Below are 288,358 nucleotides of genomic sequence, written 5' to 3'. Positions count from 1 at the left end.
GATGTTTGGAGGACGGGGTCCTTTTTACCCAGCCTGGATCTCACAAATCCCATGTAAGCTGCTCTGGGAACAAATACAAAGCTGCCTGCTACAGGGCTAGGGGTGAGATATGGGTTGTGCTGTTGTGCTGATGGCTGAAACTCACCAAAATTAACCTCATTTTACCCTCAAGCCTTCCCCTGGAAGTAGTCAGCCTTCAGTGGACTTCAGTTTTCTAAAATAGTTACATGACACAGATTCTACCAGTGTGATTGTTGTCTAGGTGGGGAGACAGGTTCCTGGTGCTTCCTAGCCGTAGTCTTCAGAGTAGTGGTTTTTAACAGTATGAAGTCCTATAAAATAATGTTGAGTTTAGGGTTTGGTACTTGTTTTTCTAGGCTACAGTAGGCAGGAAGGAACATCACCATTGTAGCGCAACACGGGTGGAGGGAGAGGTCTCAGTGATTGTTACAAAAAACCTATCCTGTGAGAATATCTGGTGTCTGCAGGCAGCATCTCAGTGGTGGGAGATAGCACTGCTTCAGTGGCTGAGAAACAAGGAAGTCTTCCAGCACAAATTTTGCTACAGGCTAACTACCTAGCTATGTTAAAGTTTATTTGTAAAATGAAGGGGTCAAAATAAATTACCTTTAAGGCAAGTTCAATATCATCTGTTACCTTAAAGTGTAACACCTTAAGCTTTGGATTTCAGTTCAGAATTTCCATTCATATTTAATAGGTTTGTTTGCATTATGTCTGAAAGCAGGAACTATTTTATTTACTGGGGAATTTGCTTACCATCTTTACTTATTTAAGTATCTGTAAGAATCTCATTCTTTCGGGATCCCTGGGTGACGCAGCGGTTTGGCGCCTGCCTTTGGCCCAGGGCGCGATCCTGGAGACCTGGGATCGAATCCCACGTCGGGCTCCCGGTACATGGAGCCTGCTTCTCCCTCTGCCTATGTCTCTGCCTCTCTCTCTCCCTCTATATGACTATCATAAATAAATTAAAAAAAAAAAAAAAAAGAATCTCATTCTTTCTAGGTAGTCAGAAAGAAGAACATAAACCACTGATGTTCGCATTTTAGATTCATAGAAAGAAGCCTTTGCCGTGGAAGTATGCTCAGGGTTTGCACACTAGACAAAATATTGTAATTATTTACTTTTTTTTTTTTTTTACCAGTTATTTCATGTAACTTGTTCTTACTGTTTAGAGTACAGGTTTGTTTAGACTGTAGTGTTGTTTAAAGTTTGATTTGGAATAAATTTGGGTAATTTAAAAATATTAACATCTTTTTCTTATTGGCATTCACCTTTTACTTTTTTTTCTCTATTCTGTTATTTGAATAATGATTTTATTATTACAAAAGTATCTGATTTAATTGTAGAAAATCCAGAAAAAAATAAGCAAAGAGAAAAGGGAAAAAATTATAATCCCACCATTTGGAGAATAACCAATATAAACATTTTGGTAAATATCTTTTTTTTTTTCAGAAACATTTTTTACCTACTACTTTGTAACTTGTTTTCCCTTACTATATGATGTTATCTTTAAACGTTCTCCTATGAGAACATTTCAAAAAGTTGCATAATATCCTGCTCATGAATGTACCACAAATTACCTAAGTCATCTTGAGTAGACATTTAGGATTTGTGTGGACTATGTGTGTATATGCATGTTGCCATTGAATGTATGATGAATATCCTGGGACTTATGTTTTTGCATGTATCCATAATTCCTTGGAATAACTTCCTAGAACTCTGTAATCTAGAGACAACAACAAGATGAACATTTATTGAGTGTTTACCATGTGCCAAGCACCAAGCAAAGCACTTCATATGGAAAATCTAATGTAATTCAGTCCTCCAACAATCATCTGACACGGGTTTAGCATTATTGCAATTTTACAGACAGGAAATGGAAGGCAGAGAGCTTTGTTCTTCTGATCCGGGTCACAGAGATGGTATGTGGAAGCATAGCGTATCCGGACTCTAGGGCTCATGATCCTAGTCCAGCTTGCTCCAACATGACAATGCTGCTTTACACACCCTTACCACTTATTTTTATACTCCTAAAAAGTCATCTTTGTGTTCTTCTTCCGTTTTTTTCTAGCGGTGTCTTCCTCTGCCGATACCATATGCTCTGGCTTGGATTTCATCCACACCGTGTGTGTATTTTGCCCTTGTGTACACCACAGCTTCCTCAGAACATCCGAGGCCTTCCCACTTTTCTCCTTGAGACTTTCCGTTTCCTTCACTTCCCACTTCTTGTTCACCCATCTGCTCAAGAAAGACTGGGCGTCTTTCCTGTCTTCTCGTTGCTATATTTAGCCTATTCCTGCTGCCTGCAGTTGGTGTCGGTTCTCTTGCCTGCTTCGCTTGCTCTCTAAGGGCACCCCTTGGAGCTAAGCAGAACTCCGTGCTGGTGCTCTTCCTGCCCCACTTTTCTCCCAAACCAGGGACTCTGGGGTTTTAATTAGTCCACTAATTGCAGCACTGCTGCAGCCTGTTGTAATCATCCCAAGCACGGTGCATGTTAGGGTCAGTGGCCACAGCAGTGTGCATGTCAGACTGCAACCCCTTAAAACATAATTATCTGAAGTAAAAATGTAATAGAGATGAAGGGGAAGAGAAGGGAGCTTTTCTACTGACCCTCAGCTCCTGCTATTCTCCATGCTGTGGCTCAATTCAATGGCTGGGTTCTTTGCCCAGGTCCCCCACTTCTGACTCTACTCTTTGTTTCCTGGGCCCCTGCCTCCTAAAACACCTTTATTCATCATTTCTTCTGAACCAATTCCCCCCTACTTCTTTAGACCCACCAAATTGCTGCCTTTTCTAGAAAATCTGCTTTTCTTTCCACCTCTTGAATTGGAAGTCATCTGCTCCCCATAGAATTGTGAAGCCTCATCTTTCATATCTTCTACAGAACTCTTCTCACTCCTCTATTAACTACCTTTAAACTTGGAGAGATCTGAATCCAAGTCTCATTCATTATTGTATTCCCCACAAGGTCTAAGAGGACACACGAATATATTGCTGAATATATTAGAATAAGTGAATAATAAACTATAAAAGCTTGTTCTGTTAACTAAGAAATAACAGGAAGACATTGAATCATATTAGAAAATTGATATATAAATTCCACATGTTATCATCCAACTTATACAGCTGAAATGTATAATATTTGAGTAGAAGTGTACTGATACTTCAGCTATTTGGGGGTGAAGGGTGTAGAAGAAGCACTACTTTTTAAAAGGCAAATTTTTTAAAAAGTCTCCAGATACAGTTGAAACAGTAAAAATGGAACACAGCCAATCATACCTCAGTGTTTTCGAAGGAAAACAGGTTATTAAGTAATTTGGGGTTAGGGCCCAACATTCTAATTTGTGCATCTCTCTTAAAGGAAACTGAGGTGTGAGGTTATTCATTGGAAGGGCCTTAATAATTAAACCTAGAAAGAATGTGTACCCAGGGAAGAAATAGGAAAGTGGACCACGTGACTTGGATCCTCAAATAGCTGCCTAAACCTTGGCATACACTTCCAGAAAATGTAGCTTACAGTAGAGGAGACAATGTTCCGTGCAGAAAATAATGAGAGAATCTACCTCATAGTTTTGTTGTGAGGATTAATTGAGTTAATGCATGCAAAGCTCAGTGGCTGGCATATTGTAATTGCTATAAAGGGTTAGATGCTAGCTGTGTTTCTCTTCAGGTGGAGTCACCCTCATTCTCTGGTCCTTCCCTACACGGCTGCCAAGTACAGTAGGTGACGTGTTGCACACACAGTAGTCTGCATGTGGCAGACTTCATAAACCTCCATCAGTTTCTTGCCTTTAGCCCTAATTAGTCTTTCTGTGCTAAGCCACATAAAGTTTTGAAACTATGAACCAGTGTTTTCCAGCAGTAAATCATAAAACCCTGTAGTTAAATTCCATTTCACTGTCTTGACCTGATTATACATGAAGTTTTTAAAAGAATAATTGCCTTTATTGAGTAACTGCTCAGTGCCAGATGCTCTACCTGTATTCTCATTTCATTCTCTCACCAATTCAGCCAGTGGAGGTGAGGGGAAAAAGAAATTAAAGAACTTATCCAATGTTACACGGCTAGTAACTGGCAGAACCATGATTTGAACCTAGATGTGTCTATACCGGAATTCCAACCTCATCCTCCACACTACCTCCTGTAATGGAAGGCAGAACGTAGATGCCAGAGTAAATATCATAAAGATTTCTCTGCAGTGTTTTATTTACACATAAAAATTACACTAACTGCTTGTTTCCATAAAACTTCACGGCAATTAGCCAAGCATTTGTTTTTGATTACAGAGGACCAGTTTACTGAAAACAAATGACTAAAGCTGTCAGTGTTTAAAGCATGTTGGGGGGTTAGGGGGGGAATGGGGAATGAAGCATGAGAAGCTAAGATAGAAATGTAAAGTTGGTTCCCACAACTTTAGAAACTCAATTCTTGGCTCTTATTTTATCTGTAATTATATAATAGAATGAAAAATAAGTGACAAGCCACCCTTTGCCTCCAAGTAATTCCATTTCTATTTATAAAGTCTGAGAAAGTTGAAGGGTTTAGGAATGTTTTAAGATTAAGCAAACTCTAGAGGGGTAATACACTGGATTTCAAATTTCCAAGTGGAAGAGGTTCTTGGGCTCCTCCACCTGTTTCAACCAGAATGTTCCTCTTATCTCATTTGGTGGGCCTTCCTTTGAAAAAAACTTTTAAAGGAATGAAAGTCATCATTTTCTACAGTATAGATTCCATTTGTACTGAGGTTTACTTGGGATTAAGGCAAGAAAACACTCTTCATTTGCTGCCAGAGCTATAAGCACAGCTACTGACTTGGAAAACACCGTCCTTACGCTCGTGGACCCTCATCCAGCAAGTGCCGCGAGCTGCCATGTTCTCAGGGCTTCCCTGTGGACACCACTCTCACCACGGTTTTAGTATTCATATGTTCCTGCTAGCACAGTAAAATGTTTGATAGAAACACCCCCTTTGAGCTGCAGACTTCCTTCAGCTGTCCAACACCTCACTGCCGGCAGACCAGGCCTCCCTTCTCAAAGGGGTCTTCTCTCAAGTTCTTCTTCCCTCTCAGCTTTTAAAAAGAAAACAAACTAAACAAAATAAATCCATTTAGATAGGAGTGACTACCGAAGATTAAAGCTCCCAAGGGTTTTTCTATTTTAAAAGAAACGATTGCTAAATCCAAACTAAACTAATATATAAGATAAATGGGATGTTTTTAAGCCAGGAGGCAGTGCATTCCTAGTGCCCTTTGTCTACTCTGGGCTTCCAGCACCCCACTTGGTAGCCACATGTAAGGAGAAACTTGGGCTTCTGCCAGCCTCTGGCCCCTGTACAGTTTTGAGCTCATCCAGCTGGGGTTGTGTCTGTCTAGCACTGAAAAAGTGACTTGTTCAATAGAGGTGACAGGAGACAGGGACCAGGATTTCCCAAAGAATTACTCTTATTTCATTATAGGACTTGCATGTGCTCTATCTCATACACTAATTTATATAACACTCCTATTCCAGCTACAAGATTATAAACTCCTTGGAAGCAAAGTGTCTGTATTAGATGTTCTCCAAAGAGTGCTGAATTGAGCCCCAAATCGGGTGAGGATTACTTAGGGTTACATGACTTGTTAATGGCGGGACTAGAAATAGAACTCAGATTTCCTCGTGCCATATACCAATATACCAGTCTAGAGTTCTGTCCATTGTAGCACTATTTCAGTTATCCATTGCTGCATAACACACTAATCCGAAATTCCACTCCCTAAAACAGTAGCACTGCTGTTTCTCATGGGATTACAGTCAGGCATTTGGTTGGGCTGTTCTGCCTCATGTGATGTTGACTGAGTCGCCCACTTAGCTTGCTTCAGATGAATTGGGCTAAAAGGTCCTGGTAAATTTCATTTACATGTCTAGAACCTCAGTGCTTCTCTCATGGCCTTTCTCTACATATTTTTTCTCCTCTTTCAGTATTCTAGCCTGAACTTCTTTACAAGTTGGTACCTCTTTTCCTCTAGCAGATGATAAGCAGAAGTAAGCAGAAGTTGGCCAGCCTCTTAACACTAGCCTAGAACTGGCACAGTGTGACTTTTACTACATTCTCTGGGTCAGGGCAAGTCACCAGGCCAGCCCAGATTCAAGGGGAGGAGAAACAGATACTACTACTACCTCTTGATGAGAGGAAGAGCATATACATAAAGGGAGGGAAGGAATTGACGGTGGCCGTCTTAGAGACGAACCATAACCATAGTCAACCAGCAGATGTAGCCTTCTCTCCATACTTTCTAGCACCCTGATAGATTAGGAAAAACTTAAGCCTTTGCAGAAACAAAGGAGAAAAGAGAGAAGAAAGATGCCCTGAAACACTCCATCCCTTTCCATCTCAAAGTCCAGCCAAAGAGTTAGGAAGGTGACACCTGCCTACCCACCTACCCCTCTGATCCTTCCTTGGCTGAGTCTTCTGGTCATTATTTGAGCACCAGAGTAGAAGCTGCTGCACTTTGTGCTGTATGTAAAGCACAATTAGTGCTTATATATCCTACAGTGGGCATTTTACGATAATTTGGTTTCAGAGCTACTGCTAGTTCTAAAATTTGGTTTCCTGTGTCAGGCTTTTAAATGCATATTTCTAAGGGCTCATTCTCTATGCAGTAGTTAAAAACAATGCCTTTCAGTGTTGCATTGTGTTTTGCTAAAACATAATACACCTACAAGTAACCTTTTCAACTGTTTATTTCCATCTATAAGTCAAATTATACTCAATCGCTAAGAAAAAAGCATATCTCATTAAGTTTCTTCTGCTTTCTTTTCAACAACACAGATTTTTATGTGAAAGAACAAGCACCTAAGACTGGAAAATCAATTTTCTAGCTTCTTGCACCTCTGGCAACATCCTTTCTTTGTATTCTAACGAACTTGGTTTAAAATTCCTATAGAATGAGGATTATAGGCATACTTCATCTTATTACACTTTTCAGATACTGCATTTCTTACAAATCGAAGGTTTGTGGCAATCTTGAATCAAGCACGCCTATCTAATGGCACCATCTTTCCAACAGCATTTGGTCAGTTTACATCTCTGGGTCGCATTTTGGTAATTCTCACCATATTTCATTCAAACTCATTCATTACTAATGTATTTGTTTGGTAATCTGTGATAAGTGATCTTTGATGTTACTATTCTAAGTGTCTGGGGGTGCCACCAACTGCACCCATTTAAGACAGTAAACTTAATAAATGTGTATTCTGACTGACTAACCATCTCCCCACCTGTCTCCCCCTCCTTGGGCTCCCTATTCCCTGAGACACAATATTGAAATTAGGCCAATTAATAACCCTACAGTGACTTCCAGGTGTTCATATGAAAGGAAGAGTCACACATCTCTCACTTTAAATCAAAAGCTAGAAATCATTAAGCTTAGTGAGGGAGTGGTGTTGAAAGCTGAGATAGGCTGAAAGCTAGCCCTCTGGTGCCACACAGTCAGCCAAGTTGTGGATGCAAAGGGAAAGTTTTTGAAGGAAATTAAAAGTGCTGCCTCAGTGAACATATGAATGATAAGAGAAACAGCCTTATTGCTGATATGGAGTGGTCTGGATAGAACAAACCAGTCACAACATTCCCTTAAGCCCAGGTCTAATCCAGAGCAGGGTCCTGACTCATTTCAATTCTGTGAAGGCTGAGAGGTGAGGAAGCTGCAGAGGAAAAGTCTGAAGCCAGCAGAGGTGGGTTCACGAGGTTTAAGGGAAGAAGCCGTCTCCGTAACATCAAAGTGCAAGGTGAGCAGCAAGTGATCCAGAAGATCAAGCTAAGATAATTCATGAAGGTGGCTGCGCTAAACAGTAGATTTTCATTGTAGATGACACAGCCACCTCTGGAAAAGATGCCATGTAGGACTTTCATAGCTACAGAGAAGGAGTCAGTGCCTGGCTTCAGAGCTTCGGGGAGCAAACTGACTCTCATTAGGGGCTAATGCAGTTGGTAACTATAAGTTGAGGCCATTGCTCATGGACCATTCTGAAAATCCTGGGGCCCCTAAGAACTGTGCCAAATCTCTGCCTTTCCTCATTAAATGGAACAACAAAGCCTGAATGACAGCACATCTATTTATAACATGGTGTACTGAATATTTTAAGCCCACCCCCGAGACCACCTGCTCAGAAAAAAGAAAAATTCCTTCGAAAATATTACTGTTCATTGACAATGCACCTGGTCACCTGAGAGCTCTGATGGAGGTGGACAATAAGATTAACGTTGTTTTCTTGCCTACTAATACAACATCCATTCTGCAGTCCATGGATCAAGGAGCAATTTTGACTTTTAAGTCTTATTATTTAAGAAATACATTTCATAAGGCTCTAGCTGCCATTGATAGTGATTCTTCTGGTGGATCTAGGCAAAGTAAATTGGAAACCTGGAAAGGAGGCACCTTTTGGATGCCATAAAAACATTAATGAAGCATAGGAAGAGGTAAAAATATCAAAATTAACAGGAGGTTGGAAAAAGCTGATTCTAACACTCATGGATAACTTTGAGAGGTTCAAGACTTCAGTGGAGGATGTAACTGCAGATGTGGTGGAAATTCAAGAGAACTAGAATTAGAAATGGAACCTGTAGCTGTGACTAAATTACTGCAATCTCTTGATCAAACTAACGGATGAGGAGTTGCTTCTTATGGGTGAGCAAAGAAAGTGGTTTCTTGAGATAGAATCTTCTCCTGGTGCAGATGCTATGAAGACTGTTGAAATGACAATGAAGGATTTAGATTATCAAATAAACTTAGTTGATAAAGCAGCAGCAGGGTTTGAGAGGATTGACTCCAATTTTGAAAGAAGTTCTCCTGTGAGTAAAATGCTATCAAACAGCATCACATGCTACACAGAAGTTGCTCATGAAAGGAAGAGTCCATCAATATGGCAAACATCATTGTTATCTTATTTTAAGAAATTGCCACAGTCACCCCAGGTGTCAGCAACCACCACTGTGATCCATTAGCATCCATTAACATGGAGACCAGAGTCCTTACCAGCAGAAAGCTCAGATGATGGTTAGCATTTTTAGCAATAAAGTATTTTTTTTACAGTTTCTATTTTTAAGTAATCTCTATATCCAACATGGGGCTTGAACTTAAAACCCTGAAATCAAGAGTCTTATGTTCTATTGGCTAAGCCAGCCAGGTGCCCCATAATAAAATGTTTTTAAATTAAGGTATATACATTGTTGTTTCAGACATAATGCTAATGCACCCTTAAATGACTATAGTATGATATAAACATATCTTTTTTTTTACATTTATAAACACAACTTTTATATGCACTGGGAAACCAAAAAATTCATTTCACTCACTTTATTGTGATACTGTTTATTGCAGTGCTCTGGAACCAAACCCATAAGCTCTCTAGGGTATCCCTGTATTCTCTTGCTCTGAAAAAAATTCTCTTAATCTTCCAAATTTCCTTGGGAAATTTTTTTGCATGTAAGTTTTTTCCTTAAAAAAAATGACTTTGTTGTTGCTGTTATAGTTAGATTGTCTTTTACCATTTAGATAATTATTCAACCCAGAGTATTTTTTCCTAGAAACAATCACATAAATAAAATTCTCTAGTGTCATATCAAAAGAGGAAATGTAAGAGCAGCTGTTTATGGGCTGTAGGGGCAAAGCTTTTCCAAGTGCTTTGGGAAATCTTACATTTTAGGAGATTATCATTGTCTCTGGTTCCCTAAATGTGCATGAGGAAATGTAATGTTCTTGTACCCATCTGCCTGAAATTGCATTTATTCTCCAGTTTGTATGGCCCAGTTATTGAAGATATTGCATGGCCTTTTTTTTATACAGGGTTGTATGGGTAAGCATTTACACATAGCACAAAGCTTGTATTCATTAGAAAAAGTCCAGATTTTTTTAAAAATTCCACTTTACTCTTCTCTTATTTTGCTGGTGGTGACAGTGGTGGGTTTGCTCTTAATTTATTTGCTATTTTCTTTTGTTTGTCTACAACTGAAAAGACATTGTGCCTCTTTGAAATTGTCCAAATCGTTTGGAGAACTTCGGGGATTTTATTTAAATTTTTTAAAGTTTCCATATGGGGCACCTAGATGGCTCAGTCAGTTAAGCATCTGATTCTTGGTTTCAGCTCAGATCATAATCTCATTGGTGGTGGGATTGAGTCCCACATCAGGCTCCACGCTCAGTGGCGAGTCTGCTTGAAAATTCTCTCCTGCTGCCCCTTCCCCCACTCAAATGCATGTTCTCTATCTCTTTCTCTCTCTAAAATCAATTACTCTTTAAAAATAAATAAATAAAATTTCTGTATTTTTATCCCTTTCATTTCAGGAGGAAGAATTAGAAGCCCAGATTTCCTTCCTTCAGGGACAGTTGAATGACCTGGATGCCATGTGCAAATACTGTGCAAAGGTGATGGACACTCATCTTGGTGAGTGAGTTACTTTGGCCCTAGAAGTAATGATAGTCATAACAACAGTATCCGGTTGGCTCTGTGTTAAACTTTTCACATGCATTATCTCACTAATCCTCACAGCAGCACTGTGGTAGAGGTGGTGTTACTATCCACATTGTACAAATGAGGAAACTGAAGCTCAGAAAGATTAATTAAATATCCCAAGATTATATCACTAGTAAAGAGAGTAGAAACTTAAAATCAAGCAGTTTAACCATGGATTTCAATTCTTTTTTTTTATTATTTTTTTAACAATTTATTTTTGTTTATTTATGATAGACATAGAGAGAGAGAGAGAGAGAGGCAGAGACACAGGCAGAGGGAGAAGCAGGCCGCATGCAAGGAGCCCAACGCGGGACTCAATCCCGGGACTCCAGGATCACGCCCTGGGCCAAAGGCAGGCGCAAAACCACTGAGCCACCCAGGAATCCCCCTAGATTTCAATTCTTAACTGCTATACTCCCCTCTATAAATATTTGTCTACCTCAAACCAAAATGAAATGTTGCACTTTCAAGGGTCCCTGAGTGGTGCAGTTGGTTAAGCATCCGGCTCTTGGTTTCAGCTAAGGTTGTGATCTCAGGGCCATGAGATCAAGCCCAGAATCAGTATCTTTGCTCAGCATGGAGTCTGCTTGAGATTCTCTCTCCCTCTCCCTCTGTCCCTCCCCACCACACACACTCTCTCTTTCTCTCAAAAAAATAAATAAATCTAAAACAAAATAAAACAAAACAAAAGAAACGTTGAGCTTTCGAGATCAAATAGCTCTACTGTTGTGCCAACCTGTCTGTAATTACCTATGTGATCATTATTTTGACAGTGCTTTATTTTTTAAAAATACGTGTGTTTAACCACCAACCTAAAATGCATGTCAGGACTACATGACCTTTTTTACTTCTGACTGCTTATGTTCTCAGAAATGTCCTAGTTTGAAGTTCTGTTTGCATGTGAGTCATACATATGTCACATTAGAAAGTCATCAGGCATTACTCTCTACATTTGTGAAAGTCCTGTATTTTGTATTAAAAATGGTCTCTCCTGGATCATGTATGTTTTGCTTTAGCAACTCTGTACTGATTGCAGAACTTTATAATGCAGACTGTTACACTTTTTCAGTTCTCTTATGGGCATTCTTTCTTTATCCATCCTTCAGTATCTAGTATCTGTAGTTCAGGAACTAATTAGGAGAATAAAACATAATCTGTAATGGAAATGGCCAGTATTCTGCTCTATGAGTATGGACAAATGGCAATACCAAGTATTACAGGAAATCAGGATGCATCCCACTTCTGAGGGAAAACCAAAGAGAATCCACCAAAGCCCCTACCCCTGGCAGGGGTCCTAAGAGTAGCCCATTTCTGGGACCTTCACTGGACTCTACCTTGGACTCCACTAATCTCTCAGCCGTTAGACCATGAGTCCACTGCATGTGGTCAGAACAGCTGTCATTTAAGTGTAGCCTGAACCATACTGGCCTCTAGCAAGGAGCAAATATCCTCTTATGGTTGGAGAGGTGCTTGACCTCGGTGGCTGCTTGTCTACCAGTGTCTTCTAGGCAGCTGGCTGGGCTCTGTTCTAGCCTCAGCCTTATTTCTCTTCTCCTGACCACTCCTTCAGAGAAAAGAACTCAAGAGGCAGAAATAACAGAAGAAATCCCAGCAGGTGATCAAAAGGGTAGTGTCTCTTATCAGCAAGAAATGTTACCCTTGTCACATCTGATTCACCCTGTCACAGTGGTTTATTTATATGCTTCATTATGATAATTTTTAAAAATTCATATAGAACTAAGTTCTCATGACTCTCATAGCATCCCACTTTAAAATTTACCAAAAAGAAGTGATGAATAGAGATAGTTTATTTATTTATTTATTTATTTAAGATTTTATTTATTTATTCATGAAAGACACAGAGGCAGAGACATAGGCAGAGGGAGAAGCAGGCTCCCCACAAGGAGCCCGATGCTGGACTCGATCCCGGACCCCGGGATCATGCCCTGAGCCAAAAGCAGATGCTCAACTGCTGAGCCACCCTGGCCATCCCAGAGAGATTGTTTATATATAAATTGTATATATTATGTAACTAATTTTAGTTAAATATAATTTTAATTTTAAAGCAAGTGTGTGGGCGGGTATATATGTGTATGTTTGCTTTCCTGGCTGTGTGGGTGACCTTTGTATTGCTTGATTTGGTTTTCCACCAAAGTAGGAGAACAAAGAAGTGACTGAGAGAAAGATTTACTGGAACTCTAGAAAATCCTGTTAGGAAATTTCTAAGTTGTTTGGTCCACATAGCAGCTTTTAAAGCAGCTTTACTTAAGCCTCAGAATTTTCAAAGAGCTTTTGCTCTGATTTTGGTCTCTCAGTCAGCACTGTAAGAGTATTTTCTCATTGCATGGGAGGGGGAATCACTTTAATTAAAGAAAAGCCCATACCAGATGTGAATTTTCAACAAGCCACAAAACTAAATTTGTTTTTGTGTGTACGTTTCACTTTCAGCCAGAATCCCTGCATAGAGCTGTCAACTTCTTTTCTCCATATAAATAGCAGGACTGCCTTTTTAAAGCAGAGTTGAAGGATGCTACAAGGAATCCCTGGCCCCAGGGCCCACAGATGCATTTCATTTCACCTGCCTATTATAATATTAGTTTATTAAAGGGTATTCCTGTGTCGTAGGCAGTTTTGATTCCAAGGAAAAATTAGAGTAAGACACAAAGACTAATTCAGGTAAAGCCCTTGATTTACTTTTTGGCTTCCTGTACTTCCTTTAAAAATGACTTTGGTACCCTAGTATTTTTCCATATGATGTTTTCTATTTTTCCTGATTATTAAGGCAACAAAATTGGAACAACTGAAAAAACCATTAGTAAATGACTAATTATAACTGTGTAATGCAATCTTAATACTAGATATTAAAATATTTTTTATCGGGATCCCTGGGTGGCGCAGCGGTTTGGCGCCTGCCTTTGGCCCAGGGCGCGATCCTGGAGACCCGGGATCGAATCCCACGTCAGGCTCCCGGTGCATGGAGCCTGCTTCTCCCTCTGCCTGTGTCTCTGCCTCTCTCTCTCTCTCTGTGACTATCCTAAATAAATAAATAAAATATTAAAAAAATAATAAAATAAAATATTTTTTATCAACATAAGGAAATATTCATGCTATATTATTAAAGGAAAAGATAGGTAGCACAGTAGTATATATTTGATGTGAAAATACTTATTAACAGTGATGGCCTGGATGAAAAGAAGATTATAGAGGGACTCTCCAGGGGACCTAATTTTTTATGTTTAGAAAATGCAGGAAAGTCACTGAAAGTCTGTAGATGGCTGAAGCGCCTAGGAGGTCATCTTTAAACTGTAGGCAAGAGTCAGTTGTAAGAGTATCTGGAGTAGTGTCAGGAAAGGCAGCCTTGTGTGGCACCAGGCAGACACAGAATGAGATCAGACTCTGTCACTTTTTGGCTCAGCCTGCTTATGATCATGTCTTCATATATACAGTGGAGCCACAATCATCTACTTGCCAATTTGTTGCCGAGACTAATGTTTTTAAAGCCCAACAGAGGGCATGGCCCAAAGTTGGGTTTTCAACACAAATTCTCTCCTCTGTCCCCATAACTCCTAACTGTCCCTTTTCAGAGAAGATCCTGAGACACTCATCAAACCCATGAGCAAAGTGCTGGGTATTGATAGGTCTGGGCCCCTACAACTAGTTAGTGGGAGAAGTGGGACCAATACCAAATTTCCCAGCACTTAACTAAATATTCCTTTATCAGATGATGCAGAAAGATACAGGAATTTGGGATATGCCAGTCCTCAGAGGGAGGTGCATGAGCTCTTTGATCAAGAATAGCTTTAGCAGAACAGAATGATACAGACTCTCCTTGACATGAGCACTGCTGGGCCTCCAATATGCCCTGGGCTACCAATGGCAGCTGTGAGAACAGCATCAGAAACTTACTCTCGGAATTAATTCTCTGGATCCTCTCCTCGTGTTAATTGTTTTCACTAAGTACCTTTCATTTCAAGACAATTCTGTATCACCCTACATTTTCATCAGACAAGAAGTAATATTTTAAAATGTCAAGTACAGTTCAAAGCTATTTTTATAACTGATAGAACAAATACAGAGAAAAACCTCTCAGTTAAAAATTATATAAAGGCATCTTTTCAAATGGTCCTTTAATTATAGAGCTAATAACATCAACAAGTTAATCGATTCTTTCCTTACGGTCCTGGAACCCAAAACTAAAGGAACGTTTGTTTTATCAAAATTCTAATTTTATTACTTCCACATAATTGAACTACTTGAATTCAAAGACTGAGAGACAGGAATTGAAAATACATGTTTTATTAAACCTAACTTTCCTGTCAACTTCAGAAGACTTGTTTTACGTATTCATTTTTCTGTTGCTATAGTTACTCCTCTTCCTGTCATCCTGACAGTTGAGTTAAAAGCCATTGCCAGTATTAACCTCTGTGGCTGAGCTCAGGCTATTTTTAGACTTGCCGTATCTTACACATAATTGCACGTGGGTGAGCAGCCCACACTTCTCTGATCTCTCAGCAGCTGGGCTGAGCTGCCAGCTGTTTACAAGGACTACAAGCTGCTCACCCTGCTGGCCCTGAAGCCCACACCTGCCTGCTCCCAGGAGAGGTATTTCCAGTCCTCTGTTTGGTATTTAGACTGTGGTTTCCAGCAACTCGCCCCTTCAGGAGTGGTTTGTGCAAACAATGGCAGGATTAAACGCAGGGCATTAAGGGCAGTTAGGTTTCCCAGAGTGCTGTAGCTCATAGGATCTTAGAATGTTGAACATGTGGAAGCTCTCAAAGCCAACTCAGCAGTCCTTCACAGATGAGGAGACCAAGGTCCAGGGAGGATGAGAGAGACACACAGCTAGCTTGTGACACAGCACCATGCATCCAGACCCATTCCAGTCCCTGGTTCTCTTTCTGATGCTTCTACTAGGGCCACACTTGAGTCAGTAGTGGGATGTCAGATCCTCTGCTATTTTTTTGCACACGTTGTTACTGATTTTACACTTGTCATAATATTTATGTAAGACTTAGCTGTAAGAGGAGGCCAGTTTTGAAAATCAGCTTATTTGCTTCTGTAAGAACTTTATAAATCTAATTTTCTCGTGTTTATGAAAACAACTTTTAGTGGGTGTCTTTGGAAATGTTCAATAAGGCAGTTAACTAATGGCATTTGAAATACAAGGAAGGTAAATGTGATCACCAGACAGCTTCCTCTCTGTCAGTCACACTGTGATAAAAGTTTTCATAATTACTTTAAGAATTTTAAATACTGCATTTAATTGAGAGTATCATAGTCCTCTGTAGAAGGAAAAGATACTTTCCCTTGAGAATCATAAAATGCCGATTTCTGATTCAGTAGGTATGCTATGGGGCTTCAGGTTCTGTATTTCTAGTAGAGCATGGTGTTACTGGCCCTTGACAGTCTTCAAGCAGCAGAGAGCAAAAGAACTTAACATTATGTGGGCAGAATTAAATGAATATATTCAAAATCCTATTAATGTATTCCTAACTCTACTCTTCAGGCACATGTGCAGCTAAACTGTGGGCAGACAGCACATACCTCTCCTGGTATTTTTATGTAGCCTTCAATCATCTGAAATTCAGTTCTTTTTTCAGCCTCTTTGAACTTGTTCTATTCTAGTTGTAGAATGCTCTTCCTGCCCCCACCCCAGTTTTATTATCAAAAGACTTGGAACAATTGGTTAACATCTCCGTTGTACCAACCCTATGCCTGTTTAGAAAAACTCAGCTAACTCTATACTCTCTTATCCTTTCCCAGGTGAAGCTACCAAAGCTCTGAACCCATGGCTTCAGTATAGACTGTCAATCTTTCATCATTTTGCTTTCCACTTTCTGGCTGTCTCCCATTTTCCCACATGCTCTTCCACGTAGGAGGAACCCACACTGAATATTTCTCCCTCTCTTTCTGTTTTTAAATACAATGTCCAAATCTTCCATCTTTCTTAAACTGTCTGACTGCATAGCCTGTTCTCAGCTCTCCATACCAGGCTGCCTCTCCATGTCTTCTAATCCACAGGTCCTCTCCAGCTAATGACCCGATAGACAAAATACTTGTCTGCCTCATCTTGTGGAAACAAGCTTGCTGCCAATTGCTTGAAAGCTCCAGGATTTTGTGGCCACTACAAGTGTCTCATGTTAAGCATAGAGCTTGTGTGTAGGGGAGGGTGAAACCCAAGTTAAGAAGGCTAATGTTGAGGGATCCCTGGGTGGCGCAGTGGTTTAGCGCCTGCCTTTGGCCCAGGGCGTGATCCTGGAGATCCGGGATCGAATCCCACGTCACGCTCCCGGTGCATGGAGCCTGCTTCTCCCTCTGCCTGTGTCTCTGCCTCTCTCTCTCTCTCTCTCTCTCTCTCTCTCTCTCTGTGTGTGTGTGTGTGTGACTATCATAAAAAAAAAAAAAAAATCTTTAAGAAGGCTAATGTTGGGATGCCTGGCTGGCCCAGTGGTTAAGCATCTGTCTGCCTTTGGCTCAGGTTGTGATCCTGGAGTCCCAGGATCAAGTCCCATATCGGGCTCTCTGCATGGAACCTGCTTCTCCCTCAGCCTGTGTTTCTGCCTCTGTCTCTCTCTGTGTGTGTCTCTCATGAATAAATAAATAAAATCTGAAAAAAACAAGGAAGGCTAATGTTTGCTGCCTTGGGCTAAATTTAAATACTGATACTGTGGTAAATACTTTCACTAGATCATCCTATCAGCAAAACTTTTATTGCCTAAAATTGACAAAAAATTATATCCACCTTAAAACCAGTTCACGGGATCTTATTTGACTAACTGATGTGATTTTAGGACAGTCTTATTCAAACTGCCCTTCTATGTCATTGCTTCCAAATGAGAAGATCTGATGGCAGCACCCTAGGATATTTCCTTTTAATAAGTCTCTACCAATGTTTCTCCTTCTATTTTTAGAAGTACATCTTCTGGCAAAGGCATCTAACCATTACTGGAGCTTAGAGACTTTTTAAGTTTAAAAATATATAAAGTCTTTTTTCTGGTTGACCCTCAGCCATATGATGAACATGATAGATTTTGCTGTGAGGAGTCATGCTTCCATGATGCTCCCTAGCTGGCAAAGTGGTGAATCCTGAGAATCAGATGCTAAATGGTAGAGATGAGCAAAGATTTCTAATTCTGCTAATCACTCTAAGTTTACTTAAGAGAATTATTTATTGACAACAAAAACTAATATTAAGTGCAATACACGTATCTGCTTAGTCTTACCCTTGGATTTTCCAAACTAAATATTCTTTTCTCAGTGCTGAGTTTAGAGTTTTCAGTCATTCTGACAGCTAGATGCAAAACAGGACCCCTGATTATATTTTCTATGTGATCTGCTTTTGCTTTTGAAAGAAAATATTGAGCATAAAGTGCCTGATTCAGTACTTGGCTCTTAATAAATCATCAGTGAAACTTATTTCCCTTCATCTGCCCCTACCACTTCTTCATCTGAGATCTGATTGATCATGTTAATATCCCTTAATTCTTCACCTGAGAAAAAGCTCACCTACATCTGTTCCTAAGGACATAAAAATCATCCCTATTGCTGGTGGGAAAACCCTGTGTTGTTCATTCAACTGGTATTTACTAAGTACCTGCTCTCTGATGTAAAAACAGGTTCTAGGAGACATAGTTTGGGATGAAGTGGAGGATTGGTATTGTAAAATTGAGCTCATTGCATATGGAAGATGTGAGTAAAATTTCAAAGTGGAGAGAGAGAGAATGTGCCAAGGAAAATATACCTCATTGGAAATACCTAAAGTGACACATAGTGTCACATGAAACCAAGGTCCTCCCGGAGTGATCTCAGAAACATTGGCAGGGACCAGTGGAGTTCTAGAGTAATAGGGATATAATGAACAGAGTACCACATTTGGATCCAAAAGACCTTGAGTCCATCATTTGCCCATAAAACTGTGAAGCTTCAGAAGACTTTAATCTTTTTATTTTTAAAAATTTTATTTATCTATATGGAAAAAAGAGAGAGCATAGAGGGGAGGGAGAGGGAGAGGGGAGGGGAAAGGGTCTTAAGCAGATTCCATGCTAAGCATGGAGCCAGACGCAGGGCTCAGTCCCATGACTCTAAGATCATGACCTGAGCTGAAACCAAGAGTTGGATGCTTAACTGAGCCACCCAGGCATCCCCCCACTTTTAAGATTTTATTTATTTATTTAAAAGAGAAAGAGAAAGCTTTAATCTTTGAGCCTCATATATAATACAGTGCAAGAGTAAAAGATGAAGCAGAAGAGAATTCAACAACTGAATACTTTGAGAGGGAAAACTGTTAATAGGAAGCCAATGCTTGAACATGGTTTTAAGGCAGACTTTGAAGAAAAGAAGGGTGTGTTATTGTAAGGAGGCAAGGAGGGTCTTATTGTAAGGAGGCGAGGAGGATCTTCTGGAAGGAGAATCACATTTGCAAAGACACACAAATGTACATGATCTGTTAATGAATTTGGCACCTACAGTCTCTTCTAAACCTGCTTTCTCCCAAGATCTGGCCAGCAATGGCACACACACTCTGTGAGCAGAAACTCCTTTGTCAACAGTGTAGCCAAAGCCAGTAGTGACAAGTTACAGGTCTGCCCCTCTTCCTTGACTCATGGCCACCTCTTCAGCTAGTACGACTTTGATCACACATGTGACCCTAGGTCAACCCTACATGTGACCCCTCCATTTTGTAACAGCCTGCATATTTTTTCTTTTGAGGCTGGGTCAGTCCCTTATAAGATTATCTGAGGTCAAAGTAACTAAATGTCTATCAGAGACAAGAACCTCGAAAAGCAGAATCTACCTATCTGGATCTTTGAGGTACTAGAAAAGGAAAAAAAAAAAACAAAAACAAAAACCATACTAACCAATAATAGTATTAGTGAGCAGTTTGTTAGAAGTAGACCACTTTGATCATCTCGTCTAATCTTTCCAGCAAGTCTCAAGATAGGCATTGCCCCCATTACTGTTGAGTTTATTGATATACAGATCTCTGTCCAAGATCATCAAAGTTCAAGCTGTTTGATGCTAGTCCCAGTGCTCTGGAAAGTTCTGATAGAAATGATAGAGCAGTCTGTTTTACATGTAGGTTGTGCCAGCTGACCTCAGGTCAGTTCCACCACTAAATAAAGGGCACTGGCATTAGAAAGCAATCAAGTCTGTAGCAAGACCCTGGCCTGTGCCTCTCTGGCTTCTTGTCTCTCTCTGGCCCCTCCATCAGTGCTGCGTATGTAAGTTCTGAGGAGCTCAGAAGTCCAGATGATCTGGGATATTGTCTTAGCTCTACCACTTTCCCATCATAAGACTTCAGATGATGGACCAGGGATTGCTGAGCTTGGCTCCCTTTTCTGTAATTGGATGATGGTCCTCATCAAGAATGGTCGTTGGGATAGTCAGATGAGATAATGTAGCCATGTCAAAATAAAAGGGTTACCAAGTCCTTGGAGCACCTAGGTGGCTCAGCCGATTAAGTGTCTGCCTTCAGCTCAGGTCATGGTCCCAGGGTTCTGGGATGGAGCCCTTCATTGGGCTCCCTGCTCAGTGGGGGAGTCTGCTTCTCCCTCTGCCTCTGCTGCTCCCACTGTTTGTGCATTCTCTCTCCCTCTCTCTCTCTCTCCCCCGTCTCAAATAAATAAATAAATTCTTAGAAAGGGAGGGGGGACCAAGTCCTGAGCTTCTACAGTGGGTGAGATACTGTGCTAATTTGTTTATTCTTCATCGTAATCCTTTGAGGAAGGTTCTGATATTACCCTCAGGCACAAGGAAGCTGAATTCCACCACCTCCACTAAAGATAGATGCTAGTTCTCATTTTATCTCCTTTCTGCTACCCTTCTTAATGAATATGGGCTGGTGTTACCTTTTGTACCAACCATTCAAATAAAACACTTTTATTCCAGCTTTGAAGAAAAAACATTTTTAAGAAATTGTAAAAAGTAGTCTGTGTGCCGTTTCCATTACTTTTAGAGTCAGAGATCTATTTTTGTGGCATTGACACACCTCTTTAGAAGTGGAGTCACCATGCAACTGTTATGTTGATGAGATTTTAGTTGATGAGATTTTTGTATAATTTCCACAGAAGTAGTTCTGTGAGATTTCCCCCTTTAGTTTCAGTGCTGAAACATTTATAATCTATAAAACTTAAGTAGAAGATTATAAAGAACGTAATCTTCCTTCTACAGAGAAACAAAAAGAGCCTTTATCTCATAATTTATTCTGCCTCTTGCTATAAGAAAAAATGTGCATTACATTAGAAATTTAAACATTTCATATCTCTGCGTTCAGTATTTTAAGGCATAAAAATTCATTACGTTTTTCTGTTTTTACATGCAGGTGCAACTTCAAGCAGTAGATTTATTATTGAGAAGTTGTATATTCGTAGAATGTTCATAAATGCCACCTTAAATCAATATTAGGCAAAGGATTTACATGGCCAGTACTTTATTAGTAAAATCAAAATTCTTGTATTCAAAACATTTAACAGCCTTCAAAAGTACCCTTTTGTTTTATTTTTTCCCTTTTCAAAACTTTCATTATTTATTTTTAATTTAAGTTCAATTAACATGTATTATTATTAGTTTCAGATTTGGATTTCTATACGCTGGATTTCCTAATTTTTTTTAAGATTTTATTTATTCATGAGAGAGAGAGAGGCAGAGACACAGGCAGAGGGAGAAGTAGGCTTCATGCATGGAGCCTGATGTGGGACTCGATCCAGGGCCTTCAGGATCGTGCCCTGGGCTGAAGGCGGCGCTAAACCACTGGGCCACCCGGGCTACCCTGGATTTCCTAAATTGAGTCTAATCAGCTTAGTTGATTATAACAGATTTATCCTTAAGATTAAATTTATTTTTTATTGGTGTTCAATTTACTAACATACAGAATAACACCCAGTGCCCGTCACCCATTCACTCCCACCCCCCGCCCTCCTCCCCTTCTACCACCCTTAGTTCGTTTCCCAGAGTTAGCAGTCTTTACGTTCTGTCTCCCTTTCTGATATTTCCCACACATTTCTTCTCCCTTCCCTTATTTTCCCTTTCACTATTATTTATATTCCCCAAATGAATGAGAACATATAATGTTTGTCCTTCTCCGACTGACTTACTTCACTCAGCATAATACCCTCCAGTTCCATCCACGTTGAAGCAAATGGTGGGTATTTGTCATTTCTAATAGCTGAGTAATATTCCATTGTATACATAAACCACATCTTCTTTATCCATTCATCTTTCGTTGGACACCGAGGCTCCTTCCACAGTTTGGCTATCGTGGCCATTGCTGCTAGAAACATCGGGGTGCAGGTGTCCCGGCGTTTCATTGCATTTGTATCTTTGGGGTAAATCCCCAACAGTGCAATTGCTGGGTCGTAGGGCAGGTCTATTTTTAACTCTTTGAGGAACCTCCACACAGTTTTCCAGAGTGGCTGCACCAGTTCACATTCCCACCAACAGTGTAAGAGGGTTCCCTTTTCTCCGCATCCTCTCTGACATTTGTTGTTTCCTGCCTTGTTAATTTTCCCCATTCTCACTGGTGTGAGGTGGTATCTCATTGTAGTTTTCATTTGTATTTCCCTGATGGCAAGTGATGCAGAGCATTTTCTCATGTGCATGTTGGCCATGTCTATGTCTTCCTCTGTGAGATTTCTGTTCATGTCTTTTGCCCATTTCATGATTGGATTGTTTGTTTCTTTGGTGTTGAGTTTAAGAAGTTCTTTATAGATCTTGGAAACTAGCCCTTTATCTGATATGTCATTTGCAAATATCTTCTCCCATTCTGTAGGTTGTCTTTGAGTTTTGTTGACTGTATCCTTTGCTGTGCAAAAGCTTCTTATCTTGATGAAGTCCCAATAGTTCATTTTTGCTTTTGTTTCTTTTGCCTTCGTGGATGTATCTTGCAAGAAGTTACTATGGCCGAGTTCAAAAAGGGTGTTGCCTGTGTTCTTCTCTAAGATTTTGATGGAATCTTGTCTCACATTTAGATCTTTCATCCATTTTGAGTTTATCTTTGTGTATGGTGAAAGAGAGTGATCTAGTTTCATTCTTCTGCATGTGGATGTCCAATTTTCCCAGCACCATTTATTGAAGAGACTGTCTTTCTTCCAATGGATAGTCTTTCCTCCTTTATCGAATATTAGTTGCCCATAAAGTTCAGGGTCCACTTCTGGATTCTCTATTCTGTTCCACTGATCTATGTGTCTGTTTTTGTGCCAGTACCACGCTGTCTTGATGACCACAGCTTTGTAGTACAACCTGAAATCTGGCATTGTGATGCCCCCAGATATGGTTTTCTTTTTTAAAATTCCCCTGGCTATTCGGGGTCTTTTCTGATTCCACACAAATCTTAAAATAATTTGTTCTAACTCTCTGAAGAAAGTCCATGGTATTTTGATAGGGATTGCATTAAACGTGTATATTGCCCTGGGTAACATTGACATTTTCACAATATTAATTCTGCCAATCCATGAGCATGGAATATTTTTCCATCTCTTTGTGTCTTCCTCAATTTCTTTCAGAAGTGTTCTATAGTTTTGAGGGTATAGACCCTTTACCTCTTTGGTTAGGTTTATTCCTAGGTATCTTATGCTTTTGGGTGCAATTGTAAATGGGATTGACTCCTTAATTTCTCTTTCTTCAGTCTCATTGTTAGTGTATAGAAATGCCACTGACTTCTGGGCATTGATTTTGTATCCTGCCACGCTACCGAATTGCTGTATGAGTTCTAGCAATCTTGGGGTGGAGACTTTTGGGTTTTCTATGTAGAGTATCATGTCATCGGCGAAGAGGGAGAGTTTGACTTCTTCTTTGCCAATTTGAATGCCTTTAGATTTATCCTTAAGATTAAATGAACATCCTCTCTCTCTCTCTCTCTCTCTTTCTGTGTGTGTGTGTGTGTGTGTGTGTGTGTGTATGGGTTTTCAGGGTAGAAGGTCCTGGTTTCCATTAGATTGTATAAAAAAGTGATCTTTGATCTTCTCTGAAAAGTAAGGCTGAAGAATTCTCAGTAAGGGTCTCCTTCCGAGGATACTAAGGCTCTGGGCTCTTCTCCCTCCCTGGTACCCTTGGCCAGTCACATTGCGTAGCAGGCCGGAGCCAGCCTGGAATGTAAAATTGAACTCTGCATGCAGGAGAGGAGATTGGTAGGACTGTCTCAGTCCCCTTTCGTTAGAGAAACTGGATGGTTTGTATCCTGTGTAACAGTGAACCAGTTTGGCTAGTGTACTGGGTCGCATAGTGATCCCCACTTCACTTTCTTCCTCCATTCCCCCATTCATGTCCATCTGGAACTTGTGAATGTGACCTTATTTGCAAATAGGGTCTTTGCAGATATATTCAAGTTGGGACAAGGTGATACTTAGTTAATCCAGTGACTGGTGCCCATATTAAAAAAAGGAAATTTGGACACAAACCTAAGCCCAAAAAGCAGTAGAATAAACAAATCAGGAAGTTTTGTGGGTTTTTTCTTTTAAATAAGCCTGGAGGTAGGCAGTCCAAGCAAGCATAGCAGCTCCATGATGTGTCCAATGCCCCCAGCTCCCTCTGGTTTACTGCCCAAAGTCCTTAAGCTGTGATCCTCATCCACATGCTTATAAGATGACTTATGGAGCTCCTGCTAGCATTTCAAGTACCAGAGGTGGAGGTGTAAAGGTCCAAAAGGCACAAACTGAGTCAGACTCCGTGAGGAGCTTCCCAGAAGCTCCATCCAGGGATGTTTCTTACACCTCGTTGGCCAGAGCTATGTCACATGACTAACCTTGGCTGTGAGGGTAAATGCACATGGTATTACCCTGAATGAGATCTGGGACATGTTGAGGAAGGAATGGAAGGTGGAACTAGGGTGGCCCACCAGCAGCTCTGCTACCTCAAGACCCAGGAGACAGTACAGTAGTGAGCATCCAGGCTTGTTGGTTGTTCATGCTCTTATCCAGCAAGAGTGTATGGGGGAAAGTGGCTTTAGATCTTGGAGCATTATTCCTTAGGCCTGTAATGAAAGACAAGAGGCTTCTCTTGTTCTGGCTTACCATTACAGCCATCTTCCACCTTCAGTGCAACCACCACTCAAGCATTACGGGTTTGTGGTATCCAAGAGAGGACACTTCGGTGACTTGCTTCCTGGGATTTTCAGGCAACATGGCCAATACTATTTTATATCATCTCGAGTAGACACTGATACTTCTGTAGTGAGATAATGAATCATATATTTAAACTCAGGTACACAGAAGTCTCACTCTAAAGTTCCATTCCCACCAATGGCAGTCCCAGGCTTAAACTTGCCAATTGGTCCTAAATTTGGTCTCTTACAAGTAACCATCTCATCTGAACAAATGCCCACAGAGTTTCTCTACTTTGTCTCTTCTCCCTGCCAGGATGGTGTCTGGGTGCTGGGATGGCTCATATTTCCTGGGTATTTGAGGAAGGGTTGCTGAGTGCCCTCTGGGTCTTTGTTGGCCTCTAAGGAGAGCTCTATTCCTGCATAGTTATCAGCTTCTGTCACCACTGGAGTCACTGACTGACTGCCTTGTTAGCTTGTAGCCCATGACCCTAAAGGCCTTTGATCTTTGTTGCTGTTGACTGTGGGCCCCATATTACACTGGAGGCAGCAGCCAGGCAATTTGGCCAAATCTTTGGCTTCAGGATATGTTCCACAGCAAACTGTCAAAGGGGTGGGCAGGAAGTGTAGATAGAGTCATGGCAGCAGGATACAGCACATTTGGTTTGTGCATGTTTCCTCTTTTCCTTGCCCCCATCCTGGTTTGTTGGGCATGGCCTCCAGTGGCCTCCTCTCCATTAGCTCCTTGGACTCAAGAAGCTCCCCATGCTTCTTCCAGATGTCCCAAGTGTTCCTGCATCCATTAGGTGAGCTTTCCTTCAGGGTCCAGGAGTTATTCCCCTGCTGTCCCCATTTACATAGCAGAGGCTGGGAAATCTGGCCCACCTTGCAGCTCAGTGGGACAGAACTCACCCCCCCCACCACCACCAAACTCCCCAGCTACTACGTGCCATGCTGCCCCAGGCAGCCCGAGACCCTCAGACATCTGCCTTAAAAACCCTAGCAGTCATAAAAACAAAAGCCACCTTTGCAATCCTCTAAAAGACCTATATAACTGGTTTTTGTCAGTTCCCTGCAGTTGGTTGTCGTTTATGTCTTGTTGAGTGGATTCTGTGTTGTTTTTTTGTTGAGAGAGAACAAATTGTTACAGGCTTTTAAGGAAACCAAAAACATTCACTCTCTAATTATATCTATTATTCCATTCCCATTCATCTTGCTTTCTTGTTTTGAAGCGGGCCTTTATATTAGCCAGAAACTAGTCACGTTTTCTGAATAAATAAAAGCTGCTGTTTTTCTGCTGTGGAATGAAAGAGGACTTGTCAGCGTGGTCTAGAGATTTACTCTCGTTGAAGATTCCAACAGATTGTCAGGCTAGGCTTATGTTGATGGTATCAGTCTTTGCCTCTTCCTTTGCAGGGAATACTTTTGGAAATATTTACCATAGCGGTGTTTTGAAATGCAAGTTCCAGGAGTGTTTTCCCCCATTTGTTGAGTCCATTATTACTTAACTGTATACCTGAAATGCACCAGGCCTCATTCTAAGCGCTGAGACTATACCCCTGAACAAGACAGTCTTGAAGCTGATACCCTCTTGGGAGAGATGGACAACAGATAAGCCCACAAACTCATGTGCTAATGCCAGCTGGTGACAAGTGCCTAGTGAAATATGTACAGGAGAAAGAGATAACAAGGCAGTGGCCAGATGGGTGGGAAGGCTGCTATGAGGAGGCAACATGGGACCAGAGTTGAACAATGAGGAAAAGCCGGTCTGCATGGATATGAGCCTGCAGGCCAGGAGGAGAGTGTGCTGACTCTGCTGCTGCTACCAGCAGGACAAGGGCTAAGCAAGCAGGGAGTGATACACAGGTCTGGTGGCTGAAGGGGGCCAGGCATGGAATTGAGGAGTCCCACATTCAGACTGGGACACTTACTGAGTGAATTATTAAGTGTGGGGCATCTGTAAGGCCCTATAAGAAGATGTGATCCAAGGCCACAAAATAGGAAAGGAGACGTTAATAGAAGGTAAGCTTACTTATTGTAGTGATTCTCCAACTGGTGTGCGTAGAGTGTGTTTTAGTCCTTCCCACCATTGCATTCTCCTGCCTCGCCCTGGGGTAGGGAGAGGGCTCTGCTTCCTCCCCCTCAGCTCTCCTGAGAATCCAGGCTCAGTGCGCCCCACCACTCCCGGGGCTGTGTGTATCCCTCAGGCATGCGGTGGGGGAGCGCTGAGGACCACTGTGTGTTCACCCTATTGGTGGGAAGCTCAGTGTAGTGCTGAGCCTGGCAGTCATAGCTCACTTGCTAGATCTCTCAGATCAGGTCTGGATAAAGGACTTCTCATGTGGAGGGTAAGCTTCCCAGAGGACTTAGAGAAGTAGTACTCCCGTGAAGACCCCAGGTGAAGTCAGGCTGATTCCATAGGCATTGTTGTCCGATGGCACCATGTAGCTCCATGAGCTTGTCCATGGCTTTGGTAAGAGGAAGAAGCAAGGGTGGAAACAGAAAATTAGCTTGGGCTGCAAGCTAGTCAGACATAATCACTAGAATGTTGATGAATGTTATGTTGAAGAAGGTTATTCTTACCATTTTGTTGAACTGACAACATGCTTTACTGTTTAAATCTTTAAAGACAGTGTCTTGATTACTTCATTACCTGGAAGGGCCTGGTCTTCAGAGAGAGAGGGGTGAGTTACCATCATTGAACCATGAGACCGTGTAGGGAAGCCCAGGCTGAACCGCTTCCTCCCAGAGGCTGGATGAATGCTCTAGGCTGTTCACATCAGAGGTTAGCAGGAGGTGCCCTGGTCTCCCTGTGGAAGTAAAGACGTATCTGTCATCATAAGAATGTATGCGTGTCTCATTGGTGGAAAGGCTGTGCATACTGGGCTCAGTGCTCTCTCCTCTCCTCTCCTGCACACCTGCCTCATCTGCATTTGGACAGAGCATCCTTGGTGGAAATACTTGCTATGAAATGGGACAGAAAAATTTCCAAGCAAGTTATGGTGTGATAGGTAGGTTAAGTTATACCCAGCATTAGTTATAAAATGTCATTCTTCTATTTTCAGTAAATATTCAAGATGTGATATTACAAGAAAATTTGGAAAAAGAAGATCAAATTCTGGTTTCTCTGGCAGGATTAAAACAGGTATGTGCATTTGATCTGGCCATTCTTTTAGTACCTGCTGGGGAGGGCACCCTGTGGCATGGCATACCGTGATACCAGCACCAGCCCCTCATTCCCTCCCAGGCACAGCCCAGCCTGAATCACCACCTCCTTAACACCTCTTGCTCCTACTAGTGATTATGTCTGACTAGCTTGCAGCCCAAGCTAATTTTCTGTTCCCACCCTTGCTTCTTTCACTTACCAAAGCCATTGTTCCTTACCTAGAGCTGGTATTGTGTGGTCCAGCAGCATGTTCAGTTTTTCATCCATAGAATATGCTGTCCTTGGAACACAAGTTCCATCACCACCCACAGCAGGTCTCAGACCCACAAGGACCACATTTACCCATCCCTTGGAGAGCTGAGTGGAACATACACGTTAACGAAAAGAGCATACTGCTCTCAGATGTCTGCCTTTGTTATTAACAGCTCAGCTTGGGTGTAGCCACTTGGGGAGCCGAGGGCTGTTCAGCAGGGCTGGGTGTGTAGGCAAATGGTACTTTCTGCTCTAGGATAACTGCTCCCAGACTGACCCTGTGAGAACCTAGCCATTAAGACTGAAATTTTCCTTGGTCATTATTAATTGGCCCATGGCTTTGATAGAGTTGGGGCTTTTTTTTTTTTCCTGTTAATTCCTTTCTTATGGTAATATATTCATATCCATGCTATTAAAAGATGGTCAGTGAGTAAGTCTAGTTTAAATGTATTAGAGGTTTTGCTAGCATTGCAAAACAATTTATCCTTTCATTTATTTTCCTCTTTTTTGAAAACTAGATCAAAGACATTCTTAAAGGTTCCCTGCGTTTCAACCAGAGTCAGCTGGAAGCTGAGGAGAATGAACAGATCACCATCTCAGATGACCACTACTGCTCCAGTGGCCAAGGCCAGGGCCAGAGCGACCAAATGCCTAGGACCACCAAGCAGGTATAAGAGCTCTGGTGAACAATGTCATATTAACTTGATGGGAGCACATTCACAAGTTCTTCAAAGCTGTGAATAACAAAAACTGCCAGAGTCATTTCAAATTACCGTGTGCAAAGTTCAACTATAAAATACCACCAGTGGCCTGAACCAGAGGTCCTATACAGCTGTGCAAGTTGTGTACTCCAGTGCCCCCTGGGAGGCCGGCCATTCACAATGATAATAATTAGACTGTTAACCCATAGATTTGTGCAAGGTACAACCTACATACATACCCGTATGCAGCAGCTTTAGCCTGAACCTCCTGCCAGGCCTGCTGTGTGGCCTTAGAAAGTCAGACCTCTGCCTCAGCTATCCGTTGGCTGCCTCCAGCTGATGCCTGCATTCCCTATTAGTACAAGAAGTACTGTTTGTGCTTTCTTAATGCTGTCCTTAGTGGACTTCACTTGGCTACAACCTTTTCTGCCTTCATGGAGAAGGGCTTCTCATTAATGTCCATCCTCTAAGGGAATGAGGTCAGCAAACTTTCTCCATAAAGGATCAGATAGTAAATATTTTAGGATCCATAAGCCACATATGGTCTGTGTCACATATTTGTTTTTATATTTGGTGTGTTTGTTCTTATTACCTTTAGAAATATGTAAGCTGGTCTCAGCTTGAGAGTCCTATGGAAAGAGGCCACAGACCAGATTTGGCTTATGGGCCATAGTTTGCTGACCTCTGCTCTCAAGGTGTTGACATTGTGTGTAATTTATTCTAACATAGAAACAGATTTTTCCAGTGAGAAAGGATCCAAGAAATTCCTTGTTGACTTAGTCTTGTCTGCTTATTTTACCAGTGAGAAAATGAAGGCCCAAGAGGTACACAGATTCACTAGGCATCACGTTTTCAGAACTCCTATCCCAATCCAGCAAGCTTCCAGCTCCACCATATTTCCTCACTATACTTTATCTGATAGGACTAAAAATTCCTAATAATACACTTTTTAATAGCTTACAAAGTTTCATCTTGAAAAATGAACATTACCAAAACCTCATCTAAGGCTCTTTTTTCAAAAACTAGTATCCAGATGCTTGCAGATTATTTTTTACAATTAAAAAAAAATATTTTAGAATGGGATTATCTTTAGTTTTAAGAGTACTTTTCAAGAAGAGGGAACCTTATGTGGTTAATTTCATCCAGCTTTTAAAAGAAGTTTTCAGAGCCATTAGTCTGCGTGTTTGACCACACAGATAGGGAATTAACATTGCAAGTTTAATTTAATTAGTTCTTCCAGATTCTCCTTCCCTAAACAGATGTTTAGTTTTTCAGTAATTATTTCTTTATTCAAATATTGTTGAGCTTAGGCTCACCTCCCTAACCATTTTTTTTTCCCTAACCATTTTTAATTAATAATTTTATTCTAAAATTTAGCATGATTTTTTTAGTTGAACGTATACAAATGTTACTGAAATATTACCTTTCAAGAACACTACTGAATTTGCTAAATTTAGCAAATTTAAAGCTTCTTGATTATACTTTGCCATTGTTTTTCCAGGTTCTCATATCTGTAAGAACCTGCCTGTCACCATGTGCATACTGAGGGTGCACCAGCCATGAAATGTAGGTGACATGAAATAGGACATGCCCTTGGGCAGGCAGTGCTGCACTCCTGTACAGCATCCAAGAGGCCTTTTGCCTCTGCATGTCCTTCTCAAACACAATCAACCCAGTCTTCACCCAGACACCCCACTGCTGCCTTTTGGGCATCTCTGTTCCTGTGTAGGGCTAAGTGGAAAAGGAGAAGAGTGGGGAAAGGGCAGATCAAAGGGCTCTTCTTTTCTCATTCCTGCCATGGCTTCTTTCTCAAGGGTGTTAGCAGTTTATTAAAAAAAAAAAAAAAAAATCTGTCCTCCTGAAAGAGGTTTTACATGAGGAAGGGAAAAGTAGGGAAGCAGTGCTCTCCTCTCATGTTCAGGGGAGGAAAGGCAAGTGAAGTCCCAGGTGAAGCAGTGACTCCTGCAGAAAGCTGAGTGTCCAGGGCTTTGGGCTGCAGCACCCAGGGATCTGGACTAGACTCACACAGCCCCCCAGCCCTGGGAGGAAGTCGACCCACCACCTTTCCCAAGCCTTGGGTGGTGGACAGGGCTCGGAGCTGGCTGGCTGACTTTCTCACTGCTTGTGGGGACAGGGGTGGGCTCTGGATAGGAACATGGTACCCAATGGGATTCTGAAGGCTTTTCCCCTCCAGCCTCCCAGATGTGAGCTGAGGGTCTTTGCTCTGCCAGGTACTGGGTAGTCAGGGTTATGGGATGTAGCCTCCGCTCAGGAGCTTCCAGTTAAATGGAGGGCCTGAGGGTGGGGCAGTGCTAGGCAGGCTTTTGTGACATTTTCTGGAGATGTAATCACCACAATGTTGGGTCTGTGGTAGGTTGTACTACAGTTCATTCCTAACTTAGAAATGTTTTTGCTTTCTTGATTTAGCATTAAATTACATGTGAAGAATAATACAGAGGACCAGGCTCACCTGCCTTGGGGCAGGTGGCTCAGGGTCCCCCTGCTAGTGCCCTTCCCCATCAGGAACTTCAGAAGGGCTCCTTTGGAGATACATGTACCCTGCTCCCCCCTGGCATATTGGTGGGGATGTGACTAATACTTTTTTTTCCATTTGACAAATCTTATGTCCAGCTCTAAAAATGATAGGTGCAAAATTGTCATCTGTAGAGTGAAGAGAGCCACATTCTGTCCCTCTCTCCAAGAGTCTTTCCTTCACATACTCCTCTGGGAGGTTTTTGTTGAGCTTGACTCAAATCTATGCCAGTAGAAGCCAGGACTTGTAGGACCTGGACTCACTCACTAGTCAGCCAGCCCCTATTAACTAATATGCCTCCCTGCGGCTTGGGGCCCCTATTTTTATCTGTATGGTCTGTAGCTACATTGTCTAAATTCAGTAGCCAGTAACCACATGTCTGTTTAAAATCAAACTCATTAAGATTAAATAGAATTAAGTTAAAAATACAGTTCCTCCATCACACTAGCCACCTTTCAAGTACTCAATAACTATGTGTGGCTGGGTGCTACTGTATTAGCACAGAAGGAGAATACTTCCATCACTATAGAATGTGTCTGTTGAACAGCTGGTCTGTAGTTGGGCTCACCTGCTTCCACCTTCCATGATCTTAGACTCAGGGTAAGAAATGAAGCAGGGTGATTAGCAGGGTTAGGGGGAGTTGTGCTGTATATTGTGGTCCTGGCCAATTTTAGACAAGACTGACAGGTTGAAAACTTCTTTCATTGTATAGTACATCTTGTGTTTGGCAAAAAGAGAGGATTGACCTAGGAATTTCCAAAATGATCTAAATAGAACCAGGTAGTAGCTAAGGCTATATGGAAATCTAGAAAGAAAACATCTTTGTGTCTAGAAAAAAGTTCTAGGTAGGAGTCCAGAAGAGGGAGATCTTTTCATTTGCTTTGTGACATTGGCCAAACCACCATACTTCTGATATGGGCTTTGTTTTATGGCCTGCAGTACTGTGCTTTGAGTCGGTCCATGATTTTATCTGGGAATGGGGAGCGGAGGGGTTACCCAGAATTTATAACTTCAATACTTTCCTAGAAATAGTGACAGTGGGAACCATCTTTACTTCCAGGCACAGGCTTTGTAACCTATTTCTCCTCTTCAACATCATGTGATGTATTCACTGTAAGTTAAAGGAGAATAAGTGATGATGGTATTTCTGTATTAGAGACACCACTCTGGAAATAGGGCCTGCTGTACATGCCGTTTTTATTTTCATACTAAGATAAGCTCTACCAAGCAGCACTCTTAGCCAGAGACCTTGTATGGGCTGAGAAGTGAAGGTTTTCACCTTACAGTTTACAGTTCAGGACAGCAGTCCTAGGAGTAGTGTACACACTTTGGAGGTAGAAGGTTGAAGCTGAGGTCCCCCACAGCCTTTTGTGTACCCCATGTGCAAATGCATGGGAGGACAAGCCAGCCTCTGCAGGGTGGTACAGCCGGGCCCGAGTGCACCTTCTGGTGGCACAGCCTTTGTCTACCAAACTGTCCTGGTGCCAGTTATGATCACGTCCTCTTCTACCACAGTGCCATGTTCTGTGTAGCTCTTCAGTTTTGTAAGCATTAATGTGGTGCTAGAATGTAAACAGCTTTAAATTTTGAGATGAAGAGCCTCAAGGCCTATTGTTTCAGCAGTGTGATCTTAATGCTAATTCGGTTTCTCTTCTCCCAATTAAAGATCTTAAAGGTGAATGAATGGTCAGAGGATGAGGCACCCGAACCATCATTTAGCCACTCACCACCCCTGCACCCCACTCGCGCCATGACACCAAGAACATGTAGTTCAGAGAGAAGACTGGCAGGCCCAGATTACCCTTGGAAATGTTGCCAACTACCTGTCCGGGCTCTGCCCATAGCCCACAGATGGCCTAGGCCATACCAGCCTGGAGGCTCTGTACATCTTGTCAGACTTCAGACTCTGGTGCCAGTCCCTACCCATGCTGTGGGAGAGTAGGCAGGTGGGTGCTTGAGCAGGTGTGGGATTATGTCAGCTTATGTCAGCACTTTTTCTGTCAGGCTGGTTTTGGAACGTCCTTGGTCATACTGTAGCTTTACACCTATCCAGGTGTCCCTCTTCTGTTCAGGAGCTTCTCTGGGTTTAACCCAAAACCTTTACTGGTGTTCATAGATGTCAGCCTTTTTTATTTATTTTTGGGGGTTTTTTTTAATAATAAATTTATTTTTTATTGGTGTTCAATTTGCCAACATACAGAATAACACCCAGTGCTCATCCCGTCAAGTGCCCCCCTCAGTGCCCGTCACCCATTCACCCCCACCCCCTGCCCTCCTCCCCTTCCACCACCCCTAGTTCGTTTCCCAGAGTTAGGAGTCTTCATATTCTGCCTCCCTTTCTGATATTTCCTACCCATTTCTTCTCCCTTCCCTTCTATTTTCTTTCACTATTATTTATATTCCCTAAATGAATGAGACCATATAATGTTTGTCCTTCTCCGATTGACTCATTTCACTCAGCATAATACCCTCCAGTTCCATCCACATCGAAGCAAATGGTGGGTATTTGTCATTTCTAATGGCTGAGTAATATTCCATTGTATACATAAACCACATCTTCTTTATCCACTCATCTTTCGATGGACACCGAGGCTCCTTCCACAGTTTGGCTATTGTGGACATTGCTGCTTTAGTTAAAAAACAAACACTACTCATAATTGCTTAAGAAGAAAGGAAAGATAATTGTAAAACAATTATCTCTATATGTTTTTTGCCATTAATTTGCAGTTGCTATTCCTGGTTTTCATGTTTACCACCATTGTCCCAGGAGACCCCTAAATCCATGCCCGTGACGAGCTGGTTAGGAGACACCTACACTGGGCCTTCCTGAAGCTCTTTAAGCAGGTAGTAGAATCACTGTAGATGTAGGCTCACAGCCAGTCCTGTGCACGTCCACACATCATCTCTCTGCATGGTGACCACATGCTAGGTCAGAGAGGCTGTCCTTGTCCCCATTTCACAGGTGAGAAAATGAAAGTCCAAGGAAGATGAGTGATTCGCATGGCAAGGTGCCACATGAAGCTGGCACTTTTTTTTTAAGATTTTATTTATTTGGGAGAGAGAGTGAGAGCATGAGTGGAGGAGGAGCAGAGGGAGCCAGAGAAGCAGACTCTCCACTGAACAGGGAGCCTGACGTGGGGCTTGATCCCAGGACCTTGAGATCATGACATGAGCCAAAGGCAGACACTTAACCAACTGAATCTGTCCCCCAGGTGCCCCAGCTGGTGGGGATTCCATGTGCAGCCTGCCGCCTACCTCCTGAGCCGACCTCTCTTAATTTACCAAGTAGGATGTTTACTTTATTGCCCTGGGAACCCAGCATCCAGCTTCAGAGGAACTGGCCCCACAGCACTGGGACATCCCAACGGCTTCAGGGAAGCAAGATCAAACACCATAGCTTTCCAAGGAAGAGCACAGGGCCTAAACTTCCAGGAAGCTCCCAGCTCATAGGGTTGCTCCTTAGTTCTCTCATTTCACTGGATTCTTCTTTCATCCAACTGTTCTTCTGACTGTACTTCACAGGCCTCTTCGGAAACACCAGGGCACATGGACAGAGGGAGTGCAGACGACTTCATCCTGGTCTCCAAAGAAGATGAGGGGGGCAGTGCCAAGGGGTCCTTCTCAGGCCAGGCCCAGCCTCTTCGCACCCTCCGCAGCACCTGTGGGAGAAGTGAGCCCCTGGCCCGTTCACCTCTGGTGTTCTCTGACCCTCTGATGGGCCCCGCCTCGGCTTCCTCCAGCAACCCCAGCTCCAGCCCTGATGAGGACAGCAGCAGCAACAGCAAGGACTCTGGCTTCACTATTGTGAGCCCCCTGGACATCTGACCACAGGGCCCCTGGTCTCTTCTGTGGGGATTGGGCGCCCCCCTCAACAGCCCCAGGGCCCAGCTGAGGCTTCCTCAGCAGGAGACCCCTCTGAAACCAACACTCCTTTCTCAGCATGCCTGTGGCCTTAGTACAACCCATCGGAACCCTCTAGAGAGAGGCAGATGGCCACAGAGCACACAGGCTGATGGTCCCCAAATGCAGACAGGGCTTTCTGGGCCCTTTCTGCATCCCACCTCACATTTGGTCTGAGGTAGACCGGGGTTAAGTATCCGGTATCAGGCTCACTGTCAAAAAAAGACCAAACCAAATGAGAATCACTTTTCCTCTGTCCCCTTCTCCCCAGCTAAGAATTAGGTATGGCAGCCCCATCTGTTATAACTAGAAGAAGGAAGAAGAGTTGGTTTCAAATCTTCCCTCCCTCGGACCATCAGGCATAGGAAAATTGACATCAAGAAGGCTTTCTCTCTGGAAATCTGTATCTCAGCCTATTTCATTCCTCCTTTGGGAAGCCATACAGCAGAGCCAAATACAACAGAATGGACCACAACTGGTGGATTCCAGGGCTGGAGAAAACCCGTCACTGACCTCTCAGAAAGTTACAATGATCTTTAGAAACAGGGTTAAACTTAGGAATTCTGTTTAGGTGTGATGGGGTCTAGATTTCTTCATTTGTTAAAGAGTATACTTCCAAACCTCAGGCCAGATGGACTCTGGCCATCGCTGTCCCTCCTCAGATGATTGTATTTCACCCTTTAGTATCTTTTACAACCAGAAAACAAGGTCACATTAAGCCAGTCTTTGCTGCACTGATTTCAAAAGTCATAAGAATATGACTTCCTGGAGAAAATGTGACCTTGACTGTGGGACAGACATCTCAGTAATTTTCTGGTAGAGTTTCTGTAGTTTTGGCGCTGGAACACACCTGTCACCTGTCAGTTGAGAAGGAGAGGGAAAAACCCAAGCTCCTTCCCATCCAGAGTCAGGATCTCCCATTGGCCTTAAAGTAACAGTAATAGGAGTCCCTTCTGGGGGAGCAGGGCTTCCCACAGAACACTCCAGATGTCAGGAAGGTGCAGGATTTCTGCACAGCCCTTCCCTCGCTGGGTGCCAGGCACAGGAGCTGCAGGGCGTGGGTTCACTTGCGCCCTGTGTCCCAGGCACCCCCGCCAGGGCAGGACCAGCTCTCACACGCTTCAGCACATGATAGAGATTTCCCCCTTTTGGTCGGCAGCTCATGGAATCGTGCTGGACAGAGTCCCAGGAGTGGTTTCTCTCCTTGAGAAGAAAAGCCATGAAAAGGACACTTGTCCCGTGCTTTGCTCAAACAGGCATTCTAACAGGAGCTCCGGAGCGCCCTTTCGCCTCCCCTGGGGGCAGCCCCCGCCCTGCAGTGACCACTGCTCCGCTCGGGGCTTCTCCTCTAAGGACGGCAAGGCCTGTGGGCAGTGGAAGCTTTCATGCGAACCAGTGGAAAGCTAAGTTTGGAAGAACACACACCGTTTACAGTCCTTCCCGTTAACCGTGTAGTTCTCCGCAGTCTGATAACACCCTGATTCCCCATGTGCTCTCCAAGAATGCAGTGATGACTCGGAGTCAGCTGCTGCACAGAAGGTTCCAGTTAGCTCTACAGTTTGCTCTCAGCCTCTAGCGGGAGAATCTGTGAACACGTGAGCATGGAAGATGAATAATAACTCTGCTTTTGCTCAAGTGACAGGGTTGCTGGGCTCTCCGTGATTCCTCCAAGACCTGCTGCTGAGCTCCCTGGCTCCCTGATGGAGTGGTCTGCTCAGCACGCCCTGGGGGTGACTCACTGACTTAGTTACTGCCAAGTATGTGTCGCTCGCCTTGAGGACACTTTGTTCGCTTCCTAGGCCCCCCTACAGTGACTGGCCTTGCAGCTGCGCACAGTTGCCATTATTTTCTCTCAGATGACCTGGCTCGGCAAGTTGTGTTTTCAGTTCTAAGGTGAGAAGTGTGGGGCTGCCCTCGCCAGGGCTCCAAGACCCGAGCTGGAAAGGGCCATGGAGATGGCTGTCCCTGGGCAGTGGGTCACAGCCATCTGCTCACTTTCAGCAGTTCCTTCACCCTGAGAGCTAGAGTCCTGATAGTCCAGTGTCACCGGGCACACAGTAGCCTCCAGACACCCGCCAACCTGACGAGGCTCTAGGCTCCTTCCCTGCAGGTGGCTAGATGTTTAGTGGTCCCAGAAATCTCCCAGTGCTCCAGCACACAAGGGGCGGGTCCCTCCATTCTGTGCTTCCATGTTGGTGCCACGTGAGACCCAGTGGGGTCACTCAGAGGTGTTGCTTCTGTGGTCCCCAACAAGCCCCTCCCTCCTCAGAGGAAAGAAACACGAGGGTGGGTGGGAGGTGGGCAGTGCCACCCTCAAATCCTCATAGGTCCGTGGGGGTTTGAGAATTGTATTACTCTCTTAATCTTTTTGAATGACTTGTTTTTATTCTGCATACTTGAGCATCGTTTGCATTTTTATTAGTTACAGTGCTATTAAAGAATGTTTTTTTATTATTTTATCAGGTACTTAACGTTTAAATGCACATTTTTTTAAAATCCTGAATATATGAAACCTTTTTGTTTTCCTTTAACAAGTATAATCAGTGGAGCCCTCTCATGTTTTGATTATTAACAGTTAAATATGTTATATGTGTAAAGCTTAGATGAATTCTCATCGTCATCCACTTTTTTAATACATGTGCCTGTGTTTCATGCATTCCTCTCCAATCAGTTTGGAAATTTGAGTTAAAATTTACCTCTACATTGCGTCTGAGAGCTACAGATTAGAGAAAGAAAGTCGTCATGACTTTGCCTTACCTTTTGTATATGCCCAGGGGTCATGATAACACTTTAAACATTTAATTATACTGGATTATTCTTCCAAAGATGGCCTCCTGCTAATGCTCACCACTAACTGCAATCTGGTAAGAAATCATATCACTGCAGATTGAGTGTGACTAAAAATAAACCCAGGCCTCCCTGTGCTTTGCCGTCTCTGCATCCGACCAAGCGCAGTCCCGTGCGTGGGTCCTTGGGGGCAGGTTGCCCACCACCCACGCGTACGATTCCTCCACTTTGTCAGGGACGAAAAGCAAACCTAAAACTTGGTGGCAGTTACGTTGTCTGTGGATGATTGATAGGTCACCTGCCAGAGTTGACTCACATTTACTCTTTTTTTATTAAGAAACCGCCCGGTGGGGTTGTTACAGAACCCGAGTGTGTGGGGGGGGGGGGGACAGGGGCCCTCTGGGTGGCCGTTCCCGCCTCCCGTGTGTCCCGAGCAGGGGAGAGGGCCAGGATGAATTGAGGGCAGCACCTGGGGAGCCGGGCCGGGCTTCCTTCTCACAGGCCATTACTGCTCCCCCCTGTGTTACTTTCAAAAGCTCTTTTTATCGTGTTGAAAAGAAATAAAAAGTTCCTGTAAACAGGCTGGAGACCGCTTTGATGTAGAAGTTGTCATCATCATCTGTCTCACGACGGCACAGTTCACGTGACTCATGGAATACCCTGTTGTGCCATCATATCCTGTTGCTCTGTTCTCGTTGTCTTCAGGCTGTTACTCACACTGACTTAAGAAACGACTTCTTTTGGCAAAGCGATCCCATTCCCTACGGTTATAATAAAAGACTGATGTGAAACTGAGAATGTAGCCTGACTTGTTCCAAGCGGGGCTCAGGGCAAGGTGCTGAGCGGGCCTGACCCAGAGGAGACCCGACCAGGGTGCGGCCAGCAGGACGCCCCGACCCCCCACCCCGGCCTCACCCGCCACTGCGAGGCAGGTACCTAGGTCTCTTCCCCAGTTTGGGCCCTGCTGCCGGTCCAAGAAGCCAGCTGGGGGCAAGGCCGCAGGCGCTCGCCACTCCCTCTCCGCGGCCCGACACCAGCTTTGTCCTGCTAATCGCGCTCCGCAGCACGGGGAGGGGAGCTGACGGGGAGGGGAGCTGACGGGGAGGGGAGCTCCCGGGGAGGGGAGCTGACGAAGGCCGCAGTGGGGAGTGCACGCCCAAGTCCTAACTGGCAAACAGGAAGCGTAAGAGGGATCCTTATAGCTTACGGAGAACTACGAGGCCAGTGGTGCCTTTGTGCCCCTGCCCGACTTTGTGCTTGGACCCGTCCCTAGCCTAGGCCTGTGTCCCTCCCGTGAGTCACGACCCCTTCCCCCACAGGGACTCTATTATCCACCAGGTCTGCCGTGAAAAGGCCGGAGGGCCGGGCACACTTGTCCTGGTGCTCCTGCCTCCCCGGACCAGGGACGACCACTGGCATCCCTCACCGGCCGCCGGGAGCGGAGACTATCACAGGTGAGGTTGGGGCCTCCCCGCGGCCCTCGGGAAGACGACCCCTGGCTGCGGGATCCTCCCCCTGCCCTGCCCGCAGCGCTCCGGGAGCTGCTCCCCACTGGCTGAGGAGAGGTGAGGGCGGGCTCAAGTCCAGGTGCCGGTGCCTTCCCTCTCCTGACTCAATCCCCACCCCCGTGTGGTGTCGCTGAACCGAGCCACACTCTCACACGTCTCTCAGGGCAGGCTTCTGGGGGAATCGCACTTACACATCTTCCTTCCAGGGCTCGTCCTGCAGGCAGAAGCCATGCCCCTGGCTCCTCCTCAGCCAGGGCGATGGGGGAGCGGGACGAGGCTGCAGGTGGCCAAGGTGGGTCCTCCGTCCTCGCAGACCTGCTGTGCAGAGAGGTGCCTGCTGCAGAGGAGGGGTCTCCCCAGTCCCAGCCAGGGCCGGTGCTGCCTCTGAGGGGGCTGCTGCTCCCTGCCCTACCCTCATTCCGGCTCCCCGAAGTGCGCAGTACCCATGGCTGCAGCTTTAACTTTCTAATTTGCCTCCGTCACAGACAGCACCCTTTGCCTCTTAATTTCTGGTGACACAGACACCCTTAATGCACCCTAAGAGGCACACCTGTTGTGAGAAAGGACCCTTCTCACGAAGAGGTGACAGACTGTGGAGGCTCTGGTGGTTAGTTCTGACCCAGAGACTCCATCCAGCATCAGCCCACTGTTGGGTCAGCAGACTCCACCCAACGCCCTCCAAGTGTGAGGCTGCGCAGATGCTGACCCACACCAGAGCCCCCAGATTGCCAGGAAAGAGCGGGGAGGAGACCCCCGTCTATACTAGGAACACCAGGAAAGGTTTCAGGACCAAGGGAGCCCAGGGGAAATCCTCCGGCTAGGGAGGCCCTGGAAGGCTCTGAGGGGAGACCAGCGAGCTCAGCCCAGCATGCCAGCCCTCCTCCTGCGTGAGGGAAGGCCGTCCCACTTCCTGTCAGCACACACTAGGAGCGGATTGGAGTAGGGGGCGCACTTACAGCCACCAAGCAGCCACGTGCTGCAATGTGGGCTCGCTGCTGTCCCGTCAGTTCTGGCCCATCAGGATCCTGAGGGCCTGACGTCATCCCCGCCGCCGTAGGTGAGGAAGCAGCAGCAGCAGCGAGAACTCTCCTGTGTGTCTATGTCTCAGAGGAATGAGGAGATGTCACAGGGTGTAGGGGGAGGGGGAAGGGGCTGCTGTAGATGTCACCTCCCCAGGGGATCTTCCCAGAGGAAGGACAGCTGGCAAAGGCCATGCTGTAAAAAGGAGAGCATCGTACACTGCCCTTCCAGTGGCACCCTTGTCCCTCAACATGGGTATCCCCTCCTGCCGCCTCAGCTTCTGCTCCTCGCCCCACATCCAGCCAGTCAGGAGCCCCTGGTCCAGCACTGCCTCTGGGCCATGGCTTGGTCAGGCCCGCTTGCCCCCCGTCCCACCACAGTAGAGGCCTTGTCCCTACTCGCTGGGCCTGACCAGGGGCCTTGTGCCTCTGCCTACCCATCTGCCCTCCTCGCCTGAGAGCAGAGCTGAGCCAGGAGCCTCCTCCAAGTGCTCAGGCTGAGAGGCGGCCCCTTGCACCACCCACCCCGTCCCCGCAGGGCTGTGCTCTCGTCCACTGGCCCCGTGCTAGGCCCTTTCATCAAGCTGTTTCCTCTGTCCAAAACGCCTCCCTTGCTCTGCAGTGCATACCTGGTGGAAGCCAGCTTCACTGGCCAGACTGCTCTGGTGGGTTCCACCCGACGACTCCTGCCGTGGAACTGCTTTCGGGAGGTCCCAGTGTTCTCTTTCACTTTGCCCACTGTGCCAGTTACTATGGCTGTGTAACCAATGACCCAGAGGTTGGTATGACGTAACCATTTGGTATGCTTAGGAGCTGTGTGGGTCAGGAATGCAGACAGAACGTGGTTGGTCACTGGTGCCTCTGATGCCTGGGGCCTCAGGTAGAAGAAAACTCAAAGGCTGGGAGCTGGAATCCTCTGAAGTTTGGCTCACTTAGATGCCTGACGGTTGATGCTAGGACCTTACCTTGGGCTGTCAGCTGGAACACCGACAGGTGGCCTCTTCCTGTGGCCTGGGCTTCCTTGCAGCAAGTGCCTCTGTTCCAAGAATGAGTGAGTAGAGAGAGGTGAGCATACTGAGCACCAAGTGGAAGTCACCTGACCTGTTAGGACTTAGGCTCGGCAGCCATCCAGTGAAGTAGTCACAAGTCCATCTGGTTTCAAGGGGAAGGGAAATAGATTCCAGTTGTTTTTTTTTTTTAATTTTTTTTTAAATTTTTATTTATTCATGATAGTCACACAGAGAGAGAGAGAGAGAGGCAGAGACGCAGGCAGAGGGAGGAGCAGGCTCCATGCACCAGGAGCCCGATGTGGGACTCGATCCCGGGTCTCCAGGATCGCGCCCTGGGCCAAAGACAGGCACTAAACCGCTGCGCCACCCAGGGATCCCTAGATTCCAGTTGTTGATGAAGTAGACCACGTTCTAGAAGCACATGTGAGACAGGAAGTGCTATGGCCACTTCTGGAGAATATAATTTGTCATGCCCGTTGCCTGGAGGCTTCTTCAGGGTAGCTGGAACAAGGCCTCAGCTGTGCTGCAGGAAACCACGACTGCTCCAGCCATACGGAAGAGAGCTACAGGTAGCATTCAAACCTTTAGTGTTTGTAGCTGCTCACTCCCCCTCCAGGAAGCCTTCTGTGATTATTTTAAGGCATGGCCCCAAAACTTTTTGACATTCTTTCCATCAGGAGCCCCTTGAATCTTAGCTCTGTGACTTCTTAACCAGTAAAATATGGTGGACATCATGCAATACCAGTTTCTGGGCCCAGACCTTAAAAACACAGGCAGCTTCTACTTCCTGTCTCTTGGTATACTCCCTCTTAGTCACCATGTGCAAGAAAGCCCAAGCAGCTCTGCAGAGAGGCCTAGGTGAAACCAACAGCCAGCAGCCAACTTAGAGTGAGCCACCAAAGGAAGTGGATCCTTTGATCCCAGTTGACACTACGGAGCAGAGACAAGGTATACCAGCTGAACCTTCCCAAATTACAGAATCATGGGCAAACAAAATCATTGTTATTTCATGCCACTAAGTTTGGGGGTGGGTGGTGATATTGGGGTAACTTTCGCTGATATCCTGACTTGCAGGGCTCATTTCCTCTAAACTCCCTCACCTTGGGACAGTACGTCTTTCTCAGCCCTCCAAGCCCAGAACTTGCATTTCCCTCCTTGAAAAGAGGGCCTGAGCTTTAGCAGGTCATTCACCCATATTTATTGAGCACCTACTATGTTCTAGGGGCTGAAGACGTTCAGTGAACAAGAAAAATAAGATCCTTGTCTTCAGGGAGCTTGGGGTCCAGTGAGGGAGATAGGCATTGCCTTCTTATTCAATGTGTTGCCTTGATTAGTGAACAAAGGGCATAACTCCAGATGAGAGGGATGTAGCAGAGACTCTTCAGGAAGTCCAATTCCTTTAACCCCTGGATAGGGACACAGCAGGACCACACTTTCCTTGCAGTGACTGAGCTTGGACCACTGGATGTGGGTGATGACCCAAGAGCAGTGTATGGGGATGAGGGGGGAAGGAAATGAGTAGATGATCCTAGGAGCCCCAGAGTGCAGGAGTTGGGGAGCTGGGAAACTCCTTTCTCCCCAGATTTTGAGATCTAGCCTGTCCTAGATTTTTCCTAAGCCTCTTTGTCATCCGTTGCTTTCATTCCCACAAATGTTACCCGTAGGGAAAAAGCCAGAGCCGGCTCTGACAGACTAGAGGGAGATGGAGGCAAGGGTCTCTCCTCACCAACTTCCATTCATTCAGAGGAGACTTTAGTGTCACCAGATCCAGTGTCCTGAGCCCTGCCCATCTTAACTCTCAAGATGCCAGGGCTTCAGCCCACTCGCCACCAATTGAGAGGGTTCTTTGAGTGACCAGTGAGCTCTGAGAACCTCCATCTCCTTACCTGTAACAAGAATGCCAAGCTTGGCCACCTCTCAGGGGTTGCTGCAAGTAGAATCAAGTCAGTGCCAGGTCCTATGTCCACCTGCCACTTGCATTATTAACTCTTACAATAACCTCCTGGGGATAGGTGATGGGGAGGGCCCAAGCCTCACAGGGCTGAGGTGGCCTCGAGCCCCAGGGTGGCCAGGCTCTGCAGGTCTGTGGGATACAGGAGCGCAGCGGCCTCTGTGTGCTCCCACCCACCCGGGTCACCGTCGGCATCAGTACCAGGGCCCAAACTCACTGTGTGGTAAGACATGGAGGTATCATTCCTGGGCGTGTGTGGGCGACTCACCGGGTGCTCTGATGGTGGTGGCCAGGCTGCCGCTGGGTTTCTCAGAATCCTGTACCTCAGAGATTCAGAGAAACTCAGACTTTCAGAGAAAGTCTGTTTGTGTGCCACAGAGATGTTAACCACAGAGCCTGAGCAGAAGCCAGGTGAGAGTTAGTTCAGCAAGCCACGCAGAGTTCAGCCTTCCTGTCTCCAGCTGTGGGCAGAGGTCCGCAGCAAAACGCAAAGGTCAGATCCATGCCCCCAGACGTGCGTGGGTGTGGGCAGAGCACTGTCCCGGGAGTCTGCAGCCACAACACTCAGCTCTGCTCCATCAAGCAATACACAAAGGCCACTCAGGCCATGCAGTGTTCATCCTCCTGCTTAGGCAAGGTTTGGCCCCAGCTCGCTCCGAAGACTTTGGGGGAGGGGCCCCTCACAGTTTGATACTTGATTTCTCCATCTGAAAAATAAAGGGGTTTAGATTAAGTCAGGTACTTTTTGACAGGCTTTTTGATCATAACCCACATTAAGAAAAACATTTTACAGCATATTACACCGGGTAACCTTAAGTGCTATAGCTCAGGTCCCAAGATGTCAGTAGCTTAACAAAAAAAAAAAAAAAAATTCATTTCTCACTCACATAACTGCAATGTGAGGTTTCCTGGTGGGTGGCTCTCCTCCACACAGTGATCCAGGAACCAGCCACCTTGACCTGGAAGTAAAGTCATTTTCAATCTCGGTCCATTGGTGAGAGCAAGTCAGCCAGGGGCCCCGCCTAGAGGCGGGAATCTGGAATATCACTGCTAGCAGGGCACCCCCTCCCTAGGGACACCCGTATTCTGTGGGAGGGGAGACCAGACCTGGCAGCCAGTCAGCTGCCTCTGCCACACCTTGGACTCACACACACAACTGAAGTAGAAGGTTCATGAAACAAACTCGCTCATGCCGCATGTGATGCCTTCTGACTCTGATACCTTCTGCCTTGTTTCATTAGCGCTGTGCGTGACCCACTAAATTAATCCCATGACCCACTACTGGGTCAGTGCCTACAGTTTAAAATTTCAGCTGATTCCTCAAAGAGAGGACCATAATATTATCCAACTCTAACGTGTACAGAGTTGAGTGGCCACCTGTCTTGAAGGACTTAATTCAGCCTAAAAGAGAGCTGCTCAAAACCACGGCTGTCATTCAGGGGATGACGCCATGAGAAAAAGTGGCTTTCAACTTGCAATAAATTCAGATGAACTCCTACCCAGAGGAGTGAGGCCCAGTCAGATACCCAGGAGCAGAAAGTGTACTTGGAGGCCCAGGAGGGTGGTTTCCAAAGCAAATTCCAGACCAGGTTTGGAGGAGGGACATGCGGACTCCAAGCCTCCTTCTGACAGGGATCCAGCATGCACTTTGGACAAAATTCCAGCTAGGTGGCAATGGTGAGTCACTAGAACATTGGAGAAGGAATCTTAGCACCTGCCATGAAATATGGCATCCCCCACTGAGGGGCCTGGTATCCCCCCAAGGCCGCCTCTCCTTCTCTCTATTCCCCACCCCCAGGGAAGGTCGGGTCTGCCCTAGCTCACTGCCGAGGTGTCCTGAGCTCTGACAGGTCTGCCAAACTTCTGTACCTGGAGGTCTTTTCTCAGAAACAACTGGGAAAGAGCCCCATAACTGTGACTCAGCTCATGACGTCTATGACCCAAAGTCATGCTGGAGACACTGGCCCATTTCTTTGAAGAGACAAATCAGCCTTTAATGAGTGACCTAGATTTTCCTGTATAGATCTGATTCAGAACTTCCAACTAATTTTGGTCCATGCACATACCTTGTGCAACTATCCTGTTATGAACCCAGAGCAATGAGCCTCTCCATTGAAAAGGTGTGTGAGGGCAGGGAAATGGGATTGTGCAGACAATGGATCTGGTTTCAAGAAGGGCCTCTGCCCCACTTAAGCTACGTGCCCTTGAACAACTTGCACAACCTCTCTCAATCTCCTATTACCTGGGAAGGGATACATTCCCTGCCTCTCAGGACATGTGTGAGGAGCAGGTGAGTTAAAGGAAGGAAAGGGCATGACTCATGGGGAGTGCTCAGCAGACACTGGCTTGTCTCCCCTCAACCCCCAGTCACGAGGAAGGACCACAAAACCACATTTATATTCTAGGTGTAGACTTCACGGCCCTTCTATATGGCATGGCAGGCCACACGAGGAACCCGTGTGAGGTAGACTGTGGTGCATCCAAAGGGCCATACACTCAGCCAAGAGACTGACCTCAGGGACTTGTATGACAACTTGTGAATCTGGAAAGGGCAGTAGAGGAGGGATGTGATGTGCCCTGAACCAGGAAGAAGGGGCAGCAGGTGGGCTTGCCCAAGGAAGTAAAGTGTTGAGCTGGAACTTGGAGTTGACAGGGGTTTTGGGGGGAGATATTCGGGGTAGTGGGAGGAGCAACAGCACGTGCAGAGGGGAGACCCTGAGCAGGGAGGGAGCAGGGGAGGTACCTCGTTGGGGGAGGCCCTCAGTGAGAGCGTCCCCCCATCCGTCCCCTCCCTCTGCAAGGGCTGAGGACTCCAAAGCCTCTCTGGTACCTTCTTCCCACTCTGGGATTGTGTTTGTTGGAGGTAAAGACTTCTAGAAAATCTGTGGTTCAAAGCTGAGGTTCAAAGCTCAGATTTAAGGAACCACCTCAGGACAGTCAGGCTGTCTCAGATGGGAACCTCGGGAGACTGGCACTGCTGCAGAACAGCAGCAGCAAAGGCAGAGAAGCTGGGATAAAAGAAGGAAAGAAAGATAGTCCAGAGAGACATTCTGGTGTCAGGAAGGAACAGGAGCTGGAAATAAGAAGGATCTGAGTTTCTGCCCTGGCCCTGCTTCTCACCGGGTGACCTTGGGCCAGTCTTGTCTCCTTATTGATGGAGTGAGAGGTAGTAACGACAACAGTCACCTGCAGGGGTCTACAGTGGGGACTCCAAGAGCACAGGGTGCAGGCGCCCTTCCCCAGCATGGAATCTGGCCACTGCACAAGTGGCTGCAGCGGGGAGAAGGGAGCAGGAGAGGAATCAGCCCACCAGCGAGGGGATCTACAATCTGTTCCTGTAACAACAGGCTGCTCCTGACAGGGAGGCAAAGATGGAGGATCCATCTCCAGGGAGAATAAAAATGGTGTGATGACTTTTTTTTTTTTTTTTTTTTTTTTTGGTGTGATGACCTTGAAAAACAGTTCAGCAGTTTCTTTCTAATAAAGTTAAACGTTCACTCCTCACAGTCACACTCCTAGGTATTTACGCAAGAAAAATGAAATACAGGTTTCACAAAAAGACTTACACATTAACACTCACAGCAGCTTTGTTAATTAGAGCCCCAAACTGGAAACAACTCAAATGTCCACCAGCAGGGGAACGGACAAGCCATGCAAGGGGGAGCCACTCAGCAGCGCCAAGGAATGAACGTGTGTGGCACAGGTGACATGGAGTCTCACAGACATAAGGTGAGTGACAAAAACCAAAGGAGAAGGAACACCTACTAGGATTCCATTTACACAAAGTTCAAGAAAAGACAAACATGAGTCTATAGTGACAGACTCAGACAATGGTTGCTGCCAGTCTGTGGGAGCAGGTGTTGCCTGGGAAGAGGCCTGAGAGAAGGTTCTGCACGGAGTTCAGTAAAAACCCTCTTCTCCCTCCCCTGTCCTGCCCCCCCTTTCCCTCCTCTCAATAAAACTGTATTCCATCTCCAAATAGACAAATATAGTTGCAAGAACTCAAGAAAAGGACACATGCCTATCCTATGGTCACGTGGACACCTACCACAAGACCTGCGTACATGCATTCAACAAGTGTTTATTGAGCATTTCAGACACTATTCTAGGCACTAGGGATGTGGTAATGGGGGAGAAAACAACATCAGATACAAGGTTATGGAGGTGACAGTCTAATGTCACCATCCTCCCCAGTGCCCTCCCTACCCCAGTCTCCTCTGGTCTCATACATGTTACAAATCTGGGTCATTAGTTTGGGTAAATGAAAGAGCTCAAAAAAAGTTCACAATAAATAATAATTATGGTTATAATCATCATCATAATAAGCCATAAAGAACTTGGAAGAAGTGATTTTATATTTCAACATCATACATAAATAGAAAGCTCACAATTAGACAGAAGGATGGGAGAGATAGTTAAAAACACAAGGTAATCCAGAAATGGTTTCCACTGGCTCTCTTACATTGGCTTTTGAGGTGGGAGGGGGGCAGAGGGAGGAGAACCTCAAGCAGGATCCACACTCAGCACAGATCCCAAAGGGGATGGGGGGGGGCTCCATCTCACAACCCTAAGGTCATGATCTGAGCCAAAATCAAGAGTCTGAGACCTAACCGACTGAGCTACCCAGGTGCCCATCTTTCACAGGCTTAAAAAAAAAAATTCACCTTTTTATTTTGAAATAATGTTAGACTCACATAGAAATTGCCAAAATGGTGCACAGGGAGTTCCTATGCACACTGGCCCTGCTCCATCCAACGATCACTAACATCTTAGCACCGAGAGCGCAGTTCTCATGACCAGGACACTGCTGTTGGCGCATTACTATCAAGCAAACTGCAGATCTTACTCAGACCTCACCCCTTTGCACATGCACTCTTGTGTGGGTGTGAGAGGTTCCGTGAAATGTCGCCCCACACACAGATTCGCAGAGCCACCGCCCCAGTTGGGACATGGAGAAGGAGCTCCCCCGCGCTCCCACCACAGCCGCAGCCTCCCTGCCCCCTGAACCCCTGGGGGCCTGTTCTCCATAGCTATCATTTTCTCATCGGAGAATGTTCTATAAACTGAATGAGCAGGTGATCCCTCTCAGGGACTGGCTTTTTTACTCAGCCCTAATGCTCTCGCGATCCATCCAAGTTGCATAGACAAGTATTTGCTCCCTTTGTTGCTGCGTGAGATTCCCATGGTGTGGATGGACCACAGTTTGCCCACTTATCCACTGAAGGACACTGGGGCTGTCGGTAGTGTCTGGCTGTTACAAATACCGTTGCTAATTACATTGGTGTAAGGCCTCTTAAAAGGCCTTTGACGCACAGACTACTTTCTCTGCTCGCCTCCAACCTCAATATTCACTTTTGTGAATATTACTCCACCACCCATGCACAAATCTTCACTCATCTGGATGTAATATATGTAGCGACACCGACTATAACACAACTGAGAGTCAGGAAGAAAGCAGACAAGACATGGAGAATCAACAGTAATTTGTAAATGTCACGGAGTCTCTGTAGAACGCCCGTCAGCCATCGCCCCACACTTTTTAATGCATATTTTACACCCACCTAACGGCTTGGCCATGTTGTCTCCTGTCCACATCAATGTAGAAAGCACAGAGGGGGCTTTTGACGGCAGCTGGAGTTACAGCTGACAGTATGACATTGGTGGGGGGGACTGGAGAACCACCCCATAAAGCTGAAAATACGGCCGTTCTGGGCAGGATGAATAATTCAATTCATGTCACCAATTCGCAGGGCATCTGCATCACTGCAGCTGAGCACCCTTCATGAGGGTTACTAGAATCCTCTAGAAAAGACTGAACTATGCTTCGTATGCTTCACAAGACAACAAGTGGCATGCATTGGAGTGATTTTCTCCTCAAATCATTGACAATTACAGAAATCAAAACGCTTCAAGTAGTCAGTTCTAGCAAACCAGACTTGAAGAATACCACATTCTCTAATGCCAGATAAATAAGGTATCACGTTATTGATTTTAATGACATCCCAACAGAACACAGGCCAGGAGTCGCACATAGGCTTCATGCCTATAGGGAGGGCAGAGACAACAATTGAGTCGAACTTTTCCCAAAGAACTGGAGTCAGCTCTGGAGTCACATATTATACCTGATGGTCAGTGGGGTGACCTTGGTCAAGTCATTGAATCTCACCGAGCCTCGGTTTCTCTGTCAATGAATGGGGAGTGGCAGTACATACCTGTGGGGGTCATAATGGGAAAGGGATAGGATGAAGGTCTGGGGCATGTCAGGGTCTTGGGAAGTAACAACTTTCATGTGTGAACTTTCCCTTGAAGCAGTTTCAACTCCCCATCATCCTTGATGTGGGTGTGAATAGGCCAGTTGGTCACAGCTGTGAAATCTCTGTCTTCAGCCACTTCCTGCCTCAGTGTCCCTCTGTCCCTCCCCATCTGACTCCTCCCCACCATCAACATCAAAGGCTGTGAGTTTCATGGACTCTGGGACACTCAAGGACAAGCTGGCTGGTGAGGAATCTGACTCAGGGCCGCTGGACACTCCCCGACCCCAGGATGCCTGTCCACACCCCCTCTCTCCATCTCCACGGTCTCTCCTCTCTGGAGACCGGAGGGCTCCTGGAGGCACCTTTGGCCTCTTAAGAAATTATCTTCAACCTCCAGTGACAGTCAGAAGCAGCTCATTCCCTTCAGACACTAACCATTTACTTAGATTCATTGGGGCAAATATTTTCTTTCTGAGAGAACCCGCTCAATGCCCATCTGCCTGAGCAGGAAAACGTGGGCACCCTCTTTGCTGCTCTGGAACCTACCCATGGCTACCGCAGGGGATGGGATTTTTTAACAGAGCATCTGATCCTGAAGAAACTCCTGCTCAGGAGAAGCTCAAATCCCAAGCTCTGCCCTGAGTCCAAAAGTGTGACGTCTCCTGGTGCTGCCAAACAGGCGTGTAATTGGAATAAAACTCCTGGTACCTAAGGGGGGGCGGGGAGCCTCGGCTTCCTCATCTATAAAATGGGATGATGAGACCCTCTCCTAGGATAGTGGTAAGAATTAAAGGAGATCATTTATGTAAGTTTCTCTAAAATGTCACTTTCCCTACACTAGCAGACAAGGACACATTTTTCGCATGGCCCTGCAAGAGAGTAAGCCCCATCGTGCAGGCACAACCTGTTTGCACCATGTCTGCCAGCAGCCCACTGGCCAAAGCAGGGCACGTGACCTAGTAGGAGGGGGAGTAGGCACCCAGTGGGATGAGGGAGGGAGTCTGGGTGGGAAGAGCTAGAACAATACTCCCATTGACATTGGGTGGTACGTGGTTGAGCTGGGATTTGCACCCACATCCTCTTTGAGGGTGAAATCTCTCCATTATTAACCTGTAGTGACTCAAATTAAAAATGAATACTCAATTTCTTTACTTGCAGGAAAGAGTCTTTTATTAACATCCATCTATGATTGGCCTTAAATTGTTTTCCCAGCAGGAAAAGGCCTATTTAGCAAGTGTTTGTGGGAGTGCTTTGCATATATTAACCAAGTAATCACCTCAACAACCCTGTGAGGTTGGTGGTGGTGTTACCTCATTTTAGAGAGGAAAAAACTGAGGCACACAGAGGTTAAATAACTGGCCCAGAGTCTCACAGTGAGCAAGAGGCATAGAGAGGATATGAACCAGACTGGCTCCCTCTAGAACGTGCGTGGGCTCTCCCCGTTGGGCCTGCCTAGGATGGGGGCAATCCTGAAAGACTGTGGCAGTGCTCAGCAGGCAGCGGGGAAGGGCCCTACTTCATACCCCCAACCCAACTCGGGGTGGTTTCTGTCATGAGCAGCCTCAGCTCTGATTTCGTGCTGCTAGAAGACCCTCTGCCGTGGACACACACTCCTACTTTTGCAGACAAGGCCTCACTTAGTCCTCGCACCTGTGGTGATACCCAGGCAAGGAGCTGAGCGGGGGTGGGAGGGAGCCAGCACCGGGGCCCCTTCCTGGAGCTCGCATTGCAACCCTGAGGCCACGGGGCCGGGTGGGCACTAGAGCTAAGGGCTGAGGAGAGAGGGAGGGCGCCCAGCAGCAGCCAGGCCTGGGGCACAGGGGGCACAGGGCCCTGGCTGTGGCATAGCATGGGGTAGCCCTGATGGCAGGGAAGGGGCCTTGTTCCAGGGAGGCCTCCCGTGGGGCTCTCCTCGCAGCGCCGTCCTGGGGACCCACCATTCCAGCCAAACCCGGACCTTGGCCCCTTCCCCAATCCACAGCAGATGAAACACACGAATACACATTTGCTCTCAGAGAGGTTCTAAGAGGTTCCCTCTAAGAAGTCCTTCGCACTCGACCTTTCCTTCTAGAAGCACTCACCACTCCTCACATCTCAGCCCAAGATGGCATCTTCCCAACCCAGCCTCAGACTGCTCTGCCGCTTGCTGGACTCGGGAGACATCAGGAGCTCGCAGTGCGCAGCGCGTGTGCCTCAAACCTGTGGGAACCCTCACCAGCCCCGTTGTTAACCAGACGCTCCCTGGGCGAAACTTTTAAGAGGGGGTGGTTAGCAGGCAACAGCTGAGGGCTTGGTGAGGCCCGCTGATCTGCAGCCGAGGCATCATGGCGGACTCATGAACAACAGGGCCTTGAACCATGAGGGGGCCACCCCCATGCGGAGTTCTTTTCGATAAACATATTGGAAAAGGTGGTGGAGGTTTGCAACAATTCAAAAAACTCACAAACCAACAGGCTAGAAATTAATATTTAAAAGTCTTAAGAAAAAGTGAGGTATTATCGTAGAATGCAGCATATGATACACAACAAAATAGGTCTTTGAGAGAGAGGGAGAGAGCGAGCGAGCGCAGGCGAGCAGGGGGAGGGGCAGAAGGCGAGACAGAGAATCTCAAGCAGACTCGCTGCAGAGTGCGGAGCCCAACGCGGGGCCCCATCCCATGACCCTGAGAGCATGACCCGAGATGAACCCAAGAGTCGGATGCCCAACCTGCTGAGCCACCCGGGTGCCCCACAAACAAAATATGTCTGAAGTGATGACGCTAGCAGGAAGGCTTCTGGTCACCCATGAGCCATTAGTGCTGTTGTTGCCAACACTAAAAACAGGGAGATCTGACACAAAATCGGGACTTACGGCTTCTCCTGAGGCTGGGAGGCTCTGCCCACGGGCCACCCTAGGCCAGAGCTAGTGAGCCAAGGAGGCACCGAGGTGCACAGTCTGAGGAGCCTCACCCCCTGGTCCACGCCTGCCCCTCCAGGCGGCCGCAGCAGCTGAGCTGCGCATTGTGTTTGTCAGGCCTGCTTTTAGGGTCGGTGGGTGCCTCAGCTTACCCTGAGTGGACCCTTGAGGAGCCAAGCCACATCCTACTCTTTCCACTCCCTTTCCCTCCCCTTTGCTTTCCTTTTTTTTTTTTTTTTTTAAATAATAATAACTGGCAGCCTATTTTTTTCTTAACTGAATTAGAATTTACATCCAGGAAAGTGGATCTTAAAGATTCAAGTCAGTGAGTTTTGACAGGTGGTTGCACCATGTTAACAACCAGTTCATGGAGAGAGAGCGCTTCCCTCGCCTGGAAAGCTCTCCCGCCCCTCGCAGGCACCGCCCCCCACCTGAGGTGCCACTGATGAGCCCTCCAGCACCAGGGCTGCTCTCACCTGCTCTGGGACTTCCCAGGGATGAATCCTACAGGGTGCGCTTTCCAGGGCCCATCCTCCGTCCCTCAACCTGCCATCGGTGAGACTGGCCCATCGCTGCAGGTCTCCCCAGTGGTTTCTTTTTTATTCCACGGTGGGGCCGTATCACATGGGGCACAGCCATTCTCCCGCCGGTGTTCAGCTGAGTCACTGGGCGCTCTTGGTGCCAATAACACTGATGCATGAACCAGCAGCGCTGGGGGGTTGCTGGAATCTCTAACCCCCTCACCTTCGTGGGGGAGGAGAGGGTGCACATCAGGCCCTGTCTTCCTGACCCTCATCCCCTTCCCCAGCTTTAACACGTCCACACACACACGTACACAGGTGCACACCCAGAAGCATGCATGGGTGTGTACACACGCCCAAGCCACTACTACGTCTCTGGGGTTGGGCTGAACCTCCTTAGATGAGCTCCTGCTCATGAGGGCGTCACTTGACAGTCTGTTTTCTAGCTGCCAGTCTTGCCGCCCACCCTGCCCAGCGATCCCGGAGCTGCCAGGTTTCTTTCTGTGCAGGAGATACAATTTTGCTCACGTCACCTGCTGCTCAAGCACCTTTCACACCCCAAGTCTGATCTCCACAGGCCACTCCCCCACCTCCCTCCCGCACTTAATCCCCACCTGTTCCCACTGCAGGTTCTTCAGGCTTTTACCTAAGCCTTCGCCTGGTCGGCAGCCCCGTCACTCTGCCCTTGATCTGCCCCTGTGGACACACTGTCACCTTCACACTGTCCCTGCTGTCCTTATTTTTGTGACCACCTAGGGGTAGGGCTAGAGAGGAAAGGAGCACCCCATCAGGTGTCTCAAGGCCAGACCCTCTCAAAGGCTGACAGGAGAGGTCTGCACATCTAGCCTATCAGAGGGTAGGGGTCATGGGCAGTGTGAATCGGGTGTGCTGGAGACAGGTCTTTTTCCTCGGCGCCTTGGCTGCCACTTGGTGTCCCTAGGTCTTTGGGGTACAGGGGCTGCTCCCCAGTGGACATGCCAGTCCCCACATCCCCTAAATGCTCAGGCAAATGTGAAGGCCACCTTTGCTCAAATGTAAGTGACCCCCAAATATAAAGTTTTCGCAGTAAGATCTATCGGATTGTTTGTGACCATCTAGACATTTAGGGATCAAGTGAAACTATCCAAATGTCCTGTATATTTTATTTATTGATTGTTTGCACATAAGTCCTAAGCATCTCTTGAGACTGGATTGTCTTGTGCTCCTTTTCTTCCCTGTTAGGTTTGACCCAGTCTAAGTACAGAGCTGCTTGGCACAGGCCAGGAACAGCCCCATGATGGGGCCCCCATGGTGGGGATGACTGGCACCGATGTTCCCCCGGGGGTCCCCAGGGTGGGCAAGGCAGAGGGGGCTGGACCATGTGTACCCCCAGGCTTCTCCAGGAAGTAAACGGATGGTTCCCCTTCAGACAGACCAGCCCTGGCTGGTTTCCCTGTGGTTTCCAGGTGGAGCCAGTCCTGGCTCACCCACGTCCCCATGCCAAGGTATCTGGATTAGACCAGAGAGAGCGCGAGAGACCAAGACAGAGAAAGAGACAGAGATAAACAGACATCGAGAGAGCCAGACCAAGAAAGAGAAAATACTGGCCGAGAGACACAGTCAGAGAAAGAGCGAGAGAGGGACGGACATGGATGGACACACAGACACAGGCACACACAGACCCAGAATGTCAGCGAGTTGCTGAGGTGCTCAGGAGACACGGAGTCACGCCGAGAAGCAGACGCAGGGATGGGGAGAGGAAGAAACATCGCCGAAGAGGGAAAGACTTAAAATCTGCAGGAAACCAACAGAAAACCCCTTGGCGGTGGTGCAGAGCGCTCATCAGGGGGCTCCTCCGGCCTTTCGTGTCTAGCAGGCCCCCCGGAGGGCTCTTCGTGGGTCTAAAAACCTTCTCACCCAAACCCAGCCCCCAGCCCAGGTGCCTCCTCGGAAGGGGCATCGCGAAATTCAGGGCAGTCTCCACAGTCCTGGCCGGGCACGCGCCCCCAACCGGGACCAGGCCGCCGGGCTCGGGCCTCTGCCGACAGCGTGACACGGCTGAGGCCGCATGGAGGGACAGTGGCCACAGGCTGAGTCCCCAGGTGAACAACCCGGTGCCCAGAAACCCCCCTGTTCCGAGGGGGCCAGGGAGATGCCAAGACCCCACAGTTGAGCCCCGTCACCTCTCAGCACCCCAGTGGCCCTTGGTCCTGGTCCTGGGCAGGACTGTTCTGGGCTCAACAGTAAAGGCAGAGAAGACAGAGGACTCGGGGGTCCCGGTCTCAATCCCGGCCTGACTGGTCCTGTCCGTCTGTCCACAGCTGTTGCCCCAAGGAAGCCATGTGAAAGGATGGGTATAAATAAACCTGGAGCCACATGGGTTCCGACCAGGGAGCTATTTCAGGGTTAGAACAAATGCTGGCCCCTGATGAGAGAGAAATTCCACCAGCAACACAGAGCACGTCCCTCAAGCGTGGGATTAAGTGTTTCTCCAAGTCACAATTGCAGGCCAAAGTGGCCGCACTGGCAGCTGGCGGGGTGACACCACACGGTTCAGCAGGGCTGTGGGCCCATGTCTGCTCCCAACTCCTCCCCGAAGGGCACTTTTCCTGTCTGCTGACCAACCGTGAAAACAGATGCACCAACTGCCCCCCAAAATAGATCATACTTGCTGTGCCCTTACTAAGAACATTCAAAACCCTTTAAAAAAAAAACTGAACATCGTGAATGTACTTAATGCCACAGCACTGTACACTTAAAAATGGTTGAAATGGTAAATTTAATGCTATGTATATTTTACAGGGTTTTTTTTTTTTTTTAAGATAAATCTTTTTAGAAATGAGCGGTTCAAACAATGCCATCAGGATCTCTCAGCTCTGCTTTGCTGTTGGCTTCATTGCAAAGCAGTCTCTTCCCACCCAGTGACAAAGTGGCCAGGCCACCCCCTCCAGTTCAGCAAGTCCGCACACACCAGTGGGCTGTTCCGACCCATGCAAACAGCCATATCCTGGGCCACACCAGCTGCCCACCTGGGGTCATATGCCCACCGGGGAGCCCCCCCTCCCCAACCTGCGGGGGGCTGGCAGGGGTAGGAGTGGGGGTGGGGGTCGGGGGACATGGATGCACGCTCACGGATCAGGCTTGGCTCCAAGCTCAGGGATGGACAACCACCTCTACTGACAGAGATCGCACACTGCAAACCGCCCCCTTCAAAGGCTCTGAGGGCTTTTGTCCTGCAGGAATCACAGGGCTGGCTGACAGGCTGGGGAATTCTGTCCCCAAAGCAGCGGCAGCCCTGGATGGAGAGGGGAGCCGTCAACATCCCAGCCTGCTGATGCCCTGCCCTCCCCTGTCTCTAGTGTTTCCCTGGATCCTGAGATCTGCCCTGTTTCCCAGGATCACCCTAAAGGAACTGCCTGCACTTGAATCCTTGTCTTAGAGTCAGTTTCTGGGATGACCCAAAGCACAGAGGGCCCCAGAGGAGCCAGGACACTACTCAGAGAGGAGAGAGTGGTTCTGGGAGGCGGCACCCAGCTTCCCCTCCCTGTCCTCAGAGGGGCGGAGGCTCAGCTCAGGGCGCCGGTGACAGCTGAGCCGCAAGGCCCTCTGCCCAGGGACTCGCCCCCACCCGGCCCGCACCCCTCTCCCTCTCGGTCCCGGGCAAAATCCCGACAAAGAATTCCTGCCTTGAAAGACAGGATGGTGCCTTCTGGCAAGACATTTAGCTGCTAAATGTCAGAGGCACCCAGGCGGCAACACTGGATTTAAGCAGAAAATAATAATAAAAAAGAGATTAGAGCAGAGCGCTGGTGCAAGAAGGCTGGCGGCAGGCGCGGGACCTCGACTCTGCAAATCACTTCCTTGAAGCTGATCTGTCACTTGAGGGTGTGTGACTCAGTCCCAAGTAACCTTAATAAGAAACCAGGAGAGCTAATTAAGGGATCAGTGGCTCCTGGGGAACAGATTCCCCTTTTGTTTGTAAGTGTAAGGAATTAAGGGGATTTCACGGGAGAAGGGGCTCCTGATGACTTACTCAGAGCAGGAGAGAAAGGCGCCCGCTCTGCAGGCTCCCTGCGCCCAGCCTCGTCCTCGAAGTGCTCCTGGGCTTGTCCTCCTGGGGAAAGGACAGTGCAGAACCCTGCTGGGCCGGCCGAGGGGGCCGCTGACCCCTCAAGAGTGTCAAGAGCAGCAGCTAGGATCTGTTTATGGCTCGGAGTGAGGACTGTGCCTCATTTGATTCTCACAAGGCCCCCACAATCCCCATTTTACCGCTGGTCAGCCAGGGGGTGGGGTGTGCTGGGGTTTTGAATGTGGCAGGTAATCTAGCCCCAGGGACCTCTTCACTGCTGTGGGGCTCTGTGTGCAGGAATGGGGGAGTCAGCGAGATGGAGGCAGGGATGGGGGAGACATACAGAAAGATGCGCACGGGGTGCCTGGGTGGCTCGGTGGTTGAGGGTCTGCCTTCAGCTCAGTCACGATCCTGGGGTCCTGGGATGGAGCCCCACACTGGGCTCCCCGCGGGGAGCCTGCTTCTCTCTCTCATGAATAAATGAAATCCGAAAGAGAAAGAAAGAAAGAAAGAAAGAAAGAAAGAAAGAAAGAAAGAAAGAAAGAAAGAAAAGAAAGAAAAAAAAGAAAAGAAAAGAAAGAAAGAAAGAAAGAAAGAAGGAAAGAAAGAAAAGAAAGAAAAAGAGAAAGAAAGAAAGAAGAAAGAAAGAAAGAAAGAAAGAAAGAAAGAAAGAAAGAAAGAAAGAAAGAAAGAAAGAAAGAAAGAAAACACACACACACGCGGCGCCCTGAGCTAGATCCAGCCACCTGGACGGACCGTGAGCAGCAGCGCCCACCCACATGCAGCCCCCCCTGTCTGGGTCTGGTGAGGTCCTGCCAGCAGAGGAGCAGGTGGGGAGCAGCTGGAGAAACACAGGCCCGACCAGGATCCAGGCTTTGCTCTTCTCCCTTCCGGGCCCTCCGTGTACCAGCTGAGCCCCAGGACTTCTTCAGCGCCCCTGGCCTCAGGACCCCCTCCCTTATGTCCTGACCCGCAGAGACCATCCCTCCCCAGCACCACGGCCGCACGCTGCGGTTGGGCAGCAGCAGCTCCCTGCATCCCCGCGGAATCGAGGCCGCTGTGTCCTTCAGACCGTGACGAGGGGCACTGCGGAGAGCTCCGCCGGCCACGTAACAGGAGGGAATGAGCCTGGCTGGCTGGAAAATTGAGGCTAAGCACAGCCGCAGAAGCAGTCACCGTCCAGAAGGCTTTTCCCTCTGCAGCCGGGGCGCCGCCCTGCAAGAGCTGGCCACAGCTGGCTGTTCTCATGCAGGAGCACAGGACGAAGGGGTCCCTTGTGCCCCCTAGGGCTACCCCCCCCCACCCCGCTCTAAGGGCTTTGGCAACAACATTCTGAAACCTCCTCCCCCTCTGGCCCCCCAGGCCTGTATCATTTGGGGTCAGGCAGTGAGGCAGGCTCAGTAAGGTCCACCCCAGGACCTCTCCCTTCCCTGGTCCCAAATCAATGACTGATGCAAAGTAAGTGTTACTCAATAAACACTGAGCCCTCTCTGCTCTTTGTCCAAGATTTCACAGAATCAGGGGTTGTCCTTGGGCACGTAGGGGCAGATGGCAATGGCACCATAAGCCTACGCTGTATCACAGAATCCACAGGCAACTCAACTCACAAACTCTAGCTCCCGTTCTGGGCAGAGCCCCGTCCTAGGTGCCTTTCCTTCATGAACCTGTTTCATCTTCCCAGCAGGGCAGTGGGTGCTGGTCTAGTTGGTTTAGAGTTCAGCTGTGGGCCACAGGCCCAGCCCAAATAACCATAGCTCAAAACTGTGAGTGCTGCTCACTTTACTCTGTACACAGATCACCTGGGGATGTTGTTAAAATGCAGGCTTTGATTCAGCAGTCGGGGTGGGGGCCAAGAGTCTGTATTTCTAACAAATTCCCAGGTGATACCAATGCTGCTGGTCAAGCATCAGAGGCCTCAATGAGATAGTGGTTAACTTCTCTGCCGGTTAAATGATGTTCGAAGAGAAGCAGCTCTAGGCTGACATATGTCTTGATGATCTCCTTTTGCTCTTCCACCCTCATTTTCTAGATTCTTCCTCCTGCCCAAGAACCAGCCATCATATCCATAGTTGAGCTAGCAGGGAAAAGAAATAATTGAAGGGCATACTTGCTCCCTTGAGGCACCCCCTAGAAGTTGCCTATGACATTTCTGCTTGGATCCCATTTTCCAGAACTTAGTTACTTACATGCCTCAAAGAAACCTGAAAAATGTATTCATTATCCCCAGGAAGGCAGGTGTGCTGCTAAAACTTGGTGATAGTGGTGGTGTTGGTGGTGGAAGGTTTACTAGAAAGGAAGAAATGAAGAATGGATATTGTGAACAGCTATTCTCTCCCCCAATTAACATGATAAAAATGAAGAACAAGGAGTTTAAGCAATTTGAGGATTAAATGAGTTAACATATGAGCACATAGTGATCATTAACTGCTGTTTTTATCCATGAGTCTGTAGCATTAAAAAATAAAATAAGCAGGGATGCCTGGGTGGCTCAGCAGTTGAGCACCTGCCTTTGGCCCAGGGTGTGATCCTGGAGACCCGACATGAAGTCCCACATCGGGCTCCCTGCATGGAGCCTGCTTCTCCCTCTGCCTGTGTCTCTGCCTCTCTCTCTGTGTGTCTCTCATGAATAAGTAAATAAAATATTAAAAAAAAAAAAAGCAATAAGGTCATGTGCATTGAGAAGCCAGGGAGACAGGCTCAACTGCTTGTCAGAACAAACATTTGGAGGAGGTACCAGAAGGTCACAGGTTATTATGATCATCAAAATGGGTCCATTGAAATGGAATGGGGGAAGGAGAAGGAGGGTCGAGTCCTCTGCGCTTCCAGGTCCAAGCCACTGGTTGCGGACCAAAGGAAACAGGACAGGGTGAGACCTGAAAGAGCTGCTCGTGGCCTGTGGGGCATGTTACAGCTGCTGGCTCAGTCAGGTTGGGCTGGGTTATGCTACAGTAACAACAAATCTCAGAGGCATCAAACAGCAGAGCTCTGTTGCTCATGCTCCCCGCTTGGGAACCAGGCTGGGAGAGCTGCCCCCCATCGCAGGTTGCCTGGAAGGAGAGAAGAGTGAATCACACACTGGTTCTAAAAGCTTCCCCCCAGACAGGACACACATCGCTTCCACTTGCATCAGCCCATTGGCCAAAGTGAATCATGTGGTCTCGCCCCACCGGAGGGAGGTGGGGGACTGGAGACCTACCCCGTGCCTGGAAGAAGAACTGGGAAAGTGGGATGAATGGCACAACCTGACTACCACAGATGCACAGGGTGCCCTGTCTAGTCTGGTAGCATCAGGGAAGACTTCTTGCAGGAGGAAGTGCCAGAAATAAAATATACGCTGTGTATAACAGGAAATGCATGTTATAATTGCTTGAAATAGAACAACAACCACAACAACAAGACTTACAGGGGATCACGGGTGGCTCAGAGGTTTAGCGCCATCTTTGGCCCAGGGTGTGATCCTGGAGATCTGGGGTCCAGTCCCACGTCCGGCTCCCTGCATGGAGCCTGCTTCTCCCTCTGCCTGTGTCTCTGCCTCTCTCTCTCTGTGTCTTTCATGAATAAATAAATAAAATCTTTAAAAAAAAAACACTTACACACTTTCTTCTCCCTCAAGCTCACCGGGAAGGGAAGTAACATTTTAGTCAAACTTCCATGTGCTGGACACTTTTCTAAGTGGCACGTCCCCGTCATAGAACCCCTGCAAGGGAGGTACTGTTATTGCAGATAACGAAACTGAAGCTCAGAGAGATAAAGCAACTTGCCTGTGGTCACACAGGTTGGAAGCAGAGACTGGATTTGAACTTGGTTCTCTCTGACTCCAGGCATGTGTACTGCTTCACAACCCCCTACCTTTAGCCCCTTGGGAACATGGCAGCACAGCTGACAGCTGCATTGTGCCCAAAGGCTACTGTTGGAAGGTTCTCACTGGTCTCTTCTTAGTTTTAGAGGTGCCAGAGATGGCGGGGGGGTCTGTTCAGGGAATTTCTAAAGCCCCCCTCCCTGGAAGCAGAACACACTCTGGTCTCTCCCTAGGCCTTAACCCTCCTGCATCTCCAGCATCCAACTGGGTCTGGCTAGAACCACACACTGTGGCCTTACGCCTTAGGAACTGATTCATAAGGAATTCACTGAGTCATAAGAAATCAATTTTATGTCGATGTTAAGAATATTTAGAGGCACACCTTGGTGGTTCAGTTGGTTGAGCATCTGCCTTTGGCTCAGGTCATGATCCCAGGGTCCTGGGATTGACCCCCATGTCGGACTCCCTGCTCAGTGGGGAACCTACTTCTCCCACTCCCTCTGCTGCTCCCCTGCTTGTGCTCTCTCTCTGTCTAATAAATAAATACATTAAAAAAAGAATACTTAGAGAAATATGAAGCCAAATAAAAATCAATCTATACTCTGGTTTTCCAGTTTCATTTTTAAGCTGAGAATCTCAGAGCTAGCTGTGGTTGAGGGCTTACCAGGGCCAGGGACTGCGCTAAGTGCTTTGAATGTCAACACCCTGTCTCCACATCACATCGTGCAGGTGCCATTCTTGCCTGGTTTTCCAGATGAGGAAGTAGACCCAGGTTTGAATCCAGGTGGTCAGACTCTTGAGCACTGTGCTCCATGGCGTCCCTAGCGGGAGGCCTGGGAACCCACAGCCTGACAGCCCCGGAGGCACCTGCTGCTGAGGGCCCAGATGCCCCTGGGGGTTGGTGTATTTCCCAGGGGAGGAACGGGGGGGGGGGGGCGGGGGAGATGGCGGGGGGGGGCGGTGCTAGGGGCCATAGGGGCTAGGGACGCCGGAGCAGGGGTCTGAAGGATGGGTGGCAGGTTGTCAGGTGGCCAAGGAAGAGGAAGATGTTTAGGCAGAAGACAGGATGAGGGCAACGACCCGGAGCTTGAAACAGGCCTGTGACACTGTGGGATTCATCATGTGAGGAGAGGCAGAAGGTGGTATCTGAGCGATGGAGGCGTCCTGAGGGAGAATGACAGCATCTGAACATGACTTGTTGCTGGAATGGGAGAAGCCAAGAACTCCGAGGGTCCTGGCCTGGAGGCGTGACGTTATCTATTTGTTCAATAGTTGGTTTTAACCACTCATTTCCTCACTTGCACCATGCCTCGCCTGGCAAGGCTGCTGAGGCACCTCCCAGGGTCCCTCCATTAGAAAATCAAGTAAGAACCAGAAGGAAATTCCTCCCAATCACTCATGCCTGTTGAGTCATGGCCTCACACAAAAGTGACACATCCACAGGGGTGTGTCCATATGCCTCACAGCTGAGATTCAATAGAAATTGCTCCCCATAGAAGGAACACCAGTGAGGGGCACGTGGGTGGCTCAGTGATTGAGCATCTGTCTTCAGCCCAGGATGTGATCCTGGGGTCCTGGGGTCGAGTCCCACATTGGGCTCCCCGCGGGGAGCCTGCTTCTCCCTCTGCCTGTGTCTCTGCCTCTCTCTCTGTGTCTCTCATGAATAAATAAAATGTTAAAAAAAAAAAAAAAAAAGAATAGCGGTGTGACAGTGGATACCAGGCAGGACACACAGCTACTCCTGGTAACGTTGGCCTGCGCTGTCCTGGTGCAGTGACACAGCCCAGGGAGAGCCTCGAGGAACAAGTGCCCGACCATCTCATGTTCTGGCTGCAGCATGAGGGGTTCTGGGCCTTCATCACGGTCAGTGAAAGCTGTGGTCTTACCACTCAAACACAGGAAACTGCAAGAGCCCACTGGCCCTTTCTGTGGGCAGCCTGCCCCTAACTCCCAGCACAGGGACTCCCACACACTCCCTGCCGTGCCAGGCAGGGCCCCCTTCGCAGTAGGCAAGGCAGGCACAGTGCTCATGATACTTTTAGGGGCCCACAAAAATGTTTTAATTTCTTTTAAAATTAGAAAGAGAAAATTGAATTTCAAGGTCAAAGAAAATGTTTTAACATATAAATTAACAAAGTTATCTTCAGAGCAACATAATTGTCCATGATAATATGTTTTTAATTTGAATTAGTTAACATTATAATATTGGTTTCCAGAGTAAAATTAAGCGATTGATCGCTTACATGTAACCCCAGTGCTCATCCCAATAAGTGCCCTCCTTAATCCCCATAACCCATTTAGCCCCTGCCCTCACCACCCTCCCCTCTAGCAACCCTCAGTTTGTTTTCTCTAATTAGGAGTCTCTTATGGTTTGCCTCCTTCTCTATTTTCATCTTGTTTTATTTCTTCCCTTCCCCTATGTTCATTTTTTTCACTTCTTAAATTCCACATATGAGTGAAATCAAATGGTATTTGTCTTTCCCTGACTGACTTATCTCACTTAGAATTAATACCATGTAGTTCTATGCAAGTCATTGCAAATGGCAAGATTTCATTCTTTTTGATGGCTGTGTAATATATATATATATACACATACACATATCACATCTTTATCCATTCATCTGTCAGTCTGTGGACATTAGGGCTCTTTCCATAATTTGGCTATTGTGGACATTGCTGCAATGAACATTGGGGTGCAGGTGTCTCATCATTTCACTACATCTGAATCTTTGGGGTAAATGCCCAGTAGTGCAATTGCTAGGTCATAGGTAGCTCTATTTTTAACAGTTTGAGGAAATTCCACAGTGTTTTCCAGAGTGGCTGCACCAGTTTGCCCTTCTTACTAGACATGTCTCCAAAGGCAAGGGAAAGAAAAGCAAAAATGAACTATTGGGACTTCATCAAGAAAAAAGCTTCTGCACAGTAAAAAATAAATAATAATAATAATCAACAAAACTAAAAGGCAACTGATGGAATGGGAGAAGATATGTGTAAATCACATATCAGACAAAGAGCTAGTATCCAGAATCTATAAAGAAAATATCAAAATCAACACCCCCAAAATAAGTAATCCAGTTAAGAAATGGGCAGAAGACATGAACAGACATTTCTCTGAAGAAGATATACAGATGGTTAATACATTTTTGTGAAGAAAGTGTTCACAAAGGTCCCAACATGGCCCTGGGTCTGGGCTCCATACTAAATCTTTCCATCCATGATCTATCTAGCACTCACAGTAACCCGCTGACTGGGCAGTGTATCACTCCCAGTGGGCAGTCTATCACTCCCAATTTACACACGAGCAAACTGAGCCAGAGTGGTGGTAAGTGACCTGCTCTGGATCACCTAGGCGAATGGCCAAGCCCTTCCAGATGCAGGTCATCTGAGGATGATGCTTGAGCTCTTTAGATCCCACCAAAGCAGTGGTCCCTGCAGGCTGGTAGCTCATATCCCTGTGGGACCTGTGGGAAGTGATAGCAAGCAGCCTTATAGTTGGGAAGCGGCAGTGGGTTGAGAGTAAGGGGTAGTACAAAGGAGGAGGGAGTAAAGGAGGTGGGGGAGGACCTGGAGTTAGCAGAGTGACCCTGGGCTAGCCAGGCTGCATGAAGTGGGGCTGAGGTCCTCCTTACATTTGGCAATCGTGGGCTGGGTTTGGGAGTCCTTTGGGGTTGGGTGCAGGGCCACTGAATGGCTGTTGGGTCTTGGGTGAGTCACTTTACCTACCCGAAGGCCTAAACTATAGATGCGTTGGTAAGGGCGCCTCCACGTGTGGAGGTCCGTGTGGCTACGATGAGATGGTGCGGCAAGTGCCTGGCACAGAGCTGGGAGCCCATAAATGCCACCTCATGTTGATATTATGCCTGCGGGCCAGACCCAGGGCCCCATTCTCTCCCTCAGTCAGACATGACCAAGAACCTTCCAAGCATCTGAACTCCCAGAGAGAATGCAATGAAAACATCTTGAAGCCTGTGCAGAGACCGTTGGGAGGCTGGACACAGGTATTCCAGAAACAACTTCTCCAACCAACGGTGGCCATTTAAGGAACACCAGTGATTTGATGAGTTCATTGAAACTAAAGTTTGCACAAAAGCTACTAAGGCCAAGAGTGGCTAGAAGTTCGTGCCTGCTGTCTCCGAGTCCTGGGCAAGCTGACTACGATCCCCAGCCTCGCTGTGGTTGGAGCCCACCGTGGAGGGAGGCTCTGCGCAGTGGCAGGGGGCGAAGGGCAGCGTGCCCCTTCTAGTCCCGGCCACGATGGCCGCTGGTATGCTCTACATTGCCAGCTGGCCCAGGGCAGAGGCTGAAGCAGGGGATGCCGAAGACCCGAGGGGATCATGCTCTGTTGGTGTCCGCTGTGTGCCCTCAGCCTCACTGTCCCCGTTCATGCCACTCACAGCTCCTACTCCAGGTCCAAGGGCTCTCAGGGGCCGAGGGTCACACTCAGCCCATCTGGCCAGGGAGAGGGGGCGGGGGGGGGGCAGGGAGTAGGCCCCAACCTCTGGTGGATGGAGGTGCTGGGTGCTGCCCCGTGGCCCAAGCCACTCGGGGGGAGCACTGGGAGCCTTGGTCCAGTCCCCCACGGCCCGCACGCCAGGCGCCAGTGTCCCACAGCCAGGAGTGCTCAGCAGGGCGCCTGGATTTGCTGCTTCTCCCTGCCTCATTGTCTCGCTCCCCAGGGGAGCTTCCCCGGGCTCTTTAGGATCTGCTTCTGGGGCAATGCACTAAGTCACAACCGAGGATGGAAAGAGATTCCCTTCCTGGCACCTGATGGGTGGCCTGCTCACCCAAACACACCGCGACCACAGAGAGAGACATACCTTGAGAGCAGGTCTGCAGAGTTTTCTCGAAAAGGGCACAAGAGGCTACATTAGGCTCTGCGATGCGTAGAGTCTCTGCTCGAAGTACTCAGCTCTGCCGGCCGCACACCAGCAGCCAGAGATGGGGCACGGCAGGGGCACGGCTGCGACCCCGCAGGACACGGCTCGGGCAGCAGGCCTCGGGGCTGACGTCTGCGAGCCTCTGCTGTACAGTATCAAGCCACCGAAGCGCGAGCCCCATGTCACTGCAGCTGATGACCCCACCTCCGGGGCCCAGTCTCCTCAGAAAAGGAGGCAGAATGTGCTCTGCCCACCTGTAGACACAGGTGAGGCGAGATTTTCAGCGTGGCGAACACTTCTTTCTACTTATTGTGGTGATTAGATTTCTTTTATTTATTTTTAAAGATTTTATTAATTTATTCATGAGAGACACAGAGAGAGAGGCAGAGACACAGGCAGAGGGAGAAGCAGGCTCCATGCAGGGAGCCCGACGTGGGACTCGATCTCGGGTCTCCAGGATCACACCTTGGGCCGAAGGCGGCGCTAAACCGCTGGGCCACCTGGGCAGCCCGATTAGATTTCTTTTAAAATAGGTTTGAGTTAAGAAGTTAAACAGATGAGTCAACTTAAAAAGAACAAGTCAGCCTCTCCCCGTAGGGGAAGAAGGAAAGTGGCCAAAATCCTGACGCCGGGAGGTCTGCTGTCTGGGAAGAAGCTGGGGAGTCCCAGAGGGTTTTGGCGGAGAGATGCGGGCTGGAAGCTGGGGTGTCAGCCAGAAGGAGAGGGAGGGAAAGGCCTGGAGGCCCAGACACCTGTAGGAACAATGTTTCATTAAAGGGTCTCTGAGGGTCTCGAGGCAGGGCTCGTTTTCTGATAGAGCAGTGAGAAAGAGCCCAGGGACTCAGGAGCGTGTCTGAGCTGTCCCTGGTCTAAGCAGATGCAAGCCAAGCCAGACACGAGGTGCCCGACTGAGCCCTAACGGGCTCCCAGCCCCCCCGCCCCCCCCCGCCCCCCCAGCCCATGAACCAGGCCGACTGGGCTAGTCAGGAAATTAGGGCCCGTCCTCAGCCCTGCAGTGTTATCTCGGGCCCGTGTGGCACACGAGGCAATGCCCCACCTTTCTGCACCTCGCTCCCCGTCCTTAACCAGCCACCCGTCCGTCCAGCCAGGCCAGCGTTCCCTTCTCTGTCCACAGCTCCATCCCCTCAGTGAAGTCCCTGTGCGGCCCTGCTCTCCAGGGCAGATTCCATGCTGGTTCTTAGCTAGGCTGCAACTCCGCCTTTGGGGCCGCCACTCCGAGTCCACTCCAGGGGTTAGTGCCAGGCAGACATCAGCCCATTTCTGCAAAATGATACGGTTCTCTTCCTGGACCCTATTCTATGCTGAATCTTTAACTTTTTTTAAAAAAGATGTTTATTTATTCATGTGACACAGACAGGCAGAGACACAGGCAGAGGGAGGAGCAGGCTCCCTGCAGGGAGCCCGATGCGGGACTCGATCCCAGGACTCCAGGATCACAACCTGAGCAGACGCTCAACTGCTGAGCCATCCAGGTATCCCTGGATCTTTAACTTGAAAGCAAGATGCACTTGTGTGAACCCCACCCTATTACTGACCAGACACCCCAGTGTTGGGACAGAAACTTCGTTTTGAAAAAGTTCTTCAGGAGATTCTGATGGGCAAAGCTGGTGAAAAACAGCTCTTCCACTAATCCAAGAGTTCGTAGCAATATCTCCACATTAGAATCACCTAAAGAGATTTTTAAAATCCTAAACTAAATCGGAATCTTGGAGCTGAAACCCAAGCGTTGGTATTTTTACCAGCTTCCCAGGTAAATACCAATGTGTACCAAAATTGGGAAGAATCGCTATAAACCAAGGATTGCAGACCAGTGCTTATGGGTTGAATCTGGTCTACAGTGTTTGTTTGGCCAAAATGTTTTTAAATTTTTTTTAAATTTGAGGTAACCATATGCCACCAGCCCCACCATTGCCACTAGCCCCACCATTGCGTGTTACTCACCACTGACTGTTTTCTTGGTCCCAAGCCCTCCTGACCCCTAAGAGTATTCAGGACTCTCCCAAAGTGGCAGTGGGACCAGCACTCCTCTTGGCCAAGACTACTGCCTCACAATTCAATAGAACGAAGGAAACAGGGAAGGTTGGGAGAGGAATCATGGAGAGGACAGCCTGGGTGGCTAAAGTGGCACAGACTGATGCCTCCTTGGGAACAAAGTCTATACAGAGATGGAGAGGCAATCTGGAAGGAACAATCCAAGCCAGAGAGTGGGAGAGTATATGTGCAAGATACAGAGTCCAGACAGGGCTCATATTCAGAATGCACAGAGAAAGCCTAGTCAGTAAAAAAATAAATAAATAAAAATGAAAAGATAAAGGGGGCAGAGAGCCCACAGAAATATGTGCAAAGGTCTTGATTATAGTCACAAAAGGGAAATCCAGATAACCAATAGACGTATGAAAATGGCTCCAACTCCATTAGTAATCAGAAAAATACAAATGAAAAAGGAGAAGAGCTCTCCTAGGGAGAGAGGAAGAATCGAAGGCCCATGTACATTTATCTAAATATTTAAATGTTTTCTATTACTCTGGGAAAACTGTTTAAATATACGTTTTATCAGGATCCCTAGGTGGCTCAGCGGTTTAGCACCTGCCTTTGACTCAGGGAGTGATCCTGGAGTTCCGAGATCAAGTCCCACATCAGGTTCCCTGCATGGGGCCTGCTTCTCCCTCTGCCTGTCTCTCTCTCTCTCTCTCTCTCTCTATCTCTTATGAATAAATAAAATATTTAAAAATTATAAAAATGAAATAAAAATATGTTTTATCCATTCAGTTATAATCTTCATAATATACCTTCAAATACACCTTCAGGGCACCTGGATGGCTCAGTCAGTTGAACTACCAACTCTTGATTTCAGCTCAGGTCATGATCTCAGGGTCATGAGATCAAGCCCTGTGTCAGGCTCCGTGCTGAACGTAGAGCCTGCTCAAGATTCTCTCTCTCTGCCTCTGCCCCTCCCAGGCTCATGCACGTACATTCTCCCTCTCAAAACAAAACAAAACAAAACAAAAACACCAAAAACAAAAAACAAATAGACCTTCATAAAGACAACCTTGCAAATATGAATAAAACTATAATTTTTATATGACTGATTCAGTCATTAAATACTAAAAGTGACTGAATTTAATTGATATTTTACCTCTGTGTTCATTACCAGGCCAGTGGTATTTGGATGGGTAGTAAAATAAAGACATAATAATTCATAAATGTTGGTATATGTTATTTCCACAAAAGTTATTCTTCTTGCCTTCATTTCAGCCAAATCACTAATTTCAGCAAAATCATAATGTTTTCATATGATTTTTATTCAGTTAACAGTAATAATCTAAAGGATTAAAACTATATTCAATGTATATATAATTTTATTAATTGTTTGAAAATTTAAGATAAGTACAAACATAAAAAAATAAGATTATTTCAGATATCCTTTTGAATTTAAAAAAGTTTAATTTTTAAATCAATTAAATCTTAGTATTTTTCAATAAATTAAATATCCATCATTATAGCCTTTAATGTCCACCTACTGCTTACGTAAAGGACTAGTATCCCACATCATGTTCGTTGTGGCTAGACCAGTAATTCTTACCGGTGGCTATTCTGGATACATTTGGCAATGTCTGGATATAATTTTGATTGTCATAACTGAGATGCTGGTGCTGCTGACATCTGGCAGGTGGATCCCAGGGATGCTGCTGAGCAGTCTACATTTGGACACCTGCAACTGAGAATTATCTGACCCAAAATGTCAATAGTCCCAGGATTGAAAAGCCTCAGTCTAGACTTAACATAATTGCAAATATAAGAGGGTTACTGGTTGGTTAATGCAGCAAAAGTTGCTCAGCTGCAATGCACAGGGCTGTGAACACTGCAGTAATTCCCGAGTACCTCTAGAACCACAAATTGGAAAAGGAAAAAAAGCAAGAAATGAAGAAATGGAACTCCACTCTTGCATCCTTGCTGAGGGACAAGCTAGATTTGACAAGTTAATTAAGTGGATTTTCTCTTGCTAATTGCTTCCTCCATTTTAACCCCCCTGCCTCCCAAGGCAGTGCTGCTCCCTACGGTGGCTGTGGCACAACCCACACACTTTCACCAAATTTGGACATAGTTAAGTTTTGTTGAGGACACAGGGCAAGAAATGTGCAGAAATAGTTCTCTGAGATCTTGACAGTGTTAGGAAGAAACGTAGGCTCTCTGAAGTGTGGGCCACAGAGCAGGGGTCCCTCTGCCCAGGTTGAAAGTTAGCGCTACAATGCGACCACCACACACCCACCAGCATGGTTAAGATCAACAACACTGATAATACCAAGCGCTGATCAGAGCGTACGTTTTGTATTACTTTTTTTTTCTTGCTTTTTTTTTTTTTTTTTTTAAGTAGGCTCCATGCCCAACAGTGTGGAGCTCAACTTGGGACTTGAACTCACAACCGAGATCAAGTCCTGAGCTGAGATCTAGAGTTGGACGCTCAACTGACTGAGCTACCCAGGTGCCCCTGTACCGAACCTCGAATGCAAAAATGTTTGTGAAGAATGTCATATTTACTGTATATTTCTTCAGAAACTACCATCACCCACTGAAGCTAAATAAACATACACACACAGCAATTCCAATTGCAGGTAAATACCCAACAGTGTGGATGAGCCTGGCAAACACGATGAGTACCTTTTTCTGTTAAGGAAGGCAGTACGTGCACTTTGTAGAAAGTTCAGAAAATCAAATGAAAATGAAAAAACTGACATTATTTCCAACTTCTACAGATAAATGTTGTTAACATTTTGACTAAAACAAAAACAAAACCACATTTTGACTGTTTTTTTTTTAAAAAACCTCCTTATGCATATATATAAATAGTAGGAAAAAAAACGTGGTATAGTCTCTTGTTTTAAAAGTGTTATAAGCTTACATGGAAATTAACCTCAATTATAAGCATTTTTGCATATCACTCAATAATTTGCTATGACATAATTTTAGCAGCTGTATGAAGTCCAGTGCATGAAATAAGTACTTAATCAATCTCTTATTAACAGCCATTGACGTCATTTCCAGGTTTCTGCTATATATACATCTGTCTGTATCTTTCTGATTATTTCCTGGCATGCTTTTTGCAAATGAGATGGCTGAGTCAAAGAATTATGAACATTTTTAAAGTTCTTGATACAACAGATTGTATAGATACAAAGTTCTTGATAGAATAGATTGTTTATCCAAAATACAGCCGCAGCTCACATTCCTTTCAGGAGTGTACTAGACTGCCCTCTTCACAGCACCTGCTCCAAGTCTGAGCATTATTGTTTTTTAGCCTTGCTCAAAGATGGAAAAAAAATACTAATACCTTTTCTATGTCTATGAAAAAATGCCTTTGAACTTTGATAGGGATTGTATTTGCTCAAAGATGGAAAACTGTATCTTATTTTAGCTTATTTCTCCCTGATTACTAGTGATGTTAAATATATTTTTCTTAGTTTTATTATTCTATAGAAACATGAATATCACTATTCTGAAAGAGCAGAGTCTAATATATGGAAATTTAAACTTAAAACATAAAAATATTCACAATAGGGAACTATGTGTATTATTGTACATCACTGTATAATCCTACAATGTCCTCTACAATAATTTCTGTCACTGTAAAGAAGCATAAAATATTAAAAACTGTAACTGACACAGTGAACACATCAACATATAGGATACAACAAAAACATAACCCTGTCTCTTTAAAATGCATTCAGTGGGGCAAGTTTCCACCCTGCCTGGGATGGAAACTCTGGTGTTACTTTTCTGCTCATTCATAGGTATCAGATAGTCTTAGGATCACTTACAAACATAGGCTCAATTTGCTAACTAGATTTCCGGAATCAGAATAATCAAAATTCCCAACTTGATTTAGAGTTAAACCTTCCCCTCCCCCAGCTAGCCTGACTCCAGGGGACCAGGAAGGGGGGCGGTGTGTGTGATCACTCCACTTTTCTTCCTCACCTTTCCTCTCTACTTGCTAAGGAAGTAGCTTCTGGTCTTTTCAGAGAGTTACACAGGACTGGGGACAGAGAAAGTTCTTATCTGTCCGGTACTATGATGATGGTACTTCAAACTCTGGGGGTCTGGTGAGTATTTAAGGCCAATTCCTTCATGAGCATGTTCAAGGATTTATCAGACTTTCCCTTGTTGGGATCCACTAGTCCCCGACAGGGAAGGGAAATTCTGTTCTTCCAGCTGCTTCTCCCTTGCCCCCTCTCCTGGTTTTTCAGTGGTCTCTCCAGCACAGAACTCTTTCTGTTGGAGTCCACTTGCTCCTCCTTGCTGTCCTTCTGCACAGTGCCAGAGGGTATCTCTCTCTTAGGTGACTTGTCTCCAACTCATAAGAAACTTAATGCAGATTCTTCATCTGTTCTAAGTGGCAGCGCAGTGACTTCCCAAATTCAGCCTTTGACTCCCTCTCTCTGCTGGTGACTGTTTAGAGGTAACTGTATTCTCTAATCTTAAAATTTCTTGGTCAGGTGCAAGAAGTTAAATCCAATGTCCCGCCATAACGGCACTATTTCAAATCTACTGAAGACTCTTGAAAAATTGACCAAAATTCTCCACCCCACCCTGCAGTCACACCCCTTTCCATGACTTCAATGATTCTCCAAGCAAGAGGCAGAGTTTATTTTCCCTTCCTTGAAAATTGGCTGGTCTAGTGACTTGATTGGCCAACACAATGTAGTGGAGGTTAGGATGTACTTTTCCGAGCATAGACCCTGGAGAAGCCTTGTACACTTGTGTTTGCTCACTTGGATCTCTGCCACTGTCTTGCGAACAAACCTAGTCTAGCCTGCTGGGGAATGAGAGACAACACGGAGCAAAATGGAGTCAGCTAATTTGTCCCAGATTCGTAGGGGGCTCAGACAAGATCAACAGTTGACTACACAAGTATAAGCAGGACAATCCTAGACATGCTAACCCTGGCCAATCTGCATGTGCCCTAAATGAACTCTTATTAACTTTCTTTTTTTTTAATTTTTATTTATTTATGATAGTCACAGAGAGAGAGAGAGAGAGAGAGACAGAGGCAGAGACACAGGCAGAGGGAGAAGCAGGCTCCATGCACCAGGAGCCCGACGTGGGATTCGATCCCGGGTCTCCAGGATCGCGCCCTGGGCCAAAGGCAGGCGCCAAACCGCTGCGCCACCCAGGGATCCCTCTTAGTAACTTTCTGAGGGACCTCCATACTGTCTTCCTTAGTGGCTGCACCAATTTACACATCCACTAACAGTGCACTAGGGTTCCCCCTTCTCTACATCTTCACCAACATTTTTTATTTCTTGTCTTTTTGAGGACAGCCATTCTAACAGGTGCGAAGTGATACTTCATTGTGGTTTTGATTTGCATTTCCCTGATGATGAGTGACATTGAGCATCTTTTCATGTGTCTGTCGGCCATCTCCCTATGTCTTCTTTAGAAAAATGTCTGAATAGGTCTTTTGTCCATTTTTAATGTAATTTTGTTGTTGTTTTGCTGTTGAGTTGTTTGAGCTCCTTACATATTTTGGATATGAACTCCTTATCAGATACATGGCTTACAAATATTCTTCCCATTCCGTAAGTTGTCTCTTTACTCTTGTTGATTGTTTCCTTTGCTGTGTAGAAGCTTTCAGCTTGTTGCACTCCTATTTGTCTATTTTTAGTTTTGTTGTCTGTGCTTTTGGGGTCATATCTTAAAAAATCATTGCTCAGACTACTGTCAGGAATATTTTTCCCTATATTTTCTTCTTAGGAGTTTATAGTTTTGGGTCTTACATTTAAGTCTCTAATCCATTTTATGTTGCTTTTTGTACATGGGATGAGATGGGGTCCAATTTCTTCTGTGGTTGGATATACAGTGTTCCCAACATCATTTATTGAAGAAATTATCTTTTCCTCATTATGTGGTCATGGTACCTTTGTCAAAGATCGTTGACAATACATTTGTGGATTTATTTCTGGGCTCTCTATTCTGTTCCATTGACCTATGTGTCTGTTTCTGATGTCATACCATACTACTTGGATTGTTATAGCTTTGTAATATATTTTTAGATAGGAAGTATGATGCCTCTAGCTTTGTTCTTCTTTCTCAAGAGTGCTGTAGCTATTTAAGGTCTTTTGTGGTTCCATATGAGTTTTAGTATTTTTTTCTATGTCTATGAAAAATGCCTTTGAACTTGATAGGGATTGTACTGAATCTGTAGATTGAATCTTGGGGATTTCATAGTTACTACGTTATGGTACCTTAGTCAAAACTTCCAACTAACATGCTGTTACATTCCTAGAAATGTGTCTATTAGTTTCACTTTACCTTTTGCTTATTGTAGGTAACATTTAACTCATAAATGCCAGTGCCTGGTGATTTCTGCCTCATTACTGTCATTGTAGATTGTGATCCAGGTGTCTAAAGTGGTCTTTGGACACCAGGCAAAGCTACTCACTCATTGTGATACCAAGAAGCAAGTTGTGTTCTTTTTCATACCCAATATCTCAGGTATGGGTAGAACACTTTTATGATGCATGCAGGGCAGTTATTAATGACCTCACTTAATAGATGAGAAAACCGGGGCATAAAGGGATGAAGCAAGTGGGTCAAGGTCAAATTAGAACCTAGGATTCCTGACTTCTGCCCGGATTGTTTCTTGCTTTCCCTCTCATTTACACCTCTGTGCCCATTCCAACTTTCTGGGTCAAGGGTCTTGTGACCTTGAAATCTCTTAATCAAGGGAATATAATCAAAGATACAGACAGATGCTTGGCTTGGCACTTTCTTTAAGAGGTCAGGCTAACCCTTGATTTAAAATCTCTCAAAGGCAAGGACCAGGCATTCTCTTCAATAAACAGTAAACAAGCTGACTATAAAAGGAAAATTACAGTCACATGGGGTTACACAGCCTATTTATTTGAATTTCAGTTATTGTTACGAGAATTTATGGTATATTTATCATCATGAAAAGCATTTATCTTCAGGCAACTAAAGCAATAAGAAAGGCGTTGCATTTAATTTTACCCACAACGTTTCCTTTAATCCAATCTGACACCGCAAAAAAAAAGAATCAGTTAGGATTTACTGGCTCAGGATAATCCCTAATTCTCAGATGGCAGCTGCCAGAGAAGCTAATTAAGTCAGATTGACTGCTGGGCTTCATTTTTATTTGGATTTTTTTTTTAAATGAATGAGGGTAGCAGATCAATAGCATATGTACAGCCTGGACTCAAATTCTAAGATGATATCTGCCAGCTGGAATCTGTGCCCTTCTGAGGCTACATCCACAGAAGCAAGTTTCTGGGAGGATGGTGCCTTTCAAGTATTAGCAAGAGCCAAAGCCCTCTGGGCTGGGTTCAACAGCAGGACTACCGGAGAAGTCTGAGCACTAAATTCAGATAGGTTTGATCTCATTCTGTCACTTACTGTGTGACTGTGGGCAAGCTGATTCACCATTCTGAGCTTCTGTTTCCTCATCTATAAAATGGGCATAATACTGCCTACTGCACAGGCTGTTAAAGGGAACTAAACTTCACTGAGTATGTAATCACTGGATGGTAAGAGCCTGACACATATTATGCTCTGTTACACCCGGTCTTCACTGTGTAGTGTTGTGTTTTAGAAAAAGTTCACTCCTCCATTCATTTGTTAAACTAATATTTACTGAGCCCCTATAATGGGCTGTGGTGCTGACTGCTGGGGACAAACCCGTGAACAAGATGGATCAAATCTTGGCCATTGATAGTGTTTACACTCTCACTGAGGGAGATAGTATACAAATAAAAAAAGTCTTGGAAAGAATCAGTACGATAGAGAAGGTAGAGAGTGAGGAATGATATCTCGTGGCCAAAGAAGGCCCTAGGAACATTAGGATTGAGACTGGAATGATGGTCTTGGGAAGTGCTGGGAGGAGGGTGAGCACAGTTTGCGGGTAGAGAGCAGGAAAGAGGAAGACAGGACCTGAAGAACCTGGAGATGAGGCTGGGGTTGGGCTGGGGCCACTTCAGGTGGGATATCCTCACTATGGGTAAGCAAACTTTTTCTGTGAGGGGGCCAGGTAATAAATGTTGAAGACTGCGTAGGTCAGAGAGACTCTATCAAATTTACTCAATTCTGCTGTTGGAGCTGAAAACAACCATAGGCAATATGTAAAGATTGGACATGGTTGTGTCCTAATAAAACTTTGTTGATAAAAACAGACGGTACTCCTTGGTATTTATCCAAAGGATAAAACATAGTAATTCAAAGGGACACATGCACCTCAATGTTTATTGCAGCAATGGTCACAATAGCCAAAATATGGCATGGAGCCCAGATGTCCATCAATGGATGAATGGATAACAAAGATGTGGTATGTGTATACTTTTATAATATAACATATATAATGATATATATTATAAATACACTATTCATTATAAATATATAAGTAAACATAACATGGATATAATGGAATATTAGCCATCAAAAAGAATGAAATCTTGGCATTTGCAATGACGTGGATGAAGCTAGAGGGTATTATGCTAAGCGAAATAAGTCAATCAGAGAAATACAAATAGCATATGATTTCACTCATATGTGGAATTTAAGAAACAAAACAGATGAATATAGGGGAAGGGAAGGAAAAATAAAATAAGGACAGAGAGGAGGCCAACCATAAGAGACTCTAAAATATAGGGAACAAACTGAGGGTCGCTGGAGGGGAGTGGGGCAGGGAGATGGGGTAACTGGGTGATCGGCATTAAGGAGGGTAACTTGATGTAATACGCAAATTAAGGAGGGTAACTGGGTGTTATATGCAACTGGTGAATCACTAAGCTCTACCCCGAAGCTAATAATACAGTACATGTCAACTAACTTGAATGTAAATTTAAAAAAACTTCCACACCAAAAAAAACAAAACAAAAAAAAAAACCCAGATGGCAAGTGGGATTTGACACACAGGCTGTTGTTTGCCAGTCCTTGGTTTAAATACCAGTGATGAGTTTGAAGCTTATTCCAGGTACGATGCACTGTCGTTAGAAGGCGTGGAGCAGGAGCGGGCCACGGTCTGAGTAGGGGCTGTGACTGTCATCTGGGGCTTCATGCCAATAATGTGCTGAATTACAGCAGGGCCCCCAGGCGCTCTGCCCGGAATCCCAGGGGCATCCAAAGCCAATGAATGAGAAGAATTAAAAGAAGAAAGGTGGAGGAGGAGGAGCTGGAGCAAGAGAACGAGAAGAAGAAGATACGGAGGAGGGAGAGGAGAAGAAGAGGAAGAACAGAAAAAAAATGTACCTTGTATTGAGTAAGAATGGCTTTGGGTCTGGCTTCCTTCTCTCACTGTTACACCCATGAACACCTAATGTGGTGGAGTTGTGGTATTGTGTTTATCACTGTTCTAAGGCATTCCATTGTGTGAACATATCACAATTTATTTATACATTTCCTGTTGCCTACTTAACAAGAAGTACTTGGGTAGCCAGGAGCCCTCAAAGGTTTGATTCTGGTGTCAGCACCCAGAGCTGGTCCTACAGCTAGGCCCTGGGCCACGTCAGGCTGGCTCTGGGACCTCTGGGGCTCCTCCTTGATCTCTGCAGGTCCTAATAGACACGGAGAGCAGGCATGACTGGGGTTCCCCACAAACCCTGGCCCAAGCCCCATTCTTTGAACCTGAGCCAGTTGACTTCAGATAAACCTAGATCGGTACCTGGGCAGTGTACACAGGAGGAGGTAGTGATGGGGTGGGGCTTTCAGTGTTCAGTCCATTTGTCCCCACCTGGCTGAAGGTCACAGATCCATGCTGGAATGATTATACCTGTTGCTAGACCATTGGTGTATTTCCATAAGAGTAGGAAAGTAGCCACTGCCCTGTATGTCCCTCCTCCCTAGCCCCCCAGGCCCTGCCTGGGGCCACTCTGGATGTCTAGCAGCCTGCCAGCCTGCCACAGCTCCCATGCCCCAGCCTCTGACCCTCTGGCCAATGCAAGTCTGGACCTGATGGGAGGAAGGGGTACCTAGTACTGTGCTCATACCCTGGCCTGCAGACCTGTGATAGCTACCAGCCCCCAAGACTGGGACCGCCTCACGTTACCACAGTATCCATCATGCATGGTGCCAGTTGTTAAGCATTTGAAATATCACATCTGCCTCCTCAGACAGTTGGAGTGAGAATTACTTTGATGACTGAATTTGATCCTTGATAAGAGAGCTACCAAGAACATGAGTAATGATACTCTCAATGGAGACCCTGATAAGGACCATAATAGCTGACATTTACTCAGCTCTTAAACATCCTAGGCCTGGTGCCAAGCATGTTACATGTATGAGCTCATACAATCCTCATAACATCACTCTGGGGTGGGTGCTGTAATGATTTCCATTTACTGGTACAGAAATTAAGGTCAATTAAATTGTTCAGGACCACACAGTCAGTCAATGGCCAAGCTGGGATTCAAACCCAGGCAACCTGACTCCAATGCCTAGAAAGTAAAAGACAAGATAAATAAGCACATGCATTTATTTTCCTTATGCATTTGTTTCCCTGTCCTTCCTGGACAGTAGAAACGGTATGCAAAGGAGATAGAGCCTAGAATCCGAGCAGGGGTGGAATAAACACCCCGCCTTAACTGTTTACCTTTACTTACAGTTCACTTTTTTTCATTTATTCATGTATGCATTGATTCATTCATTCAATGGCATTTATTAAGATGGTATTAAATATGAGACTTTGCCAGACCCAGGTGATGTCTTTGTTCTTAGTGGGAGTGAGAGTCAACCAGGAACAGACAAGGAAGTGGAGATGTCTTTCCCTAAGTGGGATCTCCATCCCACCTCCATGCCAGCCATGAGCCCAGAGTCTCACCCAATCTCTCTTGGGTTTATGGATGTGCTGGGGATCTGTCCACATCAGGGATCCTGTGGGGGATTAAGCCTAATCCGGGCCCATCTTTCTGGGACTTGGGGCCTGGCTGATTGCTGGTGGTAGTTTTGAAATATGGCCATTAATTCTTGACATTCCTCCCATGAAGAAATTGGGGTTATGTCACTTCCCCTTGACCTGGTTGGGCCTGTGACTACCTCAAGGAAGGGGTTATGGCAGGAGTACTGCTATGTGACTTCTGAGGTGAGACTGTAAAAGGCCATGCAGCTCTTTGTCACTGGAGAATGTTCCCGACCTGGGCCTTCAGCAGCTAGACCTCCCTGAGACCACCATCAGGACAGGCTACATGGAGGTGCTCTAGTCAGCGGTCTGGCTGAGTCCAGCCTCCCTTCATCCTAGCCCCAGATCTGGGAGTATGTATGAGGAAGTCATCTCAGCCTTGATTTCCCTAGTCTACTGAATCCTGCCCCACCCCATGCCCGACCCCGCACAGCCATTGAAGTCGTCTCATGGAGGCCCCAGCCATCAACAGAGGAGAGAGAAATGCCTGCTGTGCCCTTTCCAACTGCTTGACTCACAGACTCCACAGAGAGAATAAACTGGTGGTTAGTCTAGCCACATAGTCTTATTGAGATTTGTTATGCAGCCAGAGCTAACTGGAAACCTGCCTGTAACAGTCAGAGTCCAGAATTAGGAGGAGATATATACCAAGAAATGTATTGCAAGGAACTGGCTAAAGTGATTGTTGGCAAGTCCAAAATCTGTAGGGCAAAGCATGAGGAAGGGCAGGCGGGAGGTGAGAGCAGTATGGGAATACAAATTCCAGGTTGGAATCTCACATACATCATCCCACCTAATGCAAGGTGCCCAGAGTGACACGGTGGGGCAGAGAGAACCATTGGGCCAGCATCTGGGCATGGGAAGAATGTGTTCCCCAAGGAGGGCATGTTGGAGGGATGAATAAAGGATTAGAAGGAGGTGGCCATGGGGCCTAAAGGGTGGGAGACGGGGCAGAGAGACATACATGTCAGCAGAAGGATCAGTATCAGTGTGGCTGGAGCAAAGGGTGCTCCAGGGACGGGGGCAGGAGGCTGGGCAAGGGGCCTGACTCCCCACAGAGGGCTCTGCCTGTGAAGGCATTTGGACTTCATTCTGAAGGAGACACAAACAACACACTATGTTACAGTGTTGTTTGTTCTCCACGACACACAAATCTTGCTGTGTCATTTCCTCTCATACGGCAATGTCGATGAGGTAAATGATTAAAAAATACAAATGGTGCCAGTAATGATCCACTGACGGTGAGCAACTCTGCTGTTTCCTGCCTCCTACATCATCTCCAAAGTGATAGATTTGGTTCTTCATATAAAATTTCTCTTGTGCCGTTGAAGAGTATGTGGGAAACATGACTCAAGGCAATGTCACCCAATACCATAAGAAAAAGCAATGATGTCAATGGTGAGAATTCCAAGCAACAAGCCGCTTGTCAGCTCTAAATGTTGGGCTCCTCACAGCTCTGTCCTGAGTCCACCACTTTACCAACACCCTCTCCCAGATGTTCTCATCGACCCCCTTGGTAATACACGCCATGTATGTATGCTAGTGACTCCCCAATATATCTTCCCATCCTTGACTGCCCCTCCACACTCCAAATCCATATATCCCCCTGCCTACTTGACATCTCCACTCAGATGTTTAATGGGCTCTCAACATGTCCAAAAAGGAACTCTTGACCTCGTCAAAATGTGCTTTTCCCCTAATCCTTCAGGTACTGTTTCTTAAGTCAGACCCTAGAGGTTATCCTTCATCCCTCCTTTTATTCATTCAACCCATCCATGTGTAGAAAATCTTTATCACCAACATGCATCCCGGACGTATACCTTCCTCTCTCCTCTAATGCAACCTCTGTAATGGAGGCCACCACCCCCCTTACCATGAATTACTACATCTGCACTCTGGTTCCTCTGCTACAATTCTTGCAACCTTCCACTGTCTCCTCCACCAACCAACAGAAAGGATCTTACAACAAAAATGGAATAAGACCCTTAAAACCCTTCAATAGCTGTCCGATCATATTTGGAATAAAACTCACTTTCTCTCACACTTTGGACCTACAAAGCTCCATGTTATCTGGTCCATGCCTGTCTCTCCAGACTCATCTAGGTCACTCTTCCTTCGCATGTCTCCTCTTACTCCCCAATATACTGAGCTCCCCCACCTCACATGCATCCCTCTCTCTGCCCAGAATGTTAGCTCCACCACTCTTTGTTTGGGTAAATCCAATCTTTTCAAAGTCAGAAGGCCTTGCCTTCCTTGACACCTATGCCTGTACTAGAATCCCTCCTGCCATTCTTTAACGTACCTCTTGACTTGACTCCTACTACAGCTTGCCATTTATTCAGATGTCCGTCTACTTGTTGTTTGACCCTTATCAGCGTCAACTAGTGTCCTCTTTCCCTAGCACCTAGAACAGTGCCTGGCACATATGTGTGCTCAATAAGTAAGTACAGAATGAATGCAGACTGTAGAATGCCTTCATTTGTTGCTGATTAGGAAGGACAAGAATCCTGCCACAAGTGCACACTTATGAGGCATACTTTGTGAGCATTTTCTTGCTGATATATTTCTTACACAAGATGTGTTCCATTTAGGTCATAGAGATATCAAAAGAGAGGGGTCCCAAAAATACTTAGGTGAAGAAGTCAAAAAACTCTTCATCCGAGACCCTGAAGGCAGGGGCTGGGTTGGGGGTGGCTGCTGTGTGTGTGTGTGTGCCATACCAAGTCCACTTATAAAGGTCTGTTGTGTGACCACAGCTCAGTCCTGCTTGATTACCTAATTCAGTTCAGCCAAATTACCCGACACTGAGGAGGCAAGAACCTCTGTTGGCTGAGGCCTACAGCCAGGCATTCTTATTTCTAGGACCCTTGCCCATGTTCACACTGCACAGTAGAGTGGGTAGGATCGACCATAGGGGAGGAATCAATTTGAATCCTGAACTCTGGTCATGTGTCTGAGACAGTACCTGTTTCTCAGAAAGAAAGCACCAACAATGACAAAGAGAGTCGGGGTAGTTTAGGGGAAAGCGGTGCTGTGAGAACAGAACTGATAAGAACACGGGCAGGGCTGGGGCTTGATCTCTCTGGGGAAGTCACTTTGCCTTTCAAGGCCACAATTTCTTCATCGGGAAGGCATGGTTTCCAAACTTCCCTTTTAAATATTCATAGTTTTAAAAATCGAGGCATAGTTTACATTTGCTTCTTCCCCATGGCAGCCCTGAGTCCCCTCTGTGGAACCCATGGGCTCCTGCATTGGTGGCTCTAACCAATCCTTCTGGGTTGTGGGTCTGGTCTGAGGGAGGGTCCCTGGTGCTCCCCTTCCTGGCCACAGGCATGGCAACACCTGGGGAAGCTTTCTCCTGCTCACTTGAGCCAACACTAAGATTTTACTGAACTTAGGAAAGATCCAGGATAGAAATGCACATTCACTAATGACTTATTACAGATTATGGTGAATATATATGGTATATCACAGAAATTTATGATAAATTTAAGTGGTGATTTTAAGTATGTCATATACTCTCTTACAAATCCACCCAATTTCCCCCAACCTTCCAATTTTTCCAGTGAAAATCACTGGGCAAATTTAAATGCCTCGTATGTATTATTGGCAGAATCAATTCCTGTAACTGTCTTTGTATAGATAATCAGGCTGTTCTCTAGACTCTTGCAATTCAAATGTGATCTTTGCACACACAGAATAAGCATGACCTGGCAATTTGTTATAAATGCAGAATCTCGAGCATCATACCCATATTTACTTTTGTTTTTTGAGGGTTTTTTCCCCTAAATACTTATCTCTCTTATACTGTTTTCACTAATGCTCTATACTCAAATCTAGGTCAATTTTTGTACAGGTTCTTTTTCAGAGAAAAACATCATCAGCCTTTTCCCACTATCTTCAAAAGCTGATCTTAACTATACTGTATATAAGATAAAGCTCGTATTTCCTAGAGTCACTTAACAACAGATATAATTTACACAGTAGGAAGGTATGTATTTATCCTAAGGGATATGGACTTTTATTTTTTAGACCAAAATTTCTACTTCTTGTTTAAGTGAGGTAGCAGACAGGATTACATCATTTTAGTAATAAAAGCGATTTTATTACTAATAAAATGTGTTGTTAAAATTCCTAAGTGAAGATGACTGCAAAATTCAAGAACCAAAGTTTGCTACACCCTACGTCATTTCTACCACTACTGCTTAGGTGCTGGGTTCAGAACAACCAGGAGGAGAATCACCTAAATGACACGTGCCATAGCTTTGACTGGTATGTTTCAAACTGGTGACCTACATGTACGATGGAGTCATCTCCAGAGAAGATACAATCACTGTTAAGCATCATCTCAAAATTAAACAAAATGATAGGAACAGAGTTGAAAGAGAATTGCATTTGGAACCAGAGTTCCCAGGATCTGGTCTTATACATCTGACCCTGGCTAGTTCTGTGGCCTTGGATACTCTCTTAACATCTCTGGCCTTGGTTTCTGCATTTTGAAAAATATATTAGATTTGATGAACCCAGGAGCTGTTGCCAGATCTAAAATACTATGGTGTCATCCAATTCCTTTCCTCAAGCCCGAAGGAGACACATTTTTATCCCTGATATGTTCCTACAAAGATTATAAATTTCCAAGATGCGAGTCTCATCAGCTCCCCCAAATCTTGTGAACATGACCTCAATTTGCCTTTTTCATTTAATCAGCATTCATATTATATTCATATGAATATTCATGTTCATAGTGAATGCCATGAGCCAACGGCAGATGTGGGAGGAAAATTGCAAGAAGATTCCCCACCCCAACCCCACCCCAATCAGGGCAATTCTTTTCCTTCTCCTATATGTCCTTGCAAATAAATAGAGATTCTGGGGATAATGCTCTCTATATTAAAGGTAATTTTGAAGTAAGTTGGAAGCACTGCAAAATAGCAGCGGCTGGGTAACTCGAAGCACCATCACAAGTCACAAGCACCCCAGAGGTGGACGATTGCCCCGACTATTCATGAGGCAACAGTTCTAGGACAGAGGTTCTTACTGCCCACAATGCCACAAATACAGTACGCTATGGGTTCTGAGAATTTTCTGTATGACTGGGCATTACATTGGTGGTGGTGGTGAACCTGAATAAGTGTGTCTGCGGAGGTGATTTTAGCTCTCCCCTTGGCTGCAGACTTCACACTCCCTATTACCCTTCCATCTATTTCACACATTTATACTATCAGCCTGGCTTCTGGCTTCTGGAAGCACTTATATTTACAGCTCTGACCCATTTCCCTCTCTTGATCATCATTTATTCCACCATCATGCCTCTCTTTACTATTTCTGATTAACATTTAGCCTCACTATCTCGCAAAGCTGGGACAAATTCCTGAGCATCTCATCCAGGCTGAGTCTGAGCTAAAGACTCCGGAGCTAGGACCCTTTGGCAGTGCTGTGGTCTGAAGCAGGAATCACACTGGAGAGCCTCCTGCTCTGAGCCCCTCCTCATCCAGGGCAGGCATTACTAGTTGATCAACCACGCGAAAAGAGGCTTGATTAATTGGTAACATTTACTTGTGTTTTCAGGGGTAACTTCTGTTCACCACTTCTTTTCTAGATTATAATGCAATTTGTCCAAAGAGTTCATGCTACATTCAATTTACAAGCATTTGAGATACATGCTTGACTGGCAGTTCTTGCTGATGTGCTGCAATGAAGCCTGCTAACAGACACACTCCATCCTCTCGGGGTGTCCCCACTCAGGGAAAGACAAAGAGAACACACACACATGGAACCCTTCCCAGTCATGTTGACCACACTAGTAATTTTTCATTCATAAACACTACAGCCCTCCTGACACTTGATGAAAAACACAGTACAAAAGAGAAGGTCCAAGAGAAATAAACAGAATAGCTGATCACATAAGAAATAATACAGGGAAAAGAAATGCACTTATGGGAGATCTAAATAGGGTCCTGATTCTAGTCACAAAATAAGAACAGATTGCCTGGAAGAAGAAACCACCATCAGGAAACCACAAAGAGGTCTTGGAAATAAAAAAATTATTAAAGCCAACATCACCTGGATCAATATAACAGCCAGAAAAAAGTCAAGAGAGACATGGAATTAAAGGGAAAAGAGATGAATAAAATGGAGGACAATAATAAAATGAAGATTGGTCCAAGGAACTTAACATCCACCTAATAGAAATTCTGGAAAGAGAAGATAGGTAGAATGCAGAGGGTATGGGGACATAAATTTAAAAAAATGTCTGGACTTGAAGATATGCAATTCACACACAGACTTCATAATGAAAGGGCCCGTCAGTTACCACACAGGGCCCTGAACACCAGCTGCACGCTGGAGACTCTCACATCAGCCTCCCTAACCCTTCACCTGTCCCGGATGTCTGGCTCATACACTGGACACCAATGGTCTCTCTGGCATCTCAACTTAGATGTGATTTTCTCTTCTAAACCTCTGCTCCCCACATCTCCACTCTCGCAGTTAAAGGCACACCATTCACCTAGTTGCCCAGATGAAAACCCAAGTCATTCCTGATTTGTTTCTCTCCTGCCACATCACGTCCAATTAAAACCCCAATCTGCCCACGTCTCCCCCTCTCTACACTCTGTTCCCAACCATCCCTGGCCCCTGATTTACAGCAACAGCTTCCTACCTGGGCTTCCTGTTTCTATTCTGGACCCCCCTCAGCCCCTCCACCCCCTGCTTCATTTATAGCCAGAGTGATCTTTTAAAAATATAAATGAGATTGTAGTACTCCTTAATTTACCTAGGGTAAGATCCAAGATCCACACTGGGTCTGCAGAGTCTACTCCTATTTGCCCTTGGTCCTTATTTCCTGTGGTTTTCACCTTTACTAACTCTCCAGCCACCCTGTCTTATTTCTGTCCCCCAACACTGTGAGTCCATTCCCATCTTGGTCCTTTGGGAGCATGTTCCCTTTATTATAATGTTCTTTCCCAGATAGACCCAGGGTTCCTCATTACTCAGGGCTGCATTTAATGCCACCTCCTCAGAGAGGCTTCCCCTGACTGCTTCACCTAAAGCACCCCTTATCCTGTCTCATCTTGTTACCTCATTCCTGTTCTATTTTCTTCTTGGTACTTATCAGTATCTGCAGAAATCTCATCTACTTGTTTTAATTTTATCGTCTCTTTCCCACACCAGAATGTAACCTCCATGAGAATGGGGAAGTTATTGCTGTTTCTAGCTCCTAGGCTTCCTTGAAATCAATATCTACAATAAGTATCTGTTGAATGAGTAAGCAAACATCTATCTATCATCTATCTATCTATCTATCTATCTATCTATCTATCTATTATCTATCTATCTATCTATCTATCTATCTATCTATCTATCTATCTATCTATCTGTAACTCATCACAACATTTTAGAACACCAAAAATAAAGAATAGATCCATAAGTTCCCAAGAAAATGATACTGGTTACCTACAAAAGAATCAGAACCAAAATGGTATGTCTGCATACCAGATGCACGTCACATCTGCATCTTTCCAGAAGTTCCCTTTGCGGGCAACATCCTCCACAATCCCTTCTATTACAGAGTCCTAGCTTTGCCTGTTCTACAATCCTTAAGAATGGAACCACACCATAGGTACTCTTCAGTGTCTAGATTTATTCCCTCAGCATGAGATTTTTTTTTTAACTGTCATCTATATTTGTGGCAGGCACCATCAATCTCTTTAGAGCTGAGAAGTTTTGAACAATTTTGTTTTGATGGATAAACAATTTTGTTTATCCATCTTCTTGCTGATGACCATTTGGCTAGTTTACAGTTTTTGAATATTATGAGTAAAGCTGTTGTCAACAGTCTTATACCAGACTTACAGAGGATATATGTTCTTTTTTCTCTGCAGAAAATTTAAGATTGGAATTGCTGGTTCATAAATTAAGTATAATTTTAACTATATCAAAAAATGTCCACCTGCTTTCCAAAATAGGTTTGAGAATTAGAGTTGCTCCATATTCTCATCAACATGCAGCATTGTCAATATTTTTAATTTTAGCCATTTTAGTGGGTATGTTGTGGTATCTCACTGTGGTTTTCATTTGCATTTCCCTAATGACTAATGACACAGAATATCTTTTCTTAGCTTTTTGACCATTATATTTTCTTTGTCACTAGTCCTTTATCTATGATTTTTATTACATTGCCTGCTTTCTGACTACTGAGTTGTAAGAATTCTTTGTGTATTCTGGAAACAAGTTTTTTGTCAAATATAATGTTGCAAATATTTATTCCAGCCTGACTTTCAATTCTCTCAATAGCATCTCAAAACAAACAAACAAACAAACAAACAAACAAAACACCCCAGAAGCTAATGTTAAAGTCAGGTTTATCAAATTTTCATATTTAATTTTGCCAGTTGTGTTTTATTTGCTCCATCTATGTATCCTTTTCCCCTTTTTCTTCCTTTTCTTTTGAGATTTACTATTCTAGTTCACCTCATTTTTTACTGTGAGCTACAACTCTGTTTTGTTATTCTGTAGTTTCCCAGGGGTTTATAGCATACGTCTTTATTTCCAACACTACACTTTGAACTGATGTCATGTCACTTCACACAAAGCATAAGAACCTCGCAGTAAAATATTTCTATTTCTCACCTCGAGGATCTTGTGTTCTTGTTGTTATACATCTTACATTTACATAAGTTGCATCATTATTTTTGAAACGGTCTTCTTAAAGATATTTAAATAATAAGAAAAAATCCTATATATTTACGTATGTGGTTACCATTTCCCAAACTCTTCAGTCCTTTGTGCAGATCCATATTTCTGTCTCCTATTACTTTCTTCTTCCTGAGGACTTCCTAAAAATGTGATGTCTTGGGGCACCTGGGTGGCTCAGTCAATTAGGCATCAGGCATCCGACTCTTGGTTTCAGCTCAGGTTAAGATCTCAGGGTCAAGGGATCAAGCCTTTCATCCAGCTCCACACTGGGTGGAGATCTGCTGGAGATTCTCTCTCTCCCTCTGCCCCTTTCCCTCTCCCTGCTCTCTCTCTTAAATAAATAAACAAATAAATAAATAAACCTTTTTTTTTTTTAAAGTGGTGTCTCGTAGTGTAGGTCTGTTGGTAATGAATTGTTTTAGCTTTTGTACACCTGAAAAAAAGCTTTATTTTGCCTTTTTTGGAAGATGTTTTTGCTGGCAGAGAAATCCAGGGAGACTGCTACTTTTCTATCAGGCAGCCCTTTACAGATGTTACTCCACTGACTTCTCACTTGCATCGCTGCCACCTGCAAAATCTGCTTGTCCCTCTCATTTTTGTTCTTCTGTATAGTATGTCTTTTTCTTTCTGGTTGCTTTTCAGATTTTCCCCTTTACCACTGTGGGCTTTGAGCAATCTGATTCTGATGCAGTTTTCTTCTTGTGTATTGTGCTTGGGGTTTGTTGAGATTCCTGCACCTGTGGGCTTAAAGCCCTCATCAATTGTACAAAATGTTTGACCGTTATATTTTCTTTTTCTTTTTTAAAATTTATTTATTCATGAGAGACAGAGAGAGAGGGAGGCAGAGACATAGGCAGAGGAAGAAGCAGGCTCCATACAGGGAGCCCGATGTGGGACTTGATCCCAGGACCCGGGATCACGACCTGAGCCAAAGGCAGATGCTCAACCACTGAGCCACCCAGCTGCCCCTGACTGTTAGATTTTCAATCTCATTTTTGATCCTTCCCATCGTCTCCTCGCCTTTGGACACTCCCCAGTCACACATATATTAAGCCACCTGAAGTTGTCCCACAGCTCACTGACGTTCTGTTCATTTGTTTTCTTTTTTCCCCCTATGTGTGCTTTATTTTGGAGAGTTTCAATTATGCTGTCTTCAGGTGCACTAATTTTTCTTTTGCAAAGTCTAATCTGCCATTAATCCAATCCATGGTAACTTTCATTCACACACTGATGTTTCCATCTCCAGAAATCCAGTCTTGGTCTTTTCTATCTCATCTATGCAACTACGTAATTTTTTGAACATAAGGAATACAGCTGAAATAAGTGTTTTAATACTTTTGTCTGCTAATTCTAACATCTGTGTCAGTTCTGGTTGGTTTTCATTCATGGATTTCTCTCCTCATTAGGTTGTAATTTTCTGCTTCTTTGCATGCCACATAACTCTTTTGGGTACCAGATGTTGCAAATTTTACCTTTTGGGGTCCTAAATATTTTTGTATTCCTATAAATATTCTTAGCTTTGTTCAGGGATGTTCAGTTGCTGGAAAAGTTTGACTTTTTTAGGCCTTACTTTTTTTTTTTAAGATTTTATTTATTTATTCATAAGAGACAGAGAGAGAGAGAGAGAGAGAGAGAGGCAGAGACACAGGCAGAGGGAGAAGCAGGCTCCATGCAGGGAGCCCGACACGGGACTCAATCCCGGGACTCCAGGATCATACCCTGGGCCGAAGGCAGGCGCTAAATCGCTGAGCCACCCAGGGATCCCCTAGGCCTTACTTTTAAGATGTTTAGGTGGGGTCAAAGCAGTGTCTGTTCTGGAGTGAATTATTTCCCACTACTGAGGCAAAACCCTTCTGAGTACTCTCATTGGGGTCCCGTGCATTATGTGGATCTCCAGTCTGGCTGGTGGCAAGCAGCCCAGAGGAGCAATATTTAATTTTCAGAAATTAACTTTCACTCTGTTTATATATAAAGCAGAAATATACATAATTATATGCATATATATACACACATAAATATATATACATATATATACACACATATACACACATGTGCATACAGTACAGAAATAGCTATATAGATACATATGTATATGTGTGGTATTAAATCTCATGGGAGAGAATGATTGTGAAAAAATGTCTAAAATGACTCATTAGGGAGTTGATAATCTTAAAAAGTCGAGAAATTCTATCCTAATGATGGAGTGGGTCTTTCTCTGCCTCAGGGATTGTCTTCGTTTGTGCCTACTGGCACTCTGCCGAACCCCCATCCTCTGCAGCTCCCCCACCTCCAGCACCCTGTCCCATACACACACTCTAGCCATCTTGATCTCCTGGGTCCCTCAGCTCCACTTCCTGGACTTGGGTTTGAGGGGGAGGGTGGCTTCTAGGCTCTGCCTCGCTTTCCTCTCTTGGCATAGGGCCTGCAAGCTCTCTCAAGGTTATCAGCTGGGGCAATCACAGGGCTCACCTGGTTTGCTTACTTCCTCTAAAAGATCAGTGTCTTTCTATGTTTGAGGTCCCATGTCTTGAAAACCATTGCCTTCTGGGTTTTGGCTGTTTTCTGCAGGAAGGCAAATGTATTCCCCATTACTCTGTCTCGGCTGGCAGTGGAAGTTAGTTCTACTCACCTTGAATGGCACAGGTTTGGTGGCCTGGGCTCCCAAATGTCTCCTTCTGGACAGGTTTAGTCACACTATTTCTAGAACAAATTAATTCATATGAAATTATAACATTATAAAGCCTAGTTATTTAATTTTAAAACCAATCTTAAAGAAAGCACAGGAAGTTTACAGTTACAGGTTAGAATATAATGCTATCCAGAGACCTTGCCGATGGGAGAGGGAGAGGTGTGGTGGTTGGCAGCTGCAAGTGCAGCTGTCGTGGAGGGAATAGGGGAGAACTCTAACGTCCTGACCTAACATGGTGGTGGATCAAAGTATGACAGCAATGGATGTATCAAGAAATAGTATAAAATATATTACTAAAAGCTATAATAGTAAACCAACAGCACTAAAACTAAAATGTTCCTAGGAGGGCTTGGGAATGAAGGGAGGGCAAAGAGAAGAAACAGTGATGTGAGCTATATTTTTTGTTTGCCTTCGTGTGAAGTCACAGGTCTTTTCCAGTTGATGAAGCAGAAGCAGAGGGAGGAGCATATTCTCCGTAGCTGCACTGTACATTATGGTAGCCGCGAGCCACATGTGGCAATGGGATGACTGAAATGTGGTTAGGGTGACTGAGGAACCAAATTTTTTATTTCATTGAGTTTTTATTAATTAAGATTTAAATTTGCAGCCACATGTGACTGGTGGCTACTGCATTAGATAGCACAGGTATATATGTTTCCATCACCATAGAAAGTTCTTTGGACAGCATTGGTCTAGAGTTTGGGAGAAAATTATCAGAAGAATCAAAACCAGAAAGGATTAAGCATGAGAAGCTCTTGGCACTGAGGCTAGGGGGAAATGTAAAGAAGGCTTTACTCTTCATCTAATACCTTTTCAATGTTTTGAATATTCATTATCTATATCATATATGTTCAGAATGCTCATCTCAATAATCTCAATGACTACAACAATCCATTTCCAAATAATTTTTGTGATTTTTGGTTTAGAGTAAAACATCTTTCTGGAGGGGATCCCTGGATGGCTCAGGGGTTTGGCACCTGCCTTCAGCTCAGGGCATGATTCTGGGGTCCCAGGATCGAGTCCTACATCAGGCTCCCTGCATGGAGCCTGTTTCTTCTCCCTCTGCCTGTGTCTCTGTCTCTCTTCCTGTGTCTCTCGTGAATAAATAAAATCTTTCAAAAAAATTAATAAAAGTCTTCAAAAAAATAAAAATAAATTAGAATGTTCTATCTTTTTTGACAGTAAAAGTGGGAACTTATCAGAGAGAAGACAGCATTTGTTGGTGACATCTGAATATCTCCATGTTTGACCTTTTTGGTAACAAGGAACATATATTTCTTTTGTAATTAAGTAAAATGAATAACAGGTGGATTAATATGACTATCTTTTTTAGGAAAACAAGGCCAAAACCTCTGACAAAGCCTACAGAGAGCCTTTCATGGTGGGCTCCAGCACCCTCACCACTTTTTCCTCACACCTTCTCCCTCTCATTGTCTGCACCCTGGTCTCACTTTGCTTCTTTATGTCCTCAAGCATGGCCACCCTCCCTCCTACCACTGGGTTTTGCAACATGCTGGGTTCTCTGCCTAAATTGCCTAAATTCATCCTTTGCTGACAATTTTTGCCTTCAGGAAATCTTCTGTGGCAGCCTGTATCTTCCAAAGGTGGTCTTTATATCTCCTATCCCACATCCTCTGCAACGTGACCTTGCCCCTCCCCTGTCAAGAGAGGGAGCTGATTTCTCCACCCCCTTGAACCTCGGCAGACTTAGTGACATACTTGAACAACAGAATACAGCAGAAGTCACATTCTGGGACTTCTGAGGACAGGCTCAAGAAGTCTCAAGAAGACCCACAGCTTCCATACAGGTCTTCTGAAACATTCACTCTTGGAAACCAGTGCCCTGCTTATAGGAAGTCCAAGTCACATGGAGAGACCACATGCAGATGCTCTGGTTCACAACCCAGCCCAGTGCCCTGCCAAGAGCTATGTGAGGGAGCCATCTTGCCAGATGACCGCAGTCCCAGCTGACATCTGCCAACAACTGCATGATATAGACCCCAAACAAGAACCACTGAAGGGAGTCCAGCCAACCCACAGAACCGCAAAAGATATAATTACTGTCTTAAGTTCTGAGGGTTGTGTTTCAGAGCCATACATATTCAGTCCATCTTCTCAAGAGGGTGAGGCCCCTCTGTATACTCTCGTGGCCCTGTCTTTCAAGAATAACTAATGGTAATAATACAAGTCCACTGCGAGGCAGGCACCTTACAAATACCATCTTATTCAGTCCTCACAAGAATCTTGTGCAGGAAAGAAGCTTTTTTTTTTTTTTTTCCTTTTCAATCCTTGAGTTACAGAAGCAGCAGAGATTAAGAACACTTCCCTTCAGTACTCAGCTAGGATGTGAGCCCGTGTAGCCCCTTCATTACCCTTGCCATGGTTTGAATTTTATCTCATCTTTATAATTATTTGGAGTAATGTCTCCTCTCCTGCTCCTCAAAATCAAACTGTGAACTCCCTATGGGTTGGGACCATGTCTGCTTTTGTTTATGGTGATCCCTGGTGTCTAAAATGTGATCAATAAAATCAGAGTGAGTAAATCTCAAGTGGCTTCTAGGGAGCTCATGTTCAGCATGAAAGAGGAATGAAATGCCAATTACCTCATTATTCTTAATGACATAGTACCCACCTTGTAGTTTAGAGGAGAAATATATATTTGGAATTCTAAAGAGTATAGTGTTTGGGGGACACAGGCTTCAGAACAGGCAGATCTGGGTTCAAATCCTGATTTGAATAGTCTGTGACCTTGGCTAAAGTCATCATTTGTTCATCTACAATATTGGATAAGTACCTTACCGGTTGTTGAGAGGATGGAATGACATATGCAAAGTCCCTAACCACAGCCCCAACAAAGGGTCCCACTATCAAACATAACAAACGGAAACTTTTCCAACTCATGGTAAATGTTAGGTCTACTCATATCAAACCCTAGTTCAGACACGAGCACCTACTGAAAATGGTAGAGCAAAATCTAGCCTGGGCTTTCTCACTCAGTGGATGGGTACAAGGGAGCAATGCTGTTGACTAGGTTCAAATTTGCATTTATATTATTTCAACCCTTGATTATAGATTCAACACAAACTATTCAATATACCAAAGGAGGCCACATGATGAAGACTGCAAGCCAGAGGACTCTCCCCATCCAGGACTTGACTGCTGTCGCCACACCTGATGAACTCAGGACTATGTCTCACTTTTGTTTAACTAATGGGTTCAATTCAGAGCAGACCAGCGAGTCCTTTACAAGAACAAACTGCTTACAAAGGTCATCGGTCATAACCTTGGCCCATGTGACAAGTGGTTCCCGTTTCAGTATGAGTGAGGAACAGGAGAGAGTAAGTAGCTCAGTGAGCCATGAATGCATGCTCCGCTGGCTGGAGCCATCATCTTTAACAGAGGGTGGGGGACTCGCTGGGCAGGGTCGAGGCAGGCGGAGGAACAGGGCAGCTTTAACTCAAGTGTGACTCCTTTTCCCCATCCTGTGGCTAATTCCTTTGAAAAGATGAGTAAAAAGAAAGCTGATTTTTTTTTTAATCTAGGAAAAAGTGGGCAAATTCGGGACTGGGTGCGGTGCCAACACTGCCCTGTCAGGCTTTGTGACATGGGGCAGCACATCACATCGTTCTCTGTGACTCCCGCATCTGGAAAAATGTCACATGCCATCCTCTCAGGCTCCTTCTGTCCTAAAGTTGCCGTTTCCACCCCTGTATGAACCACATATGGCAAATCACAAGTGCCTTGCTCTCATTCAAGTCACACCTGTGATAATAATGCCTGCCATGACTGTAAATGGAGCATTTTTTTTTTCAATTCCATCATAGTTTAAAAGTCACTTTTTATTATTTCTGGGTTTCACTTAAAGTTGAATGTTGCTATTACTCACCAGCTAAATTCAAGGATTGTTAACAATAGTCTAAATCATACGTTATTTTATTTCTCATTCTGTAAAACTACTTTTAATTCTTTGCTACATTCCCTTTCCTTTTTTTCTGTGTAGAGGTCATATCTGAGCTAAGAGCTGAAGCCATCGGCCGGTTGTTTGCCGAGATGTGCAGGGAACCACGCTCTCATTCACGTAACAGATAGGTTTAATTTTCTAGCTAGAATTACATGTAGCCGAGAGCCATGGAGATGCATGCCTCAATTTATGCACACTGTTAGCATGCCAATGACAAGAATTGAGTAGAGAAAGCTTTTTTTAAAGAGGATATTTAAGAATCTGAGCAGAAACAAATTAATCATAGCAGCCTGAGCACCTTCCTAAGGATGTAGCAGATTACTCATACTTAATCTAGCTCCCAGGCCTGAATCACCAAAAAGGACAAATCAAGAAGGGTTGCTGGTAGCTTTTACTCTTCCAAAATCTGAAAGCAAGTTTGTTTTGGGAGAAGCAGTAATTAGGCTGCAGTGTCTGGGATCTTTTAAAAAATAGCACAAAGTTTCACTGATTTAGGAAAGAAAGGCTTGGATTAAAATCCCAGCTGGCCGAGGACAGCTATGAGTGCTCCAGCCCCTCTATCTGCCCCTGAGGTCCTCCCTGCACTGTTTCCAGGCACACATCAGGGCAGTGCGAATTGGAAGGGGAAAGAGGTGTCTGGGTCATCATCAGGGGCCATTGCACAAAGTTGTGAACACCTTCCTTGAAATGAAAGTGTTAAGCCAGACAAGCAACTCACCTTTGACAAAGCTATTCCACAACCACTGGCTACTCTGAAGAGTAGAGTATTCTTAACAGAAATGTTAAAATTTAAAGTTTCATTAAACACATGTACTGCTATTGGAGAAATATCATAAAACATCTTTTTAATGTGAACACGACTTCATACAATGAAAAACTATTTACAGTGTGTCGCTTCAGATTGGTTGCTTTTACATCGTCTGTGTCACCCCAGCGTGTGTCTTCAGCCGGGGAGCTTCAGTCCAGTTGCCTGTTCTCCTTGTATTCGATGGCTCTCCAAGGACCCCGGGGACTCGGGGCATCTCTCCACTTACATTGTCCCTGGTAATTATGGCTCAGCAGGCATGCCACCAAAATCATCTATAACCCAGAGGCTCTGGCAATCATGTATAAGCAAAATGCGTAGATTAGGTTTCTCTCCAATAAATACTACTTTGACAATACAATCCATTTCCGTCCTAAGAAACTGTTTTCAGGTAGGGAAAACATTTTTTCTCAATGGAACTAGAACGAACAGTCTTGGTGTTCACACTGGAACGGTTATGATGTCTTTGTATACAAATATAGCATATTTTGGCCAGGAATATAATTTCTTGTTAAAGAGTTTATTTGCCTTCACACGCAGAATTGCTACATACATTCACAGTTTTAATAGACTGTAATTAGCTATTCCAGTTGTGCTTTAAAATCCCAAATATTATTTTCATTAGTGAGTGCAAAGCAAATGTCCCATTTGACTACAATTGGTCCTAGAGTTATAAACTCCATAATGGTTTCTAGAAAATTCCTTCAATCTCCAGTTTCATCATTTGCTTTTTCGGGTATGACTTCCAGGCTCCGGCGTGGCTTCTGAACGTCGGCATTTTCTGTGCCTGGTTTATTCAGCCCACATGAAACAGCAGCAAAATGGATTTGTTTCAGGTTCTCCAAAGTCTCGTTCTTTGCGTATTTCAAAAGATCCGCTTGTCCCTGTAACAAGACATGCAATTAAATGTTAGGTGTGACATGACTTCCTGTTGCAGTTTGACAACATAGGTCTTCCACTGAGATAGAAATATTTCGATGCCGCGAGAGGGCAGATTATTTGATACTGGTTCTGCATCCAAATAGGTCAATTTTTTTTAAAGATTTTATATATTTATTCGAGAGAGAGAGAGTAAGAGTGAGAGAGAGGCAGAGACACAGGCAGAGGGAGAAGCAGGCTCCATGCAGGGAGCCCGATGTGGGACTCGATCCCTGGACTCCAGGATCACGCCCTGGGCCGAAGCAAATAGGTCAATTTTAATAAAAAACAAGTTTGTTTTCTACACCAAACTCCAAGCGCTGCCTCTTCAGTCCTTTCTATTTATAAATCTGAACAGAATTCTGCGTGTGTGGACCACTGCTGTCTACCCTGGTTAGAATTATATCTTTTGCTAAATTGTTTGGCCCATCTTGGTTTTTCCCAATGAAGATTTGCTTCATTTTTAGCTTTTCATTCTGAAGTAAGTATAAATTCATGGAAAGATGCAAATATAGTACAGAGAGGTCTTATATACCTTATCCCAAATTTCTCCCTGTGGTTACATCTTACATAACTGTAGCACAATATGCAAGCCAGTAGCTGACCTCGGGGCAATGCAAGCTTAGAGCTCTGCGTCACTTCAGACCATGGGGAGATTCAGGTAACCACCACTGCAATCAACACACAGAGCTAGTCTGCTGCCACGAAGATCTCCCTGGTACCATGACTATAGTCCCACGCATCCCCCCACCATCCTTAGCCCCTGGACAGCCCTACGTCTATTCTCCATTTATAAAGATTTACTTTTGAAGCAGGCTTTGGCAGTTAGGCACACAGCAGGTTTTCACTGACTACTTGCTAAAGAAGGAATGAAAGGAAGGAAAGGAAGGAAAGAAAGGAAAGGAAGGAAGGAAGGAATTCTTTACTTCAGATGCACTTTCTTAGCTAAATTTAATTTCTTTTATGGGGTATGGCATCAACTTGGCATATATGCAGTCTAACAGATATAGGTCAAAACACAATGGGATAGACTGATGCTTGGTCACTAGGAGCCCGGAATTTGAGCTGATGTTGGGTCAATGCAGAGTCTGTGAGCCTCATCACTCTTGACATTTTGACCAGAGTATTCTTTTGCTGGCTGGGTGGGTAGATGGGCAGTTGTCTTGTGCATCTTAGGTTTGCTGCATCCCTGGCTTTTTTTTTTTTTTTTTTTTTTGCATCCCTGGCTTTTATCCACTATAGACCAGTAGCACCCCCTCAGCTGTGATAACCAAAATGTCTGCAGATGTCAAATATCCCCTGGGGGGTTGAAACTGCCCATATATCAGCCGATCATTTCAAGATTAATGATTAGAAGAGATGAGGTGGTTCTCCACTGTAAATTCCAACGATCCTACTTTGGTCTTTTGTTCTATTTTTTCTTCCTATCTTTAATCGCCTCCCATTAATAGTTCTTTCTACTTATACTATTTCCTTCTTTCTTATTTTTATTGTTTGCTTTTTTTCCTTCCCTTGAGCTCTAAATTTCTTCTATCATTCTCTTTATCATTTCTCCATAGTTTGGCTTTTTCTTGTCATACTTGCATTCTTGGTACTTTCCTCCTTCTCCCTTTTTGTTTAATTCCCTCCCAATGTGCACCCTTGTTCAAGTACTTCTGTACAACAAAAGCTGGGGGCCAGCTGGCAAGGGTAACAGGTAAGGACTTAGCTTGGGAGGCAACTGGACTAAAATCAAATCTCAGTCTCTGGTGAGACCAAGTTGCAATATAATTTTAAGCCCCTATGAGGCCAGAATCCGCAGAATGGTTTGCTGTTTACCATTCACTGTTCATGATCTTTCTGCTTTACAAAGACCTTTAATTAGTAACTATAAATAGATGCTCCATTGCGTATTTTAACTGAAGGAGCTTCATTTTTTATTCATTCTTACTACTACTGAATTCATATACTGAAAGTTTATAAGCAGTGAGGTTTTTGTATGTAATTATAGCATATTATGCCAAAAATATAATTTCTTGCTAAATAGTTTATTTGCCCTTACATGTGGGATTGCTACATATATTTATGGCTAATGGACTGTAACTAGATATTTCATTTGTGCTTTAAAATTCCAAACATTTTTAAAAATTGATAACTTCATTTTTTAGAGCAGTTTTAGGTTCACAGCAAAACTGAGCAGTAAGCACAGAGATTTCAATATGCCCCCATCTCCACAACAGGCACAACCACCTCCACTACTGACATCTTGCCCCACTGTGGGACATCCATTTGTTATAACTGATGAACGACACTGCACATCATTATCAGGGCCCACAGCTTACATTAGGGTTCACTTTTGGTGTTGTACATTCTATGAGTTTGGATAGATGTATACTATCATGTATCTACCACTACAGTATCATACAGGGTAGTTTCACTGCCCTAAAAATCCCCTGTGCTCCATCTATTCATCCCTCCCTTCCCCGCAATCCCTGAAACCACTGATGTTTCTTACTAACTCAATAGTTTTGCCTTTTCCAGAATGTCATAAAGTATGTAGCCCTTTCAGATGGGCTTCTTTCACTTAGTACTATGCATTTAACTTTCCTCCATGTCTTTTATGGCTTGATAGCTCCTTTGTTTTTAGTGCTGAATAATATTCCGTTGTCCGGATGTACCACAGGTTATTTATCCACTCACCTACTGAAGAACATCTCAGTTACAACCAAGTTTTTGGAAAATATGAATACAATTGCTATAAGCATCCATGTGCAGAATTTTGTGGTGTGAGTTTTCAATTCATTTTGGTAGATAATGAAAGGAGCATGACTGATGTATCATACAGTAAGAGTATGTCTACTTTTGTAAGAAACTGCCATACTGGGATGCCTGGGTGGCTCAGTGGTTGAGTATCCGCCTTCAGCTCAGGGTGTGATCCTGGAGTACTGGGATTGAGTCCACATTTGGCTCCTTGCAGGGAGCCTGCTCCTCCCTCTACCCATGTCTCTGCCTCTGTGTGTGTGTGTGTGTCTCATGAATAAACAAAATCTTAAAAAAAAAAAAAAAAAAGAAAGAAAGAAACTGCCATACTGCCATGGCTGGGCCATTTTGTATTCCTATCATCAATGAATGAAAGTTCCTGTTGCTCCCCATCCTCACCAGTATTTGATGCTGTTAGTGTTTTAGATTTTGGTCATTCTAACAGCTAAATATTGATGTCTCATTCTTGTTTTAATTTACAATTCTCTAATGATACACAATGTTGAACAACTTTTCACATGCCAACTTTCCATCTGCATATCTGCTTTGGTAAAGTGTCTGCTCAGGTCTTTTTGCCCATTTTCAAATCAGATTGTTCATTTTCCTATTGTTGAATTTTAACAGTTCTTTGTATATTCTGGGCAACAGCTGTTTATCAGATGTGTCTTTTACAGATATTCTCTCCCAGTCTGTGGCTTGTCTTCTTGTTCTAATGACTTGTCTTTTGCAGAGCAGAGATTTAATTTTAATAAAGCCTGGTCTTATGAATTCTTTCTTTTATGGACTGTGCTGTGGGTGTTATACCTAAAAAGTCACCATGGTACCCAAGGTCATCCAAATTTTCTGCTATGTTATCTTCCAGGAGTTTTATAGTTCCCATTTTACATTTAAGTGTATAATCTGTTTTAAGTTAGTTTCTGTGCAGGGTGTAAGGTCTGTGTCCAGGTTCCCCCGCCCCCCCCCCCCCGCTTTTTTTTTGCATGTGGATACTCCGTTGTTTCAGCACTGTTGTTTAAAAGAGCATCTTTGCTCCACTGTATTGCCTTTTCCCCTCAGTCAAAACTCAGTTGCCTATATTTATGTGGTTCTATTTCTGAGCTCTCTATTCTGTTCCATTGATCTATTTGTTCTTTCACCAGTACCACACTGTCTTGATTACTGTAGCCTCATAATAAATCTCAAAGTAGTGTTATTCCTCTGACTTTGTTCTTCTTTAATATTGTGTTGGCTATTCTGGGTCTTTTTGCATCTCCATATAAACTTTAGAATCAATCTGTCAATAACCACAAAATAACTTGATGGAATTTTGATTGGGATTGTGTTGAATCTATAGTTCAAGTTGGAAAGAAATGACATCTTGAAAATATGGAGTCTTCTTAACCATGAACAGGAGATGTCTCTCCACTTACTCATTTCTTCTTTGATATATTTCCTCAGAGTTTTGTGGTTTTCCTCATATAGATCTTGCACATATTTCGTTAGATTAATACCTAAGTATTTCATTTTTTGGAGGTGCTAACATAAGTGGCATTATGTTTTTAATTTCAAGTTACCCTGTTCATTGTTATTATCCGGGAAAGTGATGGGACTTCTATACACTAACTTTGTGTCTTGCAACATTACTATAACTTTATTAGTTCCAGGAGTTTTTTGTCAATTCTTTCAGAATTTCTATGTAGATGATCGTGTCATCTATGAACAAAGACAGTTTTACTTCTTCCTTCCCAATATACATTTATTTCTCTTTCTTGTCTTATTACATTTGTTAGGACTTCTAGTACAATGTTGAAAAACAGTAGAGTCAGGAGATATCCTTGCCTTGTTCCAGATCTTAGTGGGAAAGGTTTGAAGTCTTACCAGTAAGTATGTTGCTAGTTATAGGTGCTTTGTAGATGTTCTTTATCAAATTGAGGAAGTTCTTCTCTATTTCTAGTTTGCTGAGAGTTTTTTATTTTTTAATCATGAATAGGCATTGGATTTTGTCAAATGCTTTTTTCTCATCTATTGAGATGATCATGTGATTTTTCTTCTTTGACCTGTTGATGTGACGGATTAAATTAATTGATTTTTGATTATTGTACCAACCTTTCATACCTGGTATAAATCTCATTTGGATATACTGTATAATTCTTTTTATGCATTGCTGGATTCAATTTTTTAGTATTTTCTTGAGGATTTCTGAATCTGTGTTCATAAGAGATACTAATTTGTAGGTTTCTTTTCTTGTAATATCTTTGTCTGGTTTTGGTATTAGGATAATGCTGGCCACATAGAAGGTACCAGAAAATATTCCCTCTGCCTCTATTTTCTGGAAGAGATTGTAAAAAACCAAAACAAACAAACAAAAAAACTGGTATAATTTCTTCATTAAATGTTCAATAGAATTCACCAGTGAACCCATGTACGTTGGTGCTGTTTTAAAAGGTTATCATTGTTCACTCAACTTCTTTAATAGAGATAGGTCTATTTCAATAGCCTGTTTCTTCTTGTGTGAGGTTTGGTAGATTGTGCATTTCAAGAAATTGATGTTTCATCTAAGTTATCAAATTTGTGGGAATAGAGTTGTTCATCATATTACTTTGTTATCCTTTTAATACCCATAGGATCTGTAGTGATATCCCTTCTTTCATTTCTGATATTAGTAATTTGTGTCCTCTTTTTGTTTTTCCTTCCTAGTTAGCCTGGCTAGAGTCTTACTGATTTTAATGATCTTTTCCAAGAGCCAGCTTTTAGTTCTGTTGATTTTCTCTATCAATTTCCTGATTTTAGTTTCACTGATTCCTGCTCTCATATTTTTATTAATAAAAATTAGTGGGTCTATATTCAAAATGCTTACTTGGCATGTCCTCTTAAGACTTCACCTGTCCAAAACTGAGTTCCCGATATCCTACTATTTCTCTAACCAGCTCCTCTTGGGTTAAGACAACTTGGTTCTTGCAGTGACTAAGACTAAAGGCCCTAGAGTACCATTTTTGACTCCTCCTTTCCTTGCACTCCTCCCCTCCCCTCACTTTCCGTAGTCTCCATTGCCTCTATCTTCAATAAATATATACACATATATAGGTTCTCGGCACTTCTTTCCACCCTCATTGCCACCACCACAGCCTGAGCCACCATCACCTTTCTCTGAGTTTATGGCAATGTTCTTCCAACTGGTCATCCTGCTTCTCCTTTCTCAACATGACAGCCAGAGAGATGCAATTAAATGCACTCAGAGCACGTCCTCTCTTCTGTGACTCCTCATATAACTCAGTGAGAATCAGAGTCCTTTCCCACAGCCCTAGATGTCCTATCCCTGAGCTGTCCTCACCCCCTTGATCACTTCACCTTGTTTACTCCTCTTTAATCTTCACAGCTGTGCCCCAAACCTGTGCTGCCCCCTTTTCTCTGCCTTTATATATCTATATATTATGGATAGGTATTTTATTTTATTTTACTTTATTTTTACAGAAATGGAATCAAACAATCAGATTCTTCATTTTTTTTTCTACCAAAAATCATGTCTTGGCAATCTTTCCACGTCAGTATATACAGATCTGCCAAGGATGATGGGGCATTTAATTACAAAAATCCCCAGATGTATAAGTTAATTAATGTGGTAATAACATAATTCTTTATCTAGTTGAATCTTATGTTTCCCAAGTTCAGACAGGTCATTACCGCATCTTGGACAGTGGAGGCATTCAGCGCTAGCCCAGGGAGACACAAAGGACCCCTATCGGCCATAAACCCAGGCTGGAGAGCTGCTGAGCTTTATCTGCATCACTTGTATTTTGTTCTGTGCATCTAAAACTGCATGTCAGATATGTTTCGGGATTGTGGCATCCAGCAGGAGTAAAGAACAATTCTGAAAGAGGTGATGGTGTTTGCTATAGCAGTGTTCACATCCCATTGCCTCAAAAGACTTCAAAAGAGCAAAGGCTATTTAAAACACTGCCGCCCACTGACACAGGGTATCTGGGTTTGAAGACTCCTACGAAACTGGCTTTGCAATGTTTCCAATTAAGTAACGCAAACTCTATTTGGTTTCACACATTCTGTTTTGAATTTCATAACTCCTTCTATTTGGTTTTTATCTTGAAAGAGTTATAACAACCTTAGGTCAAAATATTTAAGGTTCCTACTTGGACTCATAACAATCTTTAAAAGACAGAGCTAAGGGCAGGGCTGGATCCCAGCGGCTCTTGCTGAGAGTCTGCCCTGACTGTGCTCCTTCAGGCCCTGCTGCTGGCTGCCCGAGATCGGGTCCAGACACCAGAGCCAGCACCCCAGCCATACTCAACACTCAGCACCAACAGGCACCAAACTTTCTGTCTGACCACAAAAGATGTCCTAGCTTGTCACATATGTTCAAAAATACTTCCACATCTGTTAGTGCTACATAGTGTTTGAATCTAAAATTAACAATCACAATTTCCTGCTTTTATTTAGACCTAGAGCTACAACAATAGGGATCCTATACTTCATTTTTTTTTTTTCCAAAGCTTTTTAAAAATTTTTAATCCAACTATCTATTAGAGAAGAACAGAGCTACCTTCCTTCTGAGGTTGAGTGACCGGAATGGCCACAAAAACTCCCCTGACCTCCACCACCAACCCGTGCAATAGCCACATGGCTGAGAGCTGAAGTGGGCAAGACGGCCACCTGCCGCTCCCTGGAAGTTAGCAGACATGTTTCTTCCAAATTACAAGCAGTGGGAAGGATGGAAAAAAGAGGACACTCGAACCAATTGGGGAGTCCAAAGGTGGCATAAAGGTAGTCAAAGACTTTTCAATTTCATGCAAAGAAGAATGTAAATTATCAGTGTCTGGTTTGACCTCAGCATGTCTGAGGCCCACACTGACTTTTGGGTTGCCCTAAGGTGGAAATCCCCAACCCAAGAAGGTTCGCTTGGATGGTAATGGACTAGGCTGCCTCTTTCCTGCTTCTTTATCCACTGAAGAACACGGAGAGGAACAGAGCAGCTTCTAGGTACCTTCACTCCCTTCTGCTCCCCTAAGAGATGAAGCTAACTCTGGGACAGAGGGAAAGGACAGACACCTAGAGAGCACCAAGGGTCAGCAGGAAGAAAGACTGCCACCCCGCGTGAGCCTAGCACCAACCCACAGGCTGGACCCTTATGCTATGCACGTGCCCTCATTTCTCCTGTCACCCTGTACGTCTTCACCCTGTACATCACTCAGAGGCGATGGCATGAGGCTCTAGGGTTCTTCTGCTGCCTCTCACCAAAGCATCTTCTGCAACCCAAACCAGAGAATGGAAATTGCAAAACCCTAACGCCATCTCATGACCAGAAAACATCTATTGGTAACAGAATGATTGCTGTGTGCCAGGCACTGTATTAAGCCCTTCACAAACATTATCTCATGAGAGTCTCAATTATGCCAGAGGTACTCTTATTATTCCCATTTTAATAGATGAGCAAACTGAGTTTAGAGTTAGATTAAGGGCTTTGCCTAAGGCAGAGTCTACACAGAAAATTACACTTAAACAGACACAATCTCTTCTCCGTGTGTTCTGTTTTCTTTTTGGACTAACTAAACCACTGGGCCCAAACTAAAGAGCTGAGTTCCACATGTTCCTTGTGACACTTTAAAACCAGCCAAGAGGAAGGTCTATCACATCCCTAATGCACTCACTTCATCACCACAGATGATTTGCTCTTCCTGCGCTCAAACCCAAGCACAAACCCAAGCACAGAAATACAGATTTCCATCCGTATTTGCTGAATGAGGAGGGAGTGAACAATACAAGGTGGGGCTCCTGGCTCTAAGCTGCCTCATTACACTCTGACAGCTCCCCCTGAGAAGCCCGTGTGGCTGGCTAAGGCTGTAGCACGTTCATCCGAGTTACAGAACACCTTCTTCCTACTGAAGTCTCAGTGAGTCTTACACCTGAAAAAAGATCTCCGGATCATCAGTCACCTCAAGTTAGAGCAACAGAGCAGAGTGGCACATGCCTCTTTCTGGGACATTAAATTCATCTTGAGTGTTTCATGATTTTCTCCTGTCCTATTGGCTTCCCCCAAGTTCATTCACATGTTGAAGGGGGTGGAATGTGAACTGTATATAAACTCAATCTCTCTGCAGCAGAATGGGTTCACAGGTACTGGCCAAGGGGATGAGGGGCTCTCAGGGTGTGAGAACAGTTCTGGAAACATAGCTCCGAACCCTTGGTTTTTCCCTTAATCCAAAGAGATGTTTCAGTTGTATAAAGCAGTGTCTGTCTGGATCACACAGGTATGGTGGGTGGATCCCAAGACTCTCCTTGCACCTCGGTCCCCTCCCCCTTGCCAATATTTTGGCTATTTCATCACATTGACAACGGTTCCTCAATTTCACGGTGGCTGTGCTCAAAGGTTTATACAAAGTTTAATTTAAATTTTTACATTTAAGATGCAATTTATATTGAGATGTCTCTCACCTCAAAAGCAATTTTACATTTCACTCAACAAAGATGGAGGGTGGAGAGCTCCCAGGGGCTCCCAGGCAACACCGTGGAAACGGTGTGGTGTGTGAGTTGGGCCCGGACAGATGGGCAGGAAAGGATTTCAGCAGGCCAGAGGGCTAAGGAGGACACTGACTTCTACACGTGACTCTAAGACTCTAATAAATGATGCCTTTGAGGCCTAACCATAGCTTAGTAGCATGATTTCTACAGTACTAAGCTTTCTGAGCTCCAACTGTGGTTACATCTCTCTCTCTGAGAATGGAAATGGCCATAGGAAGGTTTAAATTTCATGCTAGTGGGATCCCTGGGTGGCGCAGCGGTTTGGCGCCTGCCTTTGGCCCAGGGCGCGATCCTGGAGACCCGGGATCGAATCCCACATCAGGCTCCCGGTGCATGGAGCCTGCTTCTCCCTCTGCCTATGTCTCTGCCTCTCTCTCTTTCTCTGTATGACTATCACAAATAAATTAAAAAATAAAAAAAATAAAAAATAAAATAAAAGATACTGTCTGAGTGTTTAAAAAAAAAAAATTCATGCTAGTGGTGAGCGCTGGCCCCCTGCAGTGGGATATAACTTCATCTGACACAGAGCTGGTGGGTCTGGTGGCAGAGGTGGGGTGAAGGTTTTTAGGAGCTGCCACTGGGAGCTCTAGACAGTGGAAGTGAGCCATGACTTAAGCACAGGAGACAGGAGGTCAACAGAGGGTTCCAGGTAACAGGACCCAGAGCAGAGGGGAGGGTGGTATGCCTGATGTGTAGAGAGAGGAAGCACAGAGTAAGGGGATGTTGAGGAATCAGCAGGGCCAGGATCAGGAGCGTGGAAGCTCCTGAAAAATTAGTAAAAACAGCATGCACAAGCACTTCCCTTGCACTGTTAATCTTTTAAGTACAGCTCCTGCATAATAATTAAACATTAGCTGAGAGATCACAAATTCCACAGTAGTGGGATCCAATGTCTGAGGTTTTACTGTGTTTTAAATGGACCAGAAAGCACAACCTACCTAATGACAGACACTACTGTAGCGTGGTTTTCTGTGCTATGCTGAAGAGTCTTCACACACCAAATAGAGGAATGGCTTTCAGCCAGTTATAGATTTTTAGGAAAACAGCCAACATAATATACCTCCTATAATACATAAAATAACTAAAGGATAATACCACCAATAAAGAAAAGGAGTTACACAAAGACCATCACAGGAATTTTCGGACAAGAAACAAATGTTAGTGTTCAGGTCTTCAAGGTAAGTACTGCACCTCGGGTAAAAACGAAATTGAGATTAATGTTTTACCAGGTGCAAAAACCGTCTGGTTTAATTATTTATTTTTGGCAGAAGTCTTATGTTCCTAAAGAGAAGAAATCTCTAATTGCTTTCAGGGTTTAGTTTTTCGTCTTACTTCTGAGGGTGGAGTGGCCCAGAACAGGGAGAGCTAGCTTGGCAGCAGTTCATCTGGAAAACACCGCGGATCATAATAAGCTTCGTTTGAGTCTAGGATATGACACAGGTGCTAGAAAATCCAGCATAATTTTGGCCTGTATTAACAGTATGATCATTTTCAGACTATGCACAAGATCATATTGACGACTCCTACCCTGGGGTGATTAGAGCACTGTGCATCCAAAGTATGGGGATAATTCTGGCTACCCTGTCTTATGGAGGACACTGACAAACTAGTGTCCTCAGAAGACCAAAGGACTTGATGGGGAGGGGATCAGATGCCATCTCATCCTGGAATCTGCATAGACTGAGCGTGTCTGACCTGCACTGGGGAGGTCTAGAGAAGATAATGATAGTTCTCAAAGGTGTAAAGGGATGTTGGAGGAAGAGGGAACAGAATTCTGTGCTGCTTTGAGGGTATTTCTGTAACCAGCAGGTAGAAGCAAAGTTACAGAGGGTTCAGATTCTATATACTGGATGGCTGAACATAACTCAAATTGCATGATGGTGGAGTAGGGCTGGCAATCTAGGGGAAGCAGCAGGAAGGTGGATCTGATGACTCCACAGTGTTGTGTCGCCAAGCCTCTACCCTTCTGAGGGAAAATGCTTCGTTCTCACGGTTTGCCACTGCAGTACGCCATCTGCAAAGGCAGCCTCCTGTAATTCCTCCCATCCCTGTCCAGGCATGCCACTGCATCCACTAAGAGGTGGAGGAGTACACTTCCCCCTCCCTTGAATCTGGATTGGTCTTGGTTTGCTTTGGTCAATTAAACACGGAGGAAGTGGTCTTAAGGACCCTGGCAGCTTTTCCTTTTGTTTTCTTGGAATCTCGCAGCCATTTAGGAAGCTGGGGCTGGTCTACTGAAGGATGATGGATCATGTGGGAGAGGAAGAGAGAGAGAGGATAGACCTAGCCACTCCAGCCATCACTGGTGAAATGCCAGCCATGTAAGTGGAGCCTTCTTGATCGTCCAGGCCAGCTCACCTCCCACCAGAACCAAGCCTCATAAGTGATCCTGATCAACACCAGGGGAGCAGAAAAACCACCCAGCTGAGCTCAGCTAGCCCACAGAGTCATACAAAATAGGAAGTTGTATTACACCGTTAGTTTTGGCATGGTTTGTTATACAGCAACAGAGAACTGAAGTGGCCGGTCAAGACGGCTGTATTTTGTGCTGTGTGATGGTACCTTTTTGGGCACAGTGGATTGAAGCAGGTAGAGAACTTGATCCAAGAAGAATTTCATAAAAGGGGAGGCTTATAACTTTAGGATCACTGGTCTGGACGTGAAATGAAAAGGATAGGCCGAGTTGATGAGATTTCCTCTCTTTGTAATTTGAACTAGGAAATATGAGTAGATTGAGGACTCAGAATAAAAAATGCTAAGGTACAGTCAGGGCCAGACCAAGGCAAGACCAAGTCACAGAGCAGGAGGAGCCTCTGGCGGAGGGAGGAGGACAAAGCAGATGGCCACAGGCCCCCAGAGAGCTGCCCAGGCGCTGCTGGGCTTCCTGACCTCTTTACTCCCGTGAGGCTGGACCACAGCTTCTCGTCTCAGGGCTCCCTGACTTTCATGATCCCTTCCTTGAGCCAGCATCTTATCCCTTTTCTGTGAGCTAGCCTGCAGGAGTTTGGCTTCTTAGCACCAAAAGGAAACAATTAAAGAGGGGCTCTTCTATCATGAAATTCTACCATTTTGGGAATTGTTATAAATAGAAACAATGAAAGTGATCACCAGTTCAGTGAATATTTTAGCAAATGGAAAATAAAAGGAGAGGAACATCTTGATTACACTGGTGGGTGGAAAAATGTATTAACAGAATTTCCTTCCCACATTCCTGACGAAAGGAGCAAAAATTAGCAAACACACACACACACACACACACACACACAACACAAGCAGCAAACAAACAAAAGGGTATGACACAATTTAATAAACTTCTAAAATTCACAGAATTCACAGTGGCAATTCATAAAAATCCTGAAACTTCCAATAGCCAATCAGATTGGAAAGACACAAATGGAGTGTCCTTTTCTCTTTTACTTCTGTTTGATGGAGCAGAAGAGATGATGGGACAGAGGGTGGGATGAAAGAGGTGACAAGGGACAAGTTAGGAATAGGTCTGACACACATGGAGAAAACTGGATTCAATATATTAAACAATGATGTTCAGACAGTGCAACACAGGGTGTTCTGAGGGAAGACACACACAAACAGGGTTTGTGTCTACTTGGAGGGGTTCCCAGCTGCAGTGTGGGTGGAGCCCAAGCAGAGCTCAGTGGCCCCACCGAGCTGAGGAGATGGGAGTTTGGAGTTCAGGGAGGCACGGCGGCTAGGATGGGAGGGACAGAGTAGCAGGCCTCTTAAGCAGTCACTGTAAATACCTAGGTCCACGAAGATAGAGGATGTGATGAGCACAAAGACGAGAGAAGTGGGAAGCTGGACAGGATTAATGGCAGAGAGTAGATGCTGCAGAAGATATAGCAATATTGCTAAAAAATGTAGAACTAACAGAAACTATTTAAAAAAAAAAAAAGAAAGAAAAAAGACCTTAAAAGAAATGAATAGTGTATCTGTCACTTCTGGGAAGGTATCAAGCAGTATATATGTATAAATGGAGTTATAGAAGCAGGAGAGAAAGGGTAAGACAGGAAAAAAAAAGATTTAAAGAAAAAAATGGCTAAATTTTTTTCCAAATTTAATGGAAACTATAATTCCACACAAAGAAGCTCAACAAATAGTAAGCAGAAAAAAACATGAAGAAAACCGGACTAAGACTCATAATAATCCTTTTAAAAAGCTTAAAAAAAACCCAAACAAAAAGATGTTCAACCTTTATACATTTACTAGAATGGCTAAACTGACAATAGCAAACGTTGACATGGATGTGCAATAATCAGAACACTCATAACACTGCTGGGGGAGAGAATACTAAACGGGCTAGTTTGGCAATTTCTAATAAAGTCTGACATACATTTAACCATATGACCCAGCAACTGCACTCATGGTATTTACCCAAGAAAACAAGAACATGTCCACACAAAGATCTGCATGTGAATGCTCACTGCAGCTTTATTCTCAATAGCTAGAAACTGGAAACAATCCAAACGTCCATCAACTAGTGAATGTATGAAAGAGTAACACAGCCATCAAACAGAATACTGTTCATCAATAAAAAGGAATGCATTGCTGAAACACACCTCAACATGGATGAATATCAAAAAGCATCATGCTAAATGAAAGAAATTAAATGAACTGCTGAATCATCTTTACTGTGAGATATTTATTTCTTATAAATTCATTTAGCTTCTTTATGGTTTACTTCTGTTAAACTAGGTAAAACTTAGTACTTTTTAAAAAAATTAAAAAGAGTAATTACAGTAGGATTCCATCTACTGGAGTATCTTATTTCACAATATCTGAGACACTAGTTCTTGTCAGATGTACCATTAAGAAAATAAGTCACTGCCAATTGAACTAGGATACAGTACACAAATGTCATGGACTGTAAGATACATACCAATTTCAAAGATGTCAAAAATAGAAAAAAGAAGTATGATTCAGAATCAATAAATGTATCTCCATCCATCCATTTATCATCCATATGCATCTAAAATGTTACCCAAAGTAAGGTCACCTACATTTAATAATAGTTATTTCTCAGAGGGTTTGAGGTCATTTTAAAACTTTTATCTTTTCTACATTAAAAAAGGTTCTGCATAATGAAGATGCATTTACAAAAACAAATGAATAATTTCTATTCAAAATAAAAATGACTGGAATATGCCAAGGTGTCAATAGTAGATAACTCTGGGTGTAGTGATCACAACGGACATTTCTTCTTTGTTCGTTTATGTATTTTAAAGCAATTCTTAAAATTGCAAAACTAAACAAAGCAAGTAAAAATTCATAAGAACTGGGAGGAATGTCCTTACATGAAAGGAATTTATGGCAGGAGGCCTCCACTCTGAGTGACAGATCATCCCCTACAGGGCTGCCACCTCTCCAAGCTCACCACAAAGAACAAGTGGTCAGAGGAATCCAAAGGATCCAACTCCCTCCTGCCCCAAAGAGGCTAGTAGCTCAACTCAGACCTAAATTCATGTCCAAGAGGTCACTGATTCTCTTAAACAAAGTTAAAACTTGTGAAACACCCAGGAGTGGAAAAAGCCCTTTCATTGCTTGGAAATGACACACAGATCTCTCTAGTTCTTCCCCATTAATCACTCAGGTTCTACCAAACTCAAACACCATCAAGGGCAAATACACTGGAAATTTTAAAAAAGATCTATTATCCTGTCCTATATGTTAGTTTCCATATGAACATAAGTCTGAGGTGTTAATTCTCTCTCCTGGACATAACTCAAAAGAAAATAGGTTTCCTCAGTGTAGCTATTTGCTTCAATTACTTATTTCTAAAATCTGGTATATTACTTTATGTCAGCTGTTTTTCATTAATATGTGCACCAGGCTCCCATTTTCGGTGGCTCTTAGCCAAGTGCGTCTCAGACTTTAATGTGCACAAGAATCCCCTGGGCTCTTGTAAAAATGCAGATTCTGATTCAGTAGATCTGGGGTGGGGTTTGGGAGTCTGCGTTTTGAACAAGCTCCCAGGTGATTCCCAGGCTTCCAGTTCCTAGACCACAGACGAGTAATAACAAAGATAGTTCACAGGTTAAAGTTTGGACTTACGGACCAAAGTAAGTCTGTTTTTGCCTATAATAAAACAAAAGCAAAATGAGCATTTGTTCTACCACTGTTTTTGCCTAAAAAAAGTCTGTTTTTGCCTATAATAAAACAAAAGCAAAATGAGCATTTGTTCTACCACTGGCTTAAACTACTGTGCTTTTTTTCTTGAGGTTCGCAGGAAATTTATTGTGTACCCCTATCTCTGAGTGGGAGTGAGTCAGCAAATTACAAAGCCAAATTCGGTTTCACTGTAAATTCTTCTATCTGCTGTTTACTGAACTGCAAACTATCAAAGTTAACTTCTAAGCAGAAGATTGAAAGATTACAAAAGAAAGCACATGTGAAGGAAGGGAAGCATTTTAAGAAGTCAAGAAATGATTTTAATTATAAAAATGAGTAGAGGTTTAACGTGAGAAAATGCAAGTTGGCTAGCTTTGGAAGGGTGACTTTTTATTAAATCACATCAAAAACTGTTGTCAGCTCCAGGAATGGATCTTTTAACTTGAGGGGGAACAGGGAAATTAAAAGAGACAGCTGTGATAACGTCTTTACAGTTTTGACTTCAAGGGAGCAGAAAGTTTGGAGGGTGAATACCAGAGAGTACTTTAGATTTAGCGATCCAAGATCCAGAGTGAAATAATGTTTTTGTGTTAGATTACTCAAGTTCCCAAACACTAAGAAGAAGAAAAGTAAAGACCACTGAGACAAAACTTAACAGAAGTTTCAAGGTACATAGCTAGCATTATTTTTAAAATCATGTCACATCATACGCAGCACAGAGAAAAAGGGAGAATGTATGGCTAAAGGCCAGCGGTAAATGCCTCTGAACAGTGGGACTATGTTCATCTTTGCATTTCTATTTTGACAGTTTCAACAATGATAATGTATTGCTTTTATAATAAAAAAATAATCGCTTCTCGGCCTTTTGGCTAAGATCAAGTGTAGTATCTGTTCTTATCAGTTTAATATAATAAAAAAATAACATCTTAAAAATGGTCACGCTGAGGATGGAAGGAAGGAAGGAGAGAAGGAAGGAAGGAAGCAAGCAAGCCAGGCAAACAGATGGCTTTTCTCTCGAAGGAAAATTTATTTTAAACGGCAATTCCTTTACATATTTGTTTAAATTATGCCCCACATAAGTCTTTCCTATTTTTGTCCTGGGATCATATTAATATTAAGGCTGTGATTATACTTTAAAGAGTTAAATGACATTTGAGTAATTAGAATCTAAATTCTCAATCATTCCCTCTGTAATCACGCCATCCATTTCACATATAGCAACTGGCATTTCTAAACCTGACGATGCTTCAAGGATAGAAGCCAAGGTCCTTTCCCTTCCTATCAGAAGCCACAGTGTGCCAGCCATGAGAGCCCCGGTGCCGTCTCCATGCCGCACTGCCCAGCCACGTGCCTGCAGGTTCTCCTGAGGGCCGAGATCTCACTGGATTGCTGTGGGGTGCTATCGCCCCAGTGGCTGAGGACGCACGATGCAAGATATGTTGAACTAAAAAGGGGAAACATGCTGAGAAAGATGGCAACATCACCAGCACTGGAAACAGCGTGGCCACGTACCTTTAGGATGGTGATATTCCAAGTAAAGCTCTCCACTGCTTTTTGCAGTTTTCGTTCCTTCAAACCTTCCTTGGTGCCGATGCTGTGCAAGTGTTCATGGAATTCCATGGCTGAAAGAAACAAAAGTATTTTTACTTCCACGTCCAACCTGCGGTAATGAACTGGCAATACTTATTTTTCTTGGTATAGCTAAAAGGATTCCAATCTCCAGTGCAAGTTCACAAATGCACCTGTTAAGAAAGTAATAATTGAGGGCAAACACTGACAATTCGCGGTCTCAGCAAGGCGGAAGGCTTCTTAGAGGTCAGCAATCATTCCTTGCGGGTTTGAAGGGTGAACAGGGCACATTCATTCTCATTCTTATTTTAGAGATGAGGAATCTGAGGCTTGGCAAGGGTGAGAGATGGGAGGCTGTGGGGGGGAGCAAGAGGAAGAGCTGGGATTAGAAGCCAGGTCTTTGGAACCTCAGAAGGCAGATGTCAGCTCTGCTGACACCATATTGGTAACTGGAGATGAAATGAATGCAAAGTAATGTACTTCCTGCCACAGAGAGTCAATCTGAGGTTAGACAGCATGCCTATTATGAAGGGGAGTGGACTGGGACAAGGACCCCAACCTTGACTCTGCATTTCCATTATGACTCTTTACCATAATTTAGCTAATCAAATGAACATTCCCTATTGTCATTCAAAATAGTCTCAACAATACAATAATGCAGGAGTAGTATGATGGTTCTTTTGTTTTCATACCATTACAACTCATGGAATTTTATTTATTGAACTGCAGTCAATGATACTACCTCTGGACAATGGGAACCCTTCAGACTGGTTCCTAAGTCCTTTTGAATGACTAATCAGCATTCTGGCACAAGATGCTCTAGACTTACCAAGTACATTTTCCACCTTGGCCCCAGAGCCAGACATTTCTCCAAGGACCTCTTGATTCTTTTAGTGGGGAATGATATTTAAAGACCACAATCTGGGTGTTAGGAATGCCCATTTTTATGGAACTTTCATTGTTTCCTAAGGCCTTTTCATTGGACTGATCTCAGACACATTATTTTTAAAAGGGAAGAATAAAATATTGCTAATACTTCTATGTTTTAAAGATTTATTTATTCAAGAAAGAGAGAGCACATGAGCACTAGTTCGGGGACTGGGGGGAGCAGAGGGAAAGGAGAGAGAATCTTTTAAGCAGATTCCATGCTGAGTGTGGAGCCCAATGCAGGGCTCAGTCGCAGGACCTTGAGATTATGACTTGGGCCAAAACCAAGAGTTGGCCACTCAACCCCACTGCGCCACCCAGGTGCCTGCTAATATTTCTAATACAAATTTAAGTGTACAAGGTTTTTACTTATTTTTTAAAATTTTATGCTTATTTTGTGTCTTTTAGGTGGAAAATCTTAATTCCTAACCACATCAACCTAACTATTAATAGTAAGACTACTAAATCTGATTTAAAATCTACATTTGGGGAGAAGGTCTTCAAAGAGTATCTCATTAAGAATGTACAGTAAGAATATTGTGTTCTAAGATCAGTCCAAATAATTCTTTTCTCCATATCGTTATGTTACTAACAAAGTCCAATTAGGTTCATTTATTTTTTTTGTGGGTTTTTTTCATTCTCTGTGTTTGTGTGATGGGGCTGCACTTTTATGGATGTAATTTGTTTTACGATCATGTCAAAGCTTTACATGATTCTGAAGTCAAACCTCGTATCAAGTGTGCTCTGGTAAGCGTTGCTTCCTCTTGGTGTCTTGCACCCTGACTCCTCCCTTCCCCCTACACATTTCTTGCAGTTTTTAATTTACCTTTTTCCTGTATTGTTTCTCCTTGAAAATATATGCAACTGTGTATGTATATCCATGATCTTTCCTTTCTTGCACAAAAATTTTCCGTACTTGGTTTTTGTTTTCTGTACACTGTTTAGAAGTACCCTGTTCTGTACTTTGGTTTTTCCTCATGTAACTACATAGTGGATGGAGATCACTCCATGTCAATGTGGAGAGCACACCTTCGCTCATTTTTTTTTTTCACTCATTTTTTTAACAGCTACGTGGACTGCTTGAGTGGATGAACCAGCATTTATTTAACCAGGCTCCCCGATGGATACCGGGTTGTTTCAAAAGCATTTGCTGTTACAAATAATGCGTAGCAGTTGTAATCTCTACAAGACATTTCCTGTGCTCTTTTGTGAACACTTACTATTCAGTTGGGCATTCCAATTTCTAACTCCCTTTCTATGCAACACCATTTCAAAGCAACTCTTTATACTGTGATTGACAACAACTTTATTTCTTAGTGTCTTTAAACAGTAAGCAAAAGCTGATACATATGATAAATACAGTAAAAGCTGCCAATTTAGTCTTTTTTCTTCTCCCCCCACCCTCACTGAATAGAAACGATGGTTCTAATTCCTGCTAATAAAATTTAAGAACATAACTGGTTTCAAGAAAGAACAGTAAAATTCATTATATTGTTTAGAAAGTTACCACACTAACCACTCTCCTTTTCCCAAATTTCTCTCTTGCCAGTGATGGTACCTGAGAACATCCCAACTTGATTAACTAAACCCACTCCACCATGATGGCGACCTGGCTCAGATAGCAGGCTGCATTCCCTAAATCTTGTTCTGACTTTTACTGAATGTACTTGGCTTAGCTTACTGCAAAAACAAACAAACAAACAAAACCCTAAAAACAAACAGAAATAACCATGAGTAGGTAGCAATCTTGTTCCAAAACCCAGGTGTTTTGCTATAGCATTTAATTGGATGCATGGGCATGTGCAAATGCATCCACACACTCTTTTTCCCTGGTCTCATCTGGGAGACACCCCCCCTCCCCCCCCCCCCCAAGAGAGTGCTGTGATGACTTAGACCCACTTCTTAGAACATGGCCAGGTGAAGCCTGAGCGGTGAGACCTTGATGTGCTGGCTTTCTGATAAGATTTAATACTGGGCTTTGGCAAGATCTGGATTTCAGGATGGGTCATTAACACTCATAATGCTTCTATTCTAGCTGTCAGGAGGCACGATAGCCTTATAAGCATCACTGAGGTGTGGCAGATGGAATTCATGACTGGAATACAGGAAAGAGAGGAGACACAAGAGAAGTGGTAGGGCAGTAGCTCTCTATAAACAAGAAGATAAACACCTGCATGGTCTTTGAGGGAATGCTGAGCTTAGACAAACATCTACCCTCAATTTTAAGAAGCTTTCTGAAGGAAAGATCTACTCATGGCCAGAGGCAGTAAAAGGACAGGCTGCCTTGAGAAGGACTGAGGACTCAAGGAAAAACAGTTAAAATTATAAAAAATGGTAACAATAGGGAAGAAACAGGGAAACATTTAAAGAAATAAGGGTAGCAGAATACATATATGCTTGCTGTCTAAAAAGCTCCTATTTTACATGTTTACTAAAAAATGAGACTACATATTCCCTCTTCTCTCTCTCTTCATGAAATATCAGTGGTCCAATCAAAGTCCATAGGGAAGTACAAAAAGTATTACTAATGAGATTCTTTTGAAAATGCACACAAAAAAGGTGACACGTTGAAGACTGGAAAAATTATGTTAAAAATATAAAGCCCAACAAAAAGAAAAAAAAATACATGTAAACCTGAAACTTTAAAAAGTGACCAAGACTATGGGTCCCACTGTTACTTATTTCATTATTTGGCTTGCTGCATAACACAACAGTTTCATTAAAAATTTTTATATTAATAATTTATAGACTGATCTTTGAAAACACCTGCTAATCCACTGATTCAAGGCCTATACTGCTTTTCTTTAAGTAAATCAAAGGATTCTGACCTTGGCCTGTATAATACAACGGTACCTTTCACTGCTCCCCTGTGATGTGCAAAGCCCAGGGCAAGGACTAGGGGCACCAGTGAGGAAACTGGCCAGGTGCTTTTTACATATATTACAGAAGAAACATGGAGAGGAGCCATAGTACGTTCCCAAGGAAATGGGAAAGAAAGATTTGAATACTGTTTTGCCTGAGCCCAATGCCCCACGGTTTTCCAACTACCATGAATTATTTCTAATCAAGAGTCCTTACCCTTAATATGATCTCATGCTATGGTTATATGTACCCAGTAATCATGCCATGAGGCAGAGTGCTGTAAGGGCTAATGCACAGGCACTGACCCAGTTCTAAGGGAATATGGAAGGACAGCAAATGAGATTACGCATTTGAACTGGGTCAGTCCATACATAACAAGGAAATCTAATTATATTAGATGCAAATTGCATTATTCCTCTGATATTAAATTATCAGGAAATCTACTCTAACATGTCACAGGAGGTCTTTTTTGGTTCTTTACATCAACATGGAGTACAAAGAACCTGTCTGGGTTATATGTTAAGTAACTTTCTCCCTATTTTCCAAATTATTTTCAGCAAGGAAACATTAGCCCAATGAAAAAGTCTTTATCTTATTAAGAAATGTAAAAGCACTACCTCTTTTCTGTCCATAAGTTATGCCATTCTGTCTAAAGAGCAGAGTGAGATTTAAAGTAGCTGGTGAAAATCTAATAAGCAAAACTTTTGAGACTAAGTTAGCACCTCTCTCACCTCTGCCCCAACGCCCACAAGGAAGCCAAATTGTTTTTGTTTTAAAACTCCTTTTCTCTATTTACGGTGTGAGGGGGGTGGGGACAGGGTGTTAACCAGGAATGGGAAGAGCCCTGGGTGGGCCAGGAGCTGCTGCACCTCAGTGGCTGCAGTTGGAAGGAGTCAGGAGCCGGTTAGGCAGGTGTCACAGTAATCTAGGAAGCGTTAAGAGCATGTGGCTCCATTGTTAGAGACACTGTGGCGAAGGATATGGAGGATCCTATAAGAGGATCATAGCCAGGCTTCACAGAGAAGTCACGCCAATGCTGGGGAGTGGGTCCCAAACCTCACTGTACAACAGAGTCACTGGGGGCGTGTGTTTAAAAGGCAGGATCTCTGCTTCTCCCCCAGGATCCCAGTCAGAAGGCCTGTGGCAGGTCCAGACTAAGACATTTTTAGCAAGTACCCCCAGAAGATTTCCATCAAGGGGGCTGGGGATCACTCCGAGGAAAACCAGATTCGGAGGATGAGGAGATGAGAATGAGAATGAAAGTGATGATGAAGTTGGAGAGAATGTCCAGCAGGTCTGAGAGGGCCATGATCTGAGGGGCATTTCAGAAAAATGTAAGAATTACGACACTGCCAAGTCCATCTATCCTGAAGGAAGGTAGCGGGCAGGGAGGGTGAGGGAGACGGGAGGGTTAGCAGGCATCACAGTCAAAACTCTATTTTTTTTTTTTTTTAATGACTGCCTAGCCACTCTTTTTTTTTTCTTTTTTTTTAATGGTTGGATATAAAGGGTCTCATCATTTTAGATAATGAAAGTAATTCTTGGTACTTGAAGTAACACCACTAATTGGTAAGAGAATAATTTATTGATTATACACCATGTGTAGGTCATTTGGCTATATGCAGTGTTGAGCCCTATTAAAACCCATTGCTTAAATCTGTAATCCCATCACTTAAACCCGTTCCTGACCATTCTGTGAAAAAACAGATTTCTAGAAGTATGGGGAACAAACTGAGGTACGGGAACTAGTGCTTACGTTATCAACTCACTGGCAGCTCCTTCATAAAGAAATATTTATAGTTTTGTTCTGGAATACAATGGCTGAGTTTAGAGGCATCAGTACAGCAAACAGGGCGACAGCATTAAAATGATGATGTAAGGGTACCTAACAACTGCTGCTTTTTAAATCAATGCAAAAATAAACTCTGTAGGAACACTATCAAAGCAGGATTTTTGAACTAGGAAAAAACACTATGCATGGGAGATTTAGGAGGCTACAAGGTCTGTGTATTACAATGTAAAATTTTACAGGATAAATTACGAACAACTGATCATTTAAGACTGGATTGAAAAATAAAAAATCAGACAAACTAATTTTTCTGAAAACCTGAGTAAGTCTGTTCTGTGTTTTCACTTAAGTGACCGGATGGAAAATGAGCAGATAATAAATATGCCGTAAGGTAGAGTTGATTACCCTTGAACCTACTGTAAAATTGTTAGCAATACAGAATTGCTATAGAGGAAAGTTACATAACAAGGTGGCCAGGGAGTCCTTTATCATCACTTCCTGCTCTTGACCTCTGCCAGCCTTAGTGTCCTAAATGAAGGAGTAAGAACACTGGACTCTGATTAAAGAGAGGCTAACTGCTTAACTCCCAGCCTCAGCAAGCAGGTAGCACACAGAGCTGGGGACGCAGGGCATGCCAGCAGCCAGCACACAGCTCAACTCCACCCAGGGTGCAGGCCGGGCCTCAGGATGCCTCCGCCTCCTCTTACTTTGGTTAGAGACCTGGCCACTTCTAGTAGCAATTCTTGTGTTAGCCTACGGAGATTAGTTTTACATTCTGTTTTCTTCGCAACTACACTGTAAACCAAACTGACACCTGCAATTACACAAAGTAAATAGCCACTGTTTGCATGTTCCTTGTTTACCAATTAGCAGGGCGTCTTTTATCTGCCTGTCTATATTACCAGTATTTTAGAGTGAAAGCCCCACTGCTCTGGGATTCTTAAAAGGATAAGAAGATGCAGAACCACCCAAACCAGCTTCTGAGAAAGTAAAAGGAGAACACTGCTGCTGTCATCCCCTTAGCAGACACCAGAGTGAGGGCAGGTGCCACACACGGCCCCACCAGCACCGAGATGGCTGGCTGTGGAGATTGTTTACTCACCTGGGGCAACAGGGCTGAAAGAGAGAGCTTTTAGTCTAAAACCCAAGTATTTCTCATTGGTGAATCATAGGTAAAACAAAACAAAAACAAAACAAAAAAAATCTACATGCTTCTGAAAATAATTAGAATTTTATTGATTCTGAGAAAATTTCTTCTGTGACCATCTGGAAAATCATTATCTGGAGGTTTCTAAATTGCAGATTTAAGACAAAAGGGTTCTAATATTCTTACAAAACATGGCTCTTAGCTTCTGTGGCCTGAGGGTTGCAGTGAACTTACAGAAAGCTCACAGGCAGGCACTGAAGAGAAGTGAGGCAGCAGGTCCTTGCACGTGTCCTACCGCTGCTTAGTGACAAGAACTCCCACTGTGAAAACAATCTATGGGTTCAAAAATAGATGCCGGGCCAATAATAAGGAGGGGATAAGAAGTGGGATCTTTTTTTCTTTCAGGAACAAGTCGTATTTTCTTTCATGAACAAGTTGTGTTTCCAGCATCTTCCAAATACTTTACTAACACAATTTATTCATAAATTTGTATATTTTAGAGCCATGTGTGGTTGTTCACAGTATCTTGTATTTTCTTTCTTTAGTAATGTCTCATATACTTGTCTGATTTACACTAAGTAGCATTACAAGAGCCTCAAATAAAACACAGCCTGGCTAACATTTGTAACATTTAGGGGCAACTATTAAGGTAGAGGAAGCAATCAAGATGCCTCAATTCCACCAGGATGTTGTCACCCAAGTGAGACAAGAGGTAACAGTTAATTTTGCTCAAAGAAATGGAAATCTTTGTAAGTTTCAATGAACTTCACTTGAAAAACCAATGCTAACTAGGTAAACTGACCTTTACAAAGTATGACATGCTTTATAATTGCAATGGGCTATATTATTTCTGTTTTTTTTTTTTTTAATTTTTATTTATTTATGATAGTCACAGAGAGAGAGAGAGAGAGAGAGAGAGAGGCAGAGACACAGGCAGAGGGAGAAGCAGGCTCCATGCACTGGGAGCCCGATGTGGGATTCGATCCTGGGTCTCCAGGATCGCGCCCTAGGCCAAAGGCAGGCGCCAAACCGCTGCGCCACCCAGGGATCCCTGGGCTATATTATTTAAGAGTCAAAATACATGATGTGTCTGAAGGCATTAAAATCTGAAGACTGTGAGTATATATTACGCAAATCCAATTAAGTGCATGGGAACACGGACCAAAGCCTGGGGGAAATAATCCAGAAAGCAGCAAATGGTCATGTTTCATGCACAGAGCTGGCCAGGTCTGCTGTGACCACTCTTTTGCCAAAAGGATTGTCTTTGAGCCCTGGCTACTCTGTGCCAAAGCACCTACAATTAGGTTCCTCTGACTCCATGACCCCAAGTTTCTGTTCCCAGGGAAAAGATCTGAGTCATTTTTCTTCAAGAATGTTAACCAAGAAGAAAATCTGCTCAGTTTTCTTGGTGGTAATGAACCTGAGAATTAATGAAATGAATAGCTGGCCATCCAACAGCAGAGAAATCACTCAGGTGATTTCTGTGAGAGTACAGTCAGTTCTGGTCTAAGGGAATGGAAGACACAGGCCATGTGAGCAAACAGGGCCATGTGTCTATGGTGGGGACTGCATAAATCACTTAATCTTTCCATTTATATAACTATAATATTAAATTTAAAAATTGGTATGGCCACACAAAAGTATATGATTTGTTTTTAAAGTTAAGAACATTTTGGAGAGCTGTCATTTCTTTCCATGTCATCTCTTGAAAATCTAAACAGCTAAGTTTTTTATATTGGTAGGTATTGGTTTCACATTATTTTCCAATTATTATTTCAAAATACTTTATAACCTAAATATTTTAAAGAGTTTCTTTCTGGAAGGGCTTAAAGCTTAGTGACCAAAAATAAAAGGTAAAGCTGAAAGATTAAGTATCATGTTTTGTAAAAATTAATAACTGAGTGTAAATTTTCCAGAATGATATAATTAAATTAACTAAACACGTTACTATAAAACTGCAAAGAATGGGATGTAGGAAGTAGCCTCTATTAAGTTTCCTGCTTCCTATCACAGATAAACTTAGATGAAAACCAGCCAGCCATAAAAATAAAATAAAAACTTAAAAATATGATATATACAATAAATACTAAGATATGAAAAAGAAGCTTTTGCCTGGAAGGGAAGGGAGACTCAGTCAGAAACATGGCATCATTTCCTCTTCGATTGAAATGGATGCCATTTCTTCTTGCCAAACATAAAGCAGATGACCTTTCAAACATTCTGGTTGGGATTTTCTCTACCAATCTAAATGATATGAATCTAAAATACAACATGCAGCACAAGGCTAAATATTTTTAGAAACAAGTATAATTTAAAAAAATACTCCTAAGAGAGACATATTGATCTTAAACTTAAATACTTAAAGATTAGTTTTTCAACAGAAAATTTACTTTGCTGCTCTAAAAAGCTCACAAACACATCCAGTGAGAAAATATTTTTTTTTATGTGTTGAAAATAGAAACCACAAGCAAGGGCAAAATCTTTCAAATGGTGACAAAAGAAATATGTTATTTATATTTTAATTTATTTCAAATTTCCTAAAGTAGGTGTAGTGAGACATATTTCCTGGAAGATGGAATTCCATATAACACAGGTCTATTTGGGACCTCATTCAAGAGGATGATTCATTAGCAATATTAAAAGTACCTAATAAGTGCAGTCTGCCCGTGTCTCGTGGCACTTCAGAGTATCTTAAAAACAAAATACTGTATCTGGTTATTTTCCCAACTACTTTACATATAGCACCCATTAAAATATACAGCCTTTGTAAACTATACACTCTGCCCCAAAACCACAGGGGTCTTAAGTTTGTGTGTGCTGCTGACATGTGGGCATTTACACCATAATCCCCATGGAGACATGGAAATGCCTAATTATTTTTCATATAGCTCCAGTTGGTAGTCTCTTTTTCTTGGCCTTCTTTCCTATCTTGGCATTAACAAAAGCCAAATTATTTTAAGATGGATTTCTGAGCTGTTAAATCCCGTTCCACACGAGGTGGAAGAGATAAACCAGGTCTCTTAAATATATCCATGAAACCCAGATGGATGACAAGATCCCCAGAATGCCACATCCACAGCAGTACACTTTGTGAATGAATTGCACGAGGGAGGTTTTCCTTCCTCCGCCAGCCTGCTCCATCTGGGTGAATCTAGGTGAGAGGAAGTTGTATAACTTTCAGTTCTTGGTGGAATCCAAGTGCCACGCCACCATCCTCAACACGTGGCCATGTGATTGATGCACATGGGGTGGGGTCACAGGAGCAATGATGTGGTTATAGCAGGACCCTCTCCATTTCATTTCATTGAGAAGTAAAAAGGCCACCTTCACCCCCTAATTATACTCAAAGATTAGTGTTTTTTTGTTTTTTTTTTTTTAAACCTAGGACATCTTTGTTTGTATTGCCACTCTTAAATCGGATCCTTCCTCTCTACCACAGTTTGGCACCTCCCTTGCTTTTTGTACCTCTTCTTATCTAAATTTTTGAACAGATAATATTGTGATATGACTCAGCAATCTGAAAAGTCTTATCTTTCCTTTCCCAGTCTCCTTGCTCCCTTCCCATCAGGCAACTGCTGTTACTCCCCCATAGGTATCCTCCCAGACGGATGTCCTCATAAGCACACAGGCCCTATTCTCCTACCCCACCTTTTAAAACAAATTTTAGCAAATAGCACACACTGTTTGCTTTTGAAAATAATATGTTTTAATACACACACATGCACGCACACACACAGGATATATATCTCCTGTATGTATATATAAGATCTTCCTTATATAAGTGTAGTACGTAGCATGTGTGGGTGCAGGTAAACGTATATATACAGGTTTATATTTTATTCTCTTTTATGGTAGCATAATGTTTTTTTATGTGGCTCTATCAGGATGTATTTAACAAGGGCCCTCCTATTGAACATTTAGGGTGTAATGTTAAGCTTGTTCTCAGTAATGCAAAGAAAATTCTGTACATATTGTCCTTCCCCCAAGTATGTGATCATATATGTAGAATAAACTCTGAAAAAATGGAATTGTTGGTTCAAATTGCACATACTTATAAATCTGATGTCCACTGCCATATGGTCCTCCCTAGGCGTGGCCCCCCCACAATGGGACAGGTATTGGTTTCCCCTATATCCTCACCAATCCATCATGACCCGTGTGTGATATAACTCTGACGTCTTGGATATAAACACTTGGATCTGATGCATGAAAAGTGGCATCTCCTTGAAATACTTCATTTACTCAACTTCTAGAAGATCACAGTGTCCTCCTCCTTCCTGCCTGGCTATATCCTAACCTCGTGTGGTTGGTCTTACACATCTCCTCCCTGACATCTCAATGTTGGAGGGACAGGGCTCCGTCTTCTCCAGCCACAGTCACTTCTTAGGTGACGTCGGGTCTCCAGCCTTAAAAGATACCTTTGCGTTTATGGATTCTAAACTCATTTCCTCTAGTCTGGACCTCTTACCAGACATGGAATCCAGCCAGGCATAAATTAAGATGTCTAAACCAAATCTTTAACGTTCCCTCTCGAGCCTCTCCTCCTCAGTTCCCCCCACCTCAGTAAATAGCAGTGTCCTCTTTCCAGCCCCAAATCCTGCAGTCATACTGACTTCTTTCTTTCCTCCTACCCCACATCCAATCTACCATAAATCCTGACATATCCAAAATGTAGCTGAATATCCAGAACGTAACCATTTCACATCATTCCACCCCAACTACCATCCATCCGACCACAACCACAGACTGGGCTGGATTGTTGCAAGAGCCTCCTGAATAGTCTTCCAGCCACTGCTCTCACCCCATGCCCTATCCTCATATGTTCTGCTGCAGCCACTCCTCTTCTCAGGCCTAGGAAAAGACCTCTCCTCTCACTGAGAACAAAGCCAGCCCAGGTGTCTGGCCTACTGTTAACTCCAGCTCATTGTTAATGCTGGCTCCTACCCCTCTGTCCCTCCTTGTCCTTGCAGACGCTGCAGCCACGCTGGCCTACTCATTCCTCCGCTGACACATGAATGCTCTCACCTCAAGGTCTCTGTGTTCAGTCTTCCTGGGATCATCCCTTTCCCAGATGTTTAGAAAGCTTGCTCTCCACCTCCAATCATGCTTTTGTCAAAAGTCACTGAGGTCCTCCAAGAGCGCTTTATTTAAAAGAGCGGTCTTGCTTGCACTCTGCGCACTTTCAATCCCATTCTCTGTCTTTGTTTCTGAAACGCTCACCACTGCCTGACACCTAAATGTTTTATTTATTTGGTTTTTGTTTATTTTCTGTCTTCCACAACTAGACTTCAGCTTCACAAAGGCAGGGATTTAGACTTTTTGTTCATAACTGTCCCTGGAACAGATCTGCATCTTTGATAAATGAGACTGAACATCTTTTCATTTTGTTTTTAGTCTTTTAAGTTCTCTTTACCATAAAGAGTTCAAATTCTTTGCAAGAATATAGGATTGTTGGACTTTTTCTTACTGATTTTAGGGGTTCCTTACATAGTAGGGACATTAGCTCTTTGTGATATGTATTGCTAACACTTTTTCTGTTTGTAGTTTTTGTTGGAACTTTGCTCCTGATAGTTTTTGCTATATAGAATTCTTTTCATGCAGCCTAATATGTCAAGTTTTTTGTTGTCATTCAATGTTATGTTCAAGCTTCTGGGTTGTGTTGTTTCCTGCCCACACCTCCAGCCTCATTTGCGGCTCCCGTCTTTGTTACGGCCACTGCTGGCGTGGGCTATCCTGTGTCACCCTGTGTGCACTCTTCTCCCTGCATGGGATTCCTGTCCCAACCAGCCTTGCTCCCAGACAAACCACCTGCCAGACTCAACTCCTGTTCTGAGATCTGGTTCCCTGATCACCCCCGACAGAGTTCATCACAGGGCATGCTATTGTGGCTGCACGACAGTGTCCTCTTACTACTGCATGACATACGCTGTGTAGGGGGGCTCTCTTCACAGGCATGTCTCCAAACACTCCACCTGGAGCCCCCTCTTTCTCCCCCCCACCCCCCAGGGACAAGGAGCCAAGTTTCCAGCTTCTGCCATACTGGGAGTAAGGACCTCATAAGTAGTGAATAAAGGAATGAACTAATAAATGCAGCATTTAACCTTCAATTCAACTCAACATATATCTGCTCAGTATCAGGCACTATTGTTGGAATTTGGGATACGTGATGAATAAACTCCTGCCTTCAAGTAGTTTATATTCAAGTTGCAAGAATATACAGTAAGTGAACTGTATGGTATCAGGTGTGCTGGGAATGCTTTTATGACTTGAGGGAAAGTAAAACAACCAGTCTGAATTACAGATTCATAATCATCTCCTCAAATATTCAGTATTTCCTCCCAATTCTTTCCTCCTGAGAGAACTCATCCAACTTCCATATGGATGACACCAATTCTATCTGTAAGCCTGACTCCATCCCAAGCTTCATTATAGTTGCTTCAACACTTGCTAGCTTTTTCCATTTGATCATCTGCTAAGGTCTGAATGTTTGCTTCCCCCTCCAAATTTATATTTTGTAATTTTAATGCCCAATGTGATGGTATTAGGAAGTGGGGCTTTGGAGAGTTGCTTAGATCATGAGGATGGAGCCTTCATGAATGGGATTAGTGTCCTTATAAAAAGGATCCCAGAGAGTTTCCTAGACCCTCCCACCATGTGAGGACACAGCAAGAAGGTGCTATCTATGAACCAGGAAGAGGACCGTCACCCGCCACCATATCAAATCTACTGGCACCATAACCTTAAGCTTCCTAGCCTCTAGACCTAGGAGAAATAAATTTCTGTTGTTTATAAACTGTCCGGTCTGTAGTATTTGTTATAGCAGTGCCATCCTACTGTGATCATGCTCACCAAACTTGAAACAGACCTTCACAATCAACTCCTTCCTATTCTGACATTGCAAGCATTCCCATTCCATTGCCAGAGGGAGCATCTGAAAGCATAGGGCAAAGGGCAGAGTCCCCAGACCAATGAGTCCCCAAGCCTGTCCCAAACTATTTAGCACCCCCATCTATAGCAGTTTCCTAAAGTATTCCAGACATTGACAGGAGTTGAAACAAAGGCTTTATAACTATGTACCTTCAGGACACACTGAGTTAACCTGGAAGATATTTAGCATGCTAATGTGTACTGAGAATCTCCAAAGAGGAATCAGTTTTGCTATGAGAATTTGACGATGAGATCCTTTGCTGAGAAGTATGACTAGTGTTCCTTGAATCTATTTTTGAGAAATGCTGTCCTAGAAAGTCAATCCCAAATACTTTGTCCTTGAATTAAAAGGCTTCCATCCTTTGAAGCCAGCTCTAGTTCCACTCCTAATTTCTGAGGCTACCTAAAACAAGTATCTCCCGTTAGCCAGGACAATAGATTTCATGCGCACAGAAAGCACACCTTGATAATGAGAACTTCTACACTCTGGCCAGCCTCAAAAGCCCTGTTCCTTCTGCTCTGCCTCCATGGATCCTCCATGCCCTCAAGTCCCTAGATTCAAGTCTACCTCCTTCCCTACCAACAAAACCTTCCGGGCTTACCCCTTTCTTTAAACTTCCATTGTACTTATTATTTACACCATGTGCTTCGTTGTGACCACAACCACACTTAGAAATACCATTAATATGACGATGTGGGGATCTTAAAATGGGATGGGTGATGGGTACAGGAAACAGAGGGGTGTGGTGAGGCAGAGGGTTATAGAGACGGAGTGCTTATTTTGAAACTTTTTTGTTCTGAATTGGCCTAGTTGTCACCTTTGTGATCATTCTCTCTATTCTCTCTAATCAGCAATGAAGGTTCCTTTTGGTGGAACAAAAGGGCAGGTAGGGCAGACTGGCCTGGCCACTGCGGACCTTGCAACCTCTTGGCTTCCCATGGCTTCACTAACTGTGAGTTAACTCACGTGCCTGGGGGAGGATCTGGCAATTCAACACCCATTCTTTAAGAAGAGTACAGATGCTGAGAGTCCCAGAGAACTTATGGGGTCTGACTCCAGGTCTGTATCCCACCTTCAGAGAGGTCACTCTTCGGCTTTGATGTTAGGCATTGATTTTCCCTCTTGAAACTCATGCTGATGGGCTGCACTTTCAGTATCCCCATGCCCCTGGATGGGATTACTTGTTTAATCTTGTAATCTTTTTAAGTAACTGTAATCAAGCCATTCCAAAATTGGTAATTAGGTAACTGGTCTTAGGTCACTGCATTTCAGAAGATTTTAGAAGTGGTCAGGAGAAGATCAAATACTCCAATGTCCCTTAGAAGGAGAAAATAGAGACAGAAAGGGGTAGTGACTAACCCAGTATCACACAGCAAAACACAAGAATACAGGTCTCTGGATCCCCAGGGAAGAACCTCCTGCTTCTGTCAAGACACAGCTGCAAAACATCCTGACATAAATGAAAACAAAAGTTATAGGCTCCCAGGTCTCTATTTGCAAACTTTTTCAAACAGAACATTTGTGAGGTGCTTTCAGGATAAATCTTATAGATGCTTCTGTTTCCTGTGCTGGGTAAGACACTGATGTGAACAAAGCACGTGATGGATGGTGACAGGTTGCTTATCTGGTAACCCCAGCCCCTAGGAACACACTGAGATGGGAGGAGTTTGCAAAATAAAAAAGGAGCAATCAAACCCAGGCCTGGTCTGATGCTCTGCTTGTTCTCTCCGTGTGGGAGTGCGTCGGTCTCTCACCTGCTTTTAGTGAGACAAATCTATCAAGCTTGGGCCACAGGGGAGATGCCAACTGCTCAGCAGACTAGAAGCAGCAAATTAGAAAGGAAAGAAAGAGTCCAGGGTACTAATAGGCAGTCGGATACAGTACAAATTAGCAGTAGGAAGTGAAAATTGAGTGGAAGTAACAAATAAACCATTAACCCTGAACAGGATCTGAGCCGACAGAGAGGGTTAGGGGCCCTCCAGGACATACAGGCTCCTGGGGGACTTGCCATTAAACTGCAAGATAACAGAAGCCTCTCAAAACGACCCTCAGTCACCAAAGTTCAGATTGTTTGCCAAACCAAATTTAAGGAAGCAGGGATGTACAGAATCTATTATAGAAAGTATTCCATTAAAAGGATTAAAACGAAGGGTAATGAAAGCTTTCATTATTTGGGGAAGTTGGCTTATATCCCACTTGGTAATGATGTGACCCTGCCATGCATGAGAAGCCCACAGAGCTTTTAGAAAAGGCACTTCTATTTAAATAGCTCTAGGGTGGGCAGGGGTTTCTTTCATTGAGAGCTTGATCTTCCTCTGTCATTCAAAAAGAGGGCAGAACCAATTCTCCTGCTAGAAGAGGAACCAGGCTCTCGTGCGCCCCCCCAACCCTCCCCCCGCCCCGCCCGCCCCAAGACACCCAGCCATCACCTGTGCACTGTGCCCACCCATGCTGCCAGGGGGGCCGGCTGGAGATCTTGGCAGAAACCTCACCTAATCACTCAATGCTGCCCCTCATGCCTTGGGACTATGGCCCATGTCTTCTCTTGGAACATCCTCAGTCAGGGACTCCTGTGGCAGCTTCTGGTCCTTGATTCCTTCCTCTTTTTTTTTTTTTTTTCTTTTACTTTAATCATTTAAATTAAATTTAAATTTATTAGTAATTTAATTTTTATCAAAATTATGCACATGGTTTAAAGAGCCAAATAGTTGTTACCCATTCCCCCTTTCTAGAAGTAGTTATATTCAATCCTTCTAGCTCAGTTTTTTGTTTCCTTTTTTTAATGTGTATGTCCATATTTCTAAGTAACATGTTTATATTGTTTAGACTTTTTTTTTCCTCCTGAGCACTATCTACTTAACTTCCCAAATGAAGGATGGAAACTTTGCTATTTTAACATCTCCACTGTCGGGACACATGTAGTCTCCCAGCCTTCTGGGGTCTAATTGCTCCCTAACCCAGCTTTTGGACATTTCTCTTTTATCCCTACCTTTACTCCAACATGCAGGGGCATCTGAGCAGGTGGCAGGTGGAGGTGGTCTGCAGTGTAAACCAGACTGCCTGCCCGTGCCCAGCTAATCAGCCTCAGATTCAGCTCTCTTGTGTCATCTAAGTCAATTATCACTTATTCCAGTGTTTTTCAGTTTCAGAAATTTTGTTCCTCACATTTTTTTTTGTCCTTATGGGTTTATGCCTTAAAAAAAAAAAACCAAAAACAACAACAACAAAAAACCCTTACTGCCATTTTAATGAGGTTCAGAAGGGAGGGGAAATGAGGTGCATGTGTTAATTCACCATCTTTAACAAGAAGTATGTCATTGATTTCTTTTTCCTTTCCAGACAGCAAATTATTTTCCATTTAAATTCACCAGATAAAAACATCGAACTCACTGAAGCAAAGCAGTTAGCGTTTTCTTCTACATCATCTTTCTATCCTTTACGAAGCAGATCAATGCAGCAACTAAAGAGGAAATTAAAATTCAAAGATAGCCTGCCATTTTTGGCCAGTGTAAGAGAGAAAGAGATAAATATTACACAGTGAAAAAGACTTTTCCCCAGAAAGAACCTAGCTACCTTTTTACAAACTTTCTAAAGAACTTTTATGAAGCATTTCTTAATGCAAATTCTTCTTCTGTAGGTTCCTGTTCGGCTCCCCTGCATGTGTTCCTCACCCATCTCCTACTTCGCTATTTCTTGGAAGAACAAGCATGCATTACATTAGGAGAGAGAGAGTGTGAGTGTGCTCACCTATGCTCATGGATTTATGCATACTCATGCTTGTGTAGCCATGCAGTTTATTACTTACCCATTTCTCTCCCTCACACGTCGGCCCAGACCCCCTTGCCCCACACCACTCCTGTACCATCCCACATCTCATCTGTCCCTCTACTGGCACTAGAGTGTGTGACCCTGCCAGAGCACTCCCACACTCTTGCCCCTGTCCCTGGGCGCCCCCTTCACTCCCTCACTCCCAAAGCCAGTGCCCTTCTAGGGCACTATGTCCATTATGTCCTCATCCACTGCCCGATGGAATCTGTCTGAATATCACAGCTTTCTGGAGTGTCTGGAAAGAGGGGTCCATCCCCTTTTCTGAGGTCAAGTGTTTCCTGACTGTCCCTCCTCACTTCTTCCCTCCTTACCCTCTGTCTCATCTTTTCATGTCTTCCTCTTCACTTCTTCAGTAGATCTTTCCTATTTTTAGGGACATGGCTTTCTTATAAAGATTTCCCTCTGACCCTCCAGCCCTCTGTGGCAATATTCTCCCCTTAAGAGAGTAGGTTCCACAGGCTGCCCGAACTGCCCATCTCCTGGTTGTTCTCACTGTCTGCTCCAGGGTCCCTTCAGGCCATCTGCCCGCCTATCCGGAGGCCTCTAAGTTCCTAGCCCACCCTGGCTGGGGGTGGGTCTTCACTTCTCAGCATTCTTCTCCTGCTTTATCCCCTTCTTCCTGAGAACACCATTGGCAAAACATATTTTTATCTCAAAAAAAAAAAAAAAAAAAAAAAAGAATCACATAGCTGGGAGTCTGAACCTGTCCAAACTAGGCACGCTTTTTAACATGTGGCTGGAGGTGGCAGCGTGACTCCTCACTTCACTTAGCTGTTTAGAGGAAGGTTTATCTAGTAAGAATATAAATTTGTGATTAGGAGTTTGAAATGCTTCTAAAATAATCCTCTCTTACAGCACTTTGGTACCTGTATCTTCATTTTGTCATTGCCAGACTAAAGTTCTGCAAGCACAATAGCAATTATTTATCAGAAGTAAAATCTCATGCAAATGTTTTTGAGCAATACAAATTAGCAATTCTTCATATGACTAATGACTATATGCCCTTCCGATAACTGTAAATATGAGAAACAAAAGATCAAGGACTCTAAAATAAGCACTTGGGATAACAGAAGGGCTGTGTAGGCAGTCAGCAGTAACTGTGAAACCAAAAGATAATCGTTACGTGCTTCTCAAGATCTTCAAACCCAGAGCAACATGAACCATTACACAGTGGTTATTCTTTTTTGCCCTCCAAGCAAAATTCTTAATAGATAAGACTCTTCAGCTTTTTAAATATAAGCAAATACATCCCTTACTAAAATTAAGCAGAACAACAACATAAAGCTGCATATGCTAGAAATGGTCAAATGCAAACCAGTGAAGTTGCAAAGACTTGGCAATAACTCAAATTGTTAATAGTTATTTTTTTCTGATAAATGCAGCTTCAGATTCTAACAGTCTACAATTCTCCTGATAATTCATGCATTTAGTAGAATTAAATCCTTAATACAAGTCAAATCACATTTAGTCAGTTAGTATTCCAGGGACTATTCTGCAGAATGTTAGTACAGGTGTCATGAGTAAACTACAAGATGCAACTCAATATGCAAACTCAAAATGCAGAGTAACTCAATATGCAAACCTATGGCACAGCAGGTTACTAGCCTGTTTAGAAGAGGATATTAATAAAACATATAGGAATTGAACGTCTGAGAGCTGAACCATTCCGCAGGACTGAATAAAATGTTTAGGTAACATAACTCCTGCAATCATAAAAGGTCTCCTGGAAGACTGTGGACAAAATGAAGAAATGTACAGATTGGCAGACAGAGGAGAGGGTTGTGAAAATCTGACTAAGGAGAAACACACACTGGGAAGGCAGAAGAGCTGCTCAAGGCCAGGCTGGATGCACACCATCACTTCCCCCTTCTCACTGCTCCCAACAGCCTCCCAGTTGGGTTCTGCCCATGAAAATTCTCTGCACACAGCTATCATCACCTTAAAGTTCAATTTCTCTCCCATTCTGCTCAAAAATCAATGGCTCCCTACGGCTCCACAAACCAAATTCAGACTCCGGAGTAACACAGCATAAGTACTCAATACATCTGAGTATGTGTGATTATTTTCATATTTCCTGCTTGATTGGAAGGTTCTAGAAGGCAAACATTAATCCTGTTTATTTTTTAATATTTTGATATGTGATAGCTCTTACAAGTACCTTTGGTATAGTAGAAGTTCAAAACATATTTATTAAATGAATGAACAGATGATTTAACAAATTTTATACAGTATTGGCAAAATGGGTTGGCTGGTAAGTAGGTAACCTTGCATGGGAAGTTAGAAGTTTAGATTTGATACAACAGACTCTGGTCAGCTACTGGATGGTTTTGTGTACAAAGTGAGAGGATAAAAATGGTGTTTGAAGTATCTTGTTCTAGTTGTGGTTGTAGGGAGCATTAGCCCCAAAAGGACTAAAAGTAGAAAGAACAAGTGAGTAAATCAAGATGAGGATTTTTGCCTGTTGATTAGTCACTAATGTGCATATTCCTTCAATAAATACCAAAAAGAGAAAATTGTCACATGTATCTTTTCTTTGATCTATTTTTAACGAGTTCATTTCTGAGATAAAGAGAGGATTTTTTTTTCCAGGCCTTAGCCCCATCACTTATGATATTTATAGTCTCTTAATTTTAAAGAATAGCCACCAGGGGTGCCTGGTTGTCTCAGTTGGAGGAGCATATGACTTTTGATCTTGGGGTAGTGAGTTGGAGCCCCACACTTGGTGTAGAGATTACAAAAAAATAAACTTTTTTTTTTAAGTAAAAAAAAAAAAAAAAAAAGGAATGGCAACCAGAAATCTTAGAACTTAGGACAGATACAGTTATTTGTACATTACAAATATTCTCCATAGTAACATCTTCCAAAATGATGCTCCAAACAAAACGTAAAAATTGAAAGAATTCCATTTTGTCTATTCTTATTACAATGCAGAATACTTGAGTTTGTGGTTTTATCTCAACTAAAATTAATTCGATGGTAGCATTTTATAATGCGGTATAACATTTTGATATTAAATAGATGAATTCATCAGCACTTGAGCATGCCAGTGCATTGAAAAGTGTCAAGAGATTGTAACGAATGCCCACTCTCCTCTCGAAAAGCTTATTCTCTCTCTGCTCAAGCCTCATTCACCCTCCCCACTCTTTGCCAGAAGGTCATGGGGGACTAGAGGAGGGTCAGCAGCAGGGCACACTGGGAAGGACGTCAGTGTATCAGCTCTCAGTCTTGGCCACTCACTAGAAACATCTGGGAGCTTCTAACAGGTAGGAATTTTGCAACCACACCCCAGACCTATGTCAGGATATTTCAAAAGCTTCTCCCAGGTGATTTTGTTATCCAGCCTTGAGAAGCCATGAATGAGTGTTTTCCTTACACTGGAAAAAATAATTTTTATATCTGATTTCCTAGACATAGTGTCAAAAAGACACAGTAGTTTGAAAGGCTAAATAGATGATGTGGCTGATTTTATTTTAAAGAGGAGAAACAAACTTTGGCTTACCTGCCTTCTGACAGTGTACAATCTTTTCATACACAGCATCTGCATTTTCAATGACGGCTTTGAGAGACTGGATCATCTGCAAAGAGAACACCCAGACACGGGATTACACCTGACACCCACGTCCCAGTCTACACACGTGCATTAGGCTCTCCTCTATAAACAGGTTGAGGTGCTGGGGTGAAATGCTCTTTTATCTCACTTCCCACCACTCAGTTCAAATGTGCATGCACGCAATGAGAAATCCTGCATTCCATGTAATGGTTCACACAGGTTGGGAGTATTATGTTTCATAGTCAGGCTTGTACAACACTGAATTTGAACCTTGAGTCAATACTGAATGGAGTTTGTTTCAGTATGAGAAACTACAAATAAACATGTATACACATCTTATCTGTGTTTTAAATTATATTTTCCATCATTTGTTTTTAACAAAATCTTCAACTTCATCTTATAGAAAGCTCTGCCACCTACACACCTTACTCATTTAGGCTAAAATGCCTTCATCTGAAAATTAGTTTAAAACTTACCATGAGGATCAAAAAACAACATTTATTTTATTGTTTTGAAGGTTTATTTATTTTTAGAGAGAGAGAGAGAGACAGAGCAAGCATGAGCAGGGGATGGTGGGCCAGAAGGAGAGGGAGAGACAGAGAGAACCTCAAGTAGACTCTCCTCTGAGCTTAGAGCCCAACAAAGGGCTTGAGCTCACAAGTGTGAGATCATGACCTGAGCCACAATCAAGAACCAGACGCTTAACCGACTGAACCCCCCCACACCCCTTAAAACAATGTTTACACTAGTATTTTTAATGTTCCTATCAATGATTTTAAAAGATCTAATTTTGAAAAAAAATAAAAATAAAAGATCCAATTTTGAGTTCTTATTCCAAATTACATGTGTTTGTTTTAGCAGCCATGCTTGAATTTAAAAAAAAAAAAAAAAAAAAAAAAAAGATCAGGGCATAGCTAGCTGATCAATTATTTTACTTACCAAAAGATCTGTCTGAAGTAATCTTTTTGGCTCTAAAATCACTATGAAACCAGGGTAGCCAGATTCAGTTCTCATAGCTCAAATGGGTACAATTGATGATGCTTGCCTTAAGTATAGATCTCAACATTTTGTATTTAAATGTCCCAATATTTTGCATTATAATATTACTCATCCATTTTACGTGACCATTTTTAAGTAATAAACAGCAATCCCTCATTCTCCATCTCTTTAAATTCTGCTTTGTTTTTCTTTATAGTACATATCACTAACTGCCACAATCATTATTTTATAGAAACTAAATATATGTAGGTTGGATTATTTGTATAATTCAAAGAAGGAACGCCCTATTTTGACTAGTTACACTTATTTAAACCAAAGCATAATCAACATGCCTCTTAAGAAGTACACCAGATTCTTCAAATGAGTCACACGGTATTTATCAACTTGTCCACTGTTCTGAGAAAATTATAGTAAACACTAAAAGGTTTAAGGCCAATGCAGGTGCTCATTCATGCCTTCATTCATTATCCATGGCCCAGAGCAGGAACTGGGGACACAGGGACCTACAGGATATAGCCTCTATCTTCAGGAAGCCCACATCCCAATGGAAGAGCCTGCACTTTGGAATTCAGTATTTTCACATTTATTCTTCAAGATCTGAGTCATGCTTGTAAATTAAAATATTCTATTTTACAGCTTGACATATTGAACAGGCAATGATAAAAATGAATAGTTAAGAGCTCAATTACATTGATATAAAGTCATTTGTACCATGACATCATTTGCATACTGAAAAGGTTTATCCCGTCATCAGTAACCTTTTTCAGCTTTGATGTCAAGCCAAATGAATGATACGAAGAAGCAAGGACTTCTTTAAGCAAGGATGGTGGTTGTCACAGGTCAGTATCAAAGAAATGGCCAACTGTGCCTCCATCACTCAAACAGGAAAAAGGAGGAAAAAAATAGCAGCAATGAAATGAACCTGGTCATGAAGCAGATGGGCAAGACAGGAGCAATAACAGAAGGAATGTAGGAGAACAAATCAGCAGCAGTAGGCACAGGGTCACGCATATAGATGACCTGTGGGGGAGAGGTGGTCAAAACACACTCTTACTGGGGGTGGCGCGGGGACAGAAAGAGCACAGATTTATATGGGCTAAAATCCTGCTTCTGCTGTTCATTAGCTTTGTCACCTAGGCTGGGATATTAAACATCATGGAGCCATAATTTTCTACCTATAAAATGAGTTTAATAAAAGACACTACCTTCATAATGTTGTGAGGATTAAATGAAAGGATGCACGTGACTATCATAATGAAGACACTTGCAAACAGATGTGACAATGGCCTCCCCAGAGCATTTGCTGGTAGCCCAAGATTAGCTGTATGAGTATGCCTTCCCTTCAGATGTTCACGGTCAATGTTTCAAACATTCATTACTAATTTTAGTTTTACTTGAAAAGCCTGGTGTGGTGAAGCTCAAAGAAACAACAAATCACATCATTATTCTTAGAAGCTTCTTCCAGTTTAAAGTATCACCAAAGGTTACATAGTTAGGCAACTTTCAGCTTAAAATATAATGCAAGGTTTAAGGACAGCACATGTATTTCAAGGGTCTGGAGAGAGGAGCTCACCTGCCTCCTTTGCTCTATACTTGAATGATCAATCCTTTATTCTTGGGACAATCACTTACTGAGGTCCTCTGAGTGTGGGACCCTGAATTAAGTGCTGTGAATGAATAAAGAATAGGTGCTGACCCAGAACTATGAGCAAACAGTAATCACAACAAAATGTGGCATTGCCATTGTAGTCCATGTGCTATTGGGTGTGGTAAAGCTAAATACCCCTAAGCCACAGGAGGTAGATGGGATATTTAATGGTGGTGTACTCGTGGTGTCATGGCGTCTTGTTGATGCTCTGTGGACTGGACTTGAAATATACACTCTACCCCTTACTTATGAGCAGTATATAAAACATGAAGGTGGCTAATCTACCAGGGTGGAGAATGCAAACACAGTGAAAAGCCATTTCTCTCAGGTTTGGAAGTAAACAGTGGCAGGTATTCACCGACCCTATGGGGGGGGTATCCTGGAGAGAATCAGCCTCAGAGAAGGTGAGCACAACAATAAACAGTAGAACTCAGAGAAGGCAGGAAGAAAATATATCCAGACCTTAGCAGAGATTATTCATCTTGCCACACCTGTTACTAAATGTTTTCACCACTTCCTTGGGGAGGAGGAACTGCCAGTTTATATCTTTTTATAGTTTTAGGGTACATATTTACAGTTAGGGTGGGTACTTACATTAATGTATAGTAAACAGTTTATGGTTCTTGTCCACAGAGTGAGTTCACTGATCCTCAACTCTTGCAGTATCTGAATAAATTTTCTTTGGGTGAAAGAGCCCTGCTAGGTGTTGGTCAGCAAGCTCTCCAGACTGTGAGCTCCTGTAAGTGCACTACCTGAAGGGTCCAGCCATCGGAGAGGGCAAGGCCAGGCAGTGGGCCTTCCTGCCTGCCTACTCAGCTGGCTGATGTCATGCTTCATTCAGCCAACAACTGTGACCGAATGCAGGGCACATGGCACTGAGGATACAGCAGGGACCACACGGGGGTGGGGGTGGGGGTGAGGGGGCATTAGATCTAGTGGGGACTAATCTCTGCCTGGGTCTGCTGTGCTACAACAAGCTGTGATTATAAATAGTACAAGTGTTGGTTGAGTGAATCAAAATGAAAGTAATTGAACGCCTCCTCTGCATCAGGTGTGTAGTTGGTGCTTTCTATTTCATTTAAAGCTCACAAAACCCATATGAGATACGTATTGATGGTGTTGGTTTTATAGGTGTGAGCACTGACACCCTGAGGGCTAAGCCACTTTCCCAAGGTCCTCTGGTAAGAGAGGCAAAGGAACTATAACTAGCAAATGATGTGTTCTGTTTGACCTCAAAGCCCCTGCTTTGCCACAGCACCATGACACATCTTGGCCATACGAGTAGCACCTGCACCAGGAGCACTGGGGAAAGGGCATTCCAGCCAGAAAGACACATAGGCAGAAAGGAATTTAGTGACTCCTGACAGGTGCTACACACAGTAGGTGGTATAATCTCGACTACTGCCTTCCACCTTAATATTTCTGTAAAGCACTTTTGGAAAACATTTCTTTTAAAATGACAACAAACAATTTGCTTGGCTCCACTTAACAATTCATCATTACAAGAGAGAAATCATTTACATTTAACATGAAACTACTCGAATAAGCAGTTCAGAGTAGACAAAAGCAAGTAAGTGGGGAGTGACATCAAGAGATGAGTCAAAGGGAGAAACAACTTCAAATTATCTTATTTTCTCTGTATATATTACATGAATGTGTCAATATGATGCAAGGCCCAGGAGAGTGGTTGGCTTTAGAAGCATTATTTGCACTAATGCAAATGCATTTCCATGGATCCCCTTTAAACACAGAGGTATGGGTCTTGGCTCAGCAATCAGATCATCCTGCTGCTAACTGTAGTAACTTACCACACGGACAGCTCATACTGTTTATGAAATAGAAGATGCTTTTGTGTAGTTGTTGCTAATAGATTTTCTATTAGTGTCCAGTTACCAGTAACTCCCTAAATTTCTGGAACTAATGCATTAGGAAAATCTATGGATTTAACATAGCCCAGGAACCCATTTCATAATTTTGATCAACTCTAATGTAGAGTTTTAATATAGGACTTAAGCAGATGAAAAGCAGGAAGTTTCAACTAAAGGCAAGTAAAAATTCGTATTTTATTAAGCTGGACAGAAACCAGAAATGCCTTTCCTAAGAATGTTCCATTTTGAAAGTAACTCCCCATATGAGTTATAAGGCAAACTTCTCTGTTTATGGATATGGTTAATGTGAATTGTAACTATGTTAATATATTTTATATCACTAGATTTCTATAGATTGCTTCTTAGTTTTTTGTTTTGAAATTTGTACATCAAGTAGGAAAATTCTGTTTTCAGGATAAGTAAGTCTATGTAAGGATCTTTTATGTAAGGATGTTATATCTGATTTTGGACAGTATTCCACATCTCCTTTCATCCCAGGAACACAGATTTTGATATTCACAAAAACAATTTGCCAATAACTTCAAGTCCTTGGGGAAAGAAGTTCAATAATAACAATAAGAACATCTTCTGAGTTCTACTTTTTCCTTTTATCCTTCTTTGACCTCAGTTGCAGACAGAAAATGCTTCCCTCTTAAGACGTGGCTTTGTCTGTCCCCATCTTCACACATGGCTGCTGCTGCTGCTTTGGCTGCAGCTATATCTAATGAAGTTACAAAGTCTGAGAATGTGCTAATGTGCTAATGTACAAAAGGGAACATCTAGAAAACAAAAAAAGGTTTGTTCCTTTACAGATTCTGTAATTGTGTGTATGACATATAAGTAACTCAAGTAACTGAGCATCATTCTCAAACTTGCCAATGGACTTAGAGAAATGATACACCTGCTCCCACCTCTGAACACCCCTCAGGGTTCCAATGTGGTCATGGAGATCCATGGTAGGCCATGGTGGACAGTGAATGCCTAGGTAGCAGGTATGGTACTGCCTGGCTCAGGAAAGACCCAAGGAAGACTGGACCAAAGCAGGACTTGCCTCTCAGGACTCCAGGAAGAAGTAGCAAAACAGCAAATGTGAATCAAGGATCGAGGTCCTCAAAAAAAACTACCAAATTCAATCCAAAGAAGTGTTCTCCCCCAAATCAGAATGATCTGTATGGATGTCTCTAGAGCTCAGTGTGACCAGAGGACTGTCACCCTGTCCTACACAGTCCTACAAATTGAGTCAGTTTGCTAATGCTGAGAATGGGACAGAGAAGAAGGAAATTCTCTCAGGAATCTGTAAGCTTCAGTGCTTCTTTCTGTGCCCTTGAAAGCAGTATCTGAGTTAATAACACTACCTTTCTTTTTATTACTTTAAACAGAAGTTTTTAGAACTTTGAAGAATTTTAGAATCGAATACAAGAACACTGGGATCCAGGCCTTCTAAACTGAAATTCAGAAGTAACATTTTCTTTTAGTAAAGCGTCCAAGTACAACAAAATGTCACAGGGTTGAACCAATGGAAGCGAAACCATTTATGAAGTTATTGTTGGAAAATACAACAGAGCTTTTAACACTTGAAAATAATATAAAAGTTACATACTTGAACAGGGGTATAAGAGTTGTATCACGGTGGGGGTCTCATGCTACTATTAAGCCCAGCCCCCATCTGCGGTTCACACAGGGGGAGGGCTGTGGCCACATTTGCAGAGAGTTGGCCACCATTCAGGGGCCAAAACATGCCACGTCATTAATAGCTGCGGTCATCATCCCTTCCAGCAAGGTCACTATAAAAACACTTTCCACATAACAAACAGTTTCCAGAGTAATTTGTCCTGGTTTCCTCTTGAAACCTCACTTCCACTTTCACATTTTCCATTATGCAACTCATAGAAAAGTATAGAAAAAACCCAATATCATAGAAAAGTCATAGAAAGAACCTTAAGCTCTGTTGGATGAAAACCACTACAGAACTGTCAACAAACACATAGAGAGGAGCATAGGTGGCTGCTACCTCATATGGGGCCCCACTGCAGGCATGGTGTGGAGTGGGGCAGGATATAAATCAGTGTAAAATATCATTCAGCTCTCTAGGCATTTCCATCAGGCTAGAAGAAAACAGAGAAATGTGATTAGAAAAGGAGTGATGGGTCAGCTTGGATGGGCTACAGAATTACAACTTTGAGGAGAGACCAAGGTGCAGGAAGAAATACAGGGCAGGGGACCCAAAGGTGGGGTCAGGAAGCAGGCAGGAAGCCACAGCTACTAGAGGGACATGGAAGGTGGCAGAAGGGCTGGGAAAGGAAAGATGAAAGTGGGAGACTGAGTAGGGGACAAAGCAGGACTCAGTGACTGATTTGCTGTGGGCAGAGGAAGGGCCAAAGACTCTTTCCCCTTGGATAGACAAGGAAAATTTAACACCCCCATGGTTGTGAAGCATTTCATAGTTTACAGTGTCTTTAATGTGTTCACTCATCTAGTGGTGGAGTTGAGCTATGGTCACAATGGAACAGTCTGGTGAAATTGTGCAGCAGCAATCAGAAACTGTGGACGCTTGGTTCTGGCTTTGGAAAATTGGGGATTTTCTGCACAAAGGTAGCAACTGAGATGAAAACATGTATACATCTCCAAGGGAGGAATTTTACAAATATATGAGATGAAAACATCACAGTGATGCTCTAGAATCACTTAAATTAATAAGCAGAGAGAACTAGTCGAAGAGATACAGCAGGAGCCGTCAGAGGGGAAGGAGGAAAACCAGGATATTAAGCATTTACAGATGTGTGAGGAGTTTCTGGAAGAAGGGTGCGTCCGAGCATTGGAAGCTCTGGGTTCGGGCACTTGGTAGTTGTGGGGAATATAACTGCAGTACTCATAGTTCCGCTACAATGGGATGTACAAGTTCCTAAAAATCACTTGCACTATACAAAATTATGCAGTAAAAGCACAACGTTTGTGGGGAAAATGGAGTTGGGGCACAACATTCAAAAATTTTGCAGTGACACATTAAGAAAAGACAGGAACTGAATAAAAGTGACAGCTCAGCTCTGCATATGTTAAATAGTTAAGGAATGCAAAGCTACTATTATGCACGTGGTGGTGACTGACCTTGAGAAAGACCTGAGGTTTGCTTGGCAAGGGGTGTTCTGAGGGTTGCAGATCCTAAGTTACAGGAGGTGATGTGAGGTCTGATGAAGGCGGTAACAGGAGATGTGGATGGGCACAGCTCCAGACTCCCTCACTAACTGGGGGAGCCATGTGCTGCCTGACGTGCGTGTGTACATGCAGTTCAGCCAGGGTAAGTTTTCTGCGTTCACTAGTTTCTTGTGGTCCAAACTGTGCACAGCCAAACACAACATTTGAGTTAGGTTAAAATTGTTCCTTAATGTATCCATCACATTCAAATAAATTTGCATTTTCAAAACACGTGTTATAGCTAAGGGACTATAACAGGGAGACTACTCAAAACCTTTCTGAAATATTTTTTTTCAAAATTTCCCATGAAATTTTATTCTGAAGTACATAGTTAAAGTCTCAGTTTCTACGATATCAACTGAAGCATGGTTTTGGCATTGTATAAGCCTGCCTCGACATGGTACTCAGCTATTTTAACAATCATTTTTTTGCCAGAGAGTGGATGCCAAGTGCTATATAAATCTGGAGCAAATTATGAGTTATGAGTGACCCAGGGTCCACGTTTAGGAAGCCAAGAATTCTCTAGTTTTTCAATACGCTCTGATTTTTCATAAAGTTTACTTCAGAGCTAGGGTGGCATGTACCTAAGGAATGAATGTGGCTCTCCTGTTACATAACTTTTATCTGAACATTGGTACAATATGAATCTCTTATGCCCAAAATTTCAGATCAAATCCCATAAAGTAACATTGTATCTCATGCATAAGTATCTAGTCAAATTTTCACATGCCATAAAGGCTTCTCCACCGCCATCATTTTCTCCATCTACCACTTCTCACTTTCATTTAATATATCATCACAATTCACAACACTTAGAAAAGGCTGCATTTCACAGATTAAACCTCGAGGTTTAATTAAATTGCAGATTCTTAAGTGAATCACCATCTAAATGTCAGTAAGACGAAGACATTATGCTTACTATACACAGACTAATAAATATATAGGTTTCTCTTGTACTCACCTAAAAAGAAATTGGATTCAGTATAAAATTCATGAAAACAAATACTATCTACATAGTAAAAACAACCAATTTATTGCCCTAGGTTTGTTCTTTCTACCAGTTGCTGTGGCACCCAGCACACAGGGAGGGCCCAAACCTTTACACGTCTGGGTGCTTCTGAGTGGCACTTCCAGTGTCAGCCACTAGAAGTCCTTAGTTATACACATTTCATGGTCTGGAAGAAAGGAGAAAGGAGGAGAGATGAGAGAAAACACCACAAAGAGAAAATTGGGTTTGAGGAGGCACTACATCCAGGAATAAAAGGGGGAAAAAAAAAGACGACAAAATCACAGAAGCAGAGCTCAGAGGAATTAAAACAATAAATGCACTGGGGTGATTTATTTTATCAAAAATCATATTTTAAATCAGATTAAAAACTTTCAATTTATGCAGACAACTGAATAAACCATAAAGTCACAAACTTTGATTTAAAAGAAATTCACTCCCATTTCTAGATGAATTGGGATTTAGCATTGCTACTGGTCTCCATATGTTCCCAAACATGTTTAAATAGACCAGGAGCTGGATAAGCTTCATTGTGCAAACTAGCTTAGGGAAAACAGAAAAGGGTTCTGGAAATACCTAGGGATCTAACAGATCAAAGGATTAGTTATAAAGCCAGTATACAGATTTTAAATGTTTATCCTACTATAAACCGTTGGCAAAGTTTTAAAACTTCTGAATACTTTTAGCTTCAGGAAGTACACAGAATTTCAAAAAGTTGAATTTTGATTTTGATCTTTGGTTGTTTCTGGTCCTGTACAATACTATCTTTCAAGGAAACAAAAATTGTTGAAAATGAAGCAAAACAGAACCTAAGCTATTCTGAAAAGGAACTCCACTGAAATTATAAAACTCTCCAGAAAAATTCTATAATTCCTACTAGTGCATCTAATAATATATTGTGCTGTACTTTTCTGTATGGAGAATACATATATAGTTAAGTTCAAATGCTTTTAAATTATAATAGCTCTCTTATCTCTCCATTTTATGGCCACGGAATAACTTGGGTGTGCTATACAGCATTACTTGGTGTTTACACAATTACTGTGGGAAGACTCCAAATTCTCACACTCAACAGGCTACTCCGCAGTGTGTGATGAGTCACCATGCACCAAGGTTGCCTCAAGGAGGCACACGCAAACCCCAACCTTTCCAGGCCTTTGGTCATGTCATGTCAGCCTCTTCATGCTGCAAAATCCATCATCTCCCACTTTCCCAAAGGGTAATAACAATGTGCTTGCATGACAGCCTCAGATCATCTCAGGCAGCATGAAATCTAAGTGCTGTGTTCAAGTGTCCTCTGTGGTTAGGAGAAAAGGAAGGGATAGGAGCACAGAGGGACTCAGCTACTTGCAAAGGGACCTCTGGCTGGGCCTGAGGGGCAGCCAGGCACAGTCCAGTGGGGACACAGTCTACAGCCTGCCACTCCCTCTGGCTCCAGGAAATGCCTGGAAAGCTGGAAAGAAGGGCAATACACCACTGTAAAACTCTTGGGTCCCAGAAGTTTTCAGGGATCGTGGTGAGTTCACAGGCTACATCTTGGATGGAGGGGAGTGTCTTCAAGGAGCTGATAAGAATGGCTTAAAACGTGGCCAGAATCATCCCTGCAGGAAGAATGGGGAACTTGAGCTCATTAAACCCAATTATTCAGTGAGCAAGCTACTTCCGGAGAAAGATTAGGAACTTCTGGATGCTACATTAATTCTTTCAAGTCACCAAGGACCATTTTGAATTCTGACACGCTTGTTTAAAACAATTATTACTATATTAATTAAATTTCAAAAGATACAATTAGAATTAAACATAGTACCACTTTTATTACTGTCTATTTATATCAAGCCTTTTCTCCAAGGGGATCAAGGTGATTTAGAAACTCCTAATTAACAGAAGATAATTCAATCACAGTCTGACTGTAAGGTATCATTAGTTTCTTTCAGGTCTGTGTAACTAAGTATAGATGTTAGTTAAAAAAAGCAATTGGAGGCTTCTCTGTTATGAAAAACAATATTTCTTTTTTTTTTCTTTTCTCTCTCTCTCTCTCTCTTTTTAGCACAGTGAAGTGTCCACAGTATTCCAGGAATGACAGAGCAGGAAAGAAGACCACACAATTGATCAGCTACTAGTGTACTTACTGTATAAATCCAGGATTTTTTCCTGGTGTTGATCACATAACTCGCATGTTCCCCTGCCTTCCCCTTTCAGAGAAGAGAGACAACTCATCTATTAAGGTGGTGGGAAACCTTATCTTCTGCTTTTCACTATGTAATTTTAAACCTGCCTTTATGAAATTGAAATGGAGTAGGCATGCTCTCTCTACAGCAAAGCTGCTGCTCTGAAGTTTGGAGTGATGTTAAAATATACACACATAAAGGTCTTAAAGTTTCAAGAGCTGCAGGTTTCTAGAATTTGAAAACTCATAATAACATGATAATGACTAGCATTTATTGATCTTTATTATGGTCTGGGGCTATTTACATCTAATTTCGTATCCTTTGAGGTGGTGATATGATGCCCATTTTACAGACAGAGAAATGGACTTGCCCTTAGTCACACAGTAAGCATGAGGCAGGGACTATCTCATCATTGGGGCTCATATTCTTTGCTAGCACAGCCCAGGCTCCCAAAACCCACTCATATACTTCCTAGGGTCTAGGGTGTATACTTCCTCCTTCATCCCCCAATGTTTAGTCATGGTGTCTTTACAGAGCAATTTTGCACATGGGTATTCACACCGCATGCACACCTTCCCAGATGGTCTCTGTGAATCTACAACTGTACTTACTGACAGGTACCCTTGGCAAAATACACCAGGGCATTATCTTCTGCTGGATGCCATTGCACTGACTCAGCTCATGATGGCAGGTGAGATAAGGACAAAGACTTTACCAAGGTGGGGTAAGAGCTGGTGGATAGTGTGTGTGTGTGTGTGTGTGTGTGTGTGTGTGTGTGTGAGAGAGAGAGAGAGAGAGAGAGAAAGAGAGAGAGAGAGAGAGAAAGTCAGGTTTCTTCCCCCAGGAGCACAGGAGTGTGGTACAGCCACTTGGCAGGGACAGTGAGTGTTGGAAATGAAGAGGGTAAGACAACTGAGAGAAGTAGCTGTCTGACATTCAAGTATTATTCAAGTATTTCTCTGCTTAGCCCACCAGGAGCCTACATCCACCTGTTAGCTCACACGACAACCCATCTATGAGCATGCTTTGGGAACTCCTATTACACTACACATATATGAACAACTTTCTCATCCCAGGGTGGCTTCACTGAATCAAGCTGTTGTTCTGTTTGGCTGGGTGAACAACTAGGACTCTCCCTTCCACTCCTCAACTCTGCTCTATTTTCCTCTTGGGACATACTAATCTTCAAGTAGGGAATTTCAGACGCAGCAAAGTCCTCTGGCCAGTTAGGGGAGATTTGAGGGTACGGACAAGAGGTGAATGATCTGGGGAGGAGGACCCTCATGCCTACCTTCCCCTCTCCCCCTGCTCTAGTCCAGAGCCTCTGGGTTCCAGCCTACCCCTCCCACAGGCATCTCAGGTGTCCTCTTCTTGTGGGACCTACAAAGGTTCCATCTACTGCCTCAGGACGTGGGAGCTGCCATCTAGTACCAAGCCTGGAAGAGCGGCAGCCCCACCCTCCACCACCTGGCCATCCCGCAAACCTAACCCTCCTGGGGAAAACTACTGGTCATGATGATATAAATCAGGCAAGTTCAGGAAAATGTAGCCATTGTGGGGCAGAGACATAGGATAGGAAGAACTCCTGATCTGTGTCCTGGAGCTCAAGGTCATTTTCATTCACCAATTATAGATCTACTCCTTGCACCTGCTCTGCAGTGGAAACACAGTAGTGAGCAGGGCACACTCTGTCCCTGCCAACCTGGAGCTCTGATTCAGCAGAGGGGGAGAGAGGTATCTTTAAAAAAAAAAAAAAGAAAGAAAGAAAGAAAAAAAAAAAAAAAACAAACCAACCAATGTGTAATAACAAGCTGCAATGGGTGTGAGGAGGAAATGAACAGCATAAAGTAGCAGGGTGTGAGAAGCTGCAGAGGGCCCTCAGAGCAGCCTTCCCATTTCCCCAGGTGGGAGAGGGTTTCACAGGTTTGCTCTCCTTCTTCAGCACCTTTATAATCCCTCCCCTGATGAGACTGCTTTAAATAGAATGTGGTGAGCACAGCCTGGATCTGATCATTTGAAAGAAAGCCCTGCTCCCTGTTAGGGGAGGATAAGATGAAACCAGGGGTTTTCAGAGAAGATACAGAGCCTGCTTGGGAACTCCACCCAATTTTCCCCTTCTCTGCACCCCCTGCACCCTCTCCTGACAAGAAAATTTGGCTGATAAAAGGAGCACGACTTAAACTCCATTCTTTGGCTCATTTTTAAAGCCTCATTACCAAGCAGCACAAGCAGGACTATACACTCACTGCAAAGTTAAGTTAGTTACAAATTTTACTGGATTATAACAAAACTCTGGGTAATTGTCACCATTCCCACTGACGTGGCAAACTTGCCTCAGGAGCACTATAAACAACCAGAGAAAACGTTTTCATTGGCTTTTCTCTTCCAGTTTCCACCTCTAGTGTCTATAGATTCTTGACCATCAAAATGTTAACAGTTAGTAGTACTGCTTTAGAGGCTCACTGCTTATCCAGGGCAGGAGTACTCATGCTCTAGCAGCACTCTCTTCCTACCAAGTTAACAAGTAATATGATGTTCTTATGGATCAAAATTCAAAATGCACTGAGTATGTTAGGAAGGAAGGAAGGAAGGAAGGAAGGAAGGAAGGAAGGAAGGAAGGAAGGGAGGGAGGGAGGGAGGGAGGGAGGGAGGGAGGGGAGAAAGAAAGGCCTTTAAAAATATAATTTAAACTGGTGAAAGTGAATATGGGAACCAGTGCATTAAAATATCCTAGGGACTTTTCCTCTGATCCTCTTTTTGAGGGGTTGGCCAATTCTTTCTGCAAAGGAGCAGATGGTAGATATTTTAGGCTTTTAGGTTTAGTTTCCGTCTGGACAACTCTGTGCTGCTGTTGTGGCACAAAGGCAGTCACTGAATATGCCAGGGAGATAGATAGCTGTGCTCTAATAAAACTTTGTTTATGGATACTAAGGTTGGAATTTCACATGGTTTTTGCAAGTCATGCAATATTATTTTTTAAACTTTTTCAATCATTTGGCATGTGAGAGCCATTCTTAGCTTACAGACTGTACAAAAACAAGTGGTGCCAGACTGGCCCATGGGCCAGTCTCCCAAGCCTTACCCTAAAAAGTTACAAGATGCATCATTTGGTGACATTGGACAAAATGTATCTAAGAGAACAGCCTGATATGCTACACGCACATTTTAAAAAAGACATGAGAAACCAAGTGCAGCTAGTACTTCCAAAGGGTAAACATATATTATGAAATATGTAGGCAAAGGAAAGATTTGGTTATGGAGAATCCTAACATTGGTCAAAGATTTCCATAGACTCAGAACAAAAACAGGGCTCCATTTTAGGAAATCAACTAAAAATTACTTAAGTACCATTCCACTTCCATTTAGCTAAATACCCAAATAGCCATTTCTATTTAAAAGATAAGATTTTTGGGGGGTGGGGGGTGTTTGCTTGCTTGCTTGCTTCTGGCACCAGATAAGTGATTTAAAAGCTAAAATTATTTTGTGCTCATAGGATGACATAAATGATGGTGTGACTCCATATGACCACCCCCTAGTGTAGGAGTGTCATGATTATAAAGAAAACTAGAATGACCAACACTGATTTTAAAGAAAATTCCAGAATTAAAGATTTCTATAAGTTGATAAAGGATCTCCTATATAAAAATCTCAATAAAAAATCTAAACCATTTAGCTCTAAAGATTTGACTAATACTAAACGTAGTAGGGAAATAAATATTTTAAACTACCTAACATGTTATTTTTAAGTTAATTGGTAATTAAGCTTGTAGAGTTAAACTTAACTCTGAACACATCATATTGTCCACCCACTGAGTTTACTGTGAGAGTAGTTTTCTTATGGTTCAGAATTTAAAATACCCTAATTAAGTTAGAAAAGCCTTTAAAGCCATTATTAAGTGCTATTTTTATTCCTGATAAATTCAGATGGTAGTAAAATCAGATTTCTGGTATTAAAGGTGGTTATTTACATGGGGTGAGTGGCATTAATTATTTCACAGTAATCTGAGAGAATAGAAGTGAACAGAATGAACAACAGGAGCTGTTAAAATAGAGTAACAAGTGACAGATCCTGCAGTCCCCACTGAGGGAGAAGTTGCTGTGCGGAGGGCAGACCTGCAGACCAGAGCGGTTTGGTGAGGCTGAGGGTGGAGCACTCCTACCCATGCCCAAATCAGGAAATAATGGATCCCCAGGCAGGGCTGAATTTTATTCCTCTCACGAGTATGAGGTCAAATGTAACACATCAACAAGATGTAGGCTTCAAAGTTTATGTAGCGCCAAATGTTATTTATAGGAACACAACTAGCTGTGGAGAAAAATCACCACCTCATTATTCAAAAGGCTGTAGAAAACCACCTTTAAAATTTTTTTCTAGTTCATAACTAGGGACATAAAAGATTTTTTTTCAAAGAAAGGTCAGAAATGAGCACACACTACTGTCCAAGAAAAGATGCCAGGGTGGTTCGAGTAAGTGCCTACCATCACATTTTCTCAGAAACAATTCTGAAATATATAATTTTTAATATAAACTGGTTATCACAATAGCTTCATTTCACAGAGTTGGTTCCACACAAATTATCCTATTTCTTAGAGAGTTGTCTTCTAAACCGTGATAGCACATCCATCCAAAGAGTACATGTCCACAAAAACAGAGGCGCTCATCATTGCATTTACAAACAAATCTATATATTACCACTAACAATTTCATACAAATATCTGATGTAATTTCAATCTTTTAAACTCAACTCCAAATTATACTTGCAACACTACTAAGTCCTAAAGGGAAGAGCATATGCTGTTCTAAACCACACAAAAATGGGCAGTAATAAATCAAATTAATCTGTGAATGGATCTCCCATTTAGAAAGTCAGGGTATGATATAAAAAACATCAAAATGCTAAACAATAAAATTATATTTTCACTGTAACTTACAAGTTTTCTAAACTCTAACCTGAATATGGACAACAGTGGGACACAATGAAACATTAAACAATCCATCCTTTTGATCAATCTTTGACAAAAAGACTTCTGAAAAGAAATTCACATGTGTGATTCTTGTTAATTGTAGCCAGTCCTTTGAGGCCAGCACTGGTAAAATAATCACTCAGGCAAATGATTTCCATTTAACTGGCTGGAGAACATTCTGAACTCCAAATGGAGCCAGACACGAGGGCGAACTGCAGGCTCAGATGGCAAACGCAGCCACTTCTCTAAGTACAGTGAAGAACCACCATAGGCTTCACATCCCCAACTCCCTACCTGGTCAGAAATTGCCACTGTTGGGAAAACTAATAAGCTAAACAGTGAAAATGCATTTCCTGGGTCCTCCAATGGAGTGTGGCTCAGGTAGTATGTGGTGTTTCAAAGTAGAACCCACATTCGGGGAGCTCCAGGGTTTTCATCTCAGGTTTCTGCAACCTGACAGAGATGACGATGAGCACATTGATTTCTCTTCCAAAGTAGCTGCCAAAGCCACCTCTGTGCCAACAGCAAAGGTTAGAGTGTTGAGGAGACACACAGCCATCTTCTGGGTCCAAAGTGAGAGGACCAGAGGGCTCCCAAGCACAAGGTAAGAAGCAGGCTGAATGCATCAGTGAGCTATGAAGGGCATGTTTTAGGTTCTAGGTCAGCTAATCTTCATCTCAGTGAATCCAAAAGGATCTGGAACTCATAAGTTGTATAAAGACATACAAATAAATTACCATGCACTGAAAGCCAATTAGGTTCTTTGCTTCTTTGATCATCACTTTTCTGTTTGAAAAGGATTTCCACATAAGAGGACACATTATAAAACTAGATGCAGAGATGACACCATTCTGTGGATACTACAAAATAACTCCAAACTTTAAGATGTCAGATTCTGGACGTTGTAAAAACTTTCTTTTTTTAAAAAGAGCTGTATAGTATTAATAGTGTTTGGTGGATGTTTTAGTAGCAAATCAAAAATTTTGATTCTGGAATACTTTAATTGCTAGAGGTACATAGGCATGAAGTACATGTCCTTAGAGTTATTTTTTTCGCCCCTTTTTCTTGCTTGGCAATTACTAGGCTTAACATAACTTCTTCATCAATCCAAACACACCAAACAGATGCCACTGTTTCAAGATGCTCTAAGAAGAATGTTATTCACCTAACAATAGTGAAAGTTACAGAGAACAATCTGGCTCTATTTCTCTTGATGATCATAATATAATCCCTTTTGCTGGTGGGGTTCTTAAAGTTGTCACATCATACTTCTAACTCTACCTTCTGACTCCTTTCTGAAACACCCGGGTCTCTCTCTAGCTGACATTTCAGGACATCTATCTTTAAATCCAGAGGATGGGCTGCAGTGGGGAGGGAATGCTGACCTCTGGGAGACTGCAGCAGGAACATAGGTGCTTTGGGAAGAGTGTAAAGCTGTTTTTTTGTTTTTGTTTTTTCCCATATATATTGCCATATTTTAGAAACCATTTTGCCCTGGGGGCTTTCCACCTATTCAAATGGTTAGTTTTCAAGCTCTGGGCAAAGTGCAACTCATTTATAAAAACAAATACTTCTCTGAGCGGAAGGCAGATGCTCAACCACTGAGCCATCCCAGGATCCACGATCCAGTCCTACATCGGGCTCCCCGCAGGGAGCCTGCTTCTCTCTCTGCCTATGTCTCTGCCTCTCTCTCTATCTCTCATGTATAAATAAATAAAATCTTAAAAAAAATACTTCTCAGTTTTAAAGGTCTAGTTAGACTTTTATTTGGGTTCCCACCAGAATTACAGGCTTGAAAGTCAAGATTTTTGTCAAGGAGAAATAATTTTCCAAATTATTTTAACATAGGAAGAATCACCCCATAGATCACAAAGCTTCATGCCATAGGGCAGAGGAGACTGGCCTTTCCCCTCCCAAGGCTGGGCTGGAGGAGGAAAGGAACAGTGGAAAAGTTAGAAGTCCATCTCTTGTAGTCTCCAGTGATTGGAAATGGAGCTAGGGAACCCCTCCACTGCATGGATGAGTCTCAAGGTGAATAGGGGTGAAGGCGAGGATGACAAGGTTTAGAATGATATTCTTTAGTGAGGACACAGGAAGAAGCCTCCTGCAACCGTTCCCTTCCAGAAGTAGAGGGAAAGAGACAAAGTCTGGGAGACTGAGAATTTTCCCTAAAGAGCTGAGAATTTACAGGCCAAAGTGGATAATGTAAATTGATGCAATGGATTGAGTTCACCAAACTGAACAGAAATTGGGGAATACCCACCTCCGTCCTGAGAGAACAAGAGAGAGAGAGAGAGAGAGAGAGAGAGAGAGAGAAAAGCTACATTTCTCTTTGCCCTCTGAGTTGAGTGAGAGGTTTGCACTCAGACTCTGCCCCAGAGGCACAGCTCATGGAAGGTCTGAGCCAGAAAGCTGGCCACACGAGGGCAAAGACTAGCGTGGCTTCCTCCACTGGATGAACTTTTATTTATTCAAAGTTAAACAGAGACAAAGACTTTATGAATAAACTAGGATAAGGAAGCTAAACACTTCCTCACAGCTTTGAAAAGTCACCAATGTACCTCGTGACTAACCAAAAGAACTGTATTATTTACAGAGCAAGGATAGCATTTTAAATATGTATGCAGTCCTTTCTTCCTTCCTTCCTTTCTTTCTTTAAAAAAAAAAAATCTCCTGGAAGGGTCCTTGACAGAAAAAATAACTTAGCAAATTATCTACCTTTACCCAATGCAGGAACATAAAATACTTCTGGTCAAGAAGAGACTATATCAAAAATAAACTCTGAAGGAATATAAGAGCAAAATCCAAAATATAATGTAGGATTTGATGGGAACAAGGAATTTCCCTGCTCTTGCAGGAAAGAAAAAAAAAAAGATCACAGTATTTCAATGATCTTAGTTTTTTGTTTTTTTTTTAAAGATTTATTGATTTATTTATTCATGAGAGACCCACAGAGAGAGACAGAGACATAGGCAGAGGGGGAAGCAGGCTCCCTGAGGGGAGTCCAATGTGGGACTCGATCCTAGACCCTGGGATTACGTCCTGAGCTGAAGGCAGACACTCAACCACTGAGCCACTCAGGCGTCCGTAATGATCTTAGTTTTATCAAAAATGCAGTAGTGTTCTTCTGCATAAAGCATAAGTTTAGAAAGAATTTCCCTAACTTTTCTGGAGCTTTAGGTTTCAGATATATTTTATAAATATTTTCTACCAGATTCAGTGAAATAAAAATATTAAAATAATAAATTCAGTTTGAAAAATAAATCTTGCTCTGCCACCTTTAAAAAGAAAAAGAAAGACTCTAAAGAGAGAAGTAAAACAGTAGAGACTCCACCAAATACACGGACCTAAACCACTGCGGGGTAACAGTGCCCCAGATGGCCTTGGTTCAAACGAAATCCACCCCAGAACAGAAATGATGCCAAGCACAGGCTCCCATTTCTCATTTACCAATATGATTGGACAGCACCAACCATATCACTGTTTCCTAGCTTACTTAGAAATTTTAAATCAGACTGCTGATATGTTAGATGACACGGTGGCTTGCTTAATACCATTTATCATTTCTTGCCTGAAGACACCATCTGACAACATGTTGAACTCCATTAAGGTTTTCATGTCTGTTTTCCCAGAAAGTTTGGAGCTAGGTATCAAATGTAGCTCAGTTTGATAAAAACTGCAATATGATGAAGTCTCTTTCAAGGGGATTGTCAGCCCTTAAAAAATGCTACTCTTTCCTCGATTGCTCATTGCTTAGTATCTGGGGCATGTGTGTGTGTATGTGTGTGTGTGTGTGTAAGAAAACTTCTGAAAATGTGCTCTTTGGTTTCTGTGGAGACATGTGAAACTAGAAAACTGATCAGAAATAAATTCTATAATCACCACTGTGTGCACATCCTGAACATTATCTTCCAAAAGTTTCTCGAATCTCCCTCCATCTGATTACTGAGTGGTAGCCTGCTACATCTGATCTAATCACAATGTGATGCTGTCATCACACTGTATCTTTAACATTTCTTTTCCTTTCCATTGGCTTGGCAGCCTGAACTGTTTTGGAGTGGCTCAGCTATATGGTTTTGATGACTTCAGGGAAACTGCTTTTGGACACATCATTGGCTGGACCTCCCCGTCAGTGAATTAGACTATATAGCCTTTGGGTTTCTGATCTTCCCTCTGCAGGATATATCCATCTTTCTGTCTTTCTCCCTCCCTCCCTCCTTCCCTCCCTTCCTCCCTCTCTCTCCCTCCCCCCCCTCACACACAGACACACACACACACACACACACACACACACACACATCTAAGCTCAGCTTCATCCTAAAGCATAATAATTTATCTGGTCTTTTTTCTATAGTTACAAAAGTTTGGAAGGTTGACACCTCCAATTAAAAGAAGCTTTTAATGTCAAGTTCTGAGGCAGTAGAGTGATAAAAGGAGCCACAAAGGAGACAGGGATCAATAGCAGCCTTATTATAGATCATCTCTGGCTTGGTCCAGATGGGCCGACTCCATTAATTATGAAGTGTGATTTATCTCCTCACCGCACTAATCAGTGGCAAGACAAAATACATGAAATCACACCAAGAAAATAAAGCAGAGGGCTTCTGATGTTGCATGCCAATTGCTAACATGTCTGTGTATGAAAGAAACCCTTCATTTCACATATTTTATTTAAAGAAACTTGTTTTTTTTTTAAGAAATATTTAAAGTAATGAATTAGAAGGGACTACTCTGTAATTTATCTAAAAACATTCAGAGAGCAAATAACATCCTCCTAGACAAAGCATCAGGCTAATAACACTGAAAAAAATACTGTTCTCTACTGGATAAATGGATTCCCCAGAGTATGCTTTCTTAATTAAATGTGAAAGCAATTAAAATCAAGATTTTTGTGAAGCTGTAAAAGATCAAAACAAACTAATTTTAAATAGAAAGTAGATACAAAGGTACTGCAATGGTAAGAATGAAGTCCTGTATAATCTCTGAACAGATGGGGGCTGCCCGAGTGTCCATCACTGTGCACATGAACAGCCCTACTGCCTGGAACAGAATCGGGCAACATTTTCTTTACTGTTTCTTCTCTCGTTTCATTCCCTACCATTCCACTGTCAATTTAATTACTGTGACTGAAGCGTATTCCATATTACAGAAAATCACAGCAAAATCAAGGAAAAAACCTTTTTCTTAAAAAAAGTTGTTGGCTCTTTTAAACAAATTTTAGGTGTACAATACATTTCTGTTGACTACTGGCATGAAGCTGGGCAGCAGGGCTCTGGGGCTTAGTCATCAAACTTAATGGGAACTATGCCTGTTGATTAATAACTCCATTCTCCCTTCCTCTGGCCCCTGGGAACTACCATTCCAGTCTCAGATTTTATAAATTGGACTCTTTTAGATACTCCACATAAGTGTAATCATGTAGTACTTATCTTTCCATGTCTGGCTTATTTCACTTTGAAAATCGTCCTCAATGTCCAGTGAAAAAAAATTTTAAAGGGAACCTTCATTTTATGCAACATTTCCAATGTCTTCTCTCTAAAGAAGAATGTTGACTCCCTAGTCTCTATATTTTAGTACAGATCTCACCAAAAAATTAGAAATTTTAAGTCTGAAATCAGAAACTAATAAAGATAGGTAGAGAGCTGAATTATTACTTTCATTAATACTAAAAGGAAAAAAAATACTAAAAGGATGGTAAAAGTCACTTTCATTTAAAAAGATGAATTAGATCAGTGATATTGATGGGAGGGGAAGGTTTATTACATTGAAATGCCAGTGCAGATGTATCCTTAAGAGCACTGTGTGCTCTTAAGAGTATCCAGTTATTCACTAGAATGTCTTAAGCTCAGGTTACATAATCCTTATTTTCTCCCACCAGCTTGCTTTTAATTGCATTAGAGAACAAGCTCAAGTTTGATATTTTATTGTGAACAGTGACTACATTCAAGTTCATTTATATAAATTTTAAGTAAAATGTTTTGTTTTCTGAAGTAATAGTATAAAAGCTATGTTCAGATACTTACAACCAGATTTCTTTGAGTGGAATCTGATCTAACTATTGAAATACTCTTCCTTAGTTTAAGCTCATCAAATCTGTCTTTTAACCTACACCAAAGTATGAAAAATGAACTATGGGGATCCCTGGGTGGCACAGCGGTTTGGCGCCTGCCTTTGGCCCAGGGCGCGATCCTGGAGACCCGGGATCGAATCCCACATCGGGCTCCCGGTGCATGGAGCCTGCTTCTCCCTCTGCCTGTGTCTCTGCCTCTCTCTCTCTCTCTCTCTCTCTGTGACTATCATAAAATAAAAAAATAAAATAAAATAAAGAAAAATGAACTATGTTCCATCTTCATGAGGAACAAGAATCAAAAACATGTTACCTCTTACTTGGGAGAACCCCACATAAACAACTTTAGATTATTATTACTGAAGGTATCTGGGCTTTATCTGTCTGTTGATCACTCATCTACATACCACATATAGCTAATTTCCCTGACCTGGATTGCAGAAAAAACATGGGACAAAGAGATTCCTCAAGCTCTAAACCAAGTTACACCACTAATTTGATGAGCCACAGGGGTTCCATTTTATCAACAGCAAAATGAAGGCACTCATCACACGGTCTCCAGGCTCTCTTTCATTCTCGGCCTCTAAAGTGTAATGCCTGAGTCCAAGCCTGGCTCCGTACCGCTCAGAGATATGCGCGAACTACCATGACCCTAACGTGAATGTCCCAGAATATGTGCTTCCACATTTCTGAGTATGTTTCACTCCATGAACTCAGCTTTGAACAGCCTCCTTCTGATCACCTCTAGCTATTGAAATGTGACTCAGTCTTAAAGGTCTAGCTCAAAGGCCAGTATTTCCCTGGAGTCCTCCTTATCCTTAACCTGAAACTGACTATTCTTGCCCAATAAACATCCAAACAGTTTGTTTCCATATTTGAAGATACCTATTACATATCATCTTATATCTACAGATACACTTTATCTCATTTACTAAACTATAAACACCTCAAGGGGAAAGAAGGCTTATTTGTCTGAAAACACATGGCCATTCCCACTCTCTGTACCAGCACAGTCTGTGTTTTCAACAACCCTCACCACCAATCTGCCTAGTTTAAGAATGTGTCGGTATTTCTCTTCTTCCTCTACTCCTGAATGGCTTTGACACCTGCATGGGTTTTTTGTTTTGTTTTGTTTTGTTTTGTTTTGTTTACCTGCATGGCTTTGACCCAGGGTTAAACCTCACCACTTCCACGACCCCAAGGAGGGACCACACATAGGGTAAAACCACAGTTTGGGCAGTTTAGAAGTTCTATTTGCTGGAGGTAATCATAGGAGCCATTAGGACAATCTAGGGGCCACGGAGTGGGTGGCCATACAACTAATTACCTAAACAGGGACATTCTAGGAGTTAAAGGGAGAACTATTAATAATTATTCTGGGGCTACAGGTAGATCAGCAGGAAGACCAGAATGTGTGGCCACCCTAGACATGGGCATTCTCTTCTAGCCTCCAGAATGGTTGACAAGTTGTTCACATTTCCATGATCAATTCCTTCTTTTCATTCTCCATTTTCACAAAGAAATTGGCATACTGATGTACTGGCTTATTAATAAGAGTTTAGACACTGAACAGTAATCACAATCATGATAGCATAAATACATATCTGCACACTCTTAGGAGAGACCATGCCACAGCCCTGTCCTCCCCACAGGACAAGCTTCAGCAGTATAGACCGGCAATGACACAGGAGTTCTGGAGGGGATTTCTCACACTACTCTTACTTCTCATTTAGAGCCTTCATGCAATAAATGGGAAGTCAACAAAATGAAATAAGATCTTATTTCCAAGGTTAATTTTGGGTAAAGCTCAATATAACATTATAAAAATAAAGAGCTATATTTAAAGTTACAGACTGTCCAAGATCCTAGCATACTTCCCATCAATTCCTTTAGCTGGCTTTAATAAACTCATCATCACAAAGTAACAAACCATTAAGTCACTAAAAAAGGGGGACTATAAAATATAAGAGTTATTGCTGTACCATGATAACAGTTTTTAAAATTCAAATTATAATAATCTGAATTCAATTTTAAATATTTTATGGCTTAGTTTTTCCGATGGAGTTAAAACACAACAAATCAATACAGCGAGGGGTATTACGCAGCATAGCTATCTATCTCAATTAAACATTATGTAAGAGTAATTCCACATTAAGTAATTTCTTAAAGAGTAATTTAAAAAATGTGAACAAGCTAAAACATCCTGTCTTATCACTTCTGTAACAACACAACTATAAAGCTATGTGCAAACAAGAGTTGTGTAATAAGAGTTATCATTTAGCAGCCCAGAAAGAGGAAGGGGCAGGGAACCAGGGAGCACTGAGTGATTCCTATGAACACTGTGATGGGTGCTGGGAGATTGACGGCATCTAGAAGCCTCTTTACCACGAACCCTGAGAACTTCCTGCTCGAGGTCAGCACCCAGCCCTTGGACTAGGTCCTGGGGCCTGACCCCTGTCTAGTCCACCCTATTATCACCCACGTGGGGTGCTGCTCCCCCACTTTCAGGAAATTTCTGTTAAAAAGGTTACCATGAAGAAATGTCACTGTGGGACTGGCATGGAAACCAGAGAAACACCAAGGGTCTAAGTCATGTTAGATTCTGGTGAACAAAACAGGTCTACAAAATGTCTAATGATTTTATTTGTGGCTTAAGCTTAAGAAGCATTTATACACATCAGCTACCTCTTCTGTTTTATGAGAAGGTGGGAACTAACCAGGTGGCCTCAGCCTCAGGCGTGAAAGAGCTCTTCAAACTTTTCCATTTTACCTCTTTTCCCATCTTTCCACTTCTCACTGCAAAGGAGCAGAGCGTAAGCTTCCTGTGTTTTGTTCCCCAGCGGCTTCCACTACCTTCTAGTCGACTGGATGACTCCTTGAAGAAAGGGGTCATTCATGCTCATTCTTGCAGCCCCTGCAGCACCCAGCACAGTGCTGTCCCCAGTATTTAGATGCATTTGCCCCTAGCCTGTCTTCTTCCTTCAGGTTGACTGCCACCCTCTGAGGTTTGCCTGCAGTGCCCACCGTCTGGGCCTTTATATCGCTCACCATGCCATGAATTTTAAGCTAGAAATAGTAGGGACTGATATGTACCTGCTAAAATGTGTGGTACTGCACAGGAATCAAGGAAAAAGACAGGTAATGAACCGACAAGCCTGAAGACTTGAGTGAATAAGATCAAGAAGTGATGAAGATCAAGTCCATCGACAGAGGAATGGATAAAGAAGATGTGCTATATGTATACAACTGAATACTACTCAGCCACCAAAAAAAAAAAAAAAAAAAATGAAATTTTGCATTTGCAATGACGTGGATGGCACTAGAGGATATTAAGCTAAGTGAAGAAGTCAATCAGAGAAAGACAATTATCATATGATCTCACTCATATGTGGAATTTAAGAAACAAAACAGAGGATCACAGGTGAAGGTAAAAAAATAGAAAATAAGACAAAACCAGAGAGGGAAACAAACCATGAGAGACTCCTAATCATAGGAAACACAGAAGGTTGTTGAAGGGGACGGAGGTGGGGGAAGGGGGGGTAACCAGGTGACGGGCATTAAGAAGGGCATGTGATGTGATAAGCACTGGTGTTATAGAAGACTGATGAATCACTGAACTCTACCTCCGAAACTAATAATACATTATATATTAATTAATTGAATTTAAATAAAAAATTTTTAATGTTAAAAATCTAATCAATGGGGTTTGGAGAACGTTTGCACTGATGAACATGTACCAGGAAGGTGGCACACCCCAAGTCCACAGGGTCAGAAGATCCTGTGCTTGGAATCCTTCCAGACATCATCCTATGTACCTCTCATCTGGCTGTTCATTTGTATCCTTTACAACATCCTTTTATAATAAATTAGTAATAGTAAAAATTAAAAAAAAATTAAAAAAGAACAAAAGGCATTTATTTAGAACTTTCCTTTTTGGAAACAGTACCCTCTGGTCAAGTCAATTTGTGAAACAGGGCATACTCTGTCATCCTCTTAGGACCTCAGTGTGTCGGCAAAGAAAAGGCCTTAAGATGTCCTGCAGTAAAGACATATGATTAATTCCGTTCAAACAGTATTCCCCTAAATTATTTTACCAGAGAGCCCTTTCTCCCATGTGACATTTACTCATATCCTAAGAAACCAAGGTTCCTCTGAACGCTGTGGGAAATGCTGGCCTAATCTGTTTTTTCGTTCCTTTGAATTGTATAAAACCTCTGAATTAAAGCTTTCAGATCAACTTATAGAAGAGTAAAAAATATTTGTCAAGGCTTATGATGCCGATCCCATTCTGTCTGTAACCACAGACGCTACATCAGGCGCAGCCCAGTGTTTGGTGGTGGTACAGTCTGGCCCATCTGGGAGAGGAATGACCACCCCCCACCAAACCTCACAGGCTGGAGAGCAACTGCCAGCACTCATGGGTGCTGACAGCCTCAACTACATTGTGGGCTCTGAACAGTGCTGCTTACCCACTAATTCTCCCTTAAAGCTATGATAAGTCAAAAAGTTACAATAAGAGCAAGATATCATTAATGAAAATGCAAGATACATGTAAGCACAAAAATGTAATATTCTCGGTATCCCGAGGATAGCTCATTAAACGTTAAGTTGATTACAAATTATAGGTATCTCAGAGCAGCTGCTGCAAGGAAGGAAAGCATCACACATTATAATCATGTGATGGAAGCAATTGCCTTTAATGGTGTTTAAAATTTATTTTAGAAAAAATTAAATTTCTCACTTTTAGTAGTCTGAAAAATGCATACAAAATAAAAATGAGCAAATCTATGGTTGGTTGAAGAGAAAGATAAAAAAAAATTCTTTGCCATATACATGTAGAAGATAGCATATGCTTTAGAAATCAGTTCAGATAATATTCTTGGAAAGCTAACTGCTATTTAATCCAACCGAGGCAAGTGTCTCTGAATCCTGCTTTCTAAAACAACAACAATAAAATACCGAAGCTCTTTCGAATACAGCAAGGTCAGAGGAATAATTGTTCCAACATAGGTAAATGAAGCATGAAGTAGGAGAGCACACCCTAGCAAGAGCGCCTAAGTATGTCTGGTGTATTATCTTAAGATATCTTCCTCACCCAGGCTCCATAAAAGTACAAAGAACAACTCACCATGTCGTAAGTTGTTACAATCTTCTTTAGAACCTCAGGCACAATTCCCTGCAACTCCATCGTGGGATATTGCTCACTCAGATTCAGGACCACCAGGGGCGTGTTATCAGGTCCCAGAAAGCGGGGAGACACCGCCAACATGCACTGCATGAGATTGGCCACAGAGGAGAGGCCACACAGTTCCTTGAATGACACCACTGCATTCTGTTAGTGGAAAGAAAGGGGGCACTTTGTAATTAACCAGAGGTTTTAATTTCTTATGGATATTCTACTTGATATGCTTGATTATACTTGAACCGCCGGATACAACCGTTATTAGCACTGTCACAACAGAATTAAGTAATGGCTATTTTCCAAAGTAAATACAGTTACAGACGTTTTCAATACCAGTTTATCAAAAGTATAGAAAATGCAAGTAAGTAAAATTCATCTGAAGGGTAAAGCCTCTTTTCAGATCAAAGTTCACAGTGGTGCTAAGGCTGATGTACAATCAGGAGCAAACGAAAAGAATGGCTTCTGCATGCAAAAAAGTAAAGGAAAAAAATCGAATCGGGTTGCAAATAAATCTCTCACCTGTTTATACTGGTTCCAAATCTAAAGGATCTTTTTTTGGGGGGGGGGCTTAAACAACAAATGTATTGTCTCAGTTATGGAGACTAGAAGTCTGAGATCAAGGTTTTGACATGGTTTGTTCCTCTGAGGGCATGAAAGAGAGACTGCTCTCTTTCTTAGCTTTGGAAGTCTTGCGAAGGCAGACATCTACCAGCCAAGGAATGCCAAAGACTGCCGGTAAACCACCAGAAAAACTAAAGGAATTTTGAGGACACCCCAGTTTACCTGAGAGAACTGCCCAGCACAAGACCTTCCCCTATTGGCATGTCCACTGACTGCAACGTTCCTCCCCCCACCCTTTTCTAATCACCAGAGCTATGCCATTAAAATATCTGATAAAGAAAACCCCTTGACACTGTCAAATGCCCTGGGTTGCATTCTTGAAGCACCTCCCAAGTGCAAAAGGCATACCTAGTGCACATCACCTCACTAAAGCCCCTCAACCAGCTCCGCTGTGGGTGAGGAAATGGAGTCTCGGCTCTAATCTCTCTGTTATTTCTCTAAGGTCACGCAGCTGGTGAGTGAAGGAGTCGAGATTTTACCTCAAATCTGTGGATGCTGAGGGCTATGCTTTTAATCACTGTGCTGTAACAACTGGTAAATTCTAACCAAAATGTGAGTTATCCCAGGTGCACTTCCAAGTCTTGTGCTTTCTGCCTGCAGACACTCCAGTCTTAGAAATGAGCAGCACTTTGGTTTTATATTTAAACAGATTCTTTTTATTACTATCTCTTTAAACATGGACATCAAACTCAAGATCGCTTGGATGTCAACTGCTCGTGACAACAAACCATGACCGTGATATCCACAGAGGGGTCTCCCCATCACTCCATCACACCTCCCTGTTTTATTTTCTTCACAGCCCTTGCTTGTGTCTGCAACTGTCCTATCTGCTCATTCACCTGCTCACAGTCTGTTTCTCCTCCCACCACCCACTCCCAACTAAAGGCACGCTGTTCACGGCTGCACCCTCGCGGCCCCGACTGCCTGCGCGTGACAGGGGCTTGTTCAACCCAGCCCCCCGACTGCTCTGTCGGGCTCAGCGCTGGCACACAGCGCTGGAGACACGCTGCTCCGGAGCATCCTCACGGGAACGCTGTGACACACGCACAACAGCAGCCCGGGGGCACACGGCGGCCTGCCTTGCTCGGAGCTGAGGGTTTACCAAACCGTTCTCACCCTCAGAAACAGGGAAAAACCCCTCAGATTTCTGTTATGCTTTTACTTGAAGAGAAAGAGGAGAATAAAATTTCTCCACTGTGATAAGGTCTTTTAATGAATGGAGTATCTGTAAAAATCTGTACAGGGTTGAAATTTGTGGAATAGGAGTCAGATTTTACTCGCTGATGGCATTCTTCTCATAACAGTTATTTTTATATATATAATCAGCTAACATATTTAAAATTTTATTTAATACAACTAAATAAATTTAATAATATATATGTATTTTAGTAAACAAATATATATATTTTAATAGATTTTACAGTGCCTGCCAAGCAGCTACCACAGACATGGCAGGCACTCTCACACACTGGGATGAGTCAGGGCCAGTAGCTCTCTGTGAGGCAGGCCCTAGCATACTGCTAGACATGTGGACGATCCTTAATGACATACATTAATTCCTAATGGATTGTTTTTAGCCATCATAGAGTTTAGAGGTAATTATTATCTTAGACTTCTAATAAATACTGACACCACATGTCTTTTACTTGAACACTTGAATAGCTGTCCTCTAAAATCAAGAGGCGGTTCAAAACAAACACATCAGCTCCTTTAAGTGCTTGCTAGTTTCCTAGAGCTGCAGCTCCAGAAGACAGAATTGGAACGTGAGTCTTTTATTTTGGTAGGTTATCAAAGTGTGCTCCAGCCAAAGAGCATTGGGGAAAACTAGAGATTCCCATGCACACTCTTAGAAAAAAAAAAAAAAAAATGGGGATCTGTGAATCAGACAAGAACTAGGATGTGGTTATGGGAGACCGAACAAAACTGCTCTACTCTAATACGTTATCGGTATGTTCAATACCAACTGCAGTTCTGGAAAATCAAATGACAAAGAAAAAATGAGACTAGTGATAAATGCTCTAGTAACAAACTGGAACTTACACATTATTGAAAATCAGAAATGCTACTGTAAAAGCCAAAGCCCTCTGGAGTATTCATAGGCCGTGCACATGCATTGTGAAGAGAAGCCTTTGAGCAAACACGTAGACACAAGAATGTACCTGCATGTTCTCTCTCAGATCGGTGGCATCCCGGATAGGGGGCTGGGCATTCTTGAACACCTCATCCACGGTTTTAATCCACAGTGTTCTTAAAGATGCATATTCCCTGGATTTCTTCCCTTTCCTCACAGAAAGGCCCCTTTTATGAGGTTTCCCTCCTCCTCTTCGGTTAGTGATAGCCACGTGGACAAACAGAGAAGCGTGCGCGAGGACCTCTCCGGTCAGGGACTGCAGGGGGACGTGGCGGTAGCCCGTCTGTAAACATTCAAAGGGAATTGTGTACTGGCCGATAAACTCATCCCCAATGTAGTCATCATCTAGCACGACAAAGCGCACCATGGCCAGTTCAGGTAGGTTGATTTGAAATTCGAAGCTTTCATCAAAAATGGGAGCATCTCCGTTCTGGTGCACGGTTTTTGTCCTTTGTTCCGCACAGTCAGCAGGGATTCCGTGAATCTCAACGTAGACGTAAGGATCCACCACATCCCCTTTGGCACCGGATCCTTTGGGTTTGGGAAAGTTCTGCCCGCTGATGATTTTAATGTGAAGAAGCTGAGGTGAGACTCCCGGGACGGAGTCCTTCGTATTGGCGCTGAAGAAAGAAACCTCCTCCCTCATGATGGCTGGCCGAAGGACGTAGCCGCAGTTTCCGTTCTGCCGGAACCAGCCGATATTCAGGTCCATCATCAGGCCTGGCGTCTGAAAGTTCATGGCGACGATCTGACAACCACACTTCCAAAAATCTTGAGGGTTCATGTTACTGGAGTCGATTCTCATTGGGCTGGGGAAGACCCTCGCGAGAAAACGCTTGTTGTAATTGACAAAGTCCCCTGGATTTTCATTGGCGTATTTGCTGGCGAGCACTTCGTTAAACGAACAGACTTCCCAGTACTTCTGAACCTGAAAGGAGACCTGGAACTCTTTGAACTGAACTGACTTACAGATGCTCACCAGCTCAGACAGCTCTTTACACAGCTGAAATCGTTTCACAGGCACGTTGTTGGGCTGCTCCACGTTCTCTTTTCCCATCCTCTGAGACATTTCTGCCCCTTCGTCTTCGTCAGTAACATCCCCTTCTACGCCAGAGCAGTTTGAGGACAGCTTCTTTGCTTTAATTAGTATCCTCCCCTTCAGGACATCTGGGGATGGTAGATAAGATTCCTCCACATTGGGCAATGTGGTATAGAGCTTGTCTCCTAAAATTTTCTTCATGTGTTGAACCATTACCTTCTGCTGTTTAATAGAACAGTGGTTTTCTAAACACAAGATAAGAGGATACTCTGAAGCAAAGAATGCATACTTGTTAATAATATCAATGACACTGCGGAAGACTATCTGAGAGGTCATGGTGTGGCCTGTGTAAATTACAGGTTCATTATCGGGCCCATCCCATACATCTAATTCAACACTCCGGCAACCCATTTTAAGAGCTCGGATGTATCCTGTGATGTCCGAGGGGCCTCGGAACTGATCCTCTATTAAGTATGTATTATGAGATGAGTTTATAAAGTAATGAGACAAAGGTTGCTTCATATCTTGACAGACCTTCTTATGTTCCGGATCAAATATGTAACAGTCAGGGGACATAAGGTACTTAGTAAACCCATCTATGGAAAGCCAGCCCTTTTCCTGCCCTTCTTTGGATGGCTCGTATTTGTTAATAATTTCAAGGCTTATTTCCTCATTTATATGTGCCACACCCTGCTCTGCCTCAAGAAACATCATAAGGTCCTTGGTATCAAGAAATTCTTTATTGCTTGAAAACTGAACTAAAAGGAAATAAATTTCAGGTCTGGTACAAAGCTCATGGAAAACCTCAACAAATTCTTCCTTTGTGACTTCAGTACCAGCTTTGTCCTTGGATTTGTGCAATTCTTTGAACTTAAGCTCGATTTTGCTAGTTTTTAAACCAGGATTGAGGTCTCTGATACACTGCACAGCATTACACAGCGTTATATGTCCAAGGTTATCTACATCAATTTCACTAAACATTTGTGAAACCCAAGAAGTCCTCATGTTGTCTTGGCTACTTTCTAACATATCAAGTGTATGTTTTCCATAAGAAATTAGGTACCGCAGTCCTGTAACCCAGATGTTCGCAACATCTGCAGAGTTGGCAACCAAATCAAGTGACTCATAATTCTCTCCGTATATGACCGAAAACGCACAATCTTCAGATATCTGGTCAGAGATGCCATTGCTGCGGAATATGTCTGTATTTTTTCCTGTTCTCACTTCCTTAATGGATTTAATATCAATCTTGGCTTTCTCAGAATCCTTCTTAGATGGTTCCCACCTCAGGCTCTGCATGTCAGCATCCAATAAAAAATACCTATGGTAAATCCTAGAGTTGGAGCGAACCTTTTTGAGTTCTGAACCCTCAACCATTGAATTGATGCAATCGCTTGCACTGCTGATTTTCTTCTCCGTCGGCATGCTACTGAACGAGACTGTCTTCTTCCGTTCTCTCTTCTGTTTTGTACCATCCTGGGAGGAAAAAAAAAGAGTATAAGAATAACATAAACATGGGTTTCCATGTTCAAGACTAGGAATTAAAGTTTAAATTTCTTTTAAAAAACACCATACTGTTAGGATTTCCTGTTGAATATTCTATGACAAATGGTACTCAATCCCTTATAGAGCTTAGAAGTGGCCCTGGAGTTTGCAGCCTAATATAAACAGGTAAAAAAAAAAAAAAAAAAAAAAAATCATTGAATAAGTGTAATCCATGGGTATCAAGAAACAGAATTTCTTTTCTTTTTTTTTTTTTTTTTAAGAAACACAATTTCAATAACACACAATAAAATCCTTTACAGAGAACCAGCTACTTAAATTGCAGGGCTCAGGTAAAAATGAAAATGCAGGGCTCCTTGTTCAAAAATTGTTAAGAATTTTAGAGGCACCAGGGTGACTCAGTCAGTCAAGTGTCCAACTCTGGATTTAGCTCAGGTCATGCTCTAAAGGGCCATAAGAGTGAGCCCCGCATTGGGCTCTGCACTGAGTGTATGGAGGCTGCCTAAGATTCTCTCTCCTTCTCCCTCTGCTCCTCCCCACTCTTTCTCTCAAAAAAAAAAAAATTGTTAAGAATTTTAAGGTGACAGAAGAGCATTAAGTGAAGTGCAGGGCCCTTCTGAGTGTGGGGCCTACACAGTCGTACAGGTCATATCCCTATGAAGCAGGCTCGGTGTGAATACATCTCCCACACTAGTGTTCCTCAAAGGGCTGTTACCACACCACTTGCCTCAAAACCACCTGATTTACCTGATGAAAATGCAGATTCCTAGGCATGTGGGATCAGATCTGGAGGGGGCAGTGCTCGGGAATTCACATTACAGGCAACACTCTAAGTGATGGGGATGCCCCTGAAATCTGAAAACCGCTTCCTGACCACTTGGACTCACTAAGATGTCTGGGCTATTTCTGGAAACAACATATGCCCAAAGACCAGAAACAGCTGAGTACCGACCACTAAACTGTGCGTTAAATGAATAGACACTGAGATACCAGCAGAAATTCCTGGCTCTTTAGAGCCTCAGATTAGTCGTGGTTCTCAGGACTTTAGTCAGATATGGTTTGACGGCTGCCGTTGCACTGAGTCTGGGTGGGGGGATAGCTGAGAGTGCCTCAAAAGTCCTAGAGCTGGATTTTTTAAAGCCTACCACCATGCACCAAGCTAGTGTTCAGAACAGTGTCACCTAAGTACCTCCAGTATTATCAGTTTATTAACACTATCAAGGGAAAAACTTCAGATGGCATCTATTTCTAAAGAAGTCTACATCACCAATGACACATCCCTCAACTTCCCCCACACAGTGTAACAGAAGCCCAACTCGAGATGCTGATGCCACAGCTCTGTGTGTATTTAAGTTCCTTCTCTGTGCAGACACCTTTATTATTCTTTTTTTTAAGTGCTCAAATGACCTCAAAGCAATTTTCACTGAAAGTGTGATGTTGCCTTTCAGGAAGTATATGACATTTCTGATAAATCTTCAGTAAGTCATTATATATATAGGGAGTAGACATGGAGGTTGAGATTCTATAACTTTTGTGGCAATAAAGAAAAGAACATGAAGAATATTATAAAAGGCAATTCTAACTCTCCTGCTCTGGAGAGAGAATCTATTTTGAAAAAAATCTCTACATTTTAGAAAGTGATTATGCTATTCTCTGCATCTGAAATTTAAAACCACTCTTAGTTTTTGGCTACCTATACTTCCAAAAGCAATTTGCAGGAGGTAATTAAACTAAAACTTTAAATCATATGGGCATCATTTCCCTCAAAGTTTCAAAATGAACTATAGAGGTTTTTGTGATCTAAATGCCAAGATAAAACATAAAAGCCAAAAGGCAGAGTATTTCTTTGCAACTGAATCCTCAGAACAATAAAGTGCAAAAGACATAAAAACTGTGGCAATTGTATCCATAAGATGAATTGCATCATAGCTCTTCCAAATCCCTAAAGCATAGATTGTGTTCTATCTATTTAAGTGAGTTGGCATGAAATTAAATTTGTAATCAGCCATGCATAAGGGCCTGAAACAAATGTATAAATTTCCTATTTTTCAGAATGAAGGTTGTCTTTACCTTTAAAAACACATATGTGCCTGTAGTAAAGACAACATACTAATTAAGTAAGGGAATTTTATAATCTTTATAAATTGTATCTCTAAGGTGCCACTAGTAAAAAGATGTCACAAAGATAAATGGAGGTGCTTATCCATTAAAAATATATATAGCATTTCCTCAACACTGTAATCTTTTATTCTGTCAGTCTTAACATGTTGATTAATACCCATCTACTACCTTCTAATTTATTACAATTGATACATTTCAGATTCATAGGTCTCTTTGTTACTAAGAAGAAAAAGCCTGTTATTAATTGCAAATCATATTAATAACATACTTAAGTGCTCACACACCCTCATCTGTGGGAGAGGCAGGGGCTTAAACACCACACTTGAGGCTTTAAAAACATTGCCTTGCTTTTCACAAGCCAGTCAGGTTTTGTTTTTTTGTTTTTTTGTTTTTGCCAGTCAGGTTTTGATGGGTAAGTTGCATCCATTGCAGACACACATGATGGTCACCCAAACACAGGCTGGTATAATGCCAACAGGGACTTCCCATACTGGAGACTTTCCTGTCTCTTCTTCCCCCTCTGTCTGTGGCCCCCCATTCTGTCCTTTTTGGAGCACACCACGGTCTCCTTCCTCCCCAACAGATGAAGCCACTGGCAAACACCAACAGAGGCATGTGCTTGCTTAGAGACCACACAGGAGAACAGATGTGTGAGCTTGTCCTTAACCATTTGATGGACCAGAATCACTGGCTGGAAGCTACAGGAGGGTCCCCCATCGCCCAGAGGAAGGGAAGACAGGGACAGAAGCCCTTGTGTGGGAGGGAAGGACAACTGAGGTTCAATAGCATGAGTTTCAGGGTCCCAACTTGCCTGACTCCCAGAATCTTTATCCCACACCTACTCATTTCTACTTGGCTTTCACTTTTCAGGCCAGCAGCTGACTCTTGAATGATGCGAGGGTTAGGAATACCATCCCCCACACAGTTGAAAATCCACGTATAACTTCTGATTCTCAAAAAACGTAACCACTGATGGCCTACTTCTGATCACACAGAGTTGGTTAACACATATTTGGCATGTTATGTGTATTACATACTGTATTCTTACAATAAAGTAATCTAGAGAAAATGTTATTAAGAATATTGTCAGGAACAGAAAACACATTTACAGGACTTCACTGTGTTTATTGAAAAATAAACTCCACGTGTAAGTGGACCCACATAGTTCAAATCCACATTGTTCAAGGGTCAGCTGTACTTGCGTGAGCTAAGCAGCTGCTCAGCAGCAGAGTCAGAATCTATTTTCTGTGTTATCTAATGTGAGTTAGTTTAAATTTAAGTGAAAAGTGCTACACATATGGTCTTTTTATCTAAAGAAAACAAAATGTATATAACGTATAAGAACTAATCATCTAAAACCAGAGGAAAAGACGTAAGTTTCTGCTGACATGAAGGTGCCTCAAAATATTTTCTCAAACAGTATAAATGCTGTTTCGGAGCTGGTTCTTACATTTTAAGCACTCACCATCTAAAGCTTCTGAGTGGTAAAAACAAGATAATGTAAACTTGGTCCATTGGTGCATTTCTGCTACCCTATCAGCATTTATTAACACCAAGAGGAGGAATGTAACACAAATGTTCAGTCTGGAGGAAAATTAGCTTTCAAAACCCCACCTTCTCCGTATCAACCCTGAAATGCTGAATTTTAGGTAAATGTAGGGATTCCAGCATGGAGACTGGGACACGGCACAACAGAAGAAGCGGATATACTATGAAAACAAAGTAGCCCTTTGTCCTTCTGGTTTGTTTTGAGTCAAATCATTTGATTTATAAATAACACTAAAAAAAGACCTGAGATCTTTATGTTGATTGAAGGGGGCCTAGGAATAAACTGGGTTAAAGAAATTTCTATCCTTAACAAAAGAAAACAAAACACTCCAGAAGCAACTTGAGGCCTCTTCAAGGAGCACAGCAAGGCTAGGTCATTCTTAAGCTCAGTAACAATAACTCTGAATTGAAGGAATAAGTCCTGCTGGGCACATCAGAGTTACCTTGCAAAGTTTTTCATTCATTGTTAAAACTTTGATGTGCTCTCCAAGATGAGCAAAAAGGAAAAAAATAAAGGATCTGGAGCAAAGTGGGTCACTTTGAAGGTCATTTTGTACAATCAGATGAACTGAAAAGAATAAAATAACTTGAAGAAAAGCTAGGTATGGCCAAATGTTGCTTCCCACTCACGTGGAAGTCCCCTTACTACAAATAAGAGAGCTACTTGACCCACAGTCTCCTCTCCTCACGGGTTCCCTCTTCCGTGCTGCCCTCTATTGTATTCCAAGAGCTCACCCTGGTCCAACTTTGGCAAAGAGTCTACAAGGGCACAGATCAGTTGATGGCTTGGGAACCTATAGGTCACTTGAGTGTCACCCACTTGAGCAAGTACAGTTAAGAGGATAGCTTAGAACGTGGAAAGCCAAGAGATATCGTCATTCCTACCATAACAAGAAAGAGCAAAACTGTCTAAAAAATCATAACTTTTTTTCTATTCATCAGAGAACTGTGGTCACAAAGCAACCAAGGGAATGGAATTCCAAAGAGTGACAAGCCCTTCCAAGGACAGACAAGACACAGAAACTGTTTCATGTTTGACAGAACATGGGAGGGAGAGGCCACCAGGGAGGCACATGACAAGTCAGCTAAAATTTTAAGGAATTCATAAAGGCCAAGTGTGGGCTAGTTTATCAGTTTACAGTAACTGGGAGCCCCAGATACAGGCAGAGTTGGCACTCATTTGGAGGTCTTCTTCATGGGTGCTCCTGAGAAATACTGGGGGCAGAGCAGGAGAGTGAGCCCCTCTGTAGGGCACAGGCATATGGGACAGATCGAAACTCTGCCTATTTCCCCGACTACCCTCCTACATTGAAGCAAAAGCCTTGAGCCACTGAGGGAAGGGCAGCAAGCCCGCTTTTTCCTAGGACCACTGGGGAAAGGGTAGAAGCGAACTCCATCGATCTCTATAGCCAGGTAAAGATCTGCTGCTCCAAGGGGTAGAATAACCTCTTGGACTTAGGATCCTGCACCAATAAAAACAGAATTCTACTGCTACCAGGAGAGAGCAGAAAACTGTCTCCTGCCCAAACTCAGCACAGATACTGGCAGAGCGTGGCAGATCTCTGGAGAGCAGGGCAGGAATGCTGGCAAGGTCTCATCCCTGATGCACAGGAGCATATGGCTGCCTGATAGTGAAACTAGACCAGGAGGACCAAGAATGCCCCTTGACCCCCAAAGAAGCCTAGCACCAAGAATAAGCAGTGTACCATGGAGGAGGGGCAAGAACATGGAGAGAGACCCCTTTCTCACACAGGCATTCACAGACGAAAGCTGAGGGCAGAGCAGAAACAGTGAGTAAACCCTCTGGGATGCCAACCGCCACCTAACACAAGGTTATGGTGGCCCACTGGTGGAATAACTTAAAAGCCAGTGGAATGCTGAAGGTAACAATGGTAATTCAAAACACAAAACCAGCTCAATTATTGACTAGACTGGCTCAACTTCCCCTACACTGATGGCCCAGAAGATGAAGAGGCATGTTCATTTCTAAGCATAAGTATTATTTACTTCAGTCTTTATTAAACATGATACCTAGCATTCAATCCAATTTACAGGACACACACGCATGCACACGCACGCGTGCGCACACACACACACATACACACCCTAGACATGTCACAGTCAAATTGCTGAGAAAACAATACAAAAAGAAAAAATTTTAAGTATATACAGAGGAGCACAAGAATTAAACTCAGGGCACCTGAGTGGCTCAGTCAGTTAAATGCCTAACTCTTGGTTTCAGCTCAGGTCATGATTATGGGTTGTGGGATCCAAACCCCACATCTGGCTCCTGGAGTCTGCTTGAAAAATTCTCTCTCTCTCAAAAGAAATAAATAATTTTTTTTTTTTTTTATTGCAACTCAGGTGGATTACAGGTGATCCACTTACATCTAACCACAGGACATCTTGCAAATGTACTAAATTCTTTTTTAAAGTTATTCCCTTTTAAAGGCCTATAGTCCCTAAATTTTCCTATGCTTCCACAAAGGTGTCCCTAACCTAGATATAAGTCTCTAAAGGCTCACACGTGGGTTTCAGATGCCTTAAAAGACTGTGATTGGATTCTGAGAGTGGTATGAAAACCCATCCCTCTTCCTCTAAGAGGTTTAGAATTCTGGCCCTCATTAACATAAATCTCAGAAGGCAAAGAAAAAGATTATCATTTCCTAAAAGAGAATGTCAACCTTAAATGTTAAAGGCAAAGGATACGTGTTCTTCAGGGTTGTCAAGGAAATTTTAAGACTATCCAAAAGAGAAATGACAAATTGACAGAGAGGCAAGCAAAAGGTAACAACATAATTTCCTTTTGGGGATATAAGTAAGTAACAGAATTTCACTAATAACAACAGCTAAATCAATCAGTCACAGAAAGAGTTCTTATTTACAGCTGTGAAATGTTTTCTTAATTCTAAGGTAGAACAAAATAATCCAATAGTTTATAAACTTTCTAGTTTAGGAATGACCCACAGAAATACTGTAAGCCACAGGAGGCGAGCTACCATTGCATATTCTCTATACCTCAGTCTTCCCACTTGTAAAGCAGAGATTTAAAAAAATACCTGTGCCCCCCAATACGTGTTATTTACTTCATGGGGTTGTTATAATAATAATAATAAATGAGTTCACAGCTGGAAAGTGCTCTAAATGCTGCCTACAGTTTTGGACATCCTACTTTGAGATGCTGTTCAATAAATACATTTCAGATTGAAATTCTTTCTTCACAAAAGCAAAATAAAAGGGAACACTATCATAAATGTGCAATTGCAATATTCTAATCACTTAGCATTTGTTGAAAGTCCCATTCCAGAAGAGAGAGAATGAACACATTTCCTCTCTGAGGCTACTAGTTAATGCTGCTGTAGGACTTTTGAGCACAACCAAGTGGATGTGATACCCAAGATATATTGAGGAAACTGTCAAAAGTAGCCAGATGCCCTCTTCAGGGGGTTGCACCCCCACAGTTCATAGGGCACAAATAAACCATTTCTCAAAGTCTTTTGTTAATTTTATTTATTTATTTTTCTTTTGTTAATTTTAAATCCCATCATAGTTAGAATTATAATTAAACTCACATGAATATTCATATGTAAAAAGAAAAATTTGTAGCAATGATCCCCATGTTTTTGTCTAAAAAATAATCAAATAACTTCACTCAAAGCACTTTCTGCTCAGAATTATTTAGATGATTCCTTTTACTTCATATGCCTATGTTATTTCCTACAGTGTTCAAAATAGCTACTTGCAAAGAAAATACATTTCTAATTCCTGTAAAATGAAGTTTCCAAAGTCAGGTTAAAGTTTCCAACTCATCTGATGTAATGGGTTGCATCTGCCTTGAAAAAAAAAAAAAAATTGGGTCTTCAATTATGAAATCAGAGGACCATGGTGGAATACAATACACTCATGACAACACTCTTTGTGGAATATTTTCACTACCACTGAAATATTTATTCAAAGTAAATTTACAAAACCATAATGTACATCTGTGTCCAATGTAAACTGCAGTAAAATTCATCGCTTTTCTACAGTAATGAAAAACTTAATGGTGAACACTGAGCTCCTATAAACTATACAAGTGCTACTTTACATTCCAGTGAAAATATTGATGCTAATGAATTTTAATTTATGATCTATAATAATGGTACTTAAGTGGCCCACTTTGGTGTGAAAATTATCAGTATTTCTCAACTGTGTATATGGTAATTCCTTATTCAGCACATTATAAAGCCTGCTGACTTCCTATACTACAGAGCTATTTCAAGATGTGGTTACATAACTTTAATTGTTAATAACTGTTTGGTAAATCATATTGAATTTTAAAAGCCATGCAAGTTGAATCACATAATATGTAATCTTAGCTGCAAATATAATCAATTCTAATAGTTACTTCTCAATCACAATTTTTCTACCTAAATTGTGCTGGTTCTTCACTATTTCGGGATAGCATAAGAGGAAGAATTTATTTTCCTCACTTTTCACCCTTAAATCTGTCATTGCTTCACACTGAGGGGAAATGATGGCTACCTAAGGGTAGTCAGGAGTCAGAAGGAGAACTTCAGGGGCACCTGGCTGGTTCAGTTGGTAGAGCATGCAACTCTTGACCTCAAGGTTGTGAGTTCAAAGCCTCATGTTGGATGTAGAGATTTCTTAAAAACAAGATCTTAAAAAAATAAGAAGAAGAAAGACTCACAGAGACCTGTAAGCAGGCAGAGCTGCTGTGTTGGGCCACACCTACCACAGAGAAGGATGAGGCCCAAGTTCTTTCAATCAGAAATTTTAGTATTTCCACAAATATTTTAAAATTGAATTCTAAAAGGAAAATTGCTTCACAGACAATTTACTCTGCAATCATCTTGTTTATTATTTTCTATCTCATCTTATAGGAAAAACAAACTTCTTCCTGGGGCCTTTTTTAATCCAATGGTTTATTTGCATATGAAATTAGTGTGTGTGTGTGTGAACTATTAGATCAGAAAAAAAAGAGAAAATAATGAATCATATAAAAGGGAAAGTTCACTTCCTATAAAATATTATTTCAAGTTCCAAGTCATTCACAAGGCTGTGCTAGTCTGGCATTCAATGCTGTCTCTTCTCCAAACTCGTATGAAATTCAAAGTCTCTACCCTATAATTTAACACTTAATTATAGTCTTATTCAGTTCTCTAATTGTTTTATGTGGGTTAGCCTTATCTCTCAAGCAGAAAGTAAATTTTTTTGAGGGAATGGGCTATGTCTTACATTCTATAGCCTCTGGATAGACCAATGCTGGCACTCAGAGCAGTAGCCCCTTTTGATGAACTGGTAATCTATTTGATGATAAAGGGGTCAATTCAACAAAAGGATGTAACATTTGTAAGTATTTATGCACCTGACATAGGGGCACCTAAATATATAAAGCAAATATTAGCAGACCTGAATGGAGAAATAGACAGCAATACAATAATAGTAGGGGCCTTTATTTAATACCCCACTTTCATCAATAGATCATCCAGACAGAAAATCAATAAGGAGACACTGCCTTAAATGACATGTTAGACTAGAGAAATTTAGCAGATATATATACAGAACATTCCATCCAAAGCCAAAGGACACACATTCTTCCCAAACGCAGATGGAACATTCTCCAGGACAGATGATATGTTAGGTCACAAAATAAGTCTTAATAAATTTAAGACTGAAATCACATCAAGCATCTTTTCTGACTGCCATGGTATGAAACTAGAAATCAATCACATGAAGAAACTTGGAAATTCACAACTACATGAAGATAAAATAAAATGCGGCTGAACCAGCAGTGGAGTCAAAGAAGAAATGAAAAAAAAAAAATACCTTGAGACAAATGAAAATGGAAAACAACACAGCAAAACTTAGGGACGCAGTGAGAGAAGTTTAAGAGGGAAGTCACAAGCAATAAATGCCTACATTAAGAAACAAGAAAAATCTCAAATAACCTAAGTTTACACTTCATAGAACAGGAAAAAGAACAAATTAAGACAAAAGCTAGTCGAAGGAAGGAAATCACAAAGACCAGAGTGGAAATAAATGAAATAGAGACTAATAAGATGATGGGAAAGATCAATGAAACCAGGCGTTGTTTTTTTGGAAAGATAAACAAAACAGACAAAACTGTAGTTACATTTACCATGAAAAAGAGAGAGAGGACTTAAATACACAAAGTCAGAAATGGAAGAGGAGACATTACAACTGATAACCATAGAAATACAAAGGAGGAGTTATGTTAATTCTTCTTCAACCGTTTGGTAGCGTTCACCAGTGGAACCATCTGTTTTGGGGCTTTTCCGCGCTGGGAGGTTTTCACAACTTTAAAGCACTTACTTTCTTAACAAAGTGTTTTTTGTACACTGGTCACATACTCTTATTACTGAGCATGCCTCTAAGATGTGTTTGTTTGTTTATTAAATACATGTGCTAGCTATGAACAGATTGTGTCTGCTAGGAAATCTTCACAAAATTAAACTGAAGTTCTAATATTTTCTTCCAGGCTTAGTCAACTTGGCAACTGCTGTTCTATATCATGAGCCCCAAGCTTAGTGTTTTGGCGTGGCAGGCTATGGAGACCCCTCCTTCCCCTGCTTTGCAGCCTTCAGCCATTAAAACCCCACAGGCCTTCTCCATGGATCCTCAGTCTCTACTTCACAGGGCTGGTCCTAGCTGAGGTGGGTGCCTCATGACTTCTCTTTCTTCTTGCTCTTCATCCAGACAGCCTCTGGATGGGTCCCTCAAACAACCTAACTCCTGGTGACTCTGCCCTCTACCACTTGTTCCACTCTGCTTTCTAGGAAGAAGGAATGACAAGTGCAAGACCCAAGTCAACTTGAGTATTCTGGTGCACAAAGGAGACCAACATGGTTGACATATAGTTAGCTGGGTAAGACTGGAAGGAGATGAAACCACAGAGAGGCAGAGGCTAGATACTACAGAATCTTATGGGAAGGTGCTGAATTTAATTCTCCGGGTGACTCCTTGAAGGAGAGTACCATGGTCTGATGTGCCCTTCTAGAACGGGGCCAGGTGGAGAGCGGATGAGGATGGGGTAAGGGCCAAGGCAGGGAGACAGCAGAGAGATAGCTCCAGGTGGGACCACGGTAGCTGGAGCCACGGCAGTGACAACAGGTAGGGAGAGATGGGGATGGCTGCATGACAATGTCAGTGACAGGGCAGAGGACATGAGCTGACGGACTGGAGGCAACACAGGAGAGAGCTGCCAAGTTCCTGACTTGATGAGTTGGTACATGATGGTGATGTCTAATGAGATGGGAAGACTGAGGGCTGAAGGGAGCTGAGGAACACAGCCAGTGAGCGTGGTTAACTCTATGAAGAAGGGAGGGAGGGAGGAGGAGTGTTGAGTCAGACTGAAGAATGTTCAGCAATGTTCTCTCCTGAAGGGGTTCACCCCTGTAAAGAAGGGAAATTAATGATGCAGGAGAAAGGGAACATATCTCAGAAGGAACAGAGTCCTTTGGGAAAGCAAGAGATGAGGTCATCATAAGCTTCCACCACAGGGTGGCCTTTGAGCTGGGTCCTGGTGGAAGATGAAAAGGAAGGGAAGGCTAACCAGAGGGAACCGCAAATGCAAAACATGACTTAGGAAAGAGCCTACAAGGTTTGAAGCCACTCCTGGGGCCTGGGCGCCAGTGAAGGGGAAGCAGGCCAGAGGAGGCTGGATGTGAGCCAGCACCTCCTGGGGAAGGTCTCCGAGTCTTGGGAGTGAGTGCTCCTGTGTCACAGACAGAAAAAATACAAATATGTACAAAACTGATAATCATGCGCATTTTTCCTATGTGTGCAAATACAACTCACCACCTGTTCCAAAAGGTCAAGAAATGAAAAAAGCCTCATTTGTTTTACAACTTTAAGAATCACCAGCCATTTATGTAGGTATTTGTTTCCCTTTGGCCTTAACAGTCTAATAAAACTGAGCTAAAGGATACATAGTGTTTAAACGTTATATAGTTTATCAACCCCCTGAATGAATGAACTCATCGAGTACTGTTTGAAACAGACAGGAACCTGCAAACTTCTAAAATAACTTTTAAACAGCTACAATTATCTCAAAATGAACAGTGCAACTGTTACAGTCCTATTTTTTTTAATTATTGAAAATTCTTAAAACTAAAATCCATTCCAAACTCACTGCTTTTCTCCTTAGATATATCCTATGCGAATAAAAGATTTTCTCACACAAACCTCAGCTTAGGTGGCACAGATACATCTTCACAATCTTTGTATCTACTTGACTTACAACAACAACATACATAGTTTATATCATGCCCATATATTTTTTTTTATTAAAAGCCACATTTGGGTTAAGAAATCAATAAAAAAGCCAATGCCTACATGGCAGGGATCCATAAGACTTGCATGCTGAGCCTAGAGCATTTGCAAAACAGAGCAGTGCCAATTTGAATCACAGAAGGTCCGGTTCTGCCATTTTCCTTAATCATCCCTATACCCTTTTAAAGATTTTTTTTTTAATTTTTATTTATTTATGATAGTCACAGAGAGAGAGAGAGAGAGGCGCAGAGACACAGGCAGAGGGAGAAGCAGGCTCCATGCACCGGGAGCTCGATGTGGGATTCGATCCCAGGTCTCCAGGATCGCGCCCTGAGCCAAAGGCAGGCGCCAAACCGCTGCGCCACCCAGGGATCCCCCTATACCCTTTTAAAACCACAAGTCCCTTCCAGATTAATTAGCTCATCAAACTAAAATGAAAAGCAGTTTTAAAAACCAGTAAAATCTCATCATTAATGCATCTTAGATGGCCTATGCGGCCAGTGACCAAAGCAATTAAACCGCCTCAGTGAAATCCTGTGTCACCATTCCCAGCCCTCGTTGCTGTGAGATTTGGCAACTCAGAAAAAACAAGTCCCCAGTGCACAAGTGATTCCGTGAGGCTAGTAAAACATTCATTCTACAGCTTCCTGAACCTGGCTCATGTTTTAAATAATACAACCCAGAACACACTGTGCATAGGGGTCTCTACTCCATTTTGTACAGAACAAAAATCAAGAAGCTCAGGCAATCCTCCAAAAGTACATCCCATAAACTTTAAGTTTTGAGAGTTGGAACTAGAAAGGCTTTTCATTAATATGGTTCAGTATATGGGTGCGAAAATGAAATACAGGTATTTCTAAGGCATGCTCAGGTTTTCTACAAAGGTATAGCAGTTGACCCTTGAACAATACAGGTTTGAACTGCATAGATCCACTTACACGCAGATTTTTTTTTACAGCACAATCCTGTATTTCTCTTATGATTTTCTTAATAACAAATTTTCTCTAACTTACTTTATTATAAGAATGCAGTATATAATACACATAACAAACAAAATATGTGTTAATTGACTGTGTTACTGGTAAGGTCAAAAGTAGGCTATTAGTGAAGTTTTTGGGGAATCAAGAGTTATAGCTGGATTTTTTACTGTTTGAGGAGGTGAGGAAGAGAGGTAGTCAGTGGCCCTACCCCAATGTTGTTCAAGGGTCAAATGTATAATGAAAAAAGCAATAGATTTATGCTATCTGAAGAGAGACTGTATAAAGTAAACCTAAATACCACATTTAACTATGTTGTATTTTACTTCATTAAAGTTATCCGGGAGTAAAAAACAGGGACTAATTCTGAGTCTACTTGCAACCCAATCACTGAAAGCCCTTACTAAGCAGGAGGCCGCTCTTATTCCAGGAATCAGGCTGCTATACTCACTACCACTTCTGAGCAGTGCTGTAATTTCTGAGTGTGTCGAAGCTGACCCTTCAGTCCATTATGCAACTCCACACTGACTCGCTAAGTAAGCCCAACCTTCTCGCAGGGAAGACTTTCAGGGAGAGAGTACTGGGGAATGAAGCGGTGCCCAATGGAAGCCTCTCAACAAGAGGGTAAAGACTTGGGTCCCCAGCACCCACAGACCACCAGCAACTGGTGGATTCTATTTCTCTAAGGTGGAATGACATCTAAACTGGGACACTTCTGGAAAGAAAAGTGGGAATTGTTAATAAATATGCCACAAAACAGGGGCAGTCCAGGGTAAATCGAAATATATAGTCACCCTACTTGAAAATGACCTTATTAATAATGTGTTAAATCCTTCCTAAGTGCCAGGCGCTCCAGATTCAGGTTTAGCCAAAGTCGAATCTCAGCTACCGAGATGATCCCATGCTGACTGGCAGGCATGCAGGCTAGCAGTTTGGTCTGTCTGGACACTTCCAGCATGTAGGCCTCACCTTGTCCGGTGTGAGAGCCCATCCTACCCAGGCCAGGAACTCATTTCCAGGTGTTTGTGAGGTGTAGCTTAGTCTTACCACCTTGACCAGTGGACAGATAGCCATGTGTACCTTTGGGCACAGTGTCTAGTCCTTATAGCTGCTTCTCCCTTATTTCCTGAGCTTGCTATGGTTTTCCCTACCCTCTGTCCCTTTGTATACCCATCTCCAGCCGGCCTGGCTAGAAATGAGTCCCTGCCCAGTTCCCAGCTGGCACTCCCCTTTCATCTGCATGGACCTTGCTGGGAGCCCAATGAGACCACCTGCTCAGCTTAAACACCAAGTTCTGGGCTCCCAGGACTCCCATACAGCCCTGTAGGCACTGACAGGGGCTTACCACACAACCTCAGATGTTGCCATTCCGATTCCGCAGAAGTTCTCAACTCCTCACTCTCCCACAGTCTGGCCTTCTTGCAAATCACACGGCATTGCCTGTGCAGCCCACAAAAGGAGAAGTGATCCATAAGACTTGCATTCTTATGGATGGATGTTATGATATTCTAGCCTGGGCAAGCATTGTGAAGAGTAGGTAAAGGGAGGGAGCCCTTCAGAAAGGGGATATAGTTGCTAGAAGGGGACACTGGAGTTGGGGTGTGAGTTCTTGAGCTGGAGCAGAGAAGTGAGGTGTGAAGCAAGGTAAAGAAATGGCTGATCAGAACAGATCATTTGCTTCAACGTGGATGGAACTGGAGGGTATTATGCTGAGTGAAATAAGTCAATCGGAGAAGGACAATCATCATATGGTTTTCCTCGCGCATGGAATATAAGAAATAGTGAAAGGGATTGTAAGGGAACGGAGGGGAACTGAATGGGAAAAATTAGGGAGACAAACCATGAGAGACACCTAGTTCTGGGAAACAAACAAAGGGTTACAGAATGGGAGGTGGGTGTGGGATGGGGTAACTGGGTGACTGGCACTGAGGAGGGCACTTGATGGGCTGAGCACTGGGTGTTATACTATATGTTGGCAAACTGAATTTAAATTAAGAAAAGAAAAAGAATAAATCAGCTCTTCTGGAGATCTGATCACAGCTCCCTCCCCTCCAAACACACATGTGTTATGCAGCTCTCATTTTAAATCAAAACATGAGTGTTATTACACACATATAACATCCTCACCATCATATGTGTCACCATTGACAAAGTAGGACTCTATCCCAGCCACCTCATAATTCAACTCTCCAAGTTCAGAAATCCTTCATAAGGTTGCTCAGTTGAGTCTGTGGCTCATGGCGTTTAAGAAATGCATGTAAAAATTCGATCAGCAAAAAGTTTATCCTTTAATCTGATTTGATGCATCTCCCCTCTTCCCCCAAGCCAAATATGATGCAAAATTCACTTGGGTTTACTGGAAATTATAATGGCAATACAGAAATCACATCTTATCCTCTGAAAAGAGGAATTTTAGCTGAACCAAATTTATTCCAATTATAAATTTGTTTTTCAAGTAATTTAGTTGTGTGTCTAAAAGCATTACTGTAGAGCAGTTTTTAATTTAATAAGACTAAAACTTGAGACTGAGGGCTTTTCAGAATAAGATGGGTCTAGAAAAATGGTGAAATCAACTCTCTACATGGCCTGTATCAGCTCCCTCTGAGCAGACCTACGTCACAGTCATAGCCCATTAGCCCTAGACAAAATGGGAAGTGTCCTTCATGTAGTTAATACAATGAAGAGAATCAAGGGTAGAGAGTGACTGGAATAATCCGTGGCTGTCTGCAGTGCTCAGAGAGACCATCAGGATTTCATGCTCACATGTCACATACCTACACTTTTTAGGTCACATGGTAACTACTGTCCACCCTAATTGCACCTGTTCCCTCAGGCAGGGGAGGTGGGCCAACCTCTGTTGAGCTACTGTCATGCACAGGTACTTTATGAACATTATCTCTTTGAATCCTCAACTTTAAGGCAGGCCCTGTCACCCCCATTTCAGGGTTTAAGTGATTTGCCAGGCAGATGGCTTCCTTCTCCAACCCTGTTCTACTCTGCACAGCCAGAGAGCCAGCCCTCAGGGCAGATTTCTTTGGATCCCAAGTCAGCCGGATGACCGCTGGGTTACTTCCATGAGCTGTGGCAGAGAACCAGACCCTGGGCAGGAGGAAGAGCAAGGCTGGGTGGGTTTCCATCTTCCTTTCTCTGCAGGGGAGGAGCTAGCAAAGGCCACATTCCCTCTGAGGTCCCCATGGCTCCTGGACTCAGGGACCGATCTACACCGTCTCTCCAACCTGCCCAGAGGGATGGTTTTCTGCTGCTGCTAATCTCTGGCTGGCTTCACCAATCCCCTCATTTGGCTTTGTGGTTCTTCCAGCACCTGCAATAATTCTCTGGATTACATTCTCAAAAAAAATGCTGTTGTTTGTTTGTTGGGCCTAAGTGATTCAGTGTTCAAAGCTGTAGCTGCTAAATGCAAAGCCAGGTCCCTCCCACTGCCCTGGCCGGCCTACTTTGCCAGCCAGGGCAGAGCTCTCCCAGGTCCCCAGGGACTGGCTGCAGGCCTCAGAAGGTCAGTAAACCTCTTGAAGCCTCAGTCACTGATTTCATGAAATGAGGAAAGTAATTATTTGGCCTTAATTACTTTCAAGGGCTTGGTAAGGCATGGGTGAGATGCTAAATGTGAAAGCACTATGTAGGCGGACTTAACCAAGACTTTTCCATTACAAATCTTCAGGTCTCATTTACTGGGATTGCTGAACAGAGGAAAAGGAGCTTACTTGAAATCCATCCCCAAGTTAATCTCACACATCTAAATGGTTAAAAATTACACAGAGCTGCCTTCTAAAAGCTCACTGGATAAGCACTTTGTCCTCATAAAGAAAGGAAAGCGGGTTGGCCATGGTGTCTATTGCTTCCAAGGGTCTCGTCTGGCTGCCATGGCCTAGGGCTGGTGTGTGCACCACCACTTTCTGTGTAACTAACTCTGGTCTGCTGCTTTTGAAACATGGACTACGTAACAGTGCCTGCTTCCTAGGATTGCTGCTCAGTATTAAACAATGTAGAAATCACATAACATAGAAATGCTTACTGAAGTTGTTGATACCCTCGGTCAATGTCAAATGTAATCAATGTGGTTGATCTTATCACTACTATTCTAACTAACATTATCATCATTCTCTCCTAAGACAAGCATTTTACAAGGGTTTGGTCACAGCTTCCTCTGCTGCCAGTATCACTCCCAGGTAAGTGGTAGCCTCAGCTATGCTTTCTCAGACATCCTTACCCACATCAAGCAGTCATCATTATACATGAGAAGGATGGCTTTCCTTCCCATCCCTACCTCTTCCCTTTCTTATATTTCTATTCTAAGCACCCGGGAACTTTGGTTTCATGGTTTTGTTTTTGTTTTTTTGTATCATACCATGACAGAAACAAACTGTACCATCTAGCACCGTGTTTACATTGTTTACGTAATAATAGGTTAAAGGGCTAATAAAAAAACCATAGTACTCTGATTTCCTATCCTGTTAGTCTTTGATTGTTATTGTTTATTGTGGTTATAAAATGAGCATTTATGGAGAAAATACTGAATCGTTTTTGGGAGATGGATACTTTCCCTTGGTGATAGCACTAGAAGAAAGTGGAGACTGTCTAGATTAGCGGTGTCCAAAAACAGTATAAGTCACATATGCAATTTAAAATTTTCTAGGGATGCCTGGGTGGCTCAGCGGTTGAGCATCTGCCTTTGACTCAAGGCGTGATCCCGGAGTCCTGGAATCGAGTCCCACATCGGGCTTCCCGAATAGAGCCTGCTTCTCCCTCTGCCTGTGTCTCTGCCTCTCTCTCTGTGTCTCTCATGAAGAAATAAATAAAATCTTAAAAAAATAATAATAAAATAATAAAATTTTCTAATAACCGCCTTAATATAAAAAGAAACAGATGAAATAAACAATATTTTATTTAATCCAAAATACTACCATTTCAAACTGTAATCAATATAAAAATTATGAAGACACTTTGCTTTCCTTTTTCATACTAAGTCCCTGAAACCTAGCACAGTGCACATTCACAGCACATCCCAATTCTGACTGACCGCGATGCTGTACTCAAAAACCACAGGGATCTAGGGCTAATGCATCAGACAGTGCGGGTCTAGATGACAAGCTCCTTAAGCAGTAGGGACTTGTCATATTTTAATTCTAAACTCCCCCTGACATTTCTAGTGTGGTGCTTTGCCCAAAGCAAGCAGTCAGCAAATTTCAGTTGATCTTGAGAATGAATGGCTGGAAAGAAGGGCTGTCACTCATAAATATAAGCAAAGCCAATATAAATTTCTTGGAAGAAATAACATTATGTGGGTCTTAGACTTTAAAACATGACAAATGAACATCATTGCTAAATAATCCCACAATGTTCACTCGCTGTACTATCACCCCAAAAGCCACATTATATATAGAGAAAGCAAGGTTAGCTGTTCTCTAAAAAAGGGGGGGGGGTAAAATTTAAAAATGGTTCCAATCAGATCTCCATAACAAAAGACCTCAATGAATCATCATATACTATTAAAATGACTTCCTATGTCTCGTAAGACCCTGTAATGTATGCTTATTAGATACAGACATAACCTGAAAAGACCTTAAAACTAACATTGCAACCAGGTAATTTATGGAAATGACAAATACCTTTTTTTCCCAGTGTTACTAAAAGCATATTTGACTTGAAAGTTTTGAGGATTAATAAATGCAAATTACAGTTAGCTTTTACCTACTAGATACAAACAAATCAACTTACTCAGTCAAGGTAAGCACTTAAAAAATGACTTATAAAAAAATGACTTATATTTCCTGAAGGCCACAAAAATCACAGTGTTTATAGAACTACGATACAAATACAGCCACAGTTCAGAAGGTAGCTCCTTCTGACTTGTGGTACAGAAATCCCATATGTCAAGTCCCTTTTGACTACCAAAGCTGTGGCCTACAGAAACACTGCAGCCTGTGATAGCTTCTCCACAAAATTCAACGGGCATCCCATTCCCCTCAAGAAAAGGAAATGGTAAGCCTCAACAAAAGTTGTATGAAACTGCAAAATACTTGGTGTATCTTCACTAAGATTGTGAAATGTACCTCTAAGGAAAAGTCAACTAGCACTAAAGGCACTTGTTTCTGTGGGCTTTCTCTGGGGAGACAAAAAAGCCTCTCCTCTACCAGGACAGGATTGGGTGTTGCTACCTCTAAATACACTTCAACCAAAGGGATTTAAAAAAAAAAAAAAAAAAAGACATTTTGGTGTGCCTGGCTCTCTGTTAAAGCTCCCGTCTGCTGGGTATGGGGGACCTGAGGTGATTCAACCAACTGTGGTGCCATCGTGCCAATGAGAAGCTCCATGGCCATAGGGGTTGCTTTCTGCTTATAGAGAAAAAAGTCCTCATTTAACTGAAACTTGACTTGTTCAACCCCGTAGAATTTCCATCAGATCCCAGGCTTGACAGATTTACGGTTCTGTGGTTACTAATAAATACCAGTGTTCAGCTAGCCTTTAACATTTCTATCAACAAAATTCTCATAAAACACACAGCTAATAGCCATATATAGCATTTATTTGGACAAGAACTGGCAGAGTATATTTACTTCTTCAATTATTACATTTACTTTTAATTTTCAATCTGATTGAAGATTGTTTGTGCTGTCTTTACATGAAAATAAACAAAGCTTTAAAAAAATTTCCATGATGATAACTTTTGAACATTTACACTTTAGAGGAAAAGAAGTGGAGAATACATGAATCAAAATTTATGTCGGTATTTTTTAAGATATATTTTTAGGCTTATCAGTTTTTCTTGAGAAGCAGTCTTTGCCTTTTAGTCGCTTAAAAAATTGTTGACATCTTTTGAATTTTATCTTGTGTCAGTTTTTCACATATTGTCCAATTTTAAACACAGATCTTTATATTGCTGTATAGCCACTTGAGCGGAGCCTGTGTTAATAAATGTCACATATTTTTTAGTAACTCAATAATGTTGATGACAAATTTCATATTGCTGACAACTTGTCACTTGCTAAAATAATTAGTTGTCTACCTTAACTTGTGACTTTCATTTACTGAGTAAATATTTACTGAGAGCCTGCCATGTGCCAGATGTTGCTGGGCCCTGGGTTTACCAAGCAGAAGGCTGTACTGGCCTTCCAGGCGCTCGCGGTGCAGAGGAGCTGCTGTGCCTGTCTTCAAAGCCTCGCCTGCCAGGCGGCCTTCCTGCATTTCAGCAAATGTGAGAGGTTAAAGGGCGCTGGCATTAACACCTGAGAGATACAGGTCCAAACTCTGGTTCTGCCTGCCAGGAGTTGATGGTCACGGGCTACCAGATTTGGCCTCTGTCAGCCTCAGTTTCTTCACCTTACCCAAGGATAATGATTTATTCTACAGAGTTATTTTAAGAGTCAAATGAAATCAGGGAGCCTGATTCCTCCATCCTGAGTTTCTCTGACAACTGACAATTTTTAGGTTATCATTTGCTCTTCCTCCATTAGAGCTTTAAAACCAGTACTACCATGCCCACAACAGGAGCTGAAGAACCCCTAAGGGTGCGGCCCTTCCATCATGGGGTGATTTACCCCAGAAGAAAGACTGTAGGGCTAGGAGGGAACTAACATAGTAATAAGCAACTGCAGCATGCCAGGCCAATGCTAGGTCAATCGTATACGTTACCTCGTTTAAACTCCATAATCACTCCAAGATTCAGGCAATATTATCTTCTACCTACTACGAAGAAACCCAGCACTCAGGGAGGCTAGGAAGGTCCACAATGATGAAAATACAAGTAGCCCAACATCATTTCTCATGACTTCTCTTTTGACTTGCAGGGCCATAGAGCTCCTCGTTTGATAGATACCTGGCTGGTTGCTCCCTACAGCTCTTCTGTCTGTTCCTACTTTGTTAGACAAGATCATCCTCCCGCAGATTAGAATTCCCTATGTCTTGGTTCCACTAGCTGCTCCTACCAACATCTCTGAGGCCGCTCAGACCCATGGATAGCTCATGACATCATAGCTCCATGAACCATCTCATTTTTTTTTGTTCTCCTCCCCTTGGTCTCTCCAAGGGGCTGCCAGGAATGTTGAGAACTGTCCTTTAACACTATGACTCCTTTGTCCCTTTCACAAGTTCTCAGAAATTGCCAGTGGAAACAAGTGAACACTCTTTTATGCCAAACTCCCCATCTGTTCTCACTAGGGGTGAATGTAGCCCATCTATGTCTCCATACTCAGAGTGACTATAAAGAGAAAGGTGGCCTTCCAAAGCAAGGCAGAAGAGTTGTTATCACTCCTGACAGTGCCTAAGCACTGTAACAGAGAGCTAACAACCTTCGATCCTTTCATATATTCCCTTGTGGAGGCAAAAGCACATGGAGTACACAAATTAAGCATTGACAAAACCATATGATTCTCAGTCCCCTAAGGATATAAACTAAAAGTGACAGTGAATTAGAATAATAAAGCCGAAGTCTCCCTCACCTCCATTCTTCAATGTTTCAATGTGTGTAATTAATGGAATATTATACTCATCAGGTATATTACTAACTTTAGACATAACACATCCCAGTTTTATGCTTTCTATTTTGGATTTTAGTTGAGTTTCAATTTAAGAAACAATTAAAAGCATCTTGAGCCAGGTACCATAAAAGTACTAACCAGTCAAAAGGTTTAGCAAAGGCTTCCTAGGGGACTCCTAAGCCTTAAAACAGCTAAAACACAAAGAGGTCAAGTTACCACATTCTTTACTGAAGAAAAGAAACAACTGAAGGAATTCCATGGATTTATCTCTTTGTAAATGATATAATCCTACATCCCAAAATCAGAAATGAACCTACCTGTACTTCATGAAAGCAATCCATCTTAGCTTCTTTTAAGTAATCTATTTATGCCCAAAATTGCTGGCATGGGTCTGATTCTTAAGTCATAACCCTTAAATCGTAACTCTTCTTTGCCCCCAGTGGTGACACCCTCTTCCTTCTGACTTTCTATGTCAATTATGAATGATCATTACTCTCACTTCTAATCTATGGAGATCAGAAGCTAGTAGATTACCCAAAGAGGAGAACCCTGGAAAAACTCACTTAAAAACAACAAACTCTAACACTCTTGCCCACATGGAATGCCTTGTAATCAAAGAAACAAGGAGATGATTTATAATTTAATAAAACTTTATTTTTCCAGCATTCCAGACCTTCACAACTAATTATATATGCACTAAGAAAAATCAGTCAATGAAAGGAAGACCCAGTGAAAATAACTAGTGGTAGGTTAGTTTTATTCTTAGAACTATTAGACTTTCATTTCTTCTTTAAAAAAATCATGATCTTGGGGCTCCTGGGTGGCTCAGTCAGTTGAATGGCTGACTCTTGGTTTTGATCAGGTCATGATCTGAGTCAGATCATGAGATAAAGCCCCACTTTAGGCTCTGCACTCAGTGGGAAGCCTGCTTGAGGATTCTCTCTCTCCCTCTACTCTGACCCTTTCCCTCCACAAGCATTCTCAATCTCCCTCTCTCTCTTTCTAGAATAAATAAATCTTAAAAAAAATAAAATATAAAAAAATCATAATCTTAAAAAACAAATTAGCTCTGTTTATGTAATTTCTCATAAAAATAAGTTTTAACACCTGTCAATGGGGTCTTATCATTTAAGCTTTAAATATTAGAAAAGAAACACCCTCCACATATTTAAGTGTGAAGACCTAACATGGCTTTAGGCAGAAACTGTAGAATTATCCCACTTCCTATCCTGGTTGTAAACAACAATTTACCTAAATGGCTGAAAATAAATAGTTTTCATATTCTATCTTTACAATATATGGAAAAATGTAGTTTGCTACATTTTGTACCTCAGGGTACACAATCATACAGATGAAAATGTGACTCCAAAACACAATGAAAGCCTCAGACATATTCCACATCAATGAAGGAATAAGAATTTGCTTAAATGATATCTTACTTTTCTCAGTAAGGTAGAAAAAAATCTGTACAATGAGAATGCCTCTGTCCCTATTAAAATCATCTCAGTTTAAATTAGTCCTTGCTAGCTTTAAAAAGTACATTAGTCTGTGGTGGACAATTCCGGCCACTTTGTTTTGTTAGAGCATAGCTTTAAAGACGCTGAAGCCTTTCTCCCATGTGGGTCATTCTATTCCCAGAGAAGTCATTAGTTCTACTTTGAACCATGGCCACAGACCATAGACTTTTGAACTTGGATGGGCATTTTATAAATCCAAAGGAGAGTCAGATTAGAGACTGTGGTTGGATCATGAGTGGTCCAATCCTGAACAACAAGCATCCTTTAACAACAGCTGTGCTAGATGTGTGTACAACTGGAAGGCAAGATGTACTAGCAAAATCATCTGTGTGGGAGGGGTGAGACCTGGAGGGATTTTTTTCCCCAAAAATTGTTCTTTAATATATGCTTTAGATCATCTTTAAGTTAATACAAGAAATTTAAAGACATAAAAAGATGCTACTGCCATGGAAAAACAACTCGAAGTGAAGGCCCACTCAGGGTAGATTAACAGATTAGCATTTGCATCAAATACAGCAATGAAGACATGGGTGAGGATATAGTTATGTAAAAATAAAATATACTTACAGATAAAGTAATTTTGTGCCATTGAATAGGGAAGAATGGATTGCATTTTTGGACACCCTCACTCTGGCTTTCTTCTTTTACCAATACCATGTTTTTATGTTCTGATAAGAAAATGTGCAGCTGTTGAGCAGCTTTTCTCCTTTGAGGAAAGAAAGGAGAAGAAAGCTAGGAAATACAGCAAGAGTGGTCAATGCTGTTAACAGAGGAAGTCGCTTCCTCCTGCACTAGGGAGCTCCACGTCAAGAGGAAAATGAGGACACAACTGCTAGATACTAAGCACTAAATTAAACCGGGCAGGTCCAAACAACCTTTCACGCTTGCTTTCCAATTCAAAATGGCTGGAAAACCCTCTGTCCAGAAGTGCATGTTTCTGCCTTGGCTTTGGGTCACATTCCCGGGATTTGATAAATGGAGTAGGTGCCAACTGCTGCATTGATGATGATAAATACCAATTCCTTTACCCCAAAACACATATACCCCAGAACAGGAAAAGAAAACAGAAATGGCAAGCCATGCAAATGCTATGGCTGAGAAGCTCTCATGGAATTCTCTCAGGCAGGCAAACAATGGCTCATCAAAATTTGCAAAAGTCTAAGCAAATTGGTATGATGATCCTAAAGAGGAAAGAGACCGGCTGAAGAAAAAAGGCACAGTGGGGAACAGGCCTTAATTTTATAGTGTGGAAGAAAACTTATGTAGCATAGTCACATCAATTTATCCAAGTTTTACAGAGGGCTTCCCAGGTGCCATGGACTTTTCTCATGTACTCTGAGTTTTTGGATATGAAGCAAATGCACTGTCTGCCTCAGATGTTCCCTCCTTCCACCACTTCCATAGGGATGAAAGTATTAACCAGAAAACATATTTTTAGAAATGTGTATCCTGCCTACTTATAAAGAATCTGAAGTGGCATATGGTTATAGCATAATATAAAAGAGGATAATTTGGGGTGAAGAAAAGAGAACATCTAAAAAAAAAAAGCTTTAAGATAAAATGTCACCATACACCTGAGGTGAACAAACTGCTATAGTTAGATATGAGGCTGTTGTGACAGAAAAGTCACAAATGACAATACACAGGATTACGCATCTTTTACTGTCCAACAAAATTAAACAAGCAAAAGTCCTTGCTGAGATTCTTCCAGAAACTAAATTCAAGATGCAGCTCATCACATGGTTCTTATATAAAGAGCACTGTGGAAGAAAGTGGGTGGCAAGTGCTTTTCTATCTAGGAAAGACCCAAAGAAGTGAAAATTAACAATTAAATTAACCTTCAAGTACAGTCTCTGGACATGATACAAACAAAATATCAGTCTTTCGGAAGATGGACCTACATTTTTTTTCTGGAAGATGTACCTACATTTGAACCAAATAACCAAAATCATAGACACCTTCACTGCCATTTTAAACTCCACATGATGCCCCATTAATATTGAAACCTCTCTTTCTCGTAGACAGTGAAAAAGAGGACAGAGTCACAATTTTAGTCATAAGATTAACGTTGACTTTCTTTCTTTTTCCTTTTTTACTGCTTTTTCCAAACCTTCAAAATAAAGCTTTAACATGTTATTATTTTTGATAAATTGATGAAAAATTTATTTAGATTCAAATGGAAAGTAAACTGGGAAAAACGTGTTTTTTTTTTATTTCTGCTGCCTAATCAGTATATTGCCAATATATTATTAAAATAAACATATTTCCAGCAAGTACAAATTATGACAATTGTAGTTATGGGTAATTGGATAAATTGTACTTTTTGAAAGTGGTAGTTCAAATTAAACCAACATCACCAAAAGGATTTATATATGCCGAACACCCCGGGGTGGGGAGGAGAACACATCCGTAAGAACTAAAATATCTCAGAGTTCATGTCTCATGTTTAACTGAGGCTTTTAGTCGCAAAATAAATGTGGCTTCTGTCTCTATAATGTATAAGTCACATCATCAGATGATTGTGAAATGTTAGTCAAATTCAGAGACTCCAATTTGGGTTCACAATGGGCCAGAGGCATACTATCCAAAAAGTAAGACAAAAACAGAAACAAATTACTGATGCTGTTAAAGAATAAACATTCCAAAGACAAGACTTCATCATTCCCCACAATTGTCTTTTCTGGACAGTTCTTCTCTCTGGGCAAGTATCAGCTAACAATCCTAATAGAACAGCCAGGGCTATACATGAGTTTTCCTACACTTTGGCATAGGGTAAGAACTGGCTTCCTCTCTGCCAACTTCCTAATGTGAAAAGAGTCATTTTCAATAAGTTTCCGACATTTAAAATTGTTGCTAGGATTCTGGGCTTGTTGCACTGACATAATGTCGTCTGGCATCTGAGCTTGCCAATGCTTCCACAGCGAGAAAACTAATGAGTGTAAGAGTGTCCTGACATCATTACATCCCCAAGAACACCATGGCCGCCAGTACATCCCTAGTTGGAATATTCTTGTCCCTTGAAGTGGTGATATTCAGGCTAAAGTTCACTGAACTGCAAAAGAACTGCTGGCGGGCTCCTGCCTACTTTCTTTCTGTACCTTTTATATCTTTCCCCCTTCTCTCTCCTTCTCTCCTGTTATTGGACTAAAAGTTCCTCATTGGCAACTAACTGCAATAATAAGAAAAACGGAGTTCCACATTGCTGTCACTGGTCCCCATGGCAAAACATCAGGAACTAGTTTGTAAGCATTGATAAAAATGAGGCCCACTGATAAGAAGCCACAAATATTTTTAATCTTACAGCCATTCATTTTAAACCTTCAAATGACTGTGGGTTTCTTTTTGTTTTTGTTTTACTTTGGTTAACTACCCTCTTATCAACAACAAAGCAGGCAGGAAGGATCGCCAGCTCTTCCTCTGTCCTCTGACTATATCCCAAATACAAAAAGAAAAGTTTGAGATTGTCTGGAAACTGGATAATCAGCTCACAATAAGAATGTAGTGGCTGAATAGATTGCTAACATATATATCAAACATGCAAAGGCCTGCTGCTGGGGGCCCTTGGAATCCTACTTCATTAACACCTGTAAAGTGCAAGGTACTGAGCAGGTATGCAATATCCATTGAGGAGACACAGACTCTGTCCTCCAGAGTCGTTTACCATAGACTAAGAGAACACACATGATATCATAAGAGAAGTCATAAAAGGGCCGTGATGCTTTGCAGACAGTAAGCATGGGGTCCTGGGGAAGCACCTGAGCTCCTTGTCTCCTGAAGAGTAGATTTCAATTGGTAAAAATGGAAGGAATTAGCAAGAAAGGGTATCTCAGGGGAAGGAATATTCAATGAGTGGAAATGCTGTCAGGGTGACTGTAAAGGGAGGCTAGTTTGGTGTGGCCTCGGTGCAGGCTATGGGAGGGGAACAGTGAGAGTTGAGGCTGGAAAGGTAATTTGAGGCAATCACAGGAACCATGAGTGCCAGCCAAGAAGGAAGCACTTATAGGACTATGTTCTAGGATACACTAGATTGAAATTCCCCTCTAATCAGGGGGATGGGGAGCAAGAAGGAAATACAAATCATAATGTGAAATGATGTGAAATAATTCACTCAATAAATACATACTAAATGGCTATTCTAATACTTGGCACAGCGCCTTGAACTTGGAAGACTTCAATACTTTTCAAATGAATAATGTCCATTATGTACAAGGTTCAGTACTAAGATGTTAGACATTACAGAGCTACCAAAATGAACAAATATGGATTTTACCCTTCAGGTGCTTCCATCTATATATATGGGCCCCAAAGGAGTCTGGGACGCTGACTGGTACCAATAAGGGTAACCTTTTTAGGAGACAATGATCTATGATAAGCCAGCACCCTCAAATCCATGGTAGAGTGTGCCAACAGAAGACTCAAAGTTCAAGAAGAAGCTAAAAATTAAAATAAGTAAGTCCCACAGATAAGGACAACACACTCCTCTTTCCCCTCTTACCACCATCTTTTGAGGGTAAATGCTTACCTAATGACCTTCATTCCTTTATGAGATGACAGTATTCCATGAACATTGTGGTGATGCTTAATTTTATGTACCAACTTGGATGGACTGCTGTTTGGTCAAACACTGGTCTAGATGTGGCTATAGAGATATTTTTTAGATGTGATTAATAATTACAATCAGTTTATTTTAAGTAAAGCAGATTAACCTCCATAATGTGAGTAGGCCCCATTCCATCAGTTCAAAGCCTTAAGAGCAAAGATTGAGGTTTTCCCAGGAGGAAGGAATTTTGTCTCCAGAAGGTAATACAGAAAACATGCTTGAGTTTCCAGTCTTCAGACTCATGACTGCAACATGAGCTCCTACCTCAATCTCCAGGCTCCTGTTGGCTTATTCTATGGGTTTGAAAAATGCCAGCCCTGACAATCACTCAAGCCAATTCCTTAAAATCAATCTCTCATTCTCTCTCTCTCTCCCTTTATATATATACATATACATACATATGTGCATACACACACACACCCTATTGATTCTGTTTCTCTGGAGAATCCTAATATAATTGTGATCTAGATGTTGCCTCTTCTAACTATCCTTTTTCTTAAAAGCTATTTGAGGGGTCCATTTTGTTCCTTTGCCCATTTTTTTCCCAGAGAGAATCACCCAGATGAACAAGACTCAATGTTTCCTTCTCCAATCAGTTCATTCTAAAATGGGATTGAGGCCCTGTCAGGTACCATATGCTCAACCAGCAGCAGCTCAGCCACACCAGACCTAAGCCAAGGAGAACAGGCCTCCTGAAAGACTGGCAGTGGCTGTCCGGCTGGCAAGAGGGGTCTGAGAGAGGGTGGCTGCCCCAAGGTGAGGGCATGGCACCTGGATGAACTTTGCCCCCATCACTCAGTTCAAAAGCTTCCTTTTCCCAATTCAGTCACCCTGGACATCTGCCCAGCTGGTCTCCAGCCATTTAGCTTAGGACACATCTTTTCACCTCACCCCTACCCCCAGCCACCTGGAAGAACCTTCACGGTGTAACTCCAGAATGTGCCTGGGTCTGAGCATCCTATAGCCTAGAAGCCCTACAACAAGTCCCACCCTCCCTGGGCCTCTCAGACCTTTCTGCCAGCGTGAACAGTCAAGAGAGGTATATCCACTGGATTCTGTAATTTGGAAGTCTGATCCTTCACAGGAGTTCAAAACTATTATAACAAAAGCTCTTAACAAGCTATTGTGCTCCATACCAGATACTGAAAGCAGCCACGCCTACTACCTAAGAGAGCAAGGGCCTGAAATTGGAGTGATTCTAGGCTTCAGTGACCTGGTCCTTGAAGAAATGAATGAGAAATCAAATACCAGCCTCAATCTCTCCTCATTACTCAAGAAAGGCCCCCAGGACTTCCCTGGAATGGGCCAGAAACAGGCCCTGTGAGACATTTCCACTTTTATCAAGGGTCTGTCTTTCTACCTGTGCCCCAGTGTCATCTGAGGGAGATACTTGGGAGAACATGGTTTGTTTTTTGAGAGCTTTTAGAGGAAGGCAGTATTCTTGGAGCCCAGGATGGGATTCTCCATTCTCACTTCCCCTTCTAGAACAGCCAGACCTGAAGCAAGCAAGGTCTTCCACTTGAGGAGACCTCTTCATGTTAAAAATCCATAGCTGGGGGAAAGGAGCCAGCACCAGAAGGAACCAGAGGGAAACAGGGGCCTCTGGAGGAATTCCAAGTGCCTTGACCATAAATTTTAGCCTTTAGAGTCTTATCAGGATAACTTTCAAGACTATTCAATAAGCACATATTATACAAAGTTAAGACATAATGGTATTTTCAAAAGTTATTAAATCTTTGTGCTATTGGGCAAAGACTTTCAGACTTAAATTTCACTTAGCAAACAATATAAGGCACAGGAAGATAACCATGATCCGAAATGTGAACTCAATGTCAGCAGCACGGGAGGCACGAAGTACTGTGGAAACACAGGGACAGGAAGGATCATGGCCATCTGGGTAACAACAGTCTGGTGCTCTCAAGAGCACCCAATCTGTATGCCCAGCTGCCTCCCAGACATTTCTTCTTGGTGGTCTCAAAGGCTCTTCAAGTTCAGCATGTAGCAAATTGGACCTAGCTGGTCCTCTGCAGATGTTTCCACTTTAGCAAGGGTTTCACCATGAATAAGTCAGAAATCTAGGAGCATCTTTGACCAATCCACACTTCCTTCTCTTCTTCCTGTTGATATTACCTCCGAAATCCAGCTCAGACCCATTCACTTTTTTCTCTGGGTTCCTACACAGGGCCTCCTAACCCGCTACTGTCACTCGGTCCTGCCCTCTAACCCACTGTCCACTATAGCCAAGGATGTGGTCTTGATGTCCATCTCCTTAAAACTCTCCAATGCTTTCCCATCCCTATCTGGACAGAAATAATGCTCCTTCGGGGGGCCCATGGGGCTCGGCAAGACCAGCCCCTCCCTCACAAGTCCCAGCTCACATCCTGTCTCCTCTACCCCCTTCTGTAATCATGTCTAATTGTCCGATGATGTGTTCTCTCAGTTCCATATACCTCTCCTGTCCAATACCTGCCATCGTTGCCATTTTATATTTATTTCTCACATTGTGTAATGGGCATTTGTCTCTCCCATTAGACATTAGACTCTAAGCTCCTTGGGAGCGAAATCATGACTGTTTCTACTCCCTCGTGCCTAGCACAGGGTCAGAAGCTTGGCAGACCCTACATAAAAATTTGCTGAATCAATGAGTATATGCAATGTATAGGCCCAAGGTCAGAAGAGAACAGTGACAGGAGCAGTAGCTGAATTGAGACTCTTTCACACCCGTGTCACTCCTCCTGATAACACTGTAGGGTTCCCAGTGTTTTAAAAAATAGTACTTCTTAAAACTCATGTTTTTCCTTTCACTATCTTAAGCATGATTTTAAAATACCTAAGGGATATAGATAGATATTGCTAGTGTACAATTTGCTCTTTTCTGAAGATAAACTATTTTTCCATCCTCATGACTATGAAAGCTTGTTACTGTTTTCAGAGTTCAACAAGATATATTGTCTCGAAAAATTACATAAGTATGGATTTTTTGTATCTATGTGTGTATATAAACCTAGATGTATTCTTTACTACTAGGTCCTATTATCCTTAGGAATCAAGAAGAGGGAGTTTTTAATATTGGAGGCAGTCTTTTCAAATCTCTTACTCACCAAAAGTTTTCAGTCTGGAAAGGTCCTTATAATTCCTTTCCTGTCAGTTGCCCTTGGTTTTATTTTTAAAGCAGATTTAATTGCTTTTGCTCTCTTCACATTTGAATTACAGTGCACAAAATTTTTACAATATCAAGTTTTATCAGTAGTAGGCGATGCCAGAGGGCAGAGTAAGGATTATGAAAGTATCAATGAGTACCTCCATTACTTTCACTCTTTTCACTAATTATTTATAGTTAGGTTATTAAAAACAATTGACTCTGAATTATTAATACTGAAGAACTCTAATAGCATAAGAATCAAACATGAAAGGTCCAACGGGGAGAAAAAGATCCCAGGTGGGGCTCCTCCTGACAGTGTAAAAATCCAGAGAACTGAACATTTGGGTCATGAGGCAGGCTCGCAGCTAAGGTCTGCTGTGATTTAAGGACAGAGAGGCCTCATTCTGACCGGACCTTATCAGTATGTCTCTACTAGCTTAGTCTTCTATTTCAAAACAACTTGATAGACCATAAGCTTTCCAAAAATAATCTATTTAAAATAATCTCTTCTCTAATATCTCTTCCCCTTCATTCCTTCAACCAACTTTCTACTCCTTACACTTCACCTGCCACCTAAGGAAAATGTCTAGTGTCCCTGTATCAGTCTAGCCCCAGGCTTCCACATTCCCTGAGCTTACCCATAACCCACACAGATTTTCGATCATTCCCACATGCCTGTCATTCACTTTGGTCATCAGCTTCCTCCCGACAGGAGCTGAGACCCTGGACACCCTGAACCACCACAAAACATCAGACACTTGACTCCTGCCATGCAAATCCCTTATTCACCTAGTGGTGCCAGTGGTGATCGTACATTGCTCAGAAGGTCAAAACTCTTGCATTTCCTACAGGGGGGGTTCGAAAAATCTTGATATGCCTCCACCTCCCTCCCTAAACCAGTCACATTGGACAACCTTGTGTCTTACTTCATGCAGAAAACAGATGGCATTAGATGGGAATGCTTCCTCAGCTTCTACTCTTCTTCCTCCAGTTCTACTCTTTCACCTCCATTCTGGGGTCTGAAGCTAATGCCCCCATCTGTGCTCTGGACCCTATTCTGATCACACAGCCTCCAAAGGCTCATCACTGTATCAGTTAACCTTCAGCCTTTTCCCTACTATTGGCACTTTCCCTACACATTGAAATTCTTCAAACCCTTTCCATATTAAAGCAACATAAACCAAAAATTTCCCCCTACCTCACGATCCACTGTATTTCCACTTTGTGGACTTGTCTGCCTCCTCTAATAGATTATGCTGCTTGAGAGTGGGAAGTGTACTTTTTTTTTTTTTATTATATATAATTGCCGAGCATGGCCTGACACAGAGTAGGTGCTAAGTGTGTGCTGAATGAAAAAAATGCGTAAATAAAGTACACGCAAGCGTGTGGTAGAAAGGTCTGTGCATTTGATGTAAGAACACCAGTGCCCAGTCGCAGCCTCAACATCTGCCAGTGGTATAACCGGTCCCTAAATTTCTGTTGGCTTCAGCTGTGAAAAGAGAAGGTTCTGCCAAGACTATCTGGAAAGCCATTCTAGCACTGGCTTCTGTGACTCTAACATGCAGAGGGTTTATGTTTTGAATGTTAGAAGGCTACCCTAAGGAAAGTGGCAGACTCTCCATCTCCAGTAAAACAAGAAGGCACACTTTCATTTCAAGTATTTCAGTTAGAAAACTTTTTTTTTTTTTTTAATTCCAAGAATGTTAGGCCCTGGCATGTTGCTACCAGAAACTTTTGGTATTTCATGGAACAAAGATGACTGGATTGTTTAAAATCTTTAAGTTCCTTTAACCTGTTAAATGCTCACACTGTGATGCTCAGCACTTAATCAATAATAGGTAGTTACTGAGGGGCACCTGGGTGGCTCAGTGACTGAGCATCTGCTTTTGGCTCAGGTCGTGATCTTGGGGTCCTGGGATCGAGTCCCACATCGGGCTCCCCGCAGGGAGCCTGCTCCTTCCTGTGTCTATATCTCTGCCCCTCTCTCTCTGGGTCTCTCATGAATAAATAAGATCTTAAAAAAAAAAATGTAAATAGTTACTGAAATTATCCTCTGTGTAACAACAGTCACCAGTGGGGACACAGAAGGGGATGAGATATATTGTCATCCTTAAGAAGCTTCAAGTGCAGTCAGGAAAGTAAGAAAAAAAGATAAAAATTGAATGAAAGAAAATTGGAGGGATTCAAGGACTTCTAGGGGAAGGGGAGGTTTATGTCCAGGGACTTGCTTATCCACAAACAAGACAGAAAGGAATACCACTCAGCTGAAGGTACTGACTTGACATGTAGATTTGGAGAACTGTTGGTGGCCCTTGACAGCCAGAGGGACCCGGAACAGAGTAAAGCAGGCCATCCCCACACGGAGACACATGACTGAAGGCACAAACCAGAGAATGTATGATGACTCACTGGCCTGTAGGCGGGAGGAAGGAAGAGCGACACACACACGGAAAGGCAAACTCCCAGGGGTCCCAAGAGTCAGGCCCAAGAGCCGAAACCAATGTCCAACAAATAAGGGCCTGCCGGAAGACCGGTGACTTGCCACAGTGGTGTTCAGAAAGTGGTCTTAGGCAGCAATGGCCCGGAGGTCAGAGCCAAGGCGACGCGAGCAGGAACTGGGTGGCGGTGGTGAGCGGGGTGAACTAACCTACATCAGCATATGATGCCATGGAGGAAACACGGTGGGTTGACTTAAGAGAAACTTCCAAATTTCTCAGCTAAATCATGAGAAAAGGTGGTGCCACTTACAGGGATGAGAATAATGACGGTGCTTTGTTGAAACAAATAATTTCAATGCATTAGCTAGTTTTAAGGAGAAAATGACTTTCTTTCCTCCCAAAGAATCACAAGTTTTCAGGTTGGAAAGGACTGTACAGTAGGACAACTAATTGAAAAAGCTCTGAATGTGGGTGGCATACAGTCCGAATAGCCAGACAAGTCTCCCAGGATAGGAGTATGCTGAAGAAGCTGTTAGAGGTGCTATCTGGTGCTTATGAGAGCTCTCCGAGGGAGAAAGCAGTTATGGATGGAGGGCAGCATGGACCTGAGGGCACAGCCATGGTGGATGCAATCTTCAGGCAGCAGGAGGAAAGTAACCAGCGAACCAAGCTGGGAAGAACTGCTATAAAAGCAGGAGAATCACAAAAAAAAAAAAAAAAAAAAAAAGGGCAGGAGAATCATGATGGATAATATGAGAAAAACCAGAAGAAGAAAAAAATTCTCACCAAAAGGTATAGTCAGCAGCAACATTACAGTAGTGGAGAGGCAAAAGTGAGAAATAGTTAGCAAGAGTCCTTTGGGTTTTGCAACATCAAGGTCGAGGGCAGCACTGAAGACAGAAGTTGTTCTGTAGCCTGGTGGAAATGAAAGCCAGTTTGGAGAAGCCAGGAGATGATGGCCATGAACCACTTCTTCAATGTGTTCTGCAGTAAAAAGGAGCAAAAGAGAATAGAGGGGAAAGGTACACAATATTCTGATAGCAAGGCTTGGTGTGTGGTTGAAGTCAGAGGGAAAGGCTGAAGATCCTGGAGGGAGTGAGGATGAATGTGGATGCAAGTGCTGAGGTGGGAAAGAACTACGTCATCTGGCACAGGCGCAGGGGCTAGCACAGGGGCAGAGTTGGGACACCCTTTCTCTGCACTTGGATGGGAAGCTGGAAAGATTTATATAAAGTTGAAGACAGTCTAAGAGGCTGAGGAGGCTAACTGCAGAAGTTAAATTCTGGGAGTGGAAAACAGAGTGCAAAGATATCTAATCCCAATGAAGGGGCGAGGGCGTGAGAGGCAAAGTCTACTAAGTAGTCACAGTATCCAGCCAACGGGGAGCAAAGCTAAAGGGAAACCAGAAGCTTCCTCTGGCAGTTCCAAAGACCCAGCTTTCAGCGTTGTTCCGGACACAGGTGTGCAATTCAAACTGTTTTAAACAAACACTGAAAACAAATTGTCTGCTTGGTTAGAGCTTAGAGGTAAAGAACAGAGTAAGGTGAAAACTAATGCCAGAGGGATGCCTGGGTGGCTCAGCGGTTGAGCATCTGCCTTTGGCTCAGGGCGTGATCCCGGGAGTCCTGGGATGGAGGCTCCCCGCAGGGAGCCTGCTTCTCCTTCTGCCGGTGTCTCTGCCTTATTATTCATGAGACACTCATGAATAAATAAATACAATCTTTAAAAAAAAAAACAAAAAAAAAACAAAAACTAATGCCAGAGTTTAAAAGTGCTTAAAAGTAGAAGTGTTGCAGTTACCTGCAGCAGCTCTACTTTTTATACAAAAGATTTTGACATTGTGATTTTAGGCCAGTGCTTTCATTCTTTCCTCTTTGTGATCTTCTTATCAGAAATTTAGCTCAGTCATTCCAGGCACCACTCATTTCAATATCTGCCAATGATTCTAAAGAAAATAATGGCTTTACCTATCTACAAAGTTTCAAGGAATTAGCTGCACATTGAATTATTTTTGCTTCTGGTGCCTGTACTTTTAATTTGCTTTATTATACTTTTACTTTGACCACTGTATTTACATTTACTGTACAGAGTACATTTTCAGATGCCAGAAATAAAGCATGGAAGAATGAAAACACAGATTATGGGAACTGTAGTGATGTGACATTTCTATAAACATTGTTTAAAAATCTAGCTTCCTAATTACCTACAATTAATGGTTTATTGCTCATCGTTTTCTAAGCTTGGCTTTCAGTTAAAGGTTTATGGTAGCTAGGCATTTAAAGAAGGGATAACAGAACTGCTCCAGAAACATAAATGCCCGAGTGGAAATTATAGCCTAATATTGTATGAATTAACAGGTATGTTACAGTTCATCAGGTGCATTAAATGAAAATGAAAAATCAACTCAAAACTTAAATATTTGCATGCATCTTTTTAACTCTCTCTGATACTTATGGCCCATCATAAATAATAAGTTCTTCTCCTAAGACTTACTTCTTCTATATCTACCATTAAAGGCACAGTGGTGCAAACATTACAAGTTTTATTGCTTCATAGGAACTTTTTTAAAGCTTGTACTCATGTTACTAATCCTATCCATCTAATTCCTTTCTCAAACAAGTTAAATAACCATTTTGGGATTATCTGACCTACATGGGATAAATATCCATTAAATTAGCCCTGGTTCACTGAGGGAAGAAATTATTAAATTGTTATGTTGAAGAAACGTCAACTAGACCTGCTATAGAGAGATCATTTTGCAATGTCTACAGATAATCAAACCATCATGTTGTACACCTGAAACTAAGCAGGAGAATCAAATGTTATATGTTATATGTCAATTATATCCCAGTTTTTTTAATTTTAAAAAGGAATCACTAAATTGTAATTATTTGACTTGAACAAATTATGTTACTACCAATTAAAAATAATTATATGAATGTTGTATACCTGTGAAAAAAAGAACTTCAGAGAGCAAGCTTCTCAGGAGCAGGGATTCTATTTTAACATGCTTATTATACCACTAGGATACTACCACACACAGAAAGGACATACATAATAGTATCTGATTGCAGTGCTATTTTTTTTTACTTTAACCTAAAAATTTATTTTTTTAATCAAAATTTGTCTAAAGTATTCTTGTTTGTTGCAAAAATTCAAAATTATAGTAATACATGAAGTCACTCAGGTTCTGTCCTTTTCTCATAGGTAAATACTGTTAACTATTTCATACATATTTTTCGAAAATATTTTTAATGCATGTACATAGTGTGTGTGAATGTGTACACATACATCCTATTTTACAAAAATGGAATCCTACTGTACATGTATTTTGTGACTCATTTCACTCAACAATGCATCTCAGACATTTTTTCATGTAATTATCCATAAACCTCCCCTTTCTTTGTTAAGGCTTGTATAATAGTCTCTTTCTTGTTTAGTTAGAACATAGCTATATGACCAGTTCCATACTGATATATTAGAATTTTTTCTCTCAATTTTTTGAGACATAAATTTCACAAAGGTGAAATCCTTTGTACTTTTAAAGGTAATATTGGAGGTTAATTCATAACAGAGAGCTTTCTGGGTCAAAGAATATAAATATTCAAAATTTTATTTTTAATTTATTTATTCATGAGAGACAGAGAGAGAGAGGGAGAGAAAGAGAGGCAGAGACACAGGCAGAGGGAGAAACAGGCTCCATGCAGGGAGCCTGACGCGGGACCCAATCCTGGTCTCCAGGATCACGCCCTGAGCTGAAGGCGACATTAAACTGCTGAGCTACCCGGGCTGCCCAATATTCAAAATTTTAACAGCTATTGGTAACCTGTTCATCACACGCTGTCTGACACTACTACCAAAATAAGAACACCAATTTCCCCTTGCATTCTTCAACACAAACTGTATCATCTTTTTACTCTTTGTCCATATTATACTATTTTACTTTGAAGGTCATTGAGCATATTTTAGATTGAATCTATCATAATCATTTAAAGTGCTTCTAACCTTTAGAGTCAGATATTCCAATATTAAATGTTAGTGCTCCCTGATTTTAGATCACATACATCCTAGACGAAAGAAATTATTTGGTAAAAGATGTTTCCAAAGACATATATTTCATTAGTAAATAAATCATCACTAAAATTTTTGAAAACATAGCCAAATATAAAGAAAAGAATAAAATGAAATTATCTATACCATAATTCAAGAGATAACTTAAAAAAAACTTTTATTCTATACATATATTTAATGTACACATACTATTTTTCTTAAAATGCAATCATACCATATGCTATTTTATATCCTGCTTTGTTAATTAAAGACAGAAGCAGTGATTTCCCCATAATACTAAATATTTTTTAAAACATGATTTTTAAATATTTTTTTAAAAGTAGGCTCCACACCCAGCATGAAGCCCAACATGGGGCTTGAACTCATGACCCTGAGATCAAGACCTGAGCTGAGATCAAGAGTCACACACCTAACCAACGAAGCCACCCAGGTGCTCCTAAAAAACATGATTTTTAAAGATCACATAATATCTCTTCTGTTAACTGTTACTACTGGACATTTACCTCTGATTTTTCATTATTATAAATAATGCAGAAAAGCATCTTTGCATATGAGTATTCCACTATGTTAGATTCTTAAAAGTGATTAGAGCAGGTTCCATATTTTAAGTTTTATTTGAGTATAGCTGACACACAATGTTACATTAGTTTCAGGTACACAACATAGTGATTGGACAACTCTATCCTTTATGCTCACCACAAGTGTCCCTACCTTTTGTCACTAAACATTACAATATCAATGACTACATACTCTATGCTGTACCTTTTATTCCTGTGACTCACTCTGTATTTTAAAATAATAAGCAATATCTTTATAATACCAAGTCCTTGGGTTTTTACAGCCCCATCCATATAGGTGACTCCTTACTTCCTTAGGATATAACAGGTACCATGGTTGAGCTGAACTTTATAAATAAACCAGAAAAATGTCCTTTCTTATTTTTTTTTACAAAATTGTTTATGACTTTGAATATCAGCATATTTGACTGACAAAGCAGTAACTGTGGAGAGACTTTAATCATACTTTTCTCAGAAATCATCAAAGACAGAAAACTAGAGACGAGAGCCTCTGAACAAAAATTAAATAAGCATTAGTCTTTAGTATACTCACAAAAAGTGATCTTGTATTAGACCACAAAAGAGCACTCAAAAACATTCCCAAAACAGAAAATATACAGGTGAAATAACCTGACAGATTTGCATGTTCAAAAGAATCCTATACATGTAGAAATTTTAAGACACATTTCCAAAAAACTTGTAGGTTAAAGGAGAAACAAACCAAAATGGAAATCAATTGTAAAAAAAAATGAATCATATAGGAGCACTGTATGCTACAGCCTTTGTGCTGCTGGAAAAGTAGCACTGAGGAAAACTTATAGCCCTAAATGCCTACTTAGAAAATAAGAACAATAAAAACTAGGTAGCTTAAACTTTTGATTAAAAAGCTAAAAAAAAAGAGAGAAATAAGAAAAACATATGGAAAAGAGCAGTTTATAATGATATGAGACTGATTTATGAGAAAAATCAAGAAACAAAAGAAACCCTGAAAATTGTAGAGTTGATCAATAAAACCAAAACCTGTTCATTTTCAAAGACAAATAAAATAGATAAATGTCTGGCAAAATGAATTATAAAAAGAAAAAGACCATTACTTTTAAAAATTTAGATAATATATGATCAATTTAATATGGATAAATTAGAAAAAATAAACAAAATAGCCAAAGAAAAAATAAACAAAATAGCCAAATTTCAGGAAAACATAATTATCAAAATTACCTCAAGAAGAAGAAAACTATTGAGATCTATATCCTAGGAAAAAAAACTGAAAAGGTAGTCAAAGCACTAGGCCTTTAAAAGGTACCAGGCTCAGATCATATTAAGTAAATTACAGGAAACTTTCGGAGTAGGTAAATGTTCTATTCAGGAACTTAGGGAAAAAAATAGAAAGCTACTAAGCTTATTTTAGAGTCTAGCACAAAGTTTCTCAAATTCAGCACTCTTGACATTCTGGACGGAATCATTAATTTAGGGGTGGGTGAAAGCTGTTTCGTGTATTACATGGTTTGGCATAATTCTGACACTCAAACCAGACACTGACAAAAATCAAAAAAGAAAAAAGATAGATCATTCATGCTTATGAACAAAGATTCAAAGGCCCTTAATAAAAATACCAGCTAATCAATTTATCAAGAACAGGAAGAGTTTATTTCAGAAATGCAACAGTGGTTTTTTTATAAGAGAAAATTCTACGAAGGCAGTTACTATATTAAATTAAAAGAGAAAAATCATATGATTGTGTTAGTTATTGCCCAGAAAATTATTTGATAAAATGCAAAACACATTCATGATAAGATTCTTAATGAACCAGAAATAGAACCTCCCTTGACCTGAAAAAGGAAACCTATGAGCAATCAGTCGTAAGCTTTTTATTTAATGATGAAATTCTAAAAGCATCCCAATTGAAGAATAAGACTTATACTAGCCAAATTAGTATCTCAAGAAAAAAAAAAATAAGACATACATGTTAGTAAGAACGACACAAAAATGTCATTATTTACAGATTTTTTAAGTTGTCTGCATGAATTGCCAAGAACTGGCAAACTCTTAGATACATAAGGATGTCAGCAAGGTGGTCAAATACAAGACTGAAAACAGAAATTATTAGCTTTTATATATATTAGCAATGATCAATTAGAAAACCTTAGATATAAATCCTATTGAAATTAATGATGTGAAAATGCCTGATATGCAAGACTGTTAAGAAACAAAATATAAAGCTTTGCTGAAAAACATAAAGTAATTAAAGAGAGATATTCTTGTCCCTAGGTAGAAGTCTCAATATCAAAAAGATTTAATTTTTCCATAAATCAGTTTATAAATTTACTGTAATCTCTAACAGAATACCAAATGGAATCTCCAAGAAATCTAACATGCTGATACAAAAAATTAAAGTAAATGAATAAACATACAAGAGAGTTGAGGCAATCTTAAAAAGAACAAAGGTCTTGCCCTAACAGATATAAAAAAAAAAAAACACTGTGAAGATACAGTAATTAAAACATGATACTAGTGCATGAATAGATGACCAGTTTCACAGAACAGAACACATACACAAGAGACAGCCCAATGAACACAAGGAAATTCAAAATATAAAAGTGGCATTCCACATCATAGGAAGAGGATTAACTTGGGATCCCTGGGTGGCGCAGCGGTTTGGCGCCTGCCTTTGGCCCAGGGCGCGATCCTGGAGACCCGGGATCGAATCCCACATCAGGCTCCCGGTGCATGGAGCCTGCTTCTCCCTCTGCCTGTGTCTCTGCCTCTCTCTCTCTCTCTCTCTGTGACTATCATAAATAAATAAAAACTTAAAAAATTTAAAAAAAAAAAAAAAGGAAGAGGATTAACTTACTCAACAAGTGATCTTGAAATAATTAGCTGTTTGCAAAAAGCACAAAACCAAAAGCAATAAAATCTCTATTTCACACAAGTCACACATAAATATATCCCAGAGTAATTAAAGACCTAAAAAGCCTAAAATAACATATAAGCAGGACCAACTACATGATAAAAGGTGGCAACAGCAGTGAGCTAAACAAAATGGGGAGGAGATCTCGGAAGGGTTCCAGAACATAAGGAAGGTTACGTCTGACTACACCTAAATTTAAAACTTCTGCCTGACAAAAGCTATCAAACAAGGCTTAAAGACAAGCCACAAAAGAAAATGTTTACAACAAACATGAGATAGAAGATTAATATCTAAATAAATAAAGGATGCCTTTCCACCGATAAATGAGAAGCAATCCAGTATTTTTTAAAATGGATAAAAGATATACAAGAATAAATTGCAAAAGTGGAAATTAGAGTGACATTAAACATGAAAATCTGTTCAACCTCAAGAAGACTCATACAAATGCAAATTAAAACAAGAAGATACTTTTTAAACCACAGGTAAAGTCTAATGATGTCAAGTGTGGGCAGGTGTGCAGGGAAACTGCAGGTAGGAGAGTGCACTGGCACCTTCTAGGGGCAACCTCGCAGGTTCAAAATAGAAAATAGGCATAGCTTCTGCCTAGCAGTTCTGTCTCTTGCATACTACCCTAGAGAAAAGCTTCCCACGTGCATGTTCACAGGGAGTTGAATATGGGGATTTTACTGCTGAACTGGTCCTAAGTAAAAATTAGGGGAAAAAAAACCTTAAATGACCATCAATAGGGGAACGGTTAAATAAATTATGATATATTCATGTTATTTATCATACGTGCATATAATGAGTTCAAGAAAGGTATAGAATACTATACATACAGACATAACAGACTCTCCAAGACCAACTTTTTAATTTTTTTTTAAAGATTTTATTTATTTATTCATGAGAGACACACAGAGAGAGGCAGAGACACAGGCAGAGGGAGAAGCAGGTTCCCTGTGGGGAGCCTGATGCAGGCCTCAATCCCAGGACCCCGGGATCACAACCTGAACTAAAGGCAGACGCTCAACCACTGAGCCACCCAGATGCCACTCCAAGACCAATTTTTAAAGGAAAAAAATTGAGTTGCAGAAAAATAAACAGAGGATGTTACAATTATGCTGCTTGATTTTTAAAAAGAAACTACACATCCAAACTATATATTTCTATAGGAACCTATGTGTATATTTGAAATACAGAGAAAAAGACCTTAGGGGCCCTAAGAGCAATGCCTACCAGATCAAACAGTAGTTTCCTTTCTGGAAAGAAATGGGAATGGGTGGTGGTCAAAGGGAATTTTAGCAGAATCTGTGATGTGTGTCTTTTTAAAATGACACATACAAATTATTTAATCATTAAAAATAACTTTTAAAATGAGTCAGAATGACCACTGCCTGTTTGAAGATGGATTTTGTTCTTACATACTTCACCTGGGCAGCAATAAACAGTTTCAAATCTCCTATGCCAAAAAAAAAAGTGTCTTCTAACTCAGGAAGAAAAGACACCCAGATATCTTTTTTTTTTCCCCCAAATACTTTCTTGAGACCTCTCTGTAGCACAATGATGCCTCATTTACCCTTAATATAAGCAGAACTGATTATTAAGTGACTTTAATTTCCCAAATTCACAGAACAATTGCATTACCTGAACTGCCTCTTATGGTTTATGGCAAACTATGATATTACTATTGGCCTGGAGATACTGAATAGCAAGGTCATCTCTAAAGCAAACAGCAGAAATATTTTAAGTTCCTTCATGAAACATAGCAGATTATTTCAAAGTCTTCCAGACCTTAAATGAAAATTTAAGTATATGGAAACTCTGAGATCTGCTCCCCAGCACCTAAGTACAATGCCATTTCAAATTTAGGGAAGAGGAAATTTGTTCTTTATTCATCCTCACCTGAATTATCTTTCAAAGAGATGCTGAGAATTTTCCTCAGTAAATGCATTATACTTACTTAACTGAAGATGCTGTGTACCTCCAAAGTCTTTCCCAGACTATATTAAACCAGTGAATGAATAACAAAATCTTTATTTTTTTATTTTTTTTATTTTTTTTAGAATATATGTTTTTTTTTAATTTTTATTTATTCATGATAGACAGAGAGAGAGAGAGAGGCAGAGACACAGGCAGAGGGAGAAGCAGGCTCCAGGCCGGGAGCCCCACGCGGGACTCGATCCCGGGACCCCAGGATCGCGCCCTGTGCCAAAGGCAGGCGTTAAACCGCTGAGCCACCCAGGGATCCCCAAAATCTTTAATAATAGGTTTACTGAGATATAATTCATATATCATGCAATTCATCTAGTAAAATGTATCATTTCAGTAACTTTTAAGATATTCAGAGGTGTGCCACCATTACCACAATCAATTTTAGAACATTTTCATCACCCTAAAAAGAAATCCTGTACCCACTAACAGACACTCCCCTTGCCCTCCAACACCTCACCCCAGTCCTAGGCAGCCATCTCTTTGCCCCTCCGGACATTTCCTATAAACGGAGTTATAAATAGTAGCCTTTTGTGACTGGCTTCTCTCACTTTAGCGTAATGTTTTCAAGGTTCATCCATGTTGCAGCATGTATCAGAGTTTCATCTCTTTTTATTGACAAATAATACTCCATGATATGGATGTATCATATTTTGTTTATCTCTTCATTAGTTAATGGATATTTGGGCTGTATCCATATTTGGGTATTATGAATAATGCTGCTATGAATATTCACTTATAAGTGGATTTTTTTTTTTTATTTGAGAGAAAGAAAGCATGAGGTAGAGAGCAGAGAGAGATGGAGAAGCAGACTCCCAGCTCAGCTGGGAGCCCAACAGGGGCCTCAATCTCAGGACTCCAGGATCATGATCTGAGTCGAAGGCAAATGCTTAACCACCTCAGCCCCTAGGTGCCCCTCAAAAATTTTTTTTAAAAGCTGACCAATTCTATGTAAAGGCATGCTGGAGATTTAGAAAGTAGGACAATTAAAATACATGTTTTCCTTTATTCATCCTAACAACTAATCCTTAATGAATCAAATGAGCCATTTTATTAAAATAAGGAACAGGAAACAAGTATTGATATCATACTAACTATACTTACAAACTAACCTTATTTTAAATGCTAAATTTTAAGAAATGAGTTTTTGTAACTGGAGAAATACTCTTGACCAGCAATTATTTTATTGATTAGAATTTTATGAAGAGAAAGAAATAAAAGACCTTTCTGGAAAGCAGCGGGTATAGGGAGGATGGTTAAATCTTGCCAATCACTGAGCTAACTGAGCACTTTGGTGGCAAAGTTACTTTGCACTCTGATTTGGAGTGAAGTTTTATAATTATTTAGAATAACAAAAAAACTGGAGACAAAATTATTAAAAAGAAAGATACTTGGGATCCCTGGGTGGCGCAGCGGTTTGGCGCCTGCCTTTGGCCCAGGGCGCGATCCTGGAGACCCGGGATCGAATCCCACGTCGGGCTCCCGGTGCATGGAGCCTGCTTCTCCCTCCGCCTGTGTCTCTGCCTCTCTCTCTCATGAATAAATAAATGAAATCTTTAAAAAAAAAAAAAAGAAAGAAAGAAAGATACTCTGTTTTTTACCACTTCTTTTCCATGGGTGTAATGAATTGTCCTTCAAAAGTGCCCAAGTACCAGACAGGTAAGATGTATATACGCAAAGGCTCTGCAGATGGCTCTTGCTTTCTGACTGTCTCAAAATAAACTGTTATTAGTTCAGCCCCATTTATAGAGTGTGGTTGCAGGGACAGAGGCACCATCCCTCCTCCTGAGGAACTCATGTTGAGTCCCATAAAGGTGAGAGTTTAAGGGAATCTTTATTTACTGCTCTTTCAACAATTTTGTTTGAGCTCCCATACAAAATGATTCACAATATTATGTTCATTTAATCTTATATTTATTCACTTATTCTCCTTAAGTGGGAAAAAGCATTTAAAAGAAAGGCTCTGGGGATCCCTGGGTGGCGCAGCGGTTTAGCGCCTGCCTTTGGCCCAGGGAGCGGTCCTGGAGTCCTGGGATCGAGTCCCACGTCGGGCTTCCGGCATGGAGCCTGCTTCTCCCTCTCCCTGTGTCTCGGCCTCTCTCTCTCTCTCTATCACAAATAAATAAATAAATATTTTTTAAAAGAATAAATTTAAAAAAATAAAATAAATAAAAGAAAGGCTCTACCTAATTATTACCTAATTAAAAGGCAGAGGAAAAAGAACTACTAATCATTTTTAAACGTTAGAATAAGAAATTTGAAATAAAATTATTTATGTAATTGTGTAATTATTTATTAGCACTTTTCACTTTTTGATTAGCTGGATGGAATAACTAGAGAATCAAAGGGAAAAAAGGCCACAGTGGATTCCACTTAGTGACTAGAAACCCAAAAGGTGAAACCAAATCTAAAGCAAAACAAAAAATAAAATTGGATATAACAAATCAGACCACTATTAAGTTGTATTCCAAACAGTTCTATGTAAGTCACTTGTTTGCAACTCCCACAAAAACTATAATGTGAATAGCACTTATAATTTCAGAACCCCCCAGGAGGGCCTTTTTAATCCATAACATGACTAAAAAAATGGACAGATTTAAAAGTGGGAAATTACTGTTGGAATACTAGGAATTAAACCAAAGAGAAAATAACTGAAATTCAATAAAAATAATTTTTAAACCTTTATTTTGATCCTTAACTGAACAAAGGCTAGACGTGCTCCTCCGCTGGGTCTCTGAGGGTCCTCTGGGCACGCTGAGAAGCTGGGAACACTGGTAGACAGGAGATGGGCTCCCAGCTCCAACCACTTCTCCCCTTCTGCTTTACTGTCTACACTCTGCCAACTTCGATCTTCAGTGTCAATCTCTGCCCACAAAGGCCACCTCAGCCTGAAAGGATCTTAACCTAGACTAGAGGGCTGCTGCTCCCCAAGCTGTTGCTCTTTCCCCTGCAGGCAACGTCCCCATACCAGCCCTGCTCAGGTTCTTGTTCTCATTAGTCAGTGACAGTTATCTGTTGGCTAACTAGGGATCTGAAGTGAGGGTGGGAGAAAGAAAAGGAATGGAGCGCTTCTGAGACAAGACAAGAAGAAAGGAGGGAGAGGTGGAGAAGGTGTGTACCATCAGCCCGCAGGGGATTTAAAGGCAGTGCTGGTGAACAGCAGTGTCGGGCCAGCGATTGGTAAAGGCCCCTGCTCTATCCATAAGGCAGAGCATGAGTTCAGGTCTACCAGTTTGCTCTGGAACAAGTGAGGAAAGGATGGGGAGTGGTGGGGTGGGGAGCAGCTGGGTGGTTTAGTGATTGAGAGTCTGCCTTCTGCTCAGGTCGTGATCCTAGGCTCCTAGGGTCAAGTCCCACATCCCGCTACTCACAGGAAGCCTGCTTCTCCCTCTGCCTTTCTCTATCTCTCTCTCTCCCTCTCTCTCTGTCTCTCATTCTGTGTCTCTCATGAATAAATAAAATCTTTTAAAAATTGGGGAGTAGGTTGGATATAGGCATGCTGCTGCTCATAGTAGCCATGAATATTCATTCACTGTTTACCGAGCACCTCATCTATACAGAGTACCACCAGATACCCTAATCCAAGGAGTTTACAGTGTACAGGGGCGAGAGAGCATACAAAATATAGTAAATCTGGAATATATTAAGAACCACAAGAAACACAGTGCTATAGAACACAGAAAAAAAAGTAGGAGACTGGGAAAGAACTAAAAAAGCATTCATTCATTCAAAAAATATTTATGCAGTACCTAATATGTACCAGACAATGTTCTAAGTGCTATCGATATACAGTGAATAAAACGGACAAAAACTTCAGCCCTCCTGGTGTAATAAAAACAACAAAAAATACAAGTTAAAAATACAAGCAAAGTAATGACTTATAAGATGATAAATATCATGAAAAGAAATAAAGCCAAGAAAAGGGAAGACAAGGATTTTGTGTGTGTGAGAGAGACAGAGAGATCTCACTGAGAAGATATCTGAGTAAAGACTTGAAGGAGGTGGGCTTGAGCACCACAGATACCCACAGAAACAGTGTTCCAGGCGGAAGGAGGGACAAGCACAGCAATGTGCCTGGAATAGGAACAGTAAGGAGGCAGGGGTGGCTGAGCATATGGAGATGGGGAGATAGTTGGAGAAAAGGCTAAAGGTGACAAGTGGCCAGATCACATGACTCCTGGTCCACAGAATGGATTTGAGGCCTTGATTCTACATGAGCTGGGTTTTAGGAAAAAGAGTAATATGATAAGGCTTACACCAAACCATCTGGGTGCTGTAATTGTCCAGCCTAAAGATGATGTTGGCTTGGACCAAGGTGACAACAGTGCAAGGTGGTAAGAAATAATTAGATGATAGATATATTCCCAAAGGGGGAGCTGAGAGGATTTCTTAATAGATTCAGTGTAAGGTATAAAAGGAAAAGATGTGTTGTATTAGCCTGCAAATATAACAAATACCAAAGATTCTGCTAACTGGATGGCTTCAACAACAGAAATTCCTCTTCTCACAATCCTAGAAGCTGGAAGGCTGAGAATGAGGTATGGTGGACAGGGCTGTTTCTTCTGAGGCTTCTCTCCTTGTCTTGTGGACGGCCATCTCCTGCCTTTGTCTTTACAGGGTCTTCTCCTCTGTAAGCTGTGTACCTCTGTGTTCTCCTCTTATAAGGACATCAGTCTTACTGGATTAGGTAGGGCCCATCCCAATAGCCTCATTGAACCTTAATCACCTCTTTAAAAACACTATTCTAAGGCACGGAGGGGGTTAAGGCTCCTATGTATGAATTCTGGGGAGACATAACTCATCCCTTAACATGTGCCAAGGATGACTCCAAGGTTTTTGGTGCAATCAAGTAGAAAGGTAGAGAGCCATCTGAGCTCACTGTTGAACGATGAGTAGGCTTCTGATGCAAGGAGAGGATCAGGAGTAGCAATCATAATAGCCAAAAGATCAATGAACATATATCGAGGGCTTATTACATGTAAGGCATCACACTCAGCTTTTTAGGCGCATTACTTCATTTAATCATTACAACACTAGACTGTTGGAATTATCATCTCCATTTACAAATCAGGAAGCCATGGCTTAACAGGGTTATACAACTTGCCCAAAGTCATACAGGCAGTAAGTGGAATAAAAGGGATTTGGATCTAAGCACTCTGACTGCAGCAGTCATGTCCTTAAACACTATTGCGACACAGCCTCTGCCCCCAAAAGCTGTGAGCTGAAGGCATGAAACCGTACAGGTAACCAAAACTAACCAGAAGTATGACATGCAGGAGATCATCAAACTCAACTCTATGCTTTTACAGGAATAGGCATGGATTTAAAAGGTGATCAAATTATTTATTCAACTCAAGCTTCCTAGAACAGACTTTAATTAGAATAGCCTATATTTTATAATACTAAAAAATGGAAATGACATAAATGTAGTTGGTTTGAAAATTACAGAATAACTGTAATAAAACACCTTGCAACTATTAAAACAATGCTGTAGAACTACACTGATTACACAGATAGATATCTGTGTTATATATATACATATATTTTAAAGCAGATAATAACATTTCAGAATAACCTTTAAAAATATTACATACATTATATGTATATGCAAAAACCTACATGAACATACAGTAACAAGAAGACAGTAAGAAAGTGGGTCATTTTCACTTTCTTTTTAAAAAGAAAAAGATCAGATCTGCATCTGATTTCTTTTCTAGAGTAACTATGCATCATTTGTAAAATTAGAAAAACAATAATGCCAGTCTAGACAGATTTTTTTAAGGCTATTTCCTTTATACTTTGCTGCCCAAACACCTCCCAAGTTTGGGGGCTCTCAGGATAGGCTGACATTCAAGCCCTCCAGGAGTTATTTCTCTCAGGTGGCTCTGACTATACCCAAAGCAACCTTCAGGAGGCAATTTGTCAGTGGAAGCATTTCAGAGCTGGTACAGAGCATAACTATACTCCCAGTTCATCACTCAGACTCAGAGAGTGAACTTTTTTCTCAAATGAAGTGTCTGACCTAAGAAGTGCAAGTATATTAGTCAGCTGGTATTTTTAATAATATCAAATCTGTCAAGATTGTCATTTGTGTCAAAGTCATTTATGTCAGGATTATAAAATGAAGCACTGATAATAACGTTCGAAAGAAAGAGGCAGATAAGGGCACAGAAGAGAGAACAGGGAAATGCTAGGGGCAAGCCAGCCAAAAAGCCATCGAGGCACCATAGTTAATAATTAAATTACTTAGTAATTCAATCTAGCTGGACAGCAAACTGAGTTCACTACTCTATGCATGGCACCATGCTACACACACCCCCCAAAGAGAAAGGTAAGCAAGGCATGGTCCCCCGAGGACCATGATCATTTTTTAATATGTGGGCTATAACACCGTAACAGATTCCTTTCCCTTTATGTAAAGTGGAAGTGCCCGAAGAAACAAGCTTTGTTTATAGCTGTTTCTTTCATTCTTTGTTTCTGAGGCAATAGAGGGGAGAGAGAATAAGAGGAGGAGGAAGAAGGCAGAGTGAGAAGACAGCGGGACAAAGGAGAGAAGTGGTAAGATACTGATGACAAATGCTGAGCTGTAAAGACAAGGAGCCTGGAAAGAGGACAGAACAATCCAGAAGGGAAAAGTGGCGCATATTACAGAGTTGCGTCTGGTCCCTGCCAGGTCCAGGAGCAGAGCGAGGAAAGGCAAAGAAGGAAGTGTGGGGATGCTATGTGGAGCACCCCAAGGCTCCAGCCCTAAGGCTTCTCTGAGAATGGCATCAGGGGGCCCCTGAGGGAAGGATGCAGTCCTGCCAGTGGAAAATGCACAGGGAAGTCTACATGGAACCTTTCACCTGACCGGCCCTATCTTCCTCTGCTACCCTGGCTGCAGCAAAACCACTGCACAATCTGATGTGGCCTGGTAATAGAGAGCTGCTTTCCCCCGTAACAATCACAGAATCTCTCACACACATCAGGACAAAAGAACAGGTACTATCCTCAGCAGTCCTCACCTGAACTGTCTTATGTAGGATTCAAAGGGCCCACAGGACTCGGAGCTTCAGTGTGGGGGCCCACTTGGTCTCAGAGAAGCCTCCTGTCGCGCAATCACTACTTCATCCAGGGAATCCAGGTACTCCACTAGCTCCCCTCACCCTTGCTTGAGAATTAGCAGAGTCCATTGAACAAGCTTTTTACTTGACTACATACTTCACTAAGCATTCGGGCTAAGAGAATAAGAACAGTCCTTCCTCTTGGGGGTTTTGCAATCCATGAGGATCCCCAGCAGAGCAGGGCAAATTAGGGCTTTTCAAACTTTTTTGTGCCCTCCATAAAACCTGCAGTTTACATAGCAACCCTATGGACATCTGCACACCAACATGTGAAATAGCATTCCCTCTTCTAGTCCATTCTGTCCAATTTTATTTAATTATTTAAAGATGGGTCACAATGACAGCTCGAGCATCAGGCGCAGTGCTGTGGGGGACCAGGCAGGGCCATGGCCCAGGATTCAGAGGGCCTTGTGCAGACAAAGTCTGGGCTGAGGTTAAGTAAAGAAAGGAGGTGAATGAATGAATGAATGAATGAAAGAAAGAAAGAAAGAAAGAAAGAAAGAAAGAAAGAAAGAAGGAAAGGTACTCCGAACTGAGCAAACATTAAGAAGCTTGAGGTAAAGCACATGCAGTGCGCTAGTGGCCCTGCTGGTGTTGGCTATTATCAGAGCATTACTGTGATGGGGGAGTGACATGGACCGGGTGTCCAGCAGGCAGGCACCAGGAGAAGAGGGGCCTTGAGTGTCATGTGAGGTGTTATAGCTCATGCTGCTGGGCCAGCCGCTTGGCTGAAGGGTTTTTATTTTTTATTTATTTTTTTTAATTTATTTTTTATTGGTGTTCAATTTACTAACATACAGAATAACACCCAGTGCCCGTCACCCATTCACTCCCACCCCCCGCCCTCCTCCCCTTCTACTACCCCTAGTTCGTTTCCCAGAGTTAGCAGTCTTTACGTTCTGTCTCCCTTTCTGATATTTCCCACACATTTCTTCCCCCTTCCCTTATATTCCCTTTCACTATTATTTATATTCCCCAAATGAATGAGAACATATAATGTTTGTCCTTCTCCGACTGGCTTACTTCACTCAGCATAATACCCTCCAGTTCCATCCACGTTGAAGCAAATGGTGGGTATTTGTCATTTCTAATAGCTGAGTAATATTCCATTGTACACATAAACCACATCATCTTTATCCATTCATCTTTCGTTGGACACCGAGGCTCCTTCCACAGTTTGGCTATCGTGGCCATTGCTGCTAGAAACATCGGGGTGCAGGTGTCCCGGCGTTTCATTGCATCAGTATCTTTGGGGTAAATCCCCAGCAGTGCAATTGCTGGGTCGTAGGGCAGGTCTATTTTTAACTGTTTGAGGAACCACCACACAGTTTTCCAGAGTGGCTGCACCAGTTCACTGAAGGGTTTTTAATAGGGAATAATGGATTTGCTTTCCAGAAATCACTCTGCATATGTGACTACTACATTTAGGGAAAGCAAAAACAGAAGAAAAAACAGGTAGGAAGCTAATGCGACAGTGGAATTGAGAAGTGAGGGGGGTTTTCACACGCTCTCAGGGAAGGGACATGGGGCATCCCAGCGATAATGTCGCAGGCAACAGAGATGAGCCTGAGAACTGTGAGCACAGGCATGGAGCCATGTGGTGAGAAGACCAGGAGGCCAGGGGCTGATCCCTGGCAGCCTCCTCTGCGCGGCGGAGACTGTGGGCTGCGGGCAGGCCCTGAAGCAAACCTACAGAGCACCCTGTGGAAGCCTGGGGTGGGAGCAGCAGGACGCCAGCGGGCCTGTGAGGTGGGGAGCAGTGGTAACGGCGCTGGCTCTGAGCAGACACAGGAGCAGCACCACCCCTCATGAGGCATTTCCTGTGGGCTGGCACCATGCACTGCACACTTCATGAGATGCTTATTGTCCATATTTATACCTTGTCGCATTCAATCTTTACAACAAAAGAAGCTGCTAGCATCCCATTTTATAATGTTAAGGCTCAGGGAGGTTAAGTAACCTATCTAGTGTCACTTGATTAGTTCATAGCAGAGCCAAGATTCAAACCCCCATCTACCTCACACCAAGTCCTGTTTTAAAAGGACTAAATTTCACAACACCCAACTTAGTTGTGGTCCTTGTAAAAGCAAACTCAAGATTACATGTAGTTTTGGGGGGACACAGGGAGACAGAGAGAGATGAACTTCCTTGAGATAAAATTGACTAAGAGGAAAACTAAACAGAGAATGCTGCCCCTAAAGGAGGATGGCTTGGGAAGTCAGGGAGGAAATGGCCTAGAGAGAGCATCTGGAGGAGAGGTGAGGGGCCAGAGGGACATGTCACCTCACCCCAAGGCTGGGGGGGGGGGGGGGGGAGGAAGGGAGCTGTTGCTTACACTATTTGCACTAAACTACCATATAACAAGTCTTTTTCTTATTCTCCATGGTTTTCCTCAAAGCCCTCCCATTTTGAACAGGGTTTTGAGTGCCACTGTCTCAATTACAGAACTTTCTCTTTACACTCTGAATTATTTTTGTTTGTAGACCTGAAGGCCCCAGGTACCACCCACCACCCACACGCTTGGGTAGTCCCTTTGCTTCGCCACTGCCCTGCACATGGGGAACAGTCTCTCAATTTCTTCTCCTTCTACAGTGTCTGGAAGCAAACATTTTACTGAGGTTTTCTAAAATATGTTACTTCACAAAGAAACAGATGGGAGTGAAAATAACAAAAGTATCACCAGTGAAAGTTGTCCCCAATATCTGAACCATGTAAATACAACAAGACCCCCGACTTTTATATTCAGAGGCTCTACAACACCTATCAATCCTTTTTGTTCCACTGAGGACTAATCCATCTTTATCGATTTTATTCTAGAAATAATCACCTTTTAATTGCCCCATCTAACTTTAATAATCAGCAGGCACTTACCCGATAGCTTTATCATTTATTTATGTGTTTGTGGTCATCTTGTTTGCTGGTGTGTGCCCAGCACAACGATACAAATATCTGTGGAAGGAAAGGACGTTCTCCTTGGCCCTGGCCCCCTGAAAACCACATCTTCATAAGCAGTATAGTATAATAACGGACTCTGGCAAAGCTAAGTGCTAGAAGAAGAGATCAGTCCCGTGACTTCAGCCCTCATTATTACCACATCCCAATAAACATAACAGACTTTTCTAAAATAAGCATTTAAAAAGAAAAATCCACAGACTAAAGATTTACATTTGTTTCTAAATCAATGGACCTACAAGCTCTAGAAGACTAAACACTAGTAGTTTGGATCTATCCAAATTCCAACAGCTACTAGACTAAGGCCCTGAAAGAAAACATGATGAGAAAGCATGTGTGATTATCCATTCACCCTTGGTGCTATCTACAGTGAGGACTAGATCGCCAACATTTGCACAAGCACATAATGCACCTTACTTCATTTGCAGGAAGCCAAAACACAAAGTGTAGATCTGCAGCATTCCTAGAAATGTCTATGTTTATGGACAAAGATGAGGTCAAATGATTGATGCAAATTCTATAAGTAGCTATTAATAAGCTTTTTAAGTTGAATGAAAGAGACAGGACTAATATCCTCCCTCAAACACTTGCATGAATTTTCCTCATATTGCTGAATTCTTTTACTCTAATTTTTAGACAGTGTTAGCCCTCTCTCTCTCTCGTTTCACGAACAAATATGGAAGTGGTAAACAGAATGTGAATCCTTGATATAGAGAACTCACACGTGGGTGGGGCATTAACAAAAGGAGAAGAGGTACAGGGAAGAGAGCGCCTGATGACATCTGTTCCAGTTGTTGCCAGGAGGCCTCCAGTTAGCATAGATTCTGACATCAGTTTCATCAAACTACTTCTAAATGCTACCTTTGTCCTATATATGTATATATATATGAGATGATATGTGGTATACACACACACACACACACACAAAATAAAGAAACAGGTTCCTATTTCCTGGTTTCATATGGGAACATACTCAGACAAGGGCCAATCAAAATCTGCTCTGGGAAAAAAAAAATAATAATGCACCATCTTCCACAGAGACAGACAGCGGATGGCCAGGCTTCCTGTATCTCTTTCCAAATGCTTTGTTTTCTATACCTCTTCTTTCCCCAATAGCAATGATCACTGCAAGTTGACTATAATTCTAACTTCTAATTATTATTTTATAGCCCTTTAGAAATGCATTCAAGGGCATTCTATACAGTGTAGAAACAGTTCATCCTAATCTAATTATCTGAAAGCTTTTTAAAATCATCAAAATGTTTTTTAAAAACAGATCCAAACATGACTAATTGCTTGTCCAATGTAAGCAAAGCAGTGTTTTTGGCAGGAGATCTATAATTCACTCCAGTTAAGTAATTAATAAAAATATATTTAACAATGAATTAACACAATTGCATTAGATAGGCTGCTATGATTGAAAGTAGTACTAAAAATTAGGTAAGACAATGAAATTCTAATATGGAACATCAAATTACATATCAATTGCCACCTTTCAGGCCTATTTTTCATAAAGCAATTTCTATTACACTATTTAAAAAATCCAACATAAAACTGTAACCTGTTACCCCAAATTAATGCAACTACAACATTCTCTACTAGAGACTGAGTCTGTGGCTCTTTTGCCTTTTCTTTAACCTATATGGCCAGTATTAATAAAAAGGAAGCATCTTAAAAAATCAGCAACAGTGGAAAGTGAACCATGTGAGAGAAAATACATGCCACTAATTTCAAGTCAAGTGCATAACTTGTAGTCATTAAAATATGTAGTCAAGTAAGGGTTTTGTTACAGGCTTTGGTTGATTTTCCAGATTTTCCACAGCAGGTGGGTGTTTCATCTGAATAGGTCAACTGTCCACAGAAGGCCAGCAAATCTTGCATAGCCAGCACAGTCTAGAAGGGCAGGAGGATATTTTAGGAAAGAAGCATCCTGTTCTTTGATTTATGCCATTAGTGTAGCAAACAACTAAATTTAATGAGCATAACTGATTTACCATAGAAGTGCTATATGATTCCTGCCCTTTGCCTGGAATTAACTGAGACCTACATCACATCAGTCTTTCTAGAAAATAACCTCCCAGATTTTCAAGCCTATCCTTGAGTTTTCAGTTCACTGATCTCATTTTCAATCTAACAAATTTAGTTAGTGACTTTCAGTGCTATGAAATTTAATTGTATTTCCACTGAAGTTCAGGTAAAGGGTTTCTTCTAGTAGCCTATTTACTGCCCTGAAGACAACTATCTGACTTGAACGTAGACCACAAAAAAGTCAAACATAAATCCTGATCTGACCAATCTTATCCTCTCTTCACTGATGACACCAGTGGTTCTCAACCAGGGATTATATGCCCCCAAGGGGTTACTTTACAGTGTTTGCAAGGGCATTCTCTAATTGTCATGGTTGTGGGAGGAGTACTATTTTCATCTAGGGAGTAAAGCCAGGAATGTGGCTGAACATATTACTGCACAAAGCCCAGCCCCTGCAACAAAGACCTATCTAGCCCTAAATCCAGCTGAAGCTGAAAAGCCTGAACCATAAAGATTTAAGAGCTAACACCTGTGCTTGGAAAAATATCAGAAAACCTGTGCCAGGGCAGGCCTGGTGGCTCAGCAGTTTAGCACCGCCTACAGCCTAGGGTGTGATCCTGGAGACCCAGGATCGAGTCTCACGTCGGGCTCCCTGCATGGAGCCTGCTTCTCCCTCTGCCTGTGTCTCTGCCTCTCTGTGTGTGTGTGTCTCTCATGAATAAATAAATAAAATCTTTGAAAGAAAAAAAAAAGAAAGAAAACCTGTGCCATAATTATAAAAAGGATGACTTCCAATACTCCTTCTTTTATTGATCTCTGAAATAGAGTAGCCAGTTATAGCCTTGCTTTCTAAAACGCTATTGCTTAGCCTGCTGAAAAAAAAAAAAAAAAGTTTGTTTACAAAGTCCTATGTTCATTTTCATAGTTAATATTTATATACTTAAAAAAAGACCAAATTAGGGGTGCGTGGGTAGCTCAGTCACTTGAGCATACAACTCTTGGTTTTGTCTCAGGTCTTGATTTCATAGTTTTGAGTTTGAACCCTGCATTGGGCTCCATGCTTGGGTGTGGAACATACTTCAAAAAAGAAAAAAAAAAAAAAAAAGACTAAATCACCTCAAAAAAAAACTCCCCAGTGAAACAACCTTTTGTTCTTTCAGGAATGCAATTAATTATACTTAGATTCCCCATAAATTCATGTAAAATGATAAACATTTAACACATCATTGTTTATTTTGTTCTTTCCTTTTTTTTTTTTTAAACAATTTGGCAAAAATACAGAACAGACAAACCACAGAATTTATCAAACAGATACACATGGCATTCTGGGTGGCCTGAAAGCCACCAAACCATACCTCAGACTATTGCAAACAACACTGACTGGGAAGCGCAGCTTCACTGGAGAGCCAATGGTACACACTAATGTGGAGAGCACAGCCCCTCTGGGCCGTGCACATACAAACAGTCCCATTACCAGACGCCTCTCTGGTTTTCTCCTAAACAGGGCAGTACTTTTCCTCAGGAAAAACAAATCAAGCTCCAGAGTGTTAACATATATATATAGAGAGAGAGAGAGAGAGACTTCCATCAAGCACCTAAATTATTTCTAAAAGTTTAGAAATGTTTATCTTGCTGCCAAAATGATGAATGTCAGGGACTGTGGCACTTTATTTTCTAATATTTCTTGAGTCATTTTGAGGCTTTGCTTTAGTAATGTGGGTCAAAACCCTACAATCTTTGGTCTTGTTCTGATTTCCTCTACTGTAGTCAAGAGAATGGGTTATCTCGGATGTTCTGTGTAGAAAGGAACCTATGAATATACAAAGGAACCTACACCATCCACCTGAAAAGTCATTTAAATATGAATTAATGTCTCAAAATAAAAAGAACTGTGGGTTAACGAAATGCAAACTGCAACGACATAAAACATTATTTTATGACCTTAATTTTTCCATACATTGGATTCTTTTGATCATGTATAATAATATCAACATCCTCAGAACTTCCAGTATTCTAAATCAAATCTCTGAGACTGCCTCTCCACACAAACTACATAAAAATTATTTGCTAAATATGGGGGGTGGAGCAGGAGAGGGGATCCTGATTTTTGCTTTCAGGAAAAAAAAAAATTTAACTTTTTTTTTAACCATTGGGAACTAAAAAGGCCAATTTCCACGACACATCTTACATAAGAAAAATTCTGATTAAGTTCTTAAAGGCAGGAAAGGAAAGTAAATGTAAATACTTTTACAATTTCCAATATTTATATAACCCGGGGTTGAGGAAGGACTTTCTGGACACTAAAGGTAGAAAGCATGAACAAAACATTTTACTACATTTAAACACAATCTTTCTGCTCAACAAAACAACATGAACAAAATTAAGCAGAATATCAAATCAGTGGAACATTACAACAAATATGGCAACAACATATATAAAAGTTAAAGGGTTAAATATTTATAGAGCCCCTAGAAATCAAAAAGACAAAGATAAATAGTTTAGGAGAAAAATAAACAAAAAACATTGCAATTTATGGAAATATAATGCATATATAACCATGAAAAAATTTTAAGCTCACCAATACTCCCAGAAAAAAATTAAAACAGAGAAAAGATATGTATTGTCTGCTTATTAGATTGGTGTCCATTTGCAGCAATAGTGACACCCAGTGAAAGTGAAGCTGTGGGGAACCTCAGTGTCTTAATTGCCAGCAGCAGACCTGTAAATTGGTAAAGCCTCTAGGGAAGTGATTTGACTACATTATTAAAAGATTAAAAAAAATCTCATTTCCTTTGACTCAGCAATTCCATCTCCAGGGTTTATTTAAAGGAAACAATATGGGGGCACCTGGCCGGCTCAGTTAGAAGAGCACAGGACTCTTGATACCAGAGTCATGAGTTCGAGTCCCACATTGGGTGTAGAGATTACTTAAATAAATAAAACTAAACAAACAAACAATATGGAGGGTTCATAAAGATGTATGTATTGGGGTGCCTGGGTGGATCAGTCAGTTAAGCATCTGCCTTTGGCTCAGGTCATAATCCCAGGGTCCTGGTATCGAGTCCCGCATTGAGCCCCATATGGGGCTCACTGCTCCAGGGGGAGCCTGCTTCTCCCTTTCCCTCTGCCTGTCACTTCTCCTACTTGTATGTTCTCTCTGTCAAATAAAATCTTAAAAAAAAAAAAAAGATGTATGTATTAAACGCATTGTTTATAGTTCTTTTTTAACTGAACACCCAGAGAGCTGTGTCTCTGCCTCCACCCATACATCCAGCATTCAGCCCTCACTTGGATTACTGCAACAACTCCCTAAATAGCATCCCATCGCTTTTCAGTTCATTCTCCACCTGGCAGTCAGAATAAGACTTTAAAAACACAAATCAGGTTACTTCACACCCCTCATAAAAGCTTCCAGTGGCCTCGTATTGCTAAGTCCCAACTCCTTACAGCTTGCAGGGAGCTGTGGCTATGCCTTGCTGGCCTCCTCTCCCCACTCCCCCTTGGACACACTTTGAAGTTCCTTCAGTGGCTCAGATGTCCTCTGGATATGCTGCTCTTTCCTCTCCTAGAATAAGGTCCCACACTATTCTACCCCATAGCTAACTTAGAGTCCTAAAATACATTCTTCAGGGCTCAGCTTAGCAGGCCCTTCCTCGGGGCAAATGTCTCCTGCCTCTCCCACATTTGAGTCCAATGTAGCTCCTAAGCACACATGGCCACAGCACCTTGCACTTATCCAATCATAGCACTGACCACACTGTTTGGAACTGTGGATCCCTTAGTCTGCTGGCATCCCAGGTCACCTTTATCACTGCTTGGGCTTTTCAGAGGACACAAAAGTCTGCATGCACAGCAGCCTCCTTCCTTATTCACACACCACAACACCAACATCTCTTTTACACACGCTCAACTCTTTTACGATACATATACCTGAGCAGAGCTGTCTGAGACAGACATACTGAAGCTGCACGTTTTTAGACCATTTTTGTGAGTCTTGGGCCCTTATAAGTTCCCCTTTAAGCATTATCAGATGTGATGTTGGTTGTTTTGGAAACAGAGATCTTACATAGTTTCTTTTCTTCTTTTTTCTAGGACAAACTATTAACCATAGGAATAGAGCACATCGTATGAGGAGAGCTTCCTGAAGCCAAGAAGAGAATCTAAAAACAGTTCCTTCACTCCAGATCCTTTGGCAATAATCAAAGATGAAAAGCAACCTAAATGTCCCTCAAGAAGAAACTAGTTATATAAACTATACATCAGTATAGTGGAGTACTGTGTGGCCATAAGAATGAGAAACTCTTCCTATTCTGACTTAGAAAATATCAGGAAGTAGTGTGAGCTAAAAAAAGCAAAGTGATGAATGATACTATAATTTGCTGCTATGTGTCTAAAAAGGGCAGGCATATGCATCAGGTATCTCTGGGACAACAGACTTGGGGGAAGGGAAAGTGAGTGGCAGGGGCCAGGATGGAGAGAGACGTCTCTCTGGATAACCTAACTGTTCAGGGTTATGCTACGTATTTCAATGATGGCTTAGTATGGATTCCTATTTAACTAAGTATGAATGTTTGACAAAACTCTTCATATGAGAAGCACAAAGGCTCATTTTAACATACCCTTCCCCCTCCCACACACAAAACTCCTTACCAATTTCCCGTGCTCTGGACCAAAGCTGTCAAGTAGCAGCAATGGCATCATTGTCCCGGCCAGGTAATTAAAGTATGTCTCAAAGGAGGGCTATGATCTTCTCTCTTGGGTCTGTTCTGCTCCTTTCTCAATCCTTCATCCGAGAATGATCTGAACAGCAGCCACTATATAACAATACTTAAGTACATTCCCTTTTCTTGGAGGCAGTGTGAAACTAATATGGTTTTCCCCCCAGAAAGTGGCACTGAAATGAACCCTAAAGGAAAAGTAGAACTAATGAATTAGTACAGCCAAATAGCACTAACTATAAATTCTGCTTTTGTGGCCAGATCACCATTAAAAAAACGAACAAGTAAAACAAGAAGAGGAAGAAAAAAAAGAGGGAGGGAAAAAAAATCATTCTAATAGGCTTTTCCTTTTCCTTTGACATGGCACAACCAACAAGGCAAGCAAGGTGGGCAGATTTCCCCTCGGTGTGTACTGGGTTAGAGATTCTGTATACAACTATTAAGTTGTTAAGTCACACCTCAGATTTGTTTTCCCTACAACTTAAAGATATGTGCAAGGAAATACTATGCTCTAGATTTCCTATATATCCTGGTGCCAACTAAGTATCATGCTCACCCCATATAAACCAGCATATGACTATCGAGAGAAGGCCTGTTCCTAAAGGAAAACTGCAATGGACAGAAAGAAAATTCAGCAGAAACTCCAAACAAAATAAAGATAGCCATGAAACACCTTACTTCTTGTGTTCATGCCAAGATAAAAACAAATACCTGCAAAATAAAACTGCTAAATTTAATTACCAAATTTTTAAAAAAGATACCATTAATTCAATATTATCTTAAACATGGGAGAAAAATAATGAGAATTCCAAAAATTCTTAACTGAGAAGAAAAAAATTTAGTCCAGTTGTCTTATAAAACCACCAGTTGGAATAATATTCATAAGCTGTAAATACCACCAAAGGATGTTATTAACATGAAAATAAAGACAGATCTAGAAAGCTCAGTCCTCAAAGACATCACCTACACCTACAGGTGATCCTACATAGACCAACTAGTAGAATGAGTATCAAATCCAGATCTAACAGACATATATATATATACATTATTTATTTGAGAGAGAGAGCACATGTGAACAGGGGAGCAGCAGAGGGAAAAAGAGAGAAAGCCTCAAGCAGACTCCACGCTAAGCACAGAGCCAGACACAGAGCTCGATTTCATGACCCCAAGATCATGACCTGAGCTGAAATCAAGAGTTGGATGCTCAACTGACTGAGCCACCAGGAACCCCCATGAGAGATTATTTACATCAGAATTTACTCTAGGTCTTATACTATACAAGATGCTCTCATATCTAGTATCTCATCTAATCCTTAAAACAACTTTATCAGGTACGTATTATTAGTCTCCTGTTGCAAAGGAGAAAACAGAGCCTTAAAAACACAGGGGACTTGACTGGGGTGACTCAGGTAAAAAGTGGCAGCACCAGGACTGGAATCTGGATGCTCAACCTCTAAGACCATGCCTTGTCTCTATAATGTCAACAGATGTTAATTAAACTGCATTTTGACAAAACAGTGAGAATGAAACCAGGTTATTCTATCTGTTGACACAGAAAGACTGTATTTAAATTGTTTTTATAGAAATAGAACTTTTTATGTACTTCTCAGTGAGAGAAGCAAATGAATAAGGAAGACAAAGAAAGACTAAAAAGAGATCAACCAAAAAATAATAAGTATCACTGAATGGTTCCTCTTTATTATATATATATAGGTTTTTCTAAATTTAAGTCAATTAAATGTAGCCACTAGTTTTTGCGCTGACATATGTGCCAGACACGGATCTAAGTAAGAAGTGGATTCCTATCCTCAGAGATCACACAATCTGGCCAAAGAGCCAAACCTGTAAATAAAAAATTACCAAAAAATTTCATGCATATTAGAGTGAAAAATGAAATGGCAATCAGGGGAAGAAGGGAATGTATCTCCCCGGGCAAGGGGCTCAAGGAGGAAGGGCTGTGCTAAGGATGTGACATCTGGGTAAGGGGACTGAGAACTACCCAAGAGGAACAGAATTCCAAGCAGATGCATTAATGTAAAGATACAGGCCCTCCACCACCACCTGCAGTCACAGAAGAAAGAGTACAGCCTGATGTGACCAGAATACACATCTCAGGAAATGGGATAACTGAGTGCACACTGGAGGTGAGCAAAAAAAGAGATAATGCTGGCTCCTAGATTTCTTGCTGGTCATAAAACTGCCATTAATGATACAGGAGCTACTGGAGAAGGAGGAGCCTTAAGGAGAGAATCTTAACATTTGGGACACACTGAATTTCAGGAAACAAGTGAGTCAAGTTTAGGAGAGATGATGGGGTTCACAGATCTGAGAAGTAGTCCCTCACGGAGTTCCCAGAACTCTAGGTTTACAGCTCTAGGTTCAACTTCTTAGAAATGAACAGAGGCTGAAGCAGCCTGCATCAAAAGAAAAAAAGAAAAAAAAACACTGAACTGTGATAAAAGCCCTAGGAGTTTCAGCAAACAGCACATGATAGTGCTCTTATTTACAGCAGTTCTGATCAAAACAAGGAGATATGATCAGCAAAGGTCCTATTCATACATTTGTTGGACTGCAGATCTACAGACAGAATAAATAACAATTAGGACACTTTTCAACACAGCTGTTCCCTGCAGTAGTGGAGGGAGGGCGATGCTTTCTCTCAGCCCCAAGTATCTGTGCACTTGGAACACTCCCTCAAATTTAGGTGTTCTGGGACGCCTGGGTACCTCAGTGGTTGAGTGTCTGCCTTTGGCTCAGGGGGTCCCGGGATTGAGTCCCAAATCCCTGCAGGAGCCTGCCTCTCCCTCTGCCTCAGTCTCTGTCTCTCTCTCTCTCTCTCTCTGTATCTCTCATGAATAAATAAAATCTTTTTTTAAAAAAATGGGATGTTAGGGATGCTGAGTGGCTCAGCAGTTGAGCATCTGCCTTTGGCCCAGGGCGTGATCCCAGATTCCCGGGATCAATCCCACATCAAGCTCCTTGCATGGAGCCTGCTTCTCCCTCTGCCTGTGTCTCTGCCTCTCTCTGTCTCTCGTGAAAAAATAAACAAAATCTTTTTTAAAAATTGGGGTGTTTTTCCATCCACTCAGGAAGTCTTGTCTGTCTTCAAAATGCGGGAAATAAAAATAGGAACCCAGGAGGTTATTTCCTCAAGTTAAATGGAGAAATAATCAAAGGCATACTCTAACCTACCTTCAATGTTTTTTAGACAGGAAGAAAAGGACATAAAATAGGAGCACGTACAGCAGAAGACCCTGTTCCAAGTCCTGAGGGAGAAGACACACCAGGGCAATTCTGGCTGGAAGAACCCACCTCTAAATTCAGAGCCATGTGACCCTTCTGCGTCCTTGTGCTAGTCCCCTTCCCATGAAATCTCCCCATCTCTACCTTCCTGACAGTCTCGGAGAACCTCCAGGATGTAACATGGAGGCCTTCCCTGGAAAGTCCAAAAACAAGTGTGGAAACCAAGTCCAGGACCTCAGGGTTACACGCGAGGCCCTACGGGGCGGTCAAACGTGCACCAGCTATCCACTTGCTCCTCTGGATTCAAGCACGGAGGATGTTCCTTAATCAACTAGTTCCTGTGTCAGGAAACAGAGAGCACCCCCCTCTCTTCAGGTTTCGGGAAGCCTAGGCTTCCCCGATCCTCCAAGCCTGGAGGATAGCGGGAATTGCTCTCGCCTGGTACAGGAGGCCGGGAAGGGAGGCGAGTCTGCGATCCTTGTCAGAGAACAGCACATCGACGGCTACCAGAGAAGGACAGAATGTTGGCAGATGCATCTGCGCACACGGAAACCAGGACAAGCGCCGGTGGCTGCAGTTCAGAGTGAGATTTGGGAGGCTTTTATTTTATCTTTTTTAAGTTAATAACAACTGCAAAGTGAGTCTGCATTCCAAGGCGACTCCCGGGGTGTTTAACAATTCTACCAAGATGCTCTGACTCTTGCCTATCTTCCCAGAAGCCCTTTTGCGATGTGAAATCTGTTTCCTTTACGCAGAGAACGCCACAATGGTGCACTAACCCTTGATTTTCATGAACCTGCCAGTCTCAATTCCAGTGGTATGTGGATGCTCCGAGGCAAGTCCTGGTGGAGGGCAGTTTCACTTGGGGGTCCCTGTCCCCTGCACCTTCCTAAGCTCTTTGCTTTCCTAGTTGTGGCCAGCTCTTGCTGAGCTTCACCACTGCCAGCCCCCATCCCCTTACTCTCAGCATTTAGGTGTGACCAAGCCTCTCCTATCTACTTCTTCTAAATCTGTCCTCAAAAGCTAACTGCCTCCAGCAACAATCCTCCCCCAAACCATTCACAACCAACCTTGAGAAAATGTCTAAACTCACAGCCTCAACTCTTCCACCTCCTACTCACCCCTCAAACTGTCACTCCATCGAAGTGGATTTTTGCCAAGGTCACCCACCACCTCCGTCACACTGAATGCAGCAGTTGTTTCTGAGTCCTCATCTTTTTTGATAATAATGATGATGCTATCACCCCATGTTTACTGAGCATTTCCTGTGTGCCAAGTACGACCCTCTGAACCATGTATACATCATCCAGCCTTCACTACCAGTTGATGAAGTAGGTTTGACAATTACACCCCTTTTATAAATCAAACCTTAGAAAAGAAGAGTAACATGTACCCAGTGTCGCACAACCTGGGAGCAAGGCAGTTAGGACTCAAAACCCAAGCTCAGCTCCAGAGCTTGACTGACCCTCGGCTGCTACAGCTTGCTGCTCCTCTGCAGCCCCAGGAAGCAGCCCTTTGCGCCATCCCCATGCTTCTCCTACTTCCTCCTGAGTCTCCCTTTGGGGCTGCTCTTTGTGTCCCCTTAAACACTGATGTCCCAAGGGCTCTTGGCCTTGTCTCCTCATCCCTAGGGTGCTCTCATCCAGTCCCTAGCTTTAATTATTACTCACAGAATAGAAACCAACTAGACTACTGTTGCCTCCAAGGTGCTCAGGTTCAATGCACTGTGCTTGCACTACCCATTCTCTGTCTGCCCATCCTGTGTCCTGCCACTGTCTCCCCAGTCCTAACACTGAGGCTAGCGGGTGGGAGGTGCTCCCTCAGCCAATTATGAAATTCATTAATATGGAGCCTCTGGCAGCCTCCCTAGATCTCCATTTCCTCACTTGGAAAACAGACTTGGATTGGAGAATGGAAATATGTTACATCTTGTAAGCTGCCCTTTGAACAAAGGTCTGTAATCAAATAAGCAGAGGTGTGCTACATGTTCTCCTCGTGGCAAGTCACATTAGGTGGCATATTAAAAGCTCTGTCACTCTTTTGTTGTTGTTTAATAAGGGTCCCAAACTCTTTTGTTGTTGTTTAATAAGGGTCCCAAACTGATCTGACCACAGATTTTTCTCTTCCTGGAGTATCCCAGGGCTGCCAGCGTGAGTTGTATTCCAAGGGGTGCATGCTTTGGCAAACACTAGACCAGTGATTCTCATTGGGGGGCAATTTTGCCCCCAGGGGACATGTGGCAAAGTCTGGAGACACTTGGGTAATCACAAAGGGGTAAGGGAAAGGAAGGGAAGTGCTCCTGACATCTAGTGGGTAGAGATCAGACAGGCTGTTCAACATCCTACAAGACACAGGATAGCCCCCTCAACAAAGAATTATCAGTCCAAAATGTCAAGAATGCCCAGTTGAGAAACCCTAAGATAGACCGATATTTATGATCAAGGTCCCCTCCAACTCTAAAGTTGCTGATGTTACCAAGCCACAAGAACTAAGATGCTCCAGATGTAGATAATGGGACATCTCATTTAGAACAAAGGCTGAGCCAAGATGCATTCCTTTTAAATGAATGAAGAAGGATTGACGACTAGAATGTTCACTAACCATTCTTGGCCATTTTCATTTTTGTCTTCAGTTTATTCCGTATGTCTATTTTCAACTTTTGCATTTTATAGTATCTTATTTGCATGTATTTATAGCATTATATTATGGACCAACAGTTGGAAAAATTCATTTTGTTTTGTTATTTACTATAACAAATAAAGCAAAATTAAAGGGAAGTGTGACCAGTGATACCCATATTGTAAAACTGAATGTCTTGCAAACCTTCTGTGAAGAGTTTACATGTTCTTTCTTACAAAGTAACTTTCTTTTTTTTTTTTTTTTTTTAAATCATGAGACACACAGGCTGCAGGACTCGATCCCAGATCCCAGGATCATGACCTGGGACAAAGGCAGATGCTCAACCAATAAGCCACCCAGGTGTCCCATTACAAAGTAATTTTATGCAAAAGTAGGAAAATAAGATGGTGGCTTTAACATTTCATTTCAGCTAAAAAAAAAAAAAAGTTTCTCTGGGGGCACCTGGCTGGCACAGTCAGTTGAACATCTGACTCTTGGTTTCAGCTCAGGTCATGGTCTTGGGGTTGTAAGGTCGAGCCCCATGTAGGACTCTGCACTCAGTACTGAGTCTCTCTCCAGCTACCCTCTCACCTGCTGGTGTACACACACACACACTCTCTCTCTCTCTCAAATAAATCTTTTTAAAAAATTTTTTGTATCTAATTTTTCTTACTTTAGGATATAAGGAAGAGAAAACCAAATTGCTTTAATTTTTAATACACCAAGAATAAAATGAGTAAAAACTACCAAAATAGTTTCAAACTGATTTGTTTCAAGTCTTCTCCCATTCTTCCCTCACAAGTTTTTGATTATAATTTTTTTTTTTTTTTTGAAACAGAGGATCCTAAGGGAATGGAGGAAAAAATAAAACAAGACGAGGGGATCCCTAGGTGGCTCAGCGGTCTAGCACCTGCCTTTTGCCCAGGGCGCGATCCTGGAGTCCCAGGATGGAGTCCCACATCAGGCTCCTAGCATGGAGCCTGCTTCTCATTCCTCCTGTGTCTCTGCCTGCCCCCCCCCCATGAATAAATAAATAAATCTTAAAAAAAAAAAAGAGAGAAGACGTATAAATAAATAAATAAACAAACAAAACAAAACAAGACGAAATCAGAGAGGGAAACAAACCATAAGAGACTCTTAATCATAGGAAACAAACTGAGGGTTGCTGTAGGGGAGGGGGTAGGGGATCGGATAATGGGGTGACGGGCATTAAAGAGGGCATGTGATATGATGAACACTGGGTGTTATATAAGACTGATGAATCACTGACCTCTACCTCTGAAACCAATAGTACATTTATATGTTAATTAACTGAATTTAAATTTTAAAAGATATCTTTACTGCATATATCTTTTAAAAAATTATTTTGTCTGCTAGCATGAAAATCTGATCACTAAAGTAAAACAAGTTTCATCTCCAAGCAGTTTCAAAGAATATTTTTAAAATATTATTTATTCTTCCAAAGAAAACATCTGCAGCTAAATAACAATATAACACTAATAATACGGTTAACAATAGTTAACATTTGTTGAATGCTTGGGAAGTGCCAGGCAAGTGTTCCTCATACATGATCTCATTCTAATAGTTAGAAGTGTAAGTAAACTACACCTAGAAGAATATACTATTATTAATCCCATTTTACATGGGAGAAAACTGAGGTTCATAAAGGAAGTTATTCTCCCAAAGTGACACTCCTAGGAATCTAGCATCAGAGCCAGCAATCACATCTGTCTGATTCTAAAGTATTTGATGTTATAAATAATGGACTTTTTCAAAATGTGTTTGTGAGCAATTCAAAGCTAGTTTAAGCAGAAATGCCAACATTTCTATGAATGCCAACAAAAGAACTAATTCTGATAAGCATGCAGTAAGATTTAGAAGCCCTGGAGAGGGTAATCAAGAGAAAACAATTTTAACCGTTTTCATCCAGATACTTCCTACAAATTGTTACAATATTTAAAACATTTAGTTGATGGGAGTATGAGTCAATAGGACACTTCTTTGTTTTATGAACCTGAAAAAGTCACCTGGGCCATCTTAGAAAACATCTGACAGTTTATCAAAAAATTAAACAAGAGTTACCACGTATGAGCCATTAATTCCACTTCTAAGCATACAGCCAAAGACAAATGAAAATACATCCTCACAAATATACACAAATGTTCACAGTGACATTATTCATAATAGCCAAAAGGTGGAAGGAACCCACATATCCATCAGGTGATGACCAAACAAAATGTGGTAGATCCATATGATGAAATATTAAAGAATGAAGTACTGATACTACATGCTACAACATGGAAGGACCTTAAAAAACTTTATGTTAAGTGAAACATGCCAGTTGCAAAAGGCCACATAGCCTATGATTCCATTTATATGAGCTGTCCAGAATTGGCAATTTAAAGAGACAGAAAATAAATCTGTGGTCACCAGGGGCAGAGAGTGGCTGCTAATGGGCAAGGTATTCCTTCTGGGGGAGTTAAAAATGTTCTAGATAGTAATGACAGTTGCACAACTGTAAATATACTAAAAACCAATGAAATGTACACTTTAAAAGGGTACATTTTATGGTATGGGAATTACATCTCAATAAAAAAGAACAAAAAAGGCATAGTAGAAAACTGCAAGAAACAAAATGAACAATAAAGCCCATGTTTATAACTTGAACTGTTTAAGATAAATAGGTGTGCCAACAAGATGTGCAAATTAACCATGTGACTTAGGTCATTCACCCTAAAATAACAAAGACAAGAATAAAAAATCTATACTCTGTAGATTTAAATTCCATATACATGAAGTAAACCCAAACAAACTCTGAAATTCAGACCTAAATGTATCTTCTAATACCTAGTGAGAATTGTTGCATCAAGAGTAGCACTGTACACTGGCAATGCTGATAAATCACCTTCTATCCACCTGGAAACAATAATGGCCCTTACATAGCCAAGAGGTTATCTATTGTCCCTGATTTTCTGTGCCAATGCCCCTGAACTGGCACAATCAGAGGGTGATTGGAGGTTATGGAAAAGTTAACTTGTTCCAATGCCTGGAATGCTAAAATCCTAGACTCCTGATTTAGATTTCACTCTTCTTGTTAAATATATTATATAACCTAAGAGCATTTTGTATTTCTTTAAATAAAAAGAAAAAAATTGTCTGAAGAGTCTAAAAGAAAGTGATTAAAATAAATGGGTCCCCTAGAAAATGGGTTTTAGTCCTTTCTAAGTAAACCACAAAAACTAAGGATAAAACCTGAATAGAAAAAACAAAACAAAAAAAAAAAAAAAAAACCTGAATAGACATTCATTGACCCAGGAAGCTTTTCTGTACTCCATTAATTCAAGTCCTATAGGTCTTCACTCCATAATCTTTGTCTAAGAGCCCCTATGTTTGTTCATTCATTCTATTGTTTCTTGAGCACCTACTGTGTGCCAGGAACCATGCCTAGTGTGAGGGGTACAAAGGTGAATAAAACAGAAATTGTCTTTGCATTAGAGGATTCTTAGACTTGTGTCTAGACTTAGACTGTGATAAGACAGTCATCAATCAAATAATAACACATATAAAAGTGTATAATGAACACTATTTATTTAGAAGTAGATGAGTTCTAGGAAAGTTGAACCTTGCAGCAATTGTCAGGATTCGCTAAGCTTTATCTTATATATTGCCATGCAGAGAATCTTACTAAAAGAAGACATTAGATCTTAAATTTTTATTACATTAACTTGGAAAAATCAATAAAATTCCTCTAGATATGACTATAGACTCTAGAGGAACATGGAAAGCATATTATTAAGAAAAGCAAATGTCATAATATCAAATGTATAAGCAATAAAGGATATATTTATTTGTGTATTTCAGCGAAAAAGATTCATCAAGAAAGGTTTAGTGTTAGATCGAGTTTAAATTAAGCAATTTCTGTTTGAAGTTGATAGCAGTCTATAAAACCAAAGTCAGATGGTGAGCGACATTAGTGAAAATGGCAAAGTAGGGAACTCCAAAAGTTTACTGCTCCATAAAAGCATCAAATAAACTAGCAAAGCTGTCAAAATCAACTTTTCTGGAACCGTGCAACAGTTCTGGAAGCACTGCAACAACCAGAGGAACACTTAATAAAAAACAGCTAGATCTTGGTAAGAAGAGCCAGCCACCTCATGGTATTAGAACTTACCCTGGCCCCACCCCTTGCTCCCCAGTTCGGTGAAGGACCTTAAAGACAAAAGCCCATATTCTCAGTACAGATATCATTACCAGAAGAAGCAGAATGGAGCTTGTTCTGAAAGAACTGTGGTTGGTTTTTTTTGATCTGCCTAATGGCTTCAGCTCAAACGACTTTGCCAAATGTCTCCTAACGCAGAACTCTAGCAATGTGAGGTGGCTACCCGAGGGGATTGTCAAAAACACGTAAAAGCAAATATTTTAGTAGCTGCTGCTTACGGCAATAAATAACTGTTGCGGTGAACAATAAACTAACCAAAAAGCTTGGGAAGAAAATCTGGGGAATGAGATGCTTTGTCAACCAAATGCTTTAAAAAAAGAAGGGTTATAGCTGAGTGGTAGAGCATTTGACTAAAAAGATCAGACATACTCCCGGGTATCTAGACAGTCATGTGCATGCATGAGCCTAAGTATATGCTCAGGATAGCCCTGAGATAACTTTAAACTCTCACCTCTGGCTGACCCCCAGGCTCTAACCAAGCAGGAAGTGAAGGCTAAGGCAGAGCTGTCAATGTCTATCCAATCACCAGCTAAACACTAAGCTAAGAGAATAGAGAGAGTGATAGCTACACGACAAAGAATATAGACTTCACAAAATTAGTACAGAAAAGTCACAAAACAAGGGCAGCCTGGGTGGCTCAGCGGTTTAGTGCCACCTTTGGCCCAGGGCCTGATCCTGGAGACCTGGGATCGAGTCCCACATCGGGCTCCCTGCATGGAGCCTGCTTCTCCCTCTGCCTGTGTCTCTGCCTGCCTCTCTCTCTCTCTCTCTGTCTCTCATGAATAAATAAATAAAATCTTTTAGAAAAAAAGAAAAGTCACAAAACAAGCAACAGCAACCACAACAAGCAGGCACAAACCCTGGAGGCTGAGGGAAATCTGATTTCCAGAGTTGCTACATTATTATATTTAAAATGTCCAATTTTCCACAAAAATTACACAGCTTGTGAAGAAACAAAAATATATGGCTCGTATACAAGGGGGAAGAAAAGGCCACTAACAAAAGCCATCCCTGAAGAAGCACACACATTGGCTTTATTAGACAAAGATTTTAAATCAACTATTTTAAATATGCTCAAAGAGCTAACGGGAACCATGTACAGAGAATTAAAGGAAACCACGAAAATGATGGCTCACCCAATGGAGATTATCAGTAAGTAGACAGGAATGATTTTTTTTTTTCTAAAAGAACCAAGCAGAAATTCTGTATTTGTAAAGTACAATAACTAAATGAAAATTTCACTGAGCAAGCAGAAGAAAGAATCATGAAACAAACCCAAAGACAGATCAATTGAAACCACTCAGTCTGAGGAGCAGAAAGGGAAAAAGAATGAAGAAAGATGAGCACAGACTAAGAAACTTCTAGATACCAGCTGTCCCACCAACATACGCGTAATAGGAATCCTGAAGGACGGGAAATAAAGAGTAAGAATGTTTTAAGGAATAATGGCTGAAAACTCCTCAAATGCAATGAATAATAAGAGCCGACACTTACCTATAGACCAAAACTAACAGAAGTGGTTGTGTGAGGCAACTGAACTAAGCCACCGGGTGTTTCTGCCACAGGAAGAGTGAGTGCCGTGATGGTCTAACAGTGCTCTGTGCTAAAGGTCCTCCAGGCTCCTGCTCCCCTCATGGCCATGAGCTGGCTGACCCCCCTCTCTCCTCACAACCTGGTTTCCGGATGTCACACACACTCACACACACACACACACACACACACACACCCTCACAGACCAGTTGCCTGCCCTCACCCCTACTTGCCCAATCACCAGAGTGGTGGGCAGCCACCCTTGGGGGAGAAGGTTTCCCTTATCCCACCGAAAGGGGCCAAGGGCTGAGATGCCTGCCCTACAGGTTGCAGGGGGTCCAACTCACCCTGGCCAGGTGGGGACACAAATCACATTTCAATCAATCTTCAGCTGGAGGAGGCGGCAGGAGGCGAGCTGATTTTAAGTGCTTAAAACATTTTATTATACTTAGTAATCTTTTAAATTCGTTCTTAGAGGTTATGTTTCAAATATTTACTGTAGAAGGGTTAGTATTTCCTCCAATAACCTCTTTTCTACTTTTTCTTAAGATTTTATTTATTCATGAGACACATAGAGACACAGGCAGAGGGAGAAGCAGGCTCCATGCAGGGAGCCCGACGTGGGACTCAATCCCAGGTCTCCAGGATCTTACCCTGGGCTGAAGGCAGCACTAAACCGCTGAGCCACCTGGGCTGCCCCCCTTTTCTGCTTTTACAGCAGATAACAATAGGGAAATCAGGGCTCTGTATGCAAATTTGACCACCAGAAGCTTTTTGTTTGTCCAAAGTACTAATAGATGCTTTGAGAGAGGAGGGATGAAAGAGAGGGTCTTTAATTAAATCCCATAATTTGATTATTTCTTTTGAGGTAGCATATTTAGCTGCCCCTAAAAAGATTTTTTTCCTAAAATATGATATGTTCATTTTAATTATTGTGGGCTAAGAATCTGTGCCCATTTATTGATAGACTGCTTCATTTGCCTGTTGCAAATTATGATTTTTCTATTGACAGAGATATATTGGGAGAGTACATTTCAATATCATTTTATACCAAAGTTTCTAAGCCCTCTCTTACACATGTTATATACCATTAACAGATACATAGTAAGATTAACTGCTCAAATACAGCCTCCTCCACAGTCGTATTTGGTGGAATTATAAAATCTTAGGACTGATTTCTTTTGACCAAGGGAAGAATCTTTTATGACAGTTGAGACACAACGTATTACTTAAGAAAGTTCTATCCAGTTAGAAAAGCATGAAGAGATTTCGAATCTTTAAAGTTACCATTTTTAGACCATTTCAAAATCTCAGAATTTTTTTTTTAATTTTGAGGGGAGTTATACACTTAAAATAGGTTTCAATTTAGCATTTCTATTACAAATTCTAAAATTGTAGTGCTGAATGCTGAATACTAAAATTCTGCCTCAATAAGTTTTAACATAACAAAAACTGCAGAGCCAAATTCTATTCTAGCAGTAAAGATTCTGCTTTGCAGGAATTAATTTTATACATTCATAACCATTAAAAAGCATGAATTTTCCTCTTCTCCACCACAGATTAAAAATAGCTTTTGTTGTATCACATTCTTTTCAAATAGTTGCGTGCAACTCTTTCTCTTTTTTTGTCCTGCTAAAAATATGTACAACTTAACCAACCTACTAAAATCAAAGCAACTTCAATTTTTCCCCCCACGGCTACCAGTTTCCTGGATAAGATTCTTCTACACAGCTACCTTAGTATTTCCTGTGTCCTTACATAAATAGAAAATGATTCTATTTGGACCCTTCATAGTCTAATTCTCTCTTGATGATTACCTAATTAATAGAAAGAGGCAGTGGTAAAGATCATGCTGAAATGATTTGCACCTGTCTTTAGAAAACATTTTTGCACTTACATATGAAAATAAATAGTGTGGGATCCCTGGGTGGCGCAGCGGTTTGGCGCCTGCCTTTGGCCCAGGGCGCGATCCTGGAGACCCGGGATCGAATCCCACATCGGGCTCCCTGTGCATGGAGCCTGCTTCTCCCTCTGCCTGTGTCTCTGCCTCTCTCTCTCTCTCTCTGACTATCATGAATAAATAAATTTAAAAAAAATCTTTAGAAAATAGTGATATTCCAAGAATTTAGAACTTTGTTCATTCAAAGGCTGTCATGCTCCTATTTCATGGTTTGTTTGTTGTTGTTGTTTTTCCATAATACAGGCAGCAGTGCATCTCCTGTTTTCCTCATCCACATCCTCACCCAGGCTTTGAATAATTCTGAAAGCCTGGTGAAATAGGATCTCCTCTTAGGGAAATCCGGATGCTGTTTTCCTCAAAAGACTGTTCTCGGCTCATGTGTTCAGTGATTTTACCATTTACTAGACATTTCATCAGCTTGCCAAGAATAGCTATGACATTCACCAATTTACAGACTTCCATTAAGCAGGTAAATCACATTTCCATATACCAGTCCCTTGACCCTTTGGTCACTACATTTAAAGCTTTCTTATATGATAAAGGCAGATGATTACAAATAAAACAATCTACTTGACACTAATTATTTAAAAGAAAGATTCTCTACCAAAGCAAATTCATTGTGGAATTGTCCATTTTGAGTGATATGATATGGCTCAGTCAGTTAAGCATCTGACTCATGATTTCAGCTCAGTTCATGACCTCAGAGTCCTGGGATGGATCCGTCTAGCTCCATGCGCTTAATATGAAATCTGCTTCAGATTCTCTCTCTCCTCTCCCTCTGCCCTCCCCCCCCCATTTGTGCATGATCTCTCTCTCTAAAATAAATAAATATATATATATATAATTAAAATAGCTACCTACCAGGTAGCAGGTATGTGTTGCTATATGCACATATATAAGGAGCAGAGGACCTGGCCCCCTGCCCTTGGAAAAACTCATCATATGGGCTAGATTCACAAACAAAATAAAACATATAATGCTTAAAAATGCTTTTAGGTCAAAACGTTAAGCATTTTCTTTTTTAAATGGCTTTGATCCATTTTGTTCTTTTGGATGAAATTCCTAGTTCAAACTTTAATTAAAGGTGAGATATAATTTTAATGGCAGGTATCACATTAACTTTCTTCACATGGCAAGGATAAGGAGAGCTACAAACAGGATAACAAAACATATTTATAGATCATGACCTCATGCTGAGGAACTGATATTCAAAATGTTTTATTGTATTCTCATGTAGTGTTTATAACACGGTGGTTATCAATACAGTAAACTCTTACTTATTCATAGTAGTTGAAGAACTGGGTGGCCTCCGTTAAATAAGTAAATCTATTTTAATTATAAATAAAAACACCACACAAGCATCTGCACTCCTGCATTCTGTGAGCACATTCTCCCCCAGAAGGCTGGCCCTCTGTACCCCACCAATGGCCAAGCCAGTGGGCAAGAGCCATTTACAAGGCTCGTGTCACTTGTTTCTTGCGTGCACGTGCACTTGCTCTAATCTACATATCTGCTTTTTAAACTTCTGGTTGATCTTTCCAGTTGTCCATTTTCTCAATAAACAGAAGCTTATTGTATAATCATGTTAAATAATAAAATTAATTTATATTTATATAGAATATCCTAGGAGTTAATACAATGCTGTCTCTTATCCAGCTATAAAAGAAGAAAAACATACAAGGATTAACATTATATCTAATAAATGCAGTTTTAAAAAGTTAAATGATATTCTAAAACTATGAAGAAATATCCTCACTGGCCTTCTAAATAACAAGCCTTTCCAGAATCTGGAATCCATTACCAAGTTGCTCAAGAATCAGTTGTCACATTTACATGCTATTGTATGGAAGATGTTTTTTTCAGGTAACAAAGTAAACTACAAACAATGCCATTAGCAAAACATTATGGACAAATAGCTTTAGTTTGTTTAAAAACACACAGGCTCTTTGTCTCACTGGTTTTTCATCTTCAGAGACAGGGAAATAAGCTGGGTTCTGATGTGTTAAGTTTTAGACTGATCCCACGTAGGTGGCAGGTATGGGTATTATTTATTTCATAATTTGCCTGCATTTCCAATTGTTTTGCCTATTCTTATGCCACAGCTTCCAGAAAATACCATTTTGAAGTCCATATTGACAGAACCTTCACAATGAGGATTCATTCCCAGGAAAGAACACTTATTCCTGCACTGCTACCTGAGGAAATTCTTCCTCCCTCTGAAGGAAGCATCTCCAGGAAAACAGATGCCTGCTCAACCAGACTCCAAAAAAGGTCAATCAGAAAAAGCATATAGTTTTTGTAAGCCACAGAATGAATACCCTAAAGGAAGACTAAATATTAAAGTATATAAATTTAAAAGTCAGAAAAATAGCAAAAATAACAAATAAATAAACTCAAAGAAGAAAATTTAAAAATAAGGATAAAGGAAGTAAAAGGCTTTTATTAGTTTCTGCTAATAAAACAGAAAAGGGATAATAACACGGCAACAGAGAAGATCAGAAAATCTTTTTTAACAAGATTATGAAACTGATAAACCATGGTAAGTCTCATTGAGAATAAAGAAAGAACAAATAAAAAAGACTAGTAATTAAAAGAAGGACATAACTTACATATGCAGTGGATTACGAAAAGGTGGGAGAAGACGATGAACATTATTTCAATGAATTTGAAAACTCAGGAGGAAAAAAACCCCAGAAATCTCTATTGCACTATGTCTTATTAAAGTGTTATTTAGTAATTTAAATTCTGGCTCCAAATGAGTAAATTCAGGTTTGGGATTCAAAGGAATAAAAATAAAAATTTTATCTATAATATTTCATACTAAGTATTATGATTTGTCAATGCTCTAACTTTAACAAATGATCTATCTAATCCTGAGTTTTCCTCCAGTATCTCTAACTCTGGGATTAGGTAATAAAAGTTTCTAGATGCTGCCAAGTGTACATGATTATAATTTAATAACTTTCTAAAACAGTTGAATGACCCTTGTACTTCTATATTTAATATTAACTTTGAGCTGCCATATAACTGCCTTCTTCCAGGGCTACGTAAGTGCAAGCACAATAAAGTCAAAGCATTATAGAGCTGGAAGGCATGCCAACCCCTTACTTTTCAGATAAGAAAACTGAGACCCAATGAGGTGAGGTAACTTGCCCAGGTTGTCATGTTAACTTTGTCTTTTTCCTCCAATACAGAAAGTCGTGATAATTCTGTACTTGGTGGAACAACATTCTGCCCCCTGACCTTCACTAGCAAGGTGAATAGGAAGCTACTGCTAAACCCCAAGTGCATCTCTGTGTGGCGCACTATTTAGAATTTGGCCAGTCATTATTATTTAGCATTACAGGGAGTTTTCTTACGTTATCTAAACAACTATTTTCCGCACAAAAACATCTCCATTATTTTAACGCTTATCTCCTTTTACCTTCCTCATTTAAATGCCTTGTTGATTGTAAACTCCTGGTGATAATTTGCTCTTCCTTGCAATAACCTAGAACAATGTTATAATCTTTCTTTTGCTTCTCAGATTAAGGGTGCGAGACTGTGTTGAACAGTCCTCCTTTGATTCTGCAGTTCTACCAAAGCAATGCAAATAGGTTGAAAGGAGAACAATCAGGCAATCATCCTAAAGTGTTTTCCACGTAATATGAAATTTTCAAATTATAAAACAGTTGAATGATTCACATAAGAAAACAGAAATCTGGCACTGTAGAATCAAAATAACAAGATGCAGTTTCTTCTTTTGTATATATTCCCAAAATAACTGCTCTAACGCCCCTCATCGCTCGGTGGACTTTTCCTGTGTGACCTTGTGCTGCCGCATCAAAAAGCAGGGGTCTCGTTCCCCTCTCCTGAATCTGGGCTGACCTATGATTCACTTGTAACTGAAAGAATGCAGCAGAGGTGGCTCAGTGTGACCTCTGAGACTAAGTCAAAGAGGCCCCGAAGGTTCTACCTGGTTCTCTGAGAAGGCTTGCTCTGAGGGACATTCAACTACCTGAGACCATCACATTGGGAAGGCTACACACAGGTACTCAGCTGAGCCCAACCTTCCCATTGCCCACACCCAGATGCTCCATACGAGAGCAAGCCAACCTCGAAGTGCAGCCCCAGCTGTTCGAGTCACCCAGTCATTCAAGTTTTCCCAATTGAGGCCAAACACCAGAGAGCAAAGACAGACTTTCTGTATGTGTCTCGTCCAAACTGCTGACCCAAAGAATCCATAATCTTAATAAAATGGTTATTTGTGCCACTAAGTTTAAGGCGGTTTGTTAAACAGATATAGTTGTAGATAATCAGATGGTCACGTTTGGACCAAAAACATAACCAAAAATACAAAAACATCTACGTTACTGCTGAGTGTAATTTTAGGTCAAAATCTTCTGTTTATTAGCTAGGTGGCCAGATCAACCAGAAGGTTAAAAAAGGCCCTTTAGACTTGACCTGACTAGAAGGAAGATCAACCCACCAGCGCACAGAGGACGTATGTCCTTAACAAAATGGGACTATGGTCTGTGCACATCCGGACTGTGAAGGAGAGAAAAGGGCCAAGCACCAGGAAAAGGCTCAGCCAGGGAAGGAAGAGCCTTTTATAGCATAGCTATCTCATTCTCCAGGCACTGCCAGGCAACCTACTAAGGAAACCATCAGTCTCCAAGGGGCTCACGAGACAAAGAACACAGGCAAGGGGAGAGGGGAGATAAAGAACACACAAGCTCTTCCTTCACCCTGGAAGGAACAGGGTGACACACGGCTAATGCAGGACCACAAAAGAGAAGAGAGCCGAAGCTATAATCAACCATAGAGACCTGAACACCAATGAAGGAAAATCAAGTATTTTAACTATCTTTACCTTTCATCCTTCCAAACTTTGTTGATAATATATTTATATTCTAAGTCTCTTCAAGTAATGTGCATCAAAATACCTCCAACATTCATCATGAACAATATGGATTTTTCCTCCAAATAAAAAGATGACAGAGTTATAGGAAGTACATTCATTTGATGCCGTAATATCACTGACACTTTATATAGATAGTATTAATTTTCTTCTTTTAGGCTGGATGCTCTTAATGGTAAATTATTCCTGGAGTTTTGGTAGAAACAAATTTGATGCCAAGCTGCTGAATAGATTTTTCCATCAGAAACAGTGCCAGGAGAGGCTATGTCCTATGTCTCTCTTGACCATATCTCCACCCCACAAACCATTTTACTTCCCTTCTTCAATTCTTTAGGAAAGATACTTTCAGCGGATATATGAATTCATTTACTACAGAAATCCATTAGCTTCAAGCAAAACATATAATAGCAAGGGATATTACATTTTCTTAATCAAAACAAGGGAGAAATGACTAGCTCAAAAACAGAGCATTTGGCTGTTGTTTTAAAAAGCTGAACAATCTTCCATTCCATATTCCACATCCTTCCTCAAATTTGTCTATTCCCTAGTACAGTAAGCCTAGACAAATTTGAGGAAGGATGTGGAATAGGGAATGGGAGCAAAAAGCAGCAACAACAACAACAAAAAAAACTTTCAATCAGATCAAAACACACATGCTTTTCAAGATTACAGGCTCTTACTAAGCATGCTTTGATTTAATTAACTAAAAATAATGAAATACATACAGAAAATTTCAGAGATTCTAACAGCAAATACATGCTGACTTTCTGTGATACGTTTTGGCTAAATATTAGCATAAAGTGAATGTGTGTATATTAATACTGAGAACTCTCACCTTAAAACTCAAAAAGGCAAGGTGAGAATAAATAAGATTTCAATGAGATCTTAAGCAACTTCTAAGTCTTAAATAAAAAGCATTAACCTCATAGAAGAATGTTCACTAAGATTATGCATTGTTTGGTTTATGTTCATTTTTCTCTATCATATTATAAAAGATATGTTTTCATTGATTCATTTTAACATCTATTAATACAGCTTTGTATGCAGATGAAATCTTTGTTTCCTAAATTGTAAGTATTGTTTGAAATTTTAAGTGATATTTAAATCTTTAAACCACACATTCTCTTCAAATCCTGTAACAAGAAGATTCTCTAAAAAATTTTGTAAGAATTGTTCATCATTCATTCCTATAATGCAATTTCATGAAAACTAAGATTTATCAAATACTATTCAAAAAAAAAGATATTTTATTTTTATTTTTTTAAGATTTTATTTATTTGAAAGAGAGAGCAGGAGTGGGTGAGAAGGGCAGATGGAGAGAGAGAAGTAGACCCCATGCTGAACAGGGAGCCCAACATGGGGCTTGATCCCAGGACCCCAGGATCATGACCTGAGCCAAAGGCAGATGCTTAACTGACTGAGCCACCAAGGAGCCCAAGATATTTTATTTTTAATAACACAAATTTTAGATCGGTAAAATTGACCACCAAGAGAAAAAAATTGAAAATTCAAATTTAATTTATCTCAGAAGTATACTAATACACTAATCAAAAGCTCACAATTAAGTTCAACATACTAAAATTAATAATGGGTGAAGTTAAGGAATATATCCTTTGAAAATCCACCTTTTTTTTTTTTTTTAATTTTTATTTATTTATGATAGTCACACAGAGAGAGAGAGAGAGAGAGAGGCAGAGATAGGCAGAGGGAGAAGCAGGCTCCATGCACCGGGAGCCCGACGTGGGATTCGATCCTGGGTCTCCAGGATCGTGCCCTGGGCCAAAGGCAGGCGCCAAACCGCTGCGCCACCCAGGGATCCCTGAAAATCCACCTTTGTATGCAGATGAAATCTTATGTAATCTATGTAATATTAATGCTTAAGAAATTTTAATTGAACTAGTATGCTTCTCCCTAGTTTTTCCCCTCACTGTTGTATATATTTCTCCAGGTACATACACAAAATGCACTTTATTATTCTCAATGAAAACTTTATAGACTATATTAAGATCCATGTTAGTGTTATCTTTTTTAAAATATTTTATTTATTTGAGAGAGAAAGAACGAGCGAGAGAGCACAAGTCAGGGGAAGAGGCAGAGGAAAAGGGAGAAGTAGACTCCCCACTAAGCAGGGAGCCCAATGTGGGACTTGATTCCAGGACCCTGAGATCATGACCTGAGCTGAAGGCAGACGCTTAACCAACTGAGCTATCCAGGTGCCCCTAGAGTTATCTTAATTTTCTCTCCAATTATTTTCTCCCAAATTCACAACTAAAACAAAAAACCTCTCGTAAGTAATACACATACCAAAAGTTCCACATTAAGATGCACCTGGCTGGCTCAGTCAGTAGAGCATGTTGACTCTTGATCTCCGGGTCATGAATTCAATCCCATGTTAGGTTCTAGTAGAGCTTACTTTAAAAATAAACACAGAGAGAGAGAGAGAGAGAGAGAGAGAGACAGAGAGACAGAGATAGATAGATAGATAGATAGATAGATATAGATAGATAGATAGATAGATAGATGATAGATAGATTTAAAAGTTCCACATTAAAATTCAAGCATTCTATTCAAAATGATTATGAGTTTTGTTTTTTAGCAATGCAATCATGAAAATGACTTTATGAAAACTTAATTATAGTAATATATTTATAATATTACTATTCTATCAGTAATTGGATTTAATTTCATATTCTCAAAGCAAAGTTACTTTACATTTTCAAAAATTTTGACTGAATTTAAACATTTTCTTACAGCCAAATCTAAAATGATATTAAACATAGCAAAAAGCAGTAAACCATTAAAACATTAATTTATTTACCAAATCATAACAGAATCTCAGCAATAATTTGATATGGTTTTTTAAAGACTTTTTTAAATTTATTTATCTTAGAGAGAGAAAAACTAGGCACCTGGGGAGTGGCAGAGGGAAAGAGAGAATCTCAAGCACACTCCATGCTGAGCACAGAGCCTGACACAGGGTTACATCTCTGAGACTGTAACCTGAGCCGAAATCAAGAGTTGGAGGCTTAATTAAGCCACCCAGGCATCCCTATTTATTTATTTGGGAGAAAGAGAGCATGAGTGGGAGGGGGAGAGGGAGAGGGAGAAAGAATCTCAAGCAAACTCCACGCTGAGTGTGCATCTGAATATGGGGCTTGATCTCACGACACTGAGATCACAACGGAGCCAAAACCAAGAATCAGATGCGGCCGCTCAGGCACCCCAAATCTGATAATATGATTAAGAAAAATTTTATATCACATCCCACACTAGGCGGTGATCCTATTTTCTAGTGAAGACATTTAGTAAGCCCACAGAAGAGTCTTAGAAGCTAAAGAATGTAGCATACCTCTACAATCAAAATTTCAATTAACAAGTCAGAAGTGACCCCTGAGAAGGGCTGGGCATGCTAAGCAAAGGAGAGGAGGAACATTTCTGGAGTGAGGCACAGCACATAAAACCATGGGGATGGTAAGGACAGTAGAGTGACTGCAGTCTGAGAGATCCAAGCTGGCTAGAACAGGGGGTTGGTGAGAAGCAGGAAAGGAACCTGGACAGACACCAAGGATAGATGGAACATATTCTGAAGACCAAGATGAAGGTCAGGGCTTGAGCCTAAAAATAAAGCGCAACATGGAACTGTTGAGTGAAAACATTTTCAAAGTAATGCTACAGGGGTATTCATCTGAAAACTATCTGAAAAGGATTAGAGGGGAAGGATGAAAATGGGGGAAAGAGATTACTGTAGTATTCTAAGCATACAGTGACAAGAGCCTGGTACCAACATCAGACATAACAGGACAGATGCAGGGAACAATGAGAACTAAGCCAGCTGGCAGGAGAAGGCCATCTTCCAGCACCAATATCTCAAGAAGGGTTTTGTTTGTTTGGATGGCTGATGTGGTTTGGTGAGGAAGCACATGCTCTGGATTGAACTAGGATCTACTTCCCAGGCATTAGTTATTTTGTACTGTATGTTAATACTTTTTAAGCAAAGAAAGCAGAATAACTCAGCAGAGAGCACCTGCTTTCACAGTCAGGATCCCACAAATCTATTTTTGGCTTTTTGAGCAAGGTTGTTCCTCACCTTGTACAAGCAAAGAGGTCTCACTTTCCTTCAAAGAAAAATGGTAGAGCAAACTGTTACAACTCATTAAGTCTTACCAGAAGGGGAAAACAAACTCAAATCTGTGAAATAAAATGCTTGCAAATAAAACCGCTACATTAACAGGAAACCACTAGCAAGTAGTATTTTCTAAATGATGTCAAATGACCTTCAATTTTACCTAATTAGTTGTATTTTGTGTTTGGATGAGAGGACTAATATCTGAACACATTAATACCAAAATCCACCATTTTACCTACTTGTGATCATCCTTCCATAACTGTTTTTTGCTTCTATGGTTGAAGATTAATAGCAATTGTGATACAATTTTGAAGCACAATATGACTACTTTTAAAAATTGACAAGCAAAATATTTCCATAAATTTAAATCCAAACCAAATATTTAAAACAAAAATACGTTAATAGTTACACTAAACCACTTAGCAGGTTGTCTATGAGGCAAGGCATCCATATACTACTTACAAAAACAGAGACAGGGCAGCCTGGGTGGCTCAGCAGTTTAGCACCACCTTCATCCAGGGCCTGATCCTGGAGACCTGGGATCGAGTCCCACATCGATCTGCCTGTGTCTCTGCCGCTCTCTCTCTCTCTCTGTATCATCTCTCATGAATAAATAAATAAAATTAAAAGTAATTACTTTAAAAAAAAAAGAGAGAGAGAGAGAGACAAAGAAATGATAATTTTCATCTTGCATGAAAACTGATTGTAAGGAACACCTAACAGCCAATGGAGATAGTTAACTTCCTCTTGTTCCCTATAAGCTGCAACTGCATGAACTCTTGAGAATTCAGCACCTATAAGAAAAGTGAAGCTTTTTACATTATCAGCTAGTTGGGGAAAAGATTCTGAACTCCTGCTTCTTTAAGATCTGCGTTTGTTCAAAAGGGAACATAGTCTACTTTGTGAATTAGATTTAAATTTCTTAGAACTAGGGAGACAAATTAAGTGAATTCTAAAAATACTCTGGAATATTCTTTTTCTGCTCCTCAGCTTTGAATGGTCTCCCTGTTTTCCCATTAAGCTAAGACATTTTTAAACATGCAAATATAAAATTTAAAAAGTATTAATGCAAAATTATAGTGAAGACTTTGGAACCTCACAGAACCGTTCAAATCAGAGCTGTACCCATTACTGACTCTCGAATGGGGATAATACCTTCAATGCACTCTCAGATTCTAGATCTCTTTTAAAGACAGGACCAAAAGGACTTGTTGGTAGGAAGATGGTGTGTCAAAGAGAAAGAGTCAGAGAGACTCCTAGGCCTGAACAACTAGGAAGGCTGAATGAAATCACCCGTCATTAGGCATTGTCTGTTTAGTGCATTTTAACTCAATGATCCCAAAAGATATTGAATAAAACAGTAACAGTTTTAAAACAGGAAGAATGATATATAGAACTCTCGTGAGCTTTGGTGGACCAAACCCTGCGCTAAATGCTGTAATATATCCATTCTCAACAAATCAGCACAGGAGCCCTCTGAAGTAAGCACTGTTATCTTTATTCCCTTTTCATCGGGGAGGAAGCTACAGCATAGAGAAGTTATGTAACCTGCGCAACAGTAAGTGGCCAAGTTAGAATTTAAACCCAGGTCCTCTCTGACCTCTGTGTTAAAAGAGTGTACATTTTAAGTTATCACCTCAAGAATTCAGCTCATGAGCATCAATTTGGATAATAATTCTTTAAATTTATTAGACAAAAATATGAAAAGATCTCTTCAGCTGGTAAAATATTTCTACCTTTACCAAGTTCAGTAGGTGGATAACCCAAGCACTTCTAGATTACTCCTAGGACTCAGTGATAACCATAGTCTGCCCTCTGGGATGTAATTATTTGCACTAACATTACTTCTATAATTACTAACATTACTTTTATAATATAATAAGAAGAAAAATAGAAGGCTGATGCATCCTTTGTTCCAAACATCTAGTTAACTTAGATGCCACACATTACCATAATTTTCCAATTTACACATTATTGAAAAATAAATTGATAACACTATATATTTCCAATAGTCTCTGCTACCATATTTTTATTAATTTCATCTTCATCTAAATGAACAAGCTATTTTAAAGCCCTGCATCAAAAATGTATAATAAACCACAATGTGGAATGCAGCCTCAGTCCCCAATCTCACTGAGGCTGCCTGCCTCCAAGAGCAAGTTGATCTCTCCACCCACAAGCTGTGCTATGCCATTCTTGGGTCTTTGCTCATGTGGTTTCCTAGCCTGGAAGTTCTCCACCAAGTAGTGGATGCCACTGGTGCCCTCCCCAAATCCCCCAATTGCTCTGCATATTGGTTGCTAACAGCTCTCCGCTAGCTATGGGGTGTTATGTCCCCAGGCAATGAGTGACTGACATAGGGAAAATTAAAACTTAAAAGACACATCAAAAGAATTGCAATATGTGGGACCTGATCTGGACCGTAAATTAAACAAACTATATCTTTTTAGAGCTACAACTTTGAAAGGCAGTTAGGTATCTGAACACTGACTGGATATTTGATGATATTAAGAAATTATTGTTAATTTTTAAGTCTAATAAGGATATTATGATTTGGATATTTGGATAATATAGGATCTGGGATTTGCTCTAAAATAATACAGGATGGGGAGAAGTGGGTAGAACTACAGAGGAAACAAGACTGGCTATGAGCTGATACCTGTTGAAGCTGCATGATAAATACATTGGTTTCTTCAAATAGAATACCATTCTATTTGTATCTATTTTCCACACATTATAGAGCCAGAATTCATGAAATCAAGAGGGAAATTAACAATTTTTTAAAGAGAGAGTGCACACGCAAGCATGTGCAAGAGAATGGGGCGAGAGGAAGAGGAGAGCGAGAGAATCTTAAGCAGACTCCACACTGAGTACAGAGCCCAACGTGGAGCTCAATCTCATGACCCTCAATCTCACAATCCTAAAATCATGATGGAGCCAAAATCAAGAGTCAATAGCTTAACCCACTGAAGCATCCAGGACATGCCCCTAAATACACAATTAGAATGACAATCTGATAGTATCCACAAAATTAAGTTTCACTTCTATTTCCCTAAAGATTATTTGGAATAAAATACTGGAATTAACGGAAAGCACTGGAATAAAAAATGTAGTGAAGATTCATTAAATGCGTTTTAAAATAAACTGAATTGAGGGAAGTCTGGGTGGCTCAATGGTTGAACATCTGCCATCAGCTCAGGGCATGATCCTAGAGACCCAGGATCAAGTCCCACATCAGGCTCCTTGCAGGGAGACTACTTTTCCCTCTGCCTGTGCCTCTGCCTCTCTCTGTGTGTGTCTCATGAATAAATAAATAAAAATCTTAAAAATAAATAAATAAAATAAACTTAATTGAATAAAGTGAATTGATGTTTCCTCCATGCAGTTATTCTGAAAGTAGGTAAAGAAAAAACAGTCAAATACTACCTTACGGGCCTGTCTCAAAATATTAAATTCAGACTCCTGCCATTCTGTAAGTGGTTACAAAAGCAGTCACTAATTCTAATGAAGGTTGTATCGTACATATATGGCCTCAATTAATTCTCACAAAAACTCAGTGAAGTGTATCCCATTATTATACCTATTTTAGAGATGAGGAAACTAATGATAGTAGGTGACTCCAGCCTAGATTCACAGCAAACCAGATGACTCCAAAGCCTAAGCAACACACTATTCCTTACAGAGCAGTGCTCTGTGGAACTGGCATCATCAGTGTCCTAATGCTTTGCTGCAGTGTTAATAAAGTAACATCTTCTGGACAAAACATTCTGATAGTGGTACGTGCTTCAAACACCTGACTAATAAAATGTGTGGCTAATTCACCCACTCGGCTGCCTTTCTGATGGTCATGGCTTTGCATTAAGCTGTGCACTCTTCAGGATTCTCACACAAATGACAGGCTCTGGTTAATATTCAGTCCTATGAAGTTGTGACTTTCCTAGGTGATAAATCTACTCAAAACTAAACTCATACTCTAGGCCATTTTAAATACTATGACCAAATAAATAGCTATCTTTTTATTTATTTTTTTTAAGATTTTTATTTGTTCATGAGAGACACAGAGAGAGAGAGATTGGCAGAGACACAGGCAGAGGGAGAAGCAGGCTCCATGCAGGAAGCCTGACGTGGGACTCGATTCCGGGACTCCAGGATCACACCCTGAGCCGAAGGCAGGTGCCAAACCTCTGAGCCACCCAGGGATCCCCCAGTAGCTATCTTTTTAGACTATCATGAAAGACACAGGAAAACTTGGTTATAAACTTACAAGTTTCTAATGCATAATCATTACTAAAACCTACAATTTCAAAAATTCCTTTCATGAAACAGAACTTAAATATATAAATAAAAAGAAAGATGATAAGAAACCAAAAACTGAACTAACATAGCCAAACTCATTTTCAGATAACAGCATGTGAAAATAATTCATCTGAGCTGCCAAAGAAAGGAAACAGGATCAGAAGTTAAAAGGATGATCTCTTTCTTCAGCTCTGCAACAGGAGAAAAAAAAAATTTAAAAACACCCTCCAAGTCACCATCAACTGTCCTCAAGCCTGCAACCACATGGCTGTGTTTTTGCCTGGGTGGAGTAGAGAGTAAATAAACACAGTTTCTATTTTTAACATGCTTTCCCTGACTGTACTCTGAAATTTCCAAGTCACAAATCATTGCCTGTTATCTCTTAGATTTTTACTCAAAGAACTCATAAAAAACTTCTCATGTCAGGAAGTGACTATACAAGTTCTTATGTAAAACTAATTTATTTTACAAAATTTATTATGTAAAAACTATGATATATTCACGAAATAAACTAGAAAGAACGCTTAAAATATTTCCATTGCATATACTCGAAAGAGTCATCTTCTCAAGCTGTAATATACAAATTACTGGTGTTAAGAGAATAAATTTTTCATTTTAAAACTCAAATTTTGTTAGAATTTTGAAAATTAACTTCTTTGCAGAAATTGACAATACAATAAAATCTGAATTGAAGATACAATTTACATATTAACCAATGCAAAATTCCCTCCAAAATTTAAATTCACACAGTATGCTCAAAAACTCTACTCAAGAATAATAGATTGGAAATAAAAAGAACATAGCTATTTGTATATTCCACTTCTTCATACATCTTAGAAAATCAGGGGATCGTCTATACACATCAGGCAAGGCCAAGTTATCCACTGGACAGTAGACACAATCCTTAAGGCCCACATTTTTAGGAGCTCATAAAAATGTCTGAATTTCTTTTAAAATCAGGAGGGGGGGAAGAACCATCAAGTTGAATGTTTTACTATGTAATATTAATAAATTTGTCTTTATGCCAGCATAGTTGCAATAATTTTAATTTTTTTTTAAATGGAGTAAGGAGACCACAAAGAGAAAAGAGCCTAGGACCATGAAAGTCAATCTGCAGTCCTGCTACATATATACTTAACTCTTGAGCAACATGGGTTTGAACTGCACAGGCCACTTATATCCAGATTTTTTCCCAATAAATATAGTACAGTACTGTAAATGTATTTTCTCTTCCTTATAATTTTATCATTTTCTTTTCTCTAGCTTACTTAATTGTAAGAATACAGTATAGAATATATATAACATATAAAATATGTGTTAATCAACTGTTTATGTTATCAGTAAGGCTTCTAATAAACAGTAGGCTATGAGTAGTTAAGTTTTGGGGGGAGTCAAAAGTTAAACATGGATTTTTGACTGCACTGGACTTGGCACCCCTAACCCCTGCCTTGTTCAAGGGTCAACTGTAAGTCCTTCCTGTTCCAAAAGCTTCTCTACATAGATCTAGATTATGTTTATCAAAGCAGAGGATGGTTTGTGGTGCCTTTGCTAGACTAGAAAGTGATGGGTACCTGTTAGCAACTACTCCTCCATTTTGGGGGACCCATTCCCATCAGCTTCCTTCCTCTAGCTGCCCCCAAAGATGGGACACAGATCTAATAGGCACCCTGTATACTGTCAATATTTTCTGAAGAGGCTTAAACAGTAAACTGGGGCTGCTACAACAACACAGTTTTGCTCTGAATCAATTGTTTGGTTGCTTTTTAAATTTCATATGCCTTTGGAAATCTGACAAAAACAGAAACATGCATGTAGCCACATGCATGCAAAATTTTGCATGCAATTAATTTCATCTTTGGAAATACATTTTGTGCATATAGAGGATTTTTACAATTTTACAATACTAATACTCTCTCATTTTAAATGCAAAAATTAACTGGCTGCTTCTGAAGTACACTATATACTACAAGAAAGTTGCAATTAGAAGGCAGTTCCAGTTTGTTAGAGAGGGTGAAATTGGGTCCTGATCATCAAGAGTCAATCAGCTTCAACTGCTAGTTTTTGTTTCAATGATAAAAGGCATGTAGTGCCAAGTGGAATCACAGCCCACTTTGCCAGTGGACTAGAAGAGGCCTGAGTGATGAGTGCAAAAGTCCCCCAAACCTATTCTAGTTCCATTCACTTTACCTCACTCTCTGTGCCCACATACCTTGGGCCTTCTGTGGCAAGGACAGCACCACTAATGCTGTCTCTGTCACGAAGGAGAGACTCAGTACACATTTCAATAGAAGGCTGTCAACCAAAAAATAAAAACAAAAAACAAAAAAACAAAAACAACCTTTCAAAAGGGTTTTGTCATTTTTCCTGGAGTCTACTGGCTTCTGCATGCACAGAGGCTGCCACGGCCATGTCACAGTCTCTAGCGGGCAGCTGTACTTGATCATCTGCTTCCAGGACAGCAACTGGGCAAAGGCACTCCTAGCTTTTCAGCAGCGTTCGTCACAGTGATGGCAAAGCCTTGAATTGAAACGCAGACTCACTCATTCAAAGGGCCAGATAACTACCACCAAATATGCCAACCCACCGGTAAGCTACTCCCCGCTGAAATAGGACTGTCCCTTTCTGAAAACACACATGCATGTTCTCACACACACACACACTCTTCTCACATTTGTCCTCAGTGTTAACCAAATGCATTCGATAGTCTGCTCCCATTTTGTGTTTCCTGTTTTTTGTTAAGACGTCTTGAAAAGGTTAAGGAGTAAAAATCGTGGCTGTGGGCCTGGCCAAACTGACAACTTTACACACAGTGAACCACATGTTTTTTGGGGATTACTGGCTGGCCGGCTTGACAAAATGAGCAGGGACACAGAAAGCTGCAAGTGCTCATGACACATGGGACTTTCACCAAAGCAGCAAAGTCAAACCACCTGCCCCTTGTCCAGACATTTCTTCTTTGAGGGGATCAAGGTGTTTTTTGGTTTTGTTTTGTTTTTTTTTTTGTTTTGTTTGTTTGTTGTTTGTTTTTACCATCACAATGCTACATCTCAAAGATATCCAAGCCCAGTGTACTTTACAAAAAGAGATCAGGAAAAAAAAACGAATCCTTTGAAATTACATACACACACGATGAACTGAAAAGCATTACATGGTTGTAATGAAAATGTCAATTTGGCCTCACTCAGCTGCAGGCTGAAGGTACCTGTCCTACCAAAATCTGCTTTAAAATATTAGAAGAAATGTCGGCAACCTTGAGGGTAGGGTGCCATGTTTACAACACTGCTTTAGTTCTCTTCCTCTATACCCAGCCACAAAACCAACCTGACCACTTCCCAGAAATAAAACTTCACCACCACCCTCCCACCGGTCTGGTTTCTCCCGCCTGGCCATATGATACACAACTTTGCTGAGCCCTTGGAGCTCTGGCCTCTCACGCAGCTGCTCACCAGCTCCCGGGCTTGCCACAGCTTTTACTGATTCTACACGTTCGTTAATGAGAACCTGAGTGATGAGTGCAAAAGTCCCACAGCTGGTATAGGGGTTTTGTGTACCACCTAACTCAGTGATGAAAGTAAAATTAAAGTGCTGGAGCACCAATGTACCTTGCTGTCTTCAGCATTTTCCGTGTAAGGAGAGACAGATGTCCATGGTCATATGGCAGGACAGGCCTGCTTTAGTGCCTATCAAAGGGGAACAAAACTAGTGCTACAACATGAAGGTCACTGCAGTGGCGACTTCCAGACCATGCATAGTATCATTTTATCCCACTGATAGCAGCAGCAAAAACACTCGGTAATATCTTTGGTGCACACGTGCATACACACACACACACACACACACACACACACAAATTCTTCGCAGAAACAAATTTGAAAGCAACAGAAAAGAAATTAATGGGGAAAAATTACAAATCACATATCCAGAATAAGAACTGCTTCCTCAGTCTAAAAATGATTAGACTCCAAACTGAAACCTTAAACAAAAATAAATTTTTCATGTCATACCCCTCTCCGAAATTCTTAAAAATTGTTCCTCTCTGGCTCACAGATAACACGCATTCTTAACTTAAAACACCTTTCCTATCAGAAACAAATGGTTCTGAGCCAGATACCAATTAAATTTTCCTTTGTAACTTTAAGTAAACCAATTCATGGCAAATAGTAGAAGACTCTCAAAAATTAATGAAGGTTGAGGATAGAGGCAGATGAAAACCTTGATAACTGCATGATTTCCACCAAACCATTTTAGAATGAAAATTAGAAAATTATACTTACAAGTTATATCATTTTAATTCAATTCAGCCCATGTTCTTGCCATAGAAATCATGCACTTACTTAAATTTTAATATCAACAGGTACCAGAACTGATCATTTCTTAAAAACAAAAAGATAAATGCAAGCATTTTTCTTATGAAAGAAGAGCTTGCTATAATTTAAGCCTTCCAACTCCTTTAAAAATACACTGTTTCAGGGATCCCTGGGTGGCGCAGTGGTTTGGCGCCTGCCTTTGGCCCAGGGCACGATCCTGGAGACCTGGGATTGAATCCCACGTCGGGCTCCCAGTGCATGGAGCCTGCACCCTCTGCCTGTGTTGTGTCTCTGCCTCTCTCTCTCTGTGATGACTATCATAAATAAATAAAATTAAAAAAAAAAATACACTGTTTCATCCAGAATGATTCTCTGACCATAGAGAAAGGTAGATGGTACTATTTGCCAAACTACAAAGTTCCAGACAAGGCCCAGAGAGGAGGGTGGGAGCAGGACAAGAAAGGAAAGCCTAGGTTTGAACATGTTGCAGTGAGACGTGCTGAGTAGACAGTTATCTCTGGGGCTCTGCGGGCAAATCTGAGCTAGAGACATCAAGTCGAGACTCACCAGCAAATGCCTAGGTAACTAACTGCAGCCAAGGGTGTGGAAAAGCTGTCCAGGATGAGGCTTGGGATAAGGGGAAGGAGGCCTACTAACTGTATGGCACGGTGAGCCCTGACGACCTTCACTGGTGGCAGATGGTGGAGGAATAAATGCAAGGAAAGGAAACGGAGCAGAAGATCACAGACAGTCTTTCAAGATGTAGCTGAAGAGAGAACTGATGAGGGAGGAGGGAGGGTTATTGTGATCTTCCTCATTTAAGAACCTGAGCATGTCTTCATGCTGATGGAGGAAACACAAGCACAGAAGTACAAGTTAAAGATACAGGAGGGAGAGGTTGGGAGCTGGGGTACAGAGGCAGTGGGGCAGGGAGGCAGCTCTCTACCATAATGGAGGGCTGAATGGGTCTCCAGGCAAAGGCTGAGGGATTGCTCTAGGAAGCAAGAGATAAGACCACATGCTGAAGATGGTGGGGAGGAGGTGACAGGATGGACATCCACAGATTTCCTTGCCAATAGTGGTCTACTTGTGTAGGCTCCTCCCCTGCCCCCAGAGTCAAGGATGCAGACTTGGCCCAGGGAGTGTAGCCTTTCCCTCAGAGAAGCTCCTTGGCTCCAAAGAGGGCAATCTATGACCCTCATCAGCACCAGCTCCACCCCGGGTCACATGACCGTGGGAACAGGACTGCGCCAGCACATCTGGCATGACCCAGCCCTCACGTTCTGAAGGGTCTCTAGCCACCTGGGAGCCGCACCTTCCTTGTACCTCTTAAAAACAACAGGTGGCCTCCAGAACGGCCTGGCGTGATACTGTTGCTGTCCTGGAATGATAGATAGGTCTGACTTGCTAAATAAATATCGTGTAAAAAATGTAATTTTTTTTAACTTCAAGGACGCACAGATGCTTTGCCTTATCAGAAGGAACAGCGAAGCTGTTAATTTTTCTAAATAACAGTGCGCCGGAGACAATATTCAAGGCATTAAACCTCAGGGCCTTTCACAACAGAAAACCAGCTCTGGTTTCTGAATCAACCGGCGAGTGGAGCACCTCAAACAGGTGCTGCCCCAAGATCACTTGTTGATGATACTAGGTTTCTGTTTCTGTGTCTCGTTACTTAAGTGGGTGAGGAATTAAGTGCCCCCTTCCCAATTTACATTAATAAAATGTGTGAAGGTACTCATGTAGCTCGAGGAGTGACAGGGGGACACAGCCGGTCAGGGGAGCTGGGGCTGAAGCTCAGCCTTGTGCGACTGTGCATGACTCTGTACACCTGGGCCTCAACAGTTTTGCCTATAAAATGGGGGTCACCAATGATGTCTGTGATACAAGACAGCTGCAAGAGTAAACCGACTTGATGTTAGAAGTGCCTCCTAGAAAATTAACTGATATACTTACAAGTTATATCATTTTAATTCAATTCAGCCCATGTTCTTGCCATAGAAATCATGCACTTACTTAAATTTTAATAACGTGTAATTATTATTGACTTAAGAGCCTTCTTGAATTCTTCTCTCTGAATTTTTACCATTGTCCAAAAAAATAAATAAATGAGGACGATTTTCTTTAGTGTCACAGTCACCACGACCGATGAACAGACCCTTTCGAGACTCTGAGATTAAGACCTCAACATCGCTCTCCTGGTAGTGACTAAAGTAATCATGCCAACAACTCACCAGCTCACAGAGCTGAGAAATAATAAAAATGATGGACTGGGAAGAATACACAGGCCTGGGGTTAAGTGTTACCTTTTAAAACAGTAAGCAACCCAAAGTCAGAGTGAGCGAAGTTAAAAAATTTTAAAAATATGAAACCAAAACATGATATTCAAATAAGGTGGAATATTGAACACAACATTTTAAGTTATGGATGATAAGGGGAAAAATTAAATGTGACCTTTAAAATAGGATAGAGGTTTTGCTGGGGTTTTGGGGGAGAGGAGATCAAGCAGTTTAATGGATTTATGAGCAAACTTACAGGAACAGCATAGACCTTTCTCAGGTAGAGAATCAAATCAACAGCAAAATGGCAGAAACTGAATCACTCAGACAACAGATCCTCCCAAGCTCTATACAGGTTTTACTTACCACATCCATCAGTGGTTTTACTTACCACTTACCATAAGTACTTGTCACGCAACAAATACTTACCCAGGTGCCCAAACTATGTGTGAGAAATCTGGCAGATAAGAAATCCCGTATTTCTTACAGCAAAAAGAGGAGAAACCAGGGTTCTTTCAATCACACAGAGGCACAGACCCTAAATCAGAACCCCTAACCTAGGACCTGCAGCTCCTGGTCTCCACAGCCAACTCCCTGACCACAGGAGCTGGAGTCTGCTCTGAGGTTTGAGCCTCTCCAGAGAAACTAGGGGAATCCAGCCTCTCTGCCCACTGGAAGAGGCTCTTCTGTTGCTGATTTTAAATATAAGCCCCGTGGTCTACCCCGTTCAGGGACGGCAGAAAAGCCTCAGGCTAGATTAGCCGTCCTCTCTATTTTTTTTTTTTAATCTAGCCATCCTCTCTATATACAAAACTAGCCCTCCCACGGATGTAGCTGCTTGACTCTAACTCTCTCTTGAAATACTCCACTCCTGTTCAGTTCACATATCCACAGGCCAGGCTAACCTTAACCTGTCTGTTCCTGTTTCCACAGTGGCCACAGCTCCATGGCATGTCTTCAATCTACCATCAAGTGAATTAGTCCTTGGAGCTGTTTATGGAGGGCATCCCCTCGACAGCAACAGAGGCAGAGCACCCCAGAGCTGACTGTATCTTTTCTTACACCTCTGTTCTCCTCTCCATCACCTTTAAAGCACAGCCTCCTGATAAACGTGCCTGAGCGTGAATTACAGGCCTGTAGAGCTACAGATTCCAGCACCCAACCTACCCACCCCTATCCCTATCCTCACATCTCTGGGTGGCACCTCTAGCCACAAGCAATCTCTTCCAACTTGCTATGCAATTACATCCCTTCCTATCTGTAGCCTGGTGTGGAACTAGTTGAAAGCACTCTTGGAACATGATTGATGGATCCAATGGCCCCTGGTGTTCCTAGGAATGATGGGCCTGGGAACTGCTGAATTCTCTGCGGGGACAGGAGCTTTCTCACACCCTGTTATTTGGTGACATCTTCTAAACCATCTTCTTTGTTTTTCTACCTCACTGCCTGGTAAGGACAAGGACAGCAGGATAAATTCAGTGGGTCAGAGCTCTGCCCCAAAAAGGACACTTCTCATCTACTTTTAAGTAAGGAGCGCAGCAGAGGCCCAATTGCCCTGTTTCTTTCTAAATATTTCACTTTCTTGTTTCTAACCCCCTCAGGGTAGCATTCATCAATGGCAGCTCTTCTTCGCAACAAAGGAGCTATTTAACTACTTAAAAATATTCTTCGACAACACTTTCTTCCCTAACAAAGAAGATGGGTAAAAAGATCTGGCTAATTCTGCTATAGGAAAGAATCCTTCCCTTACAGATTCTTTGCTTGGTAAATACTACAGAGTACTGAATTTTCACAAACAAGATTGTAAGCTCTCTCCCCCAAAGAACGTTAAAGTTCATTTCTACTGTCTTTCCCACTTATAAGGAATTAAACAACTTCTTAAAGACATATGTATTAATAAACAGGCCCTAATCATGATCAGGAAGGCACTGGGACACTCTTCTGCTGTCACACTATGGGTATTCCTCCAACCCCTAGAGACAGCAGTCCCTAAAGATTTGGCCCTCCCACCAGATCACGTCTCTTCTTTGGTGCCTCCTCAGGGTAAACGGACACAAGCTTCTCTGTTAAAAGATCCACCCATGCTAGTGTGAAAGAGAAAAAAACTGACCTAAAAGAATAAACATGAATGATGATGATGTGCTAACAGAGCAACAAAGTGGAGAAGTATACACCACGTAATGAAGACCATGATGGTGCAACACTGGATATTTTTGTGTTACCACTTTGCAGCCAATAAAATATATTTTACAAATGCTCTGAGAGTTCAATGGCCATTCCTCCTGACCACAAGGGGCTATGTGGCAAGACGAAAATGCCACAGCATTGAGAAAGTAGACGTTCACCCAAAGGTCATGACAAACCACCCCAGACTGTGAGCCCATCACAATGGGGTGCACTGAAGCATCACTAGATTGGTTCTCTTCCTCCTCGCATAAATTACATGTGCGAATAGTACCTATCTGGCAAGTGTCAATTTAGAATCTTCTCTGAGTAAGAAGGGTTTTTACCACATATTGCCACCTAAACACGAGATGAAGTGGTTAAAAGAAATGTGAGCGTGACTGGGTGACGGGCACTGAGGTGGGCACTTGATGGGATGAGCACTGGGTGTTATTCTATATGTTGACAAATTGAACACCAATAAAAAATAAATTTATAAAAAAAAAAAAGGAAACATGAGGACTCCTTCCAGCAAAGTTTGAAATGTACAATCACTGATCTCCAGAAATAGTGCTCATGCCTCAGCCCAATTAATTCTTCCTAAAAATATTTCCCCTGGGGAAGTTCTTCCTCCAGATGCAGAATGCCATAGGCACACAGATGTCTTTTCTCTACAGACCAAGAGATGGACTAGGAAGTACGCACAGTAATGATTAATCCAGGTAGATTAAGGCTGCACAGTAATGATTAATCCAAGTAGATTAAGGCTCCAAATAACCCTACCCAGGCCTTTGAGGGAACTGGCACAACATATTCCTTTACTTAGATCAAAAATACATTCTTAAGGTACAATGATGAATATACAGTGGAGACCATCATTTTCATATTTAAAATCTGTTTCTCCAGATCTAAGGAATTGTTTCCCTTACTCAGTATTTTTTTATCCCCTCAGGAAAAGGGCAGCTCAGCTTCTTATGGGAAAGCTCCTATGAGGCAGCTGAAGGTTGAACCCTCTCCCCTGTTCTCCAACAGTCCCAGGATCACCACCTGTCACCTACAGAATCCTGGAGCTGCTTGTTCTCTCATATCTTACAGAGCTAAATGCAACAAAGACGTAACATAGGAGAAAAGCTTCACAGCTGTTCTTAACCTTTGCCACGGCTTAAAATTTCCCAGGGCACTTTAGGAAACCCCCAGAAATTCTGATGTAATTGGACTTGAATGGATCTATACATTAGCAGTTTTAGAATCCAGTTTTAAATCTAATGTCCTAAAATGACCTATCTGAAGATTTGGTGTTTTCCCCACCCAGAAGAATATTTAGATGGGATAAGTGTTCAGGGGGAAAAAAAAAAAAGGTAAGTGTTCAGTAGACCTAAAACAAAACAAAACAAAAAACTATGCTGACCACCTGGGATCCTAGCTATTCAGTGCTAATCAAACAACTCTCACTTTTTTCTAGAAGACTTGGATAACTGGTCTCTGGTAACTGCCTTTGAGACAAGAAAGCGCAATCTAGAAAACTGTCATGCAGAGAACAGGTGCTCCACAAATGAGTGGTTCTCAAAGTTTTGTATGAGTAGCAGCACACTTTCGAACATTAAAGCTTCTGAGCACACCTGAAAGGGATTAAAATGCTCAGCACTACACCAAATAAGTCATAAAAACTGCCAGCAATCACAACAGTGTAAAGTGACCCCAGTGACCAACTTCCCACCCCAGCTCAGCTCCCTGCTTGCCCTCAATACAGCCCAGGGAAGATACATCCTCACACTGCTCAGGCCAGCTGCCTCTCTCTCCTTCTGCCTTCCACACTGTCATTCAGCTCAGGTTGCTGCTAGGTCCCACCACAGCACAAGTGCTCCACTGCAGCTAAAAGATTGTCCATGCGTTGATCAACAGCAGCAACCTGTTTTGAAAGGCACTGTCCTTCACATACTGCAGAGTAAAGTAGCCAGTGAGTACCTGCATTTGATTAATTTTCCCAAAGGAATTGTTTAAACCAACTTATTTATTGAAGTATGACATGCCTCCAGAAAAATCATGTGTATACAACTTAGTGAATTTTTAGAAAGGGCTCACTCTCAAAACTACTCCCAGATCCAACAACCAAAAATTAATGGCACTCAGAAGCCCCCTTGGTTCCACCTCAAATGTTCATCAGCCTCAAATGTAACCACTATTCTGACTTTTGTCACCACAAATTAGTTTGCCTGTTTTGGCACTTTATATAAATGGAATCATACAACATGTATTGCTTTCCGTCTGGTGTCCTTCCCTCAACATTATGCTTGAGAGACTGGTGTGGTACATGCAGTTATCTGTTCATTTTGTTCTTTCTGTCTTTTTTCTTTACAGTATTCCATTGTATGATATGCTATTTTATAAGATGGGCATTTGAGTTGTTTCCAGTTTGGGGCTGCTACATTTAATACCACTATAAGCATTCATTCTTGCACGTATCGTTCAACGTAGTACATTTGGGTATACACTTCGGAATATACCTAGTAAGAAAGATAATGTAGTATGAACAGAAGGATAGATAAACCAATGTAACAAAACAGACTCCAGAGACAGACCTACATATACACAGTCATTTGATTTATGACAAAGGGTCAATGCAGTGCAATGGGAAAAAATCATTTTTTCTAATAAATGGTGCTTAATTAATTTGGTATTCATATGGAAAGAAAATCTTGACCCCCTATCTCATACCAGACACAAAAGCAAATTCCAGATAGATTGTAGATGTAATTGCGATAAATATAACTGTGAAAAATAAAGGTTCTAAAGGTTAAATAAATGAATATCTTCATTGTCTTAACCTAAGTAAAGATTTCTTAAACATGACACAAAAATAATAACCATAAAGGAAAATACTGATAAACTGGATTCACTGAAATTAAGAATTGCTATTCAATAAAACACACCCTTTAAGACAGGGAAAAGACAAGACACATACTGGAAGACACTTTCAATATGTGTATCACACAAAAGACAAACATAGAAAATGTAAAGACGTCCTACAGTGTTTTAAAAAATAAAAGCCGATTTTTTTTTTTTTTTTTAGGAGAGGGAGAAAGAGAAACAGCATGAGTGTGGGGGAGAGGGAGAGGGAGAAAGAGAATCTTAAGGAGACTCCATGCTGAGCACAGAGCCCGATGAGGGGCTCTATCTCACAACCCTGAGATCATCACCCTGAAGTCACGACCTGAGCCAAAATCAAGATTCAGATGCTTAAACAACTGAGCCACCCAGGTGCCCCAAAGCCCAATTTTTTTAAATGGTCATTTAACAAAGGAGAACATCCAAATGGCCAAGAAAACATATGAAAAGGTATTCAACATCATTAGTTTTCAGGGGAATGCAACCTAAAAGCCACAATAAGGTACCATTAAATAACCATACCAAGTGTTAGTAAGCATTCAGAACAGCTAGAACCTGGTGGGTGTGTAAATCGGTTTAACCAATTAGAAAAATCACATGATGATATCTACTACAGCTTATATATATCCTATGTCATACGATATGTATATATTCTACTCCTAATATTATTTTTAATATATAAAAAACATTTATGGGAATACATATAAGCTAAAGAAAGCCTTGAACAGATCTCTTTCAATAAACCATCAAAAACTCAGAAGATAAACACATCCTTAGAACTGGCATTACATCAGGAATTCTATTAGTTGTGAAATGAAATATCTTAAGAATTCTTTTGGTACTTAATATGGACTATTAGCATGGACTGGTAGAAATAAAAATCTAAGTTTTTCAATGTATTTCCTTCAATAATAAACATTAAACCATATTAACTATTTGAAAAATTACATCTACTATGCCCACAGGATATCAGAACTCAGAAGAAGATGAAAAATAAAAGGTAGCAGGAAACCATATGGACAGAGTCATATGGCTTGTGATTCTAATGGTAGCTGCAAATGAGGTCACTTATCCCTCTGTGGCCATACTAATTGGTCAAGAGCAACAGAGGCTTCATCAACAATGCTCATAAAAAACAGCCTACCCCTTCCTGGGCATTTTCAATTTAGAGAGCAGACACCTGCTACCCATCAGTCTCTCACACACAAGACAGGACTCGTGTCAACCTACCACTACATTATTTGATTTGCTCCTAATTGTTATTATTTATAAACAGAGTCTTTAGAGTATATGCATGTACAAGTATAGCATGTGTACACATGCAGCTATCTATAGCAAAAAACAAATTCTCAAAAATTGCTGTTTGAAAGTCCACATCTTGTTCTATTAATACACTCATACTGCAGTATTACATAACAATTTTTTTCCAATTCTGTTATGCTAATATGCAAATAAATGAACTCAACCATAGCCAGGAGCTAAATGTACTAATCAGTACGGCCTTGTGTATCTCTAACTACAAAAGAATTTTACATGATCTCTTTCTTTTCTAAAAATCCCATGAATCTACATTATTAATTACTTTTAAAACCAGCTGCTTGGTTTCTGGGATATTAATATCTGCAAATCAGTATATTTAGAATGCTCCATGAAAATACCTCACTACCAATTACCTCGTAATGTATTTTAAGTATTAAAAGCTTTCTATAATTTCATAATTGTCTGACAATCCCAAAACAAATACAGATAAAGATACTATCAGAAGAAACTTACCTAAAAACAAATTGTTACTAATTACTATCTACCTTCCAGTACTCTAAAAAGTAACTGTAAATCAACATTCTGTTAAAAAAAGAAACAAAAGCGGAAAATGACCTCCCTCCTAAGAAGTTTTCAAATCCATCAAAGGAAAGCAGAGAAGAAAAGGACAAAATCTTAGTTTTATGGATCCAACAGAAACCTATGGCATGGTGGAGAGGACCATTGCAAGGCTATTTGTTGATTAGGTACATGTTGGGCTTCATCCCAAGATTCAACCACAGAAGGCCAAAATTTCCTAAAAATCAGTCATCTATTTTAGGACTGGTAGAAATTGCTATGATCAACGAGTCAGAATGCCTGAGGAAAGTAAGAGAAAAAAGGAAAAAGTCAAAGACACATTTCAGAAGATGAAATAGAAAGTGGGTGATGAGCAGTTCAAAGTGTAGGCTTTCGAGTCAATCAAACCTGGTCTCATGTGGGCTTTGCCTCTTATAAGTTCTGTGACCTTGCCTGGAAATTCCCAAACTTTGAGGAATGAGTTTCCTTGTCTGTTGAAAGAGAATGATAATGTCTCCTTGGAGGCTGTAGGGAGACTTGCATACAAAGCATTTCTTAGTATCTCTTCTACACCAATCCTTGAGTGGCAACCAAAGGTATAATTTCTAACACTATGACAAAATATGCTGAGGGATTAAAGATCCTACTTCTACAATTCTGCCTATTAGTACTCTATATTCTTCATGTATTTTTTTATTATTAATTCTGTAGCATTCCCAATGAATATCTTTTGACAATCCAATATAATGACAATTAAAAGTAATTTAGTTTCTTAAAAATATACTATAAGCAGAGACTACAGACATCACTTAAAGAAATCAAATACCATAAAACATTAAATGTTTTAACAAACAGTAAGATCTCTTGCCATGCTTTTTCAACTTCGTAGCAGATCATGAATCAAAAGAAATTTTCAAAGGTCTACTCTTATTTCAGGGGCACAACAGAGACAGATCATTTATATTAACAACTTACAGAACAATTCTTGAACCAACCAAACTCCTGGATCTAAATTCAATGAAGGTATTTCCTTCCATTTGATTGCTTCCACAATTATGTATGTGAAATAAATTTCTGCTTTGAAGTACACAGCCCACTGAGTTTTATATTCCAATCAAAACCAACTGGGGTTGGAGGGCATCCCAAATGGCAGCATAGGAAGATTCTGAATTCACTCCTCCCACAGCCACACCAAATCTGCAGCTACATATGGAATAAGTCCTGCTGAAAAAGAACTGAAAACTAGTTGAACCCTCCACAACAAGGGATAAAAGGGCCACATCAAGATAGGTAGAAGACGCAGAGAGACAGGGTCTTGCCCAAAAACTCCACACCCAGCATAGCACCTAGAGTAGGAAGGGATCTCACAGATCCAGAGCCTCTCTCCGAGGAGTGAAAGTACCTTTCCCTACACAAGGCACACCAACCTCGGGACCTGCACTGGAGAGACGAGGACCCCAAAATGTTTGGCTGTGAAAATAAACAAGGTTTATATCCAGGGGACCTAGAGGTCTGTGGGAATCTGAGATACTCCTTTTGAGAGGTTTATGTGTGAACTTGCTCATCCTAGGACCAGCACAACAGCAGCAGGTTGAGAGGTGACTGGATAATACACGAAGGAAACTCACTCGCTAATCACAAAACATCTGCCAGAGGGACAGGGACCAGGTGGGGTTCCTTGGGGACAGGGGCACTAGTGACCATCATTTTTGCACACACTCTCCACCTTGCTAGCTCAGGTAAATGTGCATGGATACAGCCTTGTTACAGCTCCCAGTATGCCCCATCCCAATGTTTTTCCCCTGTGTCTCTAAAGTTGCAAGCATGCCCTGCCCCCAGTGCTCTTCATCAACATCACTAAAGCCACAAACAGTCTGCACTCTCAGTACTCTCTCACAGCCTGTTAAAGTTTTCAAAGTAATGGTCATAAAGATGCTCATCAAACTCAAGAGAAGAATGAATGAACACAGTGAGAACTTCCACAAAGAAATAGAAAATATATGAAAGTATCAAACAGAAGTCACAGAGCTAAAGAATGAAAGAACTGAACTCAAAAATATACTAGAGGGGTTTAACAGCAGACTAGATGAAGCAGATCAGTGACCTGGAAAACAAAGCCACGGAAATCAACAAAACAAAGCTTCAAAAAGAGAAAAAGAATTCTAAAAAGTTAAGATGGGGGCACCTGGGTCAGAAATCATCTGACTCTTGATTTCAGCTCAGATCATGATCTCAGAGTCATGGAGCTCAGATCATGATCTCAGAGTCATGGAGCTCTACACTCAGCAGGGAGTCTGCTTGAGATTCTCCCTCCCTCTACCCCTCCTACTACTTGCACATAATCAATCAATCAATCAATAAAATCTTTAAAATAAAAAGTGAAAAGAGCTTAAAGGATCCATGGAACACTATTAGGCAGAATAACACTCTGGGGTCCCACACTATAGGGCTCACAGAAGAAAGGTTGTAGAACACTTATTTGAAAACTAAAAGTTGAAAACTTCCAACCTGGGGAAGGAAAACAGACATCCAAGTTCAGGAAACACAGAGAATTCCAAATAAGATGAACCCAAAGACATCCACACCAAGAAACATAATTAAAATGTCGAAAGTGAAAGATAAAGAAGCTTAAAATCATCAAGAGAAAAACAACTTTTAAATACAATGTAATCGGGGATCTCTGGGTGGCTCAGCGGTTTAGCGCCTGCCTTCAGCCCAGGGCGCAATCCTGGAGTCCCGGGATCAAGTCCCACATCGGGCTCCCGGCATGGAACCTGCTTCTCCCTCCTCCTGTCTCTGCCCCCCTCTCTCTCTCTATGTCTATCATAAATAAATAAACAAATCTTTAAAAATAAGTAAATAAATAAATACATACATACATACAATGTAATCTCTATGAGACTAGCAGCTGATCTTTCAACAGAAACTTTTCAGGCCAGAAGAAAGTGACATGATGTATTCAAAATACTAAAAGGAAAAAAATTCCAACCAAAAATACCTGGCAAGATTATCATTCAGAATTGAAGGGACAACAGTTTCCCAGACAAGCAAAAACGAAAGGAGTTCATCACCACTAAACTGGCTTTACAAGAAATGTTTGAAGGGACTTCTTTAACATGAAAAGAAAAGCCAACTAGTAACAAGAAAACATAAAAGTAAAAATTTCACAGGTAAAGATAAATATACAGTAAAAGTAATAGATTAACCACTAAATAAAACTAGTATGAAGGCTAAAAGACAGAAGTAGCGAAACTAACTATAATTAGTTAAAGGACACACAAAATTAAAAGATGTAAAATAAGACATCAAAAACATAAAATGTGGGAAGCAGGAGTTAAAAATGTAGAGTTCAGAATGTATTAAAATTTAAGTTGCTATCAACTTAAAATAGATTGCTTATAACAATATATTGTTATATTATATTATATTGCTTATAGGCGGTTATAAGTGAATCCCATGGTAATCAGAAAGCAAAAACCTATAACAGATACATAAAAGATAATGAGAAAACAACTGAAACATAACACTAAGGAAAGTCATCAAATCACAAAGAAAGAGAAAGAAGAATAAAGAAACAGAAAGGATCTATAAAAACAGCCAGAAAACAATTAACAAAATGGCAATAATTAATGCCTATCAATAATTACTTCAAATGTAACTGGATTAAATTCTCCTATCAAAAGACAGAGTGGCTGAATGGATTTAAAAAAAAGAAGATTCAGCCATATGTTGTCTACAAGAGACTCATTACATATCTAAGAAAACACATTTGCTAAAAGTAAAGAGATGGAAAAAGATATTCCATGCAAACAGAAACAGAAAGCTGGTACAGCTATACTTACATCAGGCAAAATAGATTTTAAAACAAAGAGTATCATAAGAGACTAAATAAAGGGCATTACATAATGATAAAGATATCAATACAATAAAAAGATGTAACATTTTTTTAAATACTGATGCACCCAAAATAGGAACACCTAAATATGTAAAGCAAATATTAACAGACCTAAAGGGAAGAAATTGACAGCAATACAATAATAGTAGGGGACTTTAATACCCCACTTACATCAATGGATAGCTCATCCAGACAGAAAACCAATAAGGAGACACTGGTTTTAAACACTTTAGACCAGATGGATAATAATAGATATATCTGAAATGGAGAGATCAGATGGATATAGAAATATATTAATTGATACATACAAAACATTCCATTCAAAAGCAGCAGGATACACATACAGGATACACGATACATTCTTTCTCAAATTTATATGGAACATTCTCCAGAACAGATCACATTTTAGGTCACAAAACATCACAAGTTTAAGAAGACTGAAATCAGATCAAGCCTCTTCTCTGACCATAATGGTATGAAACTAGACATCAATTACAGGAAAAACCAAAAATATGTGGAGATTAAACAACATGATATTGAAAAACAAATGAGTCAATGAAGAAATCAAAAGGGAAGTCAAAGAAATACCTTAAGACAAATGAAAATGGAAATATAACAGTCCAAAATCTATGGGACGCAACGAAAAATAGTTCTAAGAGGGAAGTTCATAGTAATACAGGCCTATCTCAAGAAATACGAAAAATCTCAAATAAAATAATCCAACTTTATATCTAAAGAAACTAGAAAAAAAAATAAAGCCCAAAGTTAGTATAAAAAGGAAATAAAGATCAGAGAGGAAATAAATGAAATAAAAAAAAAAATCAATGAAATTAAGAGATGGTTCTTTAAGAACATAAAAATGACAAACCTTTAGCTAGACTCACAAAGAAAAAAGAGAAGACACAAATAAACCAAAAACAAAAGAGAAGTTACAATAAATACCACAGAAATACAAAGCTTTCTAAGAGACTACCATGAATAATTTATACAGCAAAAAATTGTTGAACTGTTGACATCCTAGAAGAAATGGATATATTCCTAGAAACATTCACTCTTTCAAGACTGAATCATGAAGAAATGGAAAATCTGAACAGACCAACGACTAGTAAGGAGATTGAATTAATACTCAAAAACCTCCCAACAAACAAAAGTGCAGGACCAGATGGCTTCACTGGTGAATTCTACCAAATATTCAATAAAGATTCAATACCTATATGTCTCAATTATTCCAAAAACTGAAGAGGAGGGAATGCTTCCAAACTCATTTTATGAGGCCAACGTTACCCTGATACCAAAACTTAACAAGAACACCATAAGAAAATTACAGGCCAATATCCCTGATGAACACAGATGCAAAACTGCTCAACAAAACATTAGCAAACCAAATTCAAGAATGTATTAAAAGGATCATATACTATGATCAAGTGAGATTTATTCCAGGGATACAAGGATGATTCAACACCCATAAATCAATCAATTTGATACTCCACATTTAAAAAATGAAAGATATATGATCTTCTTAATAAATTCAGAAAAAGCTTTTGACAAAACTCAATATCCACTTATGAAAAAAACTCTCAACAAAGTCAGTATAAATGGAATGTACCTCAATATGATAAAGGCCATATATGAGAAACCCACAGCTAACCTCATACTCAACAGTGAAAAGCTGAGTTTTTCTAAGATGAGAAACAAAACAAGGATGCCTACTCTTCCCACTTTTACTCAACATAGTATTAAAAATTCTAGCCAGAGAAACTAGACAAGAAAAAGAAATAAAGAGCAAATAAAAAAAGGAAGAAATATAACTGCACAATTTACCGATAACATGACCCTAAAGACTCCAGTGAAAAACTGTTAGAATAAATGAATTCAGTAAAGTTGCAGGATACAAAACCAATATACAGAAATCTGTTGCATTCCTATAGACTGATAATAATCCATCAGAAAGAGATTTTTTTAAATCCCACTTACAAATACATTAAAAAGAGTAAAATATCTAAAAATAAATTTAACCAAGGAGGTGAAAACTCTATACACTGAAAACTATAAGGCCCTGAAGAAAGAAATGAAAAAGACACAAATGATTGGAAGAATTAAGGTTATTAAATTGTCCATACTACCCAAAGCATTCTATAAATTCACTATTATCCCTATCAAAACTCCAGGGGCATTCTTCATAGAACTAGAACAAATAATTCTAAAATTTGTGTAGAACCACAAAAAAACAAACAAACAAACAAACAAATGGCCAAGGCAATCTTGAGAAAGAAAAACTAGAGGTATCATCCTTGATTTCAAAATATACTACAAAGCTATAATAATCAAAACAGTAGGGTACTAGCACAAAAACAGACACAGAGATCAATGGAACAAAACAGAGAGCCAAAAAGTAAAGCCATATATATTATATATATATATATATATATATATATATATATATTCAATTAACACATAAAATAAGAACCAAGAACATACAGTAGGAAAAGGCTAGTCTTTTCATTAATGGTGCTGGAAAAACCGGGCAGTCATATGCAAAAGAACGAAAGCAGGCCACCACCTTATACCCTACATAAAAATTAACCCAAAATGGACTAAAGACTTGAATATAAGACCTGAAATCATAAAACTTCCAGAAGAAAACATAAGCAATAAGCTCTTTGACACTGGTCTTGGCATTAATTTTTTATCTGACTCCAAAAGTAAAGGCCACAAAACAAAAATAAGTACGTGGGACTACATCAAACTCAAACACTTCTATATAGCAAAGAAAACTATCAACAAAATTAAAAGGCAACCTAGTAAAGAGTAGAAAATATTTCCAAATGATAGATCCGATAAGGAATTAATATCCAAAATACATTTTTTAAAAATCTTAATATAATCAATAGTAAAAAAAAAAAAAAAAATCCAAATAAAAAATGGGCCAGAAGACATACAGATGGCCAACACACACATAAAAAAGACGGTCAATATCATTATTATCAGAGAAATGCAAAACAAAACCAAAATGAGATATTCCCTCATACCTGTTAGAATGTTATCAAAAGACAAGTCATAACATGTGTGGTAGAGGATGTGAAGAAAAGAGAACCCTTGTATACTGTTGGTAGGAATATAAATTAGTGCAGCCACTATGGAAAACGATATGGAGGTTCCTCAAAAAGTTGAAAACACAACTACCATATGATCTAGTAATTCCACTTCTGGGTATTTGTTCAAAGAAAACAAAAATATTAACTTGAAATATATATGGACCCCTATGTTCATAGCAGCATTATTTACAATAGCTAAGATACAGAAACAACCTAAGTGTCCACTCACGGATGAATGGATAAAGAAGATATGGTTTATACAATGGAACACTATGCAGCCATAAAAATAATGAAATCTTGCCATCTGTGACAACACGGATGGACCTTGAGTTATGCTTAGCTATTATGCTAAGTGAAATAAGACAGAGAAAGGCAAATACCTACCATGTGATTTCACCTACATGTGAAATTCAAAGAGGAAAGGAACAAATATTACAAAACAAAGCTTGTAGTTATGGAGAACAGATTGGTGGTTATCAAGAGGGAATGGGCATGGGGGGTAGGCACAATGTGTAAAGGGGACCTACTAGAGAGTGACAGCAACTAGACTTTTGCGATAATCACTTTGTAGTACATTACAAACACCAAATTAGTATGATGTACACCCACTAATATAATGTTTATACCAATTTTACCTCAATTTAAAAAAATAGTCGAAGTCTAAATAATATCTTGTTTGAACCCCTGTCTATTTATTCATCCATTTACAGTTTTTTTCAACAAGTATATACCTAAAACCATGCTTTCCACAAGGCACTAAACTAGGTGTCTCCATAAGCTCAAGGTGAGTAAGACAAAGTTACAGAAGAGGTGGAAGGAACCAGGGCTATATAGAGAAACCGACAGAGTGGTGGTTGGAAGGCAGAGAAAGAACAATTCAATTCATCAGAGGAATTCTGCTTCTTACTACCTGAGGAAGACCTTGAAGAGGACACAGAGGAGGGAAGCACCCAGGCTGAGAAGAAACAAGTATAAATCTAAAGGCTAAGTTGGGCATAGAGAGTAGTCACCTGGGGCTCTGGCATAGCAGATCAGCAGGGTGACCATATTATTTATCATCCAAACCAGGAAGCCTCTGAGAGTGAAAGGAGGCACTATTAATAATTTTATCAGGACAAAAGGTGTAAATCTGGACTGTTCTGGGAAAATCAAGACATATGGGTGCTTGGCTCAATGAAACCAATGTTCAGTACCCTCTGATCACTTGGCTGGGGTGACTGAGGCATGCGCACAGTTGTACTGAGGCATCAGATTTAGAAAGGCACCAAAACATATCATTTTTGAAAGCATCTTTAGAATATGTCTGATAAATCTCTCTTGGTACATTCTGCATTATTTCCAAAGACAAAACTTCCAAAATGGGCATGGCAGATCTCCAACTCAAATGGAGCTAAGTGAGTTTGCTCATCTCAGGATAAACTCTAAGAAAGAGAAACCAAAAATCAGAAAAACAAACATACTAGGTGGTGCTTATTGAGTGCTTCTCAGGCACCACGCACCGCTCTGAATATTTCATATACACATTACCCCATTTAATCTTCCCACAACACTATGAGGGGGGGTCTTTCCATTTTAGAGACTATGTAACTAGACACACAGACTTAAATATTTATCTCACCCAAGGCCACACAGAACAGGAGAGGGAGCCAGAGTCGATCCAAGCACCTAACTCCACACTCTCTCTTTTTCTTACCACTGCTCTGCCTCAACAATTCAGGTATGCAACATGTGGCCTGAGTGCAGCCCAAGACCTCCCAGTACAGCCCAACTGAAAGTATTAGCTAGAACATGCTTTACCTAATTACCACTGCCAGGTGACCAAGCAGGCAGCCAGCAGTGCCTAGCCACCTGCCCTTTTCTACTACTTGGAACTAGGCAGGGGCCAAGTGTCTTGCCAGCAGCCTGGAACCACTCACACCATTGTCATGAAAGCTCAGCATGATTAATTATATACTTTGACCACTCAAAAGCTATGAAATTATTCTGACATAAGGAAAATAGGTACTACTGAAACTTCCCTGGTTCTGACCTGTTTGAGTTACTGTAATACTCTTATGCCAACCACAACTTTATCTTGATCTACCACTCTTATCAGTAGAAAAAAGCCATTTGGGCAGCCTGCAAGCACACAGTGTCTGGTGAAGTATTAAAAAATATTTGAATACCCCTGCAGTACAGAATCCCATTAATATAAAATTAGAAAGTAGCTAAACTAATCTAGGATCTAGTTGATGACTAATGACAGCCAAAACTTAATATTAATAAGAAATAAAGCATCTATACTTTTTTTTTTTTTTTTTTAAGTAGCTGGGCATAGAGCCCAATGAAGGACTTGAACTCATGTCACTGAGATCAGGACCTGAGCTGAGATCAAGAGTCTAACACTTAAACAACTGAGCCACCCAGGCACTCCTTGAGCATCTATTCTTGAACACATATGTATAAAATAAAGTCTGGAGAGAAACTATGAATGTTCATACCTCATTTATATCTGCATTTAGGATGTAAATAGCATTGCCCTATTTTGTTGAATAATGAGGGGTGGGTAACTTAAGTATTTAAGAAAAGAAGAACAGTCTAGTTTAGCACCCCTTGCAGAGCACACAGAACTATAAAAGGAACTGAACAGATTCTGGGAGAGAGCATTCTAAGAAAATAACTTAAGCGACCAAGATCAACAATTAAAAAAAAATAAAATAAACAATTTCCTATCAGTTGTCTATTTGGATTTGGTGAAAGAAAAGAAGAAAAAAAAAAACAGAGATCAAACAACTGCTTTGAGGCGAGGCTGGAAAACAAGAAAGGGGGGAAGTAATTTTTAGGGTATGAAAATTAATACCCTCTAATTACTCCTGAAAATGGAACTCTGAATTGTGACAAAAGTTCTTTGAGTAGGCTAAGACAAGCAACCACTCCCTAGCCTTTCAAAAGTTATCTTATGTGGCCTAAAATGCATTAGGACAAAGTGAAGTGGAGAGTTGCTGATTGGGCATTACAGTTCTCTGACCTAAATGATCCAGGCTGCCTATCTATTCAGACAAACTCACTCTGTGATCCAGTTACTGTTTGTTTACTATATATGATATGCCCACAAGTTTGTTGAGCATGCAGTTGTCGCCTCCTTCCCTCCATCTGACAACAAAAAATCTAAAGCCAAACGCAGATACTATTTTAAAGATCCAATTAAATAAATGGTTATTGAGTGCCTGTTATCCATGCAGAACTGATAAATAAAGCCCAACTTTTTGCCTTCAAGGAGTCTAGTTTATTTAAACCACCGGCAATATAATATGATATCCCATCCGTATTATTTTGTTTAAATATAATTTAATTTTGTTTAAATGTATATTATATGCAAACGTCTGCTTCATCCCCACCTTGGGGTGTTTGGCATTAAGACGTAGAGACATATGTTGGTATGAAGGTGGTAAAAGTGCTTCCCCTATACACCATGATAGCAACAATGATGGTATTAAGAAAAATAAGGGCTGCTGCCTTGGGCAAGATCAACCACTGTCCCAGTGAAGCTGGAGGTTCTGGTAAAGCAGCCACAACAGGTAACTATAGTTGCCTGGCTATATTAGCTCTTGACCTCTTCTGCCAGCAGGAATATTCTTTGGGTTCCCTCCAGTATCTCCTGCATTTAAAGGGAATAAATCCAGCATTCCAAGCCACCAATGCTACCTTAATTATAGAAAATTTAAAACTGGGCAGCTGGGTGGCTCAACGGCTTAGCGCCGCCTTCAGCCCAGGGCCTGATCCTGGAGACCTGGGGTCCAGTCCCACGTTGGGCTCCCTGCGTTGAGCCTGCTTCTCCCTCTGCCTGTGTCTCTGCCTCTCTCTGTGTGTCTCTCATGAATAAATAAATAAAAATCTTAAAAAAAAAAAAAAAAAACAGCTCTGGCACCTTAGGCAAGTGGTTCACCTGTCTGAACTCTAGTTTTCTTCAGCCTTCATAGCTGGGACAGGACCAAGTCACAGAATTATGTTAAGCACTTTTCATGTCTTTTGCACATAGTGTGTTTAATAAACAGTATCTATTGTAATTACTTTTAACTACCAAAATAATGCAATGGCTCTACGTTCCTACTCATTAAAAAAGTACCCAGGATCAGTAGTTGCCATAGTCTGGGCATGTGAAGAGGGGAAGACTACAAAGGGAGTCGAAGAATTTTTTGCAGGTGATGAATTTTTTTATTCTCTATTTGGATTGTGGTGGTTACACGAATGTGTCTGTCAAAACTCATAGAACTGGACACCACCAAGAGTAAATTTTGTTTATGCAATTTATATCACCTTTTTAAAAGTACCGACCAAAATATTCAATTAACTTTAAATTAAAATAAACCATCTAAACTAATAGGCATTTTAACTACATCTACTTGTAAAATTAAAAGGAAATCAAAGGCCTAAAATGCTACTTCACATTTTTAGCCCAAGTCTTTGAATTAAAGGATTGAGCTATTTGTAAAAAGTGGATGTCGCCTAAACAATTAAGCAAATTAACTGTTTCAAAAGAAAGCGTGGGGTGTACCGGTGTGATGAAATGAAATATGGAAAGAGAAAATGAAAGTGATGTTTTCATTTACTAGATTACTTAAGATGACAAATATAATGGCTCCTTCTCTCAAAATTTGGTAATGGGCCTTTATAAATAATCTAAAAAGTGTAACATGATTTCCAATAAGCTAAGGAAAAGTAGAGAAGTCTGATGATGTGTTCCATGATTTATTTATCTTCTCAATGTATTTGTAAAAGATTCTATAGGGTTGCTCACTCTGAATTTTCATCACATTGTTACCATAACCAAGGAGCTCTCTTAGTACAGATCTGTGCATCTATTTTGGCAGAAAATGTAGTTTTACAACAATTTCTTACTCAACACCATATTTACAAAACAGATGGAGTTCCAAAGAAATCATTTTAAATGAGAAATATAATTCTGGTCAGCCCACAGTGTATTTCTGCATATGTCCTGCATCTAAGCAATAATCCTCTTTCTGTGCTCACTGCTTATCACATATGGGCTGCTATTTCTCCCTCTGACTTGGGGATCCCCAACCTAAGAGAAATGTCAAGATGGTAATGAAAATGGAAGCTAGGAAACAGGCACAGCTCACAAGCCCAACATTTCAACTAAAGCAACCCCCTAAATATTGGCCTCTGTTCCTTAGCTAGCAACTCCCTGCCATGCTCTCAAGCCCCCAATTATCACCTTGCTTACCCATCTACTCCTGCCTCTATGTTGCCATCACCTGACTGAATTCATCCATTATATTCAAAAAGAACATAAGGAAGCCAGAGAAAGATAGCTCTATTGCTTTTTTACATGAGCTTCTGCTAAGTTTTTTGTTTTGTTTTGTTTTTTACTATTTTTTAACAAAGTGAAATCATTTCTGCCACTCATGTGACAAAAATGTGCACTATTCATTGCTTTACGAAATGTGACGTTAAAGATCCCCTTATTCTATCAAAATATTGCCTTGATACCATTATGTCTGTAGAAAACACCATACTAAGTTTCTAAAATCTTGATCCTTCAAGCACCAATTCAAAGGGAAACATATCAAGTCAGTTACATACTTAAATACGGTATACCCCTTTCCTATAACCGTATACCCCTTTCCTATAACCGAGGCTTGATCAACTTTCAACACTATTGTCATAGTTTCAAAGGATGTTTAAGAAAATGTACATTGACACACTGACACAGAGTTAAGAAAAAGGAGTAAATCAAGTCATCTTAGGAGGTATAAGAAAATGAACAAGATATGAGACTGGTAAATACCAAATTACCAATTTTAGAAATTAAGAGAACTTGGAGAAATGTATTTCCTTATCATGCCTCCATTCATTCAGGAAGCAATCTATTGAGCCCCTACTATGTTCCTGGGACTGTGTATCCAGGGATACAACTCTGAACAAGAAACCAGCTGCCTTCATTAGAAAAAAGAAAAATGACAAAGATATCTTTCAAAGTTTCAAAATTCAAAAGCAGTGATTGCTGAATAGTTAGTGATTTCCCCATGTGCTTCTAGAATCTTCAATGAAGAAATGATATCTACCAACATGGTCTCAACTCCACATATCAGAAATATCAGCAAATCATCTTTCTTCCCATTCTGAATATAAAATTAAAACAGCTGTTTTAATTAAATAAGTTACACTGTGGATCCCAGTATGGACACCAATAAAGCTTGATTTAAAAAAAAAAAAAAAAAAAAAACAGTGCAAAAACAGGTCCTCCATAAAATTGGGGAAGAAAATTCAAATTAGGTAGGCTGGTCCCTTCCCCGGAATTTTCACCTCAAATTTCATTAACACCACAATGCAATATCACTACAAGTACCTGGCAGCCAATAAAAACAGACATGACACAGAACTCTGTTAACAGGATTGATTATCTCGCATAGCTGAAAGCAACTGCCAAGGAAACATAAGCTTACAGGGTAAAAGAAAATAGAAGTCACTTTGTAAAAGCCAGGTATGCAGCAAAAAATAGGTTACTTTCCTTAAATTCTCCACGCCTACTGCAGACAGTTAATACACTTGATCTTTAAGCCCTTCACTCATGCCCTTGCCCAGACATAAACTGTACAAACAGATGACAAAGCGAAAAGCAGTTTCACAACTGCCTGTTACAGAGTAGGAAGGTGGTATATTTCACTCGATTACTGCAGAAGCTGATAACGCCATGAGACGCTACAGAGTCCTTAGAGGATTTCTGGAGGTCCGATTAAATTTCAAATACCACCAGCGCCAATTCTCTTTACTGTGGCCTGTTTCGCCTTCTCTCCCATGGGTCACAGGAAGGGTGGGTGCTTCCCTGTCAGTGTGCTTTGCTGCTCACTGTCCTGGTAACCCCCTGATTTTCAGAAAGAAATGTTTTCATATTTGCTCTGAACTTAAGCAGAATGAGCTACTCTTGCTTAAGGCTCTGCTCTTCTTAGCTGATGAACTATTTTTTTTCACTTCCACGTCACGAGAAATATTTTTACACTGCAGACCAAAATGTAGTATTAGAATGAAACCACCACAAACTCAAGAGGAGTTCCTAATGTCACTTCTTGAGTTTAAGATGCACAAAACAATTGCCGCCTTTCTTCTGCTAAGGAACGCTCTGCAAAAGATACCAAAACCAGGCAAACTGCTCAAAAGAACTTCCACAGAACTGGAGGCCTGCCTAACTGCAGCAAGGAAAAGATTAAATTGTGCAGAACTGTAATGTCTCAGTGCTTTGGAGCCTAAGAAAGCGGAAATCTTCATTTATGTTCAGAAACCTCCATCCCCGCCCCCCCCCCGCTGCCCCCCCCCCCCCGGACTGAGTGACCAGAGATTTTGCACCCTCCAAGTACAACCGTTTGCAAGAGGCAACTAGATACTGATCAGAAGAAACCTACTGAATAACCTCTGTTCACCACCTGGGATTTTTAAGAAAATGTTTTCCCATAACCACTGTCTTTAACGTACAATAGACACCTCGCAGGGAGTCCGTTACCGGCCAAGGCTACCACAGAGGAAGGAGCATGTCCTGCCCAGCCGGGTACAGGCCATCATTCCAGGCCAGTGCTGGGGGAGGTGACAGCCCCAAGTTCAACCCGGAGCGTCCGAGCACGGCTCCCCCTGCACATCAAGGATCACCTCTCCATTCTTTCCGAATGCCATCTGCATCCCATCCCTGCTCCAGCACCCCAAGCGCCCATGCACCAGCGGTTCCCGTCAGCAGGGGGGCTCCGCTTACGACCCCTCCCCTCTCGGGGGCTGACCCCGGGGGCGGCGGGGGTGCGCGGCCGAGCGCCCTTCTCCCACCTACCTTGATGATGCTGCTGCGGCGGGGCAGGCCGCCGGGTTTGCTCTCCCGGGGGAGGGGGCAGGCGGCCGCGCCGGGGGCCGGGGCGAGCGCGGCGCCGCGGGGTCCCCTGGCGGGGCTGGCTCGGGCTTCGTCCCCGGACACGCCGAGGCTGCAGTCTCCGTTGGAAACCCCGCCGCTGTCACAGCGCGCCCGCCCGTGGCCGAGGCGACCTCCCCCGCCGCCGCCGCCGCCGCCGCCTTCCCCGGCTGCAGGTTTCAGGGCGCCCTTGGAGCCGAGGGCCGGGCCCGGGGAGGTGGGCAGGGCCCCGCCGGCGGCGCCCCCCCGGCCGCACTCCGCCATGGGCGCCCCACGACCCGCCAGCACAAAGCCGCGTCCCCGCGTCCCCGCGTCCCCGCCGCCGCCTCGGGCCGCCGCGCGCGGCCCCTCCTCCTCGCCGCCTCCCGCCGCCGCCTCCGCCGCCGCTTCTTCCGCTTTTTTTTTTTTTTTTTTTTTTTTTTTTTTTTAATTTAGCTGTGATGTTTGTTTCGAGCTCGCCTCGCGCACGGTCCCAGTCGTGGCGGCACACTTCTCGGCAGATTCCTGCAGGGGCGAGAAGAGAGACCCAGTGAGCTCCGGCGGCGGCGGGGCCCCGCTCGCGTACCTGGGGAAGGAGAACACGCCCCGCACGCGAGCCGCCGCGGGCGCCAAAAATAGCCGCGCGGGCCGGGCGCGCACCGAGCCCCGGGGCGCCCTCCCCGAGGCGGCGCGCCTGCCGCCCGAGGGCCTGGGGGCGCCCTCCCCGGGGCCCCGGGCACCGCCTCCGGGGCGATCGCAGCGCCCGGCGCGCGGGAACCCGGCCCCCAGCCCCGGGCCGTGGTGCCCAGCTCCGGCCGGCGCGCGGGGAAGCGGCCGGGCGCCCGCCGCCCTCCGGCCTCGCGGAGGCGCCTCCGAGGGTGCCGCGGCCCCGGGCGGGCGGGCCGAGCCTCCCCGGACCCCGCTCCCCGGAGGCCGTCGCGCGCCGAGCCCCGCCGCGCACCCCAGGGTCCCCGCCGAGGCCTGCGGCGGCGCCGAGAGGAAGCGCACGGCGGGCAGGGGCGGCCCGGCAGCCCGAGCGGCGGCGGGGCCCGCGGCAGCGCCTCCGGGGACACCCGGGCCCCCGCCCCGCCCCCGCCCCCGCCCCCGCCCCCGCGCGCCGCGGTCTGCTTCGGGGCCGCCGCTGCGCGCCCTAGGCCGCGGGCACCCACCGCGAGCCGCCCGAGGTCGCCGCCGTCGTGCCTGCCCCGCGGGGACCTCGCCGCCGGCCTAGCGGACGACAAGCGGCGGCGGCCGCGGGTCCTGCACCTCCGGGCGCCCCTAAAGCTGCGGCAACTGCCAGTCCCCGCCTGGCGCCCGAGGGGCGACGCCGCGCAGGCCGCGGGCCCGGAGCGGGGGCCTGGAGCTGGGGGCCCGGCCTCCCCGCCTTCCTCCAGCCCCGGCCGGCGCGCGGGACTCGTTCGCCTCGCACCCAGCTCGGGAAAGGGCCCTCCGGACGTTCCCCTCTGGGCTTCCCCAGCGGGCCAGCCCTATTTCACACACGGAAACCAATTCCGTTCCCCGGGCTCCCGAACTGTGAATTGGTTCAACTGGATGCTAGGATGCTGGAGCGCGGGGGGGGGGGGGGGGGGGGGGTGAAGAGTAGAGGACCTCAGCGGAGCGGGTTCTGTGCCCTCGGAGTCGCCCTACGGGGATTTATCACCGTCCTGCCTCCCTCCCTCCCAGTGTCCTTCCTGAGCCCGCCGCCAGGGACGCGGGCTCATCTAGCCCACTGCGGGTCCCCGCCTTAGGTCAGGCTCATCTTTCGGAGCAGGATCCTACTCGGATCACAACAGCCAGTCCCTCTTCTCTCTGGTCCTTTTGCCTTCTGCCCCTCCCCTAATGCTTCAGGTAGAGTGGCCTGCCTGAGAATCAACCCTGACCTTGCCGCCCGCCCCTCAGCACAAACATCTCCCAGGATCTCCATCCCTCCAGCCAGACCTGCTCAAACTCCGCAGGGTGGTACCCGAGGCCCCACCCAGCCTGGCCCCACCCACCTCCCCATCCCTGGTTCCCTGGCTCCAGCCTCCCCCGCGCTTCTGCAAGACCTCAGCTCTTGTCCAGCTAGCGTTTCCTTTTCCGAGCGTGCACTTCCCGAAGGGCGCAAAGGATAGTCCACTGGGGGGGGGGGGGGGTACTTAAAGACTTTGCTTTCATTAGCGTGATGTAGTAAACAGCCAAGTAGCCTGAGGAAACGGGCTTTCCATACATATACATACCCGCCCTTGCCTCTGAAGAAACTTCAAATACCTTCATGTTATTCTTGGGGGCGTGTTAATTCTTCTGATCTTCTGGATTCATGTTTTTGTAACTCATCAGAAAAGCTTTTATTCATTTCTAGACGATCTGGGCCTACACGCTAACAAATATTTTAGCGTCGATGGACCACAATGTTTTAATATTTTATTCCCTCATTCTTTTCTTTCTTTTTGTTCTAGTTTTTATTCAAACACTTTTTTCTATCTTGATAGTCTTGCAAGAAAATATTCAAATAATTCAAATCAGGTTCTTAATCTGCTTTATATCAAATTCACAGTCATAGTAGCCAGCGAATGAAGAAACTGAGGGGAAGGAAAGGAAAAATGCTGGGCCTCTGTTCTGCACGTTTTCTAAATTTGATATTTTGAGTAACTGCCTGAAGGTATCTCTGCCCTTTCCCCGCATTTACTAATCACTAGTAACATGCTACAAGAGTCCTGTACTTTGCAACGTACCCCATGAGTTTCCCCCAGTGAGTAGGGGGACAAATACAGATTTAAACCTCCAGGATGTTTTTTTAATTAAACCACCATCTAATTCACCTAATGCTCTCCAAAATGAGCACCTATCCATCTCACTCTGGACTCCCAGCAGGTCAAACCAGGGAGACTTCGTTGAAATAGACTTGGCATTTAAATTAAAACGTTTCCCAAAGCATCTTGGCAGACCTGTAGCTAGTGATGCCAGAAGCCCAAGGCCTGTGCCAGGTTCCTTTTTATCCCCCTAAGAGCTTGTCTCCCACAAGCTGCTGGTCACACGCCTGCTGATGTTATAGCTGTAGTTCTCCATCACACCAACAGCCAGACTGCAGGTACCACTTCTTCTACATGGTGATGGGAAGCAGCATGTTCCTCTGACATGTGCGGTTCTCAGCTCTCAGCAGGCTTTTTAATAGCTAAACTCAGATTTTTTTTCATCACAAACAGCATAGTAAGCAATTGTTTCTCCTCCTTCCTGCTTGTCTCTCTGCAGTTACTAAGTGATTGCTTTCCATTTCTCCTATTCCATGAGCAGTGTTATTGAAGAGATTGTAAATATTTTGCCAAAATCTTTGCGTAAGTGTTTTCATGGCATTGTAAAATTCATAGAAGTTAGAGTTAGAAAAAGAGCCAAAATATCATAGTCATTCCTCAGCAAATCCTGTCTAATGGTTCCTTCAGAAAAATTTTCAGGGCAGGGCAATAAGAGATAGGCAAGACACGAATAAAATGCTCCTTCTGGATAACTCTATGGTGCTTGTGACAATTTATTATATCTCTATACACACGGTTAGATGTTCGTAATTTGTAATGTTTAAAACCAATAAATACCTTTAAACTCTCATTATCCTGTTATGTAATACATTGCTTTATTTAAGGTTTCTTCACTTTTCAGTCCATCTCAGCCTTTAATCTTTATTGTCACCCTCACCAAACTGTCTTCTATTTGTCTCTTTAATTTGATTTGTAGAACATAAGCTATTTGGGCTCCCTGGTCCATCATAACCTTCCTTCAGCCTCCCAAAATAACACTGACGCTGTTTACTGACTTCTTGCCGTCATTTATACCCTTGTAGGTTATGAATTCATATCTAGTTTCCAGTTCGCAGGGTCTAACATTACGACTCAAACTTTTTCTGACTCACTGAGCACTTGGCCTTCAGATTATTTTTCCCCTCAATGTATTATAACAATTTTCATTTCCCAAATCTCAATCTCATTTTATTTCTGTATCTCTCCAAAGATGCAGTTCAACCTCTGAGCCTTCATATTCGACTGCTCCCATATGCTTAATGTGAGAGCTAAGTAGAGCAGAAAGTAGAAGAGCATAATGCTTTAAGGAAATACCAGATTACATCAAAGTACTTGTCCTCGCTGGCTACCCATTCTGCCTCCTGAGTTAATTCAAGATGTTGATTTTAATCTAGTATGCTCCTAAGGGTTGGATTATGTTTATTTTATCATGATCCTTAATGAGAGATAGGTTGCAATCACCTCTCTTCCTGGGCTCCAGAGGCAAGTTAGACCTGCCAAAAGCTTTCATTTTCATACTCTTCCTCTCCTCTGACACTAAAGATCCTTCACCCGTTTTCCTTGGCTCCACCTTCTATGAGTATATATGGCTGCCAAGAGGCTAGACACTCAGGGAATTACATCGACACTTTCCAGCCACTGAGGAACAATTCATTAAATCATCCTCAGTGGCTACTGAGTTAGGTAGCACTTTGAAGGAATCTATCAATTACTCAAGATTTGATAAGACTACCCCAACAACAAAAGTAATGATATTATTTGCTCTAAAAATTACCATTGCTTTTCATGCTTTTGTAAACTTTTTTGTAAACTTTTGTAAACTTGCATGTATTCGGATGTATTTCTACTCTCATTTTATTACAAGAATCACTGCAAACGCAAATGCCCATAAGGAACCAGGTGGGTAATGTAATGACTAAAGCTAGAAGGATTTGTTTTATAATAGCATCATAATTTATAGTTTCAGCAGTGACATGTTTGCATATCGAGAACAGAGGAATACTCTTCTTGATTCATCTTTGTTTTTCTAGTTTTAAAAGAGCCTCAGATATAAGAAATACTTCACCTTCCTCCTAACTCTAAGAAAGATAATGTGAACATAATGATAAATAGCAACTGATGTTCAGCCAGGTGTGGGGTAGCAATATGGAGTGATAGGGACTCAGATAACCTGGTAAGCAATCTTACAGCTGTGACACAGGAGTCCTGGCCCAGTGCTGCCAGGATCATCTTATTTTTCCAGAGAAGCCAAAACTCTGGAATATAAAATTAGCTATTGTGTTAGTTCATTCCCTTAAGAGGACACCCACAAAGTGAGGTCTCCATGTATTGTTCTTTATAAGGTCTATTTTTTGCTGTCCTATCTCCTAACTGCATGATGAGCCAATGCCTTCCACATTTTGCCTATTTGGGGGTCTTATCAAAATGATTTTCAAGGATAGCTTTATTTTAGTGAGTTTAAGAAATCTGATGACCATAGCATTTTCAGCATACCAATGTATGATGTATGGCTCCCACATCCCAACCCCAGAATTATTTCTATTATCTCTGAAGTCTGAATCTCAGAAATCCATTGGCTAGCCAAAAACTCTGCTCTTTATTCTATCAGGCTCTTTCCTTTATTTCTCCACCTTCCAGCCTTAGCAAAACATGGGCTTCCTCTACCCCCTCCCACTCTCTTGGTCCATCAGCACTCTTGTCTATTTTTTTCTTTCCTTCCCTGGCCTCAGGACCAAGACTTTCAACCACATTCTCATCAGCATCCGAGGATCCTTCATATCACTGTCCTTCTATTGTGCCCATTTTGCCAATCTACAGCTTTGCATACATCCTACCATCTATGCCCCCAGGCTGCCACTCTGCTGGGGAGGAAAAAAAAATCACATAACTATGCTGACTGGATGAGTGTACAATTTATGTGTTCAGTGGGACCTTTGGGCTCTGAGGCAATATTTTACCCTTTCCTAAGTGGCTCCAATTTCCATGCTCCAAACTCTCCCAGTTGGCCCACTGTCCCCCACGCCATTTCAGCAATAGTCCTAGAATTCTACTTCACACACACGATAAAATACATTAGAAAATAAGTTGTTTTAACTTCCCCTACATGCTATTTATTCTTACCTCACCCATCACCCCTACATCTTAAACTAACGCCAAATCAGAAACGATGTATGACTATCTTTTTTGATCATTGGACGCTTCTATTCTGATGTGATTGTTTTTTCCTTCTGGGACCAAAGGGTCTCATAACCCTTCTTTGGGTGAAGGGCGAAGGGCGAATGGGGTCTTCAATCTCAATGTCAGTCACACAAGGACAAGAATCAAGGGTTCAAAAGCAGCCTTAGACCAAAGAAAGAGGAAATGTCCTCCTTGTGGGGTACATTCTCCTCTTGGGCCTGGTGTCTTAGGTCTTCATGGGTGCTTCAGGGAAGTAAGGAGGAGAATAAAGCCTCCAAGAGCCAAGAGGAGAAAGCTGCTTTCATCAGAAACCCCATAAGCTTGGGTCTCTGGACTCTAAGGATAGGAACATTGTGTGGCCAGTTTCAAGTTGTTCTTTGTGGTATAATTCCCCCATGCTGTAAGTAAAGAGAGGTTACATAGTAAGGCTCCTCTCCATTGTACTATCTTGCTACTTCCCTTCTATATAAATATACTCTAGATATATTTTCTAGTAATTTTTTAGCTACCAGTCGATTGTAACTGGTTTCCTTTCTCTTCTACTGAAACTGCCCTCACAAAGGTTATGGTTGACATCCTAATTAACAAACCGCATGGCTACTTTTCAATCTTTATCTTTTTTGACCTTTGTGGAACATTTGATACTGCTAACTCTCCTTATATCATTGAAACTCTCTTTTCCCCTGCTAAGATTTTTGGACTGGTTGTACCACAGGATTCTCAAACTCAACATGCCTTAAGTTTAATTCACTGAATCTTTACTCCGTGCCCTAGTCTCCTGTACTCCATATTTCCGTTTGTGGTACTCTACCTACACAGTAGCCTTATGAAGAACTCAGCATCAGCCTCAACTTCCAGCACCCCTTGTTCCAGTTAACTATCAAGGCATAGTTAACTATGTAAATCAACCTAGAAGTGTCTCTAGTTTGTCCCATTCCCACCAGAGTGACCTAGTTGACTTTCTCACTATACATGGCTTGGACTATTGCTGTAGCCTCCTAACCCTGGCTGACTCTAGTCCATCCCCACCCCTACTTCACTCTCCCAACCCCAGCTTCAATCTATTTCTCAAACCACCATCAAAATTGCCCTAAGGGGATCACTTCTCAACCTAAAAATTTCCAACAGTTCCACTTCAAGACAAACATCATTCTCCTTAGCTGACACACATGGCCCAACATAACCTGGTCCCCAGATTCCTCTCAAGCATCATCGTCTACATTCTCATCCTCTTTATGTTTGCTAGGTTTAGAATTCCTGTTTTCTCTCCATTAGGAGAACTTAAAGGCATCCTTTAAGAAAGCACAAGTGTTTCTTCCATTGATAAGATGTTCCTGACTCCAGAAGCCATAACGAGTTGCTCTTCTAGGCTCTTAAAGTACTTAGTACATACCTCTACTACAGTCCTCATTATACATACTGTAATTATTTGTAAGTCTTTTTCCTGTGAGTTTGAGCTCAACAAAGTACAACTTAGAAGACTTTCCTCTGCACTAACTGAGCTTATCAGAGTTTGACAGTGCTTCACCTTCCAACTCTGTACCAGCCCAGGACCTGACATATAACAGATCCTCAGTAAATTTGATTTCTTTTTTATATATATATTTATTTATTTATTTATTCATGAGAGGCACAGA

General features: G+C 42.0%; 2 protein-coding genes and 1 non-coding gene across 23 annotated transcripts in view; 2 read left to right on the top strand and 1 right to left on the bottom strand.

Annotated features, from left to right (window-relative positions):
* TBC1D5 (TBC1 domain family member 5) overlaps nt 1-38,680 on the top strand; it is a 546,849-nt gene extending 508,169 nt beyond the window's left edge. For all 21 annotated transcript variants that reach the window (XM_072792900.1, XM_072792895.1, XM_072792888.1 and 18 more), the window contains 4 exons: nt 10,340-10,439; nt 27,609-27,688; nt 28,480-28,629; nt 34,718-38,680. In XM_072792900.1, the coding sequence (XP_072649001.1) occupies nt 10,340-10,439; nt 27,609-27,688; nt 28,480-28,629; nt 34,718-35,020 (633 nt within the window). In that variant the 3' untranslated portion in view covers nt 35,021-38,680. The remainder of the gene's footprint in view (nt 1-10,339; nt 10,440-27,608; nt 27,689-28,479; nt 28,630-34,717) is intronic.
* Nucleotides 38,681-94,861: 56,181 nt separating this feature from the next.
* On the bottom strand, nt 94,862-281,076 carry PLCL2 (phospholipase C like 2). Its single transcript, XM_072792878.1, has 6 exons — nt 280,723-281,076; nt 163,604-166,090; nt 160,770-160,973; nt 133,678-133,753; nt 112,641-112,750; nt 94,862-95,722 (listed from the first exon to the last, which is right to left on the bottom strand). The coding sequence occupies exons 1-6, from the start codon at nt 281,059-281,061 to the stop codon at nt 95,543-95,545; spliced, it is 3,396 nt and encodes a 1,131-aa protein (XP_072648979.1). The 5' UTR covers nt 281,062-281,076; the 3' UTR covers nt 94,862-95,542.
* LOC140614528 (U2 spliceosomal RNA) lies at nt 111,978-112,176 on the top strand. The gene has a single exon (XR_012015376.1). It is a non-coding gene; the product is annotated as a U2 spliceosomal RNA (small nuclear RNA).
* Nucleotides 281,077-288,358: the final 7,282 nt, after the last annotated feature.

Source organism: Canis lupus, chromosome 22, assembly GCF_048164855.1.
Source record: "Canis lupus baileyi chromosome 22, mCanLup2.hap1, whole genome shotgun sequence".
Lineage (NCBI taxonomy): Eukaryota > Metazoa > Chordata > Mammalia > Carnivora > Canidae > Canis > Canis lupus.
This window is presented reverse-complemented; position numbering and strand designations above follow the sequence as displayed.

Excerpts from the sequence above, each read along its gene's own strand:
- PLCL2 (XM_072792878.1), bottom strand. The coding sequence starts at position 281,061 with ATGGCGGAGTGCGGCCGGGGGGGCGCCGCCGGCGGGGCCCTGCCCACC. Across the intron at positions 133,754-160,769 it reads TTGTAACAACTTACGACATG|ATGATCCAGTCTCTCAAAGC; the intron begins GTGAGTTGTTCT and ends TTCTCTTTGCAG. Across the intron at positions 112,751-133,677 it reads TGTACACTGTCAGAAGGCAG|CCATGGAATTCCATGAACAC; the intron begins GTAAGCCAAAGT and ends TGTTTCTTTCAG.